We start from the raw sequence: 284,175 nt of genomic DNA, 5'->3' as shown, positions 1-284,175 counted from the left end.
TATATACAGATTATTATATATAAAGCTACAGTATACTGAATGTGTCAGTTACAGAGCTTGAGGGGAACAGCATAGGGGTTAAGAATGGCTGCTGGCTGTGTAGCGACAGCGCCCGGGAGAAGAGCTGCTGCTGGACTTTGGGTGTCTCTGATGGTGGGAAATAGCTAAAGATTAGAGATGCCGGGACTGGTGGAGTAACTGGAAAACAACTGCTGCAGGAATTTGAGGAAATCTGGCAGAGCTGAAAGAAGTCCAATGGCAAGGGTAGCGGGAAGGTTCTTAGGGTAGCATGTGCATATCAGTAACACCAGAGGGCTGCGCCACCACTCAGAGGGCCCTCAACAGGTTGGAGAAAAAGGCTAATGGCAACCTCATGTTGTTCAATAAAGGGAAATGCAAAGTCCTGCACTTGGGGAGGAACAGCCCCAGGCATCAGCATGTGCAGGGGGTCATCCAGCTGGAAAGCAGCTCGGCAGGGAAGGGCTTGGGGGGCCTGGTGGACACAAAGCAATGACCATGACCCAGCAATCCACCCTCATGGCAAACCTGGGCTGCATAGAGAGGAGTGTTAGCAGCAGGTCAAGGGCTGATTCTTCTCCGGTGCTCAGCTCTGGTGAGACACACCTGGAGTGCTGGGTCCAGTTCTGGGCTCACCAGTACAAGAGACAGTACAGACTGGAGCAAGTGCAGAAAAGGGTCATGGGGATAATGAATGGACTGGAGCATCTCTCACACAATAAGAGGCCAAAATACATAGGTCTGTTTAGCCTGGAGATGGTCCATGGGGGATGTTTTCCACATGTATGTCTATTTCATGAGGTGAGCGAAGAAGACAACCGGATTCTTCTCAGTGATATCCACTGACAGAAGCAATGGGCACAAACTGAAGTACAGGAAGCTCCTGTTAAATGTAAGGAAAACTATTTTCTTTGTGAGGATGAGCAAACACTGGAGCAGTTTGCCCAGAGAGGCTGTGGGATCTCCACCCTTGCAGCTATTAAAAAACCCCAACTGGACACAACCCTGAGTGACCTGCTCAGAGTGACCCTGCTCTGAGCATTGGGTGGGACTAGCAGCCTACAGCAGTGCCTCCAATCTGCTGATGTGATGACCCTGTGGTTACAGCAGTGTATATAGGTTCTACAGCAGTGGTCTTTAGTCTGTCTAGGCCAGAGGAGACCTATACTGTCAGAGGAAAAAGCTGTAGCAAACTCCTCTCCCTCCAGCTTTGCTACGTGCCTCCCTCTTTTTCCCTAGCCTGACTCCATAAAGCAATGAAAGCTGAACAGCAAGCAGAAGGCGCCTCCTTGGTCAGCCAAGGAGCGAAGCAGAAGGGGAGAAGTGAAACTGGCAATTACATCCCACGCAACCTGATACATGGGAGAAGTCTCAGCGGTGTCATTGCCACTGGAAGCAGGATGGTGGTTGTCTGCTGCTGCACAATATGACCATTGAATTATAGAATCATAGAATGATTTGGGGTGGAAGTAACCCAGAAGATCATCCAGTTTCAACACCCTGCCACAGGCAGGGACACTTTCCACTAGACCAGGTTGCTCAGAGCCCCATGCAGCCTGGCCTTGGACACTGCCAGGGATGGGGCATCCACAGCTGCTCTGGGCAACCAGTGCCAGTGCTTCACCACCCTTACAGTAAATAATTTCTTCCTAATGCCTAATTAAATCTACTGTCATCTAGTTTAGAACCGTTACCCCTCACCCCGTCACTACAGGCCCTAGTAAAAAGTCCCTCTCCAGCTTTCTTGCAGGCCCCCTTTAGGTACTGGGAGGCTGCTATAAGGTCTCCCCAGAGCTTTCACTTTCCCAGGCTGAACAATCCCAGCTCTCTCAGCCTGTCCTCACAGGAGGTGCTCCAGCCCTCGGACCATCTTCACTGACCTCCTCTGGACTTGCTCCAACAGGTCCATGTCCTTCTTATGTTGGCGTCTCCAGAGCTGCACACAGTATTCCAGGTGGGGTCTCACAAAAGCCAAGTAGAGGGGGAGAATCACCTCCCTCAACCTACTTGCTGGCCACGCTTATGTTGATGCAGCCCAGGATCTGGTTGACTTTCTGGGCTGCAAGTGTACATTGTTGGGCCATATTGAGCTTTTTGTCCACCAGCACCCGCAAGTCCTTCTCCTCAGGGCTGCTCTCAATTCATTCTCTGCCCAGCCTGTATCGATTCTGGGGGCTGCCCCAGCCCAGGTGCAGGACCTTGCACTTGGTCTTGCTGAACTTCATTAAGTTCACACAGGGCTCCTTGCCAGGCCTGTCAAGGCCCCTCTGGATGGCCTTGTAATTAATACAAAAAATATCCAAAATGTGGATATTTTGGCCTTACCAAAAAATATCCTAGTAGATTTGCTCTGCAGGCCTGGAGAGTGATGTCCAAGGTCCACCTGCAAGGCTGTTTTAGACACTGCCACTTCAGGTACTGTGAAACACAAGAAGTAACAGTTTGCTACTTCTGATTTTTGGGCTCTTACATTTCCACAAGTTGCTGTGATGCAAAATGGTCACTGAAAAGTGACCAAACTACTGGAACAGAGGCATAGCACAACTCAGAACTTGCACTTGTTTTCAAACAAATGTCTGTAAATTTGACTTCTGCAAAGCAAGTGGTATAAAAGCAGCAGCTCACTCATTAACGGACTGGAATAACAAATGAAACTAAACTTTATTGTCAGTTCCTGTTCTTAGTTTGGAGATGGTTTTGCAGGATTCAAAGTGGACCTGATGTACTCATCAAAACACTTAATTTTTCTAACAGGTTGGCTGTTTCCTGAAGGTCTGTGGCCCAGCCAGAGGCTCATTACTAGATCCAGCTAGGACTTCTTATGTGTCATGTTCAGAAGGATGAAAAAAGCTTCTGCTTTGCTAAAAAAGAATGAGAGAAGTACAAAGCACATCAACCAGCAGCAGGAGTGAATAAAGGAGGAAGCTTTTTGTTTGAACCATTAAAAGGGTAAAAGATCATAGAGAGCTAAGTATGGTATCCAGCTTTTCCTAGTTAAACAGCTGGAAACTGTTACCTATTACTTTTTTTCAAGTGGAAACTCCTAAATAATGTTATTTTCTATTCTTCAGATTCCTATGTGAATGTACAAGTTTCAGCTGTTGCCCGTGTACTTTTATATTTAAATAAAATGAATCAGAATGTCTCTTCCGTAGCTGTTTTGACTGTCCACAGACACCAACATTTCAGGTTGAGTTTTCTTGGGTTTGTTTGTGGGGGTTTGTTGTTTTTTAAGTGTCTGTGCTGTACTGCCTCTGGTCTTCTGTTCTGAGCCTAGGGTGTTGTGAAAAAGCTTGGCAAAATGTCCAAATCCTTTAATCTTGTTCTTTCTGTAGGCTAAAGTCATGAAGCCTTTTACTTGGTCTTCAAACCCAAGTTCATACTGTTACCAGATTTTGTAACCAGACTGTATGGGCATATGGTTTTGTTTAGCAGCATGCACATATTCTTGAGGAAACAGAATGCAGACATTATTTCAGCTCAGGATGTTCCATGCAAAGAACTACCAAGTGTGATTAACTGAAGTAATTGCTGCTTAGGACAAGGTGACTGTGAAGAACAATGATGTCCTTGGAAGCTGGCAACACAAGACTCTGGATCTGATACTTGCTGGACAGATAGCCAAACATGTGTCCTTTGGTGAACTGCTTTCATTATAATACTAAAAATCACACCCCTTACACCAGCTACCCAGACCCACAAAGAGACCCTTCCTCAATGGGCGTGTGTAGTTGGCCAGTGAGGTTATGTAGCCATTATGTGGATACCATCCAACCAGTGTTAGAGGGTTGGAAGCTAACAAATTAATATTCATGTGATTGTGTATAAATATGATTGTGGAAAGCACCAAGGTGTGCTAAGTCCACCTAACACCCAAACTTGCACAACTTTGTATAAAGGTAATTGTATTCTTAGACTTTTTCTTTGACATTGCACACTGGGTAACAAATTCGTTTTTGAGATGACAATACAAGTGAAATCCTAAAATCCTGATCAGAGTAAAGCCATGGCAAGGAACCAGCATGCTAGAAATGGCACTGGAGCTGCCACTGCTTAAGGCTGCTGTGTAATCACTCTACAGCTTTTTAGTATTGAGATGGAAAAAGCTATATTTTCTTTTAAAGTGAAATATAACATACACTGTGTTTGCAATTTTAATTAAAAATGTAATTCTGTGATTGATGGGCAGAATGAAATAGACTTCAGAGTTTTCTGAAGAAGAAACTAGACCATGGATTAGTATGAAGTCACTTTATATACTGTTCTGCATTTTTCATTCCTTCTTTGGTGTTTTGGTTTTTGGTTGTGTTATTCCAAATCTTGGCTCTTCACCCAATGTGCAAGAGCTGACCCACACACAGGGTCGAGATACCCGTTTGTTGTGTGTCTGCACAGAGATGGGCGCTGGGTGGTAAATCTGCAAAGCCAGCACCTCTTAACGCATGGCAGAGCTTCCTATACCCTTCGAACTGTTGTTTACAATTATGTTTAGTCACACTTAATTCTCACCGGTTCTTAGGAGTCTGGTCTCCGTTTAAAGGTACAGAACTCTTTTTTTTCCACTGCCCATGTTCTGTGGGGAGGGGGCTTTGTTAGTAGGGGGCTCTCTTTGCTCCAGTGTGGGTCTTCTAGTATACTAATTGGGATAGTTCACACATAGGGTTTTGGTTTGGTTGGTTATGGGTTTGTTTATTTTTTTTCCATTTAGTCTTATTAGTCATTTGATTCCCCTTGAGCTTATCTTGGTATTTCCTAGCTTAAGGTATTTATGGTGTCTGTTCCTTCTCCCAAGGCCATGTCTTGTTAAATATTCTTGAGGATTAACTAACATCCTCTGTTTCTCAAATTCTTTGTTTTTCATTATAGATATTTACATATCTGGTTTTTTTTTTTCTTTCTTTTTTGAAGTAAGTAATTCTTGTATCAGTTGGGCTGCTTTGTGTGTGTGGGGGGGATGGTGGAGTTTGGGTTTTTTTGCCAGTTCCTCTTCTAGTACTTGTTTTGGGAAAAATCAGGTGAGGAAATCAGAAAATTACATCATTTGGCCCAAGAAAATCATCCACAGGCAGGAGGTACTATTAGCTCTGGTGAACACGCAGCTGGTCCCCTTCTGGAGCACTCAATGAGGGTGAAGAGAGGAAGAGATAGTTCTGAATAGAATATATATCTATGTGTGCAAAATAAGGCATTTTCAAAGGCCATGACAGGATATTAATGAGATGCATCTCATTAGCTTTGATGCTGTAGCAATGCTTATTCATTAAGATAGTAGGTAGTATAATTATTTCTTGAAAAATTAAAATGGAAGAGCTTCTGTGATCTATCATTAAAAGGACAAAAGCAAGTAATAAGACAATTAGGTTGTTGTAGATCAATTGCAAGACAGCTATGAATTAGTATCCTGAAATTAAGCCTGTTATAGATTATCTGCATAATGCAGAGAGGTACACATATCTTACTTTTCTTTTACACATATCTTACTTTTCTCTGTATGGAAGCAAAACACATACATAACCAATCTGGATAATTTCAGCATCCTGTTGTTAAGGTTGGAAGGTGGTTTAGGCCATGTAAATAAACACTTGTCAGTTTTGGAAATAATGTTAGATATCCCTTATTAAGGGACAATTTAAATTTGTTGTTTTGCTGCCTCAAGCAGAGACCTAAATCATATGTCTGCTACTTTTGGTATCAGTAACTTCTGCAAGAAAATAAAAGGCACCTCAGAATCCACTTAGTGACTACTATGTTGTCATTTATTTTTTGCCTGGTACTTTGACTTGGCTGGACTGAATACTCCAACAGATTACTGTAATCATCAGTACACGCTATACTAAAGAAGTACAATCTAATATTGCTTTAGCTTATGGCAGATCAAATACACAGCAATATTGCCCATATGTGTTCTCCAGCAAGTCAGTAATTTAAACAGCAGTGAAGATGGTTTACACAGATATTTACCATGCATTTGCAGGAGATGGTGCACTCCAGGCCTCCCTGACAGCATCACTAAGTGTCCATGAGGAGTGATACAAAGAATCTATCACCAATATTCGAGTGAGCGGAGGTTACCTTTATTTGGCAGTGCTGGGTGCATGGGGGATCGCTCCACCAAAGTCATGCACAGCGAGGGAAACTTTCAGCCCCCTCTTCATACAAGTCACTCATGTCTCTTCATTAACTTTCCAGGAACTCATTAACGGGAACTCATTAACGTATCTTGCACCTGGACAATTAGCACATTCCCATTCAAGGACCTAGTATATCTTCAAGTTAACAACATTAACATATCTTGCACCTGGACAATTAGCACATTCCCATTCAAGGACCTAGTATATCTTCAAGTTAACAACATTAACATATCTTGCGCCTGGACAATTAGCACACTCCCATTCAAGGATTTAGTATATCTTTGAGTTAACAACAAGGGTCTCCTCAGATAAACATGAGCACACCGTTCTTTAAATCATATATGGCCCATTTTTCATTCCCCCCTTTTCTAACAACTATTGTAAATTCTTTTACAACTATAAAAAATCACTATGCCTTATGATCATTCTTTGACAGCACCAAACGAAACATTGAAGTAATACACATATTGGTATTCCTAAAACTATTACAATTAGTATTATAACAAAAGCATGCTTTAACCATTCCAGATTAGGTAACCACAAAGTTAATTTGTCCCATATAGCCTTAAAATTCCATGATAAATAATATTTAGTAATTTCACGTAAAATCTGAAACCTGTTCCATATCTTATGGATATCTGTTTCAATTCTATTACTTTGGTCTACGTATACATCCAGTAATCATTCCACCCCTCAGACTGGGAACAAGTGTTTTGCCCTGGGTTTCCAGGACATGCTCCCCCTGCCTTGCTTCGAGCTTTCCAACGACAGTTATTATCACTTTTCATGAATATTGTGGTTGTTAGGCTTAATATTTGTAAATCAAATCTAGGATCCAAATCATATGTTTCATCATCAAATAGGCAATATCCTCCTCCACCATCGCCTGGCTTTTTCCAAAAGTCTGGCCAGGTAGGCCATTTGTCATCAAGATAATTCCAGTTTTGAGAGGCCACCCTGACGTGCGGAATTAGACTCTATAACTCGAAAGTTATAAAGTAGGTATGTTTATTGCGCGCAGATGCACGGGGGATCGCTCCTCCACAAGCGTGCATGCCCGAAGTGAGGAACCATCTCACATTTATACAATGAAACAAATGAATATTCAATTAACGCCTATACATATTCATTACCTAAACCCCGCCTTCGTATGTTAATTAGCTGATCAGTCCGTTTCCTGGAATGTGGTGGTCTTGCAGGTTTGTAGGTGATTCATGTTCTTGTGACCATCCGATCTTCTTCAGGTGATTCATGTCCTTGTGACCATCCAATCTTCTCCAGCAAGGAGACTTAGCACTCCCTCCCTCTAGATAGCATTGGAATATCTCTCATCCTTTTCTCATTCTCTTTTAAATAGCCCCTTTGTTAGAGAAAGAAGGGCAGCGTCTCCCCGTCTCCCCTTTGTTAGAGGAAGAGGGGCAGGTCTCCTCAAAACTGTAGTTGTCTCCTCAGAGCTGTGTGCCTATGTGACCAGACACCGCACCCATGACTAGTCACCATACCCACATTCCTCGAGCAGACACATACAGTCACAATCAATGTCCATTGTCCCCATTTCACACTATTTCTCCATATCAACCCCGTGCAGGGGTGTTACCAGGCCTCCTTTAGGAAGAGAGGTACATATCCAGCATTCCTTAGTTTTCGTAGCATTAATAATTATTTGTAATGTTTAAGATGGGTATTGTTTACCCATGCTTCAGTTTCTGAAATACTGACAACTGTTACAAACAAGATCAGAATAACTTCACACAAATATCCCCTGATCCTTTTGACAGTCCATTGTGTCTCCAGAGATTTCTTTACCTGTCAATATCAGGTTCCTCCTTTATCTTGATTGCAGTAAAGATGGCCAACAATACTCAATAGGGTCCATTCCACTTCTCTTGTAGAGGATCACCCCATTATAATTATGATCTAAAGAATCGTAGTCCCATGGGTCCTGCCGAGGTGATGGCCCATAATTTCTCAGGAGCTTTCTTTATCCAGAGTAGTGAATCCAGGCTGGTTGTTCTTTTATCTTGAGGGCGGTGAAGGTTGTCAGCAGCACCAGATAGGGTCCTTCCCACTTTTCTTCCAAAGGTTTCCCTGGAAAAGTCCTTATCACCAGATTTAAGGGAATGGACTGGTTGATCTAATCCTCTGACCCTTGTTAATTGTCTCTGGAGGGCCTTCACATATTCACACAAATATCCCTCCCCTAACTGCCTTAAATCTTCTCTGGCAAATTGTAACTGGTACGGTCTCCCATATATTTCAAAAGGGCTCAAATTCTCCTTTGTTCTTGGTTTAGTTTGTATTCTTAATAATACCAAGGGAAGAAATTGTGGCCAAGTGAGATTTGTCTCTTGTCCTATTTTCGCTATCTGTTTAATTAAATGGTTCATTTTTTTCACTTGCCCACTTGCTTGAGGCCTATAAGGAGTGTGTAATTGCCAATCTATTCTTAATACTGTACTCACTTGTTGTATTATTTTAGCACAAATGTGTGAGCCTCTATCAGAAGAGATTGTTGCCAGAACCCCAAAGCGGGGGATAATTTCATTTAACAATCCTTTCATTACCTCTCTTGCTTTATTTGTTCGACAAGGAAAGGTTTTTGGCCAACCTGAAAACATATCAGTCATAACTAATAAATATCAGTACCCCCCTTTTCTTGAGAGTTTGGAAAATCAACTTCCCACTGTTGTCTGGGGTAATTTCCTTTACTAATATTGCCTAGTTTTATTCTATTTGCTCCATTGGAATTATTATGTAAACACACTTCACATTGCTGAGTCACCTGTTTTATTACAGTATATAAGTTTCACCCTATCAGTTTCTGATTTAGACTTTTATATAATGTATCAGCTCCCCAGTGACTCTTATTGTGTTCTGTTAGGGCTGTGGTCCATATTAAATTGGATGGTACCACTATACGGCCATCTGCCAAATAAGCCCACTTATTTATTTTTATTTTACCATTCATGTCCTGAATTAGCTTTAGGTCTTCTTTAGAATAGATTGGCTCCTGATCTGTACTTACAGTTTGGATTTTCCTGTCTGGTATTAAGGATAATTCCTCCTTTCCTACCTCCTCTGTTACTCGTCTGGCCTCATGGTCAGCCAGGCAGTTTCCAATTTCCAAATCAGTGCCTCTATGGGCCATCTTATGTTCTTTGTTCCTGGATGACCCTCTTATAACAGAGGGGGCCATGCCTCACATCAAGGTCTGGCATGGCATATGTTCCCACCGCTCAACGCCTACTGGGTTGCAGCCAACAGCGGAGCTCAAGATTCTTCTTGGTGGCAAACACAGAGGCCAACCCAGTGTTGCCCTTGACTGTGGTAGGAGGCACCTGACCAACCTTATTCCTTGTACTTTGTTGTCAATGCAGTTTCATCTGCGCATCCCATAACAAGTCATGGTCATGGTAAACACAGATTTACATTAGTAGATCTACTACAGAGTGTATTTTATCTCAGTTTTTATGTCAATATTCCCCACAGCCTTACTGACCAAGGGATATTGTTTTACTGGAACTAGGCAGGCCTCCCGCTTATCATTTTTACTGTAGCAGGCAAAGCATTTTTCGCCTTACCTGGAATTTATTCCCAGATATACCTGGTTAAATATTTCTTTTACTTCAGGGAGGTCCTCTTTTCCACTTTTCTGTTGAATTAAAGATAAGCTCAAGATTTCAATTACTTGATAATTTTTAACTTTTGGTTTCATTTCTCCTTCTTTAAACGTCTAGATGTTCTAATAAATCTCATCCCAACAAATATTTTGGTGAATTTGGCATTCTTATTTGTCTTCTTGGTCACAACCAAATTCCAAGCATCTAAATTCCCCCATCAAAGATTCACCTTTATTCTCCTCAGACCCATTGCCGCCTTACCGGTCCTGTTGTACTGCAAATGCTGCAGCAATTGGGGTGACATTGTCAGGTCCTTCTGTTCAATTGTCAGCAACAGCAACCCCCTCCTCCTCACCAGCAGAAGGACTGGGGGGAAACAGCAGACACCCTGCCATGTGTCCAGCATGACTCAAGGCGCACCTTTGAGCGGGTATGGGGGTTTGTACAAACTCACCCCAATACTTTAACACTTTCACAGGGTCTTTGATTCTCCACCACCCTCCTGCTTCAGATCTTACATACATTAGTACAAGCTTTTATCTTACAACGTGTTTCATTCTGGTTGCTCCACAGAGGTAACCACAACCTGAGCTCGTTTTTCCACAAAAATTTCAACAAGAACATCTTTCTAGTTTAGGTCTCAGTTTTCCCCCATCCTTTTCTAGAGCCATAATCAAAGGATCAGGTGGTGTTAATCCCACACTCCTTCTGCCACACAAACGTATCTGCACACATTACTTCATCCCACTTTTGTTCCCTATGAAGAAACAGCATAAGCTGTAAAATTGTGTTGTAATATAAGACTTCCTTCGGGTGGCCATCTTTCGCCATCACCTAATGTATACAAAGGCCACCAATTCTGACAAAATTTTTAAAATGTCTTTTTGTTCAAATTTCCACTGGGAATTCCGCCAAATTCTTTCCAATGTTTCAAAATAAATCCCAGGGGTGTTTTGGTATTTATTTCTTGGCTCGGTCTGCCCCCCCATCTTCCTAATAAGTCTGGTATTTGTCTACAATGTGTTGGTTATTACTGGAGGCACCATACTTATCTCAGAACACACACCACAGTTCAAGACCTCTATTTAGCCTTATTTCTTGATCTCATTATTTTTCTTATTATTATTACTATTTTGCGAGGAGATAATATATCTTAGACACTTGCCACCCTTTGTTCAAGTATACAGACAGAACCTACGACAGTAAGGGCAGAGGCTAATTCGTGTTTTTTCCAAATGATGTTAGTTCTACGGTTTTGTCCACAGTCTCCTGCTCTAATTTCTAATTATGCATTCCACCACTTCATAAACTGATTTTTCAATCGCTCTGTCCGTCTCTGGCCGGCCCCTCGCGGGGAACACGGACGCGCAGGTCGGGACTCCCCACTCGCTTCGCAGTGACACCGCACCCCGCTCTCCGGGCACTCTCCGGGCAGCCCTCAGCCGCACGGGCAGTGCGTTACGCGGTACAGTGCACCTGCATACAGCTCTAGGAACGCTGACAGTTCGCGTTATCACACAAAGTACGCATTTCAATGAACAACTGCCAAAAAAACAGATTCTGATTTTTTTCTGGCCCTAAGCAGCGTGTTAAGTTTTCAGCTATTTGCCTAGAATTACCAGAATATTATTATTTTTTTTCAACATACATTTCATAACTCCAATTTTGAACATGTAACAAGACAACACATGGAACAAACAAGACACGGAGTGCTATTTCAGTTGCTACATTCTAGGAATTCCCCAAATCTTAAGCCACCCTAAAGGAAGTTTTCAGCTTCCCAAATCTTAAGACAATCAAACAGGGCTATTACCCTTTTCAGAAGGCATCCCTTTTCTCAGCCCTGCCAGACGGCGTCCCGTCTTTCGTCTTATGGGGTAAACCCAAATCTTAAGACAATCAAATATTCAAACCAAAGAATAAATATAAATACCTTTTATGTTGTGCAGAAGTCCTTGTCCACCTGTGTGAGAAGCCGAGGGGTAGGGGAGTCTCACCGACAGAAGATGCATTCCAGCACCGGTGGAGAGTTCTCCTGCCTGGCTCACCAAATTGATGCCAAAACGGCACAGAGTAAATGCTCAGAGACAAATTTTGCCTTTAAACAGCAACCCCCACCATATATTCAATAGTTCTTTACACTGTAGGCACTTTAAAACATACAGAGGTTTACACTTGCCCCTCGGATGCTCAAGACAGTACTCACACACCAATATTCATATTATACAGAAATGTTCTCACATTTCCAACATAAAATAAGTATAATATTTAATATTAATCCTATAATTATTAATCTTACATACACGGATTGACTCCAAATTATCAAGTGTTTCAGTCTTCTGACTAAAACACGGATTTCCAATATTACCTTAATATTAAAACAAATACCAAAACAGAATCAGAGTTTGCTGCAGTGTTTGTCACTGCGGTTGGGGTGTGTGTGGCTGCAGTGTTCGTCATGGCGGTTGAGGTTTGAGTGGCTGCAGTGTTTATCACATTGGTTGGAGTTCTGCAGTGCTCATTGATGTAGTTTGAGTGGCTGCAGTACTTGTCAAAGTGGTTGGGGTTTGGGTGGCTGCAGTACACTGTAACTGCACTTGGGGTTTGAGTGGCTGCAATACTTCCTGAAGTGGCTGGTGTAGCTGCCATGGCTGTCATTGGGGTTTGAGCAGCTGCAGTGCGTGTCACAGTGGTTGGAGGCTTTGGAACACCTATTACTGTGGTTTGAGTGGCTGCCATGCTTGTCTTGGTGGTTGGGGTTTAAGTGGCTGCAGTGTTTCTCTCAGTGGTTGGGGTCTGAGTGCCTGCGTTATATGTCGAGGCAGCCGTGGTTTCAGTGGCTGCACTGCCGGTTACCACAGCTGGGGTTTGAGTGCCTGCACTTCTTGTCAAGGTGGCTGGGGTCTGAGCTGCTGCTGGTGTTCGTGCGGCTGCAGTGTTTGCCACGGTGGGTTGTGTTTGAGTTGGTGCAGCACTTTTTGTGGTGGCTGGGGTGTGAGTGGCTTCAGTGCTTATTGTGGAGTTTGGCATCTCCACAACACCTGTCACTTTGGTCTGAGTAGCTGCACTGCTTGCTGTTCAGTGGTTTGAGTGGCTGCAATGCTTTTTGTGGCAGTTGGGGTTTGGGTCGATGCAGTGCTTTTCGCTGTGGATTGGGTTTGTGTGGCTGCAGTGCTTGTAGTGGCAGGTGGGGGTTGGGTTAGATTAGCTGCCATGCCTAATTTTGGGGGTTGAGTAGCTGCCGTGCTTTTTGTGGGGCCTAGAACAGCCACAGCCAGTAGCTTAATTCTCAAAAAGATTTAAGCCAGATTCCGCATTCCCAGCAATATAATCAGGGTCACTAACTTTTTGGTCCCAACATACCAAGGATAGTCTTAATTTTTCAGAAGCCTTAAACGCTTCTGTAATTGGCCTGCAGGAGACGGCGAACGTGTAGGAGAAGGGGACTGGGTGACAGGCTCATTAAAAAGCCCACGGTGTAATTATCACTAGTCCCGGCAGAGGGCGCGCGAAGAACAGTGTCGGCGGCGCAGGGCGCGCAGCGGCCGCAACGGTTCCGCGGCCGGGCGGTCCGTCGTTCCGCAAACCGGCACCGCAAACACCACAGCGGTAACTTCGACCCAGGTCCAACGGACCATAAACAGCACTACTGGGAGCACACACTGCAAGTAAAGCACTTAACGCAGTCCTTACATCATGAGTAGGGACTCTAGAGAGCAAAGAGAGTAACAACATTGTGGCCAGTGAGTATTAATTCAATCCAAAGAATAGTTAAAACAATTCGGTTTTAACACGCTCTAGTCACATCTGTTGTTATCGCAACCCTTCATGCCCCACATTGGGTGCCAAAAAGGACTGCCGCAGTTTAACCCCCGGTCAATAACCAAGCACCACACAGCTGCTCGCTCACTGCCCCTCACCCGGAGGGATGGGAAGGAGAATCGGAAAGGAATGTAAAATTCAAGGGTTGAGATAAAAACAATGTAATAGTTGAAATAAAATAAAATAAAACAAACAATAATAATTAAAATAATAATAATAACAACAATTACAATGACAACAAGGAAGAAGGGAAAGGAATAAAATCAAAAGGGAAGGGAGACATAAACCTCAAGTGATGCACAACCCAACTGCTCACCACCCGCTGATCCATGCCCAGCCAGGCCCCCAGCAGTGATCCCAGGAACCAGCCAGCCCCACCCCATTTATATACTGAGCGTGATGTCCCATGGTATGGAACACCTCTTGGCCAGCTCAGGTCACCTGCCCTGGCTGTGTCCCCTCCCAGTTTCCCGTGCCCCTCCAGCCCTCTCGCTGGCAGGGCCTGAGAAAGTAAAAAGTTCTTGACTTAGTACAAACATTACCCAGCAACAGCCAAAACCATCAGTGTGCTGTCAGCATTGTTCTCACACCAAATCCAAAACACAGCACTGCACCAGCTACTAGGAAGACAATTACCTCTATCTCAGCTGAGGCTAGGACAACATGTCATCTTTTACAACAAAAAGGGTTCAAGTGCTCATGTTGTAATTCGAGTTTGAAAAAGTAGGAACTCTTACAACCAAAACAGAATGCCTCTAGGAAGGGCAATGTCTTTAATGTCACAGTTCATTTTACTTAGCCAAAAGACATTCTTACTGAAGCACCAAAAACTACAGACTGGATCTGTATGTGTCTTCCTTCTCATCTTTTCTTTATTCTATCAACTTTAAAAATCTTGCTTGTGTGAGTAACAGTGTCAACAGTAAGTAAGCTTATGTGAGTGTTGATTAAATAACTGTTTTCAGACTATGAACCTCTGTTCTCCTAGTATAGTTGTATTGTTCTCAGCCTTCAGTTTTTCTTCGTATTTTTTTCTGCAACACTTTCCTCTCAGCACATATTTTTCCACTTACTTTTTAAATGCCTGACTTTTCTTTCTGTAGTCAGCAAGGGGAAATATGCCAGTTACTTATGTAAGACCTTAGCAGTTTGTGCTTTGAATCTTTCTTTTGTTGCCCATTTTTCAGTTCACATAGCTAGAATGTTCACGTAATCTAGACTCTGGCACAGAGGTAGTTACATGGGTAGTTTGACAAATTGGTACAGATTAGGGGTAGGATACCTTTTCTAGGTTTTTTATTTAAAATCAAGCATGCCAAATAATACTAGAAGCCTATGTTCTGCATTATTTAAACAAAGAACATTGTATTTTGAAGCAATGAAGTCCTTAAAGTTTACACAAAGACCTTGTAACCAGAAACGTGTTTGAAACAGTTGTAGCTTACGGCCAAGCAACAATAAAAGGTGAGAACTAAAAGTTTTATTGAATCTTACACTTGTAGTTTGAGTTGCAGGGTGTGGTGCAATAAAACTCCCTGCAGCAGAAGTATTTTTATTTTTTTTTTGAGCTAGGATCTATTACAAATTACAGTGCCAATTGCACCTCCTCCCCTGAACAACCCACAGCACGGTTTAACAGTGTGTGGTTACTTGGAGAGGAGCTATTCAATCCTTCTGCATCCACAGGACCCTCTGCAGCTCCATTTGTAAGACTAAAGAATAATTATATTATCTTAAGTAAGTGTCCTCTTTGCTCCAGTGTGATTTGTGGGATCTTTCCAGGGCAGGCTTACCTTCTTCTCTAACTGCCTTATGACATCTGTCAGCGTGGTAAAGATGTCACGGTACCCCACCTTAGAAGGAGTATCACATTTCTCATGACTAAGTAGAGCAGTCATAGAGACCAGGATAATCTTTGGAGAAGTAGCATCATTTCCACTACGAAAGTAATTTTACTTTTCTTTTTATCCCTTACAGCTTCTGCCGGGACTACTACAGAATTTATTTTGCTTGATGGTATGTTCTAATCAAAATTTTATTCTGGTAAAAATTATTATGGAGCTTACATTTTTTTAGGAAAAAAAAAAGCAGAAGGTATTTCTTCTTTTCATTATTTTTCTTTTACATGAAGCTTTTCCTGAGAGAACTTAATAAGATCTTTCCCTTCCAATGTAGTAGCACTGTTGGTTTAGAAACATTCTACAGTTTCACTTGTTCTACCTGTGTGCAGGTGCAAAAGCACACAGGAGGCAAAAGTGCATAGAGCTTGTCCAGCATCTCCAACAGCCACACCCCATCCAAACAAAACATAACCACTGGAGCTTGTAACGCCAGAGAGAAGAGCATCTGCTCACAACTCTGTGAACCAAACAACAAGCTGAAATGAGAATTGCACAAGGTTTGCTCCTGAGCTTTCTCACCATTCAGGCACAGTCAATCCTGCAGATAGGTGACAGGGTTCAGTCATCTGGAACTGTGAAATGCTAGGACACTCACAACTGTTTTTCCAGCTGCCTCCCTTTCAGATTCATTGGTTCACAAGGGAAAGGAAAACCAACTTTGTTTCACAAGGTAAAAGAAGAACTGTTGGTTTCCTGACAATTGCAGCTGTTATCTTACACTCCAGACCCAAGACTGGAATATTTTCTTAGCATATATAATTTTTTGTCCTGACTGAGAAATACCCTGATTGGCATGCTGTACGATGAAGGCTGCAGATTGAAGTGAAGTGAGAGCCTGACTCAGGAGATAGTTCCTGAACATCAGTGTATGCACATAGCTGTTGGAAACAGGCCATACTTAGAAATACAGTGTCATATGACTATGGAGATCTTAATTAAACAGTAACAGCATTTTTAAAAAAGTGAGCAGCATTGCTTTATAATTTATTAAACTGTTCTAAGTCACTTGTTGAGGCAAATGTATTTTGCAGGCTGTCAAATCATCAGCAAATACTGTTACACTAAACCCCAACAACATATATTTGACTAAGAAGCTATTGACTAAGCATTTTCTAAATTTTCCAAAGCAGCACTACCTGGAGACTATTTGGAAGAGGAAAGGAAGAAGATGATGATGATGAAAACAACACTAATGTTGAACAAAGTCCTGGTAAGAAGATTAAAGAAGTTAGAAATGAAATCAAGTTGAAAAAGTATAGATATTCTGTCACTTCAGGATCAGGTGTTTTACATGAAGTGGAATTCTCCCTTTTATATAATGTGAACTTAATATTTGCAATCCCTGCTCATAACACTGTTTTATGGAGTCACCATCTCCACCTAAACCGACTGCATTGCTTACACATTCGTGCTAAGTCAGTGGTGAGTTTCTAGTAACAGGATTGGATAAATGCATCTAGGACCCTGTTAGTTATGTCCTTGAAACAGAGCCCTGTTCTTTGATCATGCATTGGCAAAGCTGCATGCTTATAGACAGCACAGAAGTGAAAAGCCTGTCTGTGGTGGAGCAGAGGGAAGATCAGACTGCAGAACATCTCATGGACAAAGTCAGCTTGGTTCTTTTTCCAGCAACATTTGAATTACATAGATTTGAAATACCAGAGCATTATAACATTAAAAACTGGAATTATAAAATACCCCTGTAAGCAGAAGATTTTAGTTAACTGCTTCTTGCTCTAATGTACCAGGAAGAGGAAGATGGAAGAGAGAGGAACTGTGCTGTACTATTCAGTCCTTGAACTAAGAACGTTCAAAATTTTTATTATTCATTGATAAACATGTTGTAGACTGGGGGGAAAAAAAAGGGATATTAGTAAAAAAAAAAATAGAGGAAGAAGCTGTTATATGTGGCCTTCAAAACATTAATTTCAATTGTACTTTAGGCAGTTACAGAATAGTGCAATCCAAATTTTCAAAGGAGAGAATGGTTGCTTTCTCTATAACAATGACTGCATTTAATGAGCCACAGATCAGTTAAAGCACAAATAGTAATGCAAATAAGTACTTTGAATCTGAAAACATGCTTCTATACCAAAACATTTAAGAATGGTTTAGTTTGTGTATTTCTTGGTTTCCTACCACCAGGCACATTTCATTACTACTTTATAACTGCTGCAAAATGTTAAACATATTCACAAATATATGAAGTTAAGTTTCTATTGATCTGAATGAGAGACATGCATTTGTGTGTAAAATTTGGCCTCTGAGATTGTATGTTTTCTATCCATACTGATTCATGAATGAAACAGAAGTATATGCTTTCTGTACCTCTGGTGAATAAATTAGCTTGCTTCTATTTCTGAACAGCTAGAAAAATATACCAATCTCATTTCATTTTCTAACAAAAGGCTAATAAGAAAACGCCTTCCTATAAACCAAACTGTAAGGAAAGAAATTTTCCTAAAAGGTTTACCTGTTTATTGTGAATTTGTATATAGGATCATAAAAGGTGAAATAAAAAGTTATTGCTTAAATATAAGGTTTTCCTTGTGTAATACTGGATTGTTACTACTTCTTACAGTTTTCAGATTCAAGAGCCAAATTTATGAATGTTTATGGGGATGTGTCTGAAAATAATAGAAGTACACGAATGGAGTTTCACCTTTATAGATAGAAGTAGCTTTTTATGTGGTTTGGAACTATCCTAAGTTCCAAATGACTGAGAATTAGTCACTATTTTAAAATGATGCATTGCTAAAAACAAAAGATCTGATCAGTACTGCATATTAGAAGAAATTACACTTACAAAAGTTCAGAAGATCTAGGAGAAAGTGGGCAGGGTTTAGATCTATACAAACTATAGCAAAACCAGGATACACAGATAGCTGTAAAAAGCAGTAAAAATTAAAAAAAATAGAAGACAGAGTGACTAGCTCACTGAAGGCAGCTCTGAGTTTCATTGCTTTACACAGGCAAAAGAAGTAAAATGCTGCAATCAAGTGTGTTGTAGCAGTCACACATAAATAATTTTAAATTGTTCTAGAACAGCCAGCTGTTTGCAAATTGTTTTTATGCCACTTGTTTCTCTTAAAACAATAGAATTAGTGACGCATTTAATAACAGATGAAATGTAAAAAAGCAATGGAATCTTTAATCACTTCAAAGACATTTTTGTCATCAACAAGAGCACATAATCAGGTTCCTGATCTCAGTGACACCAGATACCATCCAAGCAATGCATTTTTCGAAAAAATACCAAATAAGAATACAGTATAGCAGTCTTGATGGGTTTTGCACACAGTAAATTAGTAATATGTAGTATCAATGGTTCCATAGATACTTAAGACCACCCAACCTCCTCAGATGTGAAAAAATGGGTTCTAATAAACTCACAGTAGTAGCATCTCCACAGTCCCTGGGGCCTATGAAACTTCTATCAGAATTACCCTTTCTGACGGATACAAATGATGTCTAGAAAGACTGGAAGATTTGCTTTTGTCCAATTGATCGACAACTAAATGAATTTGGGGTTTCACAGAACTAGTCCTTTTATTAAGAAGTGCTTATTTTTATTTGCAAATCACACAGATATAATCCATTGCTGTATACATCAATTTATCGAGGACATTACTAGTGCATACTAGTGGTGCGGTGTGCTTTACTGTTGTAGTGTCAGGCAATGCTGATTTGCTTCAAAGAAACACAGCTCAAGAAACAAGCCAAGAAGATTTTAAAGTAAACATAATGCTTGCTGTGCCATGTATGACTCCTGTCTGCTCCTTGGTATTTATGATATGCTGTTGTATGGCTTTCTTTAAGCACTGGATGGAAAAATAGTAAGATTTCCAGTCATGTGCTGTGCTTTATTATTTAGATAGTAAAGTAAGGTGCTACTCCAGACATAGGATTAAAGAGTATGCAAAAATGTGATAAAAGCTTGGAAAGGCTGTACACATATATAGTCAATTTGCTTACTTTTCCCCCTGCACAACCAGAAAGTTGTATTATTACCTAGGTGTATGTACTAAACATTTCCTTATAAGTTGAGATGCTTCTCTTTGTCAGTTCCAAACTTGGGAAAAAAACCAGAAAGCTCAGCAATTTGTTATCAGTCTTCAATGGAACTTGTTAAGTTTCTATTGGGTTCCTCTGGTTAGAATAACATAATGATTTTTGTTCTGTGTTTTAGGAAATCTTGTCACACATTTAAATGCTCACATGAACAACACAGACCAGCTTCTGCATCTTACTTTGACTCTCTGAAGGGGGTTCCTGATTCTTCAGTTTCCAGAACTGCAGAAAGCAACCTGTGGGGTGAGAAAACAGCACTAGACACACAGAGTAATGGGAAAGCACAAAATCAGAAACATCACCTGTCATAAATTTCGTAGTGTTACACCATCAACTTCTCAAGCATCAAGTCTCAACAGTATTCATTCATATTAAGACTTAAATGGAAACCACAACTAAATAGAATCTCATTGACAGTAACTAACAAGCTCTCTCAGATGCTGGTATATGCACAACTGTGCTTATACCAACAACACTTGTGATTCACTAAATTTGTAATTTGAAATTTCATGGCAGGACAGAATAACCTTTTCATTCTGGTAATACATTCGGATACGTAATTAAGACACCCACACTTGAGAAAGGGGTCAAGCTGAATTTTGGTAAGCAGTCTGCAGACTATAAAAGTTAAAAAGACAGTGGTTAGTGGCTTAAATATGCAGCTGGATAATTTGACTTTCAAGGCTGCTTAAAGTTTGTGCACAATTATAAATATGCCTGCCTTGAAATGTTATTGGGTATTTGGGACAATAAGACTTGTAGTCTTGTACATAATTAATAAAATAGATTATTTCTTCTTCCTATGCTGAAATAGATTATTTCTTTTTCCTCTGCTGAAATCTGTAGATTGCAGTATAGGATGTCTTATTTTTTTAATAATTAATTAATATCTGTCTTTCCTCGAAGAGATGCAGATGATTTACAAAACCCCCAAAGGAATTAAAATAGTAGTAGATTCAGTCAAGAACAAAATCAAGGAATGGAAGGAACTCTCACAGTACTGTCATCCCTGTGAAAGGATTATAAACACCTTAACTCTTGAAAATGATCTTAAAGTAAGATACTTTCTCCTAAGAAAACAATTGTAGTGCATTTTTGGCACATACATGTCATGTAGTTTCATTTTCCTGCAAATAATGGCTGTTGCCTTTTAATTAGAATGATACATTGCTCATTACAGTTCTCCAGAAACTGTCCTTGAAGATAATAATCTACAAAACTGTTATGCAAGTCTTTCTCTCTTCTGTAACACTTAAGGATGAAAATGCTAAGCAGCAGTGTAAGCCAACAGAAGTATTTCCATGTGAAAATCAGGACAGGAATGCAAAGATATCTCCATTTAGGAGTAGATGCATATTCATAAACAGGTCAAGAAACTTCCCTTATGAAACCTGAAATAAAACTTCAAGAATCTGACGATGAATGTGATCTTGTCACAGATGTGCTGTCACAAGCGTTAACAAAACTTCAAGAATAAGTAGGGACTGTACAAACAAGAACAGGGATGAAGAACTGGCTGCTGTAATATATGCAGAAGAATTATGTGATAATGCTATAGCAGCCATTCTTGGGTGTACAGAAGAAAAATCAGAGAAAATGATCACTTTGCAGAACAGCAAAGGTTTGAAAAAAGTCTGAAAAACTAGGCAATGTTTCTCCAGAAGCAAATGAGATTTATTTGGCTGATGCAAACACCAATACATTGAAAGTTTTGGAGGAAAAAGATGCCCTTGTCTATAGTAAGGAGAAACATATCTTTAGCTGCTTCTATTACGGCAGACATGCAGAAGGGAATTCTGAAGGAAGGTAATGCAGAAACCCATATATTGGTGGAAGCATCTGTTCAGGAGTACACTACTAATGAAGACTGTGAGCAATGGAAGAGTAACACAGCCTGTTTTGTGTACTGCTCACTTGTCAAAAGATGAAACTACAACCGAAGGATCTTACACAGAAGAATTAATAAATGCAGAGGAAAGCCAGAGCATATAAGACAATGGAGGCAATGATTACCCAGAAGATGCGTAACCATGTCCAACTTCTTACTTAAACGCGAAAGTGAAATAACTCTGATGAGTTCATCTGCTGAGGAAGTGAAACGCAGTGGGGGCACAGAGCTGACCAAATCAGATGCTCCATTACAGAAGGGTTGGAGAATTTTTGGTGAGTTTGAAAGAGGAGCACAAAAGGACAGTGATAAGCAGGTATTTGCTTCCTTTTCAGTGCTAGGGATCTTTTTTCTGAGCCTGTAGGGTGGGATGTGATATACAGTTGAGTTAAAATACTCTTTCCAAAATGTAAGTAAAAGGTTACATATTTGATCCTTCAACACCAGTAGACAGTCATAAAGGAACATTTACAATTCTTTGGTCTAGTTTGACAACAGGTGATCTGTGTGGTACCTGAAGCAGACAATTTCTTTGAATGTCTCTGTGCCTTGGGGTAGCCTTTTTTACTTTTACTGCATTAAGTTTTAAAGGCAGTAATGTATTTCAGTAGTCTCCTGTTCTTCTTACAAAAAAAGGTAGGAACTTTGAGTACCACTGCCTCAGCTTCAAAGCACTGTGGCTTCATTGTTGTGAATGTAAAACAACAGTTTAATACTGATGGAATTGTAATTTTTCTGGTGATTTTTTTTGACAGAATATCCTGAAACATTGGAGTGAATGGATCACAACAATATTACTGAAGTCTATAGCTTTATAAGAGTTGGTCTAAATAGTTTGTTCTTGTTTTTAATAGCTTCATGGAGGAAACGTAGTTCTCAGTTTATTAGAATCCAAAGCAAAAGTTCCTGGACAGAAGAAAAGAATTGCATAAACTGCAAAATTGGATATGAGCTATAATCTTTGTAATAAAGTGAAAATCAGCATAGCTTTACTTAATATCTGGAGACTTATGTTGAACTTCAGGCTGGCTGAATCTTTTAGTCTAACTTTCAAAATATTTTGAAATTAATTAGAACAAATGTCTCATCAACTCTTCTGTTAAAAGTTGTAGCAAATATTTTAGTACTTAAGAGTAGGTTTTGATGCAGAAGTAAGCTGCTGCCCAGGGCAGCTGAGGTCAATGAGTATTGAAAAGTCAGTTTGGACTGCAGGCTTGTACTGAGAGACGACAGATACAGTGCTTGGAAACCCAAAGCGGCTGTTGCTTTCTCTGCTTTTACAGTGCTTTAGGTGTCAATGTTAATAGTAGGCACAATTCTTTAAGCCCCCTCCACCACTCCTGAGCTCCTTCAGCTTCATGTTTTCCTTCCAGGGACAGCATGCTGAGCTCTGAATGCCATAGCAAAATTCAGTTCTAAGAAGCAGGGTGTTAACTCCATCACCATCTCTCTGTGATTTGAAACTGCTTGAATGTTAACTCTGTTTTTTCCTATGTGTGTATCAGGTACATAACAAAAATGAAATGGTGCCTTTCACAGCATACCTTGACGGCAGGGTCATAATGCAAAAGTTCATCAGGCACACTGGGAGGCAATGGAGTTTGCAACTGCCGTTAAAAAGGTACAAGCTTTTATTGCTACAACTCCTTAACAGAAATCAACTATGTCTGCATTGTCAGCTACCCAATTTCAAAGCATTGGACCAAGGGTTATGACAGCTTGATCTGTAGCTTTGACAAACAAAGTTTCTTTTTGCTTCAGATAGACATCGCTTGAATGTGTCTGTTTTGTTGTGAATGTTAGCTGTGAGTTGACTAATGGTGAGCACTTAGCTTGTGCACGTATACAAGGTTATATGTGAAGTCTTGGTAGCTGTAGTGGAAAGGGGAAAAGTACTTGGTGCCAAGTTATTTGAACATGTACAGTTTTGACCAAAACTGTGAAAAACATTTGTTTTGTGGAAAGTCTTTTGATAAACAAGTTGAAAGAATCAAAATAAAAATTAAAATAATAATTAAAAAATATGGTGAGTTTCCTTTTAGTACTGTATCAACTGTTAAGTTTCTAGTCTGAAACATTCAGACCCTCTAAAACAATTTGTTAAATCTTGTGATTTGATAATTGTGTGCTCTTCTCCCTTTAAATTCTCCTTTATATGTGAAAGATCCTGGAGTAGAAGTTATTTACAGCATTTGATACTAGTTAAACAGTGTTTCGCTTCCAGTTGTTCTACTATCACTTTGGAGGTATGCTTACAAATTAACCTACCAAGCAGTTAATAAAACACTGCTTCCTAGTTTCATTCATGTGTTTTCATTACAGATGCTATAAAACATCTTCACATAAAATTGAGTTATTATGCCACTGTATGCATTCTTTCTAAATAGCAGTAAAATGAATTAGTGTATTTCATGCTGTACAAATGTGTCCTCCTGTATAATAGATACTGATACAAGGAAAGTTAAGCAGGATGACTGCAAGGATGGCTCCAGAACCTCATGAAAAAATTTTATTTCTAAGATCTGTAGCTTTCCTGCCTTTAAAAATGCAAAGCAATACTTCAAGATACTTACTGATTGCATTGACAGATGAAGTTAGAATGGTGGATTTCCTTGATTTTTCTTCTTGCTACCATGATTTTTTGTGGGGAAGGGGAAAGGGAACAGGGAAGGCAGGCAAATAGGTGTTTCAAAATCATAGTCACTACAATCTGAAAACAGCTTTTCACTTGACTCGTGTAGCTGCTTTATTCTAGTGTCTTCAAACTGATGTATGATCTCAAAAATACCAGAGAACACTTTGCATAAACTCTATTGGAAGGAGTGAAGACTTAATGTGTTTCCTGATATTCCAGGTTTGCTTCAGTGCATTAGTTTACTTTTACCCTAGTTTAACAAAGAAGCTGTGAAATACCCATGTTTCAGATTAATATAATTTAATAATAAATCTTACTATTAGAGTTTAGATTCAGTCTGTATCTTCTGTGTGTTTCAGCCTCTAAATGTGCTTGAAGTTCAGGCCATTGAAACCAGCAGTGGTCAACAGCACATAATGCTGAAGGGAAATGTTGCAACAACAATCCTTTGTCGACTTTCTGTTGGTTCATTCAAAAGGACTACCCTTTGCCATGCAAGGTGCTGCAGAGTTACTGCAACAGAACTTGGATATATGATTGTGAACAGAAGTATTTTTTAATAGCAATTAATTTCAAATAGTATTTTGGTAATGTGATACACCAGGATAACTTTTTTTAAAAAATTATTTTGTTTCTGTCATGCTTTACTCAAGTTGTTACTCATACTGTACTTTCGTTTTCCTTGATTATTCTAGCAGCCACTACACAATTGAACATATAAATTGTTAATCAAAGCAGTTTTGATAGGAGAATTAAGTACTAGTTTTTCAGTCAACACATGCTTGTGCATTGGTTATTTTCCCTTAAAACTTCCTACCACGTGTACTGGCAGAGGATATGTGATGACAGGCTTTATTTGGCATCAAGAAAGGTACCCTTACAAGTCAAAGGGCTGTCAAGGAACTTGTCAAAAGGTTAACAGAGGCATACTTTGGTTTGTTAACGCCAGCTTTGCTTTGCAGTATTGAATGGCCAAATATCACAAGGTTCTCTTCTCAGAAAATTTACTCTATCCTTGCCTTTTTGGTTTTGGGTTGGTTTTGCTAGTTTTTTGTTTGTTGGGATTTTGGTGGGGTTTTTTTGTTTGTTTTGGGTTTTTTGGTTGTTTTTGAGAAAGCAGAGTTCACTGAAGCTCCCTGGAGTCAGACAAATTACATGATCTGAGTTTTGCTTTCTAATTAAGAATGTCAAATAGTATGGCTTCTGTCAGTTTGATTATTAATATTTTTCTGTAGTATTACATCTGGATTACTTCACGCTTCCTATCTCCAGTATGTACCTTCTTGCTTCCTAAATGGTATAATGCATGCCCCAATAACGGTGAGACTAGGCTGTGATAACTACACACACAGCCTTTGTTTCCTTTGTGCAAAATTACCTTTCTCTTGGTAGTAGCACACATTTAAATGCTGCTCTTAAAGGATCTTCCCTGGGGAAAAAATGTGGTATAGACTTATCATTTCTTGTTTGATACACTCTATGCATCTTTGTAACTGGATCTATTTGGGTGCGACAGTGCTATGGTTAACTTAACTTACTGATGGATTTTTGAATGTGATGATTTAAAATTCTATGCTGGATTTAAAAATAAGCATATTGTGATAAGCAAAACTTCCACACTGCATTGTTAATGAAGGCTATAAGTTCCTAAAAATAACCTCATTTTTTTCAGACTAATTCATTGGGTCCTTAGTTTATGCTCTGAGTGAAGTACTGCCTGAAACAAATGCCAGATGGAGAGTGTGACTTAAATCATGACTGCATTGCTAGTGCTTGCTGAAGGACTGAACCTTTTCTAAGAAAAAAGAAATTAAAAAAATAGTCTTGATATCTCACATAACTTTGAGCAGAAGACCACTTTTTTTATTCAACCAAGGAAAACCTCTATAGCTACTCTTTGTAGAAACTTATAATGAAATAAAATGATATTTTAATTTAAAAATACTGGCTTAAAATATTAACTGGAAATGTAAAATTGAGAAGAAATGCTAAAAAATATGTTTTCCTGACTTCAGGGTGATTTAGTAACAGCAGATTTTCCAGTGACACTGGATCCATAAAGTCAAAGGAGGAAAGCAGTAAAAAAGGGGGAAAGGAGATGTCAGTTGTCCACTTTAGCTTATAAATGGGCTTATTTCAGCCATGAGAGGAACCTTCTTGCTCTCTGCAACTCCCCAAAAGGAGGCTGTAGGCAGTTGGGGGTCTGTCTTTTCTCCCAAGTAACAAGCGACAGCACAAGAGGAAGTAGCCTCAAGTTGCACCAGGGGAAGTTTAGGTTGGATATTAGGAAAATTTCTTCACTTAAAGGGTAATCAAGCACTGGAACAGGCTGCCCAGGGAAGGGGTTGAGTCACCATCCCTGGAGCTGTTTAAGACATGTAAGTGTGGCACTTAAGGACATGGTTAACAGCTGGACTTGGTGATTTAAAAGTCTTTTCCAACCTAAACAATTCTAGGATTCTATGAAAATGTTTGTTGAAATGAAAAGCTGAAGGTAAACTTAACTTTCTTATTGTGCTATAGAAGAACCTTTTTTTTTAATACATCGCTAATCTTGGGAGGCTGCTTATGTATTGATACTCCGCTCTCACAAGTACTGTTTATGTAACTTTTTATACTTCAATTCAGCATTTTTTAGCTTTATAGCAAGTCAGCTAGGAATGATGCTCTGTTTATTGGTTTTTTAGCTTTCAAAAGAGTCTGGCTTAGGTGTGGTGAAGTATACACTGTTGCTGCTTCAGGTAATGAACACAGAGGTAATGAGGAATGCGACTATCATTCTGGTAGAGTATTGGAACAAAAAGGTGGGTAATCTTGGCATTCAATCTTGTGGAATCTGTTAAATCACATCAAAAGTGAACAAGATCAGAGTACAAAACTTTTTTTGCACAAGGTTCAGCTGAGATACAGTCAGCTGTTCTTTTGGGAATGCGGCTGGTTAGTAAAGCCTGTTTTCTCTGAATAAGCCATAAGTTGAGCAAAGCTGATGTCAATAAAATCATATGGGAAGACTGTAGAAAAATGTTCATTTTGTGACCTTGCACTGACTTCCAAGTGAACCTTATTCTTTTCTGAGAGACACCTTAAATACTCAGAAGTTACATTAAATATTTCCCTCAGGGAGAACATTCTAGAGTATACTACAACTTTCTGTCTCCCATTCACTGTTTTATTTTTTTTAAATTAAAACCTTGTCTTAGGAAGGAATGATGTACAGTTTGTCATCTTTGCATAGGTGGGACCTGTAGGTGGGATCTGCTTCTTTCCATACTAAAGTCCCAAAATAAAATGGAAAAATAAAATTGAGAGAAGGAATGAGGGTACTGATTTGATTTTGCCATTGCTAGTTGCTGCAAAAACTGCTCAGTTTTCAGCTTCTCTTTTTGACAGTTCCTGGTAGCATGGAAAAACACTGCAGCTGTTGTGAGAGAATAGTTGGGTCTGCTGGATGTCAGATTGCAAATGTAGGAGTGACGTTCTCAGAAGTTTTACATAATGCAGTATCTCAGTTGTGCTTTCTGAGTCCTTTTGGCTTAATGTAGGGTCATAGCTTTCTGCAAATGGCTTGGTATAAACCTCTTAGGTTTACTTACTAATGTCTGGTAAATTATGTGGCAAATATCAACATGGAGTATTAGTTATATGTTCCTGAGTCTGTTAGAGAAACTGTCTGGAAATTTAGGTAAAATATATCCGGCAAACTTGCATTGAAATAGTAACAGAAACTTTGCAGCTTCATGTTCAAGATGGGAGAATGGAGAAACTGAAAGGCTTCATGAAGGCATTAATTAAATAACTGCCTTTTGATGGATCCTATGGTGCATATACTCTGGACTGCAAGACAGTATAAGCAACATAAAAAGTTTGGTTCAGTTAATAGGAAACTATACTGCTGTTTATGAAGCAGCTTCCTACCTGTAGTAGTTTGGAACTCGTGTCCCTGAGGGGTCTGCAAAGCTGTGACTAGTCACCCCACATGACCAGACCTTCAGTTTGACTAGTCACTCTAGTGGCACGCTAGACCTTTAGCGTTGAATATGCAGTGAGCAAAATTGTTTGGATCTGTTGACCTGGTATCCAGTCCTGCTTTCTGTACTTACATAATGTAAGGAAACATCATTGCTGTGTAAATGCTCTTTAAATTTACTTTTTTTCTTCAGTGTTGCACAACCCACAGCTTGAAACTAACAGAGTGACAGTGGTTGATGCTAAGCTACAGGTTTCCTGTGATATGTTTGTTAACCCAGATGGTAAAGCTGTGGACTATGATATAAGGTGTGTAAATTAGTTTATAATACTTCAGGATTAGAATTAATAAATTGGCAGATAACTATATAAGAAGAAACGTACCTCTTTAGATGTCTATTTGTAGCAATATAAATCAAAGACTCTCAATCAGGAATAAAGCTTTTGTTCTTAAAGGTCCAGTTAGAAAGTTTTTTCTTCTTGCCCACCTCAGTTTGGTTTTTTTCCACATTTGAGGACTTTCCCCCCCTTCCTTAAAACAACAAGTTAATTAAGGTAAACCTCCCAGAATTTGCTAAATTCCCTAAAGGGGAATAAATAGAAGCAAATGCAAATTTCATCTATAAATTCTGTTCCACAGAAAAACAGTACAGTCATAAGCCGTGTATTGAGGCCATCAGCCTGTACAGCTTAACAGGATTTGGCTGTATTTAGTGCAGATCACGTGTATTTGGTCTTTGTATTGGCTTTTGTCATTGAGACCTGGAAGACACGTTTTTGATTCCTATTAGTTCTTTGAAGTCCTGCAACTGCTCTAAGAAACACAGGTTTTAAAACTTACTGTAAAAAAAGTTGGAGGAGAGCCAACAAGATGTCTCCCTACTTCTTCAACAGCAATATCTGTTTGCTCAGAGCTCTGTCTTTGGTCAATGCTTAAAACCCAGGCTGAGTCACTTGTGGTAGAGCTGAGTTATTGTCACTTAGTTTAATTTATCTTACACTACCTAGGTGAAAAGAAAGAGAATTAAAAAATGCCTTATGTTGACTTCAGCATTGTGTGATTTCAAAGCTGGATAGTTTTAACTTCAGTTTCTGGGAGAATGACCACTATAAACCTAGTTCTTCTAGATATTTCTTAGTGTCTCTGACCATGAACTTCTTCTAAATCTGTCTTTAGACTCTCTGGAGTAACAGGATCATCTGAAGAATACAACACCTCTTCAGCGTGTACAGGCAACACCGCTAAACTTCTTCAGTGCAAGCTCAATTTTGACTGGACACAGCTTAGAAAGTGACTTATTTGCTCTCAGAAAATGAACTGTTTGAAGCCTGGTTTTAGCTGGGTTTTAACTGTTTTTTGTAACTGTTTTAAAGATGTGACTACTTGCCTTTACTGTGTTCTAATAAATTTCAAAAAGGAAAAGAATGTTACATTTTGGCAGATTAACATGTATGGCAAAAAAGAATGAAATGTACTTGATAGTTAAATGACAGCTGTATTAAATAAAATATTATATTCAGAGAAGGAGGAGATGTGTGTACCAACAGAGTATGGTAAAGTTTCTGACATTTCAACTTCCTACTTTGCTGTTCTGTACTTCTAACTATGGAACCGTACACCACCACTGAATAATATTGTTATATCTGGGTTCACAGAAGCTTAGAATTTTATGTTTTCTGATCTTGAACGCACACCAGCAAATGCATAAAATGCAGTGACAATTCCTGCTAGTGATACCTAAAGGAAAATCTAATGGGAAAATTTCACTGTGTCTGCTTCTGAAGCTTAAAATATACAGCAAGGAGAAAGCATGAATGCACAAATTTCTGCTTGTTGACTTACTGCCTTTTAGTAAGACTTGGTGCTTCTCCTATTTAAGTCAGCCTGGTGCTGTCAGTAATGTTACTCTATACTCTGCTGTGCTATCCTTACCTTGTAACCAACCCTATACACACCTGCAAACTAAGTGTCAGAAGGGGAAACCTTTTCCTCTTTCTTTGTCTAGCATCTTCCTGCAGGTCTTGTGGGGTGACGTGATCCACCCAGCTAGAAAGTCACTGTGGTCTGATGGTCAATTATGAGCTAGTGAATTGTGGAAGGATGACAGGGAACGTATGTGTGAAGCACGAGGTTAGCTGGTATGTGAAGTCTGAATAGGGTAAATCCACAGGATCCCATATGGTTGAAGATACCCAATGCTCAGGTCAATCTGCCCCTGTTTGACTATCTAAGGACTAGAAGATCTTTCTGGCAGGCCAAATATCATTGTTTTGAAGCATTTCAGTACAGCATTTTTAAAAAGCCATACCACACTACAGACTCATAAGTGATAAAATAAGCAAAAGTAAGTAAACCCTGATTGTATATTATAGGCAGTAATTTATAATTATGCAGTGAAATTATTAATAGAAATACAAATCAAATAAGCCTCATGTATATCCAGTTAATTGTAAAAATGTGTTTTACAATATGTAGTATATTCCTCAACCCTATGCTTCATGCTAATTGCTGTATGGCAGCCTTTGATAGCACTAAACACTTCAAAATATATTCTTATTTTGCATACAGGCAAACACTGATTTTTAAAGTGGATAATGAAAGAGAAATAGAATTTTTGACCAGCTTGTTTTGACTAGCTCACTTTAATATTCAAATAAGAATCTTAATTATCCTTGGTAAACATACTGGATTGACATCTGCTTGCAACTCCAACTGTTGCATTGAGCTCAGCATTTTTGTTTGAAGCACAATGAAATGTCTATGAAATACTGCTATAATATCCCCACTTTGCTATCAGTAGCTCTTGGAAATACTGCTATAAGATCCCCACTTTGCTATAAGTAGCTCTTGGAAAGTATCAAAAATATTTAAGATGGCAAAACCTAATGCATTACAATATGTATGTATACACCATATCTACATGACTAAGAAAAAAAGAAAGCCCTACATATGAAACAGCAGATGTCATGACTTCAGTCTATTCCTACTCTGCACAGTATATACACTTCTACAGCCTGTGGAGGCAGAGGTTACAGGGTGATGTACACATACATATCTGTAGTAAGACAGTATTACTGTATTATATACAGTTAAAGCTATACACAGTTCTACACAGCACATGATATTTTGGGCTCCAGCAGACAGAGCTCTGTGTTTTTTCAATACATAATTGATGAATGAAGATTTCTCCTGTCTTAAGCAGCTTCTTCAGCGGAGCAATCAATGCCTGCATAAGTAAACTTCTCATATAAGGTAGTATTCACATAGGTCTGGAAAGGAAATAAACAGAAAGAGTGTGATGCAAGGTGTATTACTTCAGGAGTCCTAAGTGATATTGATGTTATTCATGGCCTAAATCTTTTCTAGGGATCCTTTCTTACCTTCCTTTCTTCTAACATCCTGTTCAGTGACACCAATATCTGAGCAAATGATGGTCTTTCATATGGTTTCTCTCTCCAGCACTGTCTCATTAAGTCATACCTTTAAAAGTCGAACACCAACATTTGACAGTTTAGATACATAGGTTAAAGCTACAAATTCATGTTTATTGGAAGATTGTGTACATATATTTTTCAAAGGAAAAGGGATTTATGCATAGCTGGAGTTATATTTTCCACAGCTGGTCGCTGCCTGAAAAGAATTTTGTTTTTCTCTGGAATAATTGAAAAGGTCTCTTTCAGCTAAAGCTCAGCCATGTTGTGTAAAGAACAGGGTATCTGGCAGAGGCAAAGCGCCTGGGAAAGAGTTCATGGCAAATAACAGTGCATGCTAGGTACAAAAGGACTGAAGTAATTATTTCCACTTGTGCACCCTTTTTAAAATGTTGGGGCTTTTTAAAATGTAATTTTTATGTTTTCCTGAAAAACTGTTTATTTTATTTGTCTCTTGTAGACATCATATATTTCCAATAGCAGATGTTGTGTTACGCTGTTTCAGTTTTTTTGGCCGAGGCATTTACTTACACTTCGTCATCACAGTTGAGAGGCTTTTCCAGTCTGTACCCTTGAGGCAGTTTTTCATAGAGTTCTGCACATGTCATTCCACAATATGGTGTTCCACCTAAAGCAGTGTTTAACCATTGTCATCAATACAAGGCGTTTTTAATAAAACAAAGTTTAATTTCATAGCAGAAATGAAAAAAAAAAATTACTGACTTAATAACAGGTAAATTAGTCTAACTTTAGGGAATCTTTTGCAGCTACGTTTTTGTTGTTAATGTTTCCACACTGTTTAGTGCACAGTATTGAAGAGAAAAATAAAACCAAGCATAAACTTTTACCATCTGTGAGGCTGGCCTACATTTCTCTACAGCTCTGAGGGCCTGCATCTGATTGTACTTAAACTGCTTTTGCAATGCCTTTGACAGCAATAGGCAGGTCATTCCTTTGTTAGCATGGCATTGGTAAGATCCAGTATTACTGTCCAGCTGACTTTGCCCCTTTTTGCAAATATTTGGTTGCTTAGACTCTTGATTTTCCATGCTGCAATCTGTTAGTTCCCATCCATATCTAGTGCAAACCCATTTAGTAAGGAAAGATGGGAACAATTTAGAAAGCAAGAGTTCACAATTAGTCCGGTATGCAATGTACATCTCCGTCAGTATGCGTCTTCGCCAGCAGACTGTGGGCACACTGAGGCAAATCACAAAGGCTATGAATGGTGTGAGGCTGTATCATATAAATGATGAATAGTAGTGTATGCAGAAATGAAATCTAAATTTTGTTTGAAGATTACTGTTCAAAAATTTTCTTTGATAATAGTTGGAGTAGGAGTTGTTAACCTCCCACCACCACTCCGTGCCACCAAAAAAAAAAAAAAAAAAAAAAAACGGCATTAAAATGTAAGTCTTCATTTAAAACCTAGGAAGGCTAAGGAAAAGCCACCAAACATAACATATTGGCTTAGGCTATAAATCATGTGATATGATGGATTTTATATTTAGATATGGCTTAGGTTTTATATTGCAATAGAAACATGGTCATTATGATTTTCTCATTTAGGATTGTACCTGAAAATGTGATGACTGCATTTCCAAGCATACTGAAGCTAAATAAAATTCAATAGAATGAAACAGAAACAATTGAAATATGCTGCAAAGCAATAATTTTTTAACAGACTGAGTGAATGAGCTGGCTTGGCTCAGATTGGTTTAGTTGTGCAGTAAAAAATCCAGGTACTTACCTAAACTAACAATTTCCCATAACAGGACACCGTATGACCATCTGCAACAGAGGGATATTGTGGAGTGCAACAAAAATGCAACAAGATTTCATATTTTAATTTCAATTATATTTTTTGCTAGTATTCGAAGAATACGGACCCTTAGTGTGAGTCATTCTTTTCTATCTTTTTTATTAGATTTGCATAATGATAAGAACTTCGGCTTCTGGCTTTGCAACAGGTGTCGTCATGAGGGTTTTGGCTTCTGTGGCAATGAGACATTCTTTAACTATAGCCTGTTAGTGAGGGATGGGATCCTGCTGCCTAGAAGAGGCAAGGGAATCTTTGGCAGCAGGCTGGCCAGCTTGGTGGAGCGAGCTTTAAACTGAAGGATAATGCAGGGAAAGGTCCAAAGTATCCACGCTCACACTATCACATCCAAAAGGGGGATAATACAGGCCAACTACAGCAGTGATACATGTTCCTTAGCTGCCTCCCAAGATGAGAACCAGAAGACCAACCACCTCAAGGGTGTGCATGGCTGTGGTGGACCCTCTTGCACCCCTCCTGGGAAACCCGTGTGCTTGACCAGCTCTCTGAAATGCCGGTACCCCAAGGCCGGCAGCGTGGGGATAAACAGGAAGGATCAGAGATCTGTGTGCGGTCACAGGGCCACGATCTCACTGCAGTTACAGGGACACGGTGGGGTAGCTCGTGTGACTGGAATGCTGGCATGGATGGCTGTGTGCTTTCCAGCAAAGCCAGGCCAGCAAGGCGAGGTGGTGGAGTAGCTCTGTGTGTAGGAGGAATGTATGGAGCTCTGCCTAGGGGTGGGTGCAGAGCCCGCTGAGAGCTTATGGGTAGGGATTCAGGGGCAGGCCAACATGGGTGACGCTGTTGGGGGTCCTCACTACAGGCCACCTGATCAGAAGAGGGAATCGATGAGGCCTCCTACAGACAGCTGGAGGTACCCTCACCGCCACAGGCCCTGGCTCTCATGGGGGCCTTCAGCCACGCCAATACCTGCTGAAAAGACAGCACAGCTGGGCTCACACAGTCCAGGAGATTCCTGCAGAGTGCTGATGATAAGTTTTTGCTGCAGGTAGTGGAAGAGCCAATGAGGCGAGGTGCGCTGCTGGACCTTGTACTCACAAACAAAGAAAGGCTGGCTGGGTACGTGAAGGCTGAGGGCAGCCCTGGCTGCAGTGACCACAGGGTGGTGGAGTTCAGGATCCTGTACAGAGGTAGTAGGACACTAAATAGGTCTGCAGCCCTGGGCTTCAGGAAAGCTAACTTTGGCTCTTCAAGGACTTCCTTGGAGGAATTCCATGGGTTAGGGCCCTAGAAGATAGAGGGGTGTCCGAGAGAGATGGCTGATATTCAAGCATCACTTCCTCCAGTTTCAAGATCAGTGCATCCCCATGAGTAAGAAGTCAAGCAAAGGGGGAAGGAGGCCTGCATGGAGGAGCAAAGAGATTCTGGCAAAACTCAAACAGAAGAAGGAAGTTTACAGAATGTGTAAAAAGGGTCAGGCCACTGGAGAGGAATACGGGAACGCTGTCAGAATATGCAGGGGTTGCAATGAGGAAGGCTAAGGGCCATTTGGAACTAAATTTGGTGATGGATGTCAAGGGCAACAAGAAGAGCTTCTGCAAGTACTTCAGTAGCAAAAGCATGACTAGGGAGGTTGAATGAGGTTAGTGCCCTGGTGACAAAGGACACAGAGAAGGTGGAGTTACTGAGTGCCTTCTTTGCTTCAGTCTTTATTGCCAAAATCATCTTTCAGAAATCCCAGACCCTGAAGGCATGAGAGAAGGTCTAGGAAAAGGAAGATTCCTTGGGAAGATCCTCCCTTGGTTGAGGAGGATAATGGTGTCATTTAGGCAAACCTGACAGCCACAAATCCACTGGCTCCGGTGAGATTCACCCCCAAGTGCTGAAGGAGCTGGCAGATGTTATTGCCAAGCCACTCACCATCATCTTTGGAACATCAGATAGGATAGGAGAAGTGCCTAAGGACTGGAGGAAAGCTGATGTCACTCCAGTCATCAAAAATGGCAAGAATGAGGACCCAGGAAGCTACAGGTCAGTCAGCTCCACCTCCATCCCTGGAAAGGTGATGGAACAGTTCATCCTAGATGTCATCTTCAAGTATGGGAAGGAAAAGAAGGTTATCAGGAACAGTCACATGGATTCACCAAGGGGAAGTCATGCCTGGCCAACCTGATAACCTTCTATGAGAATGACTGGCTGGGTAGATAAGGGGAGAGCAGTGGATGTTGTCTACCTTGACTTCAGAAAACCTGTTGATACTGTCTCCCGCAACATCCTCATAGGCAAGCTCAGGCAGTGTGGGTTAGATGAGGGGACAGTGAGGAGCATTGAGAACTGGCTGAATGGCAGAGCTCAGAGGGTTGTGATCCATGGCACAGAGTCTGGCTGGAGGCCAGTAGCTCGCAGTGTTCCCCAGGGGTCAGTGCTGGGTCCAGTCTTGTTCAACTTATTCATGCATGACCTGGATGAAGGGGCAGAGCGCACCCCCAGCAAGTTGCTGATGATACAAAACTGGGAGGAGTGGCTGACCGACCAGAAGGCTGCGCTGCCATCCAGCGAGACCTGGACAGGCTGGGGAGTTGGATGGGGAGGAACCTGATGAACAGGTTCAACAAAGGCAAGTGGAGGGTCCTGCAACTTGAGAGGAACAACCCCATGCACCAGCAGAGGCTGGGATGTGACCTGCTGGAAGGCAGCTCTGTGGAGAAGAACCTGGGAGTGCAGGTGGACAGCGAGGTGCCCATGGGCCAGCAGTGTGCCCTGGTGGCCAATAGAGCCAGTGGGATCCCGGGGGACATTGGGAGGAGCATGGCCAGCAGGTGGAGGGAGGTGATCCTCCCCTCTGCTCTGCCCTGGTGAGGCCCCATCTGGAGTGCTGTGCCCAGTGCTGGGCTACCCAGTTCAGGAGGGACAGGGAACTGGTGGAGAGGGTTCAGTGGAGGGCTGCAAAGATGATGAGGGGACCGGAACATCTCCCTTGTGAGGACAGGCTGAGAGAGCTGGGCCTGTTTCCCCAGGAGAAGGGAAGGCTGAGAGGGGATCTTATCCATACATACAAATATCTCAAGGGCAAGTGTCAAGAGGATGGGGCCAGATTGTTCTTAGTGGTGCCCAGTGACAGGACAAGGGGCAACAGGCACAAACTGCAGCACAGGGAGTTCCAGCTGAGTATGAGGAAGAACTTCTTTACCTTGAGGGTGAGAGAGAGCTGGGACAGGCTGCCCAGACAGGCTGTGGAGTCTCCTTCTCTGGAGACATTCAAAACCCACCTGGATTCAATTCTGTGCAACCTGCTGCAGGTGAACCTGCTTTAGCAGGGGGTTGGACTATATCAGGGGTCCTCAAACTGTTTAACCAGGGGGTTGGTGTGGGTGCAATGGCAGGTAGTCATCTGCAGCTGCTTGGTTTCCCCCAGCCCCTGGTGGGGGGTTCTGTAAATACTGGGGGCAGACTGAGGACTCTGGGGGGCTGTATCCAGCCTGCAGGCTGTAGTTTGAGGACCCCTGGACTATATGATCTCCAGAGGTCCCTTCCAACCCTGACCATTCCGTGATTCCGTGACAGTGTTTGTAGAATCAGAAAGCAGGACTGAGATCTTTAGCAAAATCAATTGACTGTCAGTCCACCAACAAGAGACCTTTCCTAGACGGTGAGCTCTCAGTAAATGCTGCTATTACAGATTTGGTTTGCCAAATATCTCTTTAAATTTCCTGACTAAGGTACTGAGTTTCTCTAGATTTCCCTAGTATCCATCAGCTTTCTGATTTCAAATGAGAACTATAACTACAGCAGTGGTTCAAATCCAATTAGCTTGTGAAAATAGCACTTATTCAGACACTGATGATGAAATGAAAGTAACTTTTTGTTGTGGGTTTTATTTTTGCTTCTGCTGCTCACTTATGCTGACACAGCTACTGGGTGTTTTGAGTCAAGAGTGAATGTCTCATCCTGGCTGTAAGACTTCCCTTGATATTGAAAAATATTTCTTTATTTAAAAAAAGACCATTTAAACACATACTTACACATCACTGTTTGTGGTGTAAACACTGTAATTCAAAGATTCAATTGCCATCCATCGCACTGGAAGCCGTCCCTGAAAATTATTTCATGAAAGTTTATTTGTTGGTGGTTGGAATAGCAATAATGCAATTTATACCCCAACACTTGTTCTGTGTGTTAGCCTAATGAAAACTGACTTCATGAAAGCAAGCTTTATCAATTAAACAAACTTAAGTTGTGCATTTACTTGCCCAAGGTACAGTACACATGAAAGATAACAGAAAATTTATCCAGCCAGCATAAAGAGGAAATGGAAATAATTCCTGAGGGACTTCTGACCAAACCTGTGCCTTTGACTACCTGGTGTTATTCCTGGTCTATGACTACATGATGCTTATCACACATCTTCCTCTTTCAGACCTTTCTAAGCATTTGCCCTGGAAAGCTATTTTTTCAGCCCAGAGATCCTGACATACCTCTGCTTATCATCTTACTAACTTTGGCCCCATTCAATAGACTTGGACCAGCTTGTCTCAGCTGGACAAATTCTGGGATGAAAATATTATTTTCATACCTGTGCAGATCTACACACACGTATATATCCTCTTCGTATGTCAAATACATATTATATGGGTTTTTTTTATAGCACACTTTTATTGCATCTCATAACTGGCCACAAAATTGTTATTTAACCACCATCCAGATTCATATAAGTAATTTTCAATTATATCGTATATTATGACCATGGTATAGAATTGATTTACAAGTAATGTATACATATTAATAAACAGAATATTAATATAAATACATGTTAATATAGAATATTTAAATAATCAGTTTTTGTAGTATCTAATAAGTCTGTATTTTTCTTCATATGAAAACAATAGTAAGAAACAAGAAAACAAAAAATGAGGAAAATAGACTATATTAGTTTGTTTTAATCCTTACCATGGTCTTCTTAACATAAACTTCTTGACCTCTTGATAAGCCAAAGTCAGCTATTTTTGCAACATAATTTTCTCCAACCAAGATGTTTCTTGCTGCCAAATCTCGATGAATAAACTTAAAAAAAAAAAAAAAAAGGGAATCACCACAGTATCTGTAAGCTTTATATGTATTATTTTAGTGCTATACTGAAAATTATAAACAGTCAGAATAAGAACAAAAACCAAAACTGCTTTGGTATGTCAATACCAAAAACATTTTAAACTTTATCTGAAGATGAAAGCAGTTAGTTACCATGTTGTTTCTAAGTTTTAATGTCTCTTCCTTGATTCCCCATGACCTAGTGTTTGATAGTGATGATAAAACTAATCCAGTGGGTGCTATAGAAGCTCAAACTAAAATATTACTTTGATTTTACTAAAAGTCACAGTCCCTGAAAAATTAATTGCTGTGCCTTCAGTGGGTAGAGAGTTTAAGACTGACCTGTTTCTGGCTCAAGTAGTCCATTCCTCTAGCGACGTCTGCTGCAAAATGGAGAAGTTGCTGAGAGGAAAGTGTAGAGGCAGTACTGTTGGCAATAGCAAATGCTGGGTCTGTCTCCAGAACTCTGCTTTTCCGAAGGAAGTCCAGTAGATTTCCATGGGGGGCATATTCAATAGCAAGATAAAGATATCCTAATGAAACATCAGATGGTGAGTATATCACAGAGTGAAAGATGGTCAGTAATAGTATTTGGATGTTTGCACTGCTCTGAGGGAAAAAGAAATAAACATAGAAGAGACTAGACGGAAATATCAAACATCATAATTCTGAGGTGCAGAGCTGTTGACGAGCATTTTTTCTGAAGGATTAATGTGGGTTTGTAGATAAACAAGTTTATTTCATTTTTTTACAAATGTTTTAGGAAGATCTACTTATAAGCTGGTGTTTCTATGGGCTGCACTGTCTGGGGTTTTTAAAAGTAATTTTTGAAGTCCATACACTCAAGAGCATCTTACCTCGATGTTCACATGCTCCCAAAAGATTTATGATGTTGGGATGATGACCAAGTTTACAAAGAACTTCAAGTTCTCCAGCAAAGTCTCTGTGGTCATCTTTTGAGGCGTAGTCTGAAAATCAAATAAACATGTATTTATGTTTTCCTTCGAACTGAATTCATGATCATATTGTTGTTAAATGTGAGGACTCTGGGTTCTTTGAGGCACTACTTCTTCAGCCCCAACAGAAAAAGAAAAACTCTTAAGACACATTAGTATGTGCTGAAAAAGAGTAAGATTTTTCAATCAAAGGAAATAGAGAACCTAATGTCTGTAGCAGCCATCTGCAGAGAAAGAAATCATCTTAATATACCATGCCACTTCCCTTATTATTTGAGAATGTAAGAATGTCATAGCAGATATGAAAACTAGCTGTCTAAAATATTTCCTTATGTGTGCTGTTGACTATAACTGCCTGTATGCAGACTTTGCCTTTTTTAAATGATCATCATACTTGAGTGTCTGCCAGTTTGCCTAGATCATGACCTCATGAAATGCAAGAAAATATATACATTCCTGGCGTATGCTATGCATTACAGTTCTCTCTAGAATGTGGCAGTCACATCTGAAGAGTACAATGAAAATGAGTGATTGTCATAGATGTAGATGTAGATCCTGTAGATGCACAGGTACATTGTCTCTGAATAGCTAAGGTAAAGCAAGATGAGCAAATGTTGTGCCCCAAGGGTAGCTCTGTGCTCTTCTCTATTAAATGAATCTTTTAATGGCTCCCATTTTGCAGATGAACTCACACTGAAGTTCATACTGATCTACGAATTGAAAAATACAGAATAGTTAATGATATCAACAAGTAAAGATAAATATAAACCAACTGGACCATGCAGAAATACAGTCTTTGCCAGGACACAAATCTTAGCCTAGTGACAGCTGATATGATTTCACTAGCAACTTTGAGTATTCATTTTAGCTTTAGGAGAGGGCTACTAAGCATTTCTTATGACAGAGAAACACTTGGAACAAACAACCAAGAAAAGTCTTTAGTCTCAGCGTCTCCGATCTTTACTACCTTTCATCCTTTTAATCGCAGCATCCATGCGTAAGCCATCTTTCTTAATGCGTGCTTTCAGGACTTGCCCAAAGTTACCTTCCCCAATCACATCTTGAAATTTTATGTCATTCCACTCAAGGACTGGATAAATAGTGGGATCTGGGCTGTTTTTGGCTTTCCTGCTCAGGGTGAGAGTACCTGAGTTAAACTGTACAGCTGGCTCTTCCCTCTGTAACAGAGTTAAGCAAATGACATGAACGGTGATTTCTACTTTACTGAGCAATGCTCTGATTACACTCCCCAAATATATGTGTGCTCACTCATGTACACACACACACACACAGAGCCTGATCCATCCCTTGCTTATGCAAGAGGGAGTGCAGTAGACAGTTATACCTAGTGTAGACACTGACTTCGTCAAGCACTTCTGCCCAGATCCACTAAATTACTCAGGCTCCTAATTTATGCATGTGTACCTTTGTAGACCTAGGCCTCCTGAACAGTTTTACAATCACCTTGAAGATGAAGCAGATGAACAAAAATCATTTGGTAAAACTGATCTCAAAACCAGTTTTAAGTCTTAGGTTTGAGATTTATCTCATATTAAGCTTGGCTAAATCCTGTGCTGATTAGGCTCAGTAGGAAGACTGAGGAAAGAAGAAGCAAGGAAACAAAAAAGAGAGGAAATGATCTTCCTCCATACTTGGGGAGACATCTCTACTTCAGTTACACATTCCCATAAAATACTTCTGTCGGAAAAGTTTCAGGACAAGGAGCAGGAGCAATTCTGTGTGGCCTGGGGACTGATCACCTTTTTAGAAGAGCGCCCTGCCCCCCTATTTATCAAACAACCTATGCAGATCCATATGTAGGAACTCTTTGGTCCAGCTTCATTCTGTTTCACAGGTTCCCCTCTGAAGAGAGAGAACAGCACTGGAAAGCAGAGTGATAGAGACACTACAGCAGGATACAAATATATACATGTATATTTATATATAGATGTCTCTATGTGATGTTACAACCTTCAGCAATTTCCTTATAGCCAGAACTCTTGATGTTGCCATTGACTGATCCTTGGTGTGCTGTCCCCAGTGGAGCAGTTGCTGACGCTCAAAAGCAACATTAAATAATATGGTAGCTTTCAAAATCAGGTACAACTTCATAGAGGGAGAACAGGCTCCTCCGTTCTGCCTGGCTTTATACTCGTACACAAGTGTGACAAGGTAGAAAAGGGAGAAGGATAACTGGTGTGCAACTTTTTCCAAGTCAGGTTTTATACCTCATAACCTATAACTGTGATTGCTTTAGCTCTGGAGTCAGTAGCAGAGAAGCTTTACATCTGTACTAATTGCACGGGTGAAGAGAAGACAGTGGGAAGGCCAAGGAAAATAAATTGGAAAAAACAGGAAAAGGTGGGACCAAAATTAACAACCACACTGACACAGGAAAGCTAGAAACCCACCACCACATTTTGGAAAGCCTGAGCCATTCGACGCTGGAAGTTGGCTCGCTTTAACTGCAGCATAATGAGAAAGGCCAGGAGGATTGTTACACAGGTCATCCCTGCAGAGCCAAGGATAGCAATAAGCAGCATTTTGCCTCCTTTAGATTCATACGGAGCTGTTGAGGAAGCACATAAAGAGTTCGTTATTATTTCCAGGTAATTCTGAAAAAAATATGAACAGTGTATAGCTAAATACTCTTGTCTTGTAAGCTGTATACAGGCATAGAGATACATCCTTTTGTTTTCCAAAAATGTCACAGACATTAGATGTTCTGATTTGCACATGTATGAGCACTGCAGATCCTGCTGAATTCAGGCAGAGCAGAGCTCAGGTCACATTCAGTGATTTAATAATCCTATTATATGTAGCTCCTTTAATTTAGGAACTGTAGGGCACTTTCTAGTGGACACACAAAAATATTACGTGTTGTCACTTCACCAATGACTGGGAACTGAGTAAACTGAGAATCAAATTTTGGTGATGCCTTGTTGTGCCTCAAAATTAAAAGCGAAAAACCCTAAAATTAAAAAATAACATTATGACTTTGTCTTAGCTAACTAGTTTGCACTGCCAGCCATGGCTTGTGCAAGCTCAGCATGATGGAATGACTAACCTTTAGTTTCCGGAAGAGTCTTCAGTTCAAACGATGTGTTTGGGTTGCTCAGGCCAATATTATTCTGAGCATTAATCTGAACCTGGTACACAGTGTTTGGCTCAAGGCCCTTGAGATGGTATTGAGTAATGCTGGTGTTCTTTATGATAATGTCGATGTGGTTGTACTCAGCCTTCCCATAAATTTTGTAGCTGATGATGATGGAGGAGATGGAATGACCCTCAGCAGTTGTCCAAGAGATGACTGAGGATGTGTCTGTGGTGTTAGAAAACCTGATGTTGTATGGTGCGGGAGGGATTCCTGAGAACAAACACAAATACACACAAAGCATTGAAGTGTACATCTTTCTCTTCCCCACAGGGAGCCAAACACTTTCCTCAGTGCTTTTGCTGCACTAAACAGAGGCAAAATTTTGTTGACAAGCTATGGTGACTGAATGCAGTATTTTTTATGAACCTGATGTGCTGTCACCCACATTGCAGTCCTCTATACTTCCAAGAGAGGTTGGAACAGCATTCAGTATACTCCTGTCCTTGAATGAAGATCAGATTATCTGAGCTGTACGCAAGGACAACACAATTGCATTCCGATTAATGCAGAAAGGGTTAATTTCCTGCTATACTGAATCATCATTCCCATATGACTCCCAGGTCTCATACTTTCACTGCTTCAGGGAACAATTCCCTGCCAGGATACAGGCTGTTAGAAAGAGGGGAAACTGATACCAACATTTCCACAAATCGCATCAGAAAACCACCAGCAGGGGTGAGTACTAGATTTGTGGACATGCCCATGACTACTAAGCTAAGTATCTTCTGGAAAACAGTACCCTTATATTTTTCTTAGTGCAGTTTGGCATCAGAGCTCAGAAAGCTGGAGTGTTCCATGACAGTCATTGTCACTTCTGTTAATACATGTAGGATCTCAGTGAGGGCCTCCTCACATGGCCTGTAGGGAGGAAGAAGCCCACCTTTCTAGTGTGTGGTATGGGCAGTGGCACCCATCAGCCATTCCGAGGGACACCTGTGCAGATGGGACTCCATTCAGACAGGGCATTTGCTGGGGCATTATGAAAGGACACCACTCACTCTCGGGGAATTCAAAGGCAGTCATTAGTCTTCAGTGCAGCACACAACTACTCTTTGCTCATACAGTTTTTACCTTGCATTGTATCTTGTCTTCAGTCTTTAACTATGACTATTTCTGAATTGACATAGCTGAATTGCAGGGTCTGAGTGTTTTTCTGGAGTAACAAAAGAGCCTGGAGTAGTGAACTCTGAGGGTTCACCATTATGAGGAGGAAAAAGATGCTACGTGTGTTAGAAGCATGAATTGCACTGAAATGAAGATGCAGAGTCCCAAGCTTTTAATTTGTTTCCCCCCCCCCCCTTTTTTTTTTCTTTTAAACTAATCATTAGTTCCTGATAATTTCCAGCATAAGAATTTCCTTGGACACTGAGCTATCTTCATAATAACAACCACAAGTGATCACCAGGAACTGAGTGCTACCAGAACAAAGGACTGCATTTAACTTAGTCATCAAGTGACAATCAGTCTGATAACTGGAGGAAAGAGGAAGAATTAAACAGAAGGATGTGAATCAGCTACTTACTGTCACTGAAAGTCCATGCATACAGATAGTTGCTCCATTCTCCTTGGGATCTGGTGTTCACCCGTACCCTGCACATATATTGCTGTCTAGGCTCAAGATCTTTAATGATCAGTGTGGACATATTTCCTGGCACTTGAGTAATGACACTGCTCTCATCACCGTTGTCATTCACGCTTTTCCTTTCCACTTCAACACGAATATCATCCTCTGTCCTCAGTGTTAAAGGATGCCATGACAGATTCAGGGATGTCATACTTTTTGGAAAGAGAGTGAGACCTTCTGGTGGAGGAAGACCTTGGAAAAGCCAAATAAGACAGGGAACAACATTTCATGCGTGTCGGGTATGCAAGTTAAAATAGGGGTACCAGCTGATTCCAACCACTTGCCCTAGATTGGGGTGGCAAAGGGTAATTCTCCCTGCCACCAAACCCAAATTACAGAAATTACATCTAAGAGGTACTGATAGTCCCAAAGTATCTTATCAACAGCTGCTGTGTCAAGAAAAAGGTCTCTTCACTGAGCTGGTGGTGCAGATGAGCTTTTTAGATGTGAGAAACCAGCTCTTTTGCTCTCTTGTTAAACAGTTCCTGGTGTAATCCTAATTTATTTTCTATGCCTGTATTCAGTTTGGACTGTACCCTCGGTGGACTAAAAGCTTTTCTGCTTGTTCAGACATCTCCATTTTTAAAGTAAACTGATCTAATACTAAGAGGAAGGACTGATCCAGTATTAGGAGGAAGGACTGGCATGCAAAAGAAGTGAATTGTATCTCTGACTCTGCTGCATAGCCATCCAAATTACATAAATTTTCCTTTCCCAGATCCCTCATCTCCAAATCAGAGAGAATAATAGCTCTGTCTCTTTCTGCTTTTATTCACTTCTGGATTGGTTGGGGTTTTCCCTTCTTTTTTTCTTCTTCTTTGTGTGAGGTTATTTTCAAAGATTCTACATAGAATTCAAGTACAGCCTTCTTTGTTCAAATGAAAGTGTTCTGGCAGAGATCAGGGAACCGATTAAAGAGAAAAGCAGCTGAAACAGCCCTTTTGTGAAAAGCCAATGCAACGACTTACCAAGCGCAGCTGTCGTGAAGCTAGCTTGTGGCCCAGGATGGCCTTCCCCTCCTTCCCCTTGCCGACTCAGCTGAACACAAAACTGATACTCCGTTTTTGGCTCCAGATTGTCCAGTCTTTTAGTTGTGCCTTTTACTGACAACAAAAGGAGAAAGTAAAGCCATAGTCCATGCTGAAAAATGTTAAGGAAGAAAAGGTTTGGAAAATATTCCTGAACCACTAACCATGGAAGATAAGATACTTAGACTCTTCTTTTGTTTCTTATTCACCAAGATAAACTATTTAGAAGTATAAAATCTTTATATTTAAGTTGAGCTTCAACCTAGCCTAAGAGATGTTTCCATCTGCCCTTGCTTTAGGACAGAGCAAGACTGGTTGCTTAGGCAGTGTGCATTGTGTATGCAGATCTTGGGTTTTCTCAAATTAGTAACAAAAGTTGTTTGCTACTTGTTAAAGCTTGTTAATGTTTCCTATAATATTTTAGGCTTTGCATAAAATGGTAAAACAGGGCTGTAAGAGGTCATCTAACTCACAAGAAGTCTTCGTTTTACCCGTGCCATTCCTGATAAATACTTAGGTAAGATGTTTGTCTCACCAGAGTGTGTAACAGACACAAAAAGAGACTGTAGATCCTCCAGGATGCCCCCATCCTGCTCACTACTTTTGAAAATCTGCTATTTACACAGGAGATTTCAACAGATGGGCCCAACACCGAGTACAGTTTATCTTAAGGAAGGAGGGGAGAAGTCCTTGGTTACTGAAAACTGAACATGCACTTTTGACTACTGTCAGTGTACCACATCCACAATAACATTATACATAGTGGTATGCAAAAAGTCATGCATCCAGTCATAAAAGATTTAACTTTTATGCATTTTAGAATCTTTTGGATCTAGTCAAGAGCAGACACCACATTATGTTTCAGCATGCAGCTGAAGTTTGTGCTTAAGGGAATTTAAGAATGCCTTCTTACCTTCCACAGACATCCAGGACTGGTAACGTTTTGCTGGCTTGTACAGGAGTTTTGTTGACACAACAGGTCCATCTCCAAGATGTAACTCAGCATTGATATCAATTATGAGAAAATTATGTCCACTGTCTGTCAGCCTTGGGGCATACTGTGGCACAGGAGGAACTGAGCAAGAATGCAAGTATTAAACCAGCCTTTTAATTCACTGTATCAGTAAAACTCTGGTATCTTCCTAGATCAACAGGAAAATGGGAGATACTCTTCAAAACTCTTATGAAGTAGACAGGGCTTTACACCCTAAAGTTGATGGTTTAGATCTTTATAAAAAAAACAACTTGTATTTATTTCTAATTCCTACCACCACGCTTATTTTTTAATACACAATAGTATGTTGCTTACAAAGGTTTTCTGCTCATATTCTGACCGTAGACACTTGTTCAGACATTTTCTTGCAATGCAGATAACCGAAAGCTCTGCCATGTTTGACTATAAAGCTGCCCTTAAAAGCAGAGAGGCAAAGACATTTAACAAGATTTGTGCTTTTACCTTTGACTGTAACTTGAAATGGTTTCTCTGCCATTCCTGCTACTGTCTGCACACTGCAGACCCAGGTTCCTGTGTCACGGGGCTGGATTCGATTAATTGTAAACATGGCTTCAGAGCGATTACTGGTAACAATTAGGGCAGGCTGAAATGACAAAAGATGTACAGGACCTGAAAAATGTGGGCATGTAGGAAGATTCCCATGAGACTTTCTCACAGTTTAGGAACTCATCCAGCGTTCAGTGATTTCAATAGAAATGGTCTGCAACGGTCTGGTCAATTCCATAGTTTCATATGTGCTTATGAGTTCATGAGGTACCTCAGAATATTGAAATGTTACATTATGCTTGAAAACCATAGTGTGCACTGACTACAGACCAAGTAAAAAATCAACATCAGAAATAATAGGAAGCAATTAAATCAGGAGCCTACCCTTAGGACAGTTCCGTCTTGCTTCAAAAGTTTAAATTCTTCAGATTTAGGAAGTGGCATCCCAGTCGCTATACAAAAAGGCCTGAACTCAACACCAGAATTGAGTTCTACAGGATCTAGTAAGTTTTCTATCTGAGGTGAAAGATCTGCTGAACCTACAGAAGATATATAGTATTTTAATGTCAGTCTTTAAGCAGGACTTTAAAAAGGCAGCACCAAAACAAGTTTAGGTGTACAATGAGCACCAGTAGTATAGGTGTCTGGGTCTCCCTTCATTCATGTGAACATCTACAAGGATCACACTTATCAAAGTCAGCCCTGCTACAGCAGTGTAAATGTCATGTCAGAAAGAACAAGCCCTGTGCCCACTCTCCTTTGTTTTGCTCTCCCTTCTCCTCTCTTTCTCACTGACACTCCAAGCACAGACAGTGTAGCTGTTGAAGTCATACACACTTTTTGTGCTGAATGTACACTACCTATTTACTCTCCATTTTGTTTGTTTATAAGAGCAGTCAGATCACAACAGCATAGTTTGGCTGGTGGATCACAGTCTTATTTCTCTGCTTGTTTTTGCACTTGAAAGCTTTTACAAGTTAACACTGGATTTGTCACTTTGTTTATTAAGCAGAAATTATAGATGCTGCGTGCATATTGTAAAATACTGTGTGTGAACCTTGTCTGAAACCAATGAGATTCTGAATGAGGTGTACTCAGCTTTTCAAGTTTAACGCTTTCAGAGAGACAGAGCTGTTTTAAACCCTGGGGTTGTGTTTGTGTCTCAGTCGTTAATTTCAGATCATGAGGCACATGGTATAGAAATGATTGTATGAAGATGAATAAGAGGTAGGTAATGGTAAAGTACCATGAGCCTATCCAAAACCTGATTGTGGAGGTAGTACATGCAGCTTTTGTCAGTAATTGATATTAAGGTCATTGTCAAATTCTATGGAGCCAGGTTTGAAAATCTACCTCTAATGAAAGCAAGATCAGATGAAATGGTAGCGTACAAACCTGCTAATTGCAGAATATGGGGCAGAGGCTTAAAAACACTGTATTGCAATAAGGAGGTACAGCAGTGTCTGTCCCCCTGGAAGATAATCAACAGAGCAAAGATACCAGGCTGGAAGGCTGCAGCGGTAATGCTGTACCAGCATAAAGATCTGTTTCAGTTACACTGGGAAAAGCCGTTTACTACCGTGTTACCTTGCTTTACCTTCTTTTTCACACTGCAGACCATGCCATCCAAGGGAGCAGACGCAGCCCTTAAATCTGTCACATGTCCCTCGATTGTGACAATTACATTTGAGTTTGCAATCCGACCCATAAAAACCAGGGTTGCATTCTGCAAGTACATATGTTTCCAGTTAGTGTAAGGGTACTAGAAAATATTTTCTATCAATTTTCAATCTCATGAATCAATTCTCCAGTAGGCTTTAGTTCCCTCAGCTGGCTTGAGTTTGAAACTATATATATATTAGTGCTTGATCATCCACAGAGCATCCTGAGAGCACACTAATGTAAAAAATGTAGAGCACATTTGTATCCATGCCTGTCATTTGTGGACTAGATGACAATGTAGAAGTTTCTTCAGTCTCTGCTGTTTTTTCACTTACGCTGTGATAGTGTCCAAAGGCTTCATCAGGTATGTGGCCATTGAACAAGATGACACCTATCCATAAAGGAACTTGTGCTTCATGTCCCAAAGACATTGCAGTCTAATTGAAATAGCTGATTATGCTTAGTATTGCTCAGCAATGAATATCTGTTTGGCATCAAATTGCTCAGTTCGACTTGTAGAAATATGGCAAGACTGGAGATGCTAGAGGATTTTTGGCATCTCAGTAGAACATCAATTAATTTTGCAGAATAATTTTAATAGTTTTCAAGTTTACTATGTCCTTTTTCTGAGAATCTGACATGGTCCTCTGACATGGGTGAAAATTATTTTTCCTCTTTTACAGAATGTAAAAAATCCTGTCTTTTATTCTCCTCCATTAGTTCTCTTCTGTATTTCCTATGTGCAGCACACTAAGGACTCCACCATTCCTCCTGTTTTTTACTATACCTTTATCACATTCCAGCCCCATCCATCCTGTGGCACAAGAACAACCATATGGATCCGGTAGACAGAACATATAGTTTCTGCAGCCATAGTTTTCCTTACAGCTCTCTTCACATGTTTTGCCAAATGTATTGGCTCCACAAGCTATTGAATGAAGAGGGAAAGAATAGTCTAACAGCATTAAGTCCACAGAAGAGCTAATGCTTCTAATGATACAGCTTTAGACAACAGAAAACATGAATTAAAATAAAAAAATCAGCATTTTTACCATGCAGATACCAGATACATTAACATCCATAATAACTTAAGCCATGGCTGCTCTAGTGGTTAAGTTCAGGCAGCAGAAACAAACATAACTTTCTGAGATGTGCAGATTCATGAGCAAAGCATCCATTGCTTTGGGTATGTGCGGACAGAGCTTCAGCAGTAAATCCTTTTTATAAGCCTTTAAAATATAAAATGGGCAAATAATGCCAGGAAGACCAAATAGTCTTCTTAGAACTTCGTGGAAATGCCAAGCTTAGGTTTTCGCTTTTCTGGTAAGACCAATGCTATGCTGGAGTGGTTCAGATGTCAGCTATTCCAATAGCTTAGCTCTAGTATTTGCAGAACTACAATCCAGTCAGAATATTAGGATACATATTTAGCACTGAACCCAAAAGTTACTTGGAGAGATAAGAGCAATGTGGTGCCTGCTGTAATTCTTCCAGAATTCAAACTAATTTACAGACATAGATATGCACTAACAGATATATGCTGTTGATATGCCTCTACAGAGGGAAATTCCCTTGTGAGCAAATTAGCAGCTTGTTCAGAAGTAGCCAGGGAGTCTCTAACACAGGGCTGCATTTCCCAGTGCCAGTGTATCCTTAGGATCTCCTATTTTACCATGCATTTAATAGTCAGTCGGTAGCTTCGAGCATACTGATTTCAGGGGAACCATAGCACAGCCCAGGTTGGAAGTGACCTCAAAAGATCATCTGGTTCAGCTTCTCATGGGAAAAGGAGCCTAGGTGAGGTTATCCAGCACACTGTCCAAGTGCATATTGACCAAGAAGAGCTGAAAACATTCATCTCCCTTAGCAACACAAATTCTACTAGCAGAAGAGGGGGAGAAGTTAAAACACAAGAACATCCTTACTAATTCAGGGTTTATCTCACCTAACACTGTCCCGTCTCCAGCACCAGCTGTAAATGATATATGTACAAAGGGTGAAACGAGGCTTCTCCATTTGCTGCTTCCATCAATAATCTGCCAATTTATGCTACTGAGAACAAATTAACAGTCAATCTGTGAAAATATTTGCTTACCTTTCTCACATGTTTTTCCCATAAAACCTGGAGGACAGATGCATTCCCCAGTATCTTCATGACAAATGCCATTGTTCATGCAGGAAGGGCAATGGGAGCTACAGGAAGGGCCCCATTTCTGGGCTTCACATCCTTTTATGGAAAAATTTAATGACATATTTGTGGTCTTCTTATTCAGTAACCAATCAAGTACTAAATTTGTTTTTAATTAAGACAAACAGTAAAATACGTAAAAATATGATCCACATGGACCTCCCAAAACCCCAGCCAACTGACCTAATGTAAGAAATCACTTTTTTGATTGTGAAAGTGCCTCTCTCTGGATCAGAAGCGCTGCATAGTATGCAGTAATGCTACACAAAATCTTCAAAGAAGGAACTAGGGAAGTCTTCCTTTCTTTGAAACCAGAGACAGATTATTTTGTCAGAGTAATTTTGGAAAGAGTAAGTGGAGAAAGATGTTATATTTAAGATTTCTATTCTTGCAGCAGGGATCCAAGACCTACAAAAGGTCCAGGCTTCACCTGGAGCTGACTGTACTGGTAGTAAGCCAGCAGGACCAAGCCTGGCATCACTGGCATTGTACCAGCATTTGGCAATTCATGATTTTTTTCTGTAACAATATATTGTTCTTGAAAGTCATTAGACACATTAGTTCACATCTGTTGTAACTTTATTGTCTTCACTGTGTCTTTGTAACAAAGATCAATCAATTGGTGACCTGTTTTTTCTGGAATTGGTGGACTAAGAGCAATTGTTTGTTTTAATGCCTGCCATGATTTTCTTTCCTACTTCATAATTTAAAAAGATAGTGCCATTAATCCTGCCAGTGAGAGATACTGATTTAATAGATATTTTAATTTGACAGTTAATTTAATAGAAGCAGAGCTCAAGCTTTAAACAAGTATTATGACTTCATTATGTAAATGCTTAATCTATCGTTACAAAATTCAAAATTCTTTGAGCTGCTTTTGAAATCAGTGGGACCTGAAGAGGCACAATAATTTTCAGTATTTGGTTTGTAATGTTTCTTAGATCACAGAAACTGACTTTCATACCTTCCTCTAGTGTAAAGCTAGGACTGAGAAGATAATAAACTGGAAAGTCCCAAGGCAGCTTACGGAAACTGGGTAATCTAGACTTGGATCAGCTTTTCCAGATTTCAGCAAACATTTAGTCAATCAACATGGTGCTTGAGCTCTGTCTTCTCCTTCTCCCAGAGTAAAATTCTTACATGTGGATACTTTAAAAAAAAAAAAAGCTTTGCTAATAATCATCAGTCTGTGTCTATAATGCTAATTCAAAGAAAGACAGAGCATGTGCTTGTGCAGTGGCATGTGATCATCCATTCTCTTTCTTGTCAGTGTGCTCCCTACCACTCTCCCAGACAGCGTGCAGGAGTTTTTGCAGTAGGCAAGATGGGCAAGGCAAAAGCCTATTTCAAGACGGGGAAGAATTTATGGGTAAGTCTTCTGCTGTGCCGCTTGGCACTAGAGTAGAGAACAGTTCTTGGATCATTTTGTTTAGTAACGTGGCAATAGCTCAAAATCCCAATTTGGGGCATTAGATTTATTCATTTGTAATGGAAGTATTCTGGAAGTATTCTGTGGATGTTAGCAAGTAAAATACATTTTACCATCAGAAACATTTTCTCTATAATGTAAGATATTTGAACAGCTATTTATTTTTACTTATTGGTTTTCTATTTCTATCCAAGTTACTAGAATATTATTTTCTTTATATCTGATGAAAATGGACATAGCAGCATGAGCTACAAGACATATAGAATACTTAATGGAAAATACCTGCCTGCATTGTAAACTGGTCCTGTTGTCCACTGGGAAGTGAACTTTAAGAGCTAATTAAGGCTGGATTAGTTTCTGAAATTACAATAATGTATGCTAAAGATGATAGGATTTAGGATAAATGGAGCTTGTATATAGCCCACCATAGAGAGCAAAGTCACTTGAAAATTCCTGTTTTGTGCTCAGACTCACATCTCTCATTCATGAGAGACCCAGTGCCACCTGCCTTATTCATACTTGGTGTTTGCAAAGCTGAGATGCTGAGAAAACAGATAGCTGTCCTGGCAAGAACTAAGATGAATTGAACAAAAATCTGATGTTCTTTTCTCTCTCAGCTGCTTAAATCACTCTCAGATTGTACAAGAGATCCTTGGGAAAAAAATTTCTTCTGACATAACCTGATGGCATCTTGTGTCAAGAAAGATTTTGGTCCTTATTTGGGCACAGTGTAAGTTTCCTTGCAGATTCATTATGACTTTAAACAATTAATCATCAGCACATATTAATGGAACTTACGTCTTACAATAAGCCTTGTGTAAGCAGAAGTAAAGAGGTTTCCTCCTATATATCTGGCAGAGTAAACCCCTGCATCCTGTGGTTGAACCTGAGGATAGGAGACTTCCAGTTCCCCTGGCACTTCATGCCTGGGCACAGAGTGGATGAAGGAACCTGGGGAAGGAGCATACAGATACAACAGACAGAAGTCATTGACCATCTACAGACAGAAGTGAGTTTGCATTGGTTACTGAGGAAGGACAGCTGGGATGAGCTAAGCAGCAGAATCTAGCTATTAATTATGAATATGCTGATGGCTCTATAGGTAGACTAGTTTTTGATAATTGGAGAGGTGCAAGTACAAAGGAAGCTAGATCTTGAGGAGATTTAGTAGATGAATGGGACAAACAACTTTGTGTTCAGCATTGCTTTACAGGAATGTTCCTAAGAGTCTAGTGGTTAAAAGTGTTCATTTTGTTTCCTGGCCTTTCCTGAAGTAAGGGTTGACAATCTGTAAGGACTCTAGTGTGGCTGGAAGGAGTCAAAAGTAAATGCCAGCCAGGGCCTATTTACTTTAAGTAGCACAAATATTTGCTTAAAAGACCAAAGCAGGAAGAACACAGCACATCTTTTCTTCCCAGACTTAACATGTTTCTGTCTTTTCTAGGTTTTTGGGTTTTTTTTTTGTTTGTTTTGTTTTTTTGTTTTGTTTTTTTTTTTTTTTTTTAACCAAGGGACCTTATCTCTGTTATTCTAGGTTTGCTGCAGTTGGTTATCCATGCTTGCTAAGTAAGGCAATAGCATTGTTTTCTCCTGTCCCTCTGGACTAACAAGTAACAATGTTTGAACACTGGTTGCTGTCAAAAAGAAGCTGCATTCAGTGGACTTCAGGACCCTTGGGAGTCCTTCCACTGCAGTCTGTTAAAGCAAAGCTACTGGAGTTGGCTAATGCCAGGTCCAGCCAGCTATTGCCAAAACATACGTGCACATGCTCACATATGGTGTACTAACAAAGCCAAGCACCAACAGACCCACACAGCAGAACTGTGCCTGTGCAGGTACTGCGTGTGCACATGGGATTCATGTACACGTGAACAACCCAGACAGCCTGATCCTATTCTTGCTTGCAGCTAGTCAAGCTTGCTGGCCGATCTCATACACCCACACACCCAAAACTGGGTCTTAGCTGGACCTATAGCCTCTCTAATAGCTGGCTTTCAGCCCACTTATCCTACTCGCCGATTAGCCTGGCTTGAAGTTCACGAGTGTCACATGCATATGCAAATGGGTCTCTGGTATAACTGTCCTTAGACCCTTATCTCTGCAGTTGCTGGCCCCAGACACGTTGAGTCCCTTTGACCCCTGGCGTATGTTTCCAGTCATACTTGTCGTGCCTTGTAGTCTGGCTTGAAGGTCACTAGCAGATTACACATATGTGAACAGGTAAAGGGCACACTTATGTTGAAGAATAATTAAGAATAGAGTTTAATAAGACTAGACCAACTGTAGCGTAGAGCTTGGCCAGACCTGTGGCACCTTTTATCTGCCTCTTGCCCCATTTTCTTATGCTGCTTTCTTTCCAGTTCACTTTGAACCCTCCTTTTCTCCTGTTTGGCCCTTTCTCTAAATATCCCATGATTTCACACATGCTCACAGTCCCCCTCAATCATGCCATAACAAGTTTACTCTTTCCCCCTGAGACCCGTGGTAATCCTGTTTCCTTTTTCCTACACTTACAAAGCTCTGGCTGAAGCTGCTCAGGGCTTTGTGTTGTTCCCTTAGTGGCCTTCAGAAACTGGAGAGCTCTGCCCTTTGATGTTTCATCTGTCATCTGCTACTCCTTAGGGCTTGTGTGTCTGTTTATTTATTATTTCTCCTGTTTCTTGTCTTAGTCTTTTATGTGGAATGACCATTAACCAAATGATACTCCCACAAATCAAATATCCTTAACTACTACATCCCCTTATAGTCACACTGATAACAAAACAACTTTTTTTCACTTTGCTGAAATAATTTGGAAGGTAAACAGCATCAGATCACTGCCTGTGATCATACCATCAATCTGACTATAGTAAAATTTCAGGCAGCCTAGAAATGTAAAACTTGGCTGCAAAACCAGAAAAATTGTCTTGAGTCAGTTTAGTCCGTTAAAACACATAACAGTTCTTCAAGAAAACAGGGTCAAAGAAAAAGAACAAAGAATGAAAGGGATTAATTTTGAAACTATGGGACCATTTTTTGCATGTCTTTTGAGTTACAAGCTCAACTCAAACAAACTTGGCAGCAAAGTATTAAGAAAGCCTTATGCTCACAGTCTGTTAACAAGGTTCAGGTTTCGTGGCTTGTTTTCCAGGACGGCACGTGTTATGCCAGTGTCTTAAAGCAACCTTGTTTAGCAGGGTAGTCTCATTCTCTAGATAGCCTTTGTGAGGGTCTGCAAGTGGTATTTTAAATGACTGAAGTGAAAGACTGCAACAGTTAAATACAACAGGACAAGTATTTTCTCTTCTTTGCCAGCTGCTGCATCAGGAATCCTCAGAGATGCTATATCAGCTGCAATTTCAGGTGGAGAGCTTGACCTACTGTCTAGACTTATAGCCAGTCTGAGGCTTTTTGCCAAATTTCCAGCTGAAATCCCAGCTAAAGCAGCACCATGATGTAAGCACTCCTGCTCCAACATATCAGCTGGTTCTTGTATGAGAAAATGCTAACAGGAGATCACAAAACGTCCCTGGGGACCCTGAAAAGACAAGTGATGTCAAACTTTCTCCATTGTGCACTGCCATAGATCAATCTCTGAAGAGCAAAGAAATAGGTCTTTAAGAAACTCTGCTTTGCATATTGCCTTTTTAAAAGACACCTTCTGGTTATTTTTCTTTTCCAGCAGAAGTGCACAGCAGCTGGGTTTGAGGCATTGATTCTTTTGCAGTGTGCTCGCTCTTCCTTACCTCATCCTGCTCTATTTACTTACTCTTTCAGTAGCTCACTGTAAACCAGATTATCAGTAGATAAAGATGGACCAGTGCTTTCCACAGCTACAATTTTTTTTGGTCTAACATTCTGATTAAGTATGAAAGCACTGTCACTTCTAGTGACCAGTATTTTACGACGTTTCTACAGGAGGTAGATAGCAAACTGCACATCTATCCAAGTGTCAAGTAGTAGCAACACACAGCTGAGTAGTGAGTTACATGTGATTTAGGTGCCATGTTAGAAAAGCTGATGTACAAAATTTTGCAACCTGACTAATCTTTGTAGTTGAATGAAATAAGGATTAGATTTTGCTGACAGTTTTGTCTTTCTAATAACAGATTACTAGTGCTGAATTTCTTAGACTGAAGAGCATTCTAGAAGCTAAATGGCCTTTAAAAGACATTTGAAGAAGGAAAGCTATGCACTTGAAAAGCAGTAGAAATGCAAAGAAAGATGCAGTAGCTAGGCCTTCATGGTGTCACAGACTAAAAAAAAAAAAAAAAAAGGATGCTAAAATCAACCAGGTAAATACATGAGGAGATAAAGAAGGAAAACAAAAGAAAGTGAGAAACAAAGCAAAGGTATGAATGGGCGATTTGGCATTCTGGTGGAGGAGAAACAGATCAACTCAATATATTGGGTACGACAAATGTCGCCTTTAGAAAACACTAAATGTGTATGGAATTATGTCTGCTGTGCTGCTCCAGTCGCACAGCATAGGCATTATCAACAATGACTTTAAAACAGTTATGTGGCACTGATTAAGACAAGGATAGCAGGAAAAGAAAAGACAAGAGAGAAAGGTTGATTACCATTTTTGTAGATCACTGCATCTTCCTCTTTTGCTGCCATTCTGATGAAGGAAATATTGACGTGCTCTCCCTTATTTGCTGTAACAGTTAATGCCACTGGGTGGAATGAAGCTGAAAACAGAACAGAACAGAAGTGTGGGATAAATAGCAGCAGTTATTTTCTCTACCTGATCTCTGGGCCGAAAGTTGAGAATGGTTTCCAGCATGACCCTGACTCAGATTCTGACATTTGAATTTCTTTAGAGCACACTCTGACTCACCACCAGCAACCTCAACTCTATGTTTTGACAAAGACAGAGGACTCACCTACACCCTGAAACAACACACTACCCCTAGAACCTGGGGCATGAAATAAACAAGAAAAACAGGATTTTGGCTGAGTAACTGGAAACACTTCCTAACTAGGAGCCCCGATTGGCTGTGAAACACTTTCCCAAGTTTCTTCATCCCTTGAGACATTTTTAAAACAGACTGGATAAAGTACTGGAACATGTATCATAGGCAACAAGCTGCACTGGCAAACAAATACCCTGAGTGACTCAGGTTTTTTTCTGTTTAAGTTTTATGATGCAAAACAGTCAAGATATTCAGGAGATCACAGCCACACAGGGTCTGGGGAAGATGTAAGATAGAGAAGGTCTGTGCTTGTGTTAGTTCACCGTGCTTTTTATAAATACTGAGAGTGCTGGCTTGCACTGAGAACAAAAGAAAAAAATATTCACAGCCAGTTATACTTTTACCAAAATATTCTGAATTGAAAATATAGCTTAATTAAAATGAAAAAATACATGAGATAACTGTCTACATTGGTGACATCTTTAAATTTGCCAGCTGGGAAACTGAAATTAATTTTCCTGCTTAAACAGAAAGGTACTTTTATACATTTGTTCATAGTTCTTGATTCAAGAAAAAAAAAGAAGGTAGTAGATATAGGGATTTTCACAAAATTTTTGCTTTTTCCTTACCACTACTAGTGGAAAAAAAGATCTGAGGGCAGTTGGGGAAGGGACAGAAAAATCTCAAGAAATAGTACTTTTTGAAACCAGTGAAATCGTAATTATTATTGCAACATTACTTTGAAACAAGTTAGAAGGATGCTCTCTTTCATTTAGTTGGAAAAATCCAAGGGAAAGCTGTGAAGTTTTTTGAGGGCAACTTCAGGTTTTCTGACCATTTTTAGCTCTGAGTTTTTATGCCATACTGTCATTGATATGTTGCATGGCAAAAAAATTACAAGAACTCTTCTAAAATAAGTCAATGTTAACTTCCAAACTGTTCAGCTCTTTATCTGAGTGGGAATGTTACACCTTTGTGCTTTCCCTTTTAGAGCACCCAGGAGAGTGAGGCATTGATTTTAACCAGCCCTTTGTCTTTTTCTGGTTTTGAGGCTCTTTAGCCTTAGGGTTCCACATGTGCAAATTCCTCTTGGATAAGTCTATCCTGCATCTTGTTTCTGTTCAGATCCTGAGAGCCTGATTCTGCTGCCACCTGCCTCCCCAGCAAGGTGAGTGTGACCTTTCTGACAGAAACACCTACCTGAGCCTCATCTGGAAGAAATCTTTGAAGAGCCATTCATGCTAGCATAGGTTCCATTTTTATTAAAGTCACATTTATTTCACAAGGAATATTTTAAGGAACACATACACAAGTTAGTATGAACTGTTATATGAACTGGTAGCTTATTCATAAAAATTGCCATTTATCTGTAGTCATACCTCTTTTTTTCAGTTCATTTTTAGAAAACTGTCAATGAAGTATACTTTGGCTCATATCAATGGTTGCAGAAAATGAATCTGGAGCCTGCGGCTGAAATTTGGTGGCAAAGAAATACACAGAGATAAGATCAGAAAGCAGAGAGAAAATTATGAAATATCTTTCTGTTATATTAAATATGTAATAAAGCTGTAAAAAGTGAGCAGGTGGATGCTAAGTCAAAGTTTTTATGAGGCTGAAACTGTGTTAGTATGTCCACAATATTATTTTGTAAAATCTGAGTGGGTAAAAAGGGTGGTATTCTTGCAATATTTGAGGAGAGAACATTTTAATACTTTCATTTCAGAATAGCATTTTAATTAAAAATCAGGATGTTTGCGTTATATGATGTAAAATTAAGGAAAATTTGAGTAAAAATGGAGACATTTCTATCAACTCAAGCCAATCTCTCTCCCAGAATTTTACTTCCTTGAGGATTTTGACATTTTAATGATTTGTTTCTGATTGGAAGTAAGACAACAGTTGACTTCTCATGATTCTTTGCAGAATGGAATTTTGGCCCCTGTGTAGTTCTAATGTTTATGTTCTGAGCTTCTGCCACACGTTTTCATTCCTTTGTAAGTGCTATCTAATTGATTTCAATCGATTTCAGCAGGACTCTTCCTGCACGTGCATGGGAATCTACTGAGCATTTACCAAGTCACTGAGGCACTGGCATCTGAACATACATCTTTGAGAAACAGGGAATTCTAGTACAGAATGATATGTAAGATCTCATTAGGAACAGGCAAACAAAAACTGAAAGCAGTCCCAACTTACTGTCAGATCCTGATTCAGAAGTTATTTATGAATATAACAAATGTGTGGTGAAAATCCTGATCTATTTAGAAAAAGAAAATCCAACAGCTTTCGCAAAAATTAATTGCAAGTTATAAATGATCTTAAGTGTTTTATTTGTAGTGGAGTTTGGACTAAATTTAGTGAGGCACTGCTAATTGTTTTAATAAGATATTAAACTTTTGTATTCCCGTTTTCTCTTCTTTGTATGTTGTTTAGCTTAACCGCAGGACTTTTTCTTCAGAGTACTGTTGCAATGGAAAGGAACACACACTCCCTGGTGGGCTCTGTTCCAACATATTTTTAGATTGTTACTTGTATTTCATGATTTCATAACTTGAGTGTGCCAATTCCTTATAGAGACATAATGAACTATATTGCAGTACAAGTGCCATAACGTGTCGCTAGCATTTCCATTATTGTCCCTTTGCCTGCTTTAGAGAGTTTCTGGGGGGGAAACTTGGATTTATTGTGTAGAGAAATGACATAAATTATATTTGACTAGATGCAGAACAGTTTATATAGTGTTCTGTTCTAGATAGTGTGCTGTATACAGTATAAGCATTACTCTCCATACATACATAAAACATAATCTGTTCGCTCTCACTGCATGTATGCAAATTACGTATGTAACCATAATGCTACAATATAAAGAATTCAGAACAGGCTTATTACTTTCAGAATGGCACACATGTACAGTAAAACAGGAAAATGAACCTTTTATCTTCCTGTGTTATACAGCAAAAATCTTCACGGTGTCTGCATATCTGACAATAGGTACGTAATCAGGCAGATGAGAGTTCCCGCTAAAGTCAGTGGGGCTAGCCAAATGATTAATGAGTGGTGAGTGCTTCAGCAGCTTCTTGCCCTGAGACTGCAAAACAGTGGCTGGATTTTCAGAAGTGCTGCTCCCTCCCATGTTTTTGTGTCCTCAATGGGAAACTGCAAGTTTCAACTCTTGCTCAATTTTTGGTGTTGAAAAACACATTCTGCCTTTAAAAATTAATCAGACAACAACAGTGAAGGGGAAAAAGGCCTGTTTTCCAACTACAGAGTCTTTGCCAAACCTCACAGTCCTTCACTGACCTCTTCTTCCTCTTTCTGTGCACTTTAATAGCTTTGAGAATTTCTGTTGTGCCTCTTTCTCACCCGTCTAGCCTGATTAGATTATATGCTTTCACTGACAAGTCACTAGCTCAGGTTTTGTCAGTGAAAGCTTTTGCAGAGAAAATCCAAAAAATTGATTCAAACCCAGAAATTATTCAAAGAAACCTACCTACTGCTGGTGTGAATGTTGTGTTATTTCTGGTTAGAACAACTTCTGTCGCATAGGAAGCTCTCAAAGGTTGATTACTTTAAATTCTCTGCTTCTAGGTCCACAGATACCAAGTGCAAAAAACTGATTGGTTGAGAAGACACTCTTCCACCCATGAAGGTTGCTGTACACAACTGCCAGAGATGTGGTCAACTCACTGGCATTCTGCCACAGACAGGGTCACAGTGACTTTCCATGGACTATTATCTTATCTCCTCCTCATTGCAGCCTCCTTTGAAACAATGGAGTTGTCAGCCTCCATCTGCAGAGCTTTCGTAGTGACCAGTCCAACCCTTCAAACACCACATTTGGTCAGAAAATACATAAGCCAAATTAAATTGCACTTGTTCTGCCCACCTTGTTTCTGATGTTTCCACACTAAAAGAAATAAATAAACACTAGCTGTAGCTTGGACAAATGAAAAATACCTTTTTCTAAATTGGCTATGCAATTTCAGTGGATACGAACAAGGATAATAGCTCCTAATAAAACCTTATAAAGAAAGATTAAAAGTATCAAGTCTCCTCAAAGACAAGCTGCCATGGTACAAAACATTAGCAATACAGTGAAGTCTGCTAAAAATCAGTGGAAGTTTTGAAAACTTGATTTGCTGCAGTAAATCAGCTAGTATTTCTTGCACTTTTTTGTAGTTTATGGTGATCTCTGCTTTGGAACTTGTCCCAGAAGTGTAATGAGGTGCAGAGACAAGCAAAATTTTGCACATAACAAAATGCAATTTAACAGCTAGAGTGCTGGACCTTGGAAATCCCACCTTCTCATCCCACCATCTCGTCGCCATATTTGCTTTTTTTACTGTGCATAGCCTTAAAAGAAAAACCAAGTCAATAGTGAAATCCATAGTGAAATTTTTGTGAATAGCCTTATTTGATTTTGGGAAACTTCGCTGGAGTTTCTTTCCACTGTTGAGCTGGATTTTTTTTTTCATACTGACACAGACTGTGCAGATCCAATATTGCTGATCTGTAGTATTACTGAAACCTAGGCAATGCAAGTTATTTTGTAGCCTCAGGTTGCCCATGTATTACAAAAAAAAGGATAGTGACGTTTAGCTGTCTACATCTCACACCTGTCAGGACTTTAAAGTGGAAGCATGTTCAGAAATCAAGGGTCTGGGATGTGAAGAACCCATGGCAGGAGTTATCACATGTCATTTCAGGGTGTGAGTGAGGCCAGTACTTACCTTATTTGCCACCTGACTTTGTGTTCCTGGTAGTAGCCAGGTACAGGCAGAGTACCTACAGATGTCTAACTAACTTCCATGAGGAAATGACCAGCAGCTAGTATCAATCACTTGCCTGTGAACCTTAGAAAAGAAACATGGGCTTGGGACAAGTCTATTTTTGTTGACTCCAGACTGCCTTGCCTGCTCTGGATCCATGTTTGTGCCCACTTGTGTTAACCAGGGATAGCTGTCAGTCTGCAGGCAGTGACATGCAAAATTAAGATGTGACCACCATACAGTACCTCCCAGCGGCATCTTCATGGTATGTATCCTTGTCACCTCATCCTTGAGTTTCCCTTCACAGTAATAGGCTCCAATAGTTTCACTGGCCTGTTCCCTCTTCCACACCACTGTTTTGGCTGTTGGTCTCTTGGAATCTTCATTAACTTCCAGTGGTTCCCGGTGCTGGTTTGTCACATCCTCCTGGTCTCGGTCTATTGTGATAGACTCACGGGAGCGCCATTTGGAAGTGATACAGATAAGTGATGTCTCTGAGTTGCCCACCAGAGGGAATGAATTGATCAGTATGAGGTCCAGTGTCGCTTCCACTTTACCTAAGGAAAAACGCAACAAATGGAAAAGTTTTACTGCAGAGTTTGAGTATGACTGATCAAACCACAAGATAAGCTGTTTCACTGAGTACTCAGGTTTTTGCTGTTTTGTGTCTTGCACAGCTTTTGTGCAAAATAGGAAGACTGTAGATTAACTATTCTGCTACATGGACTTGGGGATTTACTTTATATGTCATGAACAGACAGAATTTGTTCTTCTCAAAAGAGGAAATAAGCCCTTCAGATCTGTGGAATTTATTTTAAAAGATGTTGCAGAACCAAGTAGATCCTTAGATAGTTAGACATGTACAAAAACGCCCCAAGTATGGTGCTTTGCTGGTAACAGGGTCAGTAGATCATAAGGTTGTCAGCTAATAGTGTTTCTTTTATGTCATTTACATGGATTTAATATGTTTAAATTAATGTAAAGCAGATGTTTTTATATTTTATACTTTCAGTTATAGGAATTGGTAGTACTTTGAGCACTTGGGGTATGTTTTTTTTCAGCTGTTTTATGAATTTGATTTAATGATTTCATCATCATTCACATTAACCACTTGAAGCCCTAACATACAGTAGCAAGAACCAGGGCACAAAGAAACTTTATCAAAAACAAAGAACAAGTCAGCAGCACTAATAAAGCCATTTTTTATGAGGTCAGGTTTAAGTCAATCAAAATGTCTCCCTTTGAACAATCAAAGTGCCAGAAATACATGGAGGTGGAAGTTCTTTGGAAATGATAGATACAAGCTTAATTAAAACAATTTCTGGCAGAATGCTACAGATCTAGTTGTTCAAATGCACATAGCAGGACGGAAACACAGCTCTTTTGTAATCAACAGTTTGCAAATGACAAGCGTTTGCCTTTACTTCTGAAATTCAGGGCAAGGAGAAGGGAAACAGTAACATTTTTTCCAGCTGAAACAGGAAGAAGAATTAATTTCTTTTATCCATCACATCTATTTTCCTGGTTTGGATACAAGTGTATTTTGTATTTATACAGAGAGAGACCAAATATTTAGGGTCATTCAGCTTCCAAATGTTTCTCTGATTGGAAGGAAGGGCTATAGTCTCAGATAAGGGAGGTCAAAAGGTCTGGGTGCTGGCTGCAGCCTTTGCGTGTGTCTCTCCAGTGCTCAGGGCCAAGGGAGGTCCTCTGCTTTCAGTGCCAGCAGCCCCTCTGGGGACTGAAGTATCTTGACAGCACACTGACACGCACCACGCCTGGGCAGCCTGCCGCCATTACCACCCTCCAGCGTGCCAGCCCTGATAATCTGCAGCTACATAATGGAGAAATGAAACCTTCCCAAAAAGTTGCGACAGCTGTTACAGTAAATATTGCATAAAGGAGCAGGTCAGCAAAGTCAGTTCACCCTGTTGCATATTACATAAATAAATACTTCAAAAAAAGTTAAAGAAGAATGTGATAGAAATGAGGCCAGATTTGTGAATTCATCTTATAGGGCATTTATCTCAACATTTTTATTTTTATATGGGGAACATTTGTGCTCCTACTATGGGTCTGATGCATCAGCTGAAGGCAGATGTAATTCAACAGTCATCAACTCTGAGAGCAGACGGCTTCAGTTTGTATCAGCAAGGATCACACACCAGGTAGAGATATTCTTAAACCCCAGGATCATGATTTCTGCCAACTTCTGTAAAAATCAGAAACAAATCTGCATCCAAACTCTGCAAGTTGACGTGATTATCTGTGTGGAAGTCAGGCACGGTGCTGCAGATCAGAACTGAAGTATTTTGGTGTTTCTGCCTAGCATCCACAGGCACAGAGCTGCATCTGTCCTTCCAGTACAGAGGTATGGGCCCAGGCTGCTGGGGTCCTTCAGAAGGTGGCTGCTCATCCAGGGCTGCAGTTCCATATCTCTGGAATTTCTCTGTTCCTCTGACTTCCAACACAGATTGAAAGTTGAATTCCCTCTTTCCCTCTCTGCATCTCAGTCTTTCAATACACTGAAAATAAGTAGTAGAAGTCCAAGTTTTGAGGACTAATTTTCATGTTGCCTTTGATTACTATGCAAGGAATAGCAAAGCAAAGTTATATCATACTTAAGGCATTTGCTGCATGCTTTTTTGTTTCTTTGTAGTAATACAAATCATGTAATCAAGGTGTAACCCTACCATAGCTCAGGCATATTACTCATTTACACTTGCAATTATTCCAAATTAATCAAAATTTAGCTATTGGTGGATGGATAGTGTTTTGATTGATTGTCTAAATATAGGTGTTTTTTTGTCATATTAAACACTGCAGACAACCCAGACACCTCTGTGAAGCAGATGAAGCACAGATGGAGTTTCTTGTCTTCCTGAAGACACCACTAGAAGGCCTTTCTGCATCTGAAAGGGAGTAATATCTATGCATAAGCATGGAACCATATACCAGCATGATTTGGCAGCTAATATTTAACAGCTGGAATATATTGCGAACAGAAATTAAAATATATCCAAGTGAAGGTTTTATACTAAGAAAAACTATGCTTTAGGTATATTTTTTTAAGGGAAAAAAAGCACCCTAACAGCACATTGACTTGAAGGCAACTCACTCGTTCAAGACTGAATCTAGCAGGACTGATGTTTTAAATTAGCCTAAGGCTCTGAGGTGATAGGCAGGCTTTCTTTGACTCCACTGGGAGCTGCTGCCCTTAGACTGTGGAAAAAAACCCAGATCCTCAGAAAAGTATAAAATGCACATATGCTTTATGCATAGGGATACCTACACCATCTCTTTCTGATAATGCAACTTGAACTTGCCCAACTGTCTTTTCGAGAAAGGAATCTACCTAGTCTGGCAAAACATAGGCAAATTCTACCCTTGATGTTAATGAAGACTTTGAGTATGTAAGGACCAAATAAGGACAACAGGATCTAGTGTTCTGAGAAAAACACAAAAAACCATACAGACAGGAAACGTCACGTCTGTACCAGTGACAATCCTCTGTGCTTCCTTGAAAAGGTCCTTTGATTCCTTCCCTGGTCCTCAAAGAACTGACGCTGTCAGGAAGGCAGTTTGCTGTGTCTACAAATAGATTTTGAGAAGAGAGGCACTTGCAGAAGGCTAATGCTGGAAATGGGTGACACCATGCAGAGAGGGTTCATTGCCCAGTGTTTTTGACACACACTCATTGTGGTGCAGTGGTTTGAGCCCTTCTAGCACAGAAAAAATGGCATCCCCTAAACCAGTAAATTTATATAATAGCACATGCACTATAACCCAGATGGCATGATGAATGCAGGAAGGCATGCAGTTCCTCTTGGTCCACTCATAACGACAGGATCGTGCTCCTTCTTGCTAGGTGATACCTGGCTGTATCTTTCACAGCTTCTCTAGCACATATTTGCCTGGGGAAACCGTACTGAACAGACAATAATTGTGTGCCTCTGCAGCCCCGTGTGTTCTCATTCCCTACCACAGTGCCATTCATACAGGCACACAGTCGTCATATTTTCTGTACTGTGTCGCACCAGCAAAACTCAGCCAGGGCCAGCTGGAAGCAACAGCTCTCAGAAACTCCCTGGAACACATCCCAGACACAGGTCTGCTCAATGAGCAAGAAAGTCTCCAATAAAGTTTAAAATATCACTTCCCTAGATCAGAATTGCTGCTAGACACTGGTTTGGGAATAAAACAATGTGGCAACCTCAAGCTGAGGTGGTTTAATGCCATAGATGGGTACACGCAAAGTCTTACGAGAACAGAAAAGCGTTATGAATTGTCCTTTTGTCTCAGAAAGTCCCTGCCCAAATACTTCCAGATTTATGCTGTTAACCCTTGTTTCATCCCCAGGAAAACATGGAAATATTCAAGAAAATTTCTACCTAATATGAGGCCTTTGCAAACTTGTCTGTTAACTGGAAAAGTGCTCAATACTGTGGAGCAGCAAACATACCCACTTCATAACTTTGTAACTCCGTATCAGGCAGTGGCCATCACGGTAAAGGGTAACCGTACGGCACTGCCCCCCAAACAAATACTGGATCACTAGCCCATATTTGCAAGGCCTACTGAGAATGCAAATTTCTGAGTACATGTTTTATTTCACTATTAATTAATACTGAGTAGTAGCAGAAGGGAAGAAATTATTTGACATTACACATGTAATGATGCCTTTATTTTCCTTGCATTTGTAGAGCTTTATTATTAACTGCTTGATGTGAATATAAGATGGAAGTCCTTCCCCTGGCATTTTGAGCGTAACAGAGGAAACAGAGAACTGCAGTAAGAGGTAAGTGGAAAGATAAATACTTTCCAAGTACTAATTACTTAAGATAAGAGGGGAGGGCAGAAAATTCCAGTAAATTCTACCCCTTTTTTCATCAAGTGAAGCAAAGGAAATAAAAAGTGATGCAATTTGAAATACTTAAGCTGTTTTGGTTTTGTTTTGTTTTGGTATTTTTTTTACTTTGAGGCAAGGTTATTTCTGTTAGGGGATGTGAATCTAAAACATATAAATATGATACTATTAGAGAGAAAACAGAATTTGTGCTTAGTTCAGGCTTCATGTTATGCTGAAAGTAAACCAGTCAGTTCCATATGACAGTCACTGCAGGATATAAAAATCATTTTGAGACTGATGGAAATGTACGTCCCAGACTGTCAAGTTATCAACCCCTCTTTCTTCAGGTCTCTTAAAAAAACAGCACCAAACACTCTCTCTCCTTGAAAAAATAAGATTTTGATTTAGAACAAAATGAGCTTGCTAAATATCTGCACCTCAGTATTTCTCATTTGTATCTTGTTTTGTAGTTACAAGTTCACCTCCTGAATTGTATTTTTCTGTATAAAACCACATACCAGTTTAAAGGAATTTAACTAATCTATTTATAAATACAAATGGCAGTCATTTAAATAATTTTACTTTAAAAATATAGCTATAAATTACATTGATTTAGTATTTATTTATTTATTAACCAATTATGCAATACTAAACATAATCAGGATGGAAATAATGAAAGTCAAATATGAAGAGGTTAACAAAATAAGACACCCAAGCCCCATGTCTCCTCTCTCTTAAAAAAAAAAAAAAAGAAAAAAAAGAAAAAAAAAAAAGAGTACTCTTTACTTACTATTAAAGCTAGTGAGAAACTAACCCAAAATATTAGTTGTGTGGGGATAGTTTTCCATATGGAGAGTGGAACATTTACCACACCAGAATTTGGCAAACTTTATTTCCTCTTTTTCTGTGCACTCAATATTTCTTTTATCAATCTTGGTTATTTTTTGTTCATTTTCTAAAAAAAGAAAATCAATAATCTTGGGGGTGGGGGGGCTTTGAAATCACATATTCATTTTATGGGCTCACTAGTCTCTTAGTGTGCTGGAAACTTCATCTGGGATGCAAAGATAGCAGCAGCTCAGGTAGCTTCATCCAGTGAGTCAAATTCTCCTCTAACAGCTCAGTCCACAAGAAAATAAGGCTGAAGTTATTGTTACTGAAACAGATTAACATTCTTTGCTGCACAGCAGCTGCAGCAGGACCAAAGAAAGAGGGACAGAAATGCTGCTGAAAAGCACCTTATAAATGAGCAAAAAGTCAAGTTTTCCAATGAAAGCTTTCTTGTTATCCATGGAAAGAATCTTATGATTGTATCTTATGTGATGTTACTGGGCAGCTGTGCAACAGCTCACAGCTCTTGCCCTTAGAAATATGTTGGTATTTGTGGAGGGAAGGTACTGTGAAACTAATAATAAACAAGATAGTGACAGAACATCAGTTTGCTACTTAGTAGCAGTGGGAAGACCACAGCACAAGTGTAAAAAATGAAATAGCCTGTCAAAACTACTAGGGCTAATGCTTTCTTATGGGTCCTTGGGTGCATCTGAAGCAGTGAAAGGAAATGCAACTGCCTTCTTGTAAAATAGGGTGTAATTGTTTTCTCTACATTTCACTTGTTTCATAACCTATGAAAACAATCTTTTAAGATGAAAGAGCTAGGAAAGAAACACTGGTGCAACCTGGTTGGGGGTTTCCCAGTGAGGGTGCCTAAATGTGTGAGTCTAAGTAACCAAAATGCAGAAAGATGCTTTCTCATGTCTTCTCCTTAGGCCCGGTTGACCATAAGCAAGTAAAGCAGAAAACAACATATCAGCAGAAATTGCTTGTTGAACAACCAGCTGACAATGTGCTAGGTAACACTGAAAAAGGATGAGGAATGTATGAAAGCTCAAGTAGGGCACGCTTGTAGTTCAGCTACATCTGGCTGGATTTGCAGCTAGCCAAATATGGGTACTGCTGTCAAGAAAGTACTCACAAGCAAGAATAAGTACGTCCATAACAAGGGTAGTCTTTGTAAGTTGCATTATGAACCTACTATGTATGCTGCATATATCTATTGTATGCTGTTTGTGCGCACATGCCAAGCTGAAGTATGCAAAATAACATAATCAATTAGACCTCACAGGATTTATCAGTGCATACAACATGCATAAGGTTGTCTGGGAGTGTCTGTGGAGTGTTTGTTGCAGGGCAGACACAGTCTAATGTGTTCTTACCTGTAGTGTACCCTCACTCTGCCACTCACTGATTTTTCTGAGCAGAGTAGTGGGAGGTGTTCCTTGTGCTAAGCACACATTGTGACGAATGAGGCTGATGTCACTAAGCAGTGGCATGTCAGGGATGAACAGCCAGAAAATAAGATGAAAATCATGAGCACAATCAGAAGTGCGGATGGAACTACATTATCAAGAGAAACTTGTTACACTCCAGACAGGAAACTAACCAAGCCACTTCATTAGATAGGCTGGCACAATGCAAAAAATTAAAATAAATACCAGGAAAGCAAAACATCAGCCTTGAAAAAATGTACATAAATTAATGACTCTTGAATATAGAAATGTAATTTGTGAACCTGTCTTTAAAAAATGCTTTCAGAACTTAGTAAATGCCTAATAACCTTCACACCCTGAAAGTATTTGCTTCTCCTAGTGATGAGTTACAAAATGAATTTTGATGGTTTTTTAACTTCTTTATATTTAACCATTGTTTAACATTATTAGTACATGTTCTAAGTTTGAGTGTTACTTGGAGAATAGTTATAAAACCTGTACCCTAAGAAACAATCAGCATTTTAAATTCCTTACAGGAAAGTCTCCAGTTCAGACATGGGCTGTTTTTTGCTGTGTGTCTCCTCTGAAACTGCAGTGGAGCAGCACGCTAAATACAACCTTGCAACTAGCGCAGGATAGATACTGTCTTTGGAGGACAGTTCTTCATGGCAATTTATCTAAGATTTTCATCACCCTGGTCCCAGATAGGTCTTGTGTCACAGTGGAAGCTGACCGTGAAACTATACATCTGTCTCACACAAGTGGTAGGTGCATCCACTTGTGGTTCATTTCTTCTGAGCCTACCCAACACCCCCAACACCACAATGACTTCTTGGTCTTCCTTGGAAAGCTGAACAGGGTTTTTGTGCGTTTAAGAGACAGGAGACAGGTCTGGGCCAAGCAGGGTCAAGTCTACATGACCAATACAGAGCAGATTTCCAACCCAGGTAGTTCTCATTGTGGGCACATGGAGGACCAACTCCACATCTTCCCTGCCCCAAAGCCAGCTGCTCAGCTGCAGTCAGTCTCTGACTTCTATGTTCCCTCTTGTCCGCCTAAAGCCTTCCAGATAAAATTCTTGTGGGTGTGAGACCACCTCTGCAAAACACTACAACTTCATTTTTTTCCCTGAAATGAAATTTCAGCAAAAAAGTAATCCATCCAACCAGCTTAATTATGAATAAATACCCAAATTTGTGTGTGCGTGTATCTATATCTATATATGAAATCTGTTTCTAAAACAATAGCATATGTTAACACTTGTGAATGTAGAGTGATTTCATTTCATCTTTTAGATTTGATTCCTCTCCATTTGATGCAATGCCTTTTCATTCCAGACTGTTCCCAGCTGCTGAAATGGCCTTCGGGAACACAATCTTCCTGGGAGCTACTCTACCTCTCACTAGGTCTGAATGAGGCACACACCAAAAGCAAACTTTAAAAAGTAAAAGAACTGGAGAGAATCAACCCACTTCTGTAATTCCAGTTAGGGTAGGTGCCTGCATAAGGCTGAAGCTGTTGCTTTTGGCTTCCAACTGCAGGGTCAGAAAGCGATGAATTAGATCACAGCTGGAACTTTTTTTAAAAAAACACATATAGACATCAATGCAACTAAAACAAAACAGCTCTCTTTCTCCCACAAGACAGATCCATTGATTCTGCAGGCATGATTGTCCTAACAGAACTGTGCAGAAATACCAACATTCAGCAGGTCAGAGATTCCACAAGTGATTCCTGTGGTAGGCCCATCATTTCTGGATTACATGAAGGCTACATCTCAAGAGCGGTCTGAGTTCCACGTAAATTGCAAACCTACCAGGGTACTGTTCCCTCTGGGTAAATAACCTGAGTGTTCCAGGCAGATGCAGTTGCTGGGTCTTACAAATCAAATACACTTGAGGAAGAACAAATGAAATCCTTTTTTAAATTCCTTTTGAAATTCTCATTACTAGTTTGATAATTTAGGTTACGGGAAGGTCGTGTGTGAGCGTAATGTCTAGCCAGCATAGTTTTCAAACAACTGTGATTAAAAGCTCAAACATGATTTGTGTTCACTGCTTTGGCTATGTCAGGCTCAAAACACCAAAACCCTCAAAAACTGCAGCCATAAGACAAGCTGTTTGAAGTTCAGGTGCCATTTTGGTCTGACAACAACACATTTGTTGTAAAAGGACTAGTCCCTTAATTATGGGAAGAATGACATTCATGTGCACTGTCAGAGGCATGTATTAACTAAAGGTTAATACAGGTTTTCTTTAGATTAAGTTAATCTTCACAAAAGAAACAAAAGTCTTGCAACAGAAGTATTCATTAGAGCTTCCCAGTCTAGCTAAAAATTATGACTTCTTGTAATTTTGGAGTTTTGTAATTTTGAAGAGCCTGCAGCATTATAATAATGCTTATATCTCTCTATATAATAAATGTTAAAAGCTGTTTCATTTTATGACTATGTAAATGAGTCACATAATAATGATAGTATTTACAATTCATGTTTTTTTCATAACACCTACTGATCCAAAAGAAAAAGCAGACATCAACAGGGATGATAGGTGGATGCCACTACACTGTTAGCTCCACTGTAACCCTTTCTTAAAAGGCTAATATAACCTTTTGAGTCTTTTACCATATATGGATCCAACAGCTAAATTAAAAAAAAAAATAAATTCAGTATTTTTAGAAAACCACTGGATCTAAGGTTATTGATAGAGCAAAGCTATAGCACAGAAGACCCTGTCTGTCTTGGAGAATGGCGACATTTGACAATGTATTTGTTTCCTGCCAGAAATAGTCAAAGAAATGTGCTTGAAACTCATTTTAATTGTTGCTGCTTTCCAAAATCTCTTACTGATTGTAGCCATCTTGCTAAAATAAGGCTCACACATGAACATTTCTGAGACTTAGCCCGCTGTGAGAAGCCATAAGCAAATTTCCAGGCTATCTGAAGATGTTATGAGGCAAAAGGCAAGTTCAGACACTCATTCCTTGCTTTGTCCTTAGCCTTCCATGGGAACAGGTGAGTTTGTGGCTCTTCTTTGATCAGGACTTAACAGATAATTCCTAGCCACAGCCTTGCCTTGGGTTTTGCATTCATACTTCAGAATGGATGCCAGGATCATTTTGATCCTACAAAATGTTGACTGAGTAGAATCAACCAAAAGACAAACATGCGGTGATGCTCAGTCTGATTTCAAGAATGTTGATAGGATGAAGTTCAGCCCCTTGTCAATTTAGTTAACATTTGCTATGGCAAGCCGTGACCATACATACAGTACAAAACTGAGCCTTTCTGTATGTTTTGAATGACACCTTCCAAATCAGACCTCTGGCTGAGAATGGGCTACTGTTACTCAAAAAAAAAAAAAAAAAGGACATGAAATCAAAGGCCATTTCTCGTAATGGAGGTCAAGCTGGCGGTCTTCACCTTGGGAAAGGGTGGAGTGTATTTTGTGCCTACCCAGCAACACACCCAGGGAGGCCCACTATCATCAGGGACAAGGTTAAGCCAGCTCACTGTCTGCACTGAGTGTAAAGCCTCCCCTGCTCAGGGAATGTCATTCCCGCTTTCCTGAACTCCGCCTGCAGTATCTAGAGGAAAGCGGGCTCGCATTGTCTTTCGCTGCTCGCCCCAGGAAGCATGATATCATTCTCAAACAAAAGCGGGAAAGCTGACAGATCTGTTGGGATGGGTGTGACTTCAGCACACACCTCGCTGGTCAGCCCCTGTGGAACAGGCCGTGGCCGTCCGCTCGCAGCACCGAGCTCTCTGCCCTGCCCGTGTTTACAGCCCATCTCTGCAGCCAACTGCCGTTCCTCCCGTGCTTGTGACTTACATGAACGTCGCTTTCCTTCTGTGTCAATTAGGTATACGTTACTACGTAAAGAAACAGGAGAGACAACGAAAAACAGTGAGGGTAACTGGACTTTCTTTCCTTCTCCACCTGTAATGCTTGCAGCACCAGATATCTCCTTAAAGGTAAAGGCTGGAAGTGATCTGAGGGCTAAACAGGTTGAATCGAAGTGCAGCTAAGCAATCAAGAAATTTAAGCCAGGAAAGAGGAACTGGTAAACAAAATGCAGCCTATTACAGCAATGGCTGAATAAGAATACTTCCAAACATGCATTTGACAGATTTTAAACACATTTTTTTTGCCTGTATGAATCTCTAGCCTCTTACAGATGCCAAAATTAACATCTCAAACTCATTTGGTCATGATTTCACTTAGTTATTAACATGCTGCTAATCAAGAAGATTTGGAAATTTTAAAGCAAGATGCACAACAATAAGGACTTCTGCCTTTTTGTGCTACTTTCTGGTTTTCATTGAAGCACAATCTGAAGTTTTACAGCACATGTTGCCTTTTTGCTGTGAGATGGACTGGAACACGTGTGCATATCTCATTGAAATTGTTAGGAGAGAGTTAAAGTCTAGGCTAATTGTGTGAAGTGTATTGCTCCTGTACAGATTTTGCCTGGTATGTTACCCAGAAGAAACTGTCTAGAAAATCAAAATGCGGATGTTGAAAGCAATACTCAAATGCTGAACAACCAAGAATCTGATGGCAAGAGCACAGGCTTCCTTCAGGGCTCTGCTTGCCTAGCTTCAGCAAAACATCTCAAACGTTAATGCTCCCAAAGCTAGAAACTAAATTTACATTACTGTAATCTTACCGTATACCTTTCTGAAGATTTCTCTTATGACTAACTTCTGACCTGCTGAACTAATGACATTTGCTGATAATATGGAACCATTATTTAGCTGTATTTGAAATGTTAATAGATCTGATGTGCATCTTTCTGCCCTTTTTGTCCACTGACTTTTATCTAGATTCCAGTTGTGGAATCTTGTCTAAAAACTTGCCTAAAAATACCGGAATACCTAGAAACATCATTATTTCCTACCACACATCCAGTTCATAAAGTCAGTCACAGAAAAGGTCAACATTTAATCTGTATTTAGAGCAGATATTCTTGGGGAAAGACACCAGTGGTATCAAAGTTATGAGATTTACAAAGAAGTTAGTACCATCAGATGGAAGAGAAACCCTGTTGCAATGTGTGTATGTGCCAGCAAAAGGCTTCAACAATTAAAAAGGGGTAGGGTGTATTCTACACGTAGCTAAATCTTCCCCAATAGCTTGGCCACAGCCCTGCCCTCACTCACTGTAAGAGCACTGCACAGAGATCAGTGGACTCACTGAAACACACACAGGTACTTAAATCAGTAAAGGTAAGTGTAGGAGTAAGGAATAGGGAGTCATGTGTTCTGTCTGCACATTGCACGAGACACAAGCAAAGCACGACAGGTCAACTACAGATATTAAAGCAAAGGCTTACCTGAAATCATCAGGCTGAATCCATAGAGAACCAGATGTGCTAAAGGGTCCATGCTTTCCAAAATATATCCATCCAGTTCTTACAGTCGCTCATGGAGTTTCCTTTCCTTGGGGCAGATATTTACTGGTGATGCTTCTCTAGCATGGTACAGTGTTTACAGGTCACAGGCAAGAAATCATAGCGCTGGCGCAGGCTGGAACAGTCTCGGTGCTGTCTGAGTACAGGGAGTTTAAGTTCCTTTTTCCTGTTTCCTTTGTAGATTAGGATGGGAAAGGCAGGATCTTAAAGGCATTTTTGTATCAGCGGGACTGCTGCGCAGTGCAAATCCCATCCATCCAGCAATACATCAAAACGGTTATCTGGATCGGCCAGAGAAGCAGGGCACTGTTGTCAGTCGCAGTCAGCAGAATAGGAGCAACGATGGCATCCTCCAGCAGGCGGGAGAGTGCAAGTGAAATGTCCTCCACCTAGGTACAGTAGGTGGAAAGTGTATTTCCGTTCTCAAAGTACAGATCTGCTAATTTCTCAGGGTGATAGCATCTTTTCTATTATTGATTTAATCCACGTGCAAGCTGCTGGCTGCAATGCATCTCAGCACACAGTAATAAAAATATGAAAACACAGTAACAAAACAACAAGCTGAATCCAGTATAGACCAGAGCCAGCTACAATCCAATAAAACACTGCATTAGTTCATGTGCTTTACTGGAAACAATTTTTCTCTACGTTTGACAATTGGAAACAGGCTGAAAACTTGTTGCAATAATAGATCACACCCAGAGTTATTATGACATCAGTGGGAACAAAATGCCAAAACACTCAGGGCGGTCTCAAAACTCAGAAACTGAAACAAAACTTGAGGAAGAAATAAAAAGAAAATCACAAAAAAATCTACTGAAATAAATGGAAAGGCAGCAGTCAGCTATATAAACAGAATTGCAAATAAAGGCCAATCTTATTTACCACTTGGCTAAATATAACCCATGACAATGTAGCATTTAAAAGTCCTGTAGTTGTGCCAAGATGCTAACACCCAGAATGACTTTTACAGACGTATGGAAAAGCTTATGTTAACATCGTTTTGGAAATAGATATGGGATGATCCTACTTTGATTAATGTCCTTAGGAAGACCTTTTAGCCTTTGATTGGTGTAGATTTCACAGAGGAAGTCCTTTACATTGAAGATCTATTGCCATGTGAACAGAAAAGATGTCACCTACAGCAGATTTCAACGCATTAACCCAGAGAAGCTCCTGACATGACGCCCTTTCCCCCCAGAAAATATAACTGGAAACCAAAGCAAGAAAGTACTTAAACTGAAAATACCCTCAGGGTGAAAAGACACAGTGTGAGGTCCAAACACTACTGAAATTTCATGTTGAGGTTTAAAGGAGGCAGAGTATTAGGTATTTACCTGGTCTGGTTCCAGACCAAAATACACACATGTAATTTGTCCATCTTTGGTTTTTGAGAACATTTTCTTCTACTCTTAGACATTAAAAGGCAGCCAAGAAAGCCAACTGTATCCTGGGCTGCATCAAAAGAAGCCTGGCCAGCAGGACAAGGGAGGTGATTCTCCTCACTGCTCTGCTCTGGTGAGACCCCACCCAGAGTGCTGCACCCAGCTCTGGGGACCCCAGCATAAGGAGCACATGGACCTTTTGGAGCAAGTCCAGAGGAGGGAGGGCCATGAAGAGGATCAGAGAGCTGGAGCACCTCTCCTATGAGGACAGGCTGAGAGAGTCAGGGGAGAAGAGGAGGCTCTGGGGAGACCTTACAGCAGCTTTTCAATACCTAAAAGGGTCCTACAAGAAAGCTGGAGAGGGCCTTTTTACAAGGGTATGTAGTGAAAGGACAGAGGGTAATGGCTGTAAGCTGAAAGAAGGTAGACTTAGATTAGTTATTAGGAAGAAATTCTTCCCTGTGAGGGTGGTGAGGCACTGGCACCAGTTGCCCAGAGCAGCTGTGGATGCCCCATCCCTGGCAGTGCTCAAGGCCAGGTTGGATGGGGTTTGGAGCAACCTGGTCTTGTGGAAGCGGTCCATGGCAGTGGGGCTGGAATTACGTGATTTTTAAGATCCTTTCTAACCCAAACCATTCTATGATTCTATGTTTTGATGCTTATCCACACTCCAATTGCACGTTAGCCTTTATAAGCCTGGTGGCATAGGCCCCTCTAACATCAGAATACTTAGCATATTACCAGTTACAAAGCATTGTCATAATCCCTATGTAGTGGATAACTTTTGGTACTTTTGCTCATTTAACCTACTTCTAATATGGTCTACGCTTAATTTTTTTTCAGTGTCTTGATTTTCTGAGGGGTGGGGGAGGTTAAACAACTTCAGTAAAGTCTGTAGCCCTCCAGATAGTTATTGTGAGCTTAGACGGGTTTTTAAACTTTTCACTTAAATCTTGCTTCTCAGAGCATAAACAGGTCACTGAGGAGAAATGCATCATGTCTCCATCTTTAATGCACCTAAATGCAAAGCAGTGCATATGGGCTGCTGCTCATACTGATTTTGCAGTATGCCTAATTGTCCAAGTCAGCTATTCACTATTTTCTGAAGAATCAGCTTGTGCCTACTGATCATGACAAGGTAGCTATCTTCAGGATGAGAGCAGACAGCCTAAATATGCAATACTCCACACACAGAAAAAAAAAAAAAAAAAAAAAAGTTGCAAAGACTTGCTGAAGCCAGAAGAGAGGAAATATATACTTAGGAAAGTCAGAATTTGGATGGAATACCAGCCTCAGCAGGCTTATGTATTTGGTTTGTCTTTTATTACACAATTTCATTTTTGAAGAACTGAAGAATAACATCTATGATTCAGCAAACACTTAACTACTTGTTTATGTGTAGTAAGTGTTTAAGCTTAGATCTGTTTCTGTCTGGAAGGCTTTCAAGTGCCACAGTTTGATTATTGCTCCCACTGATGTCAAAATTAATCACATGATAAGCTTTTGCTAGACTGTGGAATTTAAACGATTTCAGTATTCTGGTTTATTCTTACTCATAATTATGTGTCTGCCACATATTTTCTTTCTTTCCATATTTTCATACTTTTATTTCATGCTATTAGAATACTAGTGTCCTGGTTTCAGCTGAGTTGGAGTTAATTATCTTCTTAGGAGGTAGTATGGTGCTGTGTTTTGGCTTTGACATGAAACTTTTCAGTTCCTCAGGCTTTGTTAGCAAAAAAACCTGGAGGGGCACAAGGAATTGGGAGGGGACACAGCCAGGCCAGCTGATTTGAACCAGCCAAAGAGGTATTCCATACCATGGGATTTCATGTCTGGTATATATATTTGGAGAGCTGGCCAGGGCAGGCAGGTCCTGCTCAGGGACTGGCTGGGCATCAGCTGGCGGTGGTGAGCAGTTGCATTGTGTACCACGTGTTTCTTTCTTCCTTTCCTTCTGGTTTTTATTCTTTCCCTTCCCTTTTTCATTATAACTGTTATTGTTGTCGTTGTTACTGTTTTTCTTTCATTTTTATTCTGTTTCAATTATGGAATTGTTCTTAGCCCAAACCTTGAGTTTTACATTCCTTTCCAACTCTTCCCCATCTCTCTAGGTGAGGGAGGAGTGAGTGAGCCACTGTGTGGTGCTTAGTTACCAGCTGGGGTTAAACCACAACAATGAGTATTCCTAGGTCATACCAATTTTCTGTTCTGTGAACTAAGAACTGCATGATGTGATCACCCCTCTGATTACTGAACAACACAGAAGTGCAGTAGAATTGTTGCTCCCCTCCACCGAGCAGCAACGCTATCATAGCGGGGTCCTCTGCACAAGCCCATTTCTTGCTGTGCTAGTCCTCAGCTTATGCTGGTGTATCTACAGACAAGAGGATCCTAAATCTTAGCCTGTATTCACTGTTAAAGACCAGAAAAATTGGAAATAGCCTACTGGCAAAACCAAAATGCCAGTGAAAGAAAATGGGCTAAAAGTGAGGATGGCAGAAAGAGTAAAATATGATAGCAAGTTACTTTAGCTTTTGCTGCATGCAGGGCTAAGAGAGGCTGTTGACGACAGGGCTGGACGATGAGCATGCCTATGGCATGTCCTCAGGTGGGCATGTAGCTGGGTTTGGACCCCATGGACTACACTCTGCCTTTTCTAAAGGTACTTGGAAAGACCTAGAAAGGCTGCTCAACCCCACGTGATGTCTAAAGCAGTCCCCTCAGGAACATCAGTTCTGTTGGTGGTTAACTGCTGATTAATACCTATCAGAATTCACATCTGACTTAACACCCATCACAATGGCCTGCATGAGTTTTTAAATTGAATACAGCAGGGAAACTAATTGTCTTTCAACATGTAAATATAACCCTAGCATTAAAGATGGCTTTTCATAACTCTTTTTGCTGAAGTCTAATTTTATGATTTGTCAAGTGCCCTGAACTCCTGACACCAGGCTTTCCTCTTTAGATAAGCAGCACGCTTTTCTCAAGGACAATCCATTCATACATGCTGTAACGCATGGAATTATGTGAGGAGGAAAAAGAAACAATGCCACTCTGCACTTCTTTAATCAGGTAGATGTGTTAGCAGAAAGCACATATCCTCTTGCAGTGTCTGGCTGTATTATGCTTTTTGGAAACAAGCCAGTACTTTGGCCTTGACAAGATATTAATGTGTGTTAGTAGGAGGCAGTAAAGGAACTTTAGGAATTATTTATTACTCACTACAATCAGCTAATGTGAAGCAGAAGCTCATAAATGAGTTGTTTACGTTTTTCTTAAACAGATCCTGTTCTCCCCTCCAGAACAGCCTATGCCACTGAGGACAACGACAGCCCCTTAGCCACCTCTTTCGGATCACCTGGAAGTGAGAGGCAGCAGCCGGGTGGCCAGCCAGAGGACATGTGTGGTTGCTGGTCTAAGCAGTCAGGACAAGGGCTATTCCTGTTCAATGCAGTGGCAGTGCAGGAACTGGAGGGAGATCAGGGTTTCTGCGGTACATAGTCAAAGATACTAATGTCAAAGGGACGGTGTGGAGAAGTGCTGATATTGTAGTAGGTGATTGTGAGAAACTTTAAGGTGGGGCAGAAAAGGTAACAGTCTGGTTTCTGTTGCATCTCATTCTCCTGACTTGGCAGCACATGCTGAGGAGGTGTAGTTACTTCTTTTTCTAGAGCCTCTCCTGCATGTACATATTCAAAATGTAGCTCAGGATTGCAAACACAGCTATGATAAGGTTTTTTTGCTCAGTACTTTTGTTTTCTTCTCAAAAAAGAGCTTCTCTTAGATTTTCAGGAGACCATAGCCTGGAAAATGTCAGAGTACTGAGCAGCCTACAGAACAGCCTTAGCCAAACAGGTTGCTTTCCTGTCTTCCTTGCTGGTGAAATGGAAGGGAATTTACTACAACAGAATTAAAACACAGGGTCTTATGGGAATCTTAGGTTTCTTTCACAGGGAAAGTGCAGCTGATGAAACAACACAAGAGTAATTTAGGTCCTCTAAGTCAGTAAAGTCATTGCGAAGGCCGTCGGGCTGTTTGGCTAAGGTCTGTACTGTGTAAACTTACTTTGTGAGTCACTTGTGTTTTGCTGAAATAGGCTTCATGTAGATTTTAGCAGGACAAAAATCATGTAGATGTCAGCAGGACAAAAAAAGAATTTTTGTTTCCCAATTCTTTGTTGACAAAAGGGACTGAAACTATTTTTAAAAATAGTTTTTTATTTTTGCAGATATATAGATTGTATATTTATATTTTTATATAAATTCATATTTATACATTATATAGTTATATATTATTGTATTATATAAAATAATTTTAATATATTATATAAATAATATTTATATTATATTATTTATATACCTTGCAGAAAGTGTGAGAAAGGAAGTTAAGATCCAGCAGTGGTGATGGCCACTGATGTTCAACATCCGTATGAAGTCACATGAGTGAGAAAAGACAAGCTAGTTATATCCCACTTGGTCTGTATGAAAAGGACAAACCTTCATCTTTGCCATTGCTTTTTAAGCCTATTGTTTTAAAGCACGTCTGCTTTTTTAAAAGATCTGCTAAAACAGGTAATTTTGAACATGTGCTAAATTAACCCCAAATCAAGCTTCTGTTTCTCTGCCAAGATTAGATCAGATTCTGGGAACACAAAGGTAAGCAATGCCAATACTCCTGCTGCCTCAGAGGCAAGTCTGGAGAGATTCTTCAGCCTGAAAGGCGTCATCTAACAGGAGGTAAGCAGAGCTCGCACAGAAGCTAGCATTCACATTCACCATTTTTCTCCTCTGTTTCTACTTAATTTTTCTACAATACATTTTGAAGGACTAACGAGTCTGTGTGTTCATCACCCCAATGATGCCCAGCAATAAAAATATGACTGCCTAAAGTAGCCCGTCCCAAATGAGGTAAATTTCATTCCTCTGGAGAGATAATTACTAATTGCGTAAGCCACTTAACGTGCCTGAAGTTTGCAGACCTGACTGTTGCTTCCAAGGACCAGGAAATGTGCCATGTTAATTAAATTTCAAGGTTAGTGCTTTCATCCATTAAGGTTACAAAAATTCATTCGTAAAAACCTGTTTGCAGGACCCACTATCTTCCACTGAATTAATCTCACACTGATAATGCAATTCTAAGGGTAATTTTTGTTTGATGACTGCATCATTTAACTTTATTTAACTTTAACAAGCATTTAGTAAGTGCAACTTATGGATACATTTGCTATCCACCTGGCTCTGCTTCCAATTTGTGCCAAACTGGGACTGGCTAAAATCTCGTACTGATATAGGAGACCCCACTCGCACACTGTTGGTGAGCTGCAGTGTAACGGTTCCCTCTCTTGAATGCTCCAGCTTTACCTTCAGTCCTCTGTATGACATAAAGATTTCTGAATAGTAAGTTGTTTTGGAGTTTGAACAACGTAACTTTAGCAATTCTTGAAATATGGAAGTGTGAACAACATGCACGTCTCATCTTAAGGTAAGAAGTTAAAATGTAGATTTGCTTATAGGTAAAGAACTTCAGTAACTTTCAGCTCAATAATCCTAAAAAAAATACTAAATACAGCAAACTTGTTCAAGTCCAAGCCCTTAAATACCCTTTCTTCATTTAATTTGGTAGAAAAAGAAGGAACAGGAAGGATACTGAAATTTTGAAGGTTTTATTTGGAATTTTGTCTCTCATGCATAACTGTTGGGGTGACTGATACTACTGATAATTTCTGGTACAATAATAATTTTCTTTTTCTAATTTTCAGAGGTTCTGAGTCCCTTTCACCTCACTTGAAGTAGTATTTGTGGGCAAACTCATGTTGCATGTTAGAGACCGAAGTTTTTCAAGTCTTGCACCATACCTACCCTTTGCTGCACAGCAGAAATCTTGGGCCTCATCCAAAGATGTCAGTGCTCAGCAAATCAAGCTCAGCCACTTTGAATGAATGTAGCTTTCAAGGAATTAGCTTTACAAGAGGAAACAAGAGCAGTTCATTTCACATTTCTTTGTCTGTCTTTTTTTTTTTTTTTTTGAATGTGGGAGGCTTCCTCCATTTCACACATTTGGCACATTGTCCAGTTTGTCCTTCTTCCTGAAAGGAGAACCTGCAACTGTGGACTGCAAGTCAGGGCAAGAAACATTTCTTCCTCTCCTCCCAAACTTTTGTCAGTCCCAACGAATGATTGATCAAAGCTGGGATTTGAATTCAGATCACCTCTGCAGTTATGAAATGCTTAAAGGCTTCCTTCTTCTTTACCGAAGAAGAAAAAGATGATAACTGTTTTGTTTGGGACCAATTCAATTCCCCTTCTCAGTGATTAACCTGCATTTCGCAGCATTGCTTTGGCTGGAGTTGCCACCTGCAATGTATATAGCGTTCTGCCTTCAACTAGTATTCACATTATGCACATGTTCCTCCAACTGTATGATGTCCACCCCACCCAGATGCTTTATCACTGTGAGATGTTTCCAAGGAGCTCACTCAAAGCAGAATAAAGAAAGCATTTTAATATCTTTCTCCTCAAACCAAGATACTCTGCTGGCTAATGCCTCATCATGAGGCCTGCCTTATGCTTTGTATTTTTGTTTTATATTTGCAGCAGAAAAATGTAAGTGTACTGAAAGACTTTAAAACAATTTCGCTTTGGTAACATATCCCTCCAGTTGTGAAACAGGACATACCAGCACAAAGATGCATTAATATTAACTAATGTTGTCAGGCAGAAAGAACTAAAAAGGAATCTCAGTGTTCTGCCTGTATGGAATTGCTCACAGGGATGTTGTATTCTAAGCTCATTAATGTAAGAAAAAAGTCAACTCCTTTTGAAAGAAAAATGTGGGTTTTTTTCACAATGAAAAGCAGTGAAGGTAAGATGAAGCACAAAGACCAACAGGAAGAGGATTAGCTCTTGCCGGCAGCAAAAATACAGTTTTCCTGGAGAGATGATGATATCCCTGAATATGGGAACAAGGTTGGTGCAGTGTCGTCCCGTCATGAGCTGGATAATAATGACAGTCATTCCTATGCTCATCCTCATGCAAAGCACAAACATAACAGAAGATAACAGACCCTTTGGTTGAAGACTTTGAAATTGAAATGCCTATTTCTACATGCAGTGTGCTGGTGAACAGATTTGGAGTGACAAGACACTGTCAAACATGGTATTCTAATGTCTCAGTGGCATCTTCCTGGAGGAGGACAGGGTTAGGTAACTTTTAAACTGGACATACGCAAGTCCATGGGGCTTGTTTGTATGCACCCACATGTGCAGAGGGAGATGGCTGATGGCATCTTGAGGCCATTCTCCATTACCTTTTTTCCCCCATTATGATAGGGGGAGGCTTCTGACAACTTAAAGAAAGCAAATGTCAGTCTTATCTTCAGGAAAACCAAGAAAAGCGAGCCAGGGAACTACAGGCCAGTCAGCCTCACCTCAGTCCCTGAGAAAGTGATGGAGCAACTTACTCTGGAAACCATTCCCAGGCACATGAAGGATGGAAAGCTGGCCGTGAATACATAGCATGGGTTTATGAAGCAGGAATTAAGCTTAACCAACCTGACAGCCTTACACAAGGAGGTAGGTAACTCAGCCAGCGAGGAGAGAGGTGTGGATGTTTACCTCAACATTAGCAAGGTGTTTGACACCGTTTCCCATAAAAACCTCATGGATCAGCTTACGAAGTATGGGTTAGGTAAGCAGACAGCGAGGTGGACTGAAAACTGGCTCAGGGCTCACTGTGTGATCCGTGGCCCAAAGTCCAGCTGGAGGCCAATCAGTAGCACTGCCTACTGTTTAACCTTTCACTAATGACCTGGATGATAGGTCAGAGCGCACTCTCAACAAGTTTCCAGATGATACAAAGCTGGGAGGAGTGGCTGATGTATGAGACGGGTGCACTGCTGTTCAGAGGGGCCTCAACATGCTAAAGAAATGGTCAGACAGGAACCTCATGAAGTTCCATAAAGATAAATGTACAGTCCTGCCCCCGGGGAGGAACAGCCCAGGCACCCATACACACTGGGGCTAATTGGCTGGAAAGCAGCTTTACTGAGGACCTTGGGATCCTTCCTGGTGGATACCAAGCTGACCAAGAGCGAACAATGCACAGCAAAAAAGGCCAACAGTATGCTGGGTTGTGCTAGGAAGAGTACTGCCAGCAGGCTGAGGAAAGTGATCCTTACCTCCACTCAGCCACGGTGAGATAGGTGAGCAGAAAAGGTTTTAGATCTCTCCACCCCATGGATGCTGCCACTTAATTGATGTTCTCTCAGTTTCAAGTCCTAACACAGATAAAACATTGCCAGGGTAGACAAACCTGTGTGACTGAATTAGTCTTGATATACACACAGGAGCTTAGTGAAAAAATGCCACATGGCTGGTACTTACACTTGTGTTAAAAAAAAAAGATAAAAAGAGTTAAAGAAAAGGTTACTTTCACTGAGACTTCAGACACTAGATACGGATACAAGTGACTCAGCTGACTACTGGGAGTAAGTTACTAAATCTCCTACACAGACATTAACCACCTGCTGTGTAGCTCACCATTTAGAATCCAGCTCTCCTCAGCCGTGGGTACTACGACCATGATCCAGGACCATAATGGTGAACTGTTAAAAGAGGGAATGACTGATGAGATTCTCAGACAGAAACAGTTAATCCAGAGATTCTTCAATACAACAAGGAAAAGAAAAGCATGCTGGACGGAGGGGTTTATGACAGGCACCTCACAGGGAACAGAACAAAAACCTGTAAACTTTACCATGCTGTCTTACAGAATGGCTACCAAGGAATAAAACCATCCCCTGCCCTGAGTGAAAGCAGACTTAAAGCAGCCTATTTATGCAGTCTGCAGCTTTTTTCCATTGTTCATTAAAATATGTTATTGTAGCACATGTGGAAATCAGGAGGTGATCTCTTTGGCTAATACTTTCATTGGTGAGAATATTAGACTTCAACCTTATCTCAATAAATAACGGGCTCTCTCTGGAATAGCTGAAACTTTGACAGGAAGGAAGAGACATTAGTGGGAATTTCCCCTAGATAACAGACCTTGGTTTATAGAAATCCTGTTCCATTATCTCTAAATATTATACAGACATAAATATACACAACAGCAGCATTTACTGTGCTGAATTTGGAAACACAGTGCTTTCTGCAATAATCTTCAATATTTTTGTTTAGTATACCCCTTTACACTCAAAATAATTATAGATTTGGAGAAATTTAGCAACAAAAATACAGAACTTCTACTTTAATGGATTCGGTGCATTTTCTAGTGCTTTGTCTACTCTAGTTCTACCAAGTGAAGCATATAGTCTACTTCTTTTCAGAAAACTTTTCTAAGAAAGCATAACAACTATAAATCCAGGCCCTTCTGGTTTTTATTATTTTCTGTAAAAGGTGAGATTACTGTCTGGCTAAGATTCCTACCTATAGTCAATTGAGCTTTTTTCTCTTTGATCAGGACTTGCTTAAAACATACCAGGTGGAGGAAATTTTTGATAGGTAGTTTATAATTACATTATATGTAGAATGTAAGGGAAATATATACATGGAAATTGTTTTACGTAAACGTGAAAAGTATGCATCATAAAGCACATTGTTATTTCTGTATCAGTATACTGGTTTTTTTCTATGTTGAATCTGTTTCTGTGTATTTTGTGAAAGTAGAGGTTGCATATGGCACTGCAGCTTGAAAACAGAAGAGAAAAAAATGCAGAAAATATACTTTTCTCTGTTATTTCCTTTATTGTTGAATATTATAAAAATAAAATGCTCTGCACAAGGTCAGTATTAGCTGTGTTTCACTTCTTTTTATCACAGTTCTCTCCTTGTAATTACATTACAAAATATAAAATAAGGAAGTTGATCAGTTCTCCATTAGGAAATGAAAATTTGTTGACAGATCTGAAGTACATTTGCTTTTATTATAAGACTTTACACTATGAAGCAGTTCCAACTTAAAAGGATGCTTGCCATCCTTGTATGTGTTCCTTACTGGTTATAAATTGCTATTTAAATAGGGATGGTTTACTGATATTAGAATTTAGTTTATTATATACTCCACTTAACATGTATGACAGCCTGTCAGGCAGGGATAGGACTACAAGACAATTAGAGATTCACTGTGTAAAGCAGACTGACATTTCACATTTAAGATGCAATTCAGCAATGGGCTTTTAGGTGCAGCACTTCCTTTATATTTCTACAAGTTTCTAAAAATTCAGAAATTTATTTCTAAAATTTTTGAATGTTGCAAAAGGAGGGATACTATTAAAACCCTTCAGTTCTAAAAATCTGGAAAAATACTTTTAGGAATAACTGTCACTGTAGCAGTGAGTGAATGAGCTCAGTAATCCAGCTTTCCATGTTGCCTGTGCACATCTCTCATTGTTGGTCCACTGGGGCAGGAAGGAAGTGCCTGGGTTCAGTTCTTGGTGTTTTGTAAGGCATCTATGAGAGCTTTGTTGTATTCCGTGACCAGCTTTCTCACATTCTTCATTATTGGCTGGTAGTCACTCTCCTGACTTTTTGTTGCTATGACTGATTAAAAAGAATTAAGGAAACAAACTGCCAGTACAAATATTAGCATAATTAGAGATCATAAGGGAACTACAGTAAGTTTCCTTCTGTGAAAACCGTCAAGGTTTGCAAATAATGGAAAAAATTCATAACTGGGTCTAAAAGATTTACACCAATTTACTAGCTCCCATCTCATGCCAAGCATGGCAAAACCCCAAAGATTACATGCCTGAGTCAGTTTTGTTTTTATGTATATAGGCAATAAGTTCCTTGTGGAAGACTCTGCCCATTGTCACACTGCAAACAAAACCATTTCAAGGCACTCAGCTATTTACTGACACACAGTTTGGCACTTCAGAACTCCGGCTACGAAAGTCCCAGTGAGAAAGCAGGACCTTTCTTTCCACTAGCTCAAGCAGACATAAAGCTCTGTATAAGGGTTTGCATTTGGATAGGTAATTCCTTGCAGCAAGTTAGGAGGCACTTTTAATATCCTGATCAACTTTTTCTTTTGGATTGCTTTAAGAGTTTTTTTCTGTTAGAAAAAATAAGAATCTGAGATTCCTGTCTTAATAAAATATTCCTGTAGAGACTTTTTTATAGAGGTGACTCCAATTACATTATGTTGTCCAATTTCTCAGATTTTTTTCTAAGAATTTGAGCACTTACCAGATATGAAAAATGGAGTATTTGGTATATGAAAAAGGTAATGGTATGCAGATCCTGTATTTTTTCCCCTGTGATGGCTAGGCTATTATAGAATTGCCTGAAATATATTCTCGTGACATTTTCTGAGACAGGTAGCAATGTCTATTATCCAACACACAATGCTGGATGGTACACTCTAGTTTTGATAGTACTTTTGCCAATTACATTTGTACTATAACCATATAACAGTGATTCTATGCATCTTTGAGATTTCAGATTTTTTGCTTCTTAAATAATTGTAAAAAGGTGAATTTGTTGCAGTGAGTTCAAAGTCCCTGGAATGTAAAATAAAAGTGCATCTATGCTCTACTCAGATCTCTATAATAAATATGGAGAACAGTACGAGATAAGAAGAACAATCAGTTCTAATTAAAAAAACCTCACTGCTTTTGCTACTTTCAAAAACTGCCTTACGAAAGTCACTTGCACCAAATAAGATTTTGCTGATGTTTTGGAAGGTCTTATATGATTAGTGAAATGTAACTCTTTAATTAGCATCACATAATGAGAGAGCTACAAGAGTTCCCCTATTCCAGCCCATTTTGCAGCTAAAGCATCTCCTTGTCATATCTTACCACATTTACCTAAATTTCTCCCCTCTAAAATCCAATCCCTCTTTATTTGATAAGAAATACATTAACTGCATACAATTTGATGTTTACTTTTTCATCATTGATATTTTGGTGTTTCAAAACTGCAAAATGCCATGCAAAGTCACCATACTATACAGACTTTCAAGCAATGCTACACTTGCTGGATAATTTCAGGTAAGACTGGACGGACGTGAAGATCATCTTCATATGAAACCCAATGGCAAAACTGACCCAACAGGGAAAACTTCAGACTGCTGTAAAATTGTTTCAGGCAACACATACAAGTTTTGCTGTTATGTAATATCTATCACCTAACCAGACATTTGCAAAGCATTGCCTTTCCCCTCCTCCCATCTCCTCCCCACTCCGTCCTGTCTTATGCTGCTGGAGGAAACAGACTTCTTCCTCAATTAATACAGTGCATGAATTTTACTGTATTTCTGAAAGAAAAGGATACATTCCTTCATCATAAAGTTATTTTGCTCATGGTGCTGCCACTTCCTCTCCAAATTTGTAAGCTGAAAACATAAAAAGAGGCAAAAATGAAACCGATCATTATTACAGATGTACATTACACAAAGAATTTCCCCCAAATGTTGTATCAATACCTTGTACTCTATCACCTGATAAGGTCAAAGTTTTCTTACAAAAAACCCCACAGAAATGAGAAACAATAGCAAAATTATTTATAAAGCTCTCAGTGATTAACCTGTACATAATTTAGCACTTCATAGATCTATTGATATAAAACCACTGCATGCAACTGCAGTGATAGAAGGAAAAAAACCAGATGAGAATTCAAGACTTTTCATATAGGGAAATGTGTAAGCAAATCAGAAATAAAGACGTGAACACTGCAGGGAGATACTAATTCTCATAATACTTCATATCATTTAAATGATCTCTTCTTAAAATCAGTAAGATCTAAAATCACCAAAGATACAATACTTCCTGACACTGTCTTGGACTTTGAGCTACACAGAAGAAACTTCCTTACTTCCATAGTTAAGTTTCCTGTCTGATGCCAGAAACTGTGATAAGAACAGAGCTGCAGCGAGAAGATTGTAGGAGTGTGGGCTAAGTGCTGGCACTTCTTCAATACTTTCAACATCAACAGGAAACTAATGTGGACATTATATTGATGGCTGCTTCCTTACAATACAATTTTGTATTTGTTTTTCTGATGCTGCTGTTCAAGGTTCTGCATTTCAAGATATGCAGATGTTATTTTTAAATGCAAAAACTGAAAATCATTCTGAGACTAAACTTTCAGTGGAAGCTAAGGTAATAAATCAGGAAAATACTTCAACTTTTTATTTAAAAGCTTATTCTTCAGCTAGAAGATATCAGATCAGTTGCAAATCTTACAGTGAAGAATCAGTTATCTAGTGTACCGGTTCACAGCACACATGGCAGTCCTTTATTTCCAAAATATGGTATTTCTGTTGCTACATGCAATACAGCCAGTAAAGGAGTCTAAGCTTAAAATACTGTCTGATATATATCAAAGGAAATATGCAGTGCATTTTTATAGCAATTCCTTGAAGGCCACAACTCATACAATCAACTGCTTGCAAAATCGCCCATACCCTCAAAATATGTAAAGGATATTTGTATTTCAAAATGCTTGATGCATGTCAACTATTCAGCTATTTATTTTGAGATACACCTTTACTCATCCTTATGACAGTTACACTCATGAGGTAAAAATCAAAGAAACAAAACCTTTTTGCACACATTGAAATAGAACTGCCACAGCTTAATGAACTGAAGAAACGCTGTACAATTACTATTTTTTACAAACCTTTTAGCACCATTATGCAAGTAATTAACACTGGGTATCCATTTCTGATTTATGTAATCTCTAGGAATAAGAATCTGATCTTGGCACAAAAAATTATACAGTATCTGAAGTCTTGCAAACTTTGTCATGCAGCTTTGGGGATTTATAACATCACCCTAGAGTTATCCCACAATAACCATATGCTACAAATGTATATGTACACCTTCCCATTTAGAGCTATGCACTCTCATCCAGTCCATAAAGTTCACTCCAGAAGAATGTTAAATTAAACATGTATAAATACCATCTTCAGCTTTTAACCGAATCAGAAAAAAGTAACAGTTCTAAAAGACAAAGATCTCAATAACCAGAAACAATAAAAATCAGTGATATGCAGAGAAAATAAGCTGAAAAATGGGAATTAATTATTTTGAAGTTATCCATTTTCCTTCTGTGCATTGAGACTTACATTGCAGTGAAGTTCTGTTGCCAAAATGACAGCAATTTATGGGTGTTTATAATGGAAGAATAGAAGCTGCTCAAGAGTTTAAAAACATCTTCTTTCCTGTTTCACTTTTGAAATGTAAATATACTCATATACCAAAGTTCCTTGGGTTTAAAGAAGTCTGAACAAACCCTAAAAGCTCAGTGGTCTCCAAGGAGCAGAAGGACTGGAAAAAGGGAAATGGAATTAATAGTACCAGTTGCAAGAAAAAACTTACCACCATAGCTTTAAAACCAAAAGAGATTTATCTAATTAGTAGTGACTTTTTTCCCCTGTAGTTTCTTTCTAAGTTGGTCCTCAAAACTTGTCAAGCAAAGGAAGGGCAAAAGGGGCAGAGCTCTGAGCAAGATTAAAACAAATATTTCAGCAAAGGATTCACACAGTTTTTAAGCTCAGAAAGACTTCTGCCTAGTAACTTTGAAATCCAAAGCTTACAAGCAATTTATCGGCATCGTATTTGTTTGAAAACAGAAAATATGGCTATGCATTTACAACACAACTTTTAAAACTCTGAGAAGAAATCAACAGATTTTGTTCATACAATGCTTCCTGTGTATGAGAAAACCGAAACTACGACAGAAACAACTGTATTTAGCTTGAGCTGTACCTGACAATGAGTCTCATTCTCTTGCAGCTCTCTCTTTAGTGTCTCATACTCTGTATTCAAGTGTTCCACTATTTTCTTGAAAGCATGGCTATGTTTTGTTAATTTTTCTTTGTCATCCTGGAGTCTCTAGTTGGAAAAAACCCAACACAAACTGATTAACGGATGAATTAACTTGCTGTGGGCTACAGATAAATTATATTAATTCAGCTTTCTAAATGCTACTGATTCTTCCTTTCAGAGCATCATATACATAAAGGATTCATATAGCTTTTCTCTAGTAAGGTATGCTCTGTCCTAAAGACAATATTCAACAGTTATGACCAGATTGTAGGCTCACCATCACCAGAAATGGTAATACTGATATTAAGAATTTGTAGGAAATTTATCACATGCGAAATGGGAAGGGCTCTAGATGGAGTCTGTCCTACAGTAAATACGTTCAGGACAGATTTTTCTTTTTTGTTTGGGTTCTGTGTTAGATTTTATGTTCAGACTTATGGGTAGTTGTAAGTTACAGCAGAAAAGTTCAGATGAATCACTAAAATAAATGGGAAATTTTATAGAAGTTACCAAAAAGAATAGCAGTCGATAGCCTGCTACATGTATACACTTAATAAGTGACATATATAACTAGAGAAGCATTGCACAGATGTGCAAGCCCAGTTTTCACCTACCAGTCAGGATTCCCAGTCATAGACTTGGATTTCCCCCTACTAGATGCTCAAAAGCACACAAATTTTGTGTAATCCAAGGTTTTATTCCTTTCATTACCTTTTTCTTCTCTTCTCCTGATGCTTTCAGAGCTGGCAAATTATTATAGACCTCCAACTCCATTTTTGTTTGTTGAGTTTTGTCTTTAAGAGAAGCCAGCTCATCAACCATCTTGCCCTCCAAGAGTTCCATCTTCTGTAGGTCCATCTGCAGTTTTTGACTCTCTAGATCACCAGATACACAATCTCTAATTAACTGTACTTTTTATTTCATAATACACTGCCCAGTATAGAAGAATTATACTATACTTAAACAATACAAACAACTCCTTATCTTTCTGATTTTGATATTAATGGGAATGTTAATGTGAATGAAAGAAAAAAAATTGATCTTCACAATCATCCTGTAAGTCAGACTCCTATATTACAATTACTATATTATATTCAAGTCAAGAGTAATGAAAATGTGGTGATTTTCTGTAACACAGTGAGGTATTTGTATTTGTTAAAGTTGTTTATCGCATCAGTCAATTTCAAGTCTCAAAGCAGTGGTTGTACCTTACAAAATGTTGACTGCAATAATGCAGACAATTTAAAAAAATCAGGTTTTTAGCATCATGTTGTTTTTATTTATGTTGAGTGTATATGGCAGGGGTCCTCAAACTGTTTAACCAGGGGCCGGCGCGGATGCAGCAGCAGGCAGCCATCTGCGGCTGCTTGGTTTCCCCCCCACAACTCCCGGCGGGGGGGGTGCGGGGGGGATCTGTAAATACCGGGGGCAGACTGAGGACCCTGGGGGGCCGTATCCAGCCCGCGGGCCGTAGTTTGAGGACCCCTGGTAATATGGTTAGACTTAGTCTTATGAGAGTAAATAGCCAAACTTGCTTTAAGTATTCGCTCTGTGCAGGGAAAACACTTCCTTATCTCCACTGAGTAAGAGCTATCATAGTTTACAAAATGAGCAGGTGCTATAATATACAGCATTTACTTTGGACAATCCATTACAATGAAACAACAGATACAGGTAATTAAAGGAGTTAGAAATATGGATAGATTCTTATATGAAGATAGATATAAAGACCTAAACTGTTCAGACATGAGATGCTTAAGAAAGGACAAAATAAAGGTAATCAAAATAAAAAATACATTTTGATCCAGTTTTGGGGATAAGTTATCCACCCTAAGTGTCGAAGGACTAGATATGGCTAGACTTGTTTTGGACAGCTCTCTGACCTGCTGCCTCGTCATCGTTTTCCTCGTATTCCTGAACATTTAAACACGTGGCTACATAACCTTATGTTTCAGAGCTGTGCCTAACTCAGAAGAATGATACAAATCATGCAGGGTTTTTTTCTACCTTCTAAAATACCAGCCAAAGTGGGCTGCCAGGAGGGACGAGACAGCACCAAAAAACTTCTCTCAGCATAGACTGTATTTTGTTCACACACTCAGATTTGTGCTGATCACTAGGAAAAAGGGTAGGAAATTTTCCCCCAACTTAACCAAGGCAGTATAGATCTTCACGGCAGAAGGGAGTGGATGTACATATGTGACAGAGGGAGATGTCACCTTTTCAGAACCTGTGGGTATGGCTTCCTTAGTGGAATTATTCGGGAAAATCTCACTCGATCAAAACCCTGTCAGGACAAGATCCTCTTGTGTATTTACGTCATATACTGATTTCTTAGAGCGAAATATTTCCTTTAATCAACATTTCTGGCTTATTATACAGTGCTTTGATGATTTCTTTAGGAACCTCAAAATAAAAAAATTACAAAATTTTTGTGTACAGTTTGTAATTATTCTGAGGAACATAATTCCATAAGGTAAGACTGAAAGGGTCTGGTATATCCAAAGAGCATTTATATAAATAGGAAAATTTATCATTACCGGTGAGAAGAGTTTAAAAATAAAAGGTTTGGAACTGCACTGCATGTTTGTGATTCAATGTTTTTGCTGCCTTCCACCCTAAATGGCTTAAGAAAACAATGTCCCTGTATCTAGAATATTTCATAACTGCCCATAGTTTCACTTTGAGGTTCCTGGTACTGGTCAATGTCAGATCCTAAAATACAACTGAACAGACCACAGCTCTACTTCCCTTGTTCCTACGGCACTGTGTTTTAAAGAAAGATAAATGCTAAGTATGCTTAAAATAAATCTCAATAAATCAGGGCTTTAACATCAAAACCAGTAAAAAATATAATTATAAAATAATAATAATTCAAATTGGAAAGAAATAGCAGAAAACAACTTTAGATTTTCCTAAGGATTTATTTAGGCCTAATCAGCATTTTCAATTTTAAATAGCTGTTTTAGTATTTATATTTTGGTGGTTTTTTTTTAAATAATACATAGCTGACTAATAGGGATTTATTTTACATGTATCATAAATGGAACACAAAATATCATGTAACATAAAAGCCAAAAAACCAGAAAGGATTCTTAAGACTGTTCTATCCATACACTGATACAAGCTACAGTGAGAGCGCCATGGGCTACTCCTATCCATCCACACTTTCTGGAGAAAATGGAAGAAACTGGAAGGGGTGAATTCTATCCTTATACAGCAACAGCCTCAATGAAAAAAACCCTTACAACTAAAAAACCTCAACACTTCTCTAGGGGAAGAGACAGGAAGAGGATGCAGCCCAGTTCCTTCTGATAGGCCATGAAGTTGCAGTGTCTAGCAGGCGCTGTGTACACAGTAGCAAAGTCTCAGACCAAACTACAGTGACCCAGGGAAATGTTTCTGGGAAACTGTGCCATCAGCACTTTTGTTTACTCTTCATGGTTTCCTTTTCTTTTTTCTCTCTTTTTTTTTTTTTTTCTTCAGTTTTTTTTAAGGGTTCCACTGGTGGACTTTTTGTATCTTTGTTACATCAAGAAAATACGGAAATCCAGATTTTAATCAAAATAAAAGAATCCTGAAGATGACTGTGCTATAATTCAAGGACTATGAAGAACTTTAACTGTGCAAACTGAACATTCCCTGTATTTCTGGAAGAAAATTATTTATTACAGTATCTGTGACTCCTTGCTTTCAGAAGTTTACCTATGAGTCACTTAACGTGATCTACTACAAATTATGTACTGCAACTTCCTTCTTCCCCCTTGTAAAGAAGGAAATATGTCCTGCAATAATGTCTCTATAGCACTATGTGCTTCAGAACATCCTTATATTGTAAAGTAGTAAGAATTGATGTTTACGTGAAAGAAGCAAAAATCATATTTGAACCTGTAATGTATGGCCCAGTTTTTTAAACTGCACCAGAAGTGCAAAATGAGTATTGGCAAATGAGTGAACATTAAATGTTCAAAGGCAACAGAACAATCACTTTCTGTAACATTTTGCACATAATAACTTATTTGCACATAACTACTTTGAAGTTACATCACAGGCTCATATTTTGAAAATTACTACCAAGTATAGGACGTAATAGCCTTCTAACAGAAGGATTTATGATTCTTAATTCCTGCCCCCTCCTTTCACTGAAACAAACAAGGAAAGGCTTGCTGATCCAATAATGATATTGGTAAAGGCTTAGAATTATGAGAACAATTCCACTATAAGCAGTGCAAATAAGGAATTAAATAGAAACTTGTTACAGAAATGAAAGAAAAATACTGTCTGCTTTTTGAAAATACAGGCCAGATCCTGCAGATTATTACACTTAATTTTATTATTTGAGCATTTCCAAAATGAAGTCAAAATGAATATTCATTTTGCAGAATCAAAGCCTGAGAATTTCAGAGCTACTCACTGTGGTTGCCAGTTATTCTCCCATGGTACATACCCCTTTAGAAAAGCACAAATCGTAAGCGATACTAAGAACTAGATTTACAAATTATATATAGTTAGATAACTGTGGAAGTCTCTACCTCAATTTATTAAACACTTTTTAAATTAAACATTTATTTCAAGGTGAGTATTAGTAAAGTCAAACTTCCAGCTCAGAGAACTTTGTAGCCCAGTATTAAAATACATCTGTTTAATGTATACCTGTGCGAGGAAGCTGATCATTTACTACTAATAATATGTGAAATACTCCTATAACTTGTTACGCACAAGAGTTTCAATTAGCCAACTTGCCACTGTATTTTAATATTTGGAGATCACTGATCTTGTAGTTATTATAGTGTAGTAACTCAGGTAATTTAAATTTTTTAAAGGAATTAATTTGAAAATACATTCCTGAACTCACCTGTAATCAGATTTTTAGCAGTGCTTTGTGATTTCTGCATTTCATTTGACTTGAAAGTGAGGTCTTCCTGCATAATCTTCAGCTCTTGACTGGTAACAGATGAAATTTGTTTCATATGATTCACGTTCTGTGTGTTACCAATAACAATAATAAGAACATGCTGTATCTTTGAAACAACAAATGGTCACTGGACAAGTAGAAAACTCTCTGTCCTATTATACTGTCTTTTATTTGCCTTTCATACTACAAAGACTGAAATTTCTGAAAATAATCTGAAGTGATTTAAATGTAAACAATTTTCATTCTACCAACTTTTGATAAAAGATGTACTGTGCCAGTGAAGATGAAACAAAAATGCAGCAAGTATAAACTGTCACACATTAATCTCTTCTAAAGTAACTGTCATTGCCTAAAATATACCTTATGGTATACCATACTGAAAGAGTTAGAACACAAAGTGATGACATAATCAAAGAATTACTCAGCTGAAAGATTTCTGCAAGATAAAAAAACCCATGGAAACAAAAAATGTTAAAAGAAAAAATTTTCTGAAAGTGTGAAAAGATGGCAGATTGCAAATGGGAACAATTTCTAAAGTGGTTACATTAAATATTACACAGTAATACAATTGTATTCTGGACATAATTTTAGTAGATCAGAGAGACGATCGCAATAGTTACATAACAGCAGAGACAGCCTACCCATGGACTGAGATTTGCAGACTTTAGGTAAACAAAATATTGAAGCAGTTTTATTTGCAGCATTCTGAAACATTTATCAGAAATGAAATAATGTTCATTATAGCCATAACGACAAGTTCAGTGATGACAAGTTACAGCAATTATGCAAACATTTCTTTTATTCTGGTCACAAGTATTACCTAATACTCAGAGCCCTTTCCCCAGAAAGAGAAATTAAACAAATCTTTCTTTTTTTTCTTTTGTTAACTACAGCTGTATATGGTTTAATGTTTAATCCCCTGAAGAGATTATTATGCAGATACTGACAAATATATAAAAACTCACCACCCTTTTTATCCATTCACTCTCCTGTTCTGTGCTTCTGAACAACTAGCTTGCCACAGGAGGAGGGAAATGCACTTACCCTGCTTGAGTGCTCCAGAAGTGCAACAATGTTGGCTTCTATTTGGGCCTTTCGTTCCAATTCTTGGTTCTTCACCTCTTCAAAAGTCTCAAGAAAATCTAGAGATGAATAAACATGATAAAGCAGGCTTCTATTTTCTTGGCTACAGCACACATCCTCATTGCTTCCAGTCAAAACTCTGTATTAAATTGATAAATCGTACAATTTCACACAGGTTACTCTAAGATTAATAAATTAAGATTCATTTCAGTGACAGGTGGTAGAGTCCTTGAAACTTGTCAGCTTAAGGGTTGGAATGAATAAGAGGACAGAAAGAGAAATTTTTCCAGAGACACATATTTGACTGATTAATGACATGAGGTCACCACTTTCCTGGGTGCTGTTTAGGTGAGGGCTGCCACGCAAGGAGAAAGGAGTTCCATCATCATTTCTGACACCTTTCTGAATGCTTGTCCCAGAAGCTGTTGGTCTTCGTTTTTCTGAAAGCTATCAAAATGGGCTACTAAAGAAAGGAAAAAGGTGCCTTAATTATCTGTAATGGCCTAATGCCAAACTAAATGCCAAACACTGCTAAGGACCTGAGACCGATATTCACCTGGTACCATCTCTTTCTTTCTGTATGATGCCCCTTTGCTTCACCTCTAATTTATGTCCACTCTAATAAGTGTCCAACTGAATCTGACAAGACAGTTGCAATGGTGGTATGAACTCTCTATTTGTGTCCTAGGCATAATACATGGTATTTCTGATGACAGACATACTGAAAAAGGGTGCCGGGCACAGCACATGACAGTCAGAGGTCCATCCAGATGCCACTCAGGGCCATAAATTATGATCATCCACCTCCTATTGGGTCTCCTCCTGAAACACAGCTTTTTGAAAAACTCCTGAAACAGGAGCACCTAGGAAATGTATTTGCAGACTTTCTAGCTGGATGAAAAAGGGGAGAAGTGCTTGTCTGAGCAACAAGAATTAAATAATAGTAAATTCAAGATGGATTATTTGGGAAGACAGAAAGAAGACAGAAGACTACTTAATGAAAATACCAGCAAATCCTGAAGGGATGGGGACCGACTAGAGAACTGTGGATCCCAGACTATCCAGGATTTTAAAAAAATACCTGATTTTATAATTCTTTACTAATAAAACATTTATGGATAATAAACCTACTGTAATATCTGATATCATCTGCAACGCTGTCCATGAGACTTAACAGAGGTGCTTCACAGAGTACAGCTTCTAAAACTTTTAGAGTGCAAAACAGGCATTATTGGGAGGCAGGGGACAATACTAAGATACTACAAAGACCATCTGTGAGGCAGAGGTTTTAGGATGAAAGACACTCGGAATTCTTAGAGGTCAACAAATGGCATTAGACAGCACACTTGTAATGTGCACAGCTGATTGCTGAAAACAATGACTAGTTTTGATGCAGACTCAGCTGGCTCTACAAGTTGAAATAAAGTTTTGGTGCACTTGACACTGACTAGTAACTGTATAGAACATATACATATAGAATGTATAGAAAATATATATGTATATACATATATATATACAATATATACATATTGTATATATTCTGGCAAGAATATAGGAAGGTTTACCTTTTGCCAACATTGCTGTGAACTAGAAACCAGAACTAGTAACCAGAAACACAGTGAAAACCAAAGCTTAAACAGCCTGCAATTGGAAAAAAAGCTACTCAAGTACAAGTCCTGAATAATGTAATTTCCAGGCCTGTTTTTCTCAAGTCTCCAGGCTGCAAATGAAGCTATCCTTAGAAAGGGAAGATTTATTTTCTCTTTGTGATATTCTTTTCCTTCAGAATGAACTTGTGCTACCTTAAAGATAGCACAAGTTTACTTTAGTAAGAGGAACAACAATGAAAAGAGCTCTATCCTCGAAGGGCTTACTGAATACTTCATACTATATGTTGCTGTGAAATACAAACAGGAATTTTCTACACTAAAAAAGTATCTGAGTAAAACAGAACTAAGGGAAAGACAGTAAGGAAAGTATTAGTACTGAAATTTTTGCTTACAGTTTTGTGTTTAAAACATTTGAGACATTTTTTCCTTTTTTGTTTAGAAAAATTAAGTTGGTAATTCTTACAAAGAGAATCACTCAGATAACCTAACACAAAACTCACAACCACATTTAGCTGTTCAGTGCTCTAGTGGTGATCAAATGCTTCATTAACCTCTTGCAGTCTGAGCCACTTATTTTTGATATAACAGATGATGCCATTTATTTTCATGCAACGTAGCAAGAGGCCTTAACTGTTGATTGCAGTATCTTGATAAACCTATTCATTTGCTTTCAAGGAAGCTGTAGGCAATGAGGATACTGAATCTTCCAAAGGATATACGTAGGGAAGGCAGAGGAGTGAAATAAAAGCACCTTCATGAAATAAAAGCATTCTCACAAATTCATAAACATAAACCAAGAACAAAACTAAAGTACTTTACATAGCTTTATAAAACTGAGCCTGATACTGTGAAATTAGGACCTAAGAATCCTACCTGCATGACTTGACTAGTGTTTTTCTCCTTTCCTTTGGTATTCTGGACCTTTTAAGGTATTTTTATTTTTTCAAACCTTCTTTGCATTTATTTGAAAACATTAAACAAGGTCCATATTTACATCTTATCTCATTGTTTTCCTGCAGACAACTCTCCTCTTCTTCACACCTGTCTGACTGACCTTGTTTCATTTGAGTGCTATGTGTTTCAGAGATTCATAAAAAATTGAATGGAAGAGACTGCAAGAGGTCATCTAATTAATTCTCTTGCTCCAGGACAAAAACAACTATATGTCAGTAATTCAGATGTCTGTCTATACTCTTTTTACATACAGCTCATGCTAGATAGGCTACAATCCTCCTGAGCATTCTATTCCTGTGCTTGGTGAATTTTAATGTTAGGAAGGTTTTCTCCCCAAATTCTTTCTGCAACTATTGGTGTACTACTCCTTTCCTATCCTCCATTTATATGCAGAGATAGATTATTCACTTGTTATTTGAAAGTCTTTTTACTCATTTGACGAACTGTCATAAAATCTCTAAAGTAAGAGACTCGTTCTTTAATATTTCGTTGCAGGTCAGGCTTTCCACATCCCTCATCAGTCTCTCTTCAGGACTGCCAACCTCTTTATGAGCAGAACTAGAGACAATACTCCAACTGAATCCTTCCTCAATGCACTGGGAACAAGATTACTTCATGTGTGTGACAAATTATACCCCTATGTATACCTACTGCTGTGGTATTTTCTCTTCCATGTTAGTCTGATACTGCTAAGCCATGTTCACCCTGTCTTCCACTGTAACTCTGAGCCATACCACAGAATTGGTCCCTACTCTGCATTCTTACTGTTGATTACTCTGTCCAAGCGTACAAACTTACACTTAATCCTTTTTGAACTTCTTGTACTTCTTTTCTAATCTCCCATAAGTATTTTGAACTCTAACCCTGTCCTCCAACATGATTTCAGTTCTTCCAATGTAGTATTTTCTGTGAAACTCTCTCCTGTCATCCAACTGACCAATGAAAATATTGACTGACCTGAACATGCAACACACAGCAAAACTCTACTCAATACATCCTTTCATCCTGGCAGTGAATCCTTCACAATCAATATTTTTTTCATCAAATGCACAGTTAATAACAGACAATATTTCCCTAGCTTGCTTCTAAAAACATGAGACAGCAGTAGAAGATGTGTTGAAGTTAAATTATGTCACCTGTTGCTCCTCCTTTATTCTGCAATATTGTTCTGTCAAAGAAGGAAATTAGTTGTTTGTTCTTGACAAATCAATACGGGTGTTACTCATATTCCTGTTTTTGTAATGCTTATAAAATTATTTGCTTGCTTACTTTTTCCACAATCTTCTCGGAAATCAATACTAAGCTGACTGGTCTATAATTCCCTGGCTCCTCTTTTTTAAGACAGGTACCATATTTGCTCTTTTCCCAGCTTTAACACTCCTGCATGTTCCCCCAAATCTCTCAGGTAATCTCAAACACCTCTTGCTACTCCATCAATACCCTCTGATGAAAGGCAAAAGCAGAGTCAAAACCCAAATAGTCAGGATCACGAAGCCCCATTTTTCATGGTTGGTATTTGTACTGAAAATCAAGACCAAGCCCTTCTACTTCTCAGGAAATCAGCTCATTTGAAAATGCAGAAACTCTTGAAGTACATTCTTATCCATCTTCCTTTACTGCCAGCTGAGACCTTTCTTTCAGTATCATGGTAGCCCTAAGTTATATGGAACAATTTTAGAGAACACTGTTACAAAAACATAATATACACTTTGGCCTTCATAGCATATTTATTGATCATTTTCCCGTTTCACTGAGTAACAGACCAACTTTTTTTGTAAGCTGCCGACTGTGGTATACTAGCAATAGGGTATATTATAAAAACAGTTCTGTTTTCATCCTCTTTTAGTTGCTGATGAAGTCTCTAAAACATTAGAACCTTGTAATATGGAAGAAAGCTTCAGTAGCATTCATCTTGAATAAACAGATACAAGAAGCCGTAGTTTTAATGAATTATGTGATGTCTACAGTTGTCCATTTTGAACTTCTGCTTTTAATTAGACCTGAACAGATGGTTTTATATACCTTCTATTTAAATTATGTCAAAATTAATTTCTGTCTTGCTTTCATAAAATAAAGCTGTGTTCCTAAGACTTTTGATGTTTTATGAACAGCCTTGAAAGAAGCTCCAAATATTTGTGATTGTCCTCTAAGTCCTAAGATATCAATTATCTTGTCTTGAGGTACACTGCAGAAACTTTATGCAAGTATCAGGACATCAGTTCTTTTCAGGTCTAAATAAACCGAGTGTTAACAATAAAAGAAAATCTATATTTTTGTGGAATTAGATTAAAGTCTATTAAAAAACTTACAGTCCATGCTTTCTTCCCTCTTCTTCAGCTCCTTGTATTTCCAATTTTCTTCTCCTGCAAGAGATGTACAGTGATTTAAATTTATAATAGCTCAGTTCTGGATTCCTTTAGGTAGGCAAAATATCAGTTTTAACATGCCTAGAAACTACAGGACTCATCCCATGTCATTTAAAGTAGTCACTTCCACTACGTCATACACAATTTCATATTAAAAAAAAAAGAGATATAATTAGGTTAATAAATCAGTCTCAAGGCAATTTTTAGATCCTTTTAGAGGTTAGAATTTTAAATATGAGTGGGATAAAAATTAGTTTGAACAAAGGAAGCTCACAAAAACTTTCAGTGAATTTCAATAATAGAGAACAAATGCTTTTGTATATTTCGGCACAATGGTTAGTTAAAAGTTTCTATGGCTCTCTCTAACGTATGGGCCATTTCAATGTCACTTTCACCTATTAGAAAGGACTTTCATAAAGTTATGCAGCTTGTATGCAGTGTGACAATCTCAGGGAAATAAACAGGAAAACTGTACAAGCAATGGTGTAGGAAAATAAAATGCACAGAAAGCTTTCTACAATTAAGTTTAAAAGAACATTTCCATACACATTCTTTATAGTGGTACTAGGCGTAATGAATAATATACAATACATAATACACTCCATCTTTAAATCCAGCTACGGATTATAAATAGCTCTTAAATAAAATGTACTAGTCAAGTGGGAGACCTGATATATTTGTCACAAGTTTTGAGAAGGTGAGACAATTCAGCTCCTAAGAATAATTTTAAGTTTCAAGCACCTAAATTTTTAATTGTTTGAGTCCTGGTCATTGATAAATTTTCAGCATAATGTTGTAACTGTAAAGAATACAAAGAAAAAGAATGAAGTAGATACAGATATAACTGAGTAAAAAAATTTCTCCAGGTCTTTTTACTTGTATACCCTCATGCTTTCCTTTTTATCTAGTATATACAAACAATAACACTTGTGGGCCCCTAAGGGACTGTGATTCTGCTTCAGCTTCCTTGCAGCTGTGGCTTTGCTCCTTGATGGACTCTCTCTTTCATTTAAGTCTCCGATACTTAATAACTCAGCCTGTTCTACTCTTAAAAAGTCTAGTTACAGTGAGTCATGAAACAGAAAGCTACATGATCCGCCAAGTGTTTAAAGAAAAAAAAAAACCACTTGAAACAAAGACCAGAACCGTTAAAATGTCTTTACAGATGTTTTCTGTAAAATATGGTATTATTACATCAATATTTCACCATCTCAAGCAATTTGTGAAGTGTTAAACCTACTCCATTATGAGTTAACATTGATTTTGACTAATCAGTTAAAAGTAACTGCTAATATATGGAATATATAATAAGTGGGTGAATTCTTTACTTATTTAGATTTTCTTAAGTGAAAACTAAAAATAGCTATTTCCATTTATGGTCTGTTTATTTTGTTTTTCCTGCTCAAAAATGTTCCTAGCACTGAAATATTCATCTGAAATATTAAAAAAATCCTTAGTTGTAGTCCCGTCACCGTCCCCCCAACTATTTTACCTTAAATTTCACTAAAAAACTTTGGGAACTGAAGTTTTGGGAATGCTTTGTAATAAACACTTTAAATACTAAGCCAAAAGTAAGCTGACTGGGTAGGGAGGGAGGACGGAAATTTCAAGGACAAACCAAGATGCAGATTCAGAGCAGAAGTATGAATGGCCCCCTGGGATTCTCTCTCCATTCACTAGAGAAGAGGGCATTAGGAGTTTATATTTCTGTGTCTTAAAGCCACTCCTTATGAATATCTTCTTTATTCCCTCTATGTTGTACCAACACATATAATTGCTTCTGTATTATACCACGAGGTAACTTTATTATCCTGACTGTTCCTGATGTGTTGTCAGAGAACATGTGCTTTCTCCTAAATACGCTTTAAATCCTCTTCTTCAACTGAGGTCTTCTTCTAAAACAGTGAAAGACATAACAGTCCAGCAATGACTGACTGCATGTGTAAATTAACTATGAAGTGTGAAAAGTGACTCACTTCTTACCTTCTGCATTTGTCCAAAGATACAAAAAAAGAGTTGCAAACCAAACAAACAGGAAAAAGTAAAGCAGAATAGTAAAGTTGGCAATCATATTATCTGGAAGCAAGAAAGCTAATAAAACATTCTTAATAAATTTGCACAAAAATAATTACTTATCCAGAGAAGTATGAAATATTTTGTAATACAAAAGATAAGAAACATATATCAAACATTTGTTTAAGGTCAATTTTAGAAATATATGTTCATCTTGAAGAAATCTACAGCTAAATTCTGCACTGATCGTATGAGAGAAGGTATAAAGTAAAAAGGACACAACACATTAATTCATCAGTCCTGTAGAATCTAAAGAACTTGTTACAAAGTTTTCCAGAATGTATGCACATATTTCTGTAACTCCTATGTAAACAAGATTCCTTGTTTAGAAGAATGCCTTCTGTGGGATGAATTGCCATTTTTAGGAGACTCTTCTGCAGCTGTTGAGGGCCTATGCTCAAACCAAGTTACTTTCTCAGTGCGAGGACAAATCCCAAACTAACAGCCTAACGTACTACAGCAGGTGTTTGCTGGAGGTAAGTTTCTAAGCTAATGCCATTTCTAGGCAGCTCCCAAACTCTTTTTGCAAAGATCAACCCAAGAAGTTTCAAAGACACATTAAAAAAAAGCATACTGAATTCTGTCTGCTTTACACATTATCATTAAACATTCTCAATTCGACATTCACTAACAGTGTATCAGATCATGCAAAAGGCAAAATAAATAAAAGCTTTTCTAAAGCTGAGCTGGTTCTGCAATGCTGCCAGTAAAAGAAACTTCTATTTCTCAAGTAGTCCTAAAGATAAATTTTGGACAGAAAACCAGACAGATGTAATATTATTTTATATGGTATATTTACTAATCAATATGAACGTGATGAACATGCTGCTAAAGGAGGATACTCCCCATTTCTCATAACTGAACAGAGGAGCCTGTACCCCAGACACAAAACCTTCTTCTGATGGTGAATAATGGACATTTGCATAAGCCTAAAATTTTCAAGCAACTAATGTCAGTAACAATATGTGTTATAGTATGAACAGATACAGCTCTGCATAGTCTTTTACAACCATAGTCGTATTACCTTGATGATTCTCCAGATCCAGATCAAGTCGTTGAATGACCTTTTTAAAATGGTTTGTTCTTTCTTTTATTTCTGTCAGCCTGACAAACAGATAATGAAATCCAGGGTTAAAAATGTGCTTTGGTTTTAGACAAAAATGGAGAGCAAAATCAAAAATAAAAATGGCAAACCTAAGTTTATCAAAACCAAAAGAGTATCAAGACGATTGCTGTTATTATAAAAGTTATATGTAAACTACCTGTCACTTTACTCCCTATATCTATTAAACAAAAGTACTGCTGCTCTTTTTCAATAAAAGCATTTTTCGTTGAGTCATCAGTAGTTCTTACCTTACTCAACAGGTTCCTCTGCTGGTTGCTATACAGCTTTGCAGAGCTACAACATAATTGGTAAACTACAAAAGGAATGGTATTCCTTAAAAATTGCCTACATGTTCATTAAAATCCATTAAGAAATTGTCAAGAAAAAAACCACTGTGTTACATAATCAATCAAAGTGAGGAAGGAAATTACCTTAAAAACACTGCTATGTAAATTCTCAAATATAATTCACTGTTACTGTTTCTTTCCAAAAATTATGTTAAGCAACTTAATATCCAATCAAAAATGCAGTAAAAGTTAAAAAAATTATTACAGTTGGGAATACAGTTTAAAAAAAAATTAAAATGGTTTCTAGGAGATTTCAGGAATTATCTCAATTCTTCTGTAAAGAGAGAGAAATCAAAAGGCTCAAAATCACAAAAATACTGTAGTGTTTTATTCTGCTCCCCTCCCCCACTTCTTACTATTATTGTAACATTTACCAGAGTCTCTAGCACATCTTCAGAAAGGACCACTACCCAAGAACCAAGCAATGCCCTGTTACTCTTTAGAATTGAACTGTCTGTAAGCAACTTTGTAACTCATGTTTTAAGAAGGCATAACAAACTCTTCAAAATGTGACTGCAGCAAATACAGGCTCAGCTTCATGTCCCAGATGAGTGGCTCTTAGGGATGAGTGTCTTCTTCAGCCATAAAGTAGTTTACATCTGTGCAATTACCAGTTTATATTCTCATGGCATGCTCATAAGGACAGGAAGCACCTTATTATGCAGATTGCAATGTCCTATCACTATAAAAATTATTTAGCTGAAACAGAAAAATTTATTCTATTCTCTGTGGAAGGTTAACACTAGCAGAGGCTTGAAAATGTGGCGATGTTCTAAAAGACCACAGCAATACATGATAGAATTAAACTATGTGTCTTCAGGGTGTAAATGTAATTTTTAGCAACAGTACAATAGGATTACTCACTGTCTCTCCATGCTTGCTATTTCTTGACTATCATCCTTAACCTATAAAAAAGTATAACAACTTCAAGACAGGAAATAAAATCTACAAATGAAAAAAGGAAAATCAAAAAAGATTTCTTAATTCAGTATATAGGGAATAGAAACTCAGCGTATGAAATCACAAACTTGCTGTCACGTTGTCCAAAAACAGCTCTTCAGTGAAAAGTGGTATGATTTAAGTGTTAAGTCATCAAAATGTCCTACTTTCTCAATACACACTTTAAAATCAGACACACTCATCAGTGTTGTTCGGTTCAATAATCCATACAGTATCTATGGATAGCTACATAATACAGTATATACCCTTGTAAAGTAGCTAAAATTGTTCGTGGATTAGTACATCTGCTCAGTATCCCGCAAGGATACTATCTGGAGCTATGTTACAGAATTGTTCAATAAGACCATTTTTGCCATACCAACAGGACTGATGAATTGGAACAATCAACCAGCTGAAAAGCTGATTGTGCAAATTTTGTTTTGGCTGAACCTGAAATATCTGATCCAGCCACTTTAATAACTGTCCTAAATTTCAGATGATTTGTGCTGCTCAAAGAGCAAATAAAGGCAAGATTCAAACTCAAGTATTGTCAAATATTATCATCCCTTAAAATAATGACTCAGAGAATCTTTTACATGATAAAATATTATGTTCTTGCCTGCTTTAGTAATCTCTCTCTTTCCTCCTGTGGAGATTCCATGTTCTTATCCTCAGCAACCATTTGATCTCGACGTTCCTCAAGCTCATGGAGCTTTTCATACAGCTGTACAGCCTCCTGTTTCACCTGAGAGTGCGTTATTTCCTATTGGGAAAAGCAAAAACCTACTAGCTATTTTCAGATTGCAAGACAGCATTGCAGAAATTATGCTTTAGTTAAGCAACACTTATGCATATATTCAAAGTGAAGCTTATTTGTTACAAACAGTACAGAGACAGTATAAACAATAAACTTTATAATCATATTTTCAATATTGCCCTTTCTGGAATGGAATATCTCTTGCTTTATGAGTTCATCCTAAGGCTAATTTTCTGAGTAGATTTACTACTTCATCATTTCCAGGGGATCACAAACTATATAGAGTATTCAAAAGGACAGGAAAAAATTCTGGTAGTATTTGAAAAGTAGACTTGCTGAAAATATACACAACTATGTTTCAGCTCATAAATCCTTTTATCCTAAGAAACCTCACTAACGCTATCAAAATTTTGTACTTGGCATCTAGCAAACGCAATTTTTAGCCAAAACTGATTAGAAATTACTGGTGTAAAGCAGAGAGACAGTTTGCCTCTAGGGCATGATCCTACAGTATGTGAAAATGGAAGGAGCAAGATTATAGGTATTTTTCCACTGTATTGTTTTTTACTCTAGAGTTCAGTGAAGACTGGTATGGAGACCGCTTGTTATCATACATACAGCTCTTAAAGACTCCTCCTTTACATTTAGTGCATCCAATTCCTGCTGTTGAACAACCAATTCCTAAAGAGGAAAAAAATGCAAAATTCAGATAAAAAATACTACTTGATGAGTTTACTTATTTGTTCTGCAACTCAGTATTTATAAAATGCTGTAAAAAATCTCATTGCTGCTCTTAAAAATTTAAAAGACAAGACTGTATCCAGCTTCTTCAAGTAACTCAGATATAATACCCATTTACTTTCAGAATCCAATCTTTCCAATAAACTCTTATCACAGTCACTTCCAGTTGGGCTATAACTACATTGCTTTTCTTAAAATCAGTAAAGAGGGTGGAATTTATCATTTCTACTTCAGAAGTTTAAAATCAGATTTAAAATCTGAACTAGTCACCACAGTTTCTTCACAGTCCAGAAAGAGAAAGAGAAAGGTAGGCTCTGACAAGTGATTTTGCTCATTCTAAGACAGCTGGGAAGCACTTGCCTCAAAAGATGCCTATCTTGCTGTGACTATACAAAGAAAACATCGAAGATCACATGCCTGAAGTTGCATGATCCCAGACCCCAGAACCTAGAAATCTTACTGCTTTTGTTAGCAAAGTCACAAAGATTTTACAAAGCCCAGTTCATTTTTCTGATACATTGAAATGTACAAGAACAACAACAAAAACACCCATCTGATTCACTTTTGTATGCAGGAAGAAAACTTTCTACTCAACTGAACTACAAAAAATTCTGGGTTTGTTTTTCCCCTTCGCTTGCTTTTTACACATGATGAAACATCTAAGCACCACAGTGGCTTTTAATATTTGCATGTCAGTCCCAAATTTAAAAGTAAAATTATGAACATAATTTGTTCTTAAAATAAGAAATACAAAAAGACAAAGTATTTTATTTTAGTCAACTGCTCTGCTTTTTAGGCACTTCTACAATTGATTAAGATACCAGTAAGCTTTTTTATTGTATTACTCCATTCTCGAGCTCTTTAATACTTAAATTGTATCTGGAACCAATGGAGTCAGATTGAGAAATATTTTAGGTAAGTGCAACGAAACAAACAAACCTGGGAAAGTTTTTCATTTGCAGCCTTCATCTCCATATATTTAGCTTGATTTTCCTGTGACATGTCTTTTATTATGTCATCTGCTACAACCTTTTCACGTTCGATATCTTCTTCTACACCTTGAATTAACTTTTCTGTGCTGTAAAAATAGAACGTTTTTGTAACTTTTAGTAGCTGATGTTTATTTTAAGCACCCATTTCAAACTCTGGTATTAGTTCACACTGACTGAAATGATCCTGTAACATAAGAACTCCACAAACTCTTAAAAAAAAAAAAGAAGTTACCTACCTACTTGCATCTAATCTTCTTGAAACCGGATTAGCTATATAAACATTCACACTACGGAATGCAGAAGATGAAGAATTCTTTGCCCTTACAGTACACACAGAGTTTTTTCCAGCACTCTCACCCTGTCTGTCTGCACAGTCCCAAACACTGGCAAAAGTATACTAGCCCCTCTCAGTTGGTCTCAATCAGTGAATTGCTGGAATAAAACCAGGCAGTTTGAAATAAAGAAGCTGGTATCTGATTTGTGAAGGTACATACAGTAAACATTACACAGATAATGTATAATTATCTGCCTCATCATAAGTAACATGGGTTTATGAATGGATAATTATGTTACACTTGGTAGTGGAAAGGAGTAGCTTTTTAAGAGAAGCATGCTCTTAAGTTATGAGAGTAGTTTGATTTAAGACCCTCTGGAAGGCACAGAACAAAGTTAGCTGGCAGAGAGGTTCCATGTTACTTCTTTATTGGAGGCTCCCTGTCCCTCAGTCTGGTGGGCCTCTGAAAGCTGTTGCAAAGCCTCAGCAGTGACTCTCAAATCAAGCCCAACTGAAGATGTCACAGAATGGAAACAGAAAAATTGCAATGAAGAATTCAAGAAAATATTAAGGTTGCTGATTTCCAGAATAAAGCTCCGCACTAGATGTAATTCACCAGGAGGGACTGTTGTTACTTCATAGGGAACTTGTAATTTAAGTACAAACAAGGTGCCTTTTCCTGGAGATCACTGGGGCATTTAGGGAGGGTGAAAAGAATACCGCTTGCTACATTTCTCCTGTGCTCCAAAGCACCATATGGAAGCAGCCGTCACTGCTGAGGACAGTGGTATCTCCAAGCTCTACTGGATTTTTCTTGTCTATGCCTGAGACTGCAAGTCTGTATGACAGAGTAAGGAAAGAAAGCCTACTCTTCCAGCCCCTCCAATGTAAAGTGTGTGTGAACACATGGCAGGCCTCTTAACCTCAGGCAAATTTATTTTTCTTATGTGATGTGGACTCCTGGCTAAATACTTCAAGATGATCCAGTATGTCCTTGACACTAGAAACACCTGACTCAGCTGTGAAGTATCTTCTCTGGTAGAAGCCTTTTGACAGAAGGTTAAAACTCAGTGATTTTCTAAGAGGCAATAACAATATCAGCAATGGCTATCACAGGAAGACAATTCATTACCATAAGTAATTTGAAGACAACTGATGAAGCTGAATCAGTGATGAGGCTTGGAAAAGTTGCACAGTTGTTCTGAGACAGTAAGCAAAAAACCAAAGTGGCAAATAACGTCAAAGCGAGACAGCGAAACGAAGTGGTTTCTACAGCCACATATTTGATAGGAATGGAGAATGAGAGGAGATGAAACCATTTTGTAGTTTAATGCTGTACATTGGACAGAATGAGCACCAACTCAAGAAGAAAATTCACTGAAGTAGTATCTGTGTATCAACACAATTCTCTTTTCAGTCTGCATATAGACATGCTCTCAAATCACAGCAAGTATCATCTGGTTTTAGAATCTCTTTCCGAAATATAGTCCATATAACAGATGTCCTTAACTGCTTGTAATTCTTTTTTAAAAAGAGGCTTACGTATCATACCCCACAGCTCCTCTGATGTTTCCAAAAAACAAGAATTAATACATTTAACTACCAGAGATCTCTACTTCAGTATGCAAATATCTTGAAATTTTCCTCTTGTGATAACTGATGATATAAAAAATGCAAGTCTTTTTCCATCTCCAGCATTTCTTTAATTGATTATGACCCAACTTGCTTGTAAATTCCTTGTGGCATTTTAACTCAGTGTTTCCTATATGAACTGGAATGTGACACTTGAGCTTACTACTACTAGACTTCCCTATTGGCTGTAGATCCATTTAAATCCAAGATGATTGTAAGAAGTTGCTCAACCTAGTCAATCTTTTGCTAAGGATTTTCTAGTGTGTTTTTTTTTTCTTACACCACCTGCTTATTCATCAGGTACAAAGGTTGAACAAAACCAAAGTGCTATTGCACCATATTATTTCTTGTCAGTACATCGAAAAAATCTACACATGTGTACATACACAGCCTCTAAGAAGCAACAGAAAAGGTAAGATATTTGGTACATCTTTTTCAAAATGTAGGCAAAGATTTTTAGTATGACTTTGTTGCTAGACTGGAAACAAATAGAGCTTGAAATACATTAAAAGTTCAGGAATTACTATGAACCTTGGACATGCAAGTTGTTAAGTAAACTGTACTTCAGCACAGGAACAGCCCGTTTCTTCTCCAAAAACCAGACTACCTGACTATGTGAACTCCATTTCCTCCCCAAACCAGTCTTTTTCTTTACAAATATAAGAAAAACAATAGGAATTACATACTATTAAATGATAACATCGTAAAAAGTTATCTGAGGCAAACTTTTTTAAGAGAACTCTTCTAATTACAAGGAAATGTCAAGCTACGACCAATGTATTCCCACCCTCAGTTTCTTTCCAAAGAAATTACTTTAAAAAGCAATTTTAAAAATCTGGTTCTAGCAAAAAAGCTAAACTGCAATTAAAATTACAGATGTTTTCCTGTTCTATCGATTATATAGGTTCACACATAAACAATGTAAGAAATTGAATCTGTAAGAAACCCCCTAACTTTTCAGTAGAAACTAGAGTAAAAACTACGAACTATGATTTCGACTTTTGTCGAATTTTTATGTAGAGTGAATTTTAGACAGGAAAAGGATTTTTCAAGTTAATGGCATCCCCTTCATCCAGACATTTTAACTTTTTCTTGAAATTTTGAAAAACTTTAACTTTCATTTGCAACTTGTTATTAACTTACAGACTTCCTTTTTTTAATATATTTCCCCCATTCTATTAAAGAAAGTATTTTTCTTGAAATCTGAAAACTACAATAATACTATTAACCTGTATTTCTAGATTGCCTGGTTAAGGCCTGTTTTATTTCTGAGCATTTTGGAAGCAGTACCTTTAAGGTCCAAGTATGCCACAAGATCCAGCAGTTAACATAGTCTACATCAGGAGTTCTCAAACGACATCCCATTTTCCACTAGCAATACACGAACTGCCTTCAAAAAATGTATGCAGGTCACCAGTACCATCACTGACAAGAACAACACCTAACACAGAACATAATACCACAGTGGCTGCTGCTGCTAGTACCCCTTGTCCATGCCACTGATGACGTCTAACAAAAAGGTTTATGAACTCTTTTTTTGTATTTAATGGAAGTTTCTAGCAGCAGTAAAAATACAAAATGTATCACAGGATTGTATGTGGTACTTATCTTCTTCTTTCCAAGAAGCTATTAAGTTTCCAGGCTGATTCAGTTAGGTGAATGAGGTCAGTTCTTAGACACGTAAACATATAGAAGCAATCAATCAGATTTGACCAATTTGTTCTGTGACTTCACCTACTCCACATCGATCAGCAAAGATGTCGTGGCACTCTTTTTAAGGGTTGGTGGAGTTTTTTTCTTAATCTGACTGGCTGTCAATATTTAGCATTGTTTCTGCAATTGAGCTTCCTTATGCAATTTCCCCCACTCTTCTCTGTTAAATTCAGTGAATACTCTACAGCACAGGCACTTTAGGCACTTTATAAACATATCTTACACCTTATCTTTTGGATCTTTTTTAATCTGGAATACAGAAATCTGGGAAGGAGATACTGGCACTTAGCTCACTATCTTTTCTTCAGATGCTGGAGAAGAAGTGTGAAAATGAAGGAATAATTTACCTTTTACATAACATTTTAACTCAAGTCCAGCACAAACAGGGACTGATTTAACATCTGACAGAGATAGTTTAACATTCCTATTCAAAATTAATAGATCTTGCAAATAATGCCTGATTCAAAGGGGATGAATGAGTGACACCTTCTGACAGAAGTTATGTCACAGTGAATACCATTTGTCAGAAAGGCTTTCCTCACTCTCAGAAAATAAGGTTTAAACCTGTACAAAAACTCCAGCACAAGAGACTGAACCATGTTTACTTAGTTCCAAAGATCAGAGCAACAACCTCACCTTCATAACATAGAGGTCCAGGTTTATGTTATATGACATATGTTATATTATGGATAATAAAGAGATTAGAAGATCAATCTATTAATTGAAAATTCACAAAAACCTGCTTAATAACTTACATAAGAACACGAGAGAAATCTGACTGGATAAACCAACAATCAATCTGGTAGTGTTCTGCCTCTGTCAGTGGCCACAAAAGAAATTATTTAGGGAGAACATGCAAGCCTGAATACTTTCTGCCGTTTACTCCTATCATAGTCTTCCAGTACTCATAACCACTTTAACGGGGATATTAATGAGTATTCCCTGCCTCTTTGTTTTATCCATTTATGACACTGCTGTCTATTAACTTGTCTAATCAATCTATTTGCTGATACAGTCTGCTCACTGGATTTTAAGTTTGTCTCAATTAAGCAAAAACTGAACACGTTAATTCTAATAACATATGGTTTTCCTTACATTTTCCTTTACATTTAAAAATATTTATGTTGAACAAATTATTTATGTAGAATAAATTAGCATTGAAATAACTGTATCTATTAATTTGTTAAACTACCACTATAGAAGGCATGGGTATTCTGGCCTTGGTATACAAAAGTGTTGTTTTCTACTAGGCTCTAACCATGAAACTTTCTTGGTTTGCGATCTGGGCTGGAATACTATTTCTGAATCCAGTCACTGCTGACTGCAACATTACTTCTCAAACTGTAAGTTTTATATGTGTGTAAATTACTCTTTATTTTTTAAAAATACACTAGAAGCTAAAGACATTTTTAAAACTCCCTTGTAAATATAAAATTCCTGAAGTAAGAAGCACATATTGACAAATAAGACGACATGGTTTTCTGTGAAATGGACAGCTGCTGGTAGTCATTTTAAGCGGGTGAATAACACCAAAACATATTTGACATGGATTTATATCTCAGTCAAATCTCTCTGCAGACAACAGGAGTGTCTTCTTTATCTTTGCATCATTTTGGAATAGAACTAAAATGCAACAGTTTTTAAAAACAGTTATTTTGACAAGGCAAATTACTGCTCAAGTTAGCGAGATCTGTTGAGTTAGCACTTGCCCAAGTCAGGTCCAAACATATATAAGAAATTTTAAAATTTTTCTTCACAGATTAATTTAATGGATTTTGTATTTATTGGGTAGTGGAGGGGAAGGAAGGAGTCTCGATTAACAGTCAAATGATAAACTGTATTGCAGTATTTGCTTTGAACTCAGTGCCTACAAGTCCAGTAGTATACCTCATGCTTGTTCATCTTTGGGACAAACAAGAACAAAACCACTTACATAATGGGTATATACAGTAAAGAAAAGGCACGCCATCTACATTTGTTTTTAAATAAACTATCTAGACTCAGTCTGGTTACATCACTAACAAGCTGAACACAGGTTACTTATTTAGGATGAGGGATAATCAACCAACCTGTTTCCAGTACTTACCATCTCCTTTAAAGCTAGTCCAAGTATCTTGACACTACAAACTATAATCTGCAGTGATGCATACATATACATATAAATTAAAATATATAGGAAAGACTTTTCATGCCCTTGACAGCCATCACTGAGACACCTTCATCACCATATTTTCCTACAGTATTTAATTGTAGTCATTCTCTTTTTTTCAACAGGTCACTTGTGAGGAGTCTGGAAAAAACTTTTCTAAGATCTGCACTAATCTTTTCCAAAACGTTACTAAATTAAGCCTCAGAAATAATAAAATCAGTTTAAAAAACAGTGACAAAGAGATTCTTGGAAGTTTTATTAGCCTCACTGAACTTTATCTGAATGAAAATATGATTACTGTACTGTATAATCACAGCTTCTGCAACCTGACAAAACTTGTAATTCTGGATATCAGCAACAATCATATTAGCACAGTTCATAAAGCAGCATTTGCAGGATTAAATCAACTGTCAGTGCTGAATCTATCCTATAATGCAATTACTCAACTAGATTCAGATGTATTTACTTCTCTAATAAGTCTGACAGTTTTAAATCTACAACATAACTTACTGAAATCTCTTCATATAAAATCATCTTTTAAATTGAGTAGAATTGTTTTAGCTGGAAACCCATGGACCTGCTCCTGTGACCTCCTTAATTTACACATATGGCTAATGGCCTCCAACGTGACAATGGGTAAGTTTTGGTAAGAGCAGCAACTTCATGATCATTTATATCAAATAGCCTTATCTTGGTGTTTCGTGATCTGGATAACATCAACCATCAAGTTATCTGTAAATATTACTTATACACTAGCAATCATTGATTATTATTTTTTTTTAATCAGACTGCCAATTAACTAACAATATCTTATAGCCTTTCCACTGCTCACATTCACAGAAAATGAAAACACCACTACATGTACACTCCCAAACACCAAGGAAAAATTCTCCATCAAGATGGCAGCTATTCAACCAGCTGACTGCAAAACTGGAAAAGATTCTTTAGAAAACACTGTAACTTCCACTTCTGCCATAAAACTTAAAAGCAATGCCTTACTAACAGCTCTGACTCCAAGCAACATCACTGGAATCAATGGAACACATGCAGGTAATATACTGGTGTTTCGCTTTACTGCTTACAAGCTGACTGACTGTTCCATGATTTCAACTGGTTTGTATTCCCAGTGCACTGCAACTCTTCCATAAAAGCCAGGGCTATGGAATAAACGTATTTCCAGGTTTTGGTAGACTGTACACACATTCTAGTGAGTGCTAAGCTGTAATAGGTAAGCATTCAAAACATACACCTGAATTCTCAAACGATACTACAAACTGATGATGAAATTTCAAAGGCTTGAAATTCAGACAATTGCCCAGATCTCTCCCTAAAAGAACCAGGGAAGCATCATTAAAAAAAAGTAATAATTACTTCTTCCAAACTAACTACTTTCTAGGTGTAGCTGTTGTCTTAAAATGTGAAAAAGTGAGCCTATTAATTTTACTCCTGCCCTAAACTGTGTTCGGTGTAAAAGACACCGATGTGCACATACCATAATCTTTGAAAATTTCAGTGATAGTCTCCTTACTTTTCTTCACCTTTTGATGTTAATTCCATCATCACTCTGTAATAATCTAGCTTTTCTTTCAGTGAAGCAATTATTTTTTTTCTGACATGCAAATTAATGTTGTTCTCCACTCTTCCATACTGAAATGTTTTAGTTGTTGCTTCTGGCTAAAGCAGAAGAAATACCAATCTCCAGATACATACACAAATTGTAAGCCACCACTGCCACACACTCCTTTTGCTGTAACAGCTATAATCTATTTTAGGACTATAGCCGGCACAGAAAACTAGCTTCTAAATAAAGACTACTGGCAACTACAGTCTATTGAAATTTTATTATAAAAGAAATACAATTGAAAGGATATGCCAAACAAAAGATGAAGTATTTTAGGGTGCAGACATCATCATCAGACAGAAATTTAAGCCTGGGAAATAGAATTTGAGTCAATTACTGATATTTTTTTTTCCAAAGCCTGATCTTGGAATTCAAATTTTGAAAAAAATGATTATTTTATATGTCCCTAGAACTTCATCTGACTTTGAAACTATTCTTTTTGATAAATGTGCATGGTGGATTTATGTTGCTAGAAAACATGAGATGTACATGCATTTTTGGTCTGAGTGATGCTACTGATTCCCTAATAACATAGCAAGAACATTCTACTAAAGCTTTGGAGATACTCAGTAATTCCCCTATCACTTATTTTGTGAGTCCTCAATTTAACTATGAAAAACATCATACTAGTGTTCTTGCTGGTATCCCTCATGAAGATGACTCTTCCTTTTTTTCCTATTTGTTTTAAAGGGTTACCACTTGTTGGCAAAAGTTGGACCTTCCTAGTGGGTGTCCTAGGGTTTGTCTTAAGCACTACACTCCTGATTTTTACCGCTATAAAATGCCCAACATGGTATCACTATTTGATCAGCTACAGCCACCGTCGTCTGGAAGAAAATGACTCAGAGATGTCTGAACAGGAGTTTGCTGCTGATATGAGTCCTTTTCCTACAGAATTGGGTACAAACAATGAAGATCCCATAGTAATATTTGAGAAAAGTCATGCATTTGTGTCTGGGGAAGATGGCTGTACTGAGGACAAAGACATAGATTCTTATAGTACTGAGAAGAGTTCAAGTCTTAAATAATAGGTGATGAACTGACTTTTCAAAACCATAGTACACTTGTACTTCCATATTACTCTACTGATGTGCAATACAAAATGAAGCTAAGCAGTCTATCTCCTTTCATCTCATCAAATCCATAACATTGCTGCATGAATCATGAAGCTAAAAATGTAATGTGCGTGAATTAGTATCATAACAAATATTTCAAAACATGCAAAAAACCACCCATAATCCATCTTTTATAAAAATTTATTTGCTTACTTATGGTGGGGGCTGGGGGAGAGCTTACTTGTATATTGCTTAACATGAACAAGTCTTTACAGAGTAGCTTGTGAAGCTGGCATAATTTAATTGTGAAAAATTTAACTGCTTTAATTGTGAATAAGTCTAGAAAAGAAAAATAATTTCTCTAAAACGTTGAAGCAGACCACAGCCAGACGGGGGACTGAATCTAAATCAATGGTGTCACAGCTTAGAAGTAGTCTATTAGGCAAAACCAACACAATCAGAGAACAGAGTATTTGTTGGTTTTTTTTTAACCAAATTAGCAGAACAAAAAAGACCAACTGCTCTACTCCCTTAAATGTGTCTACATACAGTACAACAATCAATTATTATTACTGCATACCTAATGTCTTTTTGTCTTAGTTTGCTACGGAACCAAGTTTTTTCTCTTCATGTTTTCTTAACACTTAAAAACGCATTCAGGGGTAAAACAGATGTGGTTTTGGGCTGTTGAAAACCACAGCATTACTGAAAAGTGCCTTCTTATTAAATGGTAATTTTTTTTTTAAAAAGTTTTTATTTATACTTTAAAATCTCATCATTGAGATTGCTCTTATGGGCAACAAGGATCGTATCTCTTTCTCCTGCACATACCTGTCCTGAAATTAAACATCTCAGAAACACATCCTCTCAACCTATCACTACACAAGCTGTTCTCATGGGTTACAAATTCTTACTGTAAACATCTCACTGCCCTCATCTTCACCTCCACACACCTCTACCTTACCAAACAGGAATGTCAATTCTAGTTCACACTTCTGTTTGCTTTCTCCATTCTGCTACTCCACAACACAACCTCTAGAACTCAGGACCTTGACAGCAGGCTGCCAAAAGACAGGAGTCTCCACTGCCACCTAACTCCTCCTGGATGGTGTGGAAAGTATCTCCACAGGAGTTACTCAGAAGAGTTTAAAACTAGGAACTCCAGCTGAAGCCCGTCACTGACATATCAGGTACCACTTGGGGCATGCATCACACTTGAGGGACTTCTGAATTAGTTAACATCTCAATTTTGCCAATTTCAATTATGGTTTTAACAGCTCTGGAGGAGGATACACTTACTGTACTTACGCTTGTCTTTCTGTGAAAATTTTATCCACACTCTGAGTATCACGGTCATTCTGGACCTTTAACTTAAAAAGAAAAAAAGTATTTTGATACAATACATTAACAACACAGATTTTGTACACAAATTCAAAGTTTCCTTCAAATGAGCAAGAAGCTGCTCAGAACACTGAAAAGGAAGCAGCAGTAGAGGCTGCCTGCTGCAAAGGTTTTTCACAGTTGATACAGAAGACCCTCTGAAATCGCAGTCTTCCACTGGAAACCAAAGGAAGTAAGAAGGCATCTCTATGTTTGAAGAAGAAATATAATCAAGTTTTCAACAAATCAATTCACTTACTACTACTGTGGGAACTATACCTGGAACACTTAGTAAAATACTAAGTTTAAGCCTACCAACAGAATGAAAAATCTAACACTTGCAAAGCATTCTTCTCATTCTGACAGACATTGCAACTTTATTTTTCAATCAAATACAGGGAAAAAAAGAATTGTTTTGACCAAAAAAATATTTAGGCGGTTTTTCAAACTACCAAAATAAACTTTTCTAAGCCTGGTTTCTTTTCCTTATGAACGAAGTGATTGTAAGAAATGGAACATGCTTTATGCCACTGACACCTTAATATTTAGGGGAACACTCTATCTGTGTTAGAAAATAATGAAAGTAAAGGAAGAAAAAAGCTCATTGATTTTGTGGTTGGCCATGTCAGTAACTTATGTATTACATTGGAGTCTTTTAAAAGGCAGAAGATAAAAAAGAACTAAATTTCCAGAAGACCAGGCAGCTTTACAAGGCAGTACAGTCTAGTGAATTTGCCTTCCATAAGACTAGATGCTCCCAAATCAAATAAAGAATATATTTTAACACTTGCAATTTGGGTTGGGATGACAGCCTTTAGAAAGCTAAAACACAGAAAACCATCATGGGGCTGTTAATCCAGCACTTCAAACCATTTTCTTACTGCAAATATATTGCCAATATTATGGTTAATTTAACTGGAAAAAAATGGCTAAGTTTTAAATTAGTGCTATGCTTTTTTTAGAGATGTCATATGTTCAAAGCACCAAGAACGTAACACACCCCACTTTACAGTTCAAACATAGCAAGTACTCTTAATTCTTACCATATTGTAATCCCGAATCACCTCTGTTGTATCCATATTGGTGTTGAGTATATCCACAACCTGAAATGAGACATAACTCCAACCTGTTATTACTTGCATTTTTTTTTAATTACACACAAAAAATATCAGACAACTAGGTAGCAATTGACAAAGCACTCATGAAAACACAGCAATTTTTTGTTATTGCAAATGGAAAAAAACATGATTTGGGAATCTGAACAGACTACATGCAGTTTTCAGAAGTAATTATCATTACATGTAGATGTACAAACCCACAAATATTACGCAGCAGTAAATTCTTAAATCCATATGCAACTGCTTCTCCTAATGTATAGTACACGTCCTTTTTTTCTTTTTTGCTTTTGCTCATTTCCATCTTTTTCCTTTCCAGTAACTGAATAAAAAGCAGTACTAACTAGTACATTTTTACAGAGATGTGCTAATAATAAAAGATGCTGCAATAAAGCAAAAGCAATACAAAGTAAATGACAGAAGAGAAAGCATTCAGTATCAAAAGTTGACAGCAGCATACCATGTTGTAGTCTGCTAGCTGACCTTGAAATTCTTTGATTTCACCAGCTAAAGCCTCTGCCCTAAATAAAAGAAAAAAAAAGGTCAAACTTAAGATGGGAAGATTCATTCCTGTAAAAATAAAATAATAAAAAAGAACTATTTAATGGTTCCTTGAAGCCTGCTCAATATCTGAGAACAGTCTTGCGACTGAGAAAGTGCTGCATTAGCTGCAATACATCTCACCTTTTTTCATATGACAAATAGACAGATTTCTCTTGCTTGTACATTTCTACTTCTTCCTGCAGCTTGTGAATTTCTGTTGTGAGTTCGTTTGTTTTGCTTCTGCAAAAAAATAAACAAAAAAGAATCTTTAAAATTTGAATGTACAATTAAAACACAGAACAGAAATTATATTTTACTATAGGAGATGTGCAATCAGTAGCTCTTTCTCACACAGCACCGTGTTTCACATCAGTATTTTAAAGAAGAGTTGCAGAAGTGAGGAAAAAAGCAGAGTGGTTCTATCAGATAAAATCTTAAGTAATTGTTAGAAAAGCTGGATATGAAATAAAATGTTTTAATTGCTTTTTGTCCCTGCTGATGAAATAGATGTGAATTATTCCCAAATGGACAAGAAAAAAAATCACAGTATCGGATGTGAGGGCTATCTCACTGTGGTATCTGTCACCTCACTGATCATCAGGGTTGATTTGGCCAATTCGGCTGGCTAGGCAGATGGCCCCTTCCTCCCTCACTGCTCCATGCATGTCCCTCATGAAGCTGCAAGCTCGGTCAAAGAGGACAACCTTCCCTGATAAGAGATGTACTGTTCATCAGTCAAGGGTGTATGATAGCTGCAGTCCCCTGCTAGAACCTCCAAACAAGCTCAAGGTCCATTTGTAGAAGACTGCAGGGTAGTCAAGCTTGTAAGATTGCAGGCACATCCAAGCGAAACACTGCATGGGGCAGACTGCCATTGTTTCGGTCCCCCTATACTTGGCACTAGTGAGGCTGCACCTCCACTACTGTGTCCAGTTTTGGCCTCCTCACTTCAATAGGGATGTAGACATGCTGGAGTGTGTCCAGAGACAGGCAACAAAGCTGGTGAAGGGTCTAGAGAACAAGTCTTACAAGGAGTGGCTGAGGGAACTGTGGTTGTTTAGTCTGGAGAAGAGGGGACTCTAGGGGGGCTTTTCTTGCTCTCTCCAACTGCCTGAAAGAAGGTTGTAGGCAGGTGGGGGTTGGTCTCTTTTCCCAGATAACAAGCGACAGGGCAAGAGGAAACAGCCTTATGTTGTTCTAGGGGAAGTTTAGGTTGGATATTAGGAAAACTTCTTTCACTGAAAGGGCAGTCAAGCATTGGAACAGACTGCCCAGGGAGGGCTCATTAAGAAACATGTAAATAGATGTGGTGCTTGGCAACACGGTTTAGTGATGGACTTGGCAGTCCTGAGTTAATGGCTGGACTTGATGATCTCAAAGGTCTTTTCCAACCTAAATGATTCTATGATTTCACAGAATGTGGATATCATTCATATTTAAAATGACATCTTTTAGGACTGATTATTCAATACTGCAATATGGTCAACTGACAAAGTAGCGTGCAATACAGTTTCTGCAAGGCCTTGTGTTTTTCAGTGTTAGCTCAATGTATAATCCAAGTAAACTGCCTGAAATGTACACTAAAAAGTGCTTAGTTTGTGATGCTGCTTCATACAAACGGTGCTATCAGACCTATTAAGCATTACAGGTAGAAGCTCAAAATCACTGACCCCTCGTTTACTAACGTTGTAGGAGTGCATTTAACTTTGCAAGCCTAAAGTGTCAAAGGAATCTACCTGTACTTAGACATAAGCATAAAATTCCTTTGTTCCTACGAACTATATACAAAATGACCTTAACTCTTACAACAGGACAGACTTCATTATAAGCGAACACCACTTATTCCACATTATCGTTAAGCTCAACAAACTTCCTGTCAGCAAGGGAACACAGCATTAAACCTTCTGCAGTTTGCATGTGTTGTTAAGACATACCTCAGTAGTCCCAGGTAATATGTTTTATCCATTATCTGTCTCTGAGGACCTGAAAAATGCGAGAAAGATAACATTTTGTTAGAAAACAACTAATTTCAATGAACTGTAAATTATGAAAACAATCTGTAGGATTTTCAGACAGAGAATTGCCATCTTCTCAGCGTTCTTAAATAGATTTTACCTCATTAAGACAAATGAGGGCAGAAATTAATTTTAGATTGTTGTGAAGATAAACATTGCTTTTTCCAGTTACTGAATAGTAACTTGAATAGTTACTATGTGATAGTATTTTAATTATTCTGCAGTGATGGAAGACACAATTTATCTTTACTCTTTTGAATAATTTTTAAAGACAACTCAGGCACAGAAAAGCCTTTTTGTTCACCGACTGCCAAGACCAAAGAAAAGAAGAGGGATGCTTTAATCTTCCTTTCCTTTCTCCAACTCCTATTAATCATAGCTGTTCACTCTGCAATTTATAAAGCAATTGATTTTTTTTTCTTTAAACCCCTAAATACTCCTTTAAAATGTCTGCAGACATGTTTGATAGCTATTCTCAGTAAAAAATACCTTTCATTGCAGTTTTCATTCCACTTAATCCCTGTTGAGTCACTGGACGGTCTGCAACTTTAATCTGAGATGGTAAAACTCCTCCAGTAGTTGAACCACCACGAGAACTGGGTCTTGATGTACTAGGAGGCATCTATTAAAAAAAAACCCAAACACCAAACCACAAACCTCCCAACTCTGAAGTATGAATTTATTATCCTTACGCAATTGCTAAAACAATTAAAAAGTTAGTCTCTATACTGTTCCTGTAAGAATTTTTAGCATTTACATCTCTTAAAGGAAACAAAGCTTCAGTCAAATGTCTGTTGCAGAAGCATTAAGAGATTACCTTTGAGCAGCTTTTCATTGTTCCCTCTGTCTGCAACATTACAGCTATTAAGATCTCCCAGGTGAACTCTTTGATGTAAGACCTCCTTGACCCCCTTTCAGTCAAAATTAGGAAGTAAAATTCTCCACAAAATTAAAATTTTTATTTTTTTCATGAGAAACTATTGCTTTAGTCTTGGTACTAAAAAAGTTGTAAAATAATGCATAGAAATATAAATGTATCGAAGTTGGGTTTATGTGTTTGGTTTTTTTTAAACATACCCCTGTTCCTATTCTGGCTGCTGATGGAGTCCTTGATGAAGAGGCAGGCCTCGCGGTCAGCCCTATTCCCGCTCTGGAAGAAGGACGAGCTATTGGAGGTCTGTGACTACTGGCCATATTTGTTGCTTTTTGAGTTTCTCTCTGGGAAGAAGAAAATTGTCCTTTAATTTGCACAAGGTCTTTACCAGAAACCAACTCTTTAAAGCTTAGTTGTTTCACCTGTTAAAAGGAGTTTACTCTTTAGAAATCTGCAAAGCTCCTGCTTACTGGATGAGCACGGTAGGAGGCAGAGGCTCCTGTACAGGGTGAGGGCTCTGAGGACCACAGCGGGTCCCGCAGCAAGGCAAGGCACGGCCTAGTCAGCCCTCAGTTTGTGTTGTTAAGCTAATCCTTGTGGGTTTTACTGTTGCAGCGTCTCCCCGCGGAATTCAAGCCTGTGACACACACTCGAAGCGAGCAGCTGCCGTCAAACCCACCGGGGTTACCTGGGTACAGCCCTTCACGCACCACCGTTCACCAACGCAACCCCCGGCTGTGCGACCCCTAGCACAGCCCGGCGGCGGTCACCAGCCCCTCGAGGAGCTCCCCCCAGCCGCCGCGTACAGAGGCGGTTTTTCGATCGCCGAAGCCGTCAGGCAGCCGCCCGGAGGGGCCTGTGAGATGGCGGTGCCGCCGGCCACCACCCGAACCGACAGGCAGCACCGCCGTTCCCCCGGGGCTACAGAAACTCGCCGCCGGCAGACTGAGGGGCACCCGGCGCCGACGGCCACCGCTATAGCACGGGAAGGCCCGCAGGGCCGCGGTAGCCTCTCCCTCTCACCGGACTCGCCAGCAGCCATTAACCCTCCGCCGACAACGGAGCCGGTATCGCAGCAACCACCGCGCCGAGCAGCGCTCGGCTATCGCGAGATGCGCAGGCTTGGTTCCGCCCGCCGAGGGACGGCGGCCCGCTCTGCGCCGCGGCGCCTGCCGGGACGTGGAGGCCCGCCGCCCCCGCCGGCGCGCCCGCTGACACCGGTTCCGGCGCGGCGCTTGGCGGTTTCCGGTGGCAGCGGCGGCGGCCACATCGGAGGGTTTAGCTGCTGTGTCAGGACACCTCGGCGGCCTCCCGCCATGGCGGACGAGGGCGGCGGCTACCGGCTTCGCTGCTCCCTGGTGGGGCATGGGCAGGACGTGCGGGGTCTAACCCGCGGCCTCTTCCCCCAGGGCGGTTTCGTGTCCGTCTCCCGGGACCGAACTGCGCGGCTGTGGGCTCCTGACGGGTGAGTGCCGGGCCACGGCGCCGGCCGGGCCGGGGCGACCGCTGCGGATGGCGCCGTGCGGGAGGGAGGGGCGCGGAGAGGCAGCCGGGCCGCGCCGGGCCGGTCCCCGCGGCCGCGCCCTTGCTGTTATCGTGGGCAAGACAGGCTCGAATGGGGAAATTAATTTAATTTATTACCAGTCAAATCAGAGTAGGATAATGAGAACTAAAACAGAATCTTGAGCACCCTCCCCCCACCCCTCCCTTCTGCCCAGGCTCAGCTGCGCTCCCAGTTTTCTCCTCCTCCCGCGAGCGACGCAGGGGCCGGGAGCGGGGCTGCGGTCAGCCCCTCACACGCTGCCCCTGCCGCTGCTGCCGCCCCGGGGGAGGCTCCTCACACCGCCCCTGCTCCGCTCCGGGGTCCCTCCGTGAGCTTCTCCAGCACGGGGCCTTCCCAGGGGCTGCAGCTCTCCGCGACCTGCCCCAGCGTGAGCCCCCCCGCGGGGCGCAGCCCCCCCGGCCCAGCCGGCTCCAGCCCGGGTCCCCGCGGGGCCACAGGCCCTGCCCGGAGCTGCCCCAGCGCGGGCTGCCCGCGGGTCACAGCCCCCTCGGGGCGTCCCCCTGCCCCGGCGTGGGGCCCTGCCCGGGCTGCGGGGGGGGGGCTGCTCCCCCGTGGGCTCCAGGGGCTGGGGGCACAGCCCGTCTCACCGGGAGCTTCACCACGGGCTGGGGGGGAACCTCTGCTCTGGCACCTGCAGCACCTCTTCCCCTTCTTTCACTCACCTGGATGTCTGTAGAGTTGTTTCTTTCACATATTCTCACTCCTTTCTTGTGCTGCCAGGTTGTTTTGCAGACTTGTTTTATCCCTTCTTAACTATGTTATCACAGAGGCACTACCACTATCACTGATGGGCTCGGCCTTGGCTAGCAGTGGGTATATCGGCTTCTTGGAGCTAGCTGGCCATGACTCTATCTGACATGGGGGCAGCTTCTTACAGAAGCCGCTCCCGTAGCCTCATGCCCTACCCTCCAAATTTTGCCACACAAACCCAATACACTTTCTACTGCCTTTCGGTGAAAGAGGTAATTGGCAAATTTACCTGAATACATACAAGTGTTTAAATTGATCGCTGTCACTTTCTAGTTGACCCCCTCTGGTCTAGCTATAAGACTAACTAATCGAATTGTGTCTTGTTGAATCTGTCATCACAAGGGGAAGAATTTGTTAAATTGCCTAGAAATTTACTGCAGGAAAGGAGGTCTAATTCTAACCCATCATTTCAGAGGACTGTGTGAGGAAGACATGATTAACTTACTCATGATAAGAAATAAGGGTGCTGCTTGACTCAGTTATAATCTATTTAACCATTACCTACAGTGCTCCTAATTAAGAGCCAGTGAGTAGATCTGGCAGGAAGTAGAATATCTTCGTTGATGTGTTCTGTTATTTTAGAGTGTATTGGGATACATACTTGAATATTGAGGTAGCAAAAGATTTCAGGAAGGCAATCTGTAACTACTTCTGATCGAATTGGGCATAGTGTTTGCCAGCGAGCAAGGAAAACCAAAACTAAGTCCTTCTAAGCCTACTATTACTGAAAAACAAGTGAAAGGCTTTAAATACTGCTTACTGGGTTGGGATGCTAGGATATAACTTTTCTCTTAAGTTTTTCAGTCCTTCTAGGTCATCCACAGTATTTATTCAGCAAAATGCAAGCACAGTTACTAATTCAAGAGCTGGAGTGTAAAAAAAACTATTTTAATTCAGTGCCTCAAATAAGTACTGCTTTTGTCATGACTCTGAACTGATTACCATGTATGTTTAGTCTTAACAGGGGTTTTACTGAAATGCACTGTATGAGTGGCCACTCAAATTTTGTGTCTTGTGTGTGCATCATACCTCCAAGTGACCTCTATCCTCGTGGGCTGATTGCAACTGGTGGCAATGATCATAATATTTGCATTTTCACAGTTGACAGCACAGCTCCCCTTTACATCCTTAAGGGTCATAAGAACACAGGTATGTAGTCATTTTATTTTGGAGTGTGTTGCATAAAAGTTAACATGATTTGTTTGTTGAAGTTACAGAACTTTATTTTTATTTTCTTTGGTATTTAATGTAGCAAGCTATTTGATTATGGTCTCTGCAAATAGGATTTTATAATCTCAGTTTGTGTAGTGACAGTTCATGGCAAAAATTTCAAGTTTACAATGATGAATGCTTGAGCTTTTACTATATGTGTGAACACATGGCAGTTTATGTGTTGCCAAGAGTTGCATTTTTAAGAAGTTAATTTAGTTCTCCATGTATTAAGCTTAATTTTTGTGTCAAAATTGATAGAAGTAGAAAAAGTCAGCTTCCTAAATAAACAAGTTTTCACTGCCCATTGTATTACTTAGATGGGGATCTAATATTAATCAGAACTTTAAATACACAGTAAACACTAAAAGCTCACTGCAGAAATTTCATCTCTCTTCGGTCAGGTCACTGCAACATGTGACATATTAAACCAACTTTTTGTATACCTTTTCTCCAGATATAAAAAATTCAGCAGTTTTCATATTAGCATACCAAGTTTTTATTTTTGTGAGCTGATGTACTATTTAATAGACCTTTGAACTGTCTGATCATGTAATTATAGGCTGTCAAAAATAAACATTTCAAGTCTTGGAGATTCTGGGGATCTTTAAACTGTGTTAAAGAATGGTTGTGGAGACCAGATTGAAAGTACCCTGACTGCCAAGCAGCGCCTAAAATGTATTTTTATCTTATAAACATCTTGGGTTTATCTGAGAAAGAAAGAAAATAATGTCACTGTTTAAAGAGGCATGGAATAGCTTATCTATTTTATCAGAAACCTGGGATGGACATGTGACATCCTCCCCTCAGAGGTGTGAAAAGGAATGAGGTGTTCTAGACAGGTTGTAGATTCCCGTACAAAAATGTATTAGTAGCCATTTTTACAGTAAGTAAAAAAGTAAAAAATGTAAAATTACATTAGTTGTAAAATCTGTTTTAAAGCAGGGGAAAAAGTAGGACATGACAAGTGGTGGTGTAGAGTACTGTCTGGTTCTTACTGGGGAGTAACAGAAGCAAGAAACGTAAGACCATACTTTTATGAACAATCAGATGGACAGGGTACTCCATTTATGCTGTAGCTCTTTTTTAAAACTTTTTAGTAAACGTTATCAGCACTCTATGTCTTCAGTTATATACCTGTGTATTACTGGAGCATTTTCAGATTATCTTCTTGCTAAAATTTTTAGTGCACTACAATTTCTTGGTAAGCTGCATTCTAAGAAGATGAGCTAAGTATTATTTGTGCAAAATCTTGCTTCTTGAGGACATAAGTTAGTGTACATTGATGAAATTTCAGCCTTCTCTGTATTATCAAAACTAAACCTTTGCATTAATCCTGTGTCTTGACTAGTTGTCTAACCTGTTTGTCAACATATTCTAGCCTGAGAAGAGATTTAGTACTAAGAGAAATTTAAAAATGTGAATGGCAAAAAGATGTGAAACTTTGTAATCTAAAGTGAAGAGATTTTTAAGTTCCTTCTGTGGTTCAGTGCAACTGCAGTTCCACTTAACTCTTCCTCAAATTTCTTAACGCCAAATATGCTACTAATACCGTATAAATCTCTTTAAATTGCTGGCATAAGACTGGTGGCAATGCAGGACACTTGTCAGTGCTGATTTGAACATTCATTCCAGTTTGCAGCCTTTCATCTGGGAAATTTGGCACACTATTAAGTGGATCATGGGATGCAACAGCCAAGGTCTGGTTGAATGACAGATGTATGATGACATTAAAGGTATGGAGTTCCTCTACATGACTGTAAAATAGGTACTCTGAATTTGATTTTGACGAGTCTAACAGTGTTGTTTTTTGCAGGGTCACACAGCTGCAATATGGGCAGTGAAAATACTACCTGAACAGGGATTAATGTTGACTGGTTCAGCTGACAAAACTATTAAACTGTGGAAGGCAGGCAGATGTGAAAGAACATTCACTGGTAAATATTCCTGAAGATGATAATTTCATCCGGGTCATGTGCTCTTTTAAGAAGAGAAAAACGCTAAGCACCACAAAGCTGTAGATAAATTGAAAAATTCCTAGGATTTTTAAAGTCTCTTATGTTATATGCTCAGAAATCACATCACTTTTAAAAGAACTAGATTTTTTTCCCCAGAAAGTAGTGAGCAATGAATTGCTTTTCTTTTTTTAATGGCTCCTATAATGAAAGTTGTTTGGCAGGACTTAGATGTGAACTAAATAGAAATGGTCTATTGCTGCTAATATAAAGAAGAGCCACATTAAAAGTTTTCCTTTCTTTTATAAAGGACATGAAGATTGCGTGAGAGGTTTAGCTATTCTCAGTGAAGTGGAATTCCTTTCCTGTGCTAATGATGCTAGTGTTCGAAGATGGCAGATCGCTGGCGAGTGTCTGCAGGTGTATTACGGACATACAAATTATATATACAGCATCTCTGTCTTCCCTCAGTGTAAAGGTAGGATTATTATTGCGACTGTTACCCAACATTCTTCCAAAATGAAGTGTCAAGGTAGGCATTCTGTAGTTTTGTGGAGCTGCCACAACTAAAGAACTCAGTAGTGTTTAATTTACTTCTTTCCTTTAGTGTAAATAATTAAAACAATTTCTCTAATGGACTCCAAATCATACCCTCACACCTCTGGCAGAATTGTTTTGGCAGTAGATGAGATGAAAGGTCCTGGGTTAGGCCTAATCGTAAGGCTTAAGTGAAACTTGGGCAAAGTGACAGGCAAAACTATCATCTAGGTTGACACCTGTATTTCAGCACTGTTGCAGCGTACTAAAATGATAATGCATGGCTTTCCAGTTTGAAGTAATGGAAATCTAGATAGTTCCACAGAAAGTTTTCGAAATACATTATAAATAGATTAGGTTAAGAATTCTATGTGTGGGGCTTAGTTGCATTGGTTTCAGAGTTAGAAGTTTAGAGGTTCAGAACTAACTGTTGCAGACAGTTGCAGAAGCTCTCAAGTCAGTGACCTTGTGTGGCGTATGGGACACGGGCGTTTGTTCAGCAGGTAAAGTGCATGTATGTTAGTGGATGTGAATGTCATAAATGTCCTATGCTTCAAAACTCCTCACTGAGGAGTTTACAGGCTCCTTCGTATAGAGTATATTATTATTTATTATTAATTAATATAATTTGTTATATATATTATAGAGAGTGCTTTATGTGTGCTTCCTGAAAAAGCAGACCTACCTTGCAAAAATCTGAATTTAAAGCAAATGTGAAAGTATGGAAATACAGTGTAAGATAAAATACTGACGGTTACAAAATTGTTCAAAGTTCTTTGTTTAAACTCTTAAAAAAAGAGGAAGGAATCTATTTTGTTTGTCTCAAGCATGATTGAATTCCTATCTGGCTGCTTAGTCTGCAGTTATGTACTTTATGCACCACAACTATGCGGTATTCTTGCAATTGAGGTAAGTATTAAATTGTAGAAAGGTTCTTTGACAGTTCTGACTTTTAGGTACCCTGTTCTAGAATGGTATCTAGTATCACAGTGCACTAAAAATAAATTCTAGAAGTTTTAATATTTTTTTCCTTTTCAGATTTTGTAACTACTGGAGAGGATAGATCTCTTAGAATCTGGAAACAAGGGGAATGTGCTCAAACAATCAGACTCCCAGCTCAGTCTGTATGGTGCTGCTGTGTGTTAGACAATGGTGACATCGTGGTTGGTGCAAGGTATTGAGGTTTCACTGTCAGTGTATTTTTGGATATAACTCTGCAAACCCTTGATGAAATTGCAGGCTTCACTTTGGATTTCAGTTTCATCTACATTTAAAAATACAGCCATCAAAGTATGTGTGGGGATTAAATTTAAACATGTGCTGTACTTCATCCACGAAGTTAACCTCTTGTTATGTTAATAGCAGAGGTAGAGTTCTTCAAGAATGTGGTAAACCATGAACAGACTGAGAATGGACTTACAAGTGCTGTCTGTATAAAGAGCCCTTTTGATAGGCATATCCTACCTTGATTTTAAAATGATACTATAGATAGGGTATTACTATTTCTGTTTCAATGTTTTCTCTCCATTCAGTGATGGAATTATAAGAGTGTTTACAGAGTCTTTGGAACGTACAGCAAGTGCTGAGGAGATTCAGGCCTTTGAAAATGAGCTTTCCCAAGCATCCATTGACCCTAAAACTGGTGATTTAGGAGACATTGATGCTAATGACCTTCCTGGAAGAGAACATCTTGAGGAACCTGGTAAGTTGTTGTTCTTTTGTCATGTTAGAGATGTCTCCAGATCTTGGTTCTGAGGTATTGAGACTTCCTGTAGTTTCAAAAATCAAGGCTTTGATCTCTTTCAGTAGAGTTGCTGAAGAAAAAATGCCTAATTTTGCTCTAATATCTTTTCATTGATTCTTTTGAAGGTGAGTCTAAAAAAAAAAATTAAACTAAAATGGTAAATAATACTTCTCCTATAATTTAGATAAAGGTTGAATTCAGGATGCTGCAGTGTGTTTGAGATGTTTTGGTTCCACTATGCCAGCTGCCATTAGTATATGATACAGGAAATTCTAAAAGTAGTGCTGGATGTGGGATTTTTTTCCTAAAAGAACAGTAGTTGCAAATTTTTTTCTTTAGCTTTTGGCTTGAAAAATAGTTAAATCTTGACGCAGTTCGCACTTTCAAAGTACTCAGGAGATTACTGACAATACAGTGGAAGCAGTCGCAGTTAAGATTACTCTTAAATAGACAAATACTTTATCCCAAGGTGAAGTAACCAGTAACCTCAGCCCTTGGCCCTGATCAGCAAGTGGCATAAATCTTGCAATCATGTGAAGCTTTCCAGTTGTTAGACCATGGGAGAATATCACCTTTCTTGATGGTCATCTCCCTGGGAAAATGGTAAACTTCTGGAATACTTAAGGACTGCTTTTGCAACTCTAGTCTGGTGTCAGGTATCATCACCACAATTATAAAATCCTGTTGTCAAGATTTCTGCTGTTCTTGTTGCAGCATATAGTATTGTGCTGATTTTGGCAGGGCTAGAGTTAATTTTATTCATAGTAGCTGGTATGGGGCTATGTTCTGTGTTTGTGCTGGAAACTGCTAATAATTCAGGGATATCTTTGTTATCCCACCCCACCAGCAAGTCGGCTGGGGGGGGCGGGGGGCGGGCACAAGGAGTTGTGAGGGGACACAGCTGGGACAGCTGACCCCAGCTAACTAGAGGTGAGTTCCACACTGTGTGATGTCATGCCCAGCATATAAAGCTGGAGGAAGAAGAAAGAAGAGGGGGGATGTTCAGAGTCGTGGCATTTTGTTTTTCCAAGTAACCGTTAACACGTGACAGAGCCTGCTTTCCTGGAGATGGCTGATCACCTGCCTGCTGGTAGGAATTGCTGATTGAATTCCTTGTCTTGCTTTGCTTGTGTGAGCAGCTTCTGTTTTCCCCATTAAACTGCCTTTATCTCAACCCACAAATTTTCTCACTGTTACCCTTTGGATTTTCTCACCCGTCCCACCAGGGCAACTGTGTGGGACTTAGTTGCCAGCTGGGGTTAAACCACAAGTATCTAGCTACTTCCTGTGCTGTGACTTTAAATGTTGGTGAACTATCTTTTAATCTTTAAGTTTGAGCACTATTTGAATACTTCCTTTTTTCTTTCAAAGTAAATTGTATTGTTGAGTTTGTTCAAACTCTTAACACTCCTCTCTACAGGAACGAGAGATGGACAGACACGGCTTATTAAAGATAATGGGAAAGTAGAAGCGTATCAGTGGAGTGTTAGTGAACGGAGATGGATAAAGATTGGCGATGTTGTTGGTTCTTCTGGAGCCACGCAGCAAACATCTGGAAAGGTTTTATTTGAAGGAAAGGTATATGCCAACTTTAATTGGTTTTATTGCTTCCTAAGTAAAATGCTTCACTTCCCATTAAAAATTTAGTCCAGTCTTTGCATAGATAAAATAAATATAGAAAATATGTACTTGGTACTTTTTTGTCATCTTTGATCTATTAAAACTCAGAAGTATAAATAAGTACTACTCACTTTACTAGTTTAGAAACACATTTTGTAAAACAAGCAAGTCAATGGAAACAAATTATTTTGGAAAGAAACTATTAGTAGAGAAATGAGAAAGTTACTATCTTGAAAAGTTAGTTTTAACTTCCTTTCCAAAAGAAGTGAACAGTAAAACTTAAAATGCAAGGGTTACCTAAAATGCTAGGTACCAGGCTTTCTGTGCTCCTTTTCTATATTAACTTCTGAATCTGAAGACAGATAAGCTGAGAAATATTTCCTTTACTGAAATATACACAGAAAAGTCTCTGGTTTTTGCCACTACAAAAGGAATGTCTTGGAAATACTGATTTTATGTCTCACATGGTTTAATGAAACCTTAGGAGTTTATTGTTTTCTAGTTTTGCAAGTGTGTTTTTAAGATGAAAGTATTTTGAGGCATCTCACTTCCTTATACCCTTGCAGGCAGCCACAGCTGGCCATAAGAGTTGTCTGATGTATCTGTTGTTTTGTATTCTGCACAGACATTATCATGATATGTTATTCTACCCTGCTTTTCATGAGACAAAGAATTCTGGAAAACACAGAGTATGGTTTAAGTATTTTTTTACTTGCAGGCTGTGTAGGATACTATTATTAATACAGGCTGCAAGCAGCAGTATTAAAGTTTCTAGGCTTAGCCCTGGTCATTATTAGTCTTCATTTGATACATCTTACGGAAAAAATGCTGACAAATTCTAATTTATTTTTATTTTTATTCTGCTTAAAGGAGTATGACTATGTTTTCACAATTGATGTAAATGAAAGTGGGCCTTCCTACAAACTACCATATAGTATCACTGATGATCCTTGGCTGACTGCATACAACTTCCTGCAAAAGAATGACCTAAATCCTATGTTTCTGGATCAGGTGGCCAAGTTTATTATGGACAACACTAAGGGGCAAACACTGTTGAGTACAAGTGCTCAATTTTCAGATCCATATACAGGTAAAGAACTGAAACTTAAATGATTACTTCAGTCACTCCTGCCAGTTCTGTGTCATCAGCAAACTCACTGAGGGTGCACTCTGGCCCAGCTTCCCAACCCCTGGGGTACACCACCAGTGGCTGGCCTCCGAAATAGATGTGCCACTGATCACTACCCTCCAAGACTGGTTGTGCAGTCAAGTTTTCAATCCACCTCACTGCTCAGGCACGCTTCAGTGTTGTAGGTCTTGCACTTTTTGTACAGGACTTTCATGTCCACAAATGATTGAGGGCAAGGCACAGATGAATCTGACAAGAAAAATATGCAAACTTGACAAACTTCTGAAGTATTTGTTGGAACAAATCTTCAACAAAATTTTAATCAAGCCAGTTGTATTTTTCAGTCTTTTTTTTTTTCCTGGTGGAAAAACCTTGCACTTTTCATACTAGTCTAAGAGTGCTGTTAAGGCAATGAATAAATAAAAAAAATTAGCTAGAGAATTAACTGAAACTGAGCAAAATACATAAATGACCCTTTTTTGGGCAGGAAATGGAACAAATTACTTACAAGGTGAACCACATTAATCAATTACATCCTGCTTATCACAGCTACAACATAAACCACTTATTTCAACTAGTTTCACAAAGATGAAGTTAGGAATAAAATGTCATTAAAATAATTGAGCTAAATCTTTTTCTTGCAATGAAATAGAAATGTAAACATAAGGCTAATCAGGTTCATATGTAATTTGGGGAGCTGCGGTCATCCTTTGGCTGTGTTCAAATGTGTAATGCATATGCCACAGAAAAGAAAACTTCTGACACTCAAATTAGGCAGAACTTGTTCTGCATCAGGGGGCATTTGCCTGCATAGGATCAGATTTATTGTAATGCTACAATAAACTGTAAGACCTCTTGTTTGGCCTTATTTTTGAGCTACTTCTGTGTGAAAAGTATTGACGTTTTAAAACATTAAGCTGTGTATAGTAGTCATGCCTTGTCTTGCTATTTCACTAGGTGCTGGACGTTATGTTCCAGGCTCTTCAACTGGGTCAAGCACACTGCCTGTAGCAGATCCATTCACAGGTAATGTAAATTCATAATCTGTCTTGATAGCATTTAAGATGTGTATTTTTTCAGGTTCAGTTGCATTCAGTGTTTGGCTCCAGACCGCTGTTGCTTGTAGTTCTCCATCTGAGGCTGTAGTGTGGGCCAGACTGGTGAGGTGGACTCTGCCACTGTCAAAGTATGTTTAGCAGAGGAGAGCCCTCTGCTGTCTGGTCTGCATCCTGTCACTGTCTTTTCTGGTAGAGAAGTAAGGTTTTAAACCTTATGTTTTGTCAAACTGTCATAGTCATGGCCACGTGGGAATGGGTATGTTCACAGAAGTAGCTTTTTTTTTTTTCTTTATTATTCCTTTCCTTCCACCCTAAATCTTAGATTCTAACTCTCCCTGACATAGCTAGTTTAAAGTCCATCTTCTAGTTTAGAAAGCCTGTTTACAAAGGTGTTCCAGCCTTGCTTTGTCAGACTTCTCCCATCCATGCTTAGTAGCTCTTGCTCCTCAAAGAGGGTCCTGTAGTCACTGATGCCAAAGTCCTGCCTGCAAAACCAGCCATGCAGCAAATTTCTGACCCATTTCATGAGTCTGTTTCTACTCAAATATTTTTTGCTTTGCTGGCAGCATCAAAAAAAACACCACTTGGGCCATTTACCATTGCCTATAGAGCTCTCTAATCACTCTTGATACTCTCCAGGACTTCTTGGCAGGACTCCAGGACCTGTGGAAGAGTAGCAGGGTAGTAGTCTGAAGGCCAGGCAAGTCTTGTCAGTCTCCCTGCAGCATCCTGGCCCCCAGCAGACACCAACCTGTCAAGATATCAGGTCAGGTCAGTAGATGGGTGCCTCCATACCCTACAGGAGGAAGCCTCCCATCACTGCTGCTTACCTTTCCCCGTTTTGCAGACATGACGTACAGTCTCACCTGGCTCTGATGCATCCCCTCTTGAGAGTCCTCACTTGTGCCAGGGCACTGTGCCTGTTCTGCAGTTGCAGAACTACAGGTGGAGTGAAGCCTCTGTACTGCTGCCAAAACCTGCAGCCTTTGGCCTTCCCCATTGTGTCAGTCTTTCTCTGTTCATTTTCTACTGTGGTCTCCAGCTATCTCTCCTCTCTTGATTTGTGTGGCTCAGGCTGTGGTGTCTGCAGATGCAAGACCCTACAGTTCCTTCACCAGAGGCCTCAGTGCCACAGAGTCGAAGTCCACCTCCCACAGAAAAAGCAGCTGCTGGCCCCAGGCACAGAGGGAGGCCAGGCCTGGGCAGCAGTGCCCTCCCCCTGGAGCCTGTCACAGATAAGGTATCTGGTGAGGGCCTCTGTGCCGCCAGTGGGTACCAGAGACCATGCCAAAATGTCTCCCAGCTGTGGGTCACTTAGCTTGCAAATGCCATTATCACCACCACCCTCACACATAGGCATAGATTTAATCCCGAAATTTTAGGAAGTGTTGAAGACTTCTTTTGAATTCCTTTAGTGCAGAATAACGCCCGTAATAGTGATGTTTGAAAACTAGTTATTAAATACAGGTATACATTACCTATTTACCAGTGATAATGTTTAAAAAGCCTTATGTCTCTATTCAGGTGCTGGTCGCTATGTTCCTAGTTCAGCATCAAATGCAGTAGCTCCAGCTGATCCATATACAGGTAAGTAATGATGCCTACCAATGAAAATCATCCCTGATCTTTTGCTTTGACTTTAACTTTGACATGGATTATATATTGATGCAAATCTATATTTAATTTAAAAAAACGAGCGGATTGAAGCTGCTTATACTCTGCAAATTATTCACAAAATAGGATAACAGAGCCTTCTTTTACATGCAGGAATCATGCGCAGAAGCTTTAATATATACAATAGTAAGCTTTTTGAGAGGACTTTTTAGTTTCCTAGTGCATTACATTGTTGATCAAAGAAACTGATATGTGTACTTAATGGAAATTACACAGTATCAGCCACTAATTCACCTGTGATACTAGGAAATCATTATAGGTCATGATTAAAGCTTTTTATTACTCTATTTCTGAAGAGATTTCAGGCTACTATTGCATGTGATTTAACTTTGTCATACCTGCAAATTTTCCAGTATATAAATACTTCACATATTCATTATGAAAGTAATGAAAAGATAAGATTTGGGGCAGAAGGGATCTTTGTTCTAAAATAATTGTTGCCATTTTCATGTGTAACTGCTGTACCCATTCCTATGAATACCTGTATTTAGTTCATGTAATTCAGAAATCACTATTAATAATTTACACTTGTGTAATACATTTTTACATGGAGGGAAAACTGTTTTTGAAGGTATTGCTTTAACTCTTGACTGTAAAAATAACATAAGGAATGACACTTACTTGCATAAGCATTTAGTTTTTTTTAAATATATTTTTCTGAGACATGTCCAGCAGGAGAGACTTACTGGTAGGATACTGTTCTATGTGAGACACTTTGGTACACTGCTGAACTTTTTCGTATTTCCTTTATGTAGGAACGGGCACCTACCAATTAGCTGCAGCTCAAGCTGAAAATATTTATTTTCCGAAGAAGGATACTTTCACCTTTGACAAGGCCAATCCTACACAGATACTGGGTCAGCATTTTAATTTCAGTGCTGGTTTTATTTTTCATCTGTTTTAAGTAACTTCATGTTAGATCTTTTTAAAAGCTAAGTGATTTCCTAAAGCTTTTCTGCTGCTTGTTGGTTCTGACCTTTTAAAATTGCATTAATTGCTTTTTAATGGTGCATGTATTTGAATGCTTAGAAGTATAAGTAAATTTCACAAGAACCCTTATCTAATACAGGTTATCTTTTTTTTTCCCCCTCCCCTCTCTGCTTATCTGCTATTGTCTGACATCTTTTTTTTTATCAAGCTAGGACATCTGAACTGTCTGCTGGGTATACAGGTCATGTGCACTCCCTTTCTGGTTTTGCTCGTGAAAATTTTAGTTCACCAGATAGCCATACAATGTAATCTTTTGAGTTTTATTTATATTTAAAAGGAACATTCTGTGTAACGAGAAGGCAGTGTACAAAATTTAGTAATTGGACACACTTTTGGTAAAAGTTACTATTGGCTTGTTTTACCTTGTCTTTTCCCATGCTTCATTCTTATTCTCTCTCTTCCTCTGTATTTCCTGCAAATTTCCACAGAATCTCTACCCGTTAATCACCAGTTTATTTCAGTATGTTTCTGTAGAGTACTTTAGTACATTTAAGGGTTTTACAGAACTAGTTTGTATTCACAATGCACCTGTCTTGAAGATCACCAAATTAAAATTCTCTTTCTTCCTTCTCTCCCCTTTATTTATAGAGCTTGAAAATATTGTAGTTATCTATATAGTCTGGTGAGGAAACTTAAAACAAGAAATTCTGATTTTTAGAAAAACTATTCACCTTTATCTAGCTTCTCGGAGAGGGAAAGCTCCTGGCCTTACAGTCAGGGAATCATAGAATGGATAGAATGATCTGGGTTAGAAGGGACCTTTTAAAAATCATCTAGTCCAACCCCCCTGCCATAGGCAGGGACATTTTTCATTAGGTTAGCTTGCTCGAGGCCCCATCCCACCTGACGTCAAACACTTCCAGGGATAGGGCATCCACAGCCTCTCTAGGCAACCTGCTCCACTGTCACTTTCGGTTTAAAACCCATTACTACAGGCCCTGATGAAAAGTCTCCCTCCATTTTTCTTACAAGCCCCTTTTTAAGTATTGAAAGGCTGCAACAAGGTCTCCCCAGAACCTTTTCTTCTCCAGGCTAAACAACACCAACTATTCCAGCCTTTCTTCATCGGAAAGGTGTTCCAGCCCTTTGATCATTGTGGCCCTACTGTAGACTTGTTGTGACAAGTACATGTCTTACTTGTGCTGGGGACCCGGGAGCTGGATGCAGTACTGCAGGCGGGGTCTCATGAGTGGAGAATCACCTTCCTCAACCTGTTGGCCATGCTTCTTATGCAAGCAGGGTACGGCTGCCTTCCTGGGCTGCAAGCGCACATTGCCAGCTCATGTCCCGTTTTTAATCCACTGGTGTCCCCAAGTCGTCCTTCTCAGGGCTACTCTCAATCCATTCATCCCCCAGCCTGTATGATGCTGGGGATTGCCTGGACCCAGGTGCAGGACCTTGCATTTGGCCTTTTTGAACCTCCTGAGGGAGGTTCACGTGGGCCCACTTCTCAAACCTGTCAAGGTCTCTCTGGGACCCTCTGGGGCCTTCTGTTGCAGTATTGCTCGTCTACCTATTGTTCAGGTTTCCTTTTCTGTTCAAAAATATCAGTCAAGAATATTCAGTCAGCCTTGTCCTGTTTCCCTGAATTTTCTTGCACTCTGGTGTTTGTTAAGGGAGAAGATAAGAGATTCACAAACCAGAAAACTTTTCTGCAGGTTGCTGCTAGTAAATAATTTAGCCTCCTCTTAGATTTGCACAGAGCTTTGTAGAGGGAGAAGAGCAAGAGTATCTGACTTTCATTCTCCTATGTTATAGCAAAGCAGAATTTTTACTTAGTCTTAAAAACATAGTGCATCAGTTTAGTTTTGTCCAGTAGTCTTGAAGGGTAACTATTGGTTACAGGCTTAGTGGCTTGTGATTATTTTTTTTTGTTTTGTTAAGCTTAGAATCTGAAAATTAGGTTTACTGAGTTTCCCGCAGTTTTGTAATAGTGCATGGTTAAATACACTTGTAAATATTATGGCTGGACTGGGATAGATTTAAGAGCTGTATGGCTGTTTTTCATAAAGGGCCCACAGTTGATTTTTGTGCATACTATAAAACTCTGTAAGGGTGGACTAATGTAATGCTGCCTTCTTCTGTGTTTGTTGACGTCTTTTCATCGATTGTGGACAGACCATGATTGGCAGGTGCTTAATGCTAGATCCCTTTAGTGTAGCATGACGTACATAAAAATATTTCCAATACTTTGATTTTTAAATTACATTGACGTTTGAATATAGGACATGGTACAATCATATTTTGCCTATGGTAAGCATTTACTTTAGGTAAAAATACAAAACCTGTGATCACACCAAGAACATACTGTTTCTTTATTGTTTCTACTACCTAATAATAGAAAAGAGCAAAAAAGGAGTTATATTTCAGTCATGAAAACTAATGGCCTTATGATTCTTTAGTGCATTTTTGCCTGCATGTAGGCTAAGATGTGAATTCTGAGTCTTTGTGTTGCAGTATTAGAGGAAACTCGGTAGTAGCAATCATTGTGATGGTTAAAAACTTAAAATTAGAAAATGATGAAACTGAGAAAAGTAATGTTTAAAATCTAAAGCTGTCCAAAACAAGTACGATACTTGTAACTTGTTTGTAAAGTGATTTTGTAGTACTCCATTCAAGATCTGGATTTGTGAAGTTCTAATGTCAGAAAGCCATGCCTTTTCTGTTGGTCTTACAGGCAAATTAAAGGAGCTTAATGGAAATGCAAGTGAAGAACATAAGCTTACAGAGGATGACCTGATAATCCTAGAAAAGTTATTGTCTGCAACATGCAACACCTCTGCAGAAACACCTACGGCACAGCAAATTCAGACTTTGTGGAGAGCAGTTAACTGGCCAGAAGGTAGACACTTGCAATTATTTTTTGAACTGTCACCTCATCAATACTTCACCACAAACCAAAAATCTTACTATGCTGGCTGTTACTCAGAGTCTGTCCCAAAAGAGTTTATAACCCAAGCAGAAACCAGAAGATGATAAACAGATGCTGGTAGCACCAGTCAGTAGCAGGGGCAGAGGCATGAATTGTGAAATTGGTAATTGGTTGTCAAGTTTTGTTGTTAGCACAGTATGAAATGTAAAGGAGAAAACTGATGGAAAGAGTCATGGTTATCTCACTAGCAGGAGCATCCTCAAGTGTGCGGTTTGTTTGGAAATAGAGCAAAGAAGCGTGAGGCTGGAGTCCTAAGTTGTTATCAAATAGAAGATGAAAATAATTATGGAGATCAATTTTATTAAAAATATCTCAAAAGTAGCTCCTGCTTAATATGGTAGAAAAGAAGTTCTTACTGAAGCTAGGTTATGTGGTCAGAACTGCATTAGTGAAATGACATTCTGAATGAATGCAAGCAGAGCTGATACATTTTCATTTGATAATGTCTTGTCAATATTGATGGATTGGAAAGGCTGTTTTGGTTACTGCACATTTGGGGAAAAAAGTATACATTGCATATAGAAATATTTAAACATGCAGTTTAAATGTTTAAACATGCTGTTTAAATGAACTGCTTTCTTGAAAATGCAGTCAAAGATTTATTAAGGGGAAGAATATTTTGGTATTGAAAATTCATCTTCATTATGTACCATTGCTTAGGCTGTTTTGCACAGCAGGGAGCTGGTGATGGCTGATGTCTTCATACCTTTCAGACTTGGCATTGTACAAAACATTAATTATAAAGATTCTGTATATCTGCAGGAAAAACTGCTCAATAAGTAGCTAAGCAGGTTATAGGTATGGAATACTGATAGTAGACCCAAGGAGCCAGATATATTTGAAATTTGAGAAAGTTGGGGGGGAACTACTGAACAAACGCTCAGTTTCCTTGTAAGAAAACAAGGATTTCCAGCTCAGTTGAGGACATCTCTCCCCACTCCCCCTTTTGCAAATTCTGGCAGAGTTTAAGGTAGTCTAATTTTTTTCCCCCCCCTCATTTTTCTTTCTGTAAGGAGTTTTACTAAACTATGGGATATGGAATGAGGACAAAGGGAGATGGCTGCCTGTGTAGGGGTATACAGTCACTGAGCAGCTTTCAGAAACCTTTTGGATTAGTTACCGTATTTTGTGCTTGCCTTTAGTGTTATCACTTAAGAGTTTTTAGGAAATATTTTCAAGATTTTTTTGCTAATCTAAATTAAGGAGCATGTCTTTTGTGAGTAATTAAAGTGTAACTAGAATGGGTTTGTCAGTACTTGTCTTTATGAATTTCAGACAACTTGTGCTTTATGTGAATCTTTCTGCATGAAAGTTGTTACTTTCTGTTCCCAAAGCTAGGGCTTTAAGAAGTTCTGTGTCTGAAACTTACCAGCACACTTGCATATAATGCAATATTAATACTAAATTGTTTTGTTTTGTTTCTTAGATATTGTTTTTCCAGCCCTAGACATTCTTAGATTGTCTGTCAGGCATCCCACTGTGAATGAGAACTTCTGCAGTGAAAAGGATCATGTACAATTTATCATCCTTCTCCTTAAATTTCTGAACCCTAAAGGAAAGCAAGCAAACCAGCTGTTGGCACTTCGAGCTCTCTGCAATTGTTTTGTCAGCCAGGCAGGCCAGAAGCTCATGATGGAACAGAGGGATGAAATAATCACACAAGCAATAGAAATGAAATCAAGCAATAATAAGAACATCCACATTGCGCTTGCTACGCTGACATTGAACTATGCTGTATGCTTACATAAAGTCAACAACGTTGAGGGCAAAGCTCAATGTTTATCAGTAATCGGCACAGTTATGGAAGTTGTTAAAGATCTTGAAGCCATTTTCAGGTTGCTTGTGGCTCTTGGGACTCTAATCAGTGATGATAAAAATGCTGTGCAGTTAGCTAAGTCCCTTGGAGTTGACTCTCAAATAAAAAAGTATGCCTCTGTTTCAGAACCAGCTAAAGTAAAGGAATGCTGTAAGTTTGTTCTTAATCTGCTGTAATTGTTTGTTTTTATTGGCACATTGAGAGGCACAGCACATGCAGAAAAAAAAAGTGCTTTTATTCATATTTTGTGACAGACTATAATTGAGAAATTGCTGAGGATGAGTAACACTTGAATTGTTGCAAGATACACAGCAAATAAAACTTTTTACACTGTTTGTCATTTGACTGCTTTTCTGAAGTCTATAGTGCACAGGATCTTTGCAGGAAGCCCTTCTGACATAGCTCAGATCAAAACAGATCACCAAGAAGTCAAACCATATCAGCACTTAAGGTCATCTAGATGGAAATGTAGGATATGGCTGTGATTCAGTGACTGTCAACACTGACATCCACACCACCAACGTTTCTGTGTTTCAACACAATTAGTCTGTTTCTTGACCATGGTTTTTGTCAGCAGAGAGGGGCCCTGAGAACTGTTAAGTTCAATAGTGCTTTTCACAAGCTTACTAGTTAGCATTGGTTAATATTAACCCTTGTGAAATATCCTGGTAAGAAAATGGCATTAACCTCATTTTCCATCAGCTTTTTTCCATTTCCTTTCTGAAACCTAGCTGTTTTATGACTTTTACTGTCTTACTCTAAAACTAGGTGACTTTTCAAGGGGTAGAATACTTAACTGCCATATAGGTGTTGTGTTTCGCTGATAAGTGAATACCTTTTATCTTGCAAAATGGCTTGAACAAAAGCTTTTACATGACTTAACTTTTAATGACAGGAATACTCTGCCAGTTGATAGCAAGTGTCTTTATGTTGTAAAATATTAAATGATTTTTAAAAGAAAAAGTCATATTGAACAGTAGGAGATAAATTCAGGTGTACAGAACAGACAGCAGCAGAAACTAGAAGAGGCTTCCTACAGGTAGTGGATGCCCCACACCTCTCAGTGTGTAAGAGGCTTTTGGACAATGTCCTTAATTTGCTTTAGCTTTTTGTCAGTCTTGAACTAGTCTGGCAGTTGACTAGATGATCATTACAGGTCTCTTAACCTTACAATTTAAATACTCTGAACTGTACAAGTGTAAGTTTTATGAAGTAGCTTTAACATAAAAGCTGTGGTAGCTGTAAGATCTTACTTTCCTTTTCACAGTACTTACAAGAGATCCAAGATGTTCAGCTCAAAAGGGGAATGCTATTTCCTATTAGTCATGCAAATGTTACGCTTTGGTTCAGAATTAAGATGAAGATGGTCAATATTCAAGTTACATTTTTGATTAGACTAACAGAATGAAAAATATGGGGAAAAAAAAGGGCAGGGGGGGTTTCCAAGATTTTCTGGCACATGAGTTCTTTGTTATGTGATACCTGTCTGCTTCATCTGTGCTAGATGTGAAAGATTTTGTGACCAAGAGCTTTTAACTTTTTTTACTTCGTCTAACTGAACTGTCTGAATTGCTACGTTACTTCCAGCAAACCTTGTTTCCCAGGGCCTTGGTTGCACACTTGGAACAGTTTTACTGCTACACTCCTGATGAATTTCCAGATACATATCCTTACAGTCTTGATCACAGCTTTAGTCAAAGGTTTTTTTCATCTCTCTATTGCAGCTTCATGTATAAGGCAGTCCAAGAGGTTATTCAGGATTTACAGTGCTTAACGATAGATCAGCCCCTTCCTGGGAAAACATGTAAGAAGCTACCTTTAGGAAACGTGTCTGAAATACTGTGCCTGTCTGTTGAATTTTGGTTGCCTACTATACAATCATTCTTGAAGCTTCAGCTTTTTAATGTTGTGCTTTTTAACTGTGTTTGTACATGTGCTACTTTGAAAATTATGCTTATCTAACATTTAGGGTTTGTTGTTGTGGGATTGCTCTGTTACAGATTACCTCTTTACATGAAAATTGTCATGAATTTCCCAGACCAAAAATTAATGTTTACATTAATAAACATACTCTGGCAACTTCAAGAAACAGTACATTAAGCAATACTACTAAATTCATTTAAATTTGCAGGGAAGTGATGGGGTGCAGCAAAAAATTCATCTGGGAACTGCAGCACTATGTGTTACGTACGATATACAAAGCAGGCCAGGAATATTTGGATAGAAGGACAGCTGCTCCTACAGGATACTGTGATACCTGACCATTCCATGATTTAGCATTGTCTGAGGGAACAAAGGGAGTAGGGGACACTGGATTCCATCCCTGCAGGAATTGTCCTTGGAGTGTCTGTCCCCATAGAGAGAGGCAGTGGTAGCATAGGCAATGGAGGTAATGAAAAAAAAAAGTTACAACACACAGCAAGATCTCGCAGTACACTGTAACATCTTACAATACCTGTTTGTTCTTTTGTGGTTTGGTTGGGGGTTTTTTTGACACAAGCATGTTGGCGCTATATGCTTTCATACATTTGTGCAGCTTTCAGTGAGGATTTTCCCAAGCTAGCAAAACTGTGTATGTGCTTACACAGGCTGAGTGCAAAAAGGGGGAATAAACTCCTATCTTCTACAAAGCAGTGGACTTTTTTTTTTATGTCTTTCAACATCTAACAACTAAGTAGCCTATTTTATTGAAAATGAATAATCACTATGGCTCTTGTTTCAAGTGACACTTCTAAAACTCCATGGTGGTACACGTAAGCAAGCATGTACATAAACACACAAATATATGTAAGCGTACTACAAAATCTGCTGCTGAGATCACCAACAACTAGGAAACCTTAAGGATGTCACCAGAATGAAGTTTCCATTTCAGTTGAAAGTATGTTAAATCTATGTCTAGAAAACATGCCAGACAGGAGGTCCGTTGTGTCCAATCTTTTGAGACCAGAGGACACTGAAAACAAGCATGTGCTTAGCATGGAACTCAGAGCTGGCTTGCTATCTACAGCAATAAACATCAAGTAAGTTGATCTGTGTGCCCAGTGCTCCTGACTTGATTCATCAGGGGAATAGTAAAAGTATTTTTCAGAGATTTCAAGAGCCCCTTGAAGAAAAATTGTGTCTTCTGCGAAGCATTCAGAAGTTCTCAGTAGATGATACAATTCTTTTGGCATCTTTTTCTCAGCTAGAAGGAAGCTCTTGAAAGGAACCGCTAACAGGCCTGTAGCAGCACTTCACACTTTGTTCTTAGGCCTGCCTTTGATTTTATGAAGCAGAAATGGACCTACCTAGACCAGAACTTGGCATACAACATAAAATGTGTTACTAGGGAACTGAAGGGAATCAAAACTGATGTAGCTGAGCACCAACTGCTGTACTTGCCAAGACAAATGGAGACTGTAGTCACATAACCTGGAATAGATGAATCACAAAATTTCTGTAATGTTTATTATTATGATGCACCTTGCTCTCATCAGGGCCTAATCTCAAGCAGACTTTTGAAAACTACTGGAGTCATGATCAGGTTGTAGACAGAAAGAGACGAACTTGAGTCTTCAAACCTTTATTTCCTTAAAAGCACTGTACGTTGAACTACACACTAATGAATCGTTGGATGCAGTCACTTCGCTATAATGTAATATATTCAAGTAATCTGTAGAAGAGTAGTACCATAGATCAGTACTAAAGAAGTAACTGTAAATGCTTTAGGAAATGTCATAACCTCCTGGTTCCAATTGTGTGAAGTTTTTTGTTTCAAAATACTCATTTCAGCTGTCTTCGCAGAATTAGATCCAATACTATATACTGTGATCACGTTCCTTCCCCCACTGGCCCTTTAAACGATCAACAAATCTGGAGTGTAGTGACAGTGACTATTTCCCACCTTTTCAAAATGTGTTCTGAATAGACTGTGAATTTAAATGTTCAGCAACAAGATGCCATATGCAACTATTGAAAGCCTAAAGGAATGTCTGGGCATTTTCAGATTTCCTCTTTTTTCCAGTGGATTTTTGGTGCTTATTTACCCCAGAGACTGAGCTTTCCATTTTGGTGGGTTTTGGTTGTTTTTTTTTTTTTTCTTCTAGACTTTCCAATTGCAAAGATGAAGTTGCAAATGTGGACTAAGTCACTGTTGATCTGTATCAAACACATGGAAGAAATAAGTGTTAAGTGTGAACTACCCCTTTCTGACAGTAAATTTTGAAGCCTAACTTTGACCACATAAATGCCAATACTGTTAGAAATAATTTTATCAACACACTCAGCATCTGTACTCTTTGTGAACAGGTGCTGCATTTGTTCAAAACAGTCCACACAAATAAAGGTGCAAGTTTTGTGCAAAACCAGCAGCTCAGGCAGTTATTAGGTGTTTTATAATTCCTGATCCATCTTTAACACTTGGTTCTGCATATACGCCTTCTATTTTCCATATAGTTGCTTAAGGGATCCCATTTTCAACTCAAACTCATATACACCTCATCAACATTACCTCTGTCATCTTTACAGATTTTTTTATCTGTACAGTAAAGTACAGATACTTTACAGATTACACCATCAAGGTGGTCATTTTGTGATGATAAATATAAAGATCTATTCTCACCCACCCAGGTCATCGAAGAACACAGACTAACTACGATCAACCCTGTGACTGAACATTATCTGCCCCCGCAGGGACTCACGCTTACTGGAGAAAGAACAGATGATACTTTATACACTCTTTTAACCCTTCTGAAAACACAGTGTCAGCCACTGTGTTACCCATCATCTGGCCATGGCGCTTTTGATCACTGCTAGCTTTGTACTGCTTGCATGCAGTAGACTTCTACCTCAATGGGACAATACCACCAGTGCCGTTTGAAGGTCCAATGTGACGTGGAACTTATCAAACTGGAAGGCAACATGTTTGAACCTAGGAAAAAAACCCCACAGACCCAGAAGAAAGATGGTGCAGATGATTCCTGACCCCACCCCCAGCATAACCTTACAGACTATTCAGGTGTTCCGCAGGTGCTGCTGAGCACAAAGACAGTGTTACCTGCACACTGTGGTTTGTTTGGATTTTGTGTCATCTACCTGGGCTCCCCAGAGGCTTTGGACAGCATCTTTGCTTGTAAAGAGGTGCCAAGGAAAGAGATATGTTAAGGTCCTCACACTGTTGAAACAGGTTGAAAGCCAGGGAAAAAATGGTCAGGACTGAAGTGTCATTACGGAGGACCAGAGATATTGTGTGGTGGGTGGCAGGGTGGTAGGCAGGCAGGGTGTCCTGCCTATGCTTGGGGACAGTTTTACTTCCACCTCGCTACCCGCAAAGAAAACCCCCAAAACCAAAACCGCAACACAATTACGAAAGCGCCGCAACCCCGGCGGACCCAGGCGGGCCGCACGCCACGGCACCCAGCGGCGCGGCCGGCTGCGGGCAGGCAGCCGCCAGCAGGGGCGCCACGCAGCGCTCCCCGCGGGCGCGCCGGGGGCCGGAGGACCCACCGCCACCGCCAGCGCCACCTGGGCGGCGGGGACCTCGCAAGGGCCCGCCGGGGGCGGCCCGGCCCCGCCCGCCCCGCCCCGCCCCGCCCCGCCCCGCCCCGCCGGAACGGGCGTTGACGCGCCGCCGAGGCGGCTATCAGGGCCTGCCGGAAGCACGGCTCGGCCGCGCGCGGATGTGAGCGCGGGGAGCGGCGGCCCCGCGGGCCATGCCGGGCAGGAAGGGCTCCAAGGAGAAGAAGCGGCGCCGCTCGCATTCCTGCTGCCCGGAGGGGGCCTCGGGGCCGGCCGGTGGCGAGAGGAAGTGGCGCAGCACCGAGTCCAGCCACGGCGCCCTGGAGGTAGCGCGGGGGTACAGGGTGGGCCGGCCGCCCGTGGCTTCGCGGCTCTGGCCGCTGCTCTCCCCCTGCCGCCCGCGGGGGTGCAGGGCTCGGCCCCAGCGCGCTTTCCGACCCTCGGCCCGGCTGCCGGGTGCTGGCTGGCTCTGGGCCGGCCCGTTGCGGGTGGCTCCTCGGCACGGGCGCGGGGCCGGTTACCGGCAGCAGAAACTTGTCGGCGTGCGGAGGCGAGGGGCCGGCGGCCGGCGCGGGGAGCCGTGCGGCAGGGGCGGCCGCGGCGCGGGCGGGCAGTGCCGTGCTGTGCCGCTCCCCGCACGGCAGGGGCAGGCCGGTCTCGTCCTCGGGGGTCACAGGTGTGGGGCACAAGCTCAGAGGTGACCCTGGTCGTGGCGCTTGTGCTCGCACTACTGTGAGCCCGTGTGGGAGGTGGACGAAAACCGGTGTGACGTGCACTCCTGGGTGAATCGTGGGGCTGGCAAAATGTATGTCTAGCCGTTTTGGTTTGGGGTTTTTTAACTGCAGAGGTCTTCCACTGACGTATGGAAGGCACATTTTCCTGGTACGAAGCCCACGTTTAATCTTGGACTGTGCCACGCAGTGAATAGTATGCCAGTTTTCTTTTTAGCAGGCAGCTGTAAATTATGAGGCTAGTGATTTAATCGCACAGCACAGAGAGATGGGTTTCTTCTGCCTTAAAGCATGCTTTAGAGGTTTTTTTCATGGTGCGTTTTTTTTTTTTTTCAGCAGCAGCTAGGGATTTGCAGGTAATATTTTCCCATTAATATTTAAAAGTAGTTTTTGCCTCTTGAAGCTTTTAAAATTTCCCCTACAATAAGAATAGTTTCAGCAGTAATGTAATGCAACATATCTTGCAAACTAAAACACTATTTGGAAGCTCAGAAGTCCACCTTAAGATGTACCGTGCAATTATGAAGGTGAAACTACTGCAAGCACAAAGGAAGCTGTAAGTTTTCTTCTGTAGTTCACTAGAAAATGTAAAAATTGTATTTGCCTTCCTTGATTTTAGGAAGCAAAATGCAGTGCACCATCTGGAGAAAAAGTGGAAGAGGCTGAACAACCCAGTGATATAGAAGAAGGAGGGTTAGATCTCAGTGTGTCACTCAAACCTGTCAGTTTCTACATCACGGACAAAAAAGAAATGCTTCAACAGTGTTTCTGTGTCATAGGAGAGAAAAAACTACAGAAGATGCTGCCTGATATTTTAAAGGTACTGAAATACACTTCCTGTTTATATACTTTTTACAAGCATGAACGGTTGTGTAACAAAGCACACTTATTTTTCAAGTCTATAAAAGCTGCTTGTATGTTTCTTAAATGAAGATTATATCAAGTCTTTGAAAGTTAGACTTTCTGAAGATTTTTATGTAGTTGTTCCAGTTACTCTTTTTTGCACTGCTCAGCTTGCTGAATTGCACACTGCTTATTTTTATACTGTCTGTCTGCACTGGTCAGTTAAATGCAGAAGGAGTTCTTGTAAATGCATGGAGTAAATTCAGGAGTGTTGTTCACTAATAAATAGACTGATTTGATAATAAAAGTTCTTTTTGTCAGCTGGATTTCTTTGTATGGTATTAAATTAGTCTGTGATAAGGCGATAAAACCTTTTGATAAACATCTTCTGAAGCTGTAACTTCTGTGGACTTCAGCGATAGTATTGCTAGAGTTTTTATTGGGTTAGAATATAGGCTTTTTGAGTCTTGTGAACTGCAGGACTGGGTAAAAACAAATTAGGTTAGCAGCCTGTACAGAAGAGCCTGCAGGTGAAATGCCATTTGCGTGATGCTTGTTAATGTCTTTTAAAATTTTTGTCTTTAATTTTTATCTTTGAGTCATGTTACTAATATAAACAAGGCAGGACTTCTCAATTTTAAACACATAGTGAATTGCATCCATATCTCATCTCTGGGACAAGAAAAGAGGTCTGCAGCAACTGGAGGCAAAGGCATGACTGAGTTTGAAAGGAAGTTGCCTAGTGGTCTAGGACCAAACTTACATTTTGTTATGAATGTTACACTATGCTCAGCACTTCCTAATTTTGGTACTTGTATGTTGCATACATACAAGTATTGTTGTATACATGCAAAATAAATACATTTGAAAGTGTGAAATTATCGCTGTAGTTTGCCAAGAGGACACAAAGCGCTACAAAATATATGAAGGTAACTGGAATACCCATAAATCTGTGGCAGCCTGTGGTGCATATCAAGCATGAGGAATAGATCACAATTTATGTATATCTTAGGTTTTCTTTATTATGATACACAACTGTTGGTGTGTTGTTAATAATTTGCTTCAGTTCATGAACTTGTTTTCAGCAGTTGGTTCTGGCCTTTGCAGGTCTGATTATGTAATCCACCTGCTCCTGAGTGATGGAGAATTAGGAGCAATTAGGGCTACAGTCTGCTCTTCCGTGCTTTACACTTGTGACCTGGTATATCTACTGCTCAGTGCTGCAGCTGCAGTGAAAACTCCAAGCCCTAGGTCAAATGACCGACAGGGCATATTGCTTAAATTTTCAGAAACACACACAATTTCTGGTAATTGTCAAAACTGGAACAGCTACCTGGTGTTCTTCAGCAGTTGCATCAATGCAGGTTAGAACAGTGAAGGGACTTGCAATCTGAGTTAACTCTTCATTCAGTACACTTGGAGTACTACCAACTGTTCATAATTGTTCTGTCCTCAGAAATTTTTAGTAGCTCATGGTCTGTCTTATCTGTCGTCTTAGGACTGTTCCATGGATGAAATCAAAAGGCTTTGCTTGGAGCAGTTGGAGCTGTTATCTGAAAAAAAACTGTTGAAGATACTTGAAGGTATGAATAAAGCTTTTAGGCACCACTGTACAACAGAGAAAAGTTTGCTTCTGAAAGTTTCTAGCTACTAATATATATGTATCCACACACTAAGAAGTATATATTGGTGTGTATTATTATTGCATATATACGCATGCTAATTGTGTGTATATATATATATTCATAGTGTGTGTGTATGTATGTATGCTGGTTTTGATCTTTTAAGCTTGAATGAAATTGTCCATTGATTTAGAAGCTGTTAAGGACACATTCAGAAAACAGTAATATAAGCTTCTTTTCCTTAGTACCCAAACTAAGAACAAAGCTTTTGACTTGAAAAAACCACAGCTAGGAGTATTGTTTGAAATCCATTATTTTAGATAAACTGATATTAAGTTGCCTCCTGATTCTTTGCAGGGGAAATCTGACATACTGCAATACCAATTCAATTGTTAGCAACTGAATTTGGGTATTTGGTGTAGTTGAATGATTCTTGGTGGATCCCTCTGCTCTGCTGAGATACACAGTTCATGTGCTTTGATTAAGGATCTGACGTTCCAGCTTTTCAGTATTTTACTGAACTTTCATTTGGTATTTAAGGGCTCTAGAATTTATTTGTAAACATGTTGCTGTCTTCTCAATGAAGTGGAACACTTCAAATCTCGAATGGTGCAGAGTGCCTTCTATTAATTCTGTCTCCTGTGCTTCATTTTTAGTGCCTGTGGTATTGTACTATCAATAGCTATTCAGTTTTATTCATAGTAATACAGTATAACTGAAAAATGCCAACAATGTGACTAGCAGAAAATTCACAAATAAGGTTTTTGGTTTTGACCAAGTCTAATTTTAGAACATCTGCTTTAATTGGGGGGGGAAAAAACTCCTCTGCTGATTGCAGTAGAGTTAATCATTAAGAGTAAGCCTAACTACCTAGCGTTAATTATATTATGTGCCTAAATTTTCATGTTTGAAACTGTGCATCTAGGCAAGACTGGAGCTGATTCAGATACTGACGAAGAGGCAGATGGAGGAGACAAGACTGGAGGTGAACCTGTCAGTCAGTGAGTAAAAGACAAAACATATAAAAACTTAAGAATACTGAGCAATACAATGATTTCTCATGAGAAATGATCAAATGTAATATTGAAAGACCCAGTCGCTGTATACTTAATTGTGGTTACTTTAGTTGAATGAGAATGAGAAGGCAGATTTGTTGACTAAGGAAACCATGAAAAATGCTCCAGGATTTTGATGTTTGGAGAAATTATGTGTTTGTTTTTAAGGCCTACTTCATGAGCTTTTTACTGTTGCAGAATATATGAAGTGTTCTTCATCTTAAAGAGGTATGTCTGTGTTAGGGCTGCTAGATTTCCAGAAGGTAGTTCTGTGGCTGAAGGGTATTTCAAAGCTTTTGTTGAGCCGTATTTATGACCCTCAGCTACAGTAGACTGAGTAAAGTCTTGCTTATATGCAAATAAAGTAGGTACTTGAGCTGGTAAAACATAAGAAGAGTAAACCGTTATTGTCAATTAACGAATAAAGGAACAAAGTCAGCAGGTAGGATTTACCATTTTTTAACGGTATCCATTTTAGCGGGTATCCGAAGACACTTAACAACCCATTTGTCCATGGCAAGTAGGAAAGTTTCAGGAAAACAACATCTATAGGATCAAATTGCAGTTTGGAAATGTACTGGTTTTGCACTGCACAGATAATATTCCAGGCATAAGCTGTTATAAACGAAAGTGAGTTGGTGTGATCTACCTGTTCTCATAGCTCTGAAGTACAGCAGAATTGAAACGGACAAAGTTCTTTAACCATTGCTGCAGTTGCCAAAACCTGACCAAGCTAGGTCACCTTGCATCACTGGTGAGAGAGATATGAGCAGTAACTGACAGCAAAATCAAGAAGAAATTGTGTTTAAAAAAAGTAAGAGAAACTGAGAGATGTTGGTCATGCTTCCTTTGAACAGAATGGTTGAGCTGCCTCTGGTTCTTGTATCTCTGTCTACATCCTGATTGTTTAATATTTCAGATCCCTCCAGACTGTCTAGGCAAACTATGTCAGTGTAGAAGTTGTGGGGTTTTTTTCTCATTTTAGTGTAGGGTTAACAAATAGCATGCTACACACATGGGTGCTATCTCAGGCCCTTGGCTCATAGGTTCAGCTGTGTGCTGGCTTTAACAAAGAGAGAAAGCTGTTTGGGTGGTAGACAAATGAAAGGATAAGAAGAAATAGGTGAAATGACAAAAATTAAGGTTTTGTATCAATCATTAAGACCAGTGCTCAGTAAGTGGAGCAGTATTATGCTTTTACAAATGTCACAAGCCCACTTTACTGAATAAGTCTAATCTATAGGCATTTCAGTTAACTTTTTAGCAACATGTGTGTAAGTAAGTATAAATGCAAGTTTTGCAAAACTTCAGAAGACACTGTTTCAGCCAGAACAGCAACAAGTCAGTCAGTAAACAGGGAGACTGAAGATGCAACAGTGAAGAAATAGTGAAAAGTGCATTGGCAAGCTAAACTTTGGTTGTTTATAATCATTAATATGTCTTTAATTTTCATCTCAGTTTAAATTGCTTGGTTGACCTATATTTGCCACATGATGGCACTCAGGATGATCTGCTCCATAACCTTCCCCAGCACCGAAGTCAGGCTGACAGGCCTGTAGTTCCCCAGATCCTCCTTCCTGCCCTTCTTGTAGATGGGTGTCACACTGGCTAACCTCCAGCCTGCTGGGACCTCCCTAGTTAGCCAGGGCTGCTGATAAATGATGGAGAGAGGCTTGGTGAGCTTTTCTGCCAGCTCCCTCAACACCCTTTCATGGATCCCACCCAGCCCCATAGACATGTGTCTAAGTGGAGCAGAAGGTCACTGTTTCCTCCTGAGCTGTGGGGACTTCATGCTGCTCCTCCTCATCCCTGTCTTCCAGCTCAGGGGGCTGAGTGCCCAGAGGGCTCCCCAGTGAGTCTTATGTTCTGTTAGGGCTGTGGTCTATATTAAATTGGATGGTACCACTATACGACCATCCCTTAAATAAGTCCACTTACTTACTTTTATTTTATCATTCATGTCCTGAATTACCTTTAAGTTTTCTTTAGAATAGTTTGGCTCCTGATCTGTACTTACAGTTTTGGATTTTATTGTCAGAAAACTGTAATAGGCAAGACCGTACCAAATGAGCCCTATAGGTGAACTTGCCAGGCTCCAAATGGCAATTGAATGCCAACCAAATGGCAATTGAATGCCAACCAAACGTATACTTAAGGTGCTAGCCACAAAAGTATACACCACCCTGCAGAAGTTTAACTTTTGACTTATGGGCAGTTCCAAATGACTGGTCTACCAAACAAACAAACCAAAATAAAGAATACTGTCACTTACAGCAATGGGGACCTTGTCTGCCACCGCAGTGATCCACTGAGTCAAGGAGTCCCTCCGGGAAATCCCGGGGGTACCATAGGGAGTCCTATCCCCAGCGGGTCCTACAGCCCGGCAGAGAGGTGTCCCACCTGGGGTGCCAGATTGATTTAAAGAACGTAGTCAAAGTTTCGTAGTGACTAAGTATCCTTTATTGGCAGCGCTGGATGTACAGGGGATCCTTCTGCCTAACGTGCATGTCCAAAGTAACTAACTATCTTATATTTATACCGTAAAACAATGACTATTCAATTAACACCTATACATAGTCATTACCTAAACCCGCCTACTCTCTTACTTACTCTCATACTACTTGGTATGTTAATTAGCTGATCAGTCCTTTGCCTGGAATGTGGTGGTCTTGCAGGTTTGTACGTGATTCATGTCCTTGTGACCATCTGATCTTCTCCAGCAAGGAGTGGTGACTCGTGTCCTTGTGGCCATCTGGTCTTCTCCAGCAAGGAGACTTAGCACTCCCTCTAGATAACATTGGAATGTCTCTTATCCTTTTCTCCTCCTTTTTATAAATAGCCCCTTTGTTAGAGGAAGAAGGGTAGGGGTCTCCTCAAAGCTGTGTGGCTATGTGACCAGACACCACACCCATGGCCAGTCACCATACCCACATTCCTTGAGCAGACACATACAATCACGATCGATGTCCGTTGTCCGTATTTCACACTGTTTCTCCATATCATTTAGAAGGATGTTTCTTAACGACAGTTAAAAGCTCTGTAAGGAAACTGAGCATGACTGTCTCATGTTGTCAGACTATCTTCTAGTCTAGTACGTTAAGATACATTTTTCTGTCACAGAACTTCTTTTGGTCTCCAACCCCAGTTATGACTGAAGCTTGGAATCCCAACCACTACTATTGCGGTGCTGTTGTCTTAACTGTCCACTCCTCTAACCAGTACCCCTTTTCCTAACCTGTGCTGCTGTTTTATCTCACTCAGCATAATCTGCTGGAGCTGTGGCACCAAAGCACCCTCAAGCTCAGGTTTCTTTGACAGCTGTGCAGATTCCTGAAAGTAATAGGTTCTGTGCAGAATCCATGTGCATTAGCTCAGGTAAGCATTGCACTAGCGTGGAGAATGCCAACATGAAAAGCTAGCATAAGGAAAATTAAAATTTACAGCATTTGTCACCAACACACTGTAATAGTTGGCTTCTTTCTGTTGATAAGAACATACTGTGCAAATGTTGTTTTAATTAAAAAAAAAATAATGCAGAGTTTATCCCTTGGAATAGTGATTTTGAACTTAACTGTCATCCTGAGGGAGAATTATCTTCAAAGACTGATAAAAAGCTCCAAATGACTGTGGTCACTTAACTAGCATGGCATGAAAGAAGAGGGTGTTAAATTTGTATGCTGTGCCATAATTTTAGATTAGCCTATCTTCTGCTCCCATTGTTTGGAGACCTGATGTTGTGCTACTCTTTCTTAAATCTATATCACAGTATAGATAATTAGGAAACAAGTATTTCTTACTAACAAACAAATTAAGATTAACAAGTCGAGAGCAAAAGTGAATTGTGAACTGCTTCTGCTTGGCCACAAGATGGTGTAAAATGCCCACTATTAAATGAAGTAGTGAAGCTTGACCCGCAGTACAGTCCAATCCTATCAATGCTGAAAGAGTAAAACGTACTGTAAAAATACTTCTGGGTTCTAAAAAGTCTTATGCTGAGAGTAGGTAGTCTTTAAAGGAATGTGGTTTTGCTGTAATCAGTGCTAGTGTCAAGGCAAGGGAAGGAAACTTTACAACAAGTTTTGATGTGTGGTGGGTTTTTTTTTCAGTTGGTAATTTCTTTTTACATAACTATTAAAATAGCTGTAGGTAATTTCACAGCCAGTGTTTGAACCATAGAGGTCACTCTTGAGTTTTCTGTCAAAGGGGTGATTATAATTCTGTAGTGAAATTTGATGTTGGAGCTCACAGTGATACCAGAGATGTGACATTTCTTGCCTGGATATTATTAGTGCAACATCAGGCTTTCCCCAAATGACACATTGCTGTCCAGTGCAGAGATGAGTACACAATTCAAAATGATGAAGCATGTGTGAGGGAGGATGGGGCAGGGGCAGCCTAAGCAGCTTTTGCTCTTAGTGGTGAGCAGGGTATATCAGAACTTTATTTGGTCAAGAGTTGAGTAGCTAAGTATAACAAATTGTTAGGAGTTGCTTTAAAAAAAAAAAAATACAAAGTGGATTATTCCAGATCTGTTGACCAGTAGCTGGTCCCAGATCTGCTGCTTACCCCAGTTGCTGGTGCTTGGACATACACACATGCATACATACTTGGATATAGAAGCCTGCAGGGTTTGCATCCCTGCTCCAATTTGCTGGTCAGACCTCCTTGCGGCTATGGGCTTCTCTGACAGCTGGTGCAGATCTCTGATCCTCCCCAGTAGCTGACACTCAGACTGTTGATCTCTTGGGTATCTGGCGGAGCCATGGTCCCTCTGTTTGCCTACTTGTAGACCCTGGTCTCTTTCAGGAATTTGGCCTGTGCTCTTGCAGTCTGTATGGTGCCTGACTCCCAGACCTCCCATGTTATTTGCTGACTAGCCTGAGGTTTGCTGGTGAACTACAAGCATCTGCTTACACAGTGGTGCATGACATTGAAATTTCCTGAGGAAGTATGCACATTTTTTATTCTGTCTACTTTCTGGCAGCACAGTCCTGCGGTTCCCTATGACCTATGGTCCCCTTTGCAGTTGCTGGCACTTAGACACACACGCACACGTGCATATATACAGAAATTGGTGTCCTTTCATTTGGAAAAATAGTTAGTATAGCAATTGCGTTCAGTAAGAAGGCAGGATGGGCTGTGGTGATCAGGTCCAGGGCCTGGCCAGACAACTGTACGGACCAGCAACCTGTTTATGCTGGCCTTTATCTATTTTTTTTCTTTTTTTTCCATGCTTGTTCTTTCTCGGTCTGCCTTGGTCTCTCCCTTTTCCCACATTTGGTTCTTCCTGTAAAATCCCATGCTGCCTTACACATTCCTGTGCTCAGCCTAGAAGCATCTGCTAGTATGTTTTAGGCGGTCTTGAAATGGTCTTCCCCAGCCTCCTCTACAGATCCCCTTGCTCATGTAGACAGTAATACCCTTCATCTTATAAGCTGACTGCTTTTACTAGATCTCATTCCCAGAAAATGGGTTGATGGCTTTCCTTTCACAAATGTAGGAGCAACTCAGGCAGGGTGATCGCTCTGCACTGATGAAGTTACTAGGATTCCTCTGCTTGCCATTTTTCTCTTCTCACTGGGTCTTTGTTCTTAAATGCTTATAACATATTGAATGCATAACCTATAGACAGGGCAGCACAATGGAGAACTGAGTGTGATAAGCCTTGGCAAGTGACAGGAGAGGAAAACCTCAAATTTCAGGGAAGGTGTGCGGTGGCAGCATCGTGGACAGATTTAGCTGGTGGTCTGTTCTGGCATCTGGACTAACTCCACCCAGTAATGGAGGTGGGTGGGAAAGTGCTGCTACCCAGGAGTCTAGCCCTGTCTCAGAATAGAGGACCAGTTAGCATTTGGTCCTAAGCTGTGTCCTGGAGCTTGGCACTGAGAGTGCTGAGAGGATGTTTCCCCTGGGCTGCGCTGTGTAGGCTCGTGGGAGTGGTAACTGGGGTGGCTCTCAGCTAACTCTGACTATATAGGTGTGTGTAGGAGTGCAAAACATTTCCTCAATTTCCTCTGCTCTATCCACTTACAAATTGAACATGGTAATGTTCTGTTGTCTGCTGTTCTTTTCTCCCCCATGACAGCAGGAAGATTGAGACTGGTTAACACGTCTAAACCACCACATACAGCAGACCTAATTTTATTTGTTGAATTCCTGGGCTTATTTTACATCTAACAGGTGAGGACTGTAATCCATCTTGCAACACCTCTGGCCTTTGTAGTACAAGACTGATGACTGAAATAGAAAATAAATAAGCAAACTCTGTTGATGGAGAGGCAAAGTTTAAATAATTTTCTGAAGGGGTTAGCCATATATACAGAACTTCCCACTCAGCATAGCTATCTGAATGCCTAGTTTCTGTCTTTCCCTTGTTTTTCAGCCCTGCCTGGGAATAAAAGTCCATCAGAAATTAAAAGATTGGGAGAATACTTCTTGAGTTGACAAGCAAAGTGAGAGCATACATACCCCTGAGTTCTGAGAAAAATGCATCATAGTAAATAGTCTCTTCCCAGTTTATTATAATTGCATTGGACAGTACCTTTCTATTTCCTTACTTAAGGTGCAGAACATTTAAATATCTTTTCAGGTTCTGTGTGCATATGAAAACAGCTACGTGTTCTTAATTATCACATGCTACCATACACATTTGTTACAATGCCCACAAAAAGTGAGAGAAACAGAAGAATTACTGATTTGTAACCTTTGCTCCTGCAGAAAAGGAAATAGCAATCAAAACAACTTTGTCTTTCAGACCCAAGATGGCTACAAGTATTATGATGTGCTCCCTCCTGACATAGCCATTGGACACCTGAAAAAAAAATATCTTTGAAAGCATGTGGAAGATAGATCTGTACTTAATTTTAGGAAAAGCCTTCAGGCTATTACTGAAAAACAAGTAATTAAAGTCATTATATTTACATCAGTGATACCAGAATACTGCTGTCCTTTTTATAGTGCTGTTTAGCTCCAACAGGCAGGGTAGTTGCATTGATCCCATTTTAATATGTATGAAACCAGTGCCATGCTGGCATGCAGGGTAGGAAATGGTCAATTCTGCTGTTGAAATGCTCACTAACCATGGCAGTTGAACTCTTCCTGTGATTCTGGGTCCTTCTGCCTTCCTTCTTCCTGTGTATTTCACAGTATTTTCACAGTTCGTATAACCAGTATGTGTGAAATATGTGAAGGACGTGAACATTTCACAAAAGTATCTCTTCTTTATTGCTTGTATAAATCAGTTGAAACCTTACAGGATAAGGGTAGAAATCTTTAAATAGAAAAAACAGAGAAATGCAGATACTGAATACAATTTAACAGTTGAGTTGTGTTTCATTTTAAAAAGTGTCCCTTTGTGAAACTGTGAGATTGGCATGTAAGAGGGGTGGATGTTGGTGGTAACTTCATGAAAACAGCTTGTTAGTTTCAAAAGAAAACAGTAAATAGTATTTGAATGCAACTGAAATGATACTTTTTCAAATTACTTAACTGTGTGATAACTTACTAGAGTTCTAGAGAAAAGTTCCTAGCATTAGGGAGGGGCTACCTGTAGGGATTATCTTGAAGTTTAGAGTATAGTAGAAATAATTATCCTTGTGTATTGCTAGGCAAAGTAGTGTGTTCTCAAGTGCTTACATAAGACTCTGTATGTTCTTTTTGCCTTTATTCGTACTGTAGCTTGCCTGTTGGCCTACCACCACATAATTTCTTTAGTTAAAGTAAGCCTTTCTTAGGAAAGCTCTCTTAAATTGTAAAAGATGTAGATTATAATGTCTTCTTATTCATTTCCAGACAGGACAACAGTGTAGACTCTACTTCTTCTCTCAGAGAAGACAAGCTGGAAGGTCATGATTCAAAACAAGGTATGTAGTGGAGAAAGCTGAAATTTTTCTTTCTTGATGTTGGGCGGTGACTAATTCCAGATAACTGATAGCTCTCTTTTGAACAGTAGCTGCAATCACAGAGAAACATCCTTTTAGAAATCAGCTGGCATAGGGCTACAACCTATCCCTTGGGCCCAATTCCAGAAAAGGGGAGAGGAACATTGAAGAAGAAATTGCAGGAACTTTGGCTGCTTAATTCTGTGAGAGAGTGTTTTGTAACTAAAAGCAATCTGCAGCTCTTTGAAGTTTGCTAGTTTAAGTTCTGGAACATAACTGAAGCTCTTGCAAGGCTCATTTGGCTCTTTGTATCTAGTTTTTCAGCTGAGGATGAACTTCAGTCATTTCAATTTCTTGGTATATTGGTGATTGCTAATACTGCTATTACCATTTGCTGAATTCTTTGAGAGGCAGTTTTACTTTCTGTTGATATGATCATAGGTGTCTACAGTACTCTGTTTTGACATTTCTAGAAATCCGTTATAATCGTTTGCCAAAGGACTGTGTGTAATCATTTTCTTCAGTCTTGATATATGATTACCTTGCTTTGTTTGATTGTGCAGAGCTGAGGTCTATCTAACAGAACAGTGCTTAACACCCACCATGCCTGATAACTGGCATATTTTACTTGGAAGTCAGTGCCAGTGCAAGTACGCACTCAAAATATTTGAAGCTCTGAGAAAAAACGTTTTGTCTTGTATATTTTCTCTTTTTCAATGCAAAAACATAGTGGGTGAGACATTCAGGTACTACAGTGATTGGCAGAATAAAAAATGCAAAAGCAGGGGAAGTACACATTTGAGTACCTGCTGTGTAAAGAAACAGTTTTCTTAAACCTGCAGCAGTATTTGTTTTATTCCAATCATTAAATCAGCGCCATATAACAACTGCCAGTATTATTTTATGCATGAAACACTAGAATTGTAGGTGTTTCTCTCTGTCTGTTTATTTTCATTTGGACTAACTGTATGCAGTAACATCAGAAATAGCTTTTCCAATCAAAGAATGTTGCAAATCCTTATAAACTATATATCTTCTGCAAAGATCTAACATTATTTGCTTCTTGCACCTCCTATGTCACCATTCAGAATGTTGTCTACAAGATAGCTCTTAGAATAGCTTTGTGGAACATGTTTCTTTCTGAAGTAATTAGGGGAATTAAACAGAGAAGGAAAGAGTCACAATAAAAGGAACAGATCTTTTAGTAGCAGGTTGCTATGGCTTTGTGAGGAATGTTTTAAATGTTGCTTGTACTGTATGGAGTGACCTTAGAACTGACAGACTTTCTGCACTTCTTTTCCACTTCTGTATTATCAAAGGGAATTGATGACTGTTGCAGGTGATTGCTTCATTCTTGTTTTTTATGACTTAATCAACTGGAGTATCATGATGACTTTGGGCTATAACAGTGGCTGCACTCAAGATGTTAGTTTTAAAGAGCTTTTGAGAATATCAATATAAAGTCAAAAATATGACTCTAATCATTCTGCTGAGGTGCAGCCTGTGATGCTATGGGGAAAAAAAAAACAAAACAAAACAAAAAGGAATGAGAGGGTAAGCAAAAGTGGCTAAAATTGAAAAATGGAATTAAGTGTACTAAAATGAATTTTGCATCTGTAGATGAAGGAAGAAGTAATCAAAATGAGAAAAATCATGAGAAATGCCAACCATGGTCTTTATTATTACTGGATAAAATTACAACTGCAAAAGAGGAAAATAAAGCCCATCAGCTAATTAAACATCTGGAGGCCAGTGAGCTTGTATAAACACTGTTTAGACATTTTTGGAGGCTTCAGATTCTGAGTGGAACTTGAGGCAGCTTTGCTTAGCTTCCTAGTTCATACTAAGTCTAGGACAGAGATAAATGAATGTTAGTATTTTGTTTTTGCTTAATTTGTTACCAATACCAAAAGGAGTCCTATGGTGAGTTGACACCAACCAGCAGTATGCACCCACCTGTTGCTCAGTTACTTCTCCTTCAGTGGGGTGGGGTAGACCATCAGAACAAAAGCAAGAAAACCTTACAAGTCAAGATAAAGAGACTTCAGCAAGAGAAGTAAAAGCTATGCACTGAAACAAAGCAAAATAGTGATTTAGTCACTACTTTCCGTTGGCAGCCAGATTTTTTGCCCATTCCTAGAAAGCAAATTCTCAGCACACATAACAGTTACTTGGGAAGACAGATGCCATAACCGTGAGCATCCCCGTTTCCTCCTTCTTTGCTCAAGCTTTTATTGCTGAGCACAATGTCATATGGTATAGAATATCCCTTTGGTCAATGGGGCTTAGCTGTCCTGGCTGTGTATCCCTCCCAACATATTGCCCACCTCCAACCTATTCCTTATGGAGTGAGAAACAGAGAAAGCCCTTAGGCTGTGCAAGCGTTGTTCTGCACTAGCAGTTTTTCTTTGGCAGTGAATTAGGATGAGTATGCTCGGAAGTTAACTTTCAGGCTTTGAACCACAGTCCATTGATGCACCTATTTTTTCTGTTCTGTGGAAATGCTGCTTGGTTGAGCAGGTGTTAGGTAAATGCTGACTGATGCCATGTAGCAAGACAGAAGAATTTCCATTTCTTTTGTTCTTTCACATAATTTGTGTCTTGCAATGTGAAGTTGAAAAGATAGTATTCAAAGTTGAGTTGATAGTATGGGAAATAGGTGAAACTCCATCTGAAACTTGAGTATTAATCTTGAAGTTACTGTCACAGTAAGAACAGGGCAAAACTACTTTGGATTGAAGAAAGCCCTGGTGTGTTCATCTGTTATAAGTGCTGCTGTGAAAAGAATTTTTTTATAGCTTCAGAATCATTTATATTTTAGGCTTTCAGTTTTTATTGCTTAAAAATTGTGATTTATCTTACAAAAAACAAAGACCAAAAGGCCTCTGTAAACTTCATCTGTATGGCTTATCATACATTTTCCAGAGTTGAATTTGCTTTCTTGTCAGCTTTGATTGATACGTTGGACGTGCCATATATGTTAGCTGTATATGTTCCCATATATGCTGTATTTACCAGTATGATGGCCAGTTTTTGCAAGCTGGTAAACCAGTGTTATGAGGTAGTGGATTGAAAACTCTTTAAGATCCTAAATCGGGTGTGCATTCTCAGTCAGGGTAATGTGCAGTATTCCTAAACTGGGAATTAAGTGCTATGACAAATCACAGGCTGTATCAGGAGTGAATATCTGAATATCTTTTTTGAAGTATATATAGTAAAAAATCCTGAATCAATAAAACCCTTAAAGTTATGTGTTTAAATGTTACTATTGTTTATAAAACCAATTTGAAATATGTTTTTTAATGGAAAATATTTCCTCCCTCCCTTCTGTAGAGAAAGTGTATTTATAGCTTTTTTTTTTCATACCCTCAGGGTAACAGGAATGTTGTAAACCCCAAGGAAAACGGATATTTCCCAAGTTTTTCTGCGCTGCTCATGAATCAAAACCAAATGCATACTGTTCCAAAAAGTGTTTTAAAATATGTAAAAAAAAAATTAGTATTTTTCCGAAGCTGTGTTTGTTTTTCATTTAAGAGGAAAAGTGATTGCTTTACTAATCTTTGTACAGAATATTCACCTAGCATGATGGGTTTGCGCAAAAACTCAAGAAGGAAATACAAATCATGCAGCAAATGAAGAGACGGGACGCAGCTTGATGCAAGCAAGTTGTCCGTTTATTAGTGATTTTCTTACAATTATATACATTTCTATCTTCTACATATTACACACTGATTGGTTAAATCTTAAGCGTAAAAAACACTGATTGGTTGGCATTTAAGGCACACGGTTAAAGCAATAGGAACTGATTAGTTTACCTTGTCATAGCAACAATTTCTATTCTAAGATTAGGGGGTTTCTTCCTACATGACTTTCTTAATTCCTTATCGGCACTATCCGTTCCCTTATCTGGCTACTTGTTCCTCTTTGTCCATCTGGTTGCCATCTCAACTGCAACGGCTCAAGAGTCTGCAGTTAGCTTGCTCCTTTGTTCCCAGGGCTTGTGCCCTACAAGTTCTAACTGTCTCTATTCATCAGGCTCACAGTACTTGAACTCTTGTCCTGCAAAATCACTCTGTGGATGGAGAGTTTTTTCACTTTTCACTTGTGTTTTCAAGAAAAGTCACATTCTTTTTGTTGAATTTTTAAATATTTCCTGTATAATAAAAGAAATTGAAACATTAATAGCATAAACCAGAGATTTCTGATTTCTAAAAAATGTCATTTCAAAGATGTTTTACCCTTTGTGAAAGGGGAGAGAATTGTTTGTATTGGATACAAAACCCATCTCAAAGGAAAATTCTTACTGAGAAGAATTATTAAAAGAAATATCCAAGGTTTTCCAACAGTAAGACATTACATGTGAGCATCTCAAGCAAAAAATACAGTGATTGGAAGGTAATTGGTTAAAGGTCTTAAAGTCATAGGTCCTTGATGTGTTAGACTGCATTATCAGTGGGGGTTTTTTAATATATTTTGAACATCAGTAAGGTTCTGATTGCCTGACAGTAAAAAAAGAGCAATTCACAGTGGAAGTACTTCCTTGGGTTTCCAGTGATTTTGTTGTTGATGGGCAATCCTTGCACATCAGTATGTCTAGCCCTGGACATGTGAGATATGGATGGGTGAAACTGGCAATAACAGTTCGGTGAGTCTATGTTAGAAGGACATCGAACCCAATGCCTGTGCTCAAGCCGGTCAGCTAGAGCAGGTGGCTCAGTACCACATGCTGTCGAGTTCTAAATATGTGCGAGGTTGGCACTCTGTGGCCTCTCTGGGAAACCTGCTCCAGTGTTTGGCCCACCCCCACAGTAAAAAGGTTTTACTTGAGTTTACATGGAATTTCCTGTGTTTCAGTTTTTGCCCATTGCCACTAGTCCTGTCAGTGAGCAGTACTGAAAAGAGTTTGGCTCCTTTGTCTTCATGCTTTCCCATATTTTTAAAAGATAATTAGAAAAAAAATTTAAACAGGCTTGCAATACTGTCTGAATATTAAAAAGTATATTTTTGGTATATAGAGAATCATTATAGACTAAAGGAGCTTGCATAGGAATGTAAGCCTTATTTGAATCATCATGGTAAGAAATTGTATGTTTTTAAAAACCACAGATCTTTAGCTCTAACCCTTCATTATTAAGAGGGAACACAGCCATACCTTTGGATAGCGGTACTACCAAAAGTAATTATAAAACCTTTAGAATCAGTAATTACGATCATCTGGCTATAAATTATGCATTTTAAGCAGGAACCACTCCTACTGTAAGTTTACACAGATACCACGGTTGATGAAGGACTAATAATTTCTAAGGCCAATGTGTAAAAAGCAACAGTCTGTAACCAAATTGTGAGAGCAGTTACTCAAGTTCTGTTGGAGTTTTGCTTTTATTTTATTGTCCTGGCTCTTCTAATTTTTTTAAAATAAATTCCAACTTTCAGCTAGCATTAAAAACCAATGTATTAATTTTCCCCATGTTTTTACTGAGTTAAATACATCTGAAATGCTTCTGAATAATTCTCAATAGTTGCACTGTAAGTGGCGCTTCTATTAATTTTTAGTACTGTGCCTGACTATAGTGTCCCATTCCTTTTAAAATACATAAAATAGTTTTGAGGTGTCATTTTTAAAACTGAGTTTTAAAAGTTTACTTTAAAGATAAAAAACAGTAATTGATTTTGCACTGCAGAGGCTTCCTTGTGATATAAAACCATATGACATTTTAATTAGGAAAACAGATCATGTAACTTCATAGTATGGGATACATTTTCCTGGTGCTGCTGCTTTGCTATTCTGCATGTTCTTCTAAATTGGCATAAAAATGCATTAATACTTGTCTAAATTAGATCAGCCTTAAAAGCTGGAGGAGAAAAAGAAGAGGAATTAATTGTCTTAAATTCTTAGATCTTTTTGCCACTCTCTTAATCTGCACAGAAACACTTTAAACAGAAGTAATTTTGCAAGTTGAAAGAAAAAATGGTACTGTTAGGCAACTATATGATTGTTACATTTGTGTTACAGGCAAGGGAGAAGACAGTGATGTCCTGAGCATAAATGCAGATGCATATGATAGTGACATAGAAGGCCCATGCAATGAAGAAGATGGCCCAGATGTGCAAGAAAACGCTGTCAAAAGTGGAGCCAGTCAGATAGATGACCTTCAGAAGGACATTGAGAAAAGTGTGAATGAGATACTGGGGTTGGCAGAGTCCAGCCCAAAGGAGCCTAAAGCAACAACCTTAGCTGTTCCTTCATCAGAAGATGTTCAGCCATCAGCACAGCAGCTGGAGCTTCTGGAGCTTGAGATGAGGGCCAGAGCTATTAAGGCTCTGATGAAAGCTGGTGATGTAAAAAAACAGCCCTGAGATTTATAATTTTCTTTTTCTTGTTCCCTTTTTTCCCTTTCTCTTATCCCCCTTTCCTTCAACCCCTTTTCTACCCTTTTTTCTTCTCTTTATTGATAGTCAAGTGTATCATCTTTAGTGGCAAGCTTCTTACATAGTTCTTGAGGTATGATTGATTTCTTCTAGATTAAAGAGGATTGTGAGTAAAATGATTGCAAAATAGTGCATTATGAATTTGATTATAAACTAAAACCTTCCGTAAATACAGGTGAGAAAATTACGGTGTGCGTTCACTAAATGATGGCAGTGACCCGAGTAAATTTCACCTGACTGTTAATCAGTTATCCATGGCAACAACATTTTTGTATTATTTTTTAGCAAATGGAGGATCTAAGTTAGTGTGTATATATCCAATCAAAAGGTAACTGTCTCAGAATATGTGTGTTATCTTCATTAATTTCATTTAGCTGTTTGGTAAACTGGTGATTTGAGTACAGAGAAATAGAAGCAGGTAATGAGACAAAGACTGCTGGCAAAACCTAGATGTGCTGTCTTGTTATTTGTAGTTATACGCTAGTGGAATTACGTTAGACTGCAAAAACAAGTTTTGCTGCTGCTATACTTAGATCCTTAAGGCACTGAATACCTCAACTTTGCCTGTTGTGAAAATGAAAAAGCTCACCTGCAAAGGGCATTTACTTCCTAGTCCTACTGTGCAACCCTGTGTATGTCAACTAGTAGGAAAACTTGTTCGTTATTGTTTGCCTCTCTTTCATATCAAGGTTCATTTGCAAGTTCTACAATTGCCATATTGTTAATGAGGCTTGTAAAATCCCAAGCAATATGAATAAACAAAAATCAGTCCTTTACATTGAATAAAAATGTACAATACAGTAACAATTGACTGTTAAGAGAAATGTTTATAGGCCTGTATCTTTCCTTTTTTACTGGAACTCTCAACACCTGAGGTTTTATCACCCACAGTGGTGATTCCTTGCTGGCTGCATACTCCTGCGTGGATCCCATATATTTATGCCAACTACTGAACAGTGAAAGGTTAATTCATGCAGAAGCCATGCCTTGATATAGGAAATAACTTAAGATGTCTTAGGAACACTGAACGTAAATCAGATTTAATTCAGAAATACGTTTCCTGTGCCACCAGAAGAACTGATACAGTCAAATGTACAAAGTTTACTCAGCGATGTTGCAGAGTGATACATTTGGGCTTGTTTGACAACAAGGAAATCCTGCTAGACATCAGGATAAACTAGAATGTAATTCTTTTCTACTGACTCCTTGCTGGAAGTTTACGGCATTGGTTTCTACACTGAGCTTAATTTTCCTATTGGCTTTCCAGGTCACCTTTAAAAGTTCATTTTGTAGTGTGTTGAACTGTCAAAGGTTATTATTTCATGGTCTGTATCAAGAAGTTGCATATGCTAACTTTAATATGTAGTGTGACAAAGATGCAACAGATTTACTATGCATAGGACTAAAGATTTGTAATTGCAGCCTAATTAAATTTGAGATTAAAAGAGAAGAAAAAAAGCTGTTTACAAAAATATTTTTTATATATATATAGCATAGGAGAGACTTTGATTACACAAGTGCTATTTCATTTTTAGGATATTGTACTATTGCTGCTTAGGTTAAAGCAAATCAGCTAAATTGTCTGGGTTCCTGCATTGATTTATATCACTGCACAGTTTAAAAAATTGAGTGTATTTGAAGTGTTTATTATACAACTCTTTTGTTGTTCACTTTTAAATATTCCTTTGATTTTTTTCTTGCAAAATAAATTTAATATTTCACATGGAGGAAGAGGCAATTTGTGTGTAAAATGCAGTCATGAATTATTTATGAAACAAAATAATTTTACTGGGTTTTGATCAACCACTTCGTTGGGAGGAAATATTATACACAGAGTGTTGGTCAGCATGAGGAAAAAGATTGTGATTATATTCCGGACTGCAGCAGGAACATTTTCTAATGAATTTTGGCTGTCATAGATAAAGCACAGTGCTTTTTTGAGGAGGAGAGTTGATTGTGTTTGCATTAGGTAAGTAAAAAGGCGTGACTCCCCAGAGAGCCCAAACTATCTATTATTTCTGTTTAGAGGCTTTGATGTTATTTTTATGGTGATTTCATAGAGAATAATAATTAGACTTCACGATGCCACTTTTGAGAGGCGAATCACAGGCATTTCCTTAGAAAAGAATTAGTTCTGTTTGTAACGTTTTTCCATTACAGTATTTGCTCTCAAAAACGTTTTGCCTGAGTATCTCAAACGTTAGTGCCTTGAGTCACTTTTTTTTTAAGCTATGTTATAAAACATATGCTTTGCTGTTTAAAATTATTGTAATTATCACTTGCAGTGAATGAAAGTTTTGACCACAGACTTCAGGTCATTTCCAAGTAAGATACAAACATAGCATGTAGGGAATCAAATCATCTGTGTAGATGATTTATAATGCTGCTGTTCTAACCGGATGCTGTTGAAATGCCACATTAAACTTGAGCAGTGTGGCACTGCATTTTGGATCTCACCAAGCAAGGCAGCTGGATAGCATGTTCCTGCAGTTGTGTGTATTTGAGGGAGCATGGCTTTGCAAACAGCAGCCACCATGGGTGAACGCTGTAGTGGGACAAAATGTCTCTTCACCTTACACGGTCAGATTCCTTACATGGTCAGAACTTTAAGGATCATAAATGGTTTCTTGCTTATTACTATTATTTTTTTAAATATTAGTCTACAAAAGCAGTTAGTTGTTATAACTACTTTTTTTTTTTCATCTGTGGATAAAGCACATCAAGGGTTTTCTAAAAAAAAGCAAGTGAAAATGTTTTGTACACATGAATGCATAGTAAGTTGTTATATGGCATTTTACAATGCCCATCTCAAAATTATAAGCTCTGATTTAGCTTTATGAGATCATTGATGCTGGTAAACATGCCCTTTTCACAGAATATAATTGAAGATTAATTGTTAAATAGGCCTTTTAGTCAGGAAGGGAGATGAGGTGGTTAATTGATGCAGGAAACTTAAGGAAATTTAGGAGCATAGACACCAAGTTAAAAACAGGTCATGAAGTCCTGCAATTTAGTCCAAGTACTGTAAAGCTTCATGTTTATTGCTAAGTCACTCTGCAATATATATAGAGAAAAAAACGCTTCTTCACCTTATTTATGGCCAAATTCAAATGTTAAAATACTGGATTTTTTTTTGTCAAGTCTCATGTGTCGTGGGCCTTTCTTGGCATTAATATTAAAATCTGTAAACAGAATACATAAAAGCTGAAGAAGAACCTGAAGCTTGTAAGAAGGTTTAGCCACATACCAGTTAATGAAACTGACTCATTAGTCAGGCCCCAAAAGCGTGAATGTAAATAGTGCATAGTAGTTACATTGTAGAGCACAAGTAATCACCTCCATTACAACAGCAACAACAATAACAAAATTCAGTACACCATCCCTTTCTTAAGCACGTGGGGAAAATGTAATCTTTTTCCATGGGATCTGTCTTGGTTATTGTCGGACCCAAACCTGAATTTTCATCTTTTGTATCTAATGGTTCTGCAAAGTTGTTTTAGACGAGTGTCTTACACTGTGAATTGTCAAATCTATGATCTTGCATCCCATTTTCCATTTTCAGACTCCAGTCAATCTTACTTTACTTACAAAACCTCAGCTTTACTTCCCTGCAATACTGTGTGTCTGTATCAAAGATGTATCTATTGAGAGCAGAACAAATGAGACAAAATCTTCTAAGGTCACCAGAGAGAGGAATGCATGACAAGAGACATGACTACAAAAGCTTGTTTAGTCTAAACATGTTGAAACTTGCCTGTAAAGACAGGGAGAAATACAGTACTGGCAAAGGCATTCAAGCTGAACATGAATACTGGTGACGGACCAGTTAGGTTATTTGTTCCCAGGCTGCCTCCTTGTCTCTTCCTTCCTGTACCACTCTTGTGCAGCTAGTGTTTATGTGGGTATGTAGAGAACCATGTCAGGAAGCTCATGGGAGCAGAGAGTCCTCTCCATTTGTTCCTTCTAACCTGGATCAGCATCCTCATTGAATTTGCTGCGTTGGCCCAATAGAATGAGCAGTGAAAATCCAGCTGCTGAAAATGGTGCTGGATTATCTTGCACAAGTGATATCCCAGGTTATTCCTGTCCTTGAGATACGAGGCAGCAGAATGAAGGTCCGCAATTTTATTCCATGTAGTTGAAGTGATGTAGATCTTCACTCAAAAATGGTAGCTGAACTGATCCAAATGTAAACTAGCTGTTAAAGTTGCCAATCTACATCTGATTATTGGTATGTTTTTTTAAGCAAGCTGACTGTAATTGTTACCATGTGTAGTCTGGTTAAAGTAAATTTCCATAATTGTATGGAAATTAAACTTTTGAATTGCATCCACACTAGGGGGCTGTCTTGCTCTACCAACGTCTGCTTCAAACCCTTGTATACTAAGAACACAAGCTGTATGAACAAGTTGTAAGCATTACTTTTCCCTACAAGAAAAGGTGATGGGAACAGAATAGTAAAGGGGAATGACTTGCAATTTAGACAAATACAAGGTAGGAGCAAGGAAATTTTGTTATATGTATACTTAGATGAAATGTTGAAGTGTAAGGATGAAGCAGTGCTCTCGTTGTCTTGAGATGAGTGGGAAGGCTGAGACCAGGACCCTGGTTAATTCAGTTCTAATGTGACACTTCAGGCTGATGATACATAACCCAGTTTGCTGCACCTGGGGACAGGTAGGTTGTTCTTCATCAAGATTTAGCAGCTGTAGCATTTTCTCCCTAAAGGGGAGTTTCTATGCACTGCACATCCTAGTGCTCCTGCTGCAGTGTCCTGTTACTTTGGCTGTACAGGTCATCATTTGGCTGTAGGATTGCTTTGTTATAAATAAAGGCAGTCCATAGATTATCTTTTTATGAAGCTGTCTGCTCTGTATTCCAAGAAAAATTAAGATTAATTGTTTGATATCTTTTCCAGCTTGCTTATCAGGCCTCATCAGGGCATCAACGTAGAGGCACGCTGAAACTTCAGTGGATGCAGTACTGGAAAATTAACTGAAGGGACCTCCTGCCATTGTAAAGGCAGGCAATGTCTTTTCCATCTTCGTCTTTTCCATCATCTTCGTCTTTTCCATCATCTTCGTCTTTTCCATCATCTTCGTCTTTTCCATCATCTTCGTCTTTTCCATCATCTTCGTCTTTTCCATCATCTTCGTCTTTTCCATCATCTTCGTCTTTTCCATCATCTTCGTCTTTTCCATCATCTTCGTCTTTTCCATCATCTTCGTCTTTTCCATCTTCGTCTTTTCCATCTTCGTCTTTTCCATCTTCGTCTTTTCCATCTTCGTCTTTTCCATCTTCGTCTTTTCCATCTTAGCTTTTTGCTAAGCCTTTTACATACTCAGTGGATCTAAGCCACTCTATTAATGGATTGCCTTCTTGTTTAACTATGTAAAAAAGGGTGGTTTAAAGAAATAGGTTTCTTATGGAATTGGTCTTTGTACTAAAATGCCATAGAGCTATTAGTATTATTCCCAGGAATGCAAAACAGGTAGCATCTACCATAGTTGGGCCCTATTTAGACAGTTGGAAGTTCCCTTTAAATTCCTGAGCCTACTCTTCCATACTGTGTGGGCACCTCTCAAGAGCTGGAATCCAATGGTAGAGAGAGTTCGATATCAGGATTTAGGCAGAATTTAAGCCCTTCAGATATGTCTCTTGCCAAATACTGGTGTTAGGTCGCATAACACTAGAGCTTCATCAGTTTTTTCATTAGCTAATCTGCATATTCTTTTCAAAAGGACAATAGTTGTATCTGCTTTGCAGGAGAGACCAATGCAACAGTTTCTCTGCTTTTGTCATTTTAAGAGTATGTTTATGTCTTTGGCATGATGATGTTTATCATCAGTAAATTACTCCTTTGCTGAAATAAACTGATAGAGGAATTGGTAGATCATGGTTTTGCTAAATCTCCAGTGGGTCAGTCTTGGTCCTGAAGCAAGAATAATGAGTCTCTGCAGGCATCTATGTCTCTTTGCAGGCTAGGGTCATTCCAGTCTGGTGAATCCTCTTCCTTGCACTTTTGCTCCATTGGGATGTTTTAATGAAAACATTGATTGTGTGAGAATGGAGAAATTAATTTTACTAAAGATTTTTATTGTCTTGCAAAAAGTATGACTTGTCAAACCTAGGAATGACTCAATTGCTTTTTAGTGGACCTTTGAAAGCGTGTCGCTTTACTGCCACAGCCCTAAATTAACACTGAAATTTGTATCGGGAAGCCAAGCCATAAGCAACAGAGGGAGAGAGCAGGGAGCTACAGGGCCCCAGATTTTACCTCCACTTGCTGCAGAAGAAGGAATGTTGCCAGTATTGTTCACTAAATATCAACAGGCCAAAGGGAGTGAGCTTGACTGAAGTGAGAGCTGTGGTCAGCAGAGAATGGCAGCTCATAAACCTGTTGGGGTGTAATATACGCTTATCGTTGAAAACTACAAAGTCAGGAATCAGTGGGGGGTGTTTTGACACGGTTGATACATTAGAGTTGAATTCTGGTTAGAATTGCAATTCAGACTATCCATTTAACATTGGAAAAGGGTCTTGGGTAAAGTAACTGTAACTTGTTGTTACTTTAGCAATTATACATATTAAGAAAATCTCCAAATGCCAAATTATCTATGGACCAGTAGATTTTATGTTTGTGTTATTTTATGTTTTATGTTTATAAGGAAGGCTTTCCATATTAATTGCACTGTTAAGCAAAGAAGAGTGAATTGTCTCAGGAACAAGAATTCTGTTACCAGCGCATAACATGTCTTGAAAAAAAGGACGTGGATGCAGTAAGAAAGACAGTACTGGAATGTGTGTGAGTTCTTTGTACATCTGATTATATTGTGAGATGCTGTGTACATGTACTGCTAGTGTTATAAATGATGTACATGTAGGAGTTTTCATTCCTTATTCCTCTGAATGTAAAAGGGAGAAAAATGTTTGCTGTTTGCAGCTCCTTGTATTTTTATTGATAAAATACTGTAATCAACACTTGGTCTCACTACTTCATTTCATTTTTTTTAATGTGTATCTCAGTGGGGAACTTTAAACTCTGCTTTTATAATGTCCTCTCTCCCTGGTAACTTTTATCTTTTGCTAATGAGTAAGATTAATAATCCCCATACCTTATCTGCAGAAGTTTAATAAACAAGGCTTAATTAAAACAAGAGAAGCACAATAAACCCAAAGGATTCTGCTTTAGCACTGCAGATTTATGTAATTTTTCTTGTTTGTTGTATGTTTTTAAAAATTGTGGTGGTGGAGGGCTGGAAGAGAACTTCAGGTTTTTATATTTAATTGAACGAACAGCATGTGCTGGTAAGTAATAAATAAGTGACACACAGTGACTAAATAAATTGGTTTCCTCAAGCAATGATTCATTTGCTGTCTTTCATTGCCATCAGGTTAAGAAACAGCTTCTTTTTGTCAGCCTACAGGAGAAATATTTGACAGTGTAACAACCTCCTTTCCGTTCCAGCCACAGCAGCCTTTTAAATGCATAGAATGAATAAAAATAAAAATGCAGCAATTAAACAAAACTTGGGCTGTTCACTGACTTGCAGAAAAAAACCCCTGCAGCACCAGTTATAAAGAAAGCATCTTTGCAGAAAGGAAACGCTGCTGATAGGCAAGGTTTCGTACTTTTACAAAAAGCAGGATTGTTGGTATTGAATAATGGATAAAGTTCTTGATCTTAGCAGGCTTCTGCTAAGCACTCATCATTCAAGAACAGGATAAATACAGACCATGCTCTCGCAAGAATTCTTTGCTGTCAGAACTTTACCCACTTAGGAAACAAATTGTTTGGTACTTTAAGTGTGCGCTATTTGGAGTATTTTCTAATTCTAGCTTGGTGTATCGTTTTACTAACCTTACATGGAGTCATTGGTACAGAGACTAGAAAAGAAGAAAATAAACAGAAAAAACTAAAAATCAGCTTTTCTGACCTTCTGATCACATACTCCAACAGCAGGATGATAGAGTAGCCTTGGAATGATGCTGCCAGAGTGAAATTTATGGGGCTACTGTAACTTGCACGTATAATTTACACTGAAGAAGTCACTGCATTCATTGTACCGATGCTCTGCTCATTTCTTTGAATGGATTCCTTTCAGTATTTTGGGTCTGAAGAGCCTAGCTGGTCAAAACACCGTTTTCCATTGAAGATGATTGGGACAGCTGGGAGGAAATGCCTGTAGAGGAGATGGTGGCAGTTCAAGAGTTGCTCAAACAGCAGGCTTCTTGGTGCACGGTGCTCTGTTAGGAACCTCACCCTGACTGCACAGCACGGTATGTGACTGACATGGTACTGTATGGTATCTGCAACAGCTCAGCCTCTGGCCCGCTAGGTATCCATGCAGCACTTAGTAAACAGGAAACACTAATGAAAAGGAGGGAATTAAATGTACTGGGCTTTTTAGATATAATGAATCTTGCCACTTGACTGCTTAAGTGTTAATGAAAGGCATTTTCAATGCCCAGAAGGCATCCTCAAACTTTTTCACACCAGCAACCATGCCTACTAGGAATTAATTTTTTTTTTATCAGCTCTACAGTTTCCTTAGTCAGAGCTCTTCTCCACTCACATTACTAACACCCCCTAATGTAACTAAAGCAACATCCAACACAAGACTATAACAAAAGGAGAAAAATTTGCTAATTATTTTCTATGTCTTTTAAAAGAATCTGATTTGATCTGGAAGTACACTCCTGACCACACTGAAAACTTGCTATTTTTAATATATTTTTAATGCTGCTACGGTATTAGGGCAGGTGCTGACTGTTGCTTCTAAGTCTAGCTCAGCACCAGACCTGCAGGAAGTATTGAAATTCCTTGTTAATTATGCCATTTCTCCCAAACGCCTGTGCTTTACACTTACATGTGTTACTAGTGCATTTTCAGCTAACTATTGCTCTCTTCTGTTACGTTTGTACTACTTAGAGATAAATATTAATCATGTGCATGCTGTTATCTGTCTCATTTATCTAACTTTCTGATTCACCTTTTCATCCAGTTGTAATGGAACTGCAAAGCACAGTTCCACACTGTGCAACATTGGTTAAGGTCTGGGACACGATGAAGGACTGCTCTGCATGTGCATCCAGAGTCGGGTATGCTGCTCTTACAGCCTGACAACAACCATAAATCGTACTCCCCTAATGGTACTGGCCAGAGGCAATACAAGTGGCATAACACCTTCTCAACACAGAAAGGTGATTCCTGCCCCACATAAATCTCCTCCTTGTTATGTGCTGCAAAGTCAGAGACCTCAGGCCTGATTTGCTGACAAAATATGTTCTTGTTAACCCTGTAGAGCTATCACAAGAAAGCCAGAATGAATTGAGTTAGTTCAAATCTCTCTTCTTTTTGTCTTCCCTGTAATGTCAGTTTATAGTTGTCACCTGTGCAACTCCATACCTTTGTTTCCTTTGGGCTCAGGTTTCTTTCCCTCCACAGGCTCTCTTCCTACACTTTATCTTTACACCTTCTCAGTCAGTGGCTGATATGTGTCTTTCATTTGTTTGGTTAGAAAAAACTCTCTCCTATGTTGATCCTTTTTGAAAAAGAAATGTTATTCAGTACTCAGGTTTCCCAGAGTAGAAGGGCCAAGTGCCAGCTATAATTGAGCCTACTTACATTGTGCTGAGACTAGAAGATTTCCACAAATTAAATACTTAATTATGTTCATTTTTAAAATTGCCATGTTTTTTCTTTCCGAGACTTTCTTTGTCTCAGTCGCTGGATCCTGTTATACCTTCTGGCAGGCTGAAAAGCCCTCTGTTACCAGGTCTGTGCTTCCTAAGTGGTACTTAGGGACAGTGATCAATGCATGCACTAACCTGCTGCTAATGAGGTAAAGATTGAGATCCTTAAAATCTTGCTCTGCACTGCAGCTTTTCCAGTTACCCAATTCATCCTTAATTAGGTCTTCCAGGAATCCTCTCCAGCATTCAGGTGTCCTCCTTGAATTGAGAACGTTGGATCATCATTCAGGCCAGCAGGGACCTCAGGCAGTCTCCACTCCGGGGTCAGACCGGGGCTCTGGGCATTACCCTGTGGGGACTGGAAGCCCTCCAAGGAGGGAGGTGGCACCATGTCCCTGAATCCTGGCCGCACTGGTCAGCTGTCCTCAGCAGGGGGAGGCAGGGAAGCTTTTCCTTACCTCCAGACTCTCTGGCCCTGCTCAGCTGGCTGCCCACCAGGAGCCAGGACCTTCTCCCCAGCGCTGCACCTGGCCCCACCAGCATTGCTGCCTGGGATGTGGCTCACGGTGCTCCTGCCCAAGCACATGGGGATCCTGCCAGCCCCTTCCTCACGACAATACCCATCCCTCTGGGAGGGACATCAGGACTAGAAGGATTGTTTTATTATTTATTATTATTTAACACTCATGCCAGCTAAAGAGTACATCTTTCTCCACTCCTTGATAATTTCTTGATTTTACTACTGATGCACCTCCTCCTGCAGCAGTGTCTCACATTCTGAATTACAGCTGTCCTGGACGTGGGATCCCCATAATTTTTTAGCACCTCTTTGATCTTAACTTTTGGGTGGGTGCTCATGGTGGAAAAATCACTCTACCTAATTTCAGCCTCTTCATTTAGAATGAATGAGAATGTTATCAAACTGCCCTGTGGAACAGGGCAATCATGCTCTTCACTGAGGTGGGCAGCAGAGGTGTAGAGATTTGAAGTTCAGTCCACAAAGCTACTCAGGCATTGTCGTGGTGAGTGTTACACTCACTAACTTTTTTAGCTGCTGCTCTGAGTTAGGCTTAAGGTTCCAATCTGATTACTTTCCCAACAAAATGGGCATCAGGTATCCTCCTCACTGCTCCTTGTGTGATGTCTTGCTCTGCTCTCAGTCTATTTTTTGGTGGTGGTAGAGGTACTTTTTTCATACCTATGGGATAAAACTGGCACTCTCTTATGGACATACTGTTAATCTTTAAAACTTCCTGGTTCAGCACATTAATTTTGGTCCTGCAGACTTGCCTCCAAGGATAGAGCTGTTGTGCAGTTACAGTGAATACTAATGAGGTTTTCATAAAGATAGAACTTGTGTGCCTTCACAGGATGGTTGTCTCTGCACTTGTGTTCACATTTGCTTTCCTTTTTTTTACTTTTCCTGCACCCATTTATCATGCCTCCTTGCTTTTTTTAGGTAGTGGCTCACTCTCCCTGTGAAGGTTTCTGCTAGCAGTGTTTTGCTCTCTTGGACCACCCTATATGCCTTCCCAGAAAAGTAGAGATGTCTCTTTTGTGTTTAAAAGTACAGCCAGTACTTTGGGTAATCCTGAGGCTTATATGGAGGAAAACAAGTACAAATAACAACCTTACCTGTCAGACACTTTCCCTGACCCTGTCCATTTCATACCCTTTTTCTCTTCTTTCTCTGCTTGTGAAGCACAGCCTAGTTTTAATAGTCAAACCATTCCCTCAGTTACTGAGAACAGAAAGGATTTGTGTCGTTCACAGCCAACAACTGTTTTACTGGCAGCAGGTAGAGTGGATTCTAGTTGAGAAAGGTCTATGGAGACAAAAGTGTTGAACTGTTGCTTTAAATATATTACAAAAAGAAAGAGGGAGGATAGATTTTTTATACAGAGAATTGGTTGGTTTTGTGACCTAAATTATTAAATCCAATTGAGTCGGTAATCCAGTTTCTTGGTGTTTTGATATAACATTGTCCTTAAAACAAAACTGGTGAAATCCAATATGCATTTACCTTTGGAAAAATTACTTTCATAAGTTCATAGGGCAATGGAGCTTTTCTGAAAATCGAGTATAGAAAATTTTTCTGCTGTAGATACCTGCCTTGACAGTGTTCAAAACATGTTTCAGTACCCAGATGGTGCAAAGTTCCAAGCTAAGAGAAAACCTGGTCAGGAAGTGCATAGGTAATTAATAACATTAAAAATCTCTTCATTATTGAAGGGTCTACACTGCTACTAGTAAAGACTGGAAGAGTGAGGGAGAGTGCTTACAGCAGCTCAGCACTCTTCTTTTTGAAGAACTGCATGCTCCACATCAGTTAATTATGTCACCCCACTGTGTCATGTCCTTTTATTGCATGAGACCAAATATTTCCAAATGACTAGCCTATCATTTTCCATCCTGTATGTATAACATGCATTTATAGGTTATTAAATAGAATAAAATAATTGTCTGCAGAGTTGTGCCTGTTTATATCGTATGATGCTCTGATTCAATATTTCCTTTTCAGTTGATGTATTTTTGTTATTGGAAATATTTATTTTGCTAACACTGCTAATGAGTGCACTGCTGTCATATCTGGATATTATTTGCAGGCACCATCTGCAAAGAATGAGGAGCAGCTCTCTCAACAGTCTAATAGACTGCCTAAATTTGTATGCTAGTCATACTAAAAAATTTAATTGAGGGATGACTTCTATTGTCAAGTTTTAGGCCTGCTGTTAATTGCAGGGCTGCAAGTTTTTCTGACTCAGAAATGCAGTAAAACTGTTGGCTTGTGAAGGTTTTACCATGTGTAACAGGCTGTTTCCATGTGAATAAAGAGAAGTAAAAGCACCCTGCTACTATTTCTTGTGTGTGCGTATATGCACAAGATGCATGTATGTACGTACATAAATAAGAAGCCTCTCTTTCTTTTTTTACCAGCAGGGGGAAGCAACAAAGGCCATCCTTGGGAAAGGAATAAATGGAAGACAATATGGGAGACTGAGTAGATGAAGTCTCTGCACAGACATTTTTGTAAGAAAAAAACAGAGATAAATCATGGCAAGTATTGATGAAGTCAGCGGCTGTCAGTGTTTTCCTCAACTAAATGTTTTCATTCCATGAAAGAACACTACTAGTGTACATGAAGGACTCATTCAGTGAGTGTGCCTGAACTAAAGGCTTTTTAGGAAATAGGATTCTTTTCTGAAACCTTGCCTTTTGGTCAGGGAGTCAGTGGGCATTGTAGAATCCATGCCAAATTTTGGGTTTTCCTAGCTGCTTAATACGAGTCTCTCTATAGTTGTAGTAGAGGGGTGAGAGGGAAGAAGAGACAAGGCATTACAAGGCACTTAGTGGACATTTTAATTTCTCCATTTATAAGTGGAAAAAAACCTAAGTAAGAGCAGAAACAAGGTTTGTTTATGTATCCTTGATGGGAGAACATGGGCAAAGCAGAATGTATTTCTTCAGTAACAAAATAATTTAATGTCACACAAACTCATGCCTAACTTTTTCAGAGCTAATGAAAGACTAAAACAGTGCTGAAGCCTTTCTGTGAAGATGAATTTCACCCCTGGAGTGGAAACCTAGGTTAGCATAATCCTGCAGCAGAGCTCCAGGTAGCCTCTCCCTGGGCGCAGCAGTGGCTGAGGCCTTCTGCTGCTCTGAAGCACCTCCTAGCTGAAAAGCCAGGCTCAGCCTGTTGGAGCAGGCATGTTAAATTGGTCAGTGAGCTAAGGGGGTTTTGAGATGTGCAAGATTTTATTTTTTGACAGAGTTGCTTTTAACCCAGGTGCTGCTTTCTGTACAGCCTTACTGAACAGTTGTGTCAGTGTAGCTGAGGGGCAGCACAGGGGGAAGAATAAGACGCAACATCTGTGGCAAAAAATCCTTAAACTGACATTTCCTCTGGAACAAAAGGCCATGACACTGTGTCTTAACATCTGCAAAGCTCTATTAATACATGTGTACTTCATGGAGCATGCATGTGCATCTGTCTTGCCTGGTGACAACTTTTAATGGAGGAATTGTTAGTCCATTTCTTGCACTTACAACTTCTGTAACATACCAAGTTGCTAAAGTATGAGTAAAGTTCCTGAAATAATTCTTTGCTAGGGTGACCTGAGTGATAAAAGCCACAAAGTCACTTTTCTGAAAACTCTGAGGTCATTGAAGTCTTTGGAAAATGATACTCCTGGTCATGCATTAACCAGGTGAAGTATTGGTGAAATTCGCATAGCAGTCAGAACGTGTCTCCTGAAGGAACTGCCCAAGCTTTCTCATGCACCAAAAAATGGCAGCAGTGGAAATGGAAGTAAAAATGGGAAGAGAAAAATGAGGAGAAAAGCAGGCAGGAGGGCGGGAGCCACAGATGCGGAACTGCATACGGAGGTGTTACAACCTTGCTGGCCATGCAGCCCTGCGGCAGGAACGGGCAGCTTTCATCGCCGGCAGCAGCAGGTGGCCGGTGGTGGTGCAAGGTGGCTGCAAGTGCAGGCTGCACGTTGGGCAGGTCTGAATCATTCCTGGTGAGGGCAGTGGAACACAGGATTTAGGCAATTCTTGGTGTGTAGCTGGAAAACTTGTGCGTACCTTGACTGGGAGCCCATCCGCACCTTGTGATGCTGTGCCTGAGGGGCTTCATTGGACCATTGCAGGATGCAATGAACACCTTTGCAAGCTTTATTTCTAGTGATGCTCCTTAAGCATTAACAATCAAAACGAAGTTGTATTTTTAGCAGAAGTATTACAGGAATTAGCATATAAACAAATGCAGGAGAAAGACAAAAACTGTGCGAGCTGTTTTGATTCTGATATAATTTTCTCCAAGGAATTGATATCAAGCTCCAGCCCTGGGGCTGTGTCTGACCCTGGGTCCCCTCACCATCCCTGATTCTGACCCCTACCCACAGGCCTATCTCCCAGCCCAGCTCCCCACATCCCTATCTCCAGGATGGTGCCATCTGCCCAGGGTGGGGACTGCCCCAGCTGCCCCCAAGCTGCCCTGCTCCCTGGTGGAGCAGTGGGACAGTCCTCCCTTGCCACTCCCGGGTGCCCCCTCAATGCTCCCATCCCCAGCAGCCGCCTGCCCCTGTACCCTGGCAAGGGTGATTTTTTTACTTTTTCTTTCTCTTCCTTTTTCTTTCTTTTCCTTTTTCTTTCTTTTCCTTCTCCAATGACTTCTGGCTGGACTGTATAATCACGTGGCTTTTTATTCATCCCCATGCTTGAGAAGCACATTGGTGCTAGGGGAAAGCAAATGATTACATATTAATGTGAATAAGAACCAACAAAGTCTTCTGTGCTCATTATGAACATTTGAGAAACATCCAGCTTCCTCTCCCCGTCTCATTGTACACCAAGAGAAAAAAATTGTTGACAGCAGGATCTGAAAACCACAGAAGTCAAATGTCTTCTTCCTACCAATAACTCTGATATCAGTCCACCTTTGACTAGAGTAATTGATGTGGCTTCTCAGCTCTTTGTGTTAGTGCATTTGTAGCCCAGGAAAGCCTGTGACCCTGGGTACACTGCTCCACAGAAGTATGGCACATAAGGAGCTTTGGGTCTCTTGGGAAAATGGCGACATTCTTTTATTTTTATCACTCTATCTTTCCAATTTCTTGGATAAACTTGACTTTATTCTGCTTTAACTGGTGTTTGCAGTTTCTCTACATTTAGTATAATTTGCAGCTTTCACAAACATAATATTTATTGTCTCTAAAAAACTATACAAGAGAGACTTTAAATAAAACAAAGCCTGACACAGTTCCTTTTCCCTGAATATCTGTGTGCCTCTGAAATTTTACACCACTGTTCTTTACTTCTGACTGACATTCAGTCTCTGTAAAACGGTTTTATCCAAACAAATTTGAGGGAGTTTTGATGTATTTTTTTTTAAAATGCTGAAATATGTACCAGCATCCAAATACAGTTCATTTAGTTCCATATTCCCTTTATTTGCTAATCGTAGAAGTGGAATAACAGGAAAAAAACCAGTTATGTGGAATCACATTGGATCTTTAAATCCTCTGTCTGGTGCTAGAAACAAGGAGACAGATATGAACCTCTGTGCCAGTGCAACTCGTTGCTTTCTGAAAGCAGAGCAAAACCAGTGTCCCTTCTCTGATGAACCACTAATTCAAGGAAATAAAAAGTTGTAGAAATCCCCTAGTTCAGCACTACTGACAGGTCTTTTGCACACGGAAGTCTCTATACTGTGAACCTTGCTTTTTAACCATTAATTCTTGAAGTTATGGAACTTCCTGCATAGGGTTGGCTTTTTTTCTCCGTTTTTTTTTTTTTTTTTTTCATTGATCAGATTTACATGTATGAGATAGTATTTAGGAAGATGGCTTTCTATCCTGGAAAAGCAGTATGGCACTTGGTAGCTTTTCTGTCCAGGAGATTTGAAAAAGGAATGAAACCAATATGAAGCATGATGAATCAAGATTTCCAAATTCTTGAAAGTGACACTCTTTGAACCATTTAAAAATACTTTTTCTAAACATGAAATACTTTTTATTGGTTTCCTGCCCTTTTAAACTTGAGTTGATGCCTTCAGTCTTTTCTCCACAGATGGGAAGACTAAGAGCTTATTTTTGAAGAGAAAACAAGAATTTCCCTGTGTCATATGGCTTTGGGAGCAGAGGCATTATGGACAACACATTTTGTGATTATCATGATAAAATCACACATATTCCAGCAAGCTTGGCAGTTAATTCTGTTAATGCCCAGACTTGTGAGTCAATGTCATTAGGCTGTTAGCTGTGCTGAAAATCATCTGGGCAGATAACATCAGTGAAGATTCAGGAGGGAGGCATTTAAGGCAATGGTTTGTCTATTTGACTCTTACCACTACTTTGAGGTTTACGTCTATCTTCTTCCTCCTCAGAGTTTTCTTTGTTTCTGCCTGCTGAAGGTGCATTTCAAGAGAACAGAGCATTTCTGCTAATTTTGTCTCCAGATTAGTTGGACTACCTGTGCACTTGTATGAAAGACACACTTGAGATCGTGACACTGGATGCTGTAGTCCCAAGGACAATAACGTACCTCTTCCTCAGTTCAGATTTCAAGCCACCTTTACTCTTAATTCTGTCACCTTATACTAATCTTTGCTTTTGTTTTGTTACCCTTGTGCTTTCATCTGCAAGCTTAAACTAACCTTCAATAATTGTGGCTTTGTCCCATGTTCAGGTGGTTTTTTTTCTTGTTTTTCTTCTTGAACTTCTGGGTTTCTGAGCAATTCATCCATGGCTTTTGTGTTGACTGCCCCTTACCCTCCTTTATTTCCCTTTCTTCTTGCATTCCTCTTTTTCAAGAAGTTGGTGTCTGCTGTGCTTTAATTATAGAGGTTTCCCCCAGATGCCTTCTGCATACCCTGCTCCTCTCTACCTCCTGCTGGTGTCTACGTAAAGTTATCTTGCTTCACTTGAAGAATGTCGTCTACCTGACCAATGTAATCTCCCTCAGGACTCCTAGTCCTGCTGTCTGAAATAATTTGTGTAAACAGGGGTGCAGTGGGGTCGCTTTGTGCTGTAGCCTGTTGTTGTGGCTTAACCCCAGCTCACAACCAAGGCCCATGCAGCCACTCGCTCACTCTCACTGGTGGGATGGTGGAGAGAAACAGAAGAGTAAAAGTGAGAAAACATGTGGGCTGAGATAAAGACAGGCAAAGGAAAAGCCACGCATACAAGCAAAGCAGAGCAAGGAATCCATTCACTGCTTCCCATGGGCAGGCAGGTGTTCGGCCATCCCCAGGACAGCTGGGGTCTGTCACGTGTAACGGTAATTTGGGAAGATAAACGCCATAACGCCAGATGTACCCCTCTTCCCTCTTCTCCCCCCAAGTTACACACTCAGCCCGATGTTCAATGGTCTGGAATATTCTCTGGCCTGTTGGGGTCAGCTGCCCTGGCTGTGTCCCCTCCCAGTTTCCCGTGCCCCTCCAGCCCTCTCGCTGGCAGGGCCTGAGCAACAGAAAAGCCCTTGGCTTAGTATAATCATCACCCAGCAACAACTGAAAACTGTTCTGTCAGCATTGTTGTCACACCAAATCCAAAGCACAGCATTGCACCAGCTACTAAGAAGAAAATTAACTCTATCCCAGCTGAATCCAGGACACCTCTCTGGGGACTTGACATCCTTTGTGTCCCCCCGAATGTTGTAAGCAAAACTGACAGGGGAAGGGATGGGGAGGCATTAGCTATTTTGTGCTTTTACTTGTTTATTGAGCATTTACCTGCATCTGTCAAGTCAGGGCTGTTGGAGGTTCAGCAGGATCACAACAGGTTACACTAAAATAGCCAAAGGAGAGGAATACCATGTAGACATGACCACATCTGGACTACTGTGCCCAGTCCTGGGCTTCCCAGTAAAAAAGAGGCATGGGCATACCCAAATGAGTAGACAGCAGAGCCACAATGACGATGCAAAGACTGAAGCATCTTTCCTGTGAGGGCAGGAGGAGAGAGCTGGGACTGTTCGGCCAGGAGAGGAGAAGGCTCGGGGGTGACTTAGTGATGTGTATAAATACCTCATAGGAGAATTAAAGAAAATGGAGCCAGACTCTCCTCAGAGGTGGCCAGGGACAGAATAAGAGGTGATAAACACAAAATGAAAGATAGGAAAGACCATTTAAACATAAGAAAACACTTTTTTACTGAGTGTATTTTGAGCACAGGAACAGGTTTCCCAGAAAGGTTGTGGAGTCCCATCCCTGGAGGTATCCAAAACTCAGCTGCACACTGTCTTAAGCAACCTGCTGTAGCTCAGCAAGGAAGCTGGGCTAAGCGATCTCCACAGTTGACCCCAGTCTCAGCCTTTCTGTGATTTAGTAGCATTTCTAAGCCTCCTCACAGTGGTATTTATCATGCTCTCAATTTATCATAGTGAAATCACCAAGGAAATGCTTGCAAGCAAGAGGGAGTTCCCAGATTAACTTTATTATATCTACATATTGATCTCAGATGAAGTCCCTTTGCCCTGCTACACTTATCTGCTGTTCAGCTATGCTGTAAGTGATTCCTGCACATTTCTCCAGGGAATTCTGAAGCCCCATACTGACAGTAAGCCTTGTGGTGAGAAGAAGGGTCCACAGAGCTTTTGCAGAAATGTGTGAGTCCCTTCTGCATCCTTTTGCAAGCAGCTAAAATGCTTGGTTGGTTGCTGATTTTGTGTTTTTGTTCACTTCCATTATTGATAATGAACTTGAAAGAAGTTTTGAATATAAAGGTTATATTATCAACAAATGGTGGCTTGAAAGAACTAAATAGGATTATGAAGATTATCCTTCTTTAACAATGCCTTAAATTTTTATCTTCTTATCCCTTCCTCATTGCTTTCTCTCTCAAGACATTATGGTTTATTGTGTCTCCACTAGGTACCTTGCATATGATTTACACACTGAACGACTCTGCTTTCAGAGCAAGGTAATGATATAATATCCCCATTTATATTCAGAGCAGTCAACACTTTCTAGCTCTCTGAATAATAAAACCACCTGCATTTAATATACATGAAAAAATGGGAAGGCAAATAGCAGATATGGCACAATCACATAAGTGTAATCAGATAAAATATCACAATATTATAGCAGATCAGCATCTGGTAATGACTTGAATTTTAAAAGACTGACAAACAGCATGGCCTAAAGCAATCAGGCATACCTCATTCGGAGCTACTTATCCCAGATTTGATTGCTCTTCTTATATGTTTCTGGCAGATTAAACATTCAGGCTTTCTTATTTTAACTCTTCCTGTGCTGTGTCTCTCTAAGTGGAAAATCACTAGCTTTTACCTTTTTCTCCCAGAGTAAGAAAGCAACAACAAATTACACAGTGGAAGAAGGAGCCCAGCTCCACTCAACAGCTGTAATAAACTGAACAAAATAGCCCTTTTGCAGTGTGTGCAGTTGCACATCAGTCTGTGTCCTCTGTCTCTGCAGCTGCTGCCAGGGCTTTGGGATCTGTCCTGGCTACTGGAGAATCACTGGAAGCTGAAAGTGTGGTGTTTTTTTTTTTTTTAGTATCTGGCAACCTCTGGACAAATGCCCTGTGGAAGACTTGGTTTGTGCATCCCACTGCACTTAGTTGGACCCTGGTTCCCTTTGGGGTGTCCTGCAGTTACTGTAACACAAACAGTATGAATCAAGCAACACCACAGCAGAGCTGGTGCTCTGTGAAGGTGGGACATTGCCCATCCTCTAGTTATTTCTATGTCTCTGTCAATAGCAAGTCTTGCTTGTTAATGCAGGTGCTGGAGTAACACCCCAAAATTATGTTAGAAGCTTGTTCCTCAGTGCTTCCCCTCTCCCTTACCTTGTCCCTGACCTTTTGTGGTATATTCTTCTCTCATTTGGACAAACATTTCTGGTCCTATCAGGACTGCTGATTATGTGCAATAAAATATAGCTGCAAGCTCTCTCTTGTACAGCTTGGTTTAATGCAAGCATTGGTAGGGAGGAGCTGCTCTAATTTCTTCTTTCTGATTTGGTGTCCACGCAATATACTCCCTAAAAAGCATGTCCTTTACCTCATATCTAGGTCATGGGGACATCATGAGCCTGACTACCGAGTTCGTGATTGGACTTCACATGCTACAAATTGAAACACTGCCTTTCCGAGTGTAATGGGGGCTACACGCTTGCACTTGAACTACATGCTATGCAAGCCTTTTTGGGTTTGTTTTGGGGTTTGGTTTTTTTTCTTCTTTTACATCTGAAACAGGACAAGGTTCAAAAAAAAAAAAAAAGATTAGTCAAGATGAGTTTGGTACAATGCTCTGGGTGATGCTTTGTGTTGAGAAAGGAATGTGCTCTGAATAATTGGAAAAGATAAGGTGGGCACCTGAAGGAGATAAGGAGGCCATCAAATCAGGAAATCGTTAAACAAAGAAAATTGAAAGGTCTATTCCACCTAGATCCCACCTATTATAAGTGGAATGATTGGGTGTCAAATGAATATGTATGTAAAGATGTTGTGTAACCTCTCATGGAAAAACTGCATAAAATACCTGACTTTTCACTGAAAACTTTGGAGCTAGTTTGTCCGGTGCGATTCAGCTAGCTCCCCAATGTTGCACGAAATAAATACCTTTGCTGCTTAAAGACAAAATTGGTCTCTGAGCAGTTACTCTGTGCCGTTTTGGCATCACATCACAGGATTCTGTGCTTACTATAGCACCGCAAAAATTTATTATAGCTAAAAACATGCAATCATAGAGCATCTGAGGAAGGGGACATCCTATAGCCATGTTTTCCCCCATTCAATAACACTTGAGATTAAATATCTCAGATATCTTTCATGTAACTATTGATTTAAAGAATCACTTTACCAACATATAAGCGAGCGGAGGTTACCTTTATTCGGCAGCGCTGGGAGCATGGGGGATCGCTCCACCAAAGTCATGCACAGCGAGGGAACCTTTCAGCCCCCTCTTTATACAAGTCACTCATGTCTCTTCATTAACTTTCCGGGAACTCATTAACGTATCTCGCACCTGGACAATTAGCACAACATTCCCTATGTCACCCATTCAAGGATTTAGTGCATCTTCAAGTTAACAATAAAGGTCTCCTCAGACAAACACGAGCACATCGTTCTTTAAATAAATCATATACGGCCCATTATTCACTATGAGAGAGTTTCTAAAATCAGACAATATCAGCATGCTTTATAAATGTAAAATTTGAAAGCTAAATTGTACCATTCATCCCCACATACATGGTTAATAGTAAGCTACACCAGCCTTGGAAGAAATCATGTCAAAAAAGGGGTGTGCAACTTGCAGAAGGACCTGTGGAAGATATTTTCCTAGTAAAGACAAAGCACTTTTAATATCCGCACAAGTTAAGTGCTCATTTTAACTCACCAGTCCTCAATAAATAGTAACAAGTTTTATTATTACATTAAGGCTTCTTTTTATGAGGAACTGTCTGGGCATAATTTTGGCTCCCATGAACTGGGTCATGTGAACTAAGAACACATCGGTCCTCACCAGTAACTGTGGAACTAGAAAATTACTTTCCTGCCTTTGTTTCCTCTCCTACTTTCTGTGTGTTAAGGGTGGAAAAAGCAGATTTTAGAATGGCACATACAGCTTAGACCCAATGTAGCTCTTCCTGTAAAATTCTGCCCTGTTGTTACCTCACCTCTTTGAAAGGCTGCATTTTGTTCTCTGCTGCCTCCTGGAGAGTGAACAAATGGTGAGTAGGGATGAGGTTCTATCCTCTCCCTCAGCTGCTGGGGTGCGCCTGTGGTATCAGCTAGAGAGGAGGGAATATCAGAACTAACACATGATCCAGACAGTTCAAGAAACTGATACTCACAAAAATTGGTGTATCGTATGCAAACTCACTTTTTCCATGGGTAAAAAAATGTATGGAAGGCATGACCAAAATGTCATAGCAAGTGAGGAGCAGGGCAAGGAAAAAACATTAGAATGTACATGCTTCCTGTCATATGTTTAAACTTTGTGAAACACAAATACAGATTTTTTTTTTCTTTGTCAAGTAACACAGGTTTATTCAATTTGGAGAAGGAGACTCCAAAGTGTTCCTGACATTATATTAATTGTTACTAGTCTATATTCTTGTACTGATTCATTATTGCAGGTGATCAGTTACCAAATATATTAATAAATAAATAAGGGGTGATTTGTCATAAGTTCTTCCTTTATATTAATAAGATATGTGGCACAAAGTTGAGATATGATCTATGTTTTCTTTTCCATCCTGTAATGCTTCTGATTCCTGTTTCATAACCCTCACATCTTTATTAGGCTCCTTTGGTTTGCAGTGTTCTGCTATAATGACTTGTCTTTCACAGGTCAGTGCTGTTGATTGCATTGCAACTGGCCTGGACTGCAGCTGAATCAGTTTTGGGGGACCCAAGATAATGTTACTGCTGTTACTGGCCACAGCTGCTTCTTTGGTGTAAGTATATGTTATTGCCACTTAAAAAATGGCTAAGTAATGTACCACCCAGAACACTAAATGTGTTTGCCAGGGGCTACCAAAATTAAGAGTATGAAGCCCTGGCTGCACGGAAATAAGGGACAAATCTTTCACTTTCTCACTGGAGACAAAACTTCATGCAAAATACATGCCTGTCAGTGTAATGTAGCTTTAGAAAGGTGGACCAATGAGTATCCCAGGGACCTTGCCTCTAGAGTTATGTCATGTCTGCACCGGGGGAATGAAAGGAGAAACATTTTGATCTCTAACAAGTGGGAAGTCCTGATTTTCACTCTATATTTTTTTGTCTGAAGGATGGAAGTCAAACTCAGTCACATACCAGCAACATTTTTTCTATTTCTGAGGCATACATGGGGAATTTCTCCCCTTTCAGCAGAGTTTCTTTTTTTGCCTCTCATTTATAAATTGAGAAAATTATGTATGTGTTTCATTTTACACACAGTTCATGTGTGTAAAGACATAGCTTTACGTCATGAATCAGGGTTGATTGAGAGGCTCAGCAGGACCACTCATGGATGAAAGTCCCTCAGTGGGGCAGGAATCTGGGTATAGGCTTTCCAAAGGCATGGGACATGGGAGATCTTCTTGCAGCATCTGATACAAACCTTATCCTTCACCCAGTGTTGGATGCTTGCTGTCACTACACAGTCAGGCAGAAGTCCCTTCTGAACTGCGCATGGAGTATGAATGGTCCTTCTCAACAGAGGCCAAGAAGCAATTTAAACTTAATTTCAGATCAGCTTTATAAGAACATCTAACACATTTTCTTTCCCAAATTAAGGCATAAACAAGTAGTAACCAGCAGAAACATGCTACAGCTTTGCAGATACAAGTCACCAGCACAGTCTGGTTGGGCTTGGGAGTGCCCCAAACACTTGCTGTCCAGCAGCTGTAAGTAAATCCATTAGCTCTGTCATTGCCTGAGATTGAACTGTCTCAGTCTGCTGGGATTGCTGTATTCTAAGACTATAGGTAAAATGGCTGATTCCCTCTTTTTTCTCCTGCATTCTAGGAATTTCTTCTTCTTTCAGAGCAGTACCATATAATGCTGTGAAGATGTATACCTCTATGTGGACTATAGTTATTTATGCATGTGGATTTACTGACTGTTTTCTGCTAAAAATTAATGTTGAACTCCAGGATTATTTTTAGAAACATGCAGAATATCCCTTGTCTCTCATAGCATGGAAAGTTGTTGAGAACCTATTGAATATCTTACATGCAGCTCGGTAGGATTTGAGTGCTAGATCACCCAAAAGTTTCTTTGAAAATCCAAGCCTAGTTGCTTAAGTTGCAGGCAATTTATAGGTTACAGATACTGATTTCCTTTGAGAACAACTTGCAGTAGTAAAATCCCCCCTTCTTGAAACTCTGAACCCATATCCTCCTCCTTTGTCTCTTCCTCAGATGATGGGTTTTTTTTAATTCTTTGTCTTTGGCTTGTGATCTGGAGTATTATGTACGTGAATATGTGCAAAATGAATGTGGTTTGGTCTGCTAAGCTTTATCTGCATCTCTTGGGTAAAGAATGTCCTCCAGTATCAGGACAGGGTGAGGTACAGAAACTTGGCAAGGAGTAGAGACAAAGGAGTTACAGCCCATAAGATGATTGTCACTAATTTTAGAGAGTGCAAGTAGTGAAAATGATCAGCTTTTGCATGTGTGCATGTGCTCACATCCACACCGCCACACCCGTCCACATACCCTCTGCCCCTCTCTTGCTTTCATTCACTATCAGGGAGACATTTCCTCATTTATTACTTGAAAGGTTTTCTTCATTATTTGAAAGGGAACCTGTTTGCTGATCTCAGGCAGTCCAAAAGATATTGCAGTCCATGAATGAAATATCAGAATGGGGAACCTGACGTCTAATTGTCAAAAGAGTTGTTACTCCATACACATAAAAAACCCCACCAACGCACTCACTGTCCTCCCAAAAGCTAAAATGGAGTAGGACCCTCCAGTATTCCAGGTTTCTATAGAGAAACTGGAAAATGATGCATTAAATCACAGTTAATATTCATTATGCTTCCTTATACACGCTGATAGGCTCTAAGTCTGTCAATCTTCAGTCTGAGGGGAACATGGAGTCATTATTGCACAGGCATGCCTATATTAGCATTAGTAGGAATCACTCAGACTTGCTGGGGAGAAAAATATACTCCCTTGCTTACTTCCCATTTTACAGCTACCACAGGTATTTTGCAACAGAAGTGTGACTGAACTCTTTGCAGCTGTTCTGAATGCAGGTTGGGAACTGCTGATACTGAAAGCTAGTCAGCATTTCTGCTGAGTTCAGATAGCTAAATTTCATTAGTAATTGAGGTTGAAAAGTAGTCAATAGTGTGTACCAAACATACATTAACTTCTATCACTGATTGGTGATTTCTCTACCAAAATCCTCATGAAGCCTGTTTTTCAATTAGTAGGAAAACTCTGGCATTTCAAAATAACTCAGGTCTGTTTTTTAAAACATTAAAATATCTCTCACTGTATTTAGGAAAGTAGCATTGGCAAGTAGCTAAGTAGATTAAATAATGGGAAAGACAATTAACATATCTTCAAATGCATTAGTATTATGGCTTGACATGTCCTTTTCCTGTTTAAAATTAGCAAAGAGAGATACCAAGACCCTATTAATTCCTTAATAGGCTGATAGGCACAGCCGAGCATGCAGCAAAGAATAACATAAATTAGTACTTGGGTTTATAAACCTGCAAACCTTATTGGGAATGACGTAGCACAGAGCAAGATGCAGTAAGAGAGAAGACACAGGTCCAAGTCAAAGTGCTATATCTCAACCTTCTGTTTTCTTTCTTCCAAACCCTAGGGACATTGGAATCAAATTCCAAAATAATTCCCTAGTTTTCTTCTAAAAAAGAATGCTAAGTCAACTCCAAACCCCATGTTATAGGACTATAAAACTAAGTTTCTTGAATTTTCTATTGTGAATTGAGCCTTAGATGTTCAAAATTTAGAAGTTCCTGAATATTTTTGTATCTCTAATTCAAGATGTGTATTGTGATGTCACAGTAAAGTATGTGCTTATGGGAAAAAAAATAAAATAAAATCACATACTTTCTAGAAATAGTGAGCGTATTTATTTAGCTTTCATAATGCCTGTGTGTATCTGCCTTCTCCAAACTGTTCCCCTCAAAACTTAGCAAGAATGTTTAGGAAGGTGAAGGTATTTTAGTTAATCTTGGAGACCTGCAGTAACAGGTGAAGAAAATGAAGTATAAACTCTTGTTTGTAGTGACAGTGAAGGGGCTAATTGCATCAGCCTGCATTCATACAAGCCCCTTTATTTCATAAAAATTATTCCTTTTAGAACACTTAACTTTTTTGCTTTCGATATGTTTTTCAAAGTACAAGGGGCATGGGGTAGAAAATGGTTTTAACAGAGAGGAGTTTGGGAGTAAAATTAAAAACACATCAAAAAGGGTAGATTTAGATTAGCTACTAGGAAGAAACTCTTTACTGTGAGAGTGGTGAGGCGCTGGCACTGGTTGCCCAGAGCAGCTGTGGATGCCCCATCCCTGGCAGTGTCCAAGGCCAGGCTGGATGGGGCTGGGAGCAACCTGGTCTAGTGGAAGGTGTCCCTGCCCATGGCAGGGGGTTGGAACTGGATGATCTTTAAGATGCCTTCCAACCTAAACTATTCCATGATCCCATGATTCTGTGAAATATTCTTGGGTTCTATTGGGTCATGGTGGACACCAAGTTAACACGAGCCAGCAATGTGCTCTTGAGGCAAAGGTGACCAACAACATCCAGGACTGCACTGGGAGGACTGGTATCAGAGGTCAAGGAAGCCCTTTGCTCTGGAGTTCTGGGTCCAGTTCTGTGCTCCTCAATGTGAGAAAGACCATGCATACTGGAGTGACTCCAGAGGTGGCCACGAAGATGATGAATAGACTTCTGACACAACCTTAGGTATTAACATGATACTGTTTGTATTTCTTCTCCTTTCCTGGCCCCTGTAAGAAGTATGGTTTTAAAAGTGATCCATGCATTTTTCTCAAAAGCTATGCCCTATAGTTCAGCAAGATGCAGACCTGTTATTTCACGAAGCTTTTCTGATTTAAAATGCTATTAGTTAAGGTAATGATCATCAGTCACATGTCCATCATTGCTTTATTTCAGCTGCTGTGAAACAAAAGGGTATTTGTGATGCCTGCTGTGAAGCTTCTGGAGAGTTTAGTCATTAAACGCAGTCACTCTGATCCTGTTTTGTCCATTATTTGTATTCTCTCATTCCAGGTGACAGAATAATTTTTTAAAAGTACATGCCATATGAGCTGGTTGAGTGGAGAACTGTGAAAGACTTTAATAAATTATAGGTGGATTTAATTATTTCTGCTCAGGGCCATGCTAACAGGGCTGAATTGAGGGGAAATTGAACTTGTCCTTTTAGACAAGAGAGCACCACAGATTTAAAGAAAAAGAGAGAATGTAAAAGTCAGGTCCATTTCAGCTGCATCCCAATTTCAAGGTTAGAAAACTCCATCTTCTCATCTAGTGAACAACTATAGTTACCATCTCCCTCAGTAGTGGCAGCCTTTTAACAAACTAAAACAGCAGAGAAAGGAAAGATGTGATGGGCCTGAATGAAAGCTAATAGAAAACGATATCCTGAATATTGCAATGTAGCATGTAGTTTCTCAAACACTTTCTCTGAAACCCTCTAAGGTAATGACGTTCTACTCAAAAAATAATTGGAGGACACTGGCTGTGAAGGACCAAAGTAAAAAGCTCATATCCCCTCACCAAAGTGGCTGTCATTTTTGAACACTGATGTTGCACTTGGCTTGGGGTAGTGAATTAGATGAGATATATAATCTGAGGTGCTTTTTCTACTGGGTATAATAAGCAATTTAGTTTCATTTACATTAATTTCTCTACATGAGTAACTACAAGATGCATTAAACTCTTAAATACAGACAATTCCCCGCTGATTTTCTGCAAAATAGAAGTGCTGCATTAATATACACATTTATCTACTTATCTGTCAATCTATCTATATACCTACCCATCTATCTGCCTTCCTACCTATGTGCATATATATAAAATAATGCACTTAACATAGATGATATAGGTATGTCAAATAGTGGAATTTCTAACGCACCCTCTATTGATTTTTTTGCAGAGGTCTGCAAATTTTTGAAAGGTTGTTTTTTGTTTGATTTTATTTAATTGATGATGAGTTAGTGGTATGATGACTGAAGTATTAGGAAACAAAAACCTACAACAGGGTAATCTCTTTGCAAGACTGGGAAGGCAGTCATAAAAATCCCTTCCATTTGGTTCTGAATCATATTTTACCAAAGCCAGCTAAAGGTAATGCTCCATTTAATTTACGCATCTCATTGCAATATCAATTATAACTGTTTTACTTAAGCTGAGTATTACTGGAGAAGGCAGCTAGGGAGCAGTGTGCTGTTGTAAAATAGAGTAAATAGTGAGCAGATTTAGTAATGAACCCATTGCCCATGGAAAAATGAGACTGTTAGGAAGTCTGTGTTTAAAATGACAGATAAGGTCACAGAGATCAAACCAAAATTACAAAACTTCTCTGCGATTCAGGGGGCAGAGATTGTATTGTAGAGGTGGGCTTTCCTCTATTAAGACACATAGATTATTTAATTGGATTAGAAGATACAGTCAATGAGATTTTTGATCTGGTTTTATATATGTACTTTGTATTGCTTAAAGAGCAGCAGTAAAACTCTTTGAGCCACACATTAATTCCATGAATGCAGCTATAAATTTAGAAAATGCTATTGGTTTCATTGCATTATTCTGAATTGACATCAAGTGGAATCTAACCTGTCAATTCTATCAAATGCACTTTTCCTCCAGAGAAACTAACTAAACATGAAATCGGATTTGAATTTGTCTGTGAGTATTATTTCTCTATAGAACTAATAGAGATTTTAAAGTCAGTACCTCTGTGGGACAAAATGTGTGGTGTTACAGTTTAAAATGAGTATGAAAATATGTTTAAGTTACTAATACTTATTGAAGAAAACTAGGGGCAACATTTACAAGACCTGTCTTGCATAGAACTGAAAGTCTGAATTCTTGTGCAAATTGGCACATTGCTCCCTGCCTGTAAACAAAACAGTCTAGGGGAAGTCTTTTCCAACATCACAAGTTGAAAATCAACATCACAAGTTTTCCACAGAATATCAACATCACAAGTTTTCCACAGGAAAAAAACACCCCTACTTTAGCTTTTCAATGCAGCAAGTAGAAATTCTCTGCTCATACAAGGATATTCTATGTTTTGGTGCATGTTGTTCTTATTTAGATATAGTTATACTCTATTGGATACCAGTAGAACTATTCTGATTTATGCTCATATAGGAATATGACATGTACCTTTTTTTCTTCTTGTACAAGAAAAGGCAAGAAATACCGTTTTCATGTTAAAGAAATGCCACGGGTTATTCAACTAACACCAGAAGTGAATAGAACCAGACCTCATCTTTAATTAATGAGTTCTGCCTTAATGTGATCATTATAGGTGGATGTCATTCACCTAGAAGCTAGCTTCTAACCTAATAGCACCAGGAAGAATGAGTTGGCATGACATTCTTCTTTGGAGACTACGGTATACCTATGGGGTAATCTCTTACCTTTTTTTCTTTTTAAAATGTAGTAGAATGTAACGTTTTGGAATAAGAAAAGCACACACCTCTTTTGTAATAGAATTGTTACCCTCAACTGAGTAGAAAGTGTTAGTTTCTGAAGCAGCATGTAATGATTTAAAAAATGATGTTCATACTTGTCACACCCGCTCAAATATTAGCAACTGCATATCTCCAAAGGACAAACATTTTCTTGAAATCCTCTGGATAGTAGAAACTGTGTTATTTGGGTTATATTTTGACCCACTTTATCCCCATACATTTTAGTTGTTACCATTCTTTGACTTAAGTTCAGTTATGTAGGGATCTTTTCACTGGATTGCAAACCTGTATGTTAAAGTTGGTTACAGTTTGAGGTGGAAATGTGAAAGAAGTGCTTTCCAGTTCAAGATGACCTTGGAGGGGTTGTTTGGAGTTCAGTTCAGCTCCCACTCTATTTAATGGCATTATCTCTCCTTGACTTCTGCAGTAGGATGAAGCCTGTAGTGTATAGTCCTTCCATCTATCAAGTACTCCAAATTAGTGCTAAGTGGCCTTACCATCCATTACAGTCAATCAGAATTAAAGATAAGTATTTGCTCGATTTAATAATGACCTATTAAGACCTATTGTGGTGATTTAAAGAATATACAGAATTTTTTCCTGCTCTCCTGCATTATAGCGAATACCCTCTCAGCTGCATTGTAGCATTAGAACTAGAGCTGACAGACACATGGAGGAAAAAAGTGTTTCAAATGTAACCAGATCAGAGATATAGGAATAATAATCTTACACAGCACACTGAACTGCCAAGTCAGACAGCACTGGGGGAGGTGCAAAGTATTGTCTTAGACCTCATTTCCTGACGTGATATGAAGGGGTCCAGTGTTTTCAAGCTGACTCTAGTTTTATGCTGCTATAAATCAGCGGAGAACTGGAGCAACACATAGGGATGCACTTTGTTTTGAGTCTCAGCGGGTATTAGACCTAACAACAAATCATCACTTAGTGTTACAACAAATAGTATCCTGCCAGCTTAGTAAACATCTGTACTTGTTGTGTTAGGTGTTATGATGACCCAGAAGAAAAAGAAAAAAATTCTGTGGTGAAAGGTTTGCAAGCCAAGCACAAGATCAGACAGCAGCAGAAAGGATGTAGTACAAAAAAGCTCACTGGGTTATAAAACCGGCATTGGCAGAACTTGGAAATGTTATACTACATGCTTCCTCAAGCAGTTATTCCCACAAACAATTCTCTCAAGAACTCTTTTTTTCCTGTTGTGCCACATTTTTTATACTACTTTTGCGGCTTTTGTGGTTTTAGATTTTGAGTGCATCACAGTTTTGCACACAAAGTGTAAAGACCAGTCCCAGCTACCTGAAAGCAATAGGCTTCATACATTCCCATCACTAAACCTACTGAATGTACACGTGTATGACTGGTAGACTAGTATCAGTGTACATGTGTGAATCCTTTTAAGAATCCAGCTTGGTCTAATGAACCCAGAGCATCCTGGACCTTTTATGGGTATATCATACTGTGTATGGAGCAGCAGTAAGCTGGGGCAGAATGTCACATGTACAGAAGAGCTTTTATGTGTGCAGTGGCCATTTCTGGGCACTCTGCCTGTCATACAGAAGCCTGGAAGGGTCCATCCCTCACCGCAAAGTGGCAACACAGCAAGGAACCAACAGTCAAAAGTTACATTTTGCTGCCTGTGCCTGTGGAGGTTGGAGGGTCCAGAGAATTACCCCTTTAGGCAAAACTGAAAAAAAAGGACTTGGCAGAGAGGTGAGTAAAGCACAGGCCTCTCCTTCCTTTCTTTTTGAAGGGAACATGACCCATTTAGAGTCGACTTTCCTGCTCCACATGGATATGATGTCACTGAAATGGCTGAAAGTTGTGTTTACACAGGAAGATTAGAACGAAGGATCTAATGATATAGGAATAGAGTAGTACAGGTGGAGGAATTGCATTCTCCTCTTGCGTGACTTGGATATATGAGTGCACAGGTCTCTCAGCTTGAGTGCATGTGAGTTTTGAATCCTTGAGCCCATTCTGCAGATCTCGTGAGGCTGCGAAGTACTTCTCAAATATTCAGAGAAGCTTACTCACATGTAAATGTAGCAGAGGGAATTGCAGTGAAAAAGCTTCTAGTAGCAGGGCCAGAACCCTCATTTTTAAACTACTGCCCGAGCCACATCTACAGAGAAACTACACTGAAAGCAGAAAAAAACCCCAAAAAACCCCAGGCAGCATAATATGGCAGATGTGTTAGGTAGCTAACTGATCATGATTAATTTTCTTCTGAATCCCCTTTTCTGAGATTCAATCATTTGTTTTGTCCCTTCTTGACATTATAATTGCCTTAAGAGAAGTGTTCAGAGTGCATACTGTAGTTGTCACTGTCTGCTTGCTTCACTTTGAATTAGGGGTAGAGGAACCTGAGGCTCTTTGGAAAAGATGTTTAGCCAGCTTTTCAGGTTGTCTCTGATGTTCTGGAAGCTCAAAAGCTTTTACTGGTGAAGGGAGGCTCTGAATGCAATGAAGAGACTCTCACTGGTAGTCATGGGAGTGTGCACTGTGCGGAAAGCCAGTGCCTATCCAGTTGGCTTGTTTAAGGTCTGTTTCAAAAATGAAGGTAGGCCCATTAGTCATGCTTGGGAGCTGCCGCCAATCTTCCTTGCTGGAAGCTGCAGTCTCTCTTGCTCTCTCTGTAGTTTCATTCAAAGCCGATAGCAGCAAACAGCGGACAAATCCATGCCACTTAGCCTGACATGGTGTTCCACTTTACTTTAAACGTGGTGTTTTCAGGGCCTAACAATGTTGGAGCATAATGAGTGCATATTTGCCTGCAAAAAAACATGGGCGTAGGTTAGTCTGCAAAAACCAAGCAAGTATATCAGATGTACAGTGTCAATTGGGAAGCCTGGCTGCTCACTGTGCAATTTTTCTACTTGAAATGAAGGGCAAAATCAGGGCTGTAACCCTTATGCGAAGGCAGCTATAGTTGGATCAAATGCAATATTTACAGCTTTCGTATTATTACTTGTTTTAAAGTACCAGTTGCCAACCTGATCAGAGTGACCTTCTGTCCAAGGCTCTTCACTGTAATACTGCCACTGAAAAACTGTCTCATCACACAGGGAGGAAAAGGTCTCTCTGAAAAGTGATCTCTGCTCTGCTCAGCTGTACCTGAATGGCTGTGTATATGGGAAATTCCAGATTCAAACACAACCTTAAAACATCTGAAGTCAGCTGAGTTCAGTGCTCACTGAAGTGACCGAAGTATCATACTGGTTTATTATGGCCAGGATTCTGTGGGCCTGACCATGATGTACTTTGCTATAGAGGCTTGCTTGCAGCTGGCTAGTTTGGGTCCAAGACACTTGGCTAGCAGAACTGGAAATGTTCTCTTTCATATCTTAAGTTATTGTTGACACGATACTTAATTTTAATGCCAACAGCCAACCAAGAGTTCTCTTGTAGCCGGTTTGCATGGCAAGGTTTTGTTAGCAGGGGGGCTGCAGGGGTGGATTCTGTGAGAAGCTGCTAGAAGCTGCCCCGTGTCTGATGCAGCCAGTGCCAGATGGCTCCAGGATGGGCCTGCCACAGGCCAAGGCTGAGCCCGTCAGCCCGCGGTGGCAGCGCCTCTGGGCTAGCGTACTTAAGAAGAGGGGGAAAAAGCAAAATGTGCACAACAAAAAGAAAGGAGGGAGACTACGTGAAGCGCAGCCGCCCTGCAGGCACCCGGGCCGGGCCGGGCAGGGCAGGGGCAGGGGGGGCTCCAGGCGCCAGAGCAGAGGTTCCCCCCCAGCCCGTGGTGCAGCCCCCGGTGAGACGGGCTGTGCCCGCAGCCCCTGGAGCCCACGGGGGAGCAGCCCCCCCCCCCGCAGCCCGGGCAGGGCCCCACGCCGGGGCAGGGGGACGCCCCGAGGGGGCTGTGACCCGCGGGCAGCCCGCGCTGGGGCAGCTCCGGGCAGGGCCTGTGGCCCCGCGGGGACCCGGGCTGGAGCCGGCTGGGCCGGGGGGGCTGCGCCCCGCGGGGGGGAAGAACTCGCATGAGAGAAGGTTGTGAAGGACTGCCGGCCATGGGAGGGACCCACGCCGGAGCAGGGGAAGCCGGTGAGGAGGAAGGAGCAGCAGGGACAGCGTGTGACGAACTGGCCACGGCCCCTGCTCCCTGACCCTCTGCACCGCATTGGGGGAGGAGGTAGAGAAATCAGGAGTGAAGCTGAGCTGGGGAAGAAGGGAGGGGTGGGGGGAAGGTGTTTTTAAGTTTTGGGTTTAGGTCTCATTATCCTACTCAGATTTGAATTATAATAAATTAAATTAACTACCCCAAGTCAAATCTGTTTTGCCCTTGACGGTAATTGCTGAGCAACCTCCCTGTTCTTTTAATTAAGGTTTTTATTATATTTTCTCTCCTGTATGGCTGAGGAGGGGAGTGACAGAGTGGCCTTGGTGGGCAACGGGTGTTCAGCAAAGGTAAAACCACCACAGTTCTCTGAATAAACCTTGCCCACTTCTCTGTGTGCTGATCCACAAACCTAGTTAGGTGCTCGGGAGCCTGCTCCACTAAACTGAGAAGAAGGTACAATGATTTGATTTTGTTAGTATGTACGGAAATGTTAGGACAGGAGCTTGTGTTCCACTTGCTTTTCCTGACTGAAGCTGGATAAACTTTTGCTCAAATAAGTACAGAAAAGTTTTTTTGGTTTTTTTTGTTTGGTTGGTTTTTTGGTTTTGTTTTTTTTTTTTAAGAACATGTATCCCAGCTTAAATACTTGCAGGATGGCCATCTTTTAGGGACCATAAAGATCAGGATGGTCAGCTGCTGAGATATTAATGCATGCAAATTGTACTTTTAACTTCTTATGGTGAATCTACTTGTTCATGATCTCTTGGCTACCCACAATTGCAGGCATCTATTTAAATGTCATGTTCCCACTTTCAAGCGGGTCCAGTTCATGCTATAAAGCATAAACATGGCTTATATGTACAGTTCATATAGTGCTGCAGGAATCTAATTTCCAGAATCAACCTTTTAGTGATGCTACCACCAGTTCCCATATGCTTTCTTATACTCAAATACACCTCTTCACACATACAGTAATACCTCTATAGCCAAAACAGGCCCATGCAGAAGTAATGGCAAATGTGCTTGCTATAACTGGAAAGCCTCTTGGAAAATGATGTGGATCACTGGACGTATTATAGTGTCTGAAAGAAGGTGGATCTGTCTGTAGGCAACCAACAGTACATACAAAGGTAGCTCCCCGGACAGGCACAACAGTAGAACTTTTAAAAGATGTGCATGCATTTAACAAACACTGTATGATAATGCTCCTGAAAATGCCAAGAATGAAGCAGAAAGAACTCAAAGGGGAAATCTGTATTAAGGAAAAATGGGCCTTGTAATTCTTATTAACTCTGCCTGTTGTAGTTATGCTGCAAGATGTTGAAGAGAGAAGGGAAAGATCTTACCTAGAAGCATGCTTATATTGGCATTTCTTTGGAATGGCTGATGTGCATCAAAGGTGAAATAAATCCTGACTTTTACTAGCATAAAAGGACTGGTAAATACATTAGCTCTGACAGCAGAATGAGGAAGAGTCAACTTTAAAAAACAAGAAAAGTCTGTTCCAGGCATTTGAATCCCCCTCCCCTTGCCTGCACTAGTCAAACCCTAAGATTTTAAAATCTTTCAAACATATGGAAATTTTACCAAAATAGCCATTTTCCAGTTTTCCTTCCCTTTCCTTAATATGCAACTGCCTTTCATGCTGCCAGATTTCTTCCTCTGTGTGAGGAAAACCTGGTCCAAATAACTATGTCCCCACGAAGTGCTTAGGCTTCCAGCAAATACGTAGTCACAGTCATCTTGAATAATTCAATGCAACCCCCATAGCTGGATCTAGTTTCCCCTGAAGAATCAGCAAAACCAGAGTCAGAGCTGAAAAGATGGAAGAGTTGCACATTTTGTGACCACCTTTCTCAGGCAAGTTCAAAAGGCATAGTGTCCAGTACTGGCTCAGGGTGTTGATAAGCCCTACTGTGCCTGCACCTACTCATATACACACATGTGCAAATTCACACAAAACCTGAAATTCTGATGGGTGGTACACAATCCTCTTTTGTACTGCTCAGCTGTTTGTTTGTTGGGTGTTTTTTTTTAATAAGGCTAGCATATTTCCAGCTGTGGACATCTCAAATATTTTACTAGATGTATGCCTTTTAAAATTATTATTAATTTGGTATGGCCATTGTTGACTTTGTATTAATTTCATTACTTGCATGACAATTATATTAGATTTATTTTATTTCTTAATATGATTTCCTTTGTAATGTTGTATTTACTCTACTGTGGGGACAAGCTTGTTACCTCTTTCAAAATTAAGTCCAAGTAGTGCTATCAAAGCTACATTATGAAGTTCTAGTTAACTGTTAGGAATTACAGTATTCTACTGAAATTACTTTGTAATTAGTAGGCTTCCAGCAGAGAACTGGTTGCCTGCCAGTGTGTTGGCTTGATTTTCATAGGTACTGGAGCTCCTCTGTGTTGTTTGGATGACAAAAATTTCAGCTGCCGTTTGGCCTGAAAAAATTGCTGTTGTGTGTAACTTTTTTCCTACAGTTATCTGGTATTGATTTTTCAGAAAGTTTGGTTTAGGATCTTTTTACATAGTAATTTACGCTGTGGAAATTTAGGGAAGTTTGTTATAAGAGTATATTACTTCAAGTGCCTCACTTATGTCTTAAACTGGTCTTGTTTTTTTAAAGTATACATTAAGGTATGGCGACTTCCTTAAGGCATACATTTAAAGGATACCTTTTTTAAAGTCTACACCATTATCTGAACTGATAGAATGCTCTTCACCTCATGAGAGGACAACCTGAAATTAAAGCATTTATCAGAGATATAAGCCCTGTCCAGTTTTCCTGGACTGAATGCTGACCCTTAAATCTAAATTTTATATTTTGAATATTGAGATTGTTAAGTCATTCTTGCAGATGATTTTCTAGAAGATCCACCTAGCTTAATATATTTCTGCTATAACATCACACAGTTCCTGCCACCCTTTTTGTGTCTGCCATCTGCTCTGCAGTGCCAGAACCCTTGGCTAGTATCCAGTATCTTCTAAGATGTATGCAGTGAAAGCTTCTTCAGGCTTATGTTGTTGCTGCTATTAAATGTAGAAGCAGTATAATGCATTTGCTAGCTTTGTCTTAGTGTTTCCCCTCGCTTCTTATTGCATTATCAACCTTTAAATGAATGGCGTCTTTCTCTTTTCTGATTACCCCCCCATCAGGGCAATTTTTTGGCTTTCAGAGAAGGCAGCTGAACTGATGCTTATTTAGTGTCCTCTACAGTTCACCAGTTCCTTGGGAGAATGGTGACCTTAGCTCTCCAAACTGTAACCCACTAAGCACACTGATGTCACCCAAAATAAATACATGAAAGTAACAAGTTTGCAATAGAAGCAGCTCTTTGGGGTGCAGGAGGAAGAATATAGTACAGTGCATAGGTCCAGAAATGGGACATCTCCCAGCCCCATGCTCTCCCATTGTACCTTTATGCTTTGGTTACCATGCAAAAGAGAGTTTCAAGGAATTTCTGCAGGAATCATAACTCATTCATAACATTTAAATTCCATAGAGTAAGGCAGTACTTAAATGATTACTTTCTAGAACAAAGTGGCTGTAGGATTGGTTGTTATTCTCCCATATAGCAGAGTTTTAAAGAGGCAAAAAGTCCATCCCTACAAGCATGTGACAGAGTATCAGCTTTCAGTCCAGAGGCCATGCAAAGAATATGGTTATTTAGTGGAATGAGTTCACTCTTTAATGGAAAGTAATCCATTTCAGAGAAACTATCACATATAATTCTGTGCAACTGAACTTCGTCTTTAACCTTTTACTATGATTTATGTGACTAGGTCACCAGAGGAAGTGGTTTTGGAAACCATGATTAAACACTTTAAGGAAATAATTTCTATCATCAGGCACCCTGTGTAACTGCACTTTTAAAGTGTTTGTCCTTCCTCATCAACCTGACTGCACTGAAATGTAGGAACATGTCCTTCAATATGGTATTTTATTTGTTTCATATAAACCCAGGTGAGAACAACCAAAGCTGCAAATGAACTGTTATTATTCTGATGATGAGTTTCTTCAGTTTTTACTCCATAATTTGAGTTGCAGTATCTGTTCAGCACATTGCTACTCATTGTAAGCATGGCAAATTAAATATAATTTCTGTGCAGTTTATCTGCTGCAATTTACCATTTTAAAATAGTATCTAAAATTATAGCCAGTAAATAATGCCTGAAGAAGCATAGACATGAAGGCGCAGTTCAGAAAGAAGTTGGTTTTGAATCAGCTCAAATTCTGTGCTTAACACCTTTACCTCTGTAATGAACCTACATTTCTGAAGAGGATGCTATGCTGTCCAAATGTGTCCTACCCTGTTTTGCTTCTGGCATCAAGAACAGGCAGTAAGAGCTACAAACTGTTCCAGTGGTGAGCAGGTTGTGACCCATCAAAGTTCACCAGCTCACTGAACAGTGATTAACATTTAAAATGTATGCAAACTAGTCTCCTAATTAAAGTTCAATAGTGTAAGGCTTTGAACCTGTTCATAGCCTTTGGAAATAATGAAAGAAAAGAAGCAGGGTGCTTATCAGCAGAAGTCATTATCATTAAAGGCCAAATTCAGCACATTTGCATTCCATATCTTCACCATGTTGGCCAGTCATGAACACAGACACAGGTCACAAAATGTGGTCATGAACTGGGAATATACAAATTCCCCGAGGCTGAACAATGTTGTTTCCACCTTGGAATTTGTACTTGGAATTTGCTCTTACAACTGAGGGACCTGTTTGCAGCTCTGATGTTAGGTTCATGTTCTTCTAGCCAAAAGGTTCCTCTTGTTAGGTTCATGTTTTTCTGGATGGCTGAGCCCAAAGAGTGGTACTAAATGGAGTTACACCCCAATGGTGATCAGTCACAAGTGGTGTTCCCCAGGGCTCAGTACTGGGGCCAGTCTTGTTTAGTATCTTCATCAGTGATCTGGATGGGGCAATTGAGTGCACCCTCAGTAAATTTGCAGGTGACACCAGGTTGGGAGGGAGTGTTGTTACATCTGCTTGAGGTAGGAATGCCCTGCAGAGGGATCTGGGCAGACTGGACCAGTGGGCCGAAGCCAATTGTATGAGGTTCAACAAAGAGAAGTTCCAGGTCCTACACTTGGGTCATAATCACCCCACAAAACACTACGGGCTTGGGGCAGAGTGGCTGGAAAGCTGCCCAGTGGGAAAGGACCTGGAGATGCTGATTGACATCTAGCTGAACATGAGCCAGTAGTGTGCCCAGGTGGCCAAGAAGGCCAACAGCATCCTGGCTTGTGTCTGAAACAGTGTGGCCAGCAGGACCAAGGCAGTGATGGTCCCCCTGCATTTGGCACCTTGAATCCTGTGTTCAGTTTTGGGCACCTCACTTCAAGAGGGGTGTAGAGGAGCTGGAGTATGTCCAGAGAAGAGCCATGGAGTTGGTAAAAGGTTTAGGGAAAAAGTTTTACAAGGAACAGCTGAGGGAACTGGCGTTGTTTAGTCTGGAGAAAAGGATGCTCAGAGGAGACCTTATTGCTCTCTACAACTACCCAAAAGGAGGCTGTAGGCAGGTGGGGGTCAGTCTCTTCTCCCAGATAACAAGTGACAGGGCAAGAGGAAATGGCCTTGTGTTGCCTCAAGTTGCATCAGGGGAGGTTGACATTGGATATTAGGAAAATTTCTTCACTGAAAGGGTGCTGAAGCATTGGAAAAGGCTTCTCAAGGAAGTGGTGGAATCACCATCCCTGGAGATGTTTAAGAAATTGCGTAGATGTGGTGCTTAGGGACGTGGTTTAGTGGTGGACTTGGCAGTCCTGGGTTAACAGTTGGACTTGATGATCTCTAAGGTCTTTTCCAACCTTAATGATTCTATGATTCCACAATTTTATGTTTAAACACTGAAGAAAAGTTATTTTTTCTCTACGATTTGCATAGCCTGTCACTGTTGAACTTCAGTGAGTCTAGATAATAGTTTTAGTATTAGATCTATAAACAGAGTTTAGGAACTGAAATCTAATCCCTGAGACCTCAACTCTAGTCTGGGATATTTTGCTTGTTTCCCTGTATTTCTTTATGTGACTCCTATCCAGCTATGCTCTTCCTCTCTTTCAGTATCTCTTCACATGCAGCCAACATCACATAAGTTTTCCCCTACTGCTAACATTGAGGAAGGAGTATTAGTCTGGTGGAGAGTATTTGCAGGAAATGGAGGAAGGTAGGTAGGGCTATTTTGTAGAACAAAGCTTGTTCTATGGAGCAAAATTCACATAACTAGTGTTACTTAATTTTCTTTATCTGAGAGATTGCCAAGAACCTCATTTTCTTTTATTTCTGTTCATGCATACAAAGATTAGCTCCAAAATCACAACTTAAATTTGAATTCTTCACATTACCATACAGTATGGCAGAAATTGAGGTGTAGGGCTCTGTAAAGGGTCATGCTTTGATTCATCATTTGCATTGGAAAAAATTTAATCTTGTTTCCATGTCCTATTGCTTCTCTGTGAAACTTATGAAGAGCCCATTTCTGCAGGGCACTGGGGATTGTTGCTACTCAGTTAACTGAAGAACATCTGGGGTATTTAGCAGTGTAAGAAAACTAGTACTTTTTTCCTCTTGTGACATTTGAATTCCCTTATCTTACTATCCCTTTGCAAAGTATTTGCTGTATGGAATTTTTATTTTTGCCTTCCCTGGAAACAGAACACCTGAGAGGAAAAAATGTAAATGCAGATGTGTAATGTCCTTGCTCCTTCCTTATTGATATGTTCATATAAAGGATTTGAAAGGTCCCGTGAGACAACTCAACTACGGAAAGGAGCATGGGCTCAGTGCCCTGACTAATACAGCTTCAATCAGTAAATCACTGCAGTTTAAATGCCAGCAGAATAAGAATGCATGATAGCCTTGCTCTTTTCACAATAGGGCAGACGTGTACTTGCAAATCAGTGCACTTCAACAACATAATGCATTACTCCATAAAATACTGTGTGATAATAACATGTTTGTGGGATATTAAGTGTTATGTATGAGGAACTCTCATAAAATGTTCTCCGTGTTTATGATGATTTTTGCATTAAAAGAGAAGTGATGGAATGGACAAGGAGCAAAAGTCTATTCTGCAATCCACGCAACACTGTACGGAACACAAGGACAATGAATGTCTTCTCAGACATCCTTTTGTAAGACCATTATTTAACAGACCCATTCCTTTTACTATGATGGTTGGATTAAATTTACTTCCAATCTTTTTGGAGTGCTCAGTTTGAGAAAGATGGAAAAGTTGGAGGTGGGAAACAACTCTCTGACAGTAAGACCCCTTAAAAGTGTCACCAGTTCAGAAATACTGACATTAAAGAACTTGTTTCAAAACATCTTTTAAGTCAGTTTTCTCACAGTTTTACTGAACTTCAAGTTTTCCATTTGAACAAACACTGTTTAAAGCAGCAAGTCCAGCGTCATCACCCTTGCATTCTTTGCAATCAAGATTATCCATTAAAAATATCTTCTACATGGTTGGTCCTCAAGGTTAATAATTAATTGGCTGTAGTGTAGGAGTACCAGTCAGTCAATGAAGTATAGAAGTCAAGAAATGGTCATCAGCAGGGTGATGTTTTAACTTGTGTTTAAGAGCAAATCTTCAAGTTTATCTTACAATTCTGCTTGTGTGAGTCTCAAGCCAGAGACCCCTGGTGATCTGATGTGGTCCATATGCTCTGTCACCAAGAGGGGCAGAATGGAGACTGTCTACCCTGGTTTCAGCTGGGATAGAGTTAATTTTCTTAGTAGCTGGTGCAGTGCTGTGGTTTGGATTTGGTGTGAGAACAATGCTGACAGCACACGGATGGTTTTAGTTGTTGTTGGGTGATGTTTATACTAAATCAAGGATTTTTGGTTTCTTGGGCCCTGCCAGTGAGAGGGCTGGAGGGGCACGGGAAACTGGGAGGAGACACAGCCAGGGCAGGTGACCTGAACTGGCCAAAGGAATATTCCATACTGTATGACATCATACTGAGTACATAAACTGGTGGAAGAAGATGGAAAGTGGGGATAGCCAGCATTATGGCATGTGTCTTCTCGAGTAACCGTTATGCATGATGGAGCCCGGCTTCCCTGGGGATGGCCGAACACCTGCCTGCCCATGGGGAGTGGTGAATGGATTCCTTGCTCTGCTTTGCTTGTGTGTGCGGCTTTTGCTTTACCTACTAAACTGTTCTTATCTCAGCCCTTGACTTTTACATTCCTTTCCGATTCTCCTCCCCATCCCTCTGGGTGAGGGGCAGTGAGCGAGCAGCTGCATGGTGCTGGGTTGTGAGCTGGGGTTAAACCATGACACTGTCTCCTCCTCAGCATCTGCTTGGGTTCTTGTCTGTTGGACTTTGCTGACTTTAACAGATGTTAGGCTTTTAACTTCTTGAAATTATGAATAATAAAGCCCTGCTGCCCAGCGCATGCATAATGCTGCTATTAGGGACACAAACCTTGTCAGCTTGTCCAGCGAGATTGACGGTAAGTGTCAAATGCAGGACATCTTTCTAACGAGACGGGATACCAACTCATTTTTACAAGTAATTTCTTTCCTATACAACCCATCCCCATGGCAACTGACTATTGTGCTGAGGTTCACATCTATCTGCTGATAGCTAAATGTTGAACATCTTTTGACCAAGCTTGATGTGAAAGGGAGGTGATCTTCTATTTGGTTCTTGTTTACAACAAATGGTGCAGTAATTCTTCCTTCCTAAAGCACAAAATAGACAAAATAAGATGTGCTATGCTGTGCCAGATGATTGCTCCATTACAGATTTTCCATGGTGCCAGCTTGGTATCTAAATTACAGCCTTTGCGAGCAATTGCTAATTACAGTGTTTCCCTCTTAACAGTTGTTTTTCTCCTATTTTCAGCAAATGTTAATTGTGTGCTGAGGGACTAAGCCAGATCTGTTACTGAGAGCGACACTGTAATACTGTTCTCTTAAAGAATGAGACCACTTAATCATAAAGAGTCAAATGCCTGGTCTTGCATTTGCTGTCTTTGAACTCTTTGCCATCATAAGTAAGTTAGCCTCTGTGGCCATAGCTATGATTGAAGCTGGTGACAGAATGAGAACTGTCCCACTGTCATTAATGTATAGCACTGTTTTCTCATGTTTAATAGCTCCTCTATCACAGCCTGCTCCTCCGGTGATCATTTGCCCACATGGCAGCTGATCCAAACAGGACTGCTGTTCGATGAGGGACACGTGCTTTCCTTACCCAGGCTCCAGAGTGCAATGTTTGGTAGTTATTAGATGGTTGCAGTCGTTGTGGAAGATGTGCAGTCCAATTACTCGCCATTGCCACAGACTCTTACTGGCTGTATACTGAAATAATTCAGAACTGTGGTGAAATGGAGGATCTAGTTTCTTTGTCATTTCTTTGTCAGGCTTGGAAGAAAATTTGGTAGTTTAGAATTAATAAATTAAATGGCCCAATTTACCTGGCAGAACCTTGCAACCTTTTGTTATTTGGTTCAGAAACTAATGCTTGTATGCTCACCCACCTAAGCTTCATCATCAGATCTTTTGTTTTTCTTTCAGAAGGAGGGTTCATACAGTACAAATTTATTACTCAGAAAGGGCATAAATAGTAGGGCCAAGAGTTTTGGTGTGATGTAGCCCGCTAACCTCCCACACTTCCCCTTTACCAACACTCTACTTCTACAGTCTACCTGTTCATCCTGGTTGCCATGATATCTGACAAGGTTTCATGTGTTATAAAGACCGCAAGGTCCATCAAGTTGGCAGCAACAGGTGAAAATGACTGCACATGTCCAGAAGAATCAGAGGCTTTCAAATGAATCACAATCCTCCAAATTACGTGCCTCTCCTGCTAGCCCCAGAAGCACGTGAGTAGTCCTAATGGCAGAGAGCTCTCCTATTAGCCTGCCCAGGCTACTGTTGCCAGTGGATTAAAAGCAAATGCACTCAGTCATGTAACAAGAAGGTGATGTGGAGATCAGAGAAAACTCTGTAGCGCTCTGCTCTGAGATTCGGTGTATAAGAGGTAGTGCTGTGTACCACACATAATGTTTGCATAATCAAAAATTAAATTTTATAAGTATGATTACTGAAACATAGGCCATGGCATTATACCTACCTGATGATGAACTATGGTATGTTAAAAAACAATTTAATAAGTAATACTACAATATCTTTACTATTTAGACCAAATTTAATGGGAGAAAGAAATTACATTGCTTCAAACTTTTTGAGTTATTTGCTGGCCTAGGGAAAAAGAAACAAATTATTTAATAAACTTTTGTGCTTTTTTCACAGGTAGCACTGTCCTTGGATACTCAAAGGAGGCAAATATGCGTAGTATGAAAAGTGTCTGTAGTATTATTATTAAATTTGAAAGATATTTTCAGCACAGCGTAAGAATCAAATGCAGGCACTATTGCTATTCAGAGTTACCAAAGTTGGGTTGTGCATGGCAACATGTGCATCGCAACTCAGATCTGAAAGCCATAAAATGTCTGAATTCATACTATGCCAATGGTTCCTATTCCCTGCCATCAGTTATTTACATCAAAATAAAACAAGATACATTTCTTTTCACTCATCCATATATTTAAACCCCACAGACCAGGTTAGTACTGGCTTCCTCCCTCATACATGAGCTCTCAAACTTGGAATATCTGTCCCAAGAGGAAATGACCAAAGGTGGGTCTGTACAGTGGGCCCCTATTCAGGTGGTGTGTACTGACCATTTTTACTGAAATTTGCATTTTTAAAGAAGCAAATACAAAACAGAAGGAAGGCAACAGAAAGCTCTTGAAATGACAATTACTTGTTAACTAGAAAAATTGGAGAAAATAATCGAGACAGATAACCAGATTAATAAAAATATACCTCACCATTAAAAACTAATTAAACAGTTGCATTTCAGAGGTAAGTTTCTGTGCAAAAGTTTTGGGAACAGCAGGTTGACAGTGAAGATTATTGAATGTAATTTGCTAAAGGTTTCTAAGTAAGTTATGTGTAGTGTATGGAAGATTTACTCAGCCCTGCATAGCTGTTTTATTATTCTTTTAAAGTGAATAATTTATAACAGTTCTCAGGCGTCTTTTATCAGTCACTTACCTCCTTCAGCTGGACTTGTGATATGGAGGTATAAAATGAATTGCTGTTTAATATTATAAAGAATTAATCAGACCAGACCTGCAGGAAAATAATGATGGCCTTAATGGTTAAATATTTTACATTTGGCAACAAAAATGCAACTCAAAATATAAGGAATGTAACCTTTATCCCTTATCTGAACACTGAAAAATGTTGGTGACATAGTGAACTACAACATACTTGCTGCATATTGTAATTTTAGTTGTTTCTAACTAAACAGAACTGTTTATTTTAGTGGGAAATGTTCCCTGTTGTCTAAATTGTTCTCCCTCCCAGATGTCCTGTGATACTGTCAAAACTTTCATCCATCAGATGGGCTATAATCCTTGCAGCTTTTGTCCACTATTACAACCTTTAGACCAATAAAAGTGTCCTTTTATGGATTTTACCTGCTGAATTATAACTGTTTGCCTGCTCCCACTGCTTTAACTACAGCAGCTACAAAAAGCCTGTAAAAATACTACTTCTTTGCTGTTGGGATTCATTTTGGTAATACACTCATTCAACATATTTTCCTGCAACACAGTCAGTCTTTTTCATATCTCCATAACCCTGTAAAGTTAAAAGAGTTGAACTAAAGAATGCTGGAAGGAGAAAAGACAAGTATTTATGGACACCAAAACATAATCCACAAATGTACTGCACATTTATTACTGATTTTCCATAAATATTGTGTCTTCTTTGGAGTGTGAAATTAAATATGCAAGTATAGCAAGTATACCTTCATGCATGTATTCCTGCAAGAAAAACCCCATGAAGGTTTTGCGGCTTTTTTCATGCACAAATGATTGCAATGGTTAGGCATGTATTATGCATATGAGTAACACCATGCACTGCACACTTTTTTTCTGTATTTACGATATTTATACTACTGACAAGAAAGTATTTACTCCAAATATTATTATTCTGCTATACTTCAAAAGTGCATAGGTCTTTGACTCTGGTTCACAATATACTTAGGCTCTGCTTAGTGAAACTTGTAAGATGATTCTGGACCAGGAATCTCCCTTTGCCTTACAATTTTGGATCTCTTTGTTAGCTGCTGTTCTGTACCTTCCAGGAGCCTGCATCTCTGAGTGATTTTTGTTGCAAAGCACAATTTAAGGCCAGCTTGCTTTCATACATTCAGCTCCACTGGAGAGCAAGACTGGCTTTTCTGCTGTAGATCACTTGCCAACATGTTGTGTGTGCTGTCTTTAAATACATCCGTGTGCTTGCTGTGCTTTTAGGTGGAGTGCTGTACACCACGCCCTTCTGTATTACGAAAGTTTCAAAGGTAGTGTCTTCTCAAATTTACTCACGAATAGCAAGAGCATCAAGAGCTTCAGAGGCTTCAGTTCTGTTGCACTGATTACTTTCCACTTGGCCTGAATGGTGCTTGGTTCATTAACTTGGGCAAGTCCTGCTTATCTTACCTACTTTGTCCTCTGCATTCCCCAGATGTTTCAGCTCCAGAAGACTTTTAGCTTCTTTGGTTGTACTCTTTTAAATTTGCCTTATGCCTGCATATGCTGCTCAGTGGTCACTCAGAGCAGAGGAGGCCAGTAGAAGCTGCACCATTATTTGTGTGATTTCTACCAAGTCTTGTAAGCTGAGCCTGTTAATAAGACAAATTGCTTATTGCAGAACCTCACTGAAGGTATGGATCCCCAAGATGGAGACAGGTCTTTCTGCTTGAATCTGTGCAATGATAGTGCAAAATATCTGGCTTCTGCTATTTTTCCAAGGTGATTCATCATGACTGCTTTTGAGCTTTCTTGAACAGTTCCTTGAACTGAATTTGAGGTTAAGGAGAGATTACATATTTCCTAAAAATGTAGTGACAAGTAAATACTCATGAAGGTGTTTGAAAATTCCAGGTATTTTCCCAGTTTACCTGTTGACAGAAAAGGTGCACATAAGGTATTTGGTAGATATTTGGTGGTCACATGAGAATAAATTACCTCTTAGTCTCTTCCAGGTGAAAGGTGAATATTTTCTGCAACCATAGAACTTCTCAGATGCTTGAAATGTCCAAACTGTGACTGTTGCTCCTTCAGTGCTGGTCGGTTGATGTGGGGCGAGCAGTGGACACTGTCTACCTGGATCTCTCCAAGCCTTTCAATATGGTTTCCCACAGCCTTCTCCTAGAGAAAGGGATGTGTTATGGTCTAGGCAAGTGGTCCATGCAGTGGGTGGGGAACTGGCTCGCAGGCCACACCCAGAGGCTGGTGGTAAGTAGCTCCTTTTCAAACTGGCAACCTGTCACAACTGGGGTCCTCCAGGTATCGATACTGGGTCCAAGGCTGTTTAATAGCTTCGTAAGTGATCCGGATGATGAGAGTAAGGGCACCCTGATGAAGTTTGCTGATGATAACAAACGGAGTGGGGAAGGGAGAGCCACCCTGCAGGAAGACCTGGGTAGGCTGGGAAGAGTGGGCTAACTTACAAAGCTCGACAGAAGAGAATGTAAGGTCTTGCACCTGGGAAACACAATCCAGGAGCACAGCACAGGCTCAGATCTACCTGGCTGGGGAGCAGCTCTGTGGAAAAGGACCTGGGGGTCCTGGCGGACAACAAGCTCAATATGAGTGATCAGAGCGCTGCACTCAACAAGCACATCATCAGTACAAATAAAGAAGCCATTATCCCACTCTGCTCTGTGCTTGTCAGGCCACAGCTGGAATGTTGTGTTCAGTTTTGGTCCCTGCTATAGAAAAAAAACGTGGACAGTCTGGAGAGGGCCCAGAGAAGGGTCACAAAGATGATCAGAGGACTGGGAAATCTGCCACATAAGGAAAGCTGAGAGAACAAGATTTGTTCAGCCTTGAGAAAAGACGGCTTACAGGAGACTCATCACCATGTTCCAGTATTTAAAGAGTGGCTACAAAGAAGATGAAGACTCCATTTTTACAAGGAGTTGTATGGAAAAGATGAGGGGTAATGGGTACAAGTTACTCCTGGGAAGATTGTAATTGGACACACAAGGAAAATTTTTCACAATGAAGAAATCAGCCATTGGAATAACCTCCCCAGAGAAGTGGCGAATTCCCCAGCATTGGACACTTTTAAGATTCAGCTGGACAGGGTGCTGGGCCACCCTTGTCTAGACCATGCTTTTCCCAGGAAAGGTTGGGCCAGATGATCCTTGGGGTCTCTTCCAACCTGGTAGTCTATGATTCTATGATACTATGAAAACTTTCTTGGGCTGAACTCCAATCAATTTTAACAGAGGTTTTGCACACATTAATTGTACAGGATTAGACTATCTTTTTTCTTTTTACCAGACTGTGTAATATAAAGAATATTTTTACTAGTACTTTTCAAGATCCATAATGTATTCTTCTTCTGTGTTTGCAGGATGCAGCAGAATGTAATAAGATCTCATTTTACGCTTGGAATAAAAAACATTCTAGACTTGTCATAACTATTATAGTGTAAAATAAAATTATTACAAACAACTGCTAATCCTGTTGGACTTTGATTACAGTCAAGTGCTTTATAATATTGCAATCTGGCTGTGCTATGAATAAGTCAGAGTAATTTACTTTGAACTGTAAATGCTCAAATAAGAACTTTCTTAGTTTTGTTGTTGTTATTGTTTTGTTTATTCTCTCATATCCTGCTCTTTCTTTGAACTTATTTTTATTCAGTTTCAGGGAAGCTTCTGCCTTTGCTTGGATTCTGCTAAACCAGAATGTGTTTAGCAGATTGTCTCATTTCCATAGATAAATGTTGCTGCAGTGAGGAAGAAACATTCCAATGAGAAAGCTTTCTTGTGTCATCTGAAGCAGGAAATATATTGGTCAAGAGAAACTTCCCCTTATGGGGTTACAGTACACAGATTTTACTATGTAGTTTTGTAGGTGCAGATGAGAGAGCTTTTGTTATACAACATCCACAGATAGTTTGTTTTTCCTGAATAGTTTTGTAGATACTGGATGGCTCAGGAGACCAGTAATGAGATAACCCTGTGGTAATGGATGAAGAAATTTTTGCTTTTAGGTCAGTAGTTTGAATCTAGTCTATCTAAGGATCATTTAGTAATCATTACAATTCAGTGGCTAGGTGATAATTCAGGACTTGGGAAATCAAAATTCAGTTCTTCCTCTGCTACAAACTTCCTGTGTTACCTTGGGAAAGTAGCATAGGGTAAGATTTATGGAGATCTGATCCTTCACTTCTTTGCTTCTTGGACTCCACTGTTGTACGCCTACAAACACTGTACATTCTCCCAAATGACCCTTTTTTCTTTAGAAATGGAGACTGACAGGTATTCACAGATATTGTACTTTAACACACACTGTTGCTGGACATAGCAGCAAGGAGCTAAGGAAATGACCACCCTTTTCAGAAAAGGCATGAGGCCAGGCAGGATGAAACGACAGATGTTTTTATCACCCCTCCTAGGCTGGGTTGATCTGCCTGTGGACTCCATTTTTTTCAAGGGCACTTCCAGCTCCATGACAGGATCCAAATGCTGGTGGGTGTCCCACATCACACAGCATATGAACATATGGTCTGTAACAGGCTTAGGTGAGACTCAGAGCATCTGAAGTGAGGACACAGATTTTCTTATGTATTTCTAATGAGGACAGATAAGGACTAGGGAATTACTCCCTTGACATACCATAGTTGTCACAAATATGCCTTGCCTCACTTCTTGTGAGAAGCATGCTTCTTTCATCCTTTATAAACTTTTGATGGTATTTATCTAAAAATAGATGTGCTAACATGTATCAGTGTCAGGGCTTTTCATAGCAAACACCTGGCAAACCCTCCACACAGTGAAGTAATGCTCTGCATTAAAAATGACCTGGGATCCCAGCTGGAAGCAGCATCCAGGAAGTGCTGAAACTTCTGCAGATTTCAGGACAGAAAGGAATTGAGCCATTATTCATTAATTCAATCCCTCACAACCATACGAAGAAGCAAGGACAGACAGGGGGATTTTATTTACCTACTTCTGCTGCTGCTTCATGTAAACAATGTGTAAAATTTCTCAAGCTCCATACAAGTTAAAGAGAGGGAAGGGCACTCTATAGCCTTTAAAGTGGGGCAATAAGTAAATAAATAAATGTATAGAAACAAATAATTAAGTCAATGCATTGACTTTTGTAGAGAATGGTCAGACTAAGTACTTTACAAAGGCTTATTCAGCTCTGCTTAATTGCAGATATTAACTTCACACTGTGCCAAAATACACTGCTACTACCATTTTCAAATTCAGGCATGAAGTTATCTAATAAATAGTATTTGGTGGTAATCAGCAGGAATTTTAGTTTTTGTATAAACCTCACTGTTCCCACACAACACAACCCATGTGAGAGCTGATTTTCAGCTGGAAAGCATCACTATTTACAAAGCTATTTAAAAAGCCATTTCTCTAAGCAGCAGCAGAAATTGTCAAGTAAATGAGCATTTTAGACTTTCTACCACTCACTTTTCAAATACAGTTGTAGCTTCAGCTTTCCTCTTTTTAACCTGCATGGTATGTGACTGCTCACTTAACACTAGAAGCTAGTTCTCTTCTAAGAACCCAGGTGAGTTCAGTGCCTAATATTCAGATAATATGATGGAGATTCCAGGTAGTCCTATATAAAATGAAGAAAAGCCTAATCACAGCATGATTCTGTATCAGTGGTAAGCACAATGTGCCCTGAAGTGACCCTTAACTGCTTGGACTGGAAGTTTGAAAAACTCGTGCTTAGCAACCTAGCTGTACTGAGCAGGGGAGCCTATAGATGAGATTATAAAAAGATTTCATAGCCTTATATGACCAAAGAATGTATATAGAATTAAATATTTTCTGCTTTTGCCAAAGGGAAATAATGCACTGTGCACTTGACTGACAGCAGCACTGCTGTTATTTATGTTTGCTATTACTTTTGTAGTTATGCGTCCATTTGTCATGGTTTATCCCCAGCCAGCAACTAAGTACCATGCAGCCACGTGCTTGCTTCCCTCTCCCCTGCAGCAGGATGGGGAGGAGCATTAGGAAAATGGTAAAACTCGTGGGCTGAGATAAGAACAATTTAATAATTGAAATAAAATAAAATAATAACAACAACTGTAGTGAAAAAGAGAGAGAAAAAGAGAGAGAGGGAAAAAACCCCTCCAAACACCGTGATGCACAAGGTAAGTGCTCACCACCTGACTGAAGCCCAGACAGTCCCCCAGCAGTAATTGGCCTCCTTGGCCCACTCCACCATTTACATACTAAGCATGACATCATATGGTATGGAATATCCCTTTGGCCAGTTTGGGTCAGCCATCCTGGTTGTGTCCCCTTGAACTTCTTGTGTGCCTCCAGCCCTCTCACTGGCAGGGCCCAAGAAGCCGAAAAGTCCTTGACTTAGTATAAAAATTACCTAGCAACAGCTAAAACCATTACTGCGTTACCAACATTATTCTCATCCTAAATCCAAAACACAGCACTGTACCAACTACTAGGAAGAAACTAACTCCCAGCTGTAAGCAGGACACCATTGCGCCCAGACTGATGTGTATACTCACACCAAAAGGATGGCCCTTGTCCTAGGGAACTTTCAGACTAGATAGAAAGCCAGAAGCAGGAAAGATGTATTCCCTAACTACTAGTTTCCAAAAGAGCAATTCTGTATCAGTTAGCATAGTAGATGGTTGACACTTTCAGCCTGATTTTTGTCAGCTATAGTTCTATTGAGTTAACCATCCCCATTTCTTGAACATATGAGAAATCTGCTATTTCCTGTCTTAAAAGTTGGGAAAATGGCCTTTGTACAGTATCAGTAAAGCAAATGAAGTGATCTCAATATATTACAATGTAGCAGGTTTTTTTGATTACCAGGCCCATATTTGCCTTACATACAAAGTCAGAAAGTATTACTGAATAATTACTGCTTGTCTATGTACATTGCATTAAAGTAGGTCCCTAGATCCCAGCCTTCAAATCCATGCCAAGATATTAGCTTGTCTGTAAATCAAATACATTAGAAGTGGGCACTCTGCTTGTGTTAATTGTTTTAAAAACATCAAGTGTGATCTAGTCCCCCTTACATGATAACTTTCAAAGTACATTTTTGCACAGGTTCAAAGCCAGCACTAGTGAGTGATTCCTTTGTGTGTGGATCAGGCTTGAATCGGAAAGAAATGAATACAGGTCCTACGATGTCCAAGAGTCTGAAGTTCCAGAATATCTGTTTGGAACAATTACTGAGCCTCCAGAGACATGGGTGCATTAAGAGCTTATTTAGTCTACAATACAATGTGTTGACAATAGTAACTGGTGGATAATGAATTATATTCTAAATATTGTTTGTATTTGGTATGGATCAAAATGCTGGAGGAAAAAAAATCCAAGGTTTTTAAGGGTGTTACTGAATACAAAGACTCCAAGATGAGAACCTGTATCTGAGTGTTTCCATTCTGCAAGGCACTGGAGAAAAAGCATTTTCTCTGACAATCTCTCCACAGTGAGATTTACAAATATCTCCTGATTGCTAATTCTGGTCCAGCTGATTCTGGGTAGCATTCATTGCTTACCCTTCAGCTGGAAGGGAAAGCTACCAAATAAATGGAGCAACCAGGAAAGAAGCTGGGGAAGACATAACAAATAGCTGAAATGGAAATCAATGAATTCACACACATGGGGTGGTAGGTTTTGCCAGTACAGTGATGCAAAGTGCCCTAGAATGGGTCTGTTCACAAGAGCAGAGCGATTAAGGTTATCATGAGTGGTGAATACAATTAACTTAATCCCTATTATTGATGAGAACAGGCCCATGAATACATAGGGCATCCAGGTTGGAGAGTTTTTGTAAAGTTAGTTTAAAAGTGGCTTCAGAGATACTGCCGCTGTTGTAAATCTAGGAAAACATATCATTGCAATATGCTAAAACTTTATAATGTCTTTGATAGAGTCACCATGGTACAATTTCATTACAGAATCTCAGTCAAAAATGCAGCAAAATACATCTGAAAATCTTCAGTAGGAGCACTGTTATCTGAATGGCAAAATGCTATTAAAGCCAGTGCTAAAGCCACTTTGACCCTATTACAGCGCTGTATTACTGTTATCCTTACTGGTGGTGTGAATTGCTTTCCCTCTCTGAATGCAACACAAAAGGTGAACTCCATCTAGGTCTGGTTAGACAAAAAATTTCAGTCTGTGCAATTCTCTGTAGGCATATTCAGCTTTATGTATAAGGGACATTGAAGTGTTTGTTTAGCTTGTAGGGAAGATTTTCACAATATTTATGACTGTGTGTTTTGTTCTTTTGGTCCTGTCTTAAGTTTCAATGACTTGCTTGAGATATCAGATTAACCTGTGGAAACACAATACAAACTCTCCTACTTTCTGCCTTAGCCCTGACCTGGCAATCTTTTATGGAAGTGAGCTATCAGCTTGGTTTTCCTCATTTACTAGAGGAATAATGGCAAAGATTTTTTCAAACATAGACAAACTTGGTGCAGTAAAGAACATAGTAGAATCTTAACATAAGCATAGGAAGTCCCAGAAGTGTAAGTCCAAGTTTAAGAGCACCATAAAGCAATAGTTGAAAAGATCTTGTCTGAGACCTACAGAACATGTGCAGATGATTGCACTTTACACGCGCACTAGAAATACGTTCAGCTGCATACTGTGTAGTTACAGCCATTGCTGGATGTCCTGCTGCCAATAAAATATTTCTGAAACTGATAAAGCAGTAGATTACCTGTCTGGCAGGTCTACAACCGTGAGTTTGTTTCACTTCACATGACCTACAATGTGTGAACAACACAGGACAACAATGCCTGATACCTTCCCGACTGCCCATTGGTAACCTGCAAGTCTAAAACCCTGTAGGGCATTATTGTGTTAAGTCAACTAGGGTTTTTGATGACAATCTCTCCTTTGTGTATGAGAAGATAATGAGGTATTGCTCTTGTGTCTCCATTGAAAAATCCTATCCCAGAGAGAAAACTGTCATTACAAAAACTGTGGGATGTGTTCAGTCTTAGGTGCGGTTGTGAGAGAGGTTTTTCGAAATGTTGAAATAAAACTGCATCAGGCCACTGTTAGGTTGTGGATCACCTAAAAAACACTTTAGGCTCTTCAGCACAAGTTTCCCTGTAACCAGTACAGGATTAACCATGTGGTAGTTTACATCCTGAAAAGCAAGAAAAGCACTGAAATTCACATTTTGTTCTTACTGTTGAGTCTTTATTTGCTGGGGATGTATTGAGTGCTCTTCTGAAGTTTGGAAGGTATATTAAAAAGAGTTATTAGTTGGTTGTTTTGTATTTCATAGCTCTGGCTTGGCCAGGAAGGAGGTAGCTGAAATCTTTTCACTCTCATGCTGTTGTCAGCTGTGATGCGAAGGCCAGGGCTATTAGGACTGAATTCCCACTGTCTGCAGGCTCAGAAGACATCATTGCTATTCAGTCATGCCAGGCTGAAGCCACTGCATTTTCTTCTATGATGTATATGTCACTTCTCATTAATTCTGAGGGACCTGCTACTTTAGAAACCAGGGTAAACAGAGTCATGTATTGCATTAAATCTCTGCCGTGAATAAATTTATTTCCCGGCAAGTGTAAAAAATGAGCAAGGCCAAAACCCCTCAGAGCAGAAAATGTCACAGTGATTGCTAATACGTTGCCACACAGAGAAATGCCTAATAAAACCCCTATTAGGATGTCATACCTGCTTACTACTGAATTCTCCAGAAAGTTTATTTGATACGTCTAAGCTAATTATCAAGGTCTTGGTGATAAGAAGCAGCTCACTGGGCCTGAATGTGTCAGAACAGAATGACTAAATTGTGAGAATTCATGGTCTTCTGCTTTGAATAATTAACTTGACTCTTTGTAGAAAGAACACACCTTGGAAACTAATTTTCTCTTTGCACAAAGCAATTTGTCCTTGTGTTGCCTTTGAAAAGTAAACTGTTTAACTGTGAGGCTGTTCTCATCTCCATTCTATTAATCTCTGAGCTTTCTTCCTTATTTTCCTCTCAGTACTTTGTGCGTTGCTGCTCTTGGGCTGACAAAGCTCTGTTCTTGCTAAAAACTGAAATGTGAGATCATATAATTTCCCACCAAATGGAACAGGTGTATCCTTTCAGCACTGGCTGTGTGGCACAGGGTCTTTTTTTATTTCCCTGATGCTGATTATGTTAAAAGAATAACTTTGTACTGGATTGATAGCAGAAATAAAAGTTGTTGGTGTGCACAGGGAGTACGACAGACTTGGCAGGAGAGAACTGTGATAGAGGGTCCTGTGTCCCCTGAGTAAAATCTTGTACACAACGTCAAAACCCTGCTGACTGTTGTGAGACTGGGGTTGCATTATTTGGATCACAAGTATGTTTTTGTCCCTGGTGGGTTGCTATTGCGCAGAACAAATACTGTGTTTGCTACGTGATTGCTTAGCTGAAGGGAAGGGTTCCCAGTTTGCTCCCTAGCGAACTCTTATGTCCGTATTTCGGAAGTCACTATTACTTTGGCAGTTTCAGCATAAGAATTAAAAGTGTGGAGGTATGGAAGTTTTTTTACAGTTTCGTCTTCCCTTCTTAGAACTGAAGAACAATAAGCCTGTCAATGACAAACAGTGGCACCCAGCCGCTGCATTAATAGGTCAGTCAGATTGTGCTTTGGGGAAAAGAGGACTGCTCAGTGTCTTGGCCTGTGGCAACCTCACCTGCTGTGATTGTATGACATGACCTGTAGCTCCAGCTACATGGCCTGTGGGCTCTTTGATCTCTTGGTGACCTTAGATGAGGAAGAGTCTGTGTTTTTTGTAGAACTGACTTGTTCAAAAGCAGGAAATCAACAATCGTATTTGCAGGGGAGGGTTTACTTCTTCCAGTCAAAACAGCCATGCATCCCTCCAGAAAGAAATGTTTTGTGAGTTACAGCCTTTTGCTCAGACTTTTTTTTTGAAGTGGTAGAGTACCTCAGTGTATTTTGAGTTGTCTGTAGTGGCAGACTACCATAGTATTATTCCTCTGCTGTATTATTTTGGAAAACACACTTTCCCTTAAGTCCTGATTGAATACATTATGAACAGAAGCTAATCAGTCTTTGATGCCAGCACCGTGCCTCTAGGAAATGCTGGATGTGCTTGTCATTCTAAACACTTCCTCATCTCCCTGGTTCCCTTGTACTCTGTGAATTTAACAAGCATCTTTCTTTGCTACCCTATTAGTGATACTTTCAAGATTAGGAGCATGGCCCCCCACAGCTGTTATTACACAAAGCAATACAGATTTTTTGCTCTAGTTTTGATTAAAAAGAGACAAGGGAGGTGTAAAGCTGTCTTTAAGCAACTTTTACATGCTCTGTTCTGGACCTCACCTGTCATTATCGTGGTTTAAAATTTGCTCAAATTACATTAAACTATGTGACAAGGCAGGGTTTGCTATAGATAAGGTGGAGTCTGGATGGCCTGGACCAAAATTCCTACAGTAGGTATAACTATAACATTATGTCCTGCAGTGGGTCCCTCAAATTTACAAGCAACCAAGGAAAACCCCCAGGTGTAGTCTGGTCCACAAAAAATCCTGCTTTGTAAGAAGAGGCATACTCCTAATGAGGTGCAGCTAAAGGGACCTGTCAATGCAACCCAAGCACCAGCCATCCCCTTCAGTGTGAGCAGGGAATTTGTCCACTGCTCAAAAAGTCCCTCCCAAAACTATTCTTTCCATACTGCTGCAGGCTGTAAGGGCTGAAGCCCATCTCCTTTTCCTATACTATGTTTAGAAGTGCTTTTAATAGTTGCTGTGGATAATGAAACATAATAAATCATGTTCCTTTCTGACCTTAGTTCCTTCTCTAAAATCTGTACTGGGCTGGGTCTGGCAGTTTATCATCTGAATTCTGGATTACTATTTAGTAAGCTTTACAAAAAATTAACAAATATTCCTTTCTATGGGTAAAACTGGTGAAATTTGCCAAGTATTCAGTGGCTGTGCTGCAAGTTAGCTGTGAAAACTGGTGCATGACCTCAGGGACCATTACTAAAATAAGCACAACCAGTATTTTTTGACTTTTTTGTGTTGCTTTGGAGGTGAAATGAAGCTCGGTGATTCAAAACACATGGGTTTATCCATGTACCTGACTCTTGTTAAGGAAATCTCTTTTCTTGCATCGGGCTCTAGAAAATGAATGTACTCAGGAAAACCTTACCTTGAAGAGTTCTGTTCCTCTTCTATTCCTCTCCTTAGTCATAGATCAATGGTGCTGGTAGAGTATACCGGTCTGCCAACAGTGTTGTGCTTGCCCCAATACAAATTTCTTACCTTGTCTTCAGCTGCTGGCCAAAGTCACAGCAAAATTACTAATCCAAATTGATTGTTGGCATGATGTGGTATGTAATAATGTTAACCCAAACTTTTGAAAACAATGTTCTGGATCAGAACAGAGCAATCACATATAAAAATTTCACAACACTGAAGTTGCTGAGCATTTATTTGGTAGTGGTATTGTTATTTATTTCAAAAACCCAGAAGGTTCCTTTTGGAACAAAAGCATACTTCGTTTTTATATCATATCCTGTACATGAAATAAACATGAAAATTAGCTTAAAAAAATGAACTGACAATTTTCAACTTAGCCATATAAAAAACCTTATTCCTGAGTTTTTCAAAGCTACATATTGTCTACATTGATTAGTAGTTGTTGAATAATCGTTGGGGGCTTTTTCTCCACTTGAGAAATATTTCACCAGAAAAAATGTATCCTATTTTAATGTTGAATTTCTGCTCAATGACTTCATAGTGAAGTAGTTATGTTCAAAAAACAAAACAAAAAAGCTGAAATAAATTTTGGTTCTGACAGCAGCTTTAATTGTAGTCAGCTTGTGGACAAGCCATGTTTTTATGGGAATACAGCAGTCATTTTCTTGTCCAAACAGGATAAAATTGTCACGTTTTGACATTCCTTAGCACTAAGTTTAAAACAAAATAGTTTTCTTGTAATTAGGCATATTTTTGAGCTTACTAGAACCACATCCTTAGCTTTCTTTACAGGTAATAAATTTAGATAAGTAAACCTTTGGGTAGCTTGCTTAACTGACTCCTTAATTTCATTATAAGAATTAAAATGGGCTTTTCACCTTACTGTGGTAAGTAGGGACACTTTCACAACTATATGAATTTTACTCATTTCAGGTGGAAAAAAGGTATTTTTGTTTAATAATAGTCTGACTTTGGCTTTAACCCCAGACTGTCTTTGCTCTCCTTTTCTGCTGGATAGGCCAAAAGGACTAATTTGATTAAAGTGTCAGAGAGACCATGAATATTCAGTTTATTCAGTAAATGACTACTGACAAAAGTAACAAAAGGAAACCCACTATCTGTCTTCTTTTGGCTCTTGACAGACGAGACTCATGCATGGTTCACACAGGATCCAGACTTCCCTTTGCTTTCACCAGGTGCATCCTGGCAGGCGGATGCCAGGTGTCTCTGAATTCCTCCCCACAAGTGTCCAACTTGCCTGCAGGCCATGGGAGGAAGGAACTGAATTTAGCCCTACAACTCATACTGCTAAGAGAACACTAGTGAGTAAATATTTAAAGAATACAAGCTCACCTTTTCTGTCATCTACCTGTGTTTGTGTGGATGACATGAAGTAGAACACTGCCCTGAAAGGGGCATTAGGTATTTTATCTAAAACTCACGAAGTATAATACAGACTTAGCCAATGATTTAGAGGAGATAAAAAATAATCACAGTACAGGAAAAAGATTAAAGATGTAATTGTGGGAGCTGATTTATTAAAATGCCGTTCTTCCATCTGGGCTTTTAATGCAGTAGTGTAAATTATGAAGCAGAAGAGCAGGGGCAGGGAAAGTTTGTGGACACTGTCAATTGAATGACTCCAGGTGGAATATCATAATAAAGCTCTACCTAACTCTCTTTCCTTTATAAAAAAACAAATGCAGAAGTCAAATGGGAAGATAAATTACATGACCCCAATTTGGGTCTTTTCCACTTTTCTGCTTTTTCCATCTCTTACACTGCCAAATATAGCAATATACAGTAGTATAGTTTCAGGTTTCTACTCTGATATCTTGGTTTGGGTGCATTTTTACATTTGCCTTGTGCTAGCAGGAGTGATTATTTGAATGATTATTCAAATGAGAAGATCATAGTCAATAAAACTTTACATGATTTGAACATAGAAAATGACCCAGAAATTACCAACCAAAATTCTCTGGTAAATTATGAAGGCTTTCTAAGAAGAAATATTAAGAAACTGAGAACTTGAAATGTTTTTACAAATTATTTCCTACTTGCAGTGGCAAAAAACCCCAGCCAAACCCCAAACAAAAAAACAAAAAAAAACCCCCAACCAAATAATCCTGGGATGTTTTCTTTCTTTTCTTTTTCTTTTTTCTTTTTTTTCTTTTTTTCCCATTCCACTTTCCTTTCATCTATTTTTGATGACTCTAATAATGTGAGTTCTTGAAAAGGAAACATTTCTGATCTAGCTAGTTTTCATTGTGTGTTTTGTGCTTTTGTTGGTTTGGTTTTTTATTTTGTTAAAAAGGAAGAGAAACCTTAAAATGGTTTTCTTAAATTGAACTTTTTGAGAACAGACTTCAGGTTCACAAAAAGCAATTCCATGCCAGTAAAAGAAAAACCCAGCCTCTAATGTATTTTGTCCAGCTCCAGCACCTGTATGGCTCTGAAACTTTTCCACTGGGATGATGCCAGGTCGAGTGCTTTGCTTCTAAGTAGGTGTTGTGAGTGTCCTCTGTAGCTGAATATACCTGAATTATCCTTAGAACATCGGCTTTGTACTCCAAACATCAAAGCAGTGAAACCCAATGCTTCCCCTATGTAAATGAATTTCTGCCAGTTTCAACAGAAAGTTGTGAATTGCTCTATGAAGACAAAGCCAGAGTAGCTCAGAAGATGCTTTTACCTTTTGAAGGATCACGACTTTGTAGGACCTCAGTGTTTGTGACAAAATCCAAAGCCCTGTAAGGTTTTTATAGGTACTGGGTTTGCTACAAATACCTTTAAATGCCTCCAGGCTGAGAGCACTTTCAGGCTTTTAGTATTCTGTCCCTGTACCACCAGAATAACTAGACCTAATCTAGTGCCATATGGAGCACAGGCTGTCTCATAGGAGGGAAGATGGCTTTAGGTTGAAAAGAGTGTGAAGGAAGCTTATAGATATGCTTATAAGGTTGTAAGAGCCTTTGCTCTGAAGACAGGTTATAAAAAGGATTTTTTTTCTGACTTGACAAGGCAGCACTCTCCAGTGGCTTCAGCAATGCCTGAGTATTGCTGAGGGCTAGAAAAAGTTGATAGAAAGAGTGTGAAATAGCAAATGACATAATTTAAGAAGCTGGAAATAAGCTACAGGTTCAATGTGAGATGGTTCCATGTATTGTAGCCATTGGATAGCAAGTGATCCATCCAAACAAATCACTTCATGTGAAGACCTGACAGTCTTCAGGTCCACCAACAGCAGGCAGCTCTACATGGAGCTGCACCTTTGTATTGGGCTTGTGTGGCAAGGTTTTGGTAGTAGGAGGGCTATGGGGTGGCTTCTGTAAGAATCTGCTAGAAGCTGCCTCCATGTCCAACAAAGCCAATGTCAGGCAGCTACAAGCTGGACCCATGATCATTAAACAGGACTGCTTTCACCGAGCACCATAAAGCTGTGCTCTACTAAAGGTCTGGGTCATCCCTTCTTCAAAGAATGCTTTTTCCCCATGGTGCTTGGCCATGGTTGCCATCAGCGTGGGCATCTGCCTGTTCATGGGGTTGGGAAGGAGGAGTGTGAAGGTTCAGAAGGCCTTAGGGATGCAATTACCTATCAGATATTTTGTTTCCTGGAGCATCAGTCCAGTGTTAAAGCCACCACCGTCTTGTTCTCACCAGTTCAGGCTGCAGCTCCAGCTTAGCCTTTGGGAAGGGCCAGGGTATCTCTAGCTGGGGAGAGCTTGGAAGGGAACTGGTGCAAGGTTGTGCTGACTGAACAGAAAGAATTAATTTTCTATCTTCTGTTTTAACTGTTTTGAATGACAGGGATTTCAGTCTTGAGAAACTGATGAGGTGGATGTCCTAGTTTAGCCACTGTGCAAATGCACTGGCCGACTTTACTTTAGGATGCACAAATAGGTAAAGAAATGGACTATATATCTTCAAGAGTTCTCTGATGAAGCAAAGGACAAAGCAAAATAGAGACTGACTTCCCCTACCTGAAGTCCACTTTCCCCTTCTAATCATCTTTCTTTCCTTTTGTTTCTTCATTCTATGCCATACCTTGATTATCTTTCTCTCTAAGTAATTTTACATATTGAAGTGTTTATTTTCAGAATGACCTATGCTGTTAGTTTATTGTCATTGTCATTGTCAGAGCACTGAAGGTAAAATTGATTTAACAAGCTTGATTTCAGAAAGGACTTCTTGACCCACAAAATACGATTGCTCACGTTGCTTGAGAAGAAGCTATACTTACCCTCTTTTCAGCTTGTTGGTTTGAGCTGATATGCACGTAATAAACTTTAACTCCCATCCCTGTCGCTAGCTGTATGCCTGAAAGGATATGTTTAAAGATCAAGGGTTCTTGCCTTTATAATGAGCACTGCATATAATTGCATGGTGTGTTTTAGTAAGCTGTATTTCAAATTTTACTCTACATAGACAGTTCTCTTCACCACATTACAACCAAACAACAGAATAAATTTTAATTTTTAGTAAAAACATCAATAATTTCATTAACCAAAAAAGAGCAGGTAAATAAAAATGAGGAAAAAGATCAAACATTGGTATAACACAGTTGTGACATTTAGAGGCTTTTATAAAAGAAATAATGTGAGGACCTAAGGGTTGCTGTAAGACCAGATTGCATGGGACACATGTATTTGATCTTTTTTAAAAATTTCTGAGTATAAATGCTTCTAAAGAAGGCTCTGTTTGGCTATCAAATAATGTTGGTCTTGGTCACAAAATAGAACAGAATCATAGAATCGTTTAGATTGGAAAAGACCTTTCAGATCATTGACTGTACTCATAAATCAAACACTACCAAGTCCATCACTAAACCATGTCCAATCTACATGTCTTTTAAATGCCTTCAGGGGTGGTGAGTCAACCACTTCCTTGGGCAGCCTGTTCCAATGCTTGACAACCCTTTCCATTAAGAAATTTTCCTAATATCCAATCTTAATCTCCCCTGGCACAACTTGAGGCCATTTCCTCTTGTCCTATCACTTGTTACTTGGGAGAAGAGACTGACACTGACCTTGCTACAACCTTCTTTCAGGTAGTTGTAGAGTTATAAGGTCTCAAGTTCTTAGAATAGAAGGAAATTTGGTGTAGTGGTATAATTTCCATGAACATGATGTTTGTTAGATACAAAATAAAAAGCCAATTTCCAAGAAAAGAGTAATTTGAGAAGGAACACAGTCTAATCCTTGTGGAAATATGAATGTTCAGTAGTGCATGCTGCTTTCTGGCTGTAGTTCAGCAACCTTCTCCACTGGGCACTATAACACTCAATTCTCAGCCCAAAAATATATGAAGACCCAGATAAACATAACACCCTTTTACTCACACATCATGAGACTTGTGTACTTGTCACTCAGGTATGGTTTTAATTAGAAATTTATGAGTCCTGTGACCTTGTTGCTGCTTTTCTGCCCCCAAATTAGGACTGTCTTGAATTGAATGCATGTCCTCCAGCAGCTATTCAGTTCCCATTGCTCAGACTACATCTGGCTCCAGATGCTTGCTTTTTATCAGGGCCAAATTTGGCTTGGAGATTTCCTTGCAGGACATCTTATTAGATTCTCATCTGGTTTAGGCAGCAAACCTCAGCAGAAGTTGTCCATATTGTGCTGTGTAGAGTAACTGAGAGCCAGTTGTGATGTCTGAATTAGAAGAGTTGCATTGAAAAAAAACAGACTTCAAAGAACATCTCTGGTTCCTTCATCACATGCTTTAGTGATTATATTTTTTTCTTTCTTTGGACTATAAAATTATATAACTATGTGTCTTGTAGACTTGGGCTGGCTCATGACCACAACTAATAAGACACTACAAAAATAATATCAAATGTTCCAATGTAACTCCAGTTAGACATGGTGTCCAGCAAAACCTTAATACAGATTCTGTTTTCAACTGTAAAATTCTTGAAGGAATTTTGGGAAAACCTGTTTTGTTAGGGCTGATATTTTTTGGTTAATATGAATCCTACTTTCAAGGCAATATAGAAGTTGTCATGAATATGGAAAGGCTGATATGTTTTACATTTGTTTGCATTAATACAATAGTTTAATCTTTGAAACTATTTTGAGTGCGGTTGAATATGAAAGGTGCTTTGTCAGCCCAGCTATTATCTTGTTTGTTTTTTAATATCTCTCCTTACCAAACAGTTAAATTCTCGCTTCTTTCTCTGACCTTTTCTTGCTGAAGTATATTGAAGCAGTTGCAGTCTGGTGACACAAGATGCAATAAATTTCAGGATTGCAGCTGGCCTAAAACCATATCCTTACCTCCTGCCCACTTTCTTTTTTATAAGAGGTTTTATCTTCAGTGACCCGAATGATTTTTTCCTTTAGAAGCAATGTTAATTTTACATTCTGTAGATAACTTTTCTGTGTGTATACCAGTGCCTGTGCATTCACATGCATGCTGAATTCAAAAGTCACTACTCCTTTGCTTATGATTCTTTTGCAATCATACTTGAGAAGGGGATAGAAAAGGTTTCTAGATTAAAGTACAGTTCTTACCTTTTGATGTAATGGCACAGATTAAAACCACTTGAATATAGCTGAGTTGCAATAGACACAATCGGAAAAACTTCATCACTCTTGTGCTGTCTTTAAGGGTAATGATTAATGTACCATTGTAGGATGATATATATGCCCATAGATTACTGTTTGAATTACTGTGCCTGCTTTATGACTTATGGTTTGCCAGAGATCTCTGAACATTTCATTTAAAGATCACAGGAGAATTAAAGCATTTTCTTTTTCTTCCCAGCAAAGCTTAAAAAATAAAAAATATAAGGAGTAGGATAGGGGGAGACAGATGACTTATTCTAGCCTGAAATAAAGCACCTTGAATCAAATTAATCACTTGTCACTGAAGGTTACGAAGACTTGAACATAATGATTTCTGGAAAACAGATTCAAGGAAGAGACACAAGACAGAAAGTTCTTATATTACTGGATGTAGTGCTATGTCTGGGCATAGGGCTATACATTGCTAGATCTATTGGCATGATTTCAAATGTGTCTTCTCATACAATAGATTTCTATAGGGAACAAACAGAAGGAACAATATGTATATGCTGTAGGAGCTTTTAAATGCTAATCTTCTGGCCTTTATTACTGTGGCAGTGAAGTAGAGAAACACAGAAACAGTCCATGATGATTGGAGCCTGCTTCCTCAGGGCATGCTGGTCTCTTTTTTGCAGGAGCTGCTGTAGAACAAACCAGCTGGGGTAATGCTGCTCTTCTGCAGAGGAGGCAATTACAGGAATTTTGAACTTTGGGATTTGTAGTCTGTTTTGGTGAAACTGGCTGGTAATCCTGTCCTGCCAGTGACAGGAAGATACAGAGATGTTGTGTACTCTTGGTTTCAGCAGTGTTTTGCTCTGGTTGAGTTTTCTTCTTTTATTGCAGGTCATGGGAATGGGAGAAAAGGGATGACCTGTGGAGCTGATGGCTTTAAATAAAAGCTGCAAATCCTGTAAAGACACTGGCTTGCAAGTTAGTGTCTTTTTTAATGGATATTTTACTAAAAGTATTTCTGATGTTTGCTGGGAGAACTGAACAGTAAGTCACTGACATATTATGTGCCAGAGGAATCAGTTTTTTGCAGCTTTAGAAAGTTTGAATCACTGTGTGGCACATTAATGCTCGAAGTATAGCAAGTATTAGTGCCATATTTACTACAGGGTGACATATTTCAAACTGGCCAGGGCAAATATTTAGGTTCTCAAGGTTATATTCCCTAAGGGCATTGTGCTAAGATTTAGCCTTGTCAGGAAGGCAAGGGTTCAGAGTGCAGGACTTTATTTTCTTTGTCAATCTTGGGTCATATGACCTAGTCCAGATGGATGTGATTTATATTCAACTCACAAAGCAGATTACTGATTGGAATAAACTGCTGTGGCTGCACTGACTTCAGATGGCCTAGGTTTGCTGACACAAGTGGCTTCCATTCCTAGGTGGTGTAGAGGCCACATAAGAATCACTGTCCCCATCCCTCAGGGAGATTATTTAAAAATTGTTTTGGAGTAAAACAGAAAAAAAAAATAGGAGACTTTTATAGTTAGTTTAAAAATGTTGCTTCTCATGAGGCAGAATACCCTTTAAATTTTATGTTCTAATTAATAATTTTTAAAGATAACTGTATAAAAGTAATTATAATAAGCACAGCGTTGACAGAAATTTGAGGAAAACCTGTGAAAAATTATGTAATATTTCTCAAAATTAATTTCTTAATGTTTTTGTTAGAAGAATACTAATTTTGTCATGGATATTGATTTTAGAAATCAATGGTAGCATTTACAATGAAGATAATGAAAAAAATTAAGAAGTATTTATAAGGGTGCAATTTTGAATCTGTAGACGTAACTGTAAGATATATACCCATTACATTCAGGGAGCGAAAAGTCTGCTATGTAATATCTCAAGTCAATGAAAAAAAACTCAGCATGGTTTTTGAATTCTGAGTATTTAGAGACATTTGTTGACAATATAAAGTATTAGAGAACAATTATAGAGGTATTGAGTGAATCCATTTTCAAAAATATTTCCTTACTAAACCTGGTATTCAAATGGACTTTCACCCCTACATTAAATTTGAGCATTTAAAAAATTAGTATCATTGTCAACTGGATCTAAAAACCAAGAAGAAAGAGGGAACAAAACAAATTACAGAAAGAGTGGAATAGCTGTGATTTCAATAAAATATCTAATTTTATGTATTTTTGTTTTCTATATATTGTCACTTTAATATGAAACATTAATGATGTTTAATGAGATATATTAAGGTAGCACATTGCAATGAAACTTCAAAAGAAATTAGCTGCAATATCCTTTGTCTTGAATTAATTAAAACATTTTTCTTTGATCTTGATGCAATCGAAGTATTTCAATGACAAAATAACAAATTTATAGTATACTGTTTTCTGTTGTCAAAATGTTGCTTTGAAAATTCTCCAATGATTTTAACCTCTTTTCATTACAAAGTAGGTAAATCAGCTAACAGATTTAGTGTTTTGTCATCTTGTTCACAGTTGCTCAGCATTACATGCAGTTCCACAGCAGCATCTGCTACCTGTTTTTCGTCAGTCAGGCTTTTTTCAGGTCCAAGCATTTTCAGGATAGTTGTGTGTAGTTTGATTAATTTTGTGATACAACAGCATCCATCAAGAAATAATCAAGAACCACCCCAAAAGAGTTTCCTCAATTTGCCTATTTAGTGGACTAAGAACCTCTGCAAGGCTGTTATGGTGAAAAAGAAAATTGTCCAGACTGCAATCCTCTGCTTTTCATCTGGCTGCAGTTTGCTGTCCATGTTTTTTTCTTTCCTTGCAAGGTTTCAGAAGAAGCCCCAATATTCCTTTCCTGAGATGTGTCACCTGGAAAGTTTCTGAAGTAATTCTTTGCAAATACCAGGCATGATTGTGCCATCCATTCCCAGGACTCTCTTTGCTTTTCTCTTTTTTTGTTGCTCCCTTCCAGATACTTACATTTCTCTGCCTTTATATATATATACATATATACAGGTTACACTAATGTAAGTATGATTTGGAGAATATTTTTTGTCAGTTAAGACTGTTGTGAAACTCATAATTTAGGAGCCAAAATCATCCAGGTTTTTCATTTTCACATGTGGCAAAGCTCTGGGTTTGCTTCTTATCAGACCAGGTGGCTCACAAGCACTGGTTTTATTGGTAAGTTAATGAATACCTGATACCTGATGAATGGAAATGTATACTGTCATGCAACAAGATTTGCCTTGTGAAATGGAGATGAAGTTATATAACCACAATATTTTGTTTACGATAGTCCCTCAGTGTTAAAGTATAACATCTTACATATGACTCTTGTGATACCAATGCTGATTTTCTGAAAAGGGACAATGCTTAACAATATGCTTATACTGAAACCCTACTGGATGGGAAATTTTTCACTGAGAAGCAGTAATTTTAATTTCCAGTCCCAGGTACTTGTTCTAATTAGAATTTGAAAGCTATTTTGGAGATCTTTGAAGAATCTTATGAGTAAGTGTCAGTTTTGTTTATTAAGTGGCTGTTCAAACATAAGAGTGAACACACGCAAGGGCACATGCATACATGTGTGCACACAGACACACACAAACGGGCTCTCCAAAACAGGAGGGGAGAACTGACTTAACTTTGCTGATGTAAATGTGGAGATCATTGAATATGCAGAACACAGAAGAAAGCCATTCTGCTTAGCTCTAACAGGATCATTTACATTTTGAAGGATACGGAAGAATGAATTGAAGATCAAAATCATCAGCCTTATTTGGCATCACTCAAGATTTATGGCAGCTGCTTTCAGGGGCAACTAAAACCAGCCACAGAATTCATATATGTATCACCTTCTTTCTTCTCTTTCAATATTTCATAAACGTTACTGGCAAAGTCAGCCTTTGGGGACATTAAAATTAAACATTCTCTTCTCCCCTGGTATCCCTCAAACTTCAGTCAGATCATCTGTGTTTTGCAACTTCCTTGACATCATCCCTCTACGCTGCTTTTTTTTTCCTCTGTAGCTTTAAAGTTTTACATATATTTTCTTTTCTGTTTACCAAATATGATTATAGTGCTTGGGTATTTCTATTATTTCATACTGGAAAACTTTATGTTTTGGTTTAGATTGTTAATGATACAATATCAATTCCTATTGGTTTTTGACTCATTAATTTTTATGACAAACATTTCAGTCAGATCTGTTAGACAGATGAAGAGACATAGCCAGTTAAAATGCAGACAAGCAACACTGAAATATCCCAATTATTCCCTGCCTAAGAAAGAAAATGCTTTTTCTGTAGTGTCTTTGTAAGTAAATAAGTTTCTTTGTTTTCTTTTACTTTCTTTCGTTAAATTTGACAGCATGAAATATACCTCCCATTCATATGATAAAGAAAGACAATACATGTGAGGCTGCTACAATGACTCCTAAATTATCCTGAAGACCAGGAACAGTGGGAAAGAATTGATAAAGCAAATTAGTTTCCTGCTTGTAAATTGCTCCAAACTTTTTTGATCCTTTGTAGCAGTTTCTTCGAAATTCCAAGGTTAGGTAACCTTGTGAAATAAGTTTTATTAAATTGTTTGGCACCATACTCAGAATGGAAAGAGGTTTATGTACTTGGGAGACTTTGGAATTGAGCAAAAAGAGCGTGATGAGAACCCTTAGATATTCCGTCAATATCCTTGATCTGCATGAGTGAAATATGTTATGTACAGCCAAAGGAGAATTAAAGTATGGAGTAACTTAACCTTCAATCTCACATTCATTGTCTTACATCCTGATGCCCATGTGTTACAATCCAAGTTTAGAAATGCTTTTCATTGCCTTGGTCAACACAAGAAAGCTTTTCCAGCTGGCATAAGCCAATAGGAGGGGTTACTTTATTTTAAGTCTTTGTGTCCACAGGTTTCAAGGAGCCCGTAAGACTTACAATGATAGAAAAAAGTATTACTTTTGAATCACTGGAAGAGTTTGGAACTATTGTTATGTTGACAATGCATTTTCTGTTGTACCAGTACAGTCATCACCATTCTTGTAAGAATGGAAAGTCTTTGCATTTTCTGAGTTAGCTGTGTCTTCAGACAAGATATTAAGATAAAAAGTTGATTAAGTTCAAGACAAAATAGGAATGCAATATGTAGCTTATATATAGCTAAGGAAAATCCATATTAGTTAGTAAGATGTTAGGGCAGCCAATTATATGGCTTAATAATATCTACAATTTATTCCTAATAGCTGTTGCAATAATAACTGTAATTTTAACAACACCAGTTATACCCTTTGCCTTATGGGGAGTATGCATTCCTCAAGATGATTATCTTGCCAACCCTGTTGAAGTAGATTCTTTCAGAACTGTTAGGGCTTGGTGTGTTTGCCACAAATTTACTAGATTTCAGAACACTAATGGATGGTCACAGGAGAACTTTTTTTTTCATTCTCCTGCAGAGAATTGTCTTGCAATTCTTTAGGATACACATTAACACAGCTTTTCTACATTAACTAAAACCAGTTTAACATACAGCTTTAACTCCAAGTCCATATGATATAACCTGTGGGGTATACACAGAAGGGTTAATCCTTTCAAGATAATCTGTTAAGAGATTTTTAATTTTGCCATGTCAAAGGAATAGAATTATTTAGGATTCAGAGAGTTACTCTGAAAATGGTCTTTCGCCAAGCCAGATTAAGCAGAAAGAAAACACAATTTTGAAATTTTAAATGGGTTGTCAAACTTAGATTTTTTGAAGCCCCCAAAAATACATGAATGGAAATGAACAGAAAAATTCCAAGCATGATCATATATTGGTTTTTACTTAAAATGCTCTGTCACTACGTGTAGCTGCATTAGAAAGCTAGCAGAAGCTTCACAATGTTCATGGTTTATTATTTTATTTCTTCTGACTCTTGTCAATCAGACACTGTACCTGTGAAATTTCTGCCTTTTTTTGAAGTCCAAACCCATTCAGCAGCTATTCAAATTTTTCTCTTTTCCATTTGTGTTAATGAATACTGAATAGTTTGGGTTATTGGAGATTCACAGGGAGACTGGACTTTCACAGGGCTCAGCTAGACAAGTCTCTGAGCATCTGCTCTTAGAGGTCCTTTCTAAATTATTCTGTGATCCTTTGAGCACAGCCCTAAGGACACTCAGCTGCCCACATACACATCTAACGACTTCTTACAGTCTTGGTTAAGCCCTTAAGTTTTTTGAAATATTATGAAGCTCCAGAGTTCCTTCCAATTTAAGCTATGACATTGCTCAAAATCCCAGGGTGATTTTTTTCCCCTTAATACGCAGGCTGACCATTCAAAGTATATATTTATCATACTGGCCAGTCAAGAGAACAACCAAGATGAATGCAATGAAGCAATTACAGACTCTCACATGAAAGCTGATTTTCTCCTCAGGACTGTGTCTTTTAATGTATACTGCCATGAAGTCTGACACATGTGAAAGTTGCAACTGACAACGAGTTATCAGATTTCCTCACTTGATGACAAAGTGCATTTCATGCAGACTTGAAATATTAGTTGGGCAAATGTTCTTGCTTTATTTGATCTTCTGGATATATGGTGCAGAATGGACTTAAAGCCTTGTGTACTGGTTGTCAGACACTCTGACTTTGTGAAGTTTTGCAGAAAAATGCAGAAGTGGGATGTGTTTAAATGTCTCAGGCATTTCAGTTTTCACCTCAAAGTCTCACTTGGACAAATGGTCTAGAGTAGAACTTTGCACCTTTCTAGCAAATTCCAGGGAAGGTGAAGCAAATTTGCCTTGAGGCAGCATATGCTATACCAAGCTTTTGGAAGGGCATATTAATGAATGACCAAAGTATTAATGCTGGGAGACACTTGGAGGCCAAAAGAGAACTGGGTTCTGAAGTTAGGACCAAAAATATATTTTCATCATTTTATTCAATGTTTATGAAAAACTAAGTGTTGATAAGAACACAAAATATGTTGTATTTGACAAAGGCACGTTTTTGCTGAAGGTGAAATGGACTGTTGTCTTTTTAGGAAAGGCAACAAAGGGGAATGCTCTGCCTTCTTTATTTTTCTCAGTTCTTATGTCAAGGCCATATGCCTTCTTAAAACAACTGACAGATTTCTGTGTTAGACTGTAAGATGCATAAAAATCTGCAATATAAGCAGAATTTAGAAACAACATTGCTAAAAGCCAATGAGAATGATAGAATGAGATCAAGTTACTTGGGGAGCTGAGTAATACAGGCACCATGAAGTGTGTCTGGTGTGTAGGTGATACAGACATCAGAAGAAAAGATACTGAAAAGCTGGAGATGATAGCTTAGTGTTGTGGTCCAGTTGGGAAACCCCCCCACTGTATTTAGAAAAAATGCAGTAGTGGAAAGCACTGAGTATCCAAGACTTTAAAGTACTAAATCCATGGAAAACTTTTGCTCAGGTATTCTTGTTTCTGTGGATATGGTTTTACAAATTATTATGCACAATTTGGAGCTTTGTAACATTTGGTAAGAATCTACATTTGATCTCAAAGTCATTGTCCAGTCTTCCAGTGCACAGAACATTGTTCCAGTCAAGTTTCTTTAACAAGTGACTCATACACATCAGGTCTGGAGAATAAACAGGGAAAAGGGAGATATAAAGGAAGGAATAAGTGGATGACATTATGGGGAGAATACACAGTCAGAACAGAGTAACAGAAAAGATGTGTGAAAGATCAGTAGAAGTAAAATGGAAGTAGGGGAGAAAAGTTAATTCACAGTTATTCTACCAGAACCAGATCTCAGCAGAGCCATTAGCAACATGTGATTACAAAGATCCTGCATTTCCCTCTAAACCTTGCCTTGTTTCGATAACGAATAGCTGTCTGATAAAACATACTTAAGCTTTTGTTTCCTTTACTAAGAGGTGATAAGAGAAATCTTGTTTTGTGCTTGTTGAAAAGTGAAATCTTTAATTGTTGGTAGCTGCAGAACCAAACACCCAAGGACCAAATAGGTCTGAAAAAAGATAAGCTGAAGAAATGACAAGGTACAAAAGATAAAGTAAAATAACTGTGTCCCATTCAAGCTGTTCATTCTTTGAATCTGCTGATTATGATGATGTGGTTTACTCCTCAGCTCTTGCTTCTGAAGAAAGAGATGAGATGGCTGAACTTCTTCTTTGACCCCCATGTAGTAGTGGCTGAAGGAGAAAGTCCCCTATTACTTAGAAATTTGAGAGCTATCTGAAAATGTATCTAGCTCCTGCTGATGGACAGATGTGCAAGAAAAATTGCTTAATATGCAAAAGGAAATCAATGGAGTAAGATCCTCTGACCATGGTAAAATACTGCTTGATTCTTGCTATGTTAGCTTCTTCAGACACCACGTGGGTCATTCTACTCTATGGTTTGGCAGAATAGATAATGGGCAGGATGAATTTCTCTCAATTTTCTTACGTAAGAGATAAATTGAAAGTCTTGTAAATCTTTGAATACCTAGACGGACACACCCAGAACAGGCTTACTTTTCAGGGAGTCCTGAATATCTGCATTCAGGCATTTTCTGTTGTTATTACAATTTCTGTGGATGAACTTGCAGTTAGTAATTTGTAAAATAATCCCCTTACAAAATTGTCTGGCATGCTGTGTGTGGTGCTTTAAATGGTGCTTTTTATAAAAGGGTCTAAATTCCCAGAATGATCAACACAGGAACAACCTACTGAATGGAAAAGAGAATACTACTAAAAATGAAACGAGTGAGAAAAAATTATTTTATGTAGAAGTCCCTGCCTCAGGCCTCTAAGGCAATTATAAAGGCTGTACAAGAGAATTCCTTATTAGAGGGACTTCACAGGGGGAGGTGGGAGTCTTTCCCTGACCTGTTTGGGTATGAAATACTCAACACAGAAGTGCAGTCACTGATTCCTTGGTTTCAGTGAGTCACATTCCAAAAATTAGTTGCAGGAATTTTTCACAACTTAACTTGACACAATAATTGCAAGGCATGTGTGTATGGGGTTGGGGTGGGGGGAAGTATCAGCCATTTGTAGAGATCTCCACCATGGAAAAAAGAGTTCAGGTTTATTGAACAAAAAAATTTGATACAGATCATCTGCTTTACTTTAGAAACCAGTCTTGCACTAGCCATCCTTCCAGCAGTATAGCAGGTCAAGAGAATAGGAATTAAAAATGAAAGACTAACTACAGCTTGTTGTTTGTAACAGTCAAAGATTCCATTAAAAAAGAACTAGAAACTTGGGCATATTTTTATATTTAGTCATACAGGATTATTAAAACATAAAAATGATTCCCTTACATAAATAATTCCTTACTATTTTCAACTTGTGGTATCTGCCAATTTCATTTTCACCGATATGTAACTCAGCTGATGATTCATATTATGTTATTGTAAATATGAATAGTTACAAAAGAGGTCTGGACATCTGTAAGAGAATCATATTCTATGAATCATGACTTACCTCACTTAACTGAAGGATGGATTATGTCTTATGGCTTGGATAAACTCAAACAAAAGGGGTAAATAGTTTGTTATCACACAAATAACTATATTTTGGATGATTTATGCAGAAAATATGAATCTTCTGCCATCACATAAACACTCAACAAATCTGGATTTAGAATCTAAGAATAAACTAAAACAAAATATCATTTTTCATGGGAAACCATTTATTTAGTACAGTTACATTCAGTGTATGGCTTTGAGGTATAATCTTACCTTTAATATATATATACTTTCCAGCTGAGCAGAATCCTGTAATAGGTATCCTCTTGCCCCTTTAGAACTGCACTTCATTACCTGAAGTAGAGTTTCCTCAGTCTAAGGAAAAGTATTTTATGCAGAAGATGTGTATATCAAGCAAGGACAAAAAGTTTACCTCATTAGAAATGTTCTCCTGGCTCATCCAGAAACTGCCCGTGTTCTCTGGAAGTCCTTCCAGGCCTTTCAGGAACATGTCTCAAGTGTATCTGTTATATTCTTTTGGTCACATTAGATGCTTAGAAACCATCACGGTGGATGCTGTATGAGATAGGGAGACAACATAATGAATGAGATTGCATGATAGTGGCATCTGCTATATTTAAGTCTGTCAGTGTTTCCACTGACGTGTCACTGAAAAACACAACACTTCATGGCATCAAAGTCACCCTAGCATATGCAATGGGTATAGTGCACAGTGTGAGAGACTGAGACAAAATGTTCACTCAGGAACACTGTTGTGGGGTAAGCTGTCAGAGCTTATGGTGAGATCTAATTTGGGGTGACATGATCTGTGATCATAGTTCTGAAAATGTAAAAGTGATATATGCTCACGATGCTAAATTGGGATATCTTGCCAAAAGGTATGACTTTCTAAATACAGATTTCTTTGCTCTTACATAACAATGGGCTTACTAAGTTAAGTTAATGGCAGAATTTCCAACTTCTGTTTCAAGCCCACAGAAATGATCCAAAAGAAGTCAATGCAAAGAATCTTGTTAATCCTTGACCACAATGTTGCGTTTAAAAGTCTAGGAGAAAGAGGTTAAAAGCATCCTATTTACTGTCTTGTATTGGAAAGAGTAATCAAAATGTAGTGAAACCAAACTCCACCACAAATAGCTATAGCTTGGTGATTAAAATGAGAGGTTTCCCTAAGTAAATATTTGAAAGGCATATTTCTCTGCCATGAATATATAATGAGAAAGCATTTTGATATGTCTGTGGTACCCAAAGGAATCATATTGTTGTATAAAATACTAAAAATTATTATTTATTTGCATAGTTTTTAAAGAACAATTTTTATAATTCTATATAATTATATTGCTTCCTCCTTGATGTAAATGTAAAACCAGATATAATCAGGGTTGCTCTGCACTCATAGCAGAACTTGAAGTGAAATCAGGGTCTCCTGCAGTCCAGTTTAGTGCTCTAATGAAAAGACTCAGCAGAGTGGACCTCACATTACAATTTATATTTCTTCTGTGAAGTTCTTATCTCACATTGCTTTACTGTTGCTGTGACCACAGTGATTTGGTGGGAGACTGTCAGCAAAGAAAAAATGTTTGTCCTTTTTCTTTTTCTTTTTTCTTTTTAAACAGAATCTCCATGATTTTGATAGGACTGCAAATAAACTGGCAACACTGTTTGCTTTTTTTCTTTGGCTGTATTCAACAGTGACAATCTAATTTTTGGAAAGTCAAAATGCCTCCTTCCGAAATCAAAACCTACATCTTTTGAACATAATTTCCCTAGACTATATTATAATATAATAGATATATTATGTGACTTTTTATTTTTTAAATGACCTGTTGAAAAATGCTGGCATATATCGTATGTTCTTGGAGTGTGTGGAAGACAACTTACTGGCACAGCTGGTCAGGGAGCCAGCCAGGGACATACCCCGCTGGACCTGCTGTTTACACACAGGGAAGGACTGGTGGGTGACGTGGTGATTGAAGGATGTCTTGGGCACAGTGATCATGAGATGACAGAGTTTTTCATTATCAGAGAAGTGAGGGAAGGGGTAAGTAGAACCACTGCCTTGGATGTTCAGAGGGCTGACTTTTGCCCATTTAACAGCCTGGTTGACAGAGTCCCTTGGGAGATAGCTGTGAAGGGCCAAGGGGCCCAGAAAGGCTGGACATTCTTCAGGAAGAAGGTCTTAAAGCAGTAGGAGCAGGCTGTCCCCATGTGCCAAAAAATGAGCCGATGGGGAAGAAGACCGGCCTGGCTGAACACTGAGCTTTGGCTGGAACTCAAGAAAAAAGGAGAATTTAATACTTTTGGAAGAAGGGGCAGGTAGCTCTGGAGGACTATAATGTTGTCATGAGATTGTGCAGGGCAAAGATTAGAGAGGCAAAAGCCCAGCTAGAGCTCAGGCTGGCCACTGTTGTAAAAGATAACCAAAAACATTGTTACAGTTGAATTAGAAACAAAAGGAGGGCCGAGGAAAATCTTCATCCTTTATTGGATGTGGGGAGGAGGGAACATTGCCACAAAGAATGAGGAAAAGGCTGAGGTACTTTAATGCTTTCTTTGCCTCAGTCTTTAATAGCAAGACGGGCTCCTCTCTAGGCATTCAGCCCCCTGAGCTGGAAGATAGGGATGAGAAGCAGCAGGAGGAAACAGTGACCTGCTGCTCCACTTAGACATGCGCAGGTCTACGGGGCCGGGTGACATCCACCTGAGGGCACTGAGGGAGCTGGTGATGGAGCTCGCCAAGCCTCTCTCCATCATTTATCAGCAGTCCTGGCTAACTGGGGAGGTCCCAGCATGCTGGAGGTTAGCCAGTGTGACGCCCATCTACAAGACGGGAGGGAAGGAGGATCCAGGGAACTACAGGCCTGCCAGCCTGACCTCGGTGCTGGGGAAGACTATGGAGCACCATCATCCTAAGCGCCATCATGTAGCGTGTACAGGACAGCTGGGGGATCTGGCTGAGCCAGCATGGGGTTATGGAAGGCAGGTCCTGCTTGACAAATCTGATCTTCTACAACAAGATGACCCACCTAGTGGTTAAGGGAAAACCTGTGGATGTTGACTATCTGGACCTCAGTAAAGCCTTTGACACCGTGCTCTACAGCATTGTGGTGGAGAAACTGGCTGCTTGGGCATTCAATGTGTGTACAATACACTGGGTTAAAAGCTGGATGGATGGCTGAGCCCAAAGGGAGTGGGCTGTCTTTGGGTAGTAAACAGAGTTACATCTGGATGGTGTTCAGTCACAAGTGGTGTTCCCCGGGGCCAGTCCTGTTTAATAACTTTACCAGTGATCTGGGCTGGGGGATCGAGTGAACCCTCTGTAAGTTTGGAGACAACACCAAGTTGCAGGGGCAGTGCTGACCTGCCTGAGGGCAGGAGGCTCTGCAGAGGGACCTGGGCAGGCTGGAGCGATGGGCCCAGGCCAGTCGTGTGAGGTTCAGCAGGGCTCAGTGCCGGGTCCTGCCCTTGGGTCACACCAGCCCCACGCAGCGCTACAGGCTGGGGCAGAGCGGCTGGAAAGGGCCTGGTGGGAAAGGGCCTGGGGGTGCTGGGTGACGGCCGGCTGGGCAGGAGCCAGCAGTGTGCCCAGGGGGCCCAGGCGGCCAGCAGCACCCTGGCTGGTGTCCCCAGCAGTGTGGCCAGCAGGACCAGGGCAGTGACCGTCCCCCTGCACTGGGCACTGCTGAGGCCGCCCCTCGAACCCTGTGTTCAGGTCTGGGCCCCTCTCTGCAAGAGGGACATTGAGGGGCTGCAGCGTGTCCAGAGATGGGCAGCGGGGATGGGGCACAGGTCTTGTGAGGAGCAGCTGAGGGGACTGGGGTCATTTATTTTGGAGAGGAGGAGACTCAGGGAAGAGTTTATTGCTCTCTACAACTACTCAAAAGGAGGCTGTAGGCAGGTGGGCATCTTGTCTCTTCTCCCAGATAACAAGTGACAGGACAAGAGGAAATGGCCTTATGTTGTGCCAGAGGAGGTTTAGATTGGATATTAGGAAAACTTTCTTACTGAAAGAGTTATCAAGCATTGGAACAGGCTGCCCAGGGAGGTGGTGTAATCACCACCCCTGGCAGTTTTAAGAAAAGTGTAGATGCAGTGCTTAGGGACATGGTTTAGTGGTGGACTTGGCAGTCCTGGGTTAACACCTGGACTCAATCACAAAGGTGTTTTTCAGCCTAAATGATTCTATGATTCTGTGATTCTATTATTCTATATACAGTCTAGAAGCACTGATGGGCATACAGGTGCTGAGCTGCACAGGATAACACACTAGGCAAAGCAGTACTGAGAAAAGAACTCCCCAAAACATTATAAAGGATTATTCCACTGTTTTCTGTCTTTCAAATAATTTTGGAAGAAATTATTCATTTGAGTAGTAATTCATGGAGTTTGTTCTTTTGAGGGTTAAATATACAGATGGTAATTGCCCTTCTATTCTCCAGATGTTTGAATTTTGGGTCTTTGCAGGAATAAGGCAGCCTCTTCACTCTTTGCCATCATTGTGGACTAGACACAATGAATGAAAAAGAAAATTCACACAGTAACTTTGTTCATGGAGATGGAGAAGATCACGATTTTGTGTTTGCCATGCCAATGAATCGTGGTTAATATTTGTTTCAGATGAAGGTTGCCTTTTTATTTTTTAATTTTTAAAAAATTATTTTATTTTAAGCTGAGCAAGGAGTTTAGGCAAATTAACCCATGTATAAACAATTTAGACAGCTCTGCGTTGGCTTTCAACTCCATTAGTGTTTTTTTCTGTCATCACTATAGCAATATTCCTTAGTTTGGTTTTTTTTTTCTCTAGAGTTTATATAATGCAGCCAAGCACAGTTCTGTCAGGTGAGTATAAATACTGTGCATCTTCATGTGTTGCAGATTTAAATGCCATTTAGCTTTGAAAGAATTTGGGCAGGTTAGGGTGAAGGAATCTGTAAAAGGATCTTAAAACAAATCCAAAACAGCCAATTTGCCACGGTACCACAAAGCAAGTAGAGCATACTGTTGTGGATTACTGCAATTGTGTTTCTCTAATAACAAGCAGAAGGGAAGGGAGGTAGTGATTTCCCTTGGCTGTGATTCAGGAAAACATACAAATCTCAGGTTCTCTTTCTTGAAAGCTGGTGCATGCAGGCCAAGGCTTTATTGATCTAGGGCAAGTTGTAGGATACGGAGCATTTTGATAACGTTTTAATGTGAACAGTTGTTAAGTTTGTCATCTTCTTTAAACATGGAGTCATTGTGTGGCAATAATAGGCTTCTTAGTCCCTGTGCCTTCTGTGACATGTACCTGTACTATTGCAAAGCCATAATAGGCTGCAAAATAAAAATTAATAAGCTGACTTTTAAATGAATTTTTCATTTTTTTCTGACCCTTTTAAAATCAAAATATCATCTGGACCATGCTTGCTTAGTTTTCTGACACTTTCTGGTATACTTTGAACATCACTAAACTACAATGTAACTCTTTGAATTAAAACTGGTGAGTACACATATGAATGGCAATAGGATTGTGCTCTACCAGAGTGATGTGAGTCATGTACTTCACAATCACATAACTTCACAACATTCATAAAGGTTAGAAAATAATTTTTAAGTCTATTTTACATGTTGAGGAGTTCAGTTGCAGGTCAAAGTTGCTTCTTCTTTGTATCTTCTAACCGTAAGAATTTATTCAATAACCAGTCCTTCTCTCTAACTTGTCATCTTAGCTCTGACACTTCCATCCTCTTCCCTTTTATCTGGTGAGCACACATTTGTCAGTGACCATTTCTCTCCCCTTTTCTCTTCCTCAGCCTTTCCAAAGTGGTGATCCCAGGATCTCCATCCATTCACCAGCAACTGAAATGGGAAACAAAGACTTCTTTCAAAACTGTATACTGTCCCCAATTCAATATAACAGTTAAGCAGACACTTAAATTTAGTCAACTGGATATATTTTGGGAATTCAGGGTGTCAATTGCCAAGCACAGAAAATTCCTGCTTACATAGCTAAGTACCATTTTTCCAGTAAGCAATTTCTTTATGAAGATACTAATCTGAGGCTGCTGAGGACATCTGAACATGAACATTTGGAGATAGTGCTGAAGCCTTATTTATAAATTGGCTTGCAAGGAAATAAAGAGATGCTGTTTGTAAGGTTATAGCTTTAAAATACTCTTACTATTGCAGATATTTTCTAATATTACAATTGCTCTGGGAGCTTCTAAGCATTGGATAATGATGCGGTGGATTAACCTTTGCTGGCTGCCAGGTGCCCACCCAGCTGTTCTCTCACTCCTGCTCCTCAACAGGGCAGGGGAACAAAACAAAACAAAAAATCCTCATGGACTGAAATAAGTACAGGGAGACCACTCACTGGTTACTGTCATGGGAAAAACAGACTCAGCTTGGGGAAGGTAATTTAATTTATTGCCAACTAAATGGAGTAGAATAATGAGAAATGAAAACAAAACCCACTTTCCTTCTTCCCTTCTTCCAGGGCTCAACTTCACTCCCAATGTATCCACCTCCTGTCCCCAAGTGGTGCAGGGGGACAGGGAATGGGGGTTGCAGACCGTTCATCACGTGTTGTCTCTGCCTTTTCTTCCTCCTTGTACACCTCCACTGCTCCAGCATGGACTTCCTCTCACTGGGAGACAGTCCTTCAGGAACTTCTCTAACATGGGTCCTTCTGACAGGCTGCAGTTCTTCAGTAACTGCTCCAGTGTGAGTCCCTTCCACAGGGTGCTATATTTTGGGAATAGACCAGTTCAGCATGGGTCCTCTGTGGGGCCACAGGTCCTTGTCAGCAAACCTGCTCCTGCATAAGTTCCTCTCCACTGGGCCACAGGTCCTGCCAGGAGCCTGCTCCAGTGTAGTTTTCTCTCCAGAGGCTGCAGTGTCCAAGGGTATGTCTGCCTAATGCAGTGTGGAGTCTTCCATGGGCTGCAACGCTCCACCATGGTGCTTCACAGGCTGCAGGAGAACAGGGTTCATCACTGTGGTCTTCTTCAGGGACTGAATCTCCGCTCCAGTGCCTGGAGCACTTCCTCCTCCTCCTTCTTCACCAAACCTGGTGTCTGCAGGGCTGTTTCTCTCACATATTCTCACTCTTCTTTCCCAGCTACTGTTGCACAGCAGTTTTCCCCCTTTCCTAAAGATATTATCACAGAGGTGCTACCAATGTTGCTGATGGGCTCAGGTTTGGCCAGCACTGGATCCATCTTGTAGCTGACTGGTATTGGCTCCATCTGACATGGGGACAGTTTCTAATGTGACAGTTTCTGACATAGGCCATCCCTGCAGTCCCCCTGCCATTACTAAAACCTTGCCCTGTAAGTCTAGTTCAAATAACAAGAGTCAAAACTGGACCAAAAATCATAAAATCACAAGAGGGGGTAAGAGGTAGAATTCTGTCATTTTATACATGTACGTGAGTGATTATGTGAAGACTGTAACTTATCCAAAGGTGTAAAGCAACTGCTGAAACACCCAGTTGAAAATGTGTTTTCTGAGTTCCAGTGCAATGCTTAGTCGTCCTTCTTCTCTGATGAAATGAATGCAGTAAGAGAATGATTTCATTATGGGAAATAAGAACAATTGGAAAAGGAATACAGCACAGGTAAATTTTGCAAAAAAGTGTGAGTGCTTATGTGCATAAAGTGTACATATGAGTACAGAGTATTAATACAGGCCAAATAAAACAAACAAAACAGATTACCTCCAAATCTTGTAGCTATTGCAAAGCCTCTTACAAGGCTTTGTCTCTACAGTCATATAATATAATCTGAAATGTCAGTACATTCTCCTAAGAAGATTCAGCTAGTATATCTAATCTGCATATCCTAGAAAAAAAAGCCTTGAACAATGTGTTCTGCTAATATAATTATTACTCAGTTATTATAAGGAAACTTTTCAAAACTGTTAATGGAAGGGCATGAGAATGAAAGCTAACAGAGTGCTTAGATTAGGTGTTTTGACAGAAAATGGAGTTTTATCCAGTGTAAACATGTACTCAGTTATTATAAGGAAACTTTTCAAAACTGTTAATGGAAGGGCATGAGAATGAAAGCTAACAGAGTGCTTAGATTAGGTGTTTTGACAGAAAATGGAGTTTTATCCAGTGTAAACATGCTTTATAACTGAATCTGGGAATAAAGTTTGTTGAAATACAAGTGGATGGCAGGTGGGAAGATGGTCATATTTCAGACGGGAAATGTCTGAGAAGAAAGCAAGCAGATATCAGCGTATCAGTATAAAGTAGATATCACATCTGATCAAAGCTGTCCCAAGGTACAACTGGAATTCCATAATGAGCTTGGACAGCCTTTGGTGAAATGCATTTTTATATACCGAGATTTCAACAACTTTACAAAATAATCTTTGCTATATTTTAGATCCACCTCCTACCTGTCTGTTCATATAAAGTTTAAGACTGGTAGAATTGCTGGGAAACAAAGGAGAAAAGGCTGCATATGGGAATTTACTGGCTTTAGGGGATGCAAGATCAAAACATGCACATGAACTAGACTGTAGCACAAAATGATGCACACACTTATTTAAGTAAATCAAAGGCATTAGTGACTTCTACATGATCACTATATTGCTAAAAATAGAAATTACAACAAAATCTCTGTTGTCCTAGGGCTCCGTATTGAAGAAAGCCCTTTGAATAGTGGTAAGAAGTGCTATATGGCTCCCTTGAGTACTTGATGCCTAATTGTAGAGCTTTGAGTAAGAATTTACTTCCTCATAGTAAGAAAAGATTTGTTTGCCTTGACATACTGTGGAACTGAAAAGGGTGCTGTGACCAGGCTGTTCAAGATGTGCCCCTTTATGCCCCCTCTACTGGGCAATGCAGTATCTGAGAAACTTCTTTGCAGTGGAAGGTGTACTGCATGTTGTGAAATGCTGCTGTTCCTTCTTCTCTATATAGGCAACTCATATTTGGTTTCATTTCCTCACATACTGTTGTTTGTGTTGAAACAGTTAATCATACAACATCTCTACCTTATATTAGGAGCTGGCATAAACTATGCTTTATTGGTTTATCAATATTCTTTCTATCCATCCTTAATTTTCCCAGTCTGGCCTGTAGGGAAGTTTTCAATGAAGAACTTCATGTTCTGCCAAACTTTCTCCCATTGCATGTTATAAGATGGAATTTTGAAGGAAACATACTTTTATAGGGGCAATTTATTTAACAGAAACTTTGATCCAAGTTATGATGGAAATACTCCCAAAACCAAGCACAAGCCCAGCTGAGCACATATGTTGCTGAAATGTTTTTGCTGTATGTATGTGTCATATTATACTGGTGACATGTATATGTGTTGGCAGTAGTAACAATTTGAAGACAGCCAAGCTTTTGCTCTTCTTTTATAAAAGTACAGTCTGAACTCAAGAATATTTAATATTTTCTGAATTAGAAAGAGATAATTTGACTGGTTTTGCTCTCTTTATCTGTAAAAATACTTTTGCTTTTAAATAACATGGAAGTTGAGTGACTTTTAAATGAAGGGGGCAAGTATTTTGGTCTAGCTGTCCAAATGAGGAAGTTTGTGCCAGTACCACTTACAGTCTGTAAGGGAATTCTGTAAAACTATCAGAAGGTGGGAACTAAACTATGCAAGCTGGATGGTACTTTGACTAAGCTTTATGAGGTGAAATCTCTCTTGTGTTACACAGGCTGGGACTATTGAAACTAGATTTTTTTAATGCAGTACTGTGTCCTGCATTTCCTGTAGTGAACTAGAACAACTGTTAAGCAAATAGATCCTGGGGAAAAGAAAATTAATTCTATTACATTTTCCTGTTTGTGAATTTTCCACAGATAAGCCCTTATTTTATTTAATGTACTTATTGCTTACAAAAGAATTCGTGCAAATACTTCATCTACTGTAGCTTTTTTTTTCTGATAAGCCCAGAGGAAATATCTGGTAGTCCATATTTATGCTGATTTTTGTGTAAATACTCCAGAGACTGCCTTACAAATTATTTTTCCTAGATACCTGTGGAGACGAAGACTTTTCTTGACTGAAACACATTTGATTCACTCCGTACAGTCCCGATCTAGGGAGTCAGTTCTAGACTTTTTTTGTGTGTGTGTGTTTTGTAGGGGATGGATATCACAGAAGATATTTTCTTCATAAGTAGCTGATTTTAACTTTCCCTCAGCAATCTTTATTTGAAATGTAACATTTCAGCAAATGATCCAGCCAGTACACTTTTCTGCGAGGAAAATTGCATAAGGGCAACAGAAAAATGTTACAAAACTTTGATTAAAAATATGACTGTCAGTTTATTGCTGTCAAGGTTTCATGGTCAACTCAGTGGACTCGTGATGGTTTGTTTACTATGATCTCGAAGTGCAAAAAATCAAGGTGACCACACAAGGAGTTATGCTTTGATCAAACAGCACAACTTTATTGTTTGCCCATAAAGCAATGTGCAATAGATAGAGTGACAGGAAGGGAAGAAAAAGTAAAGTAAAAAAGGAAAGAGGATTATAGTTACCACCATGGGTCCAAGGCATCCCTATGGTCCCAGGTCCAGTCAGCATCCCGCTGGTACTTCCGATCGTTGTGATCCTTGGTGGGGAAGATCTCCAAAGTTCAGTCGCTAGGGAGCCGTCTCTTATGCCAAGCAACACACCTCGCTCCTCCTCTGGCCCATGGATTGTTGCCAGTCTTGGCCTTCTCGAGCCAGGTTACCAGCATGTCCAAAGAGGAGCGAGTGCCTGAGGTGTGGTTTGCCTTAGAGGCGGGTGGCTTCAGACCAGGAGGTGTGGTTTTGTATTATAATGATATTAGAGTGAAGAAAGTTCACCTGAAGTTCAAGTTTTCTGGTTCGTTGCTATGACAGTGGTTGTGATCCATCTTCTGGACAGCGGTTATGCGGCCTTATCGTATTGTTCCTTTCAGTCCCAGGTAGCAGGGAGCGGCATAGTACTCCTCGTACCGTGCAGTTCTCCTTCGCAGGGTCTTTGTGTCTTGTGTCCATGAGGACCACATTCCATCTCCAGGTCTCTGCTGGCAATGTTGAGACAATATCGTTCTCTTTGGGTCAACTCTTACACAAGGTCATGTGTTTTTTTTTCTGGGATAAGGCAAGTCATATTTGGCCTGGCTGGGCACGTATAAGGTACAGTGATACATTAGGCAATGTTACTGTTAATACAGGAGTTTAGCTGTGCTTTTATGTTTATTTTTGTACATAGAGGGAAAATCCTAGCTTTAGAAGACAAGCATTTCAAAATGATGACATCATTGACATTGGGCTTGAGGAAGTAATCATAATATTTACGCATAAAGGAGAAAAACTGGAGTAACCTTTCAGTGGAGGAGTTAGCAGCTGGACAAGTTTTGGTTTGATGTAGACATCTCTCAATTCTGACATAGAAATTTCCCCAGGTGTTCAGACCTGTGGACAAAAATACCTGGAATAAAGAGAGGGAAAACCTGATGCATTAAGTAGCTTATGTGCTACAGCAGCTGCATTAATCAGAGCACATAAGCCATAACCCTATGTGTAGTGATATACTAACTGACTATTGCTATACTTAATTTGATCTGATGGTCTAGGCCCACAATGACTGGCATGATCCTGGGTGCTCCTGGTATATGTACCAGAAGTACAGCACAATTTTGTGAGTTAAAAAAGCCAAAACTCATGAAAATTAGATAGAGAAGAGCATAAGTCTTGCTTTTATGGCATGCCTGTGAGAACTGTCTTCTTGCAGATTCTTGCAGAAGTTGGCTTTCAGTCCTGCAGTAGCCAATTTGACCATATCTGCAGGTCACCCAAGTCAGTACAAAGTCCTGAATGTATAGGTAGGATGGAGTCTAGACTGAGCTGAGTATCTGGCTCAAATTATTTCTTTCATTAACATTCATTTTAGGCCGATCTGTGCCATCTTCCAATATAAATTTAGATTTGCTTTACTAGTGATTTTGTATAAGAAAAAAAATCCCAAACAGAGCTTTTTGTAATGTGTAAACATTTTCCTTCCCACACACACACATACATACACGCATTAGTATATATCCATCTTCCCTTTGGGTATGAATGTTAGGTTTATTCTGTTATTTTAGATAACCTTGACAAGAATGTACAAAATGCACCTTATTTTCTTCTCAGAAGACAAACTCAGTTAGTAATCTTGGCTTTAATCATTAGTAGTACTAGGTCACTAGTGGGTCACTGTGGCCAAATGCATTTTATAAATGACTATATTGTATCTACAGGGAGACCTATAGGTTTTATGACAGCAGCCCCTCTTCCTTCTGGAACATAAATATTCACCCCAAATTTATAAAACCAGAAACATAAAAGAATGGGGTGGGGTGGGGTGGGGTGAATTCATTTATTATTTAGCCGAGGACATTTTTATGGGGTAATAAACTCCTTTTCAGCCAAAGGCATGTTGTACAGACAGACCCTGTTGATGAAAAACACTAAAACAAGAAATACCTTAAAACCATTAAACCAAGATAATTATCAACTGTAAATCAATGCCATAATATCAAAAGGAACCATTTAATGGTAAAGGACATAGAGGACAAAAAAGTTGCAAAGGGGAGAGTATAAAATTTGAAAAAGTCAATAAAATTAATTCAGAAACAAAAAAGCTCTATCTAACTGTAATTTTGTTTTCTCCCTTCCTTTCACTCTAGATACTGCTGTATCTGAAAAATTGGATCATTCCTTTGCTCTAGATTGTGCAATTGCTCTAAGCAGCTGCATGTCTATAATCAAATTGCTTTGTAGGTCCCTTACATTCTGCACTGGGCACTACAGCTTTGTCTCAAAATCTGTCCAGGTCAGCACAAAAGATTATTCTTGACTCTGATAAGCTTTAGAGAAGGAATTTTTCATTAGGACTACTGCTTATTTTATTACCTTGGAAAGCAAGACCAAAATGGTCAGTGTCTTTTATGTGTCTGAGCTGCACAGCTGCTCCCTTTTGTTTCAGTCAAAAGCAGCAAAGGCAGTGGAGAGAAAATAAAAGGGTGCTGCATATGCAAGGACTAAATTGGCTTTCCTCTGCACTGTTACCTCTCCTCTGCACAGCATGGCCATGTCTGCATTCAGCTGTTGGTCTCCAAGATGCAGGCAGCTGAACCCCCAGGGGAAAGGTAACACAGCACTGTGTTGCTTCATCTGGATGAACAGGAATGAGAAAACAAAGATTGGACTTGTGAAACTGGACACTAGATGAGCTAGAGGGCCGTAAAGCAGAAAGAGAAGGTTGAAAGGCTGGACAACAATAAGGTTGTGGAAGAAACATATGAACCCTGCTGAACCTGGTGGGCATATGGACCATGAGAAGTGGTCCAAAGCTTGTTTCTTGGTTTTTTTTTTCCTTGAAAATACAGCTGGATAAAGCTCCAGTTTTTCCTGATTAAAGAACTTTGGCCGGACCTCTTTTTAAAAAAGATCCTTTCAATTTGTTATCCTCTTCTTCACTGACAGAACAGTGTTTCACAAGATGACACTGAAATGACAGCACAGAAATGCTGAGCCTTGCAGTGGTTCCAGATTGCTGGGATTTATCAAAGTATTTGTAGCAAGGAACCACATGCGCTTCATCCACAGCTTTGTTCTGCAGAAGTCTTCACTATCAAGCACAAAAATTGTTTCCTTTGCTTAGTCACAAAAATCATGTCCTTATAAACTCATTTTAAAATCAGTGAATTTATCTGCCACTATTAAAATATTTCTATTTTACCCAAACTATTAATGAACCTCTGTTTAACCTCCCAACACATTTGAAATGTTCTGTATTTTAATGATAATTTTGAGAGGTTTTGTGTAACGTCTACGTTTTTTTAACAGAAAATGTACCTCAATAGGAGAACAGAGCCTATTTCTACATAACTGCAAAGGAAGGCCTTGAAAGGCGTGAAGGGTTCACATGCAAGTGTTGCCATTGATGGGAGCTGTAACTTTGCCTACTATGATTTTGTCTATGCAAATTTTAAGTCTGTATTCCAAAGGGAATATGGCATTGTGATACAGAATTCAGGTTTGAACTCTACACATTCAACTCAAATGCCACAAACAACAGGCTAGCATGTGCTGCTGCTCTCTTCCACAGTTAAAATATGCCTCCACATCACAGTTACAGGGTGAGCTCCTTCAGATTTCTGACAGACATTGAAAAAAATTATCCCCTCTAGTGGATGATTCAGAGCCTAATTTCACAGAATTATAGAATGGTTTGGGTTGGAAGGGACCTTTAAAGGTCAGGTAGGGACATCTTCAACTAGACCAGGTTGCTCAGAGCCCTGTTCAACACGACCTTGAATGTTTCTGGGGATGGGGCATCTGCCACCTCTCTGGGTAACCTGTTCCAGTGTCTCATCACCCTCAAAGTAAAGAATTTCTTCCTAATATCTAACCTAAACCTACCCTCCTTCAGTTTAACACCATCAGTCCTTGTGTAATTGCTATGGACCCTACTAAAGAGTGTGTCCCCATCTTTCTCATAAGCCTTCTTCAAGTACTGAAAGTTACAACAAGGTCTCCTCAGAGCCTTGTCCAGGCTAAACAACTCCAGCCCTCTCAGCCTTTCCCCAAAGGACAGGTATTCCATTCCTCTGATCATTTTTGTGACCCTCATCTAGAACCACTCCAGCAGGTCCCTGTCTTTCCTGTGCTGAAGATTCCAGAGCTGGGCATAATACTCCAGGTGGAGTCTCACCAGACCTGAGTAGAGGGGCAGGATCAACTCTCTAGATGTGCTGTCTATGCTTCTTTTGATGCAGCCCAGGATATCATCTGCTTTATGGGCTGCGAGTGCACAATGCCAGCTCATGTCCAGCTTTTCATCCTCCTCAGAGCGTTCTCAGTCCCTTCTTCCACAGCCTGTATTAGTACCTGGCCTTGCCCTAACCCGGGTACAGGACCTTGCACTTGGCTTTGTTGAATCTCATGATGTTCACATGGGTCCGCTTCTCGAGCTTGTCCAGATCCCTTTGGATGGCATCCTGTCCCTCAGGCATTACAACCACACCACTTAGCTTGGTGTCATCTGCAAACTTGCTGAGGGTGTGAAGCGCTTACATTGGCCAGGTTACTCTACAGGGAGCTGCCAGGCTCATTACCACCTCAGATAAATGAGGTGGCTGCCTCTGTGGTACCTGGGTATCTCTGGGATAGCTCATTTTCTGTTTTATTTGCTTATCCTCTGCGACATGTTGTGTGCCTTTACAAAGAGAGTGGCTGGGTCAAGCCCCTTCAGAGGAAGAGGAACTTTCTGTTGAGCAAACTCAGCAGGAGAGCTATCGTGATCAGCTGGAAGATCATTGCATTGAGAGGCAGAGCAGGGGAATTTACAGCGAGGAGGTAGAAGCCTGTTGCTTCTGCAGAGACACTGCAGGGAGGAAGCAGCAGTCAAGCTTGAAGGGTAAAGCAAGGAGAATGTCCCAGGACTAATCAGCAAAGGTGCAGTGCTTGCTGGGTTACGTGCCACTGGGCTGCCTGGGAGCAATGCTTGGAGCAAGAATCCGCCTGGCATGGTTGGTAGAGTTGCCTGTACACCAGTACTTTGTTTTTGCCCTGATTAAGTTGCTCAGAGTTTTGCATTTTGAAAAGTGAATTTCCCTAGTTTGCAGTAGAATAATACATAGCTTCTTTGAGTAATAAAACCTTTTGGCCTTTTTTAAAGCTACCTCTGAGCCCCTGTGTGGCAAGGCTCCTGTCACAAACCCCTCAAAGAAGGTGTGCATGGGAGATTCCATTATCATGATTTAGGGGTGTGTTGGATGAGTGTCTGTACAAGAAGCCAGGTGGAGGCTGTGGCCTAGGCAGTCATTCTGGTGTATCGTTACTGAAAGCTTGGCTGGATGCACCTCGTTGCCCCGTGATCTAGAGATGTCTTTAAGCTCTGCAGAAGAACTATGTTTCAGCCTGGTAGCTCTGCTCTGAGGGAACATAGACCTGTTAAGAGGTGTGTTCACCCTCAGGATGAGCTTTTACCATCTGAAAAAAGGAAAGGTGCAAAGCTTTTGATGGCCTTGGGTTCAGGTGTGTGCTGTCCTTGCAAGGGAAATGAGGGTGACATCACTTCTGCTATGTCAGGGTGCAGGCTAGTAACATTGCAGAGGTTAGTGCGGATAGATAAAGGAGTGACACCTTTTAAATGGCTTTTCATTGTCATTGGCTTCTAACACTCCAGATGTTTTCTCTTTTATTGGAAAACAAGGTAATAAACAATGGATTAGCTGAAGAGGCAAAATTTGCTATTGTTACAGATTTGCTATGCCAGGTAGGAGAAGAAGGTGGGGGATTAATGGGGAATAAAATCAATATGAAAATAAACTATTGCCATTGAATCAAAAAGAGAGAAGAATCAAGGAAAAGGTTTAAAGCTTTTGAAATAAAATTTAAATTTTTATTAAGTTAGCCAGTTACTTGAATGTTAATTAAGCATCAGTTTCTGAAAGGCTTAACAATTAAGTAGTAAGAATGTATCTGTTATATTTAGAATTGTGTTCATCCAGCTGTACATTGTAAAGATGTAATTCAGTTGGGATGTTTTAGTGTCATGAGATCAGGCACACAGACCAAGTAATTTGATAATGTCACCAATACCCAGGGGTAGACCTGAAAGGGAACATCACTCCTGACAAACTGGATCTCTTCATTTTCCTGTGAGCTTGCTGTACTGTCTCTAGCAATGGATGACACCTGAGGCTTAGAGAGATAAAATCTTTTGCAGGATGAACCTTACCTGTTCCACAGTAGTATCTTATATTTTTTAATTACTTTTTCTTTCTGCTTTTGAGCATTAATAACTATATATTTTTGGTTTAATTGTGCCTATTCCTAGTAACCCTGGTGGCAGGTAACGTCAGGATTTCTAAGTTCATATGCCTGTAAGCAGTTTGGTACAAGCATGAAGCTAGCAGGCATGATAGCAGTTCTTAAAGCACAGTGCTTGAGGAGGCATGGAAGGGTGCTGAAATAAGGGTAACAATAGGGGTGTTACTCTTTGGAAATCATAGTTGCTTCTTAACAGTGCATAACTTCACAGCACAGTCCGACAGAGCTGTGGTTTTGGAGGGGTTCCTGTGTTTTTGTGACTGCTTGTTGTCCCATGGCAGTCTTGGTTACTGTGTAGAGGTATCAGCTTGTTCTGATGAAGGATACCTGACACCTTTTGTAGCCTCTGGATCTTTCTTCTCACCCTGTATTGAGAAGTGCTTTAAGCTAAACAGTGTTACCTATTCTTAGCACTTGAATATTGCAGTCCTGAAAGATTCTCGAATATTTTTAATTTCCTGCTAATGTAATTATGTTTTCCTTTAACACAGTAAAACCACATAGTAACCTGAAACTCTAGTCCTGTTAATCACTTTGTTCTATTGTCTATACCTTATCCTCCTCTTTCATATTCCACTTATTTTATTTTTTTAATTTTTTTTATTTTATTTTGTTATGTTATTTTATTTCATTTCATTTAGATTGGTCTTGAAAACTGATATTGTCAGGAAATCCTGGTGCAAAAGGATTTGATGGAAATTCTGATAATAACCTAATCAAGCAATGTAACTTGGCTAAATGCCATACTAGAGCATCTTTAAAACAATTTCAGAAACTGAATTAATTTCTTTAGCAGTGCTGATACTTCAGTCCTGCAGAGGAAGGTGGTTGTGGTTTCAGGGGATACAGGGAAGTGAGGTAAAGGGACTTGTACAGTGTGAGGTGGAAGAGAACACTGTAGTTGACTGAAAAATTAGATACTCATGTTGTATCAGAAGCAATGTAATCATATTCTATTTTTCTAAAAAAAAAAAAAGGAAAGTAAAACCAAATCATTAATACTAAGCCAATTTGCTGTTAATATTGGCCAGGAATTTCCCATAGATTCTTGCTTTTTCCAATGTAAAATGTGGTTTAGGAAGAAAAGTTTGATGTCATCAACACTTGACATTTTTTGAACAATCAGGACAAAACATTATTATGTTTAACTTGTAATTTCCAACCAACTTATTAAGAAGCTGCAACTGTCTAAGGTTCTGCAGTGCCTAATGGGAGTTATAACTTGGTTATACTATGTTCTACTGTTTTCTTAAAACTGATCCCTTTGACTAGACTACACTTTCTGTGGTTATTGTCATTCATCTTCTGATTAAATTAACTTTTCTCTAACCAGTAAATCAACAGCTAACTCTCCAGGAGTTTAGCGTATGTTGACAGTGTTGGTCAACAAAGCAATCTGGCTGAGCTGCAAAAAGGAAATTATGAAACAAGCATACCTAAAAGTAGCTCTTGCTGTGTTTGGAGTTTTACTGAAGCCCATAGCTTCTAAACTCATGCAATTTCATGGAGAACTCAGCTGTAGCTTTTAAAACAAGTGTCTAGTTACAATGGCTGTGAACAAGAAAAGTATGAAGATATGATCTAGGAGCATCTTAACAGCTTGATATAAAGAAAAGAAATTTAGGTATTATGAAATAATTCTTAACAATATTATCATTATTTCTTATTCCTCAGTTATCATGTATGGTGGATTCCAGCTTAGATATGAAATTACAGGTGTGCTTTTGGTGAATCCTTACATTTAACGTAATGAAAATTGATATTTGGAATTACTTATGAAACATTTTTTCCCCTGAATCCCACAGCATACTACAGTGATGCTGTAATTCACTGTTTGAAGCAGTTGTGTATACCTGGTGAGTGAAGGTTCCATGTGCTCCAGTATCATATTGGTTAAAACGGACTGTAAATTTGGAGTAGATGTGTTTTTATCCTTTGGTAGTCATAAGGGATGATTTTTACAAATTCCAAATAGAAAGAGGTTTACCAAACACCTGTATCTCATTTAGGTAATACTCTATTTATATGTGCTAAATAGTAGTTTATACATGATGGCTCTGTGCAACTTGGAATCAGTTTGTCAGAGAAACAAGAAAACAATCCCTCAACACCCAAACAAGGGAAAACAGATCTGTCCAGTACCTCCCAGGAATCATAAAAGTATAGTTTCTGTTTTGCACCATCTAAACAGGTTGTGATGTCTAATCCATACTATATCTTATGGAAAAAACATACAGGCATTTTGGATGTCACCAGGACTTTGCCTTTTCCAGCCTGAAGAAAATTATTTTTTCAGGTAACCCAACTTTCTTATATAATAAAGCCTTTCTTCTCCTCATCAAAATAGTGTGGCAAGTTGCCAGTGAAATATTCATACAGCAAAAAGAGGTTACATTGGAAATTATACCAATCATGGCTAGATAGGACTATTAAGAGAGAAATTTGAACTGGAAAGCATACTGTATGCTAATGCTTGGCAGCAGAAACCCCTGTTGTCACCCTATTTTAGTTCATATATTGTGCATCTCTGATGAAAAAGTGTATTAAGGAAATGCCAAGGTTTCCTGGTTCTGCATTCAGAAGTTCAGAAATGTAGAAGGCTGATTCTACAGCCTTGATTGTTCCCTTCTCTATACTTGTTCATTGTAGCACATCTTTCATTCCGGGATTACACAATATTTGTTAAAAATGTCAACAGACCTTCCATCCTTTGAAAACTTCAGGTACACATTGTACTTGTAATTTTTAGTAATGTTTCTTTTCACTCTGGATTGTTCATCCAATTAGGTTTTATCAACACAGTGTAGTGTACTTTAATTCTTGCATTGTCTTTTGCGTTCCTTGTGGCCAATTTCAGAAGGAAGTCTGGAATATTATTTTTCCATCTTATGAGTGGCTTTAATTTACTACAACCTAGTATAAACAGTTTTGCAGCTACAACATAGTTTACCATTAAATGCTAAGAACGTACTGCCTCTAACATATAAATCTATCTCAGGCCTTCAGAGAAAGAAATATCTGCCTATGTTGAACTTTTACATCAAAAGCAATATTTCTGGCCTTGTTGCAGTGTTTTTATAGTCCACAGAGAGTGCTATGTGCTATGTGCAGTTTCAATCTTATATGCTTGACTAAAGAACCCACATTTTTCTGAAGTATGAGTTTACTAGTGATCTCAGATGTGATTATGTTACCGAAATCTCGGAATGAAGAACTTATCGACACCAATGTGATGTAGATAAGCAGACACTTCTTTATTAACGGCCGGGCGCGTGAGCGAGTCCTCTCACGATCAATGCACACCAGGTCTCAAAATCAGACACCATATATAGAACTTATTCATACATATTCATTAAGTATTCATGCATAACCATGATATTTCCCGTAAATCATTAACATATTCTCCTCCTATATCCAATTCTGCGCAGTAGAGCTTAGAAAGGTCTAGAAATGGGTCTGGGGTACGATTTGGGTAGGTGGTATATGAGTCGGTGGTCGCGATCTCCCCCTGCCGGAATTACCTTTTACTAAAGTTCACGGTTTCTTGGCAGGCACCTACAAGCTGTTCCAGTCGACTCTCCCCAGTTCCCATTAATCTCATATTCTGACATTTCAATACAGCTCTGCATACAGAAGACTGGTCAAATACAAAGAAACCTTTCAACCCTAAAGTTATTACCTATGTTTTAACAGTAGTTCCAGCCCCTTCTTCTAGCCTTGGTACAGGACGTACAGAAGATCTCATAACAACTTTTACTGTGTAGCTATAAGTTTCTTATACATTTTTTTTTTCTTATCCTTCTATAATTTAATTTTATTAAATTATTTTATAAAATCAATTAATCAATCAAATAAAGTCAATCAATCTTAACTTATTAACAAATCGATAACAATTAGGTGTGCAATATGTAAGTACAACTTAGTAATAAGATTTTAAGTTACTAATAAGAATGAAATTGAAGGAGAGAGGTAAATAACTGTGTCCAGAATAGCTCAGGAGAAAGAACCAGGCAAGTTGAGTGATTTACTAAGAGTGATGAAGGATTAGATTTTGTGGGTCCTGGGCTCCCAGTCTGATATACAAGCTCCTATGTGGTGCCTAGTGCTTCATCCTTTCTTAACTAAAACTAAGCTTAAGTATTCCACAATTAATTATACATTAGTTGCGTATTCAGTTGCACATTCAGACTTTAAAAGCAGTTGATAGTCCAGACAAGCCATCAGCAGCATTACAATTTCAAATCTTACTGGGTTTTCTGCCAGCACTGAGATGGGTTTTGAAAAGTGGTTAGTAGCTGAGTCTATTGTATCATAATTTGTCCTTTGGAGTGTCCATACCTGTAGGTTGAACATGACTTTCCATAACTGGTATTTTGTGGTCTTCTTTCCTAAGTCAGTCTGCTACACGTGCACCCTCAGTCACAGGGGTAGATATGGATAAGGGCTTTGTTATAAGACTTCACATGCACACAATGGTTTGTTTCCTAACATATCCAGATATGCTTCTCTTTTCCCCCTTCCTGAGTAAGATTCTCGCTGCATCTTCTACCACCATGCAGGGCGTCCTTTCAAGCATTGTTTGGAGTTGGTGGTAAGCAGCTGCTGGCAAGCAGCTTGGACACGTTATATTTGTTTGTGTGAATGAGTCCTTTATGATTCATGGCCTAACTTATGAAGTTTGGTGAAGAGAAAGCAAATAGCTTCTTCTAATTATAGGTTCATGTTTTAATCAACTTAGAGAAATTAAGCTTTTTGTACTTGGCAGACCTGGATCTATAAAGACATTGTTTTACTAAAAGGGCTTTTTTGCATAGGATTTCACATGTATGTATGTCTGCTGTTCCTTTCAATGATTTTTGTGCAGTCAAGGAAAATTAATTTCCATTACTCAAAGGCCTTTGTTGTTGTTGTGGACAAGGACTAAATTTCTTCCTGCAGTTTGTGGCTTCTCTCATGGGAGGCACATGGTTCTTTCCCTAATAAAAGTCATAATATCACTTCCAGTTTCAGGCCGTTTTAAGGCCTGAAAGAACTCCATTTGCTGGTGGTCCCATTGTCTTTGTAGAGTTTGGTCATTTGCAGGTATCAGTGCTAAAGTAGTTAGTTCTTTGATACTCATTTAGTTTCTTCCCCAACCTGTATCTTTGATAAAAAGCATCTCGGGTCTCATGCCACTTGGTCCTGTGGCTGTTATGTCGTATAACTTGTCTGTGCTGTGGAAGAGCTGCTTTGCCTTCTAATATTGTTGCTACTGATGTTTAGCACTGAAACAGCAGAAGTCATGATAGCATATCCCACCTTCCCTATGTAAAGATGACCTTTCCTGCATAGCAAAGCTTGAAATATGGCCACCTGCTGTAGGAGCAATGTCCAAAATGAGCTTTCATGGTGGAATGAGCTCCCAGATCCCTGAATAAATTGCCACTACTAAAGGCAGCACTACTTCCCTATGTGTGACATTGAATCAGGTGATGAATATGTGTCTTCCTTCTACAGCTGAAATATGTTTGCATCTACTTGCTGTTTCCTGTTTCAAGTCCTCCCTTATTGTGTGACTTCTGTACTTGCTACATTTCTGAAAGATGTCATTTTTTCTATTTCATGGTAAATTTCCCATGTCTTTGCATTGATCATGTTGGTGTAGAAGTTGTCAAGTTGCTGGAGGAGGAATCCTCTTGAGCAGGGGTCCTCAGACTATGGCCCGTGGGCCAGATACGACCACCCCTGAGGGTCCTCAATCTGCCCCTGGTATTTACAGACCGCCCCGCCCCCCCCGCTGGGGGCTGGGGGGGAAACCAAGCAGCCGCAGATGACTGCCTGCCGCTGCATCTGCGTGACAGCCCCCTGGCTAAAAAGTTTGAGGACCCCTGCTCTTGAGGAAGCAGCTCTGCATCTCATACCTTTGTGCTAAAGCAGGTTTCCCCATTTATCACCTCAGGCTTCAGTTCTCATCCACATCAGTGTACAGGCATTACTCTCTTTTCAAAGCAGAGAGAAGGAAAAACTCTACCTTAGTCCCACGAAGCAGCTGTAAAATTTGTCACTATCAGTACAGCAGTGGACACTTAAGAAGCTTCTAAAAATATTCATGTGTGGAACAGATGGTTTGTAGCAGGAAGGATTTATTCTAGCTTGCAAACAATGGTCTGTTCTTCAGTTTTAATATGGGTTATTCTTTTGTATATCTCTGCAAAATAGTTGTGTTGGCATTGGAAATCATTGCTGATTTATGGTGGTTATCTTTGTTACCTTATTGACTAGGAGCCATCCAGGAAGAGGGTCTCAGGTTGTTGAACATTGGGTAAACTGTGGGTAAATGTCCGTGTCCTGCAAGCGCAATCATGCCTGAGTCCTAGTGCTGTCCTCTGGTTTGTATGAGCCTAATGTGAATATGAAGCCAGCTGACATAAACCAAAGTGGCAGTAGTACTTTGCAGTTTAAACAACCTTTTTTTTCTGAATTCTTTGTAGAGAGAAAAACCTCAGCAGCTCTGGAGAATTCATTAGCCTGAAGATATAGCTCCAGGAGGTGCCTAGTAATTTCCACATAAGTAAGGCCATTAAGAAAACCCAGAAGTTAACAGGGTTAGACTGTTAGCATGAAGCCAGAATATTTTAAAAAAAGTAAAGGATCCAAAGTGCTTGTGTACTGTTGCATGTTGCTCTGAGGTTGAATATGGCTAGTGACATTTATTGTGGACTATGGTCAGTACCAAACTTGCCAGCACTGGCCTTTCTTATATTCCTTCTAGCTTCTCTAGTACTGCTCTAGTAAAACAAGCCAGCCCTCAGGCCCCACCTCTTGTAATATAGATGATAGGTTTAGGGATTTTTTGCTTTCACAGAAGTGGTGTCAATTTTGTAACATGGAGCGGGGGTAAAAAGTAGAAAGAAACAAATATGAGTGGCCAAAGTATGCCGTCTGTGCGACTGTCTGAATTAAAGTCTGTGTGCTGTAAACAAACACTGTTTATCCATAAGTAGACAATAGAATGCTACTTTATTTGTTTATACAATGTACTTTAGTCACTCCACAAAAGCCCACAAAACCTATGGTTATGAAGACCCTATTTTCTTACAGTATCCAGGTAACAAGCCACTGACAAGTGGGTAGCCTAATGAGTGTGGATTAAGGTAAAGCATGGAGATACAGTGCTCTGAGCAGAGCATCGTTTTTGCTGGCTCTTAATACAATGAGGCCGAGCTATTTGTTTTCATTTAAATTCTGATTTTGGTCTGTATAATTTGGATGGATTTTTAGTTCACAACGGACTTTAGCTTGTAGTATACCGTCGGGGGGGTTTAATAACTCTTGTAATAACCTGCAATGCTCTCCTCTACCACACTGGGATTCTTACATCTAACCTGTGTTTATTGTTTTCTAGACCAGCCACTGCTCAGGAACTGCTTTGCTATGTCCTTGAAGTGTCCACCAGGTACCTTCCCCTGCTGTGATGAAGACCTGCAGAAAGTCCTGATGTATTATTTATCAAAAGAACAGCACTTGCTCCAACAGTAGTGTGACAGAGAGGCAGGACGCAATGGCTGGAGTCTCCTCAGGGTATAAATATGCAGAAGGTGCTAGGCTGTGCCCTGAAAAGCTTACAATCTGAAGGCAGACAGCAGACAAGTAGTGGCAGCAAGGAAGATTTATGCATTTGACAGGTGCAGCAAAGATGCTCAGAGCAAGAAGATAATTTTTCCAAGCAAGTCTTCAGGAAGCTGGAAAACTGACTTAAGCATGAAATCTTTTCTTCTAGTGTGGGTTCCCTTTCTGCTTAAAGTGGCTGAGGGTCCATCCCATCAGGAGCATGGATGTGTTTCCTCAGTTTTTGTGCAGGTGTTCAATTCATGAATATATTCTTCAAATAATCTGAAATATTATCATCTTTCCTCATCTTGAATGTTAACCAATAGGTAATGAGAGCTTGTGATATGCCTGAAACTCCATTCTGTGCTTAAATAGCAACAGTTGCAGTAGATACACTGAGACCTACTGTTGGTTGTAATTTCCTTGTGCACTTATATTACAGTCTGGGCCTTTTTTCAAAGTGTTAATAATTAAATCTGCAACTTCAGCTGAAGATTGTGAAGATAAAATTTCTTTAAAATCCAGCTTCTCTGAAGTGGACTTCTGGCTACCATATTAGGATATGTCTTTATGCAGTTTTGGCTTCCGATGCCCCACTATGAGAAAGTGACAAATTTCAGAAGATGCATATGGAAAGGCAGTTGCCTTTTAAATTCTGTAGGAAGGTGGGATTGGAGTACTACAAAGAACCAAAGGTTAATTTCTGTCTGTGTCTTTAGAGTTTATGGTGCTAGACCATGGGTCAAAAGGGCAGTTCTGTAGCAGTGCAAGGCTGTGTTGTCATGCGTCTTTGGCATAGTAGTCTAAGTATTGTTACTATGTGTGAATTTGCATAAATTGTACCACATATTAGTAACTTCATAACAAATAATTATGTGCCCTGAAGAGGAGTAGAAAAGCTAAATCTATGTACTAGTGCTCCCTTTTCTAAATGCACTAGGTTTAATTGCTTCAGATCCATGGAAATTATATCTATTGCAGGATATGGTGTTGTGCCTTCATGTACATCAACGCACTGACTGAGCACATCTGTGCATGAACTCAGTAAGTCTAGTTCACACCAAAAACTTGCTGTTCCTCCCTTCTGCTGCTAGTTATGAAGAAGGGAGCATACAGCTCCCACAATTGTATTACAGTGCTGTTAAAAAGACCATTTTTATAAGCAAAAATCCCTCGGAGAAAGAAAGAACATTTCTTTCCCCAGACTTGGAGAAGACAAAACAGCATCTGTGGTGGTTTCATCTGACCATGGTTTTTGTTTTCTTTCTTTCATGACAGAACAGTGATGGCTCCCTATGGTACCTCACAGCTTTAAGATTTACAACCCAGTTTCTGCAAGACTGAGCTGTGACGCCTATGCCAGATGGTGTCCACTAAATTACTGTCAACACTGGCACATTTGTGAATTATCTGTTGCTTTTGAAGTCAGGCAGCAGCAGATTTCCTATGTTCTGAGGGCCAGGTACTACACTGGCAAAGTTTTTTGTGGGTTTTTTTTCCTTTTTTTTTTTTTTTTTTTTGTGAACGAAAACTTACTACCTGATAGATCAATTTCATAATGCAGTCAACAAATATTTTACTCTTTTCTACTTTCTCTCTCCTTTTCCTCTCACTGTTTCTCACTCTTTTTAATGCAAGTCTGATCAGGCTAGTGATGCCACTCACACACCCACAAAAAATGTCCTGTTCAGAGCCTAGCTGAAGGGCAACGCTAATCAATCACTATGACTGAAAAGTGCTTTCTCTCTGCTTCGAAGTTAGCAAAAAAGTAGGCATGCATGTGTAAGAACAAATAAAGCCCATTTTTGTGTGCTCATCCTAGACCTTCTTCAAAGGACTTAGCCCACATGCAGGCTACTTGACAGAGGTGGCTTGTTTATGCTGTGGTTACACCAAACAAAATGATAGCCCTGCTCAGATTCAATTCTCTTGATGGTGTTTAAATAATGTAGACAATGGAAGTACTAATGATCCTACTAATTAAGGAATAAACTGTGAAGAGATGTAATTGTTTAAAGTTCACTCAGAAAGCCTGTCACGAAACTGGGACTTGATGTCAAATTTCCCTGTGGTGTATTCTTGAAGAAAAATCATTCTCTTCTAATTCACTATGGATAGAAATGAAGAAAAACAAAGTTGCACTGAGTTAGTTTCATCCAGCTGCCATTCCTGACAACGTCTTAAACCCACTGTAAAATCCATGAAATGTCAAGTTTCTGTTGATATGCCTACTTTCTTCGGAGCAGTTGATGAATGAAGATAATGTCTTAATATTTTTTTTTGTTTGGGTGCAGACTGACCTTTCCTTATGTGCAAAATATTTGAAGTGCTTGAACTGACTTTGCCTGCAGTAATAAAAGTTTTCAAAAAATCTAGTATGCTGCACAGAACCATCACATCATTGATCTCTTTGGTACCTCTCTCCTTTTCCTTTGTCCCTTTTGTTTACCTTCATCACAGCTTACAGGATCATATATATTTATCATACAGTAAGGTGATAACTAACAGGGTTTAACAAGTAACCAGATCTTTTTCAGGGAGTTTATTAGATGGGGAAAAAGTTATATTCTGTTTCTGATTTCAGATATACTGCAAGCAATAGTCATTTTTTATGTTTGAAAAACATTCATTTCAACATTATTTTTTGATTATTTTCCTTTCCTTCACACCCACAGCCTTTTTCTAGGCTGACTGAGAAGCTAAGGATCTGATACTGTAGTGTGCTGCATTCATACATCTCTTCCTGACTGTAGAATACACAGCATCAAGGATGGTTAATCCTTTAACTACTTGGTGTTTCAGGAAATCACAAAGCAGGCTCACTTCTAGCGTAACTTTGATAGTTGAATTGCTAAGAACTTAGTCTCTCATGTACCAGTCAGCCCAATTTACCTCTTCCCTCAACATTTAAATGCATGTGACTGCCCATGACTTTGGTGATATTTTTTTTTTTTATTATTTATTTAGCTTTTTGCTAGTAAAGAAGAATAAGCCACATTACATGTAGTTTCAGTGTTTGGCTTGACACACTTGTTTTGTTTGATAGCAAAGAATATACAGATAATGTATTTCTAAATGTGCAAAATGTATCTAGTATGTGGAGGAAATTGTGCAGAACAGGAATCTAGAAGTCTGCTTCAGAAACTTGGGTAAGCATTATAGAAACCATAATCATATTGCAATTTTTTCTGCATGTCAAAATGTAACTATGAGTACTTTATCTTCTTGATGAAATCACCATTTATAAGTCATTTTTCATCAAATCCCTATGAATGGTAGTTGATCACTGCAAATGACTTTGCCATTAGGACCATAGCATTGCTATTTCTTTCCTTTTTGGTATTAAAGCTGCTTTGGAAGGCAGTTTAGAGGAACCTGGATGAATCACTAAATGATTAAACCCAACTTTACATAAATACATGCATTTGTATAAGCTCCATACTTTGGATTCTTTGTTAATTTGAATAATTTTCAATAAGGAAGGAAACATTTCTCAGAGTCAGAAAGAAATGCCACAAAATAATGTAAAATGTAAGCCAAAATACCTTTGGAAATAAATGCAAAATATCATTGGTTTCCCAGAAGAAATCTCTCAGGGGAATTTTGTGTTGTTTTTGGGGTCAGAACTTGGTGTTAATAGGTAACACACACATAAATTATGCATAAGATTATTTTATCCCATTGTTATAGCCTTTCTAGAAGTTTCTAGATGCTTACAAAATTGAAATTGTGCCATACCCAACACCTAAACTACCTGAAAATTGTTCTTCTATCTGGCCCAGAATTTTGCAAGATATTTAGATTAGTCTTTTTCATTACAGTATGCTGTAAGAATGGCAACACTTAGCGTTTTGGTAGAAAGACTATTCCAAGATTTATATAATTAACAGGAGCAGTCCATGTCCAGCTATTGTAATTTGAACAAAAAAATTAGGTTATTTCTCCCTGGAAGACCAAAGAATGAAAATGAAATTCTGATAAGCTCGTGTTGAATTTCTGCATACTGAATTTCTATCAGGCTTTCTTAATAGGGACAGTACTTCTTTGGTACAGTAAGTATGGGACAAAAGATCCTGGAAAAGAGTCTTTTGCTTACCCATCATTGAAACCTGAAGATAGGAATTTCTTTGCCTTCCTGATGTGTTCAGTGTCCATGCATTGCCCAAGGTTTTTAATTTGCCTGCAAACATTTGAGAAAGCTTGCTTGAGCAAAGAAGGCAGTAGTTAGTAAGGAATATGTAGGATCTGAGTCAGTGGTAGCTTGCGTGTGTATTGTAGATGGCTGGTTTTTCCCCCCACAAGATTCACTGTACATATGATATGAACATGCTTGTTTGGCTTATTTGTCAGTGGTCTGCTATAAGTCGATCCTTTCTGATGTAAAACTAGCATGGTAGTTTCAGTAGAAAATTGGAACAGACCCTCAGCTTATGTAAATTTCTCTGTGCAACTTTGTAGAAACCCTTCAAAGTATATAAAACTTTTTCAGGAGTTAAAGCTGATCTCTTCCTTCTCCCCTCTCTTTATAAAGCTGTAGCTGTACCTTGCACGACCACAATCCCAATCATCTTAAGGTCATTAATACACTGAGCTTCCTCACAAGTCCACTTGACTATTTGCTGGCTCCTAAGAACATAGTAATGTAATAAAATAAGAATTTACTTGTCTTTTTCTTCACTGTTAGCAGGAATTATTTTAAAGGTTAAGAAAGTCAACTCTGGTCTGACTGTCTGACTGCCTGACTGCCCATGTGGACAGAACTGAGCAGTGGCAGAACACCTTACACTTTCCAGCGTTCAGGTATCTGCTGTGGTGGATTCCAAAGGCACAGTGGTGAGTCTTGCTGTATATGATGATATTTTTCGAGTTATATCAATGTCTTTGTAAATTTATGTTAAAAAGGGAGCACCTGGGTTGTCTTCTGCTGATAGAAAAGAAGGGTAGATGAATTATTTTGAATGATATATCTGGATCAACTTGTCTCAATATCATATTAAAATTCTAATCTAATTTTTAATTTTTAAACTATTCTTCATGAAATTTCTACTACAGATTGATGAAGCAAGCAATTCTGGTGTGTGAAAATTTAGGCAAGTTTTTAAATGGAATTTTTGAAACCATACTGATTTCCACATGATTCTTAGGCAAACAGTAACATTAGCAAATGCAAAATATATATCTCTATTCAAATATAATCACATATTTACTGCATATATTTTATGAGAGTTATTATTTTTTCTTTGACTGGGACACTATAAATTTCAAGCGCTGCACTGCTCGGTCTGTGTTGACTGGTTACTAAGATCAATGGGACAATTTATGGAAAGAGAAGTTACTGAACTGCGATTTGGAGGTTTAGGTGGTACAGCTGCATATTTGGTCTTTCATAAGATCAATGATCCTGAAACACACTGGGAATCTGTAAAGCCAAGGAAGATACACAGATGGAAGCCACCTTTGTCACAGTGACAGAGCAACAGGTATTTCCTGCATGCTGGTGTCAAGTCAGGTGCACGGCAAGTCAAATGGGGGAAAAGAGGCTGCAGGACCTGCCACCATCCCATACTTCTGTGGCCCAAAATCTGCTGGTCACCCTAAGATCTCAGTACTTTTCAGAACACGTTTCCTTACTAGCAGGGGCACCAAGCCATCATGCTGCCATGCTGCTCAGTGACTATTCTTGGCTCAAGCAGACAGCTGGGCAAGCACTGACCCTGTGAGGCTGTTATGAAGCATCAAGAGGGAAAGTTGTCCAGGCTGGGGTTAAGTGTGAAACCTGCTGTAAGACTAACCAATGCTGCATGGCAGGTTGGGAGGGGGAATCCATTATTAACAGGAGAAATTGAATTGGGAAAACAGGCCCTTGTTACTTCTGCTGAAACTTAGGCAGAACACCAGTATTGACAAAAGTTAATGGGGCTGTCAAACAACTAAAAGTAACCAGAAGTCCATTAACTTGGTCAGTTTCATCAGGAACAGTAATTATCCTGACCAACACAACCTCTATATTGTATAAAGCAATACAAGTTGCAAATGAAGTTGCCAGGGGAAGGAAACCTTAATCGGTTACCCTCCTACCAGTTTAGCACCAATGCCAGAAAGAGATGCCCAGAGCTTAGAAAGCAGGTCATCAGGAAAGCACCTGAAGAGCAGCACAAGGAAATTCCAGCTGCTCCAGCCAGTAACTCAGATTCATTTGGGGACCAATTTACATGTCTCTATGCAAGCGCACATAGTATGGGGAATAAACAAGAGGAGTTAGAGACATGAGTGCATGCCTGTGGGGCTATGGTCTTATTTGCATCACAGAGACGTGGTGGGGTGTTCTTTATGACTGGACTGTTGGAATGGAAAAATACAAACTCTTTAGGAAGGACAAGCAGGGGAGAAGAGGAGAGGATGTTGTCCTCTATGTCAGCAAAACAGCTGGAGTGCATAGTGCATCATCTAGGGATAGATGAGGAGCCAAGCGAGAGCTTATGGGTCAGGATTAAAGGGAGGGCAGGGGCAGGTACAGGTGACATTATTAGTGGCGTTCTGCTATGGGCCGCCCAACCAGGAAGACCAAGCGGATGAAGACCTCTACAAGCAGATACAAGCCACCTCATGTTCACAAGCTCTTCATGGGGGAATTCAACCACCCCATTATCTGTTGGAGGACAATACAGCAGGGCATAAGCAGTCCAGGAGGCTCTTGAAATGCATTGATGATAACATCCTACTCCAAGTGATAGAAGAGAGGTGCCGTGCTGGACCTTGTTCTCACCAACAAGGAGGGGCTGGTGGGGAATGTGAAGCTCAAGGGCAGCCTTGGCTGCAGTGACCATGAAATGGTGGCATTCAAGATCCTTAGGGCAGTGAGGAGGGTGCACAGTAAGCTTGCTACCCTGGACTTCAGGAGAGATGACTTTAGCATTTTCAAGGATCTTCTTAGTAGAGTACCTATGGGATAGAGCCCTGGGGTCAAAAGGAACCCAAGAAAGCTGGTTGATATTCAGGTATCACTGCCTCCAAGCTCAGCAGCGATGTGTCCCAACAAAGATGAAGTTGGGCAAAAACTCTGGGAGGCCTGCAGGGATGAACAAGGAGCTCTTGGACAAAATAAAACACAAAAAGGAAGGCTGCAGGGGCTAGGAACAAGGACAAGTAGCCTGAGAAGAATAAAGAGAAACTGTCTGAGCAGCCAGGGATCAGGTTAGGAAAGCTAAAGCCCTGATAGAATTAAATCTGGGCAGAGACATCAAGGGCAACAAGAAAAGTTTCTATAGGTACATCAGTGACAAAAGTAAGACTAGGGAAAAAGTAGGTCTTTTCTGGAAGGGAATGGGAGACCCAGTTACCCAGGACATGGAGAAGCCTGAGGTACTCAATGACTTTTTTGCCTTGGTCTTCACCAACAAGTGCTCCAGCCACACTGCCCAAGCTGTAGAAGCAAATACAGGGACCGCAAGAATGAAGAACTGCCCACCATAGGAGAAGATCAGGTCCTAGACCATCTAAGGAACCTGAAGGTGCATAAGTCCATAGGACCTGATGAGATGCATCTGCAGGTCCTCGGGAATTAGTGGATGAATTGGCTAAGGCCCTATCCATCATATTTGAGAAGTCATGGCAGTCCAGTGAAGTTCTCATGGACTGGAAAAGGGGAAATGTAACCCCCATTTTTAAAAAGAGAAATAAGGAAGACTTCGGAAACTACAGGCTGGTCAGTCCCACCTTTGAGCCCAGCAATATCATGAAGCAGACCCTCCTGGAAGCTATGGTAAGGCACATAGAAAATAAGGAGGTGAATGGTGACAGCAAACGTGGCTTCACTAAGGGAAAATTGTGCCTGACAGATTTGGTGGCCTTCTGTGACAGGTTACAGCATTCGCAGATGAGGGAAGAGCAACTGATGTAATCTACCTGGACTTATGCAAAGCTTCTGATACTGTCCTGTGCAACATCCTTGTGTCTAAACTGGAGAGAGATGGATTTGATGGGTGGAGCTCTGGCTGGATAAGGAATTGGCTGGATGGTTGCAGTCAAAAAGTTGTGGTCAGCATCTCGATGTCTGGTGATGAGTGATGTTCCTCAGGTGTCTGTACTGGGACCAGAGCTGTTCAATGTCTTTGCTGGTGACATGGACAGTGAGATCGAGTACACCCTCAGCAGGTTTGCTGATAACACTGAGTGGTGCAGTCAACACACTGGAGGGAAGGGATACCATCCTTGGATTACAGGCTTGAGAGGTGAACCTCATGAAGGCCAAGTGCGAGGTCCTGCACATGGGTCAAGGCAATCCCAGAATCAATATAGGCTGTGTGGAGAATGGATTGAGAGCAGACCTCAGGAGAAGGACTTGGAGGTGCTGGTGGACAGTAAGCTCAACAAGGCCTGACAATGTGTGATTGCAGCCCAGAAAGCCAACTGTATCTGGGGCTGCTTCAAAAGAATGGCCAGCAGCTCAAGGGAGATGATTCTCCCCCTCTACTTGGCTCTCATGAAACCTCACCCGGAGTACTGTGTTCAGCTCTGGGACCCCCAGTATAAGAAAGTCATAGACCTGTTGGAATGAGTCCAGAGGAGGACCACAAAGACAATCAGAGGGCTGGAGCACCTCTGCTATGAAGACAGGCTGAAAGAGTTGGGGTTGTTCAGCCTGGAGAAGGCTCCAGGAAAACCTTATAGCAGGCTTTCAATGCCTAAAGGGGGCCTACAGGAAAGCCGGAGAGGGACTTTTTACATGGACATGTAGTGATAGAACAGGTAATGTCTTTAAGCTCAAAGAGGCTGATTTACATTAGCTATTAGGAAGGAATTCTTTACTGTGAGGGTGGTGAAACACTGGAGCCCAAAGAAGCTGTGGATACCCCATCCCTGGCAGTGTTCAAGGCCAGGCTGGATGGGGCTTTGAGCAACCTGGTCTAGTGGAAGGTGAACCTGAACATGGCAGGGGGTTGGAACTGGATGATCTTTAAGGTCCCTTCCAACCCAAACTATTCTCTTTCTTGATTCTAGGATACAATTGCTCCATTCACAGAACAGTTGATCTGACCCATTAATTGGAATTCAGACTAGTTTATTAAAAGTACCAATGGAAACAATGGAACTAAAGCTGTCTAAAGCACTGCTCATCATGCCACTCCACTGCTGTTCTTGCAAGAATTCAGTGCTGGAACTGACCCTATCAATCAGCCAAATCTTCTTGTGACCCCAGAGTAAGAAAGGAGTATCTCCAGCACTTTGCTTGCCTGCTTGAAGCTTGCAATTCATCTGATTTGATCTCGGTGTTAGTCCTGATGTGATTAATCACTGTGATTGTGGAGTGCCTACAGCAAGTAGCTGTGGTTTCCCTTGCTGCTGTCTCCAGGTTTTACACTCTCACTGCTTGTTTTTCATGACTAATAAAATTAATGCTGTTTTCTCTCTCACCCTTCTCCAGTGCAGTGCTGCAAGGCACCAGCTTTGAACTGCATTTCCTCTTCCTTGCTGCCTCTCATGTGCCCTGTTAGTGGCTGCAGCCTTGATTATGCCTCCTGTGGCAGTTAAGGTGGGTCTGAATCTTCTGGTTCATTCTCCAGCATCTCCATTGTCCTTGTACTGTGCTGCTTGGTCTGTCAACCCTGTCTGCTGTCACTGGCCCGTGTTCTGGGTCAAAGAAGTAGTTCTTTTATGCTGTGCCTCTTTTCCTATTGGCTGCCACTAATTTTTCTGTGGTAGTGCAATTTTATTTCCTCTAGTTTGTTCCATACCTCTAACTCATAATTTACATGAACTCCTATTTCAGAGCTTTCTCAGCCCTCCAAATCACTCTTCCTTTTGTGTCTGCCTATCCAACAGCTCCTGAACAGACCCAGTGGAGATGCTTATAGTGACCCTCCCTCCACTGCAGGCTTTACTCTGATGTTAGCGTTCTCCCCTAGCAGTTGTTCCCCCTCATAAATACATGGTCAGGGGGAGGTCTCAGGAATCTTAGCTAAATGTTACACCCTTGGAGAAATGGCACCAAATCACCTGCAGTGCTTTCTCTTCAACAGCAATAGCAATGTTGTCAGTTTGTGCTTGTTGTTTCTGCCCATGTTTTGTCTTCTATTTCCTGGAGGCTGGGTGTCAGGGAGGTCCAGTGCCTCCCAGTTTTGTGGAAGGACAGTGACCCCAGAAATTGCAACAGAGCAGGGGATGACTGGGAAACTGCTTCAAATTAGCTTTGGGTGTTAAAACACAAAGAGGAGAATGTTAATGATCATCTGAGTGATAATTATTGAAAAATTTCCTGCTAAAGAAAATTCTCACTAATTTCAAGCAAACTTAGAGCTGTCTTTCAGTTTAGGTTCATATATTATTCCTGTCATAATAGTAATGCAGCACCAACTTGGAGTGGTATTTAAGCCCACGTTTCCAAAAGAATCTGTGTGTCTCCTCTCCAATACAATTAAAATCCTGCATGTGCCATTTTGCATGTTTTTAAGTGTCTGGATACCTTGAAAACCTGCCCACCAGATATTAAAAAATAATTAATAATAGTTTACTTTTTTTTCATTTTTTTTCTCTCCTTTTTTGCAGGGTGCAGTTCACTATAAATACAACTACCACTTTATTTCAGTAACATTGGTTTATTTACTTCCTTGTAAAATGTGTCTAGACAGCTAGGAAAAAAAGTGTTGTGCATGCTTATTTACTTTACTCACTGTTTATTTATTTTTAAAATTTATATTAGGAACTTACATTGTCATCAAAAAGCTGCAAAGAAATCAGTATACAGTCTTATGTTTCAGATGTTTTTTGAAAACAAATTCCTTCTTAGAACTCACCTTTTGCCTGTTATTTTACCATACCTAGAAAAGAAGCATGAGAAATTCTGAAATACCAATAATATGATCTGTAGCTCTAAAAAGCATAGCTAGTTATGGTAAAAAAAATATCTGGAAAGGAGCTTATGGCAATAGAACCATTAAGCTTCAGGAAACAATTCTTACTGTTGGCACATATGTTTAATAACTTGATATGTGGAATTACAGCTTTGATATTATTGCTGAATTTGGCTGGATTTTACTGACGTATGTTTCATCATGACAAGCTATTCATAAATCTAATAAGTTTGTGACAAGGTGGCCCAAACTGTTACATTATCTGATTGATAAATGGATTGCTTTCTACATTTTTTATTCATTGTCCAATTATAGAATTGGGAGAAGCAGTAAGTTTAAAGAAAACAACTGAGTGTTTTCATTTACTTTGAGTAATGGCATAACTCTAATATTTTTGGCATAACTCTAATATTTTTGGCTTTCTCATTAAATGTTTAAGAGATTTTGGTGACAAATTGACATGTGATGTTACCTTAACTAAATAATTGTCCTGATCAGATATGGTAATTTTTTCATTTTATTATGGGACTGAATATCAGGGCAGGAAGAAAATGAAATTCCTAATGAATAGTTAGATTACTTTTCAAAGAGGACCTAACTGAAACAGTCACCTTTTCTTCTCTTCACAAAACTAAGAAAAACCCAGCAACATTACTTTCTAATTGTTTGCTTTTTGTTTGAAGTTCTCATGATTTTGAGGAAGGAGGTTGAGGAATGGGTATAAGTGGGAAAATCATATATTCATCTGAACGGATGGACTTTGGAGCTCCCTGCAATCATGAGAAAATATGTTAGTGTTGGATATATAATGGGATTTGTATCCTACTTTGAAGCCTTCTCATCATCAGATTTACACTTTTAAGTCTATTCTGGACAGAAGACAAAAGGTGTGACTTGATCTGTCACTATAGATAAGTTCAGCAGGAGCAAGACAGATGTATTTAGAAATTTAGGAAGTTTAAAGTCAAAACAATATGGATTTTAGGGCCAGATGGCTTCTTACTGAGGATTTAAAGGGCAGAATGACAATTCTGTCTAGGCAAATTATGCTCATTATGGAGGATTTTTTTGTTCTCTTTAGTTTAATTACCAGAAAATTACCAGGGTATGAATGTTTCATTTGTGGTATATGCTGACAAACTTTTCTTAATTTAGTGGACAAGCCACAATACTTGATTAAAATGCTCTCTCTAGAAGACAGGTATGAGGACTTAGTAGGTTCAAGAGGCTCGTATTTCAGGCTGGTCAGTTTACTTTGCTCTATGAGGACAATTCAGAAAGGAGACATGGTTGATTTCTTTTATCCTTACCCTATATGATTCCAGAGGCCCATTCTGGCATCGAAGAATCATAGAACCATAGAATCATTTAGGTTGGAAAAGACCCTTAAAATCATCGAGTCACACCATAAACCTAATACTGACAAGTCCACCAGTAAACCATGTCCATAAATGCCTGTTCTGGTCCAGGAAAACCTGAGCCGGGGAGATTCTTTGCTATACCCAGAGTGAGATTAAGACATAAATGAGGTCAAATGATGCTAATTAAGGAAATTTATTAAGCACTTACATAAACAACATTCACATGTTGCGGTAAGAAAATAGGAATAGGAAAAAGAGGGAAAGATAGGATAAAAGGAAATCTAGCAAGCAGTTCAGAGAGGGTTACAAGAGATAGTCACCACCATGGATCCAGCAGAATCCCGTTGATCTGTAGTCTCTGTTCACATTGGAGGGGGGATCTCCAGATCACCACTTATTGTTTGATTGCACAGTCTTTTGTAGGGTGTTCAGGGGGTCCTTTCCGGACAACAGCACATACCACATTCCTCCATGGAGTACATGCGATTCCTGCGCATGCCTCGGCAGGTAGGGGTAACCATCCATGTCTAGGCTTATCCCTCAAAGCGGTGTGGCTGTTCCTTGACCCTAGCTGAAAACTGATGTTGGGCAGCTGTTGGCTCCTTATCTGTTCACAACTGTTAAGTCTTGCAGAGCTCATCAGAAATCTAAACAAGCTTTGATACAGTCAGTTTAAGATATGGTCTCTCACAGTGCCACATCTACACGTCTTTTAAATACCTCCATGGATGGTGATCCAACCACCTCCCTGGGCAGCCTGTTCCAATACTTGGTAGCCATTTCCGTGAAGAAATTTTTCCTAATATTCAATATACACCTCCCCTGGCACTACATAAGGCCATTTCCTCTTGTCCTATTGCTTCTTTTGGGAGAAGAAACCGACACCCACTTTGCAACAGCCACCCTTCAAGTAGTTGTAGAGAGCAATAAGGTCTCCTCTCAGCCTCCTTTTCTCCAGACTAAACACAAGCTCCCTCAGCTGCTCCTCACAAGATTTGTTCCCTAAACCCTTCACCAGCTTTATTGCCCATCTCTGGACATGATCCAGCACCTCAGTGTCTTTCTTGCAGAGAGGGGCCCAGACCTGAACACAGGGTTCGAGGGGCGGCCTCAGCAGTGCCCAGTGCAGGGGGACGGTCACTGCCCTGGTCCTGCTGGCCACACTGCTGGGGACACCAGCCAGGGTGCTGCTGGCCGCCTGGGCCCCCTGGGCACACTGCTGGCTCCTGCCCAGCCGGCCGTCACCCAGCACCCCCAGGCCCTTTCCCACCAGGCCCTTTCCAGCCGCTCTGCCCCAGCCTGTAGCGCTGCGTGGGGCTGGTGTGACCCAAGGGCAGGACCCGGCACTGAGCCCTGCTGAACCTCACACGACTGGCCTGGGCCCATCGCTCCAGCCTGCCCAGGTCCCTCTGCAGAGCCTCCTGCCCTCAGGCAGGTCAGCACTCCCCCCAGCTTGGTGCCATCTGCAAACTGACTGAGGGTGCACTTGATCCCCTCATCGAGATCATCAGTAAAGATACTAAACACAACTGGACCCAGTACTGAGTCCTGGGAACACCACCTGTGACCATCAACCAGTGATATGTAACTCCATTCATCACCACCCTTTGGCTTCAGCCACCCATCAGCTTCTAACTGAGCACAGACCACAGCTGTCCAAGCCCTGAGCAGCCAATGTCACCAGGAGAATTCCATGGGAGATGTCAAATGCTTTACCAAGGTCCAGGTAGACAACATCCACAGCATTTCCTTTAACCACTAGGTAGGTCATATTGTCATAGAAGGAGATCAGGTTTGTCAAGCAGGACCTGCCTTTCATAACCCCATGCTGCTTGTCCGGATCCCCCGGTTGTCTTGCATGTGTTGTGTGATGGCACTCAGGATGATCTGCTCCATAACCTTCCCTAGCACTGAGGTCAGGCTGACAGGCCTTCTTGTAGATGGGTGTCACACTGGCTAACCTCCATCCCTCTGGGACCTCCCAGTTAGCCAGGACTGCTGATAAACGATGGAGAGAGGCTTGGTGAGCTCCTCCTCCACCTCCCTCAGTGCCCTCTGGTGGATTCCACCCAGCCCCATAGACCTGTGTGTGTCTAAGTGGAGCAGCAGGTCATTGACTGTTTCCTCCTGGGCTGTGGGGACTTCATGCTGCTCCTCCTCATCCCTGTCTTCCAGCTCAAGGGGCTGAGTGCCCAGAGGGAAGCTGGTCTTGCTATTAGAGACTGAGACAAAGAAAGCATCAAGTACCTCAGCCTTTTTGTTGTGCTTTGTGGCAATGTCCCACCCCTGCATCCAGCAAAGGATGTAGATTTTCCTTGGCCCTTCTTCTATTTCTCATGTATTTGCAACATCTTTTGTTGTCTTTTTGAGCTCTAGCTGGGCTTTTGCCTCTCTAATCGTTGCCTGCATAACCTCACAACTTCCTTATAGACCTCCAGTGTTGCCTGCCCCTTCTTCCAAAAAAACCCTCTCCTTTTTCCCCTGAGTTCCAACCAAAGCTGTCTGTTCAGTCAGGCTGGTCTTCTTCCCTGCTGGGTTGTAATTCAGTACATGGGCATGGCCTGATCCTGCACTGTTAATACTTCTTTCTTGAAAAGCATCCAGCCTTCCTTTAACATACATTTAAAAATTCAATTAAAAAGTAAATTGGAAAACAACAAAGTACCTAGCTAGGATACAAGGGTTAGTTTTATGGATGTCATAAATGTTTAACTGTTTCCTTCTTTTTCACAACTCATTTTGATTTCTGAGTCTCACTTGACTCTCAGTTTTTAAATGAATTATAATCTATTCCAAAAGAGTATTTGGTTTATTGCAACCATTCCCTAAGGTGAATATAGAATTATAGAATCATAGACTCATAGAATGGTTTGGGTTGGAAGGGACCTTAAAGATCATCTAGTTCCAACCCCCCTGCCATGGGCACAGACACCTTCCATTAGACCAGGTTGCTCAAATACCAATTGTGGTTTGTTTTAAATATAAATATATGTTTTACACGGTGAATGAGTTCTTTAACCTGTGTAAAAAAAAAGTCTTTCCAACAGAATATACAGATTTGCTTGTCACAGTTTACTGTGGTTTAACCCTGGCCAGCAACTGAGCCTCACACAGCAACTCGCTTTCTTCCCCCTGGTGGGTTAGGGGAGAGGATCAGAAGGGTAGAAGTGAGAAAACTTGTGGGCTGACATAATGACAGTTTAATAGGCAAAGGAAAAGCCACACATGCAAGCAAAGCGAAAAGGAAAACAAGGGGTTCATTCACTGCTTCCTGTTGGCAGGTGGGTGTTCAGCCATCTCCAGGGAAGCAGGGCTCCGTCAAGTGTAATGATTGCTTGGGAAGACAAACACCATTACTCCGAACATGTCTGCCCGCTGCCCTTCTTCCTCCAGATTTTATTGCTAAGCATGATGTCATATGGTCTGGAATATCCCCTGGGTCAGTCGGGGTCAGCTGTCCCGGCTGTGTCCCCTCCCAGCTCCTTGTGCCCCCCCAGCCTCCTCGCTGGTGGAGTGGGGGGAGAAGCAGAAAAGCCCTTGGCTCTGCGTAAGCACTGCTTAACAGTAATTAAACCATCAATGTATTATCAGCAATATTTTCAACATAAATCCAAAACATAGCTTATATTAACTACTATGAAGAAATTTAACTCTACCCCAGCCAAAATCAGCACATATTTTTACCTGTGCAAAAGGCAGATTGTAGCACAAGCCGCTTCTTAAGCAATTTTATTCTCTGAGGGTGTTGTGCAGTTTTATTAATTTTTACTGTTGTAGATAACTTGTTATAAAACCAAACACCTTCAAGTTCCTTACTGATTTCCACCATAATTCTTCTCTCAGTCACCTCTCACTGCTTTCTGATACTCTTTCATACAGAACACAGCTTGTATGAAAGAGATACTATGGCTGTTTTGGGGGCTGGAGGTCCGCCATTGAAAATGATTGTGACCTTCTAAAGTCAGACCTTAATAGGACAGCAACATACACAGCACTGTCTGGTTTTAAGATTATTTTAATGCTTATTCTTGATGTTTTTCATCCCTTCTTCATGGCTGACTACTCCCCAAGGGTAAGACATTTTCTCTGCCCTACACTGTAAAGAAGAGGAAAAGATGTGGCCCTATGTAACTTTGACTGTTAAATGGTCTGTGTAGCTCATAAAACATGAAAAAAAGGCTGTTAGAATGATGTTTTTGAGGAGCAGAAAATGACAAGAAGAAAATGAGATGATACAGACTAGAGTTATAAAAAAGTGTGATGTTGACCTGTGCATTGCTTGAAGTTAAGCAAAGAAAGGAAATAAGAATATCCCATGAGGTGGTATTCAGTACTCCAGGGATGATATCTTTGTTTCTGATTTATTTTACTTCATCATTTCTGAAAAAAAATTCATTGAAATTCATTGAAAGCACAGAATTTTAAAACACAAAAGGAAATGTTTTCATGCAGTTGATTGCTAACTTATGGGACAGAAGACTTGGGGTTTTTCCATAAAGACTACCTATGTGCAGAGGTAATGAGAATACACAGTTCTGTTTGTGTAGAAATAATTGGTGTAGGAACACTCATGACTGAGCTCATAAACCTGTCTTTTGCTAAAAAAACTATGGATTTATTTTCACTAATGGACAGATTTGTACATCCCTGTCATGTATGGCTGCTGAAGGCAGAACAGCAGAGTTTATTCTTATTTCTTCCTGAACTGTAACCTCATGCAAAGCACAAAGATTTTGGGACCTTCATCTGGTGCCACCCTGCTTTATTCTTGTGCTTCTGAAGAAAAGAAACTACACATCGTCCAATTTACCCCATACCTGCAGTGCTAGAAAAAGATGGGTAGTATGCATTAGGCTGAACTATGCAACTTATGTACACCAAGCAAGAAGTTGCAGCTCAGGACATAGACTTGGCTCTCAGTCAAGGCAGAGGAGCTCAGAACACGTAGATCTTAGTCATGACCAGCATGCCCATTTAGAATAAATGAGTGCTATCCCTTCTTCTTTTAACAGATGGAGAAACTGATGCATATGCAGCAACTGTTATGCTCAGATTAAGTAGGCAGCAGAGTCTGGAATTCAACAGCAACAACCCCCTTTTCCTAGTCTTTTGCACTGAAGCATTTAGAAACCTATTCAGGTTTGATCACGTTGCATTCAACATGAATACCTAGACAACTTACATCACCTGCTTGTCTTACATAGCAAAACTGATCTGGAAACCATTCAGGTCCTGCTTTCTGAATTTTCTAGAATGTCGCAGAAGATTTAACTTCAGTTAGGCTCAAATATAGACAGTTTGCCTGGGAAATCATCGCCACAAGAAAGGGCATATGCTCTGCCCTTTCTTTTAGATTATTAATAAAATCTGAGTATCAAGTCATTATTTCATTAGGGCACATCTATTTATGAAATTGTTTTTATTCAAGTACTTGGGTGCACTTTCTGGAAGGATGAGGGAGGCTAATATACCTCAAGGTGATTTAATCCTGAGTGAAAATAATCCGTAATTTCAGTTGTATGATGACAGTGTTACATGATGCTCTATGTCACTACTGTTGTGCCCACCATATATCTAAGGTATTGTAGCAGGGACTTCTCATTGCTAGCCAAGATAGAGGCAAGAGGAGGAATTCATTGCAATGTTGAACTTTATGGCCTAGTCCAAAGGGGCCAGGGGTGGCGAATGTAAGGCGTAAACCTTTAAATTGTTGTGTTGTAAACCATGATGTGAGTTGCATGTTCTAGGATGTACTACAACAGAAACCACCTGAACCAATAAAGGATGAACCTCACAAGAAGAAGCAGGTGCAGCAGTGATCCAACTTTAGCTGATTTGGTGCCCAATAATTCCATGCAACACACCACCTTTCCTGTATTGAGTGAATACCATAATAGATGAAGCCCAAACTCATAGATCAAATGAACTCAATGAACATTTTATGGATGTTTATGGATATTTCACAAACATTTTGTAGCAGAAGGGGTAGTTAATGAGGATGTATTGTGACAGGGTGGGACCTGAACATGATGTAAATGGTATTGAATCAGTCATGGAGAATGCACTGGTTTTGGCTGGGATAGAGTTAAATTTCTTCATATTAGGTAGTATGGGGCTGTGTTTTGGATTCATGCTAAAAATAGTGTTGATAACACACTGGTGGTTTAGTTGCTGCTGAGCAGTGCTTACACAGAGCCAAGGGCTTTTCTGCTTCTCACCCCACCCCACCAGTGAGGAGGCTGCAGGGGGCACAAGGAGCTGGGAGGGGACACAGCCGGGACAGCTGACCCCGACTGACCAGAGGGATATTCCAGACCATATGAGGCTGAGCTATAAACATCTGGAGGAAAAAGAAGGAATTAGGGGATGTTTGGAGTAATGGCTTTTGTCTTCTCAAGTATCCATTACATGTAACGGAGCCCTGCTTCCCTGGGGATGGCCGAACACCTGCCTGCCCATGGGAGTGGTGAATGGATTCCTCGTTCTGCTTTGCTTGTGTGTGTGGCTTTTGCTTTGCCTATTAAACTGTCACTATCTCAGCCCACGAGTTTTCTCACTTTTACCTTGCTGATATTCTCCTCCATCCTACTGGGGAGTGAGCGAGCAGCTGCGTGGGGATTAGTGGCCAGCAAGGTTAAACCACAACACTCCCACTGCATCCTTAACCCTGGAAACCTCATGCATGAATGAAAGCGTGCTACCTGAATGTGCTACTAACAGAAAGTGCAGGACTGTTTATATAGTTTGTACATTAATTTGATGTTTCCTTTTCTCTGATTTGAGTGTGAAATAGAGCCCCTGGAGACAAACTGCATCTCTTACTGTGGTGTGACTTCAGCAGTTAAGTGAGACAGCTGCTTCTTCTTTTGTCAGACTGACTTCTTTGCAGGTGAGTGAATAACATGACAGGTAATTATGCTGTGTTGTCTTGCACTTTCATTAGCCACAGATGACCTTGAACACTTACTCATACTGGACCCATATGATCCAGTACATAGATTGTCGCTCCAGACCTACTACAGTTTATTTTCTTTTTCTTTTCTTTTTTTTTTTTTTTAATAGGTAAATTGGAAAAATAAGAATATCTAGGCCCTGCCCTGCTTGCTGTTTTACTTGGGCATAAGTATATTGATGCCAATGGGATTTTAGTTGGAGTGAATTTGACTCAGTATGTGTTCTAATTTGTATTCCAGAGCTGGCACAGCATTTGATTTCATACCAATATATATAGCAAGCTTTCCACTTCTCTCTAACGACATTCAACCCACAACAATAAAACAATGTTGATGGTTTAGTCTGACATTAAAAAGTTCATAGCATGCTAATCTAGTTACAGAATAGCAGAGATTTCTGGCTGGTGACTGAATCCAGCTAATGATCAGATTTGGGGTGGGAAGCTGAGAGATGGGTTATTTAAAATTAGGAAGATTAGGAAGGCTAGTGGTAAATCTGGAGGTGTACCCACAAAGAAGTTGTAGTAGTGTGACACTACACAACTCATTTGAATGTGTCTGTGAGGCTTTCAGGAATTTCCCCTTCAAAATTCTTCACTGAAGAGGAATTCTTACATTCTTGTTCTTTCCCTCTTTAGAAAAATCAGTGGGTAAGTAAAGTTGCATTCATGCTTCAAGCTGAAGATCTCCAACCATTCCACCTTCACGTGTACATGTTTCAGTTGGATTAGGTCATTATTCTGTGGTCATCTTTACTTCAGCTTTGTAAATGACTTTGGAATGCCTTTGTGAAATGTGGGTCTAACAAGTTTAGAGATTAGAGTCTTAAAGTTTGCAAAAAAATTGTACATATATTTCATATGTAGCTACACTTCTTGTCATGTTGTGAGATTAGCTGATGTTTTAAATAAAACTTTGAAGGCTCTTAAATCTTTCCTTGGCCCCACCTGAACAAATCTATAAGGAACATGCATTAATTCAGCAGAAACTGATCCTGTATTTAAACACTGTACAAATAGTGATGTCTTGCAGATCAGTGTAGTCAGTACTTAATAATTTTAAGGTCTTAGAAAGTCAAAGTTGATCCTTAATGCACATGGACTTTACAGACTAACATTTCAGGCATGTGTGAGGGTTGACCTACAAGAGTGTTACACTCGGAGTGTCTTGGAAACGCCTTGGCTTTTCTTTAGTGAAATCACCATAGTGGCATTGAAATGCAGTTTGGGTTTATTTGTTGTCTTGAATATGCATTTGAATATACCAATAGGTTGTCAATTGCTGCTAAGAAAAAAACTTTTTCTAACAAAATGGAGTGGATTTTTTTCTAACAGAGCTTCCAATATATTGGTTCTTGGCCACTATCAGGCTGCTGAATTTTTTTGTAGCTTCAGCATAAAAGGTTTTATGTTTCCTTACTACTTGCCTGAACCATTTTGTGGCACTTTTGAATGAGAGTCCAGTCTAATCTCTGTCACTCAAAATCAGTGTATCCAGGGGCAGAAATCAAACCAGATAGATTGCCTTATAGAGGGAAATAGAAAGGGTTTTTTTCCTTCCTTCACAATCTTGCACATGAAGTGTAACAGTTGTGCAGAAGAAGTATGTCTTACGAGAGGCTGTGGTCTTGTCCTGAGGAAATTACATAAGGAATGAAAAGGAAGCTTATTTCACAAAGCAGAATAAAAATGCTAGTAATTATGCCTCAGATAGAACAAATAATATATTTAATTTCAAGAGTTCTGACAAGCTGTGATGGGGGAAAAGATTAAAGCTTTAACTTTTGCTTCAGGACAGCAAGTTTCATGACAGAAATGGAGTGCATGATACATGAGAAATTTATTTAAACATCTTTTGCATTGCAGCACTAATAGGCTAGATGCCAGGTACTCCAGGCTGCAGTTTGTCATGTCTAACTCCTTAGTCTTTCCAAGCAATTGAAGAAATGGCCTTCTGTAGGCTGTCAGCATCAGATACCAGCTCACTCACATTGATAAAGCTCAACTAGCTCCTGGAGAAAGCATCTTTTAAAAATGCAGTGTGCTTCACCATGAAAGATAGGTAGATAAGTGTTACATGAAACTAAAATATTAACATGGACAGGCATGAATACCACAGTAGCCATGATAGGCTCTTTCTTTATTCTATGCTTTTTAATTATTTAGTGCTATCATGATCTAAGGCTCATTTATTAATCTGTTGATTTTTTTTTTAAATTTGCCAGAATTAACTGTTCTGATAGCTGCCACCTCATCACCTTGTAAGCAACTACCTCCTGTTTTAAGGTATCAACATATAGCTTTGCAAGTATATCATGGATCAAACCTAGGACTGGACACT

At 39.6% G+C, this 284,175-nt stretch overlaps 6 protein-coding genes across 9 annotated transcripts; 3 read left to right on the top strand and 3 right to left on the bottom strand.

Moving 5' to 3' along the window:
• Positions 1-30,676: 30,676 nt before the first annotated feature.
• Positions 30,677-74,432, bottom strand: TEK (TEK receptor tyrosine kinase). The gene is made up of 23 exons (XM_027784580.2): positions 74,018-74,432; positions 61,810-62,121; positions 56,460-56,570; positions 52,696-52,848; positions 50,376-50,507; positions 49,068-49,208; positions 48,216-48,344; positions 47,003-47,157; positions 46,574-46,715; positions 46,031-46,192; positions 45,058-45,192; positions 43,988-44,281; positions 42,376-42,675; positions 41,720-41,877; positions 40,276-40,486; positions 39,210-39,320; positions 38,695-38,885; positions 38,215-38,328; positions 37,290-37,360; positions 33,235-33,275; positions 32,016-32,112; positions 31,434-31,533; positions 30,677-31,322 (listed from the first exon to the last, which is right to left on the bottom strand). The coding sequence occupies exons 1-23, from the start codon at positions 74,067-74,069 to the stop codon at positions 31,248-31,250; spliced, it is 3,387 nt and encodes a 1,128-aa protein (XP_027640381.2). The 5' UTR covers positions 74,070-74,432; the 3' UTR covers positions 30,677-31,247.
• A 10,774-nt stretch (positions 74,433-85,206) lies between these two features.
• Positions 85,207-123,671, bottom strand: IFT74 (intraflagellar transport 74). 3 transcript variants are annotated; one of them, XM_055790387.1, is made up of 20 exons: positions 123,536-123,671; positions 122,716-122,856; positions 122,128-122,260; positions 121,558-121,606; positions 119,765-119,863; positions 119,541-119,601; positions 119,009-119,068; positions 117,894-117,955; positions 108,089-108,227; positions 107,027-107,089; positions 106,271-106,414; positions 105,577-105,617; positions 104,285-104,364; positions 101,131-101,184; positions 96,219-96,316; positions 95,115-95,241; positions 90,971-91,134; positions 90,200-90,325; positions 87,762-87,822; positions 85,207-86,024 (listed from the first exon to the last, which is right to left on the bottom strand). In XM_055790387.1, exons 2-20 carry the CDS (start codon positions 122,830-122,832, stop codon positions 85,909-85,911), a joined length of 1,794 nt encoding a protein of 597 aa, XP_055646362.1. In that variant the 5' UTR covers positions 122,833-122,856; positions 123,536-123,671; the 3' UTR covers positions 85,207-85,908. The 3 variants fall into 3 exon arrangements, with proteins under 3 accessions (XP_055646362.1, XP_055646361.1, XP_055646363.1); XM_055790386.1 differs by lacking the exon at positions 123,536-123,671 and adding an exon at positions 122,983-123,529; XM_055790388.1 differs by lacking the exon at positions 123,536-123,671 and adding an exon at positions 123,201-123,529.
• Positions 108,238-117,887, top strand: LRRC19 (leucine rich repeat containing 19). 2 transcript variants are annotated; one of them, XM_027784582.2, is made up of 5 exons: positions 108,238-110,459; positions 113,011-113,103; positions 114,035-114,545; positions 114,750-114,959; positions 116,221-117,887. In XM_027784582.2, the coding sequence occupies exons 2-5, from the start codon at positions 113,020-113,022 to the stop codon at positions 116,556-116,558; spliced, it is 1,143 nt and encodes a 380-aa protein (XP_027640383.1). In that variant the 5' UTR covers positions 108,238-110,459; positions 113,011-113,019; the 3' UTR covers positions 116,559-117,887. The 2 variants fall into 2 exon arrangements, with proteins under 2 accessions (XP_027640383.1, XP_055646364.1); XM_055790389.1 differs by having other exon boundaries at positions 108,238-113,103.
• Positions 123,552-141,825, top strand: PLAA (phospholipase A2 activating protein). Its single transcript, XM_055790385.1, has 14 exons — positions 123,552-123,977; positions 125,782-125,975; positions 127,671-127,771; positions 127,852-127,972; positions 128,301-128,468; positions 129,566-129,701; positions 130,060-130,229; positions 131,692-131,849; positions 132,762-132,981; positions 133,978-134,046; positions 135,603-135,665; positions 136,508-136,609; positions 139,420-139,584; positions 141,101-141,825. The coding sequence occupies exons 1-14, from the start codon at positions 123,625-123,627 to the stop codon at positions 141,664-141,666; spliced, it is 2,586 nt and encodes an 861-aa protein (XP_055646360.1). The 5' UTR covers positions 123,552-123,624; the 3' UTR covers positions 141,667-141,825.
• A 5,252-nt stretch (positions 141,826-147,077) lies between these two features.
• Positions 147,078-167,284, top strand: CAAP1 (caspase activity and apoptosis inhibitor 1). The gene is made up of 6 exons (XM_055790869.1): positions 147,078-147,312; positions 148,337-148,537; positions 150,059-150,143; positions 151,108-151,183; positions 159,029-159,099; positions 165,131-167,284. Exons 1-6 carry the CDS (start codon positions 147,181-147,183, stop codon positions 165,472-165,474), a joined length of 909 nt encoding a protein of 302 aa, XP_055646844.1. The 5' UTR covers positions 147,078-147,180; the 3' UTR covers positions 165,475-167,284.
• A 2,752-nt stretch (positions 167,285-170,036) lies between these two features.
• Positions 170,037-276,653, bottom strand: LOC129782740 (high mobility group nucleosome-binding domain-containing protein 5-like). The gene is made up of 2 exons (XM_055791027.1): positions 276,530-276,653; positions 170,037-170,858 (listed from the first exon to the last, which is right to left on the bottom strand). The coding sequence occupies exons 1-2, from the start codon at positions 276,651-276,653 to the stop codon at positions 170,515-170,517; spliced, it is 468 nt and encodes a 155-aa protein (XP_055647002.1). The 3' UTR covers positions 170,037-170,514.
• Between the last annotated feature and the right edge of the window lie 7,522 nt (positions 276,654-284,175).

This window comes from Falco peregrinus, chromosome Z (assembly GCF_023634155.1).
Source record: "Falco peregrinus isolate bFalPer1 chromosome Z, bFalPer1.pri, whole genome shotgun sequence".
Lineage (NCBI taxonomy): Eukaryota > Metazoa > Chordata > Aves > Falconiformes > Falconidae > Falco > Falco peregrinus.
Note: the sequence above shows the minus strand (reverse complement) of the source record. Positions and strands in the feature narration are given on the sequence as shown.

Bases quoted from the DNA above. Each gene is read 5' to 3' on its own strand.
- TEK (XM_027784580.2), bottom strand. From the start codon at position 74,069: ATGGACCCTTTAGCACATCTGGTTCTCTATGGATTCAGCCTGATGATT. The intron at 48,345-49,067 runs GTATAGTAAAAA...ATGTACTTGCAG, and splicing joins GGGGCTGGAATGTGATAAAG to AATGCAACCCTGGTTTTTAT. The intron at 31,323-31,433 runs GTAAGAAAGGAT...TTTCCTTTCCAG, and splicing joins GGATGTTAGAAGAAAGGAAG to ACCTATGTGAATACTACCTT.
- LRRC19 (XM_027784582.2), top strand. From the start codon at position 113,020: ATGAAACTTTCTTGGTTTGCGATCTGGGCTGGAATACTATTTCTGAAT. The intron at 113,104-114,034 runs GTAAGTTTTATA...TTTTTTCAACAG, and splicing joins GCAACATTACTTCTCAAACT to GTCACTTGTGAGGAGTCTGG. The intron at 114,546-114,749 runs GTAAGTTTTGGT...TCACATTCACAG, and splicing joins GGCCTCCAACGTGACAATGG to AAAATGAAAACACCACTACA.
- IFT74 (XM_055790387.1), bottom strand. From the start codon at position 122,832: ATGGCCAGTAGTCACAGACCTCCAATAGCTCGTCCTTCTTCCAGAGCG. The intron at 122,261-122,715 runs GTATGTTTAAAA...TTTTTTTAATAG, and splicing joins CAGCCAGAATAGGAACAGGG to ATGCCTCCTAGTACATCAAG. The intron at 86,025-87,761 runs GTATCCTTTTCT...CTTTTTAATCAG, and splicing joins TAACTTTATGATGAAGGAAT to TCATAGCAACAAAAAGTCAG.
- PLAA (XM_055790385.1), top strand. From the start codon at position 123,625: ATGCGCAGGCTTGGTTCCGCCCGCCGAGGGACGGCGGCCCGCTCTGCG. The intron at 132,982-133,977 runs GTAAAGAACTGA...CTATTTCACTAG, and splicing joins ATTTTCAGATCCATATACAG to GTGCTGGACGTTATGTTCCA. The intron at 134,047-135,602 runs GTAATGTAAATT...GTCTCTATTCAG, and splicing joins TGTAGCAGATCCATTCACAG to GTGCTGGTCGCTATGTTCCT.
- CAAP1 (XM_055790869.1), top strand. From the start codon at position 147,181: ATGCCGGGCAGGAAGGGCTCCAAGGAGAAGAAGCGGCGCCGCTCGCAT. The intron at 147,313-148,336 runs GTAGCGCGGGGG...CCTTGATTTTAG, and splicing joins CCAGCCACGGCGCCCTGGAG to GAAGCAAAATGCAGTGCACC. The intron at 150,144-151,107 runs GTATGAATAAAG...CTGTGCATCTAG, and splicing joins ACTGTTGAAGATACTTGAAG to GCAAGACTGGAGCTGATTCA.
- LOC129782740 (XM_055791027.1), bottom strand. From the start codon at position 276,653: ATGACCTACCTAGTGGTTAAAGGAAATGCTGTGGATGTTGTCTACCTG. The intron at 170,859-276,529 runs GTCTGTGCTCAG...CAAAAAGCTAAG, and splicing joins TCAGGGCTTGGACAGCTGTG to ATGGAAAAGACGAAGATGGA.